The following is a 253976-nucleotide window of genomic DNA, read 5'->3' as shown; positions in this document are numbered from 1 at the left end:
GATGGGGTCTACTGAAGTCACCATGCTTCCCAAGTTAAATATCTCTAGGAAGGGCGCTTGTCGGCCTATCTTTGGTCAGATGTTCCCTTGGACTGGTTAACTGGGGCCAAGGGGGAAAGGTTATGTTATACAAAACAGTTGATGATTCTGTAGAAGCCATGCTTAGGTGGGGTTGGGGGGGGGGGGAAGGTAACTGAGCAGAGGGTTCACCACCTGGGGGTGGGGTGGGGTGGGGTGGGGTGGGATGGGGGGAGATGGGCAGACAAAATCATGGGTCTGGTATGCCTGACTTTAGCTGGAGAGATGTCAATGGCTCAACTTTAATTTCCTGCCACTTAGCATAGAGTTACTCTTGCTTCTGGGACTCAGATATTATTAAGCCTCATCTCTAGAAAACAAGCCATGGATGTGATAACAAATCCCTGCCTGGACTGCTAAAGCTGGGTAATGTTCTTCACCCTGTACCACATGAGTCCCCACTTTGGTAGCCTGCCTCAGTAACTCAGTCTTTCTAGAACCGGACTCTTTAGGTGCTGGGGTCCTTACCCTGTACCTGGCCCGGGTCCCAAGCTTCACCAGGTGCTGGTGGGTTCCCCAATGCTTCCTGGATCCCCAGATGCATGCCTTTAGTTCCACAGCTGTCCCCCTTTCTGCTGTAGTTAATGGAGGCCTGATTATTGCTCCGAAGGCTATGTTTGAGACAAAGCTCAGTGTGAAGGTTTTGCAGAGTACTGATGGAGGAGTGAAATGAGAAGAAAGGGGGGAGAGTCAGTGTCCCCGGAGACAGTCAGCACCAAAACTGTCTGGGAGAGCTGGGTGACACGAAAAGACCACCTGGGGAGTCATTACTCCCCCCTCCCCCCCAACTTCCTCTTCTCCCCATACTTCTGGGGTAGGGACTTGGAGATGGCTGGAGCGGGTTAGCGTGGTGAAATATGACCCCAAAATCAAATCAAGACTTGACAGCCTCAAACACCACAATAACTAAATCTTGCTGTGGATCCAGCTGTAGATATTTGGCTAGTTTATGAGAAGGCTTGAAGACCACACGCAACGTACAAATCACACGGCAACCCGTAGTCGGCCCTCCAGGGTTTCCCGTTTTCCCAGAGGCGACCCTTCAGAAACCTCCACGGGGGTCTTTGCCACTTCCTGCCCTTCCTAGGGGATGATGGGGTGAAAAGAGGACACGAGTGAAGCCTGCCAGTAGACCAGCAGTGCCAGTCACCTCTCAGACCATCGAACTGCCCCCCCCCCCGCGCCCCCAACGAAGATGTGAAAAGACAGCCCAGGCCCCGTGCAGTTTCTGGAACTCCAGGAATGAGTTCTGAGGCAGAGGCCACAGCCCTTGTGTCGGACCAGAAAGCTAAAGTGGCAGGGTCAGAAAGGCTTCTCCTACTGTCTAGGGGGTAGAGAAATGGTCAAAACATCCAGGTTTTAAAACGCCAGGAATATGAGGAGACATTGATCTCTAATCCCTGGTCTTTAGGGGAAAAAAAAAAAAATCACTAGACTTTTTTTTTTTTAAGCTAACTCTCAAAAGGAAGGGGTGGTAGAGATAATGCTAAAGTTCTAGCCATTTCTCTGTTCTTTCTGAGCGTAGACGGTCAACTGCCGAGTTTTGGTGGAGACAGCGCGGCACAGTAAGAAACTGGGAGGGACCCCAGCTGGGCATTTCTTAGCTGTGGGACCTTGGACAGTTTCTATAACCTTTTGAGCCCTAATCTCTCTATCTAGGAAATGGCCGTACGAATAGAATCTCCCTGATGTGAAAAATGAAAGGAAAGAATGCACTCGAACTCTTGGCTCACTGCGTGGTGCACATGGGGAATCCGAGGAAGGCAGGTGTTTTGTGAGAGGGAGCGGGCAGAAGGTGGAACAGGTGAAAGCAGGCATCACGGGCAGGTGTGGTGGTTGGGCCACAGCCATTCACAGGAAGTTCCCCCTGACGTTCTGCCTTTGTCCTGCTCCTCCAGAAATCTCCAACACCAAGCAGGGGCCTGATGTAGAGCAGGCCCTCGGGCAATGTTTGCCTGCTGGTCAGGGAGAGGTTTGCAGGAGGGAAGGAGGGCAGGCGAGAGAGGAAAGGGCAGAGAAGCAGGAGGGAGACAGCCGTGGGGATGGAGTGACAAAGCCTGAATGGCGGAAAGTGCCCTGTCTTTAGAGCCCCTGTAAAATTAATGGACTTGCTGTAGGTAGAATGGCTTCAAAAGTGCTTTGGAAGCCAGATGGGAAGCTTCTGTCACTGTTTTCACTGCGAGCTCAAGTGAAAACAATGAACCCCATTTTCGCCTGCAGGGAAGGTTCTGGCTCAACCATCCTCTGGCCAGCCTTGCTGAGGTGGAGCCTTCCCAGCCTCTCCGCAGATGCCCCTCTGGCTGGCTACTGCCTCTGGGAGGCTGTCTGGGCAGCAGGCGTGGGGGAAAGTGCTTTGAGGCAGAGCAGGGCAGGGAGGGCTAGATGATCCCCCCTCTCCTGCCAGATGGGCAGGAAACTCCGAAAGCGAACCAAATTCTGAGCCTGGGGGGCTTGGAGCCTTCCTGAGAAGCTGTGGTTCCACACGGAGGCTATTAGAAAACCAAACTGCTGCATAAAGATTCCAGTTACTAATGTGGGGAGAAGAGAAAACCCCAGACCAAGAGGTATGGCAGGGTCCTCCCACCCGCTTTGCATCCCACCCTCTGTCGGGCCCCTTGACCTCCCTGCACCTTTGTTTTTCATCTGCCAGCTTCCCTGACCTCACCTGTGCTGCAAATGACCTTTTGCCTCTCTGTGTCCCCAAGCTATATAGCCCAGCTTTTACCTGACACGTGTTTCACTCACAATCTGCCCTGAAACTTCTTTTTATACTTTAGTCAATTGTTTATACCACTCTTGACACAGATCGTAAGCTCCTCGAAGGCAGGGATTGGTGGGAAACAGTTAATAATGATCCATATTGAATCATTCACTTAACGAGTACTGACCAAGCCCCCCTAGGCACTGTGTTCAGCTCTAGAAATGGAGCAGCGAGCAACTCAGATAAAAATCCCTGCTCTCAGAGTTTTCTTTCTGGTGTGGAAGACAGATGATAATGACAGAACATAAACAAAGAGAATCAAAGCAGGGGTCCTGTGTCACACAACCTGGGGGGGGGGGAGCTATTCCTGCAGAATACAATGTTAATGGCGCTCCCTGGATTGCGGGAGACCAGCTGCCCTGGGGACACGCTATCCCCAGGGTCTGGCCAGATGCCTGATGTGTGGTAAACAGTCTGTCAAGATTGATTGAAGAGTAAGCAAATGAATAAATGAGCGGTCTTTCTCCATGTACTTACGTCTCATAATGTCAGACTCTATCCATTTTTCTCTCCTTTCTGCATATGCTTCCTGCATGCACCTCCTTGAGGTTAGGCAGGGCCACGTGACTAATTCTGTTTGGTGAGATGCCAGAAGTGCCGGGATTCACTTCTGGGCGGGTGCTTGACCCCCCCTCCAGCTTTTTCTCCTCCTGCTGCAGTGACCAAGGTAGCCAGAAGTCCGAGCCCCTGAGCGATTCTGTGGAGCAGAGCAGACCTTCATAGGAATCATTTGCAGGATAAGCCTTTGTTATGTTAAGACACTGAGACTTTGGGGGTTTTTGCTCCCTGGGCACGACCTAAACTACTCTAATGCTCCCACCCTCCTGTAAGCTCTTTGAAGTTCAGGCCACTGGGTCCTTTATTGGGTCCGGCACAGAGGTGATCAGAAATCATTAAAAAAAAAAAGGGTGGGGGGCGGCTGATAGACCAAAAAGTAATGCACTTCAGTAAGTGTTTTTGGGCTTTTGCCTCAGCTGGAATCCCTCAGCTCTTCGGGAAAGTACTTCTGCAGGTCCTGGGCCTGGCCACCATGGCAGGGTTGTTCATTTCCAATGGGTGGGCTCCCTTCTCCCCGCGAGGTCCTCTGCCCGGTGAGGAAGGTAGTGCTGCCCTTTTCCACAAAGGAAAAACAGCACCAGTTTCTCACCATGGGACACAAACCATCTAGAAGAAGGACATGATTTAGGAAAACTCTAGGACCCCAGAGTTGGAGCCATTGGGGTCTTTGCCTACCCAAGCCCCCCAGTGTGGCTCACACAAAACAGAGAGACCCTTGCAGCTGTGCTCTGAGGACAGAGATAGGGACCAAAACGCTCCCTTCCTCCTGGGGTCAAGAAGACACTGCTTCAGACCCATTTCTTAGACCAGGGGTGATCAAACTCGGCAGGCATCTGCACCACCTGGAGGGCCGGTGGGAACACAGACTGTCAGCCCTCACCTCCAGAGTTTCTGCTGCAGTACATCCGGGGTGGGGGCTGAGAATTTGCCTGAGTCCCGGCTGAGGGCTGCTGACCAGAGGGAAGGGCAGATGTGTGTCATCAAGGCAGGCCCCGGATGGGAGCCAGAAGGAACCTGGGGCCGATCTGGGTGCAGAGGTGGCTGTGAAAAACACGTTTGAAAGCGGGTCATTGGATAATGGAAAGAGCACTGGACTGAGAGTCTGAAAACTTGCAGTGTTCTCCCATAAGGCCTTGCAGCTGCTGACCGCCGCCAAGATGGGCCCCTCTGGAGTCAGTTGAAGCCGCTCTCTAACTTCTCTCATGGGCAGACCTGCCAGGTTTCTGGGTGGGTGAGCCCTGCCCAGGGCCCTGCGCCCAGTGCACTATCTGCACCAGACCTGGGACCCAGCCACAAGACGGTGCAAAGTGCCCTGCCATCTTCTTGCTGACTTACTATCCGTGCTCCTGGCGGGGCTGTGCTGTGCCAAGGGTTAGCGTGGGTGGCCGTGACTCACTCAGCCTCTTGGGGAAGCAGATGCAGCTGGTGCTGCCACGGAAACAGGCTAAATCAATCCCAGTCTCCGTAGGGGGCAGAGAACAAGCTGCCTGCAGCCAGTGAGTCGGGGCCGCTCTGGTTCTGTCCTGGGTGCAGCCACCGCACCAGTGAGCACAGCCTGCTCGGAGCGGCCCTGGGAGCCGGGCTGGGGACAGCAGCAACAGAAGCTTGTGCAAGCGCTGGGGCACGCGACAAGGGGCAGACGGGAGGCTGCGTGTGATGGGGACACAGACTGGGATATCTGTGCTTCCAGTGGGGTGGGGAGAGGAGGGGAGAACCTCGCTCTTGACGCTCTTCCTGAACTTTCTGGAAAGGTCTAACTCCTCTGAAGCTGCTCCCTCGCTCGATGACGTGGAGCTGCCCTCCCTCCCAGCTGGCCAGAAATATACCCCCGAGAAGAAGGGGGAAACCGAGGCCAGAGGTTGCAACCACCTCAACAAAGTCCCACAGCTGTCAGAGGCACAGTGAGGCTGGGCTCCTGAACATCGGATTCGCATCGTTTCCGCTGGCCACTGCCTCCCCAGGGAACAATCTGATGGGCCGTGGGCAATTTGCTTTGCCTTGAATATCTGCTCTTCCAGGCAGACGGTAGTGCCGTTGATAACAGGCTCTGCTTTTCCCAAGAACAGCGGTGAGTCTCTAGCCAGCTTTCCCCACCTTCATCAGCTCCTCAGCCAGCAAATGAGTTTCCACTGGCTCCACCAAGCAGTCAGTGGAAATCCGAAGTTTCCAGTGTGCCCAACGTCCTATCATTACAGCCTTAGGCACAGAGCCAGAGCAGGGTGTCCTGGGTCTTCAGACCAGCCTCCCCCAGCCCCTCCACCTGGGTAGGTGAATGTCTACACTCTCCAGGCCCACCTGTGATTCTCTGGCCATCTCCCCTCGTGTCCCCTGTTCCCAGCTGAGGCTTACACCGGGGCGGGGGGCCCAGAGGCCCCTCAGCCTCACAAAGCGACCATTTCCCACTTCCCCAAGACCCTGGCCGCAGACGGGGCTGTGAGCAACCTTCCCTTCCAGGTCGTAGTGGAATAAAGGCCGGCGCTGGGCCCCCACCTCTCTCCTGCCTTTCCCCTCCCATCTCCTGTTTTCCTGCCCTCCCTGTATCTTTGATCCATCAATGATCTCCCTTGTCCTGATTGCTCAACTTCTGCCTTTCTGTGAGTTCCTCCTCAGCCTGTAAACACGTTTCTGCCACTCTCACATAAAAAACCCAAACAACAACAACAAAACCCTAATGAAACCAAATCTGTGTTCCACTCTGGTTACTCTCCTTCCTTAACTGCTTCTCAAACCAGCCTGGGCTTTTCCTCCCCCCTCCCCTACCTCCCAAGGGCTCCCAATGTTTTTCTGTGGTGCCCCGCTCCCCTGCCGGTATCCCCAGTGGGCATATCAGTGGCCGGGGAGGGCTCAGATGTCCCTAATCTGTCTGGACCTCAGGGCACCAGAGGGGGCTGGGACCCTTTCACCCTACCCACCCCCCCCCCCAGCCATGCATCTTCTTTTGAGCCCCAAAGAGCAGTTACACTTGTGTTCAGGTTTCCTGACCCATCTCCTTCAGCCCCAAGGCTCTGCCCTCCCTCCCCACCCCTGCCCCAAGCTGGGTTCTCCACCAGTCTACAGGACCAGCTTAAAAAAAAAAAAAAAGGGATGTCTGATATCCCCTTCATCTTTGGTTTTCCCTACCAAAAACATTTTATCCTCCCCAAGTCAAAGGAGATGGTCTCCCCTGCATGGGAGACAGGCAGGCAGACACCGGAGGGTGTGGACGGTGGGGAGTAGAGCAGGGGCTCCTGAGGGGGGCACTGGCGGCAGAAGCCCACCGCCAAAATTGGCCTTCTGCACTTGGTCAATTCTTACCCATTGGAGCAGAATCCTACCAAAGGGACCACTACAGAGTGGAACACGTTCTCAGTGTCGGAGCTGAAGGGTAGGCTTTGAAAGAGGTGGGAGAAAAGGTTTCCTTTGATCACAGTCTAAGAAGCACCAGGAGGGCAGGGCAGACTGATCTCTTACCAGCTTCGCAAAGTCAGATTTCATGTTTGAGGGCGCACCACGCTGAGTGGCCCTCCCTACCATCGCCCTCCTCCCTGTGCGACTCTGGGTACAGCCAGGGAAGTCCTGGGCTCTGCGGGGCGGGGAGGTGACTCCCACTGGAGTCAGCCCACTGGGACCCTAGGCAGGAAGGGCCTGTGCCTTCCATCAATGCGCTTTGCAGACACAGAAGCTCTCGACTCAAAAGGTGCCGCTGAAAACGGCAGGGCATTTCTGTGACGTCAGAACCCAGGCTGCCAGTTTGCTCTTCCCTGGCTTTTAGTACCCAACTCCCATCCCAAGACTTGGCCAGCCTTCTGGAAACGGCACGGAAAAATCGACATACTTACAGCCTCACATTGATTCTTCCCAAAGCCCTTCCACATAAACCAACATGCAGACTGTCCCATTTCAAAGGGGCCTTATGGCTCAGGGTTCAGTCCCTCTCGTGCAGGATCACTGCCAGATGACCAGTCTGCTGCTCGACTGGTTCCCAGAGGAGAATGCTTTCTGGGTGATTAGGAATCTGTAGAAAGGACTTTGGTAAATGGAAATGTCTTCCTGATTTTGATCTGAAATCTGCCTCCTTGTAACTTCCACCCATCTTGATTCTGCCCCTGGTCCTTGGAAGAACAGGTCTCATCACGCCTCTCACTTGGTCTTGTGGCAGCTGGAGGAGGTGAGATGGGGTTGTTTGCCTCTTACAGAGTGAGGCTGCTTAGCCACACCGAGGGGCTGTGAACAAGCTACAGGTGGAGTTGGAGAGAGAAGCCAGGTGTCTCCACTCCCCAGGCCAGTCCTCCTCCTTCCATTACTCTGCTTTTCTTCTCTTTTCTTTCTTTTTTCTTTTCTTCCTTTCAGAGAGTGAGAGCATGCGAACAAGGGAGAGAAAGAGAGAATTTTAAGAAGGTTCCACGCTCAGCACAAAGCCCGACATGGGACTCAGGGTCACAACCGTGAGATCGTGACATGAGCTGAAACCAAGAGTTGGATGCTCAACCAGCTGAGCCCCCCAGGAGCCCCTTTTACTCTGCGTTTCTTAATCCTTGCCGGTTGGTGCTGTACTGAGCACTTACTATGTGCACCCGGAATACTGTAGGCATTGGACACCTTGCTCCTTTCCAGAGAGCCATCGATTCCAGCTCAGGACACACACACACACACACACACACACACACACACTTCAAAGCATGCGCTCAGCCAGCAGCCTGGGGGCCTCATCTTCATCAGGGGAGGTCAGCCTAGAAAACCAGCTTTCTTCCTTACTTTCAGCTGCTCCCCCAGCACCGGCAGGAAAGGGAAAATGTGGGGAAGCTGATCTTAAACAGAGAAGAGAAGGGCCTGAACTTGAAAGGAAGAAGAAAGGCCTGGAGAAGAGTTTGGAAATGACAGCCGTCAGCGCTGGGCTTGGAAAGACGGCACAGAGAGCTCGTGGGTGTGTGGGTGGGAGGGCTCTCACCGGTGCCAATGCTGAGTCGTGTGGCAGCCGGGAAGCAGGGGAGCGGGGCCCCGAGCGGTGCCCGGACTGCAAACCAGAACCGCAAGGCCTGGTCTCCACAAGGGCAGGTCCTAGCAGCTTCCAAGCGCTTGGGTAACTGGGCCGGGCTCCACCCCAGAGATGTGCCCTCATCCTTCTTAAAGGCACCGTGCTCCTATTTCAATGTCTGCCGTCAGCATTAGCACTCAGCACTTCAGGCTTCACTTTCTGTCCCTTGGATGGCAGCATTTACTCCACCAAATCCTTGAGGCACAGAGACCCGGGCTCTACACTCTGCCGCTTATGGATGCAAGAGCTGACATCTCCTGTTATGGACAAAATCTGTCCTCCACCACCCAAATTCATATGCGAAAGCCCTAAGCCTTAATGTGGTGGTATTAGAAGGCGTGGCCTTCGGGAGGTAATTAGGTTGAGACGAGGTCCTGAGGGTGGAGACCCCATCATGGGATTAGTGCCCAAAGAAGCAGACAGACCAGAGCTTTCTCTTGCTACCATGTAAGGACCCAGCGTGGCATCCAGTTGTCTGCAAGCCAGGACTGTGTCCTCAACCAGGAGCCAAATTTGCCAACACCTTGATCTTGGACTTCCCAGCCTCCAGAATTGACAGAGATTAATGGCTGTTGTTTATAAGTCGCCTTGGCCATGGTATTTTGTTATAGCAGCCTGAGCTAAGACATCCTCTCAGATCCTCAGAAGTAGAACGTGCAGAGATTTGGTAACCCAAACGGCACTACAGAGAAGTCAAGATTTGCCAAGCTCGGTTTCCTATGGCGGAGGGGCAGGGAAGGAGAACTGTCACCTCTGTGACAGCCACCTTTGGCTCTAATCTCTGGCTGTCATCAGGTTGAAGGGCCAGTGTTGGACTCCGGGACTCCCGGTACGGATCTAATGAAAGACAGTTCCAAAGGAGATGAAAATTCCTAAGTGATCGTGGGCTATGGAATTTCAGACAGGCGAGAGATGAAAGTTAGATCTAGGCACTGGTCCTGTCTTTGCCACTAATAGCTGTGTGGCCTTGGGAAATCACTGCACCTCTCGGAACCTTCATTATTTCATCTCCCACGTGAAGATAAAGCCTGGTCTGCTCCACCTTCTTCAAGGCTGGCTGTAATCTGACATGCATGAAGGCACTTTGAAAAAAAAAAGGAAATAGAGGGATGAATTCTTATTCCAAGTGAAATGCTCTAGAAGGGCATCAGGCAAGGTCACGTGATGAAGAATTTCCCCTCTTTTTCTGAAAATGTGCTTCTTTAAATATTATCGTGAGGAATCAGGCTGAGAAACACGGTGCCCCAGCCCTGAGGTGGGGTCTCGGTTCCCGCACGAAGAAGATGAAGGTTGTGAAGTATACGGCTAGGGCCCTTTGGGGTCTGGCTGGCCATTGAACTTGCTGGAGTTGCAGCAAAGATTCTAGGACATCATGCAAATACCAGTGGAGTGACTACTCTATAAGATGATCAGTGTCAAGGTTTTGGAAGACAGAGGCCTTGCCTGGGAAGACCTTGGGGTGCAATGGATCAGGCAGAGGTTCCCAGGAGGCAAATGCCCTAAGAACCATAGCAGAGGCTTGTGCCAACCGCTAAGTGAGCAGAGCCCGAGATTAGTTAGCACTGGAGAAACCAAGGAAGGCTTCCCGGAAGTAGGAACCGAGGATGAGCCAAGTGGCCTGCACGGATGCCATGCATAGTGACAGTTCCATCCCAAGGCAGAGAGTTCTTATTTGAGATCCTGGCAGGAGGCAGGGACACTAGGAGGCTGAGTCAGAGGGGAGGGCAAACAGAGGCCCACAGGACCACCGTGCTGCAGGAGCACATACAGATCCCCAGCCCGGTGGGACCAGGGTGTGAGGCTCAGGTCAGTGTCCCTGAGCCTAGAGTGCAGACCAGGTAAGGGTAGAATCCACTTACAAATAGCCCCAGAGTACCTGAGCCTTCCAGGTGAGCCATGGATCCCGGGCCTATATATATGGCTCAGTTTCACAGGGATTTGGGGCGCCTGGGATGAGCCTACTGACCGAAAGCACCAGGTGAAATGCTGGCAGCGGGGAGGATTTCAGGACGCGGAGATCATAGGTGATGGGCCGGGAGGTGGTGGGCGGAATGAAATTCCAGCAACGGCCACGGTGAGACGGCAGGCCCAGGGTGGGAAGGCAGGGTCCGGAAATGCTGTCAGGTCTCATGTGGGCGTATTTGGAGAGGGTGAGGAGTCAAAATGAAAAGCAAGGATGGGAAGCCAGGTAAGGCCCGCGCTTAACGCGCACCAAGAAATTTGGACTTTGTTCTGCAGGCAGGGGGCAGCCATTGGCTGGTTTTGAGACTATCTTGATCTGGCTGATTAGCAGCAGCAACGTGGGGAACCTCAAGGCAAAAATGACAATTTGGCAAGAGGTGTCGGAGAGAATTGCTAGAGAGCAGAGGTTGTAGAGACGAAAGGACAACAGAAGGATGAGCTCCGTAATCAAACAGTGCTTGGTAGGGATACCACTGAAGGGACCTCGGTTGTTCTGTGAGCGTCTACCAGCCTGCCTCCTTCCTCCCAGCACGCGGGTTCCCTCTGGGGGCATTTACTCTTCCATGATATATATAGTCCGCCAGGCCCATCCCTAACTAAGGAGCAGGTCTGTGCCTCTAGCTGGGCCAAGCGACAAGCCCTCCCTGGAACCTGAATCTCGAAGAGAATGAAACAAAAAAGGCAGAGAGTAGGATTCCCACCTCTCGTGCTTTCCGAGTAAACTGTTCCACCACAAGGCCCTCCTTGCCTATCCTGCGTCTGAGGCCTTGGAGTGGCCCAGCTTCCCATCTATTTCCAGGCATGGCTCTTCAGACCTTCCATCAATTCTGTAAAAATCTGGTATCCTTCAAATAAGTTCTCTTTGGCCAGAAAACCTAGGCTGCTTGCAACTGAGAAATCCTAACTGATAGACCAGCCATAAGCATCCACATCTGCCCTCTGTGTTTGGGCTCTTTTTCTTCCATCCTGACTTCTTTGCCACTGGGACGTGGCCTTACCAGCCCAAGACCAGAGAAGGGAAACCCAGGGTTGGGGTTCAAATTGTGCCTGCTGCTTACCAGTCACGGAGGCGTGGGAGTAAAATCATGTACAGGATGGCAGCTCCCACTCCTTACTTTGACAAAGTGGAAGAAGAAGCTTCTAAAGATGGACAGGAAAAAAAAAACACACACAACAGTACTTCTTAAAGCCGGGCCCCTTGCTAAGGTGCCAACTGATGCCGTGGGGCTGGGGCTGGGCCTGGAATTCTGCAATTCTTTTTTTTTTAATTTTTTTTTTAACGTTTATTTATTTATTTTTAAAAAATTTTTTTTTAACGTTTTTATTTATTTTTGAGACAGAGAGAGACAGAGCATGAACGGGGCAGGGGCAGAGAGAGAGGGAGGCACAGAATCGGAAGCAGGCTCCAGGCTCCGAGCCATCAGCCCAGAGCCCGATGCGGGGCTCGAACTCGAAGACCGCGAGATCGTGACCTGAGCCGAAGTCGGACACTCAACCGACTGAGCCACCCAGGTGCCCCATGGAATTCTGCATTTCTAACCTGCTCCCTGTTGAGGCTGATGCTGCTCATGGCCAGCAACGTGCCAACTTCGCTAGCAAAGCTCTCCACGGTGTAGACAAGGAGATTTGGTAGCCCCAGAGGGGGCATTTAGGCAACTGAGAAGATCTCTGGTAACCAAAACAGCTGTTTGAGTAGAGTCACTGGGGGAAGGCCGAGTTACTGCGAGCTGAGGGGGTGGGCGTTGGAGGGCGGGAGAGCAGATGACAGAGGATGGGGAGCACCTGGCCTGTTACAGCACCTGCCCACCTCAGGACAGGGGAGGGACGTGCCTCTCAGAGGAGTGCTCTGGATAAGAACAACCAGTGTTTGTCAAAGGAGGACGGAAACATGGAAGCCTGTCCATCCTGCTCAGTCTGCCTCTTGCTCTCCCAAGGTCAACCCTCCAGTGCCTAATGGGTCTCAGGCATCGCGGCCCCTCCTCTGCTCATTCAGTGTTCCTGGCCTCTGAGGGGCTCCCCCACATCTCCTATCCTAGCCAGTGTTTCCTCTTCTTCTTCATCACCTCCAAGAACCCTTCCAGGTAAAATAGAGGATTCATACCGAGTCAGGTCATGCCCCTTTTGGGCTCAAAACCCTCCAATGGCTCTCGTGTTACTCAAGTAAAAGCCCAAATCTTTACAGTGGCTTGCAATGCCTCACGTGAGTTGACCACCCATTTCCCTCAGACCTTATCTCTTTCCATTCTCTGCCTCCCACAGGCCTCCTCGCTTTTCCTCAAACACACCACACAGGTTACACTGTAGGGCCCCTACATTTTTGTGCATGGCTAAATTTCCTCATTTCCTTCGCATCTGAGCTTAAGTCACCTCCTTCATGCAAAAACTCAGACACGAATGCTCATGGCAGCACTGTTCACAGCCGCCAAAAGGTGAAACCAACCCCAGCGTCCATCAACAGATGGATAAACAAAATGTGGTATGTCCATACAATGGAATGTTCTTTAGCCATCAAGAGGAATGAAGTGTCGATACACATTACAATATGAATGAACCTCAAAAACATTATGAAAGCATCCAGACACAAACGACCACATAGAGGGTGGTTCCATTTATAGGAAATGTTCAGAATGTCCAACTCTACAGAGACAGAAAACAGATTGGTTGCCTAGGGCTGGAGGAAGGGAGGAAAGGGGAATGACAGCTCATGGGTACAGGGTTTCTTTCTGGAATGATGAAATGTTGGAAAATCGATTGAGGTCCTTGGGTGCATGAGTCTATATACAACTAGTTTCCAGAGCATGCATGTTAAATGGGTGTGTGCTATGTGGATTATATCTCAATAAAGCTGTTACCCAAAAAAGTCACCTTCTCAGCGGGCCTGTCCCGACCACTGGATTGCGAGCCTCCTAAACTAGCATCTTCAGTCTCCTGTGCCTGCTCTATTTTTTTCCAAGGCTTAATACCTTCTAACACACTATGCAATTTTTTTTTTTTTTTTGCAACTTATTTTTTGATTCTCGTCTGTCTCCCACTGCAATGCAAGCTTCACAAGGGGAGGGATTTTTTCCTTTCTCTTTCATTCACTGATGTATAGTGTGTGGAAGAGAGCTGGGACTCGTACATATCTGCTCAGTGAATGAACGAACAAGCATGAGAGTTCTGGGAAGAGGCCTAGGGCTGAATATGTAGTAGGTGCTCAGTTTGTGCTCGTTGCTGGATTAGAACGCAGCAGTTTGGAAGGAATTGGGGGATGCATTTTGCTTCACAGATTTTGCACCCAGCACCTCGTTTCCCTCTATTATTTTCCTTCAGGAGGCCACAGACAGCTGTGGCCACAAATTCCCACAAGCCTTGGGCATCGGACAGCAGTTGGGAGCCACGACCGGGAGACCTGCTTGTGTCTGAAGTGTGCAATGCTTTAAGAAAAATTGTGGTATGGGGCGCCTGGGTGGCGCAGTCGGTTAAGCGTCCGACTTCAGCCAGGTCACGATCTCGCGGTCCGTGAGTTCGAGCCCCGCGTCAGGCTCTGGGCTGATGGCTCGGAGCCTGGAGCCTGTTTCTGATTCTGTGTCTCCCTCTCTCTCTGCCCCTCCCCCGTTCATGCTCTGTCTCTCTCTGTCCCAAAAAGAAAAAAAAAAGAAAAAAAAAAAAAGAAAGAAAAATTGTGGTAAAATAGAACATAAAACTTACCATTTCAAGCATTTAAAATTATTTTTTTAATGTTTATTTTTGAAAGAGAGAAAGACAGTATGAGCAGGCGAGGGGAAGAGAGACAGGGAGACACAGAATCTGAAGCAGGCTCCAGGCTCTGAGCTGTCAGCACAGAGCCCGATGCGGGGCTCAAACCCATGAACCATGAGCTCATGACCTGAGAGGAAGTCGGACCCTTAAGGGACTGAGCCACTGAGGCGCCCCACTTCCCCTTGATTTTTTATGAAGTCTTCATCACAAAGGCAAGATTGATTAAATCGTTGGCCTTTGATAATGGATTCAACCTCTAGTCTCTCCCTCCTCCCCTCCCCAGGTCAAGGGACTGGGACCGAAAGATTCAACCTTTCAATTACATGATTAGTTCTGCAGGCAACCGCTCCCATCTTTGGGTGTGGTCCAAAAGTTACTTCATTAGCATAGCAAGAGAAATCTTTATCGCTCTCATTATAGCACATTCCAAGGGTTAGAAGCTCTTGTGCCAGAAATGGATACAAAGACCAAATATGTGTTTCTGGTTATAAATCACTATATCGCAGTATTAACTAAATGGACTTTCAGTTTATCGTCCAATTCCTCTCTTGCCCACACTCACTCCACTTTGCAGGAAGGGACACTGGGGACCGTTAGCCGTGCCCACAGCTGTCAGTGGCTCAAGGGAGAATGAGTGGTTTGCTATTACTCAGGGTGCTGCTGGCCATCATTAGTGCTGGGGCAGTCTCTGCATGCAATTTCCTGCCCCCTCCACGGACACAAGGGTGAATGGGCTCCCCTTGGGCATCTACCCAAGTGACAGGGTAGCGACTGCAGAGGCAGCCTTAGGAGCTGCAATCTTCAGTCACCCCGACCCTATCCCGAACCCCAGCTCCATACCCAGCCTGGAGGGAACAAGACCTCCCTCTCTCTTTCCTTCCCTGCCTTCCATTCTTCGGAGAAGCTGAAAGAGAAATACTAGTCCTATTTCTCTAAATTTTAAGAGGCTGTGGGTGGGTGTCAGGAGGTCCCCCATAACTCAGTCCACGGCCTCCAGCTGTGGCCAGGTGGCTGAAGTCCACATTTCAGCACCTGCCAGGGAAGTCCGCCACTTTCTCAGGTGGGAGAATTGCCCAAAAGCCCTCCTTCCTTTCCAGACTCCAAATACAGGGATTAGGCTTTCCCAGGGGGTGGGGCTAAGAGCAGGAGCCAGCTTCCCTTTTTCTTTAGGCTTGGGGGCTGCAAATGGGCTCTTTATGGCCCATATCCTCTGCCTCCTTGTCTCCCTTCCCAGTTAAACCACCTGCTCTTCTTACTGGACATAAGTGAGACAAGCAGGTAACATACTTTCTATAATGCTTAACATAAATAGTAGGTGCTTGGGAAATGACAGTTTCGCTCTTGAGGGCTTTTGTTCATCTGCTGTTCAGGAAGAACTCTGATGCGCGTACAATTAACAGGAGACCCAACCCACAGGCTTAACACACAGGACTCGTGGTCTCACATAACAACAGTCTGAAAGCTCACAGTTCTACAGTTACTTTAGTAACTCCACGATATCATGAAGTTCCCAGGTTCGTTGTTTCTCGCTCTCAATTATCCTTGACAGGTGGTTTTCATCTGCATGCTGTGACCTAATAGTCACAGGAAGACTGCCACAGGTCCTGCTATGGTGTCTGTTTTCAAGGCAGGAAGAGTGAAGGACAGGGTAGGACCAGACATGTTTTTCCTTCTGTCGGAAAACCAAGAGCTTTGGCAGAAGCCCCCCAGCAGAGCGTCCCGTATGTGTCTGTATTAGTTTCCTATTGCTGCTAACAATTATTACCACCAACGTAGTGGCTTAAAAGAACACATTTATTCTCTTCCAGTTCTGGAAGTCACAAGTCTGAATGGGTCTCACCAGGCTAAAATAAAGGTGCCGGCAGGATTACCTTCCTTCTGGAGGCTCCAGGAGAGAATTCATTTCCTTGCCTTTTCCAGCTTCTAGAAGCTACCCCCCTTCCTTGACTCGTGGCAAGCTACCATGTCCAATCCGGCAACACCTGGCCAAGGCTTTCTCATGCTGCATCCCTGACACTGACTCTGCTTCCCTCTTCCGCATTTAAAGACCCTTCCGACTTCATTGGGTGCATCTGGATAACCCAGGATACTCTCCCTATAGGTCCGCTGATTAGCAGCCTTCATTCCATCTACAACCTTAACTCCTCTTTGCCATGTAATCTAACATATTCTCAGGTTCCAAACACTGGGACGTGGACATCTTTGGGAGGTCATTATTCTGCACCACACCGCAATGTCCTTGGCCAAACAGATCTCATTGGCCACCAAGGGAGATTGATATATCAATTAGCCGTAAAAGGGAGCAGGAGAGTCATGGTTGGCTTAGACGAATCATGTTTTATCACCTGAATCTGTTCAACTTGTTAAATCAAATCAGGGTTGTATTAGCAGGGGAAGGGGGTGAAGGAATGGACATTGGGTTGGCCACTGCCTGCCTGCCGCAGCGAGGTGCAGCTGACTTTGTGCAGACTTTCCTGGTTACACGTTGTGTTTGCACTTTGTAATGAGATGGGATGGGAATCGTTAACGTGGATGTTCCTAGGGTGTGCCCGACTCGGCACACTCCAGCAGGCTGTCAGCCAGAGCTTTCATTCCCTCTCCTTCTCCTGCCCCCAGCCCTCCAAAGAAAGAAACTGCCCAGACAAAATGGTATTCTTGGGCAAGGAAGACCACTTATAATGGGCAAAAGGGAGTGAATTAAAGACATGGGGGAGGCAAGGAAAAATTTACTGGGAAAGCGTGTCAGTGTACCTCATAAAAGTCTGATAGGATGGGGGGGGGGGGATAAAAAGAACAGGAGTAGAATTAGGAAGGTCTGGAGGTGGTTGAGAAAGTTTCCCAAGGATTTTGAAGACAGACCATAGAATCTGGGAACCATAGCTTTACCGGGTTAGAAAAATACAAGTAAATATCTTGAGTATTTTGGAATTACGTTGGGTTGGACAGTTGACTGGGACTCCACCCCAGAACTCAACCAAATGGCGGATTTAACATAAATTATTACACGTAACTGCCACACCCCATCTCCTTCCCCCAGTACTGACTTGGCTATCAATCAGGGCAAACAGTTCGCACTGACTTCAGAGGCTCATCAGTAAAATGGGTATTTGGACGGGGGTTCTCTGAGTCCCCTTCCAACTCTGATAATTGACGATCCTGTGATCATTACATGGAGTCCAGGTCAAGCTCTCTTCTGTCCCCTCAGCTGTCTGGGGCATCGCTTTCTTGTGTTCTACACAATGGGCTCAGAACTTGGAACTCTACACTCCTAAGATTACCCAATTTCTCTTAGGTTCAGTTTCCTCAAATGCAATCCCTCAGTCATACCCAACTTGGAGTGTCGATGTGAGGAAAAAAGACAACATACGAAAGATGTTATCACACATAGTAGGCACTCAAAGAATTTTTATTCCTAAAAAAAAGGCGGTGGGGGGGGGGAGAACACAAAAGAAAATGATGGTCTGTGAGTCAAGGGAAGAAAAGGTTGCCAATAAAAAATTATCAAGAGCAAACATCTTGGTCCTGGTCCTTGGTCCTGGTCTCAGGAATATTCAATTTTTTTCCATTCTATACTTTCTACCCTCAAACTGATGGGTCATCCCTGCATCTGTGTTGGGGAAGGTCATTGAGAGGACATGACCACAGTTGACCTATGAGCTGAACTTGGGCACTCAGAGACCTGTCCCCTGTCCTTAGAATGTGGACTCCACTTGCCTTCCCTGCTCCCAGCAGCTGCTCCAAGAACACGGCCTTGAGATGCTGATGTGCTGAGAACACCTGCACGGTGTACGTGACTGAACCCAGATAAGGTCTCTATACAAACTTTTAAGATTTGGGGGGTGCAGGGATCTACTCATCTTACTGCAGCCTAAGATAAGCCTCATATGTAAGTTCCTTTTGCTTATTAAAATGGCCCCCTAGTGGTGCCTGGGTGGCTCAGTTGGTTAAGAGGCTGACTTTTGATTCCAGCTCAGGTCATGATCTCAGTTTGTGGGATCAAGCCCTGCATCAGGCTGTGTTCTGACAGCACAGAGCCTGCTTGGGATTCTCTCTCTCTGCCCCTTCCCTGCTCATGTGCGCGCTCTCTCAAAAACAATAGATAAACTTTAAAAACAAACAAAGAGGGGTACCTGGGTGGCTCAGTTGGTTATGCGTCCAACTTCGACTCAGGCCATGATCTCACAGTCCATGAGTTCGAGCCCTGCGTCGGGCTCTGCGCTGACAGCTCAGAGCCTGGAGCCTGCTTCGGATTCTGTGTCTCCCTCTCTCTCCGCCCCTCCCCTGCTCACACACACACACTCTCTCTCTCTCTCTCTCTCTCGAAAATAAACATTAAAAAAATTTAAAGACAAACAGACAAAATGTCCACCTACTAACCCGGAATGGCCTGCCCCTCTCTTGGGTCTCTCTCTGTCCTCTGAGTATAGGGATTCATTTCACATCACACACCCAGGAAGCTCCTGAGAGGGTTGCAAACCAGACTCTGACAATCAGCAGGGTTTCCAGAACACCTCACTGTTAGTTGGAGAGGGGAACACGTGTGCTTGTCCCCTTTGAAAACATCGTAGGGACGCCTGGGTGGCTCAGTCGGTCCTTAACCAACCTCAACTCAGGTCATGAGCTCACAGTTGGTGGGTTCGAGCCCCACATCCAGCTCTCTGCTGTCAGGGCAGAGTCTGCTTCGGATCCTCTGTGCCTCCTCTCACCCCCTCCCCCGCTTGTGCATGCTCTCTCTCTCTCTCTCTCTCTCTCTCAAAAATAAATAAACATTAAAAAAATTAAAATAAACAAACAAACACATTGTATAAGATTTACCCGCTCTATATGACCGGGGTCCTGTAAGACCTATAAGGTCTTATGAGACCTATAAGACCTATAAGACCTAATGTCACATAAGATTTGGAGGACTGTTTTTGTGTTCCCAGATTTGTGTGGCCCTTCATTTTGATCCACGATCCCCCAGCCCTGCACTGTCCAATACAGCAGCTACTAGCCACTTGGGGGCCAATGAAATTTTAATGAATTGAAATTAAGTGAAATGAAAAATTGAGTTTCTCAGTCACATTGGTCACATTTTGGGCACTCGATAGTTACAGGTGACTAATGGCTGTCACCCTCAACAGACCAGATTATACCATCATCACCGGAAGTTCTACTGGACAGTGCTGCCCCAGGCTGATCCACCTAGCTTTTAATAAAAATAAACCTTAAAAAAAAAAAAAAAAAAAAAACACACCAAAAAAACCCCAGCCTGGCAGTTGAAGGATTAGTCCTGATAAAAGAATTGTCTGCGGCTGTGGCAAGGACCGTTTTCCCACGAACCCACTGCATGGGAGCAGTCAGCCTGGTCATCTGCAGGTGGGACAGATTTCATAAGGCCCATCTCCCTTCATAAGGGCTTCACTGGGATTGCCTTTCCGTCCAGTTGTGTGCCAGCAGCTTCGAGACGGATAGCTTAGCTCGTCACCGCTCCCAAGGGCGGACTCCATGAGTCATGGCTCAGATCCAGGCCACAGATGGGAGAAGCAGCGTCCAGTCAAAAGGCACCCCCCCGACCACCGAGCACCCTCCACGGGAGCAGTCGGAGGCCTCCGGCTTTCCTCACACTTCTCCCAAGCCACAGATGAGTGGACAGGCACATCCTTACCACCTTTTCTGCCTGTTGGAATCTCCTCGCCCCCTTCTCCACTTTCTCAAATGCCACCTTCTTCCAGGACCTCCCTGACTCCCTGGGATGCCCCGCTTAGCACTTTCTTCATAGATGTCCAAGAGCACTTTTGTATTGCGCCTTCCCCGTGAGGTGTCCGTGATGGCAAAGTCCTCGGGGGGCAAGGCCCGTGCTTGTCACCAAAGCCAGCACGGGGTGCCGTGTCTCAACATGGCAGACATGAACTAGCAGGGCTTGATCCTTGTAAACTCTGGAGGGTCCCTGTGAAGAGTTTTGCCCAGTGGATCTGCCTGTTACACTTGCCACAGAGAAACCCTAATGGTGGCCTCTGTGCTTCGGGGGGCACAGTGACCACAAGCTCAGACCGCCACGGTGTAAGCCCTGCAGCCACCCCTTACGTGCTGGGCGACATTAGGAAAGTTATTCTACCTCTCAGGGCCTCATTTTCTCAGGGGATACAAAGAGTGTACATCTCCTGGAGTTGCCGTGAGAAATAAAATAATATACTTCAAATAGATACAAAAATGTCTGGCAAACAGTAAGCACTCAAGAAACTATAGCCGCACATTATCATTATCATTCTCTGCAACAGCCCATGTGTCCTGGGAAATAATTTCCTGCCTGTATTTGTGGCCATATTCCTGTCTTTGAACTTCACTTTCCTCACCTCTGTCTCTCCAACCAAGCATCTCCCAGACCCTGCTTGTCTTGGACAGCCCAGCCCCCATCATGAGCACCTCCCTGCTTCCCGGGACGCCCGGCCTCCTCCAGACACAGCCAGCTCGACACTGGTTAACTGGTGTCTTCCATGGGCTGAGGACACTCAATAAATGTTGACTGGTTGGAACGGCTGTTCTCGGAAAAACTATCTCCCTGGAGACGTGTTGGGCTGATCCCTGAGCGCCGGCTTCCAGAGGGCTGGCCGCCTCCACCTGAGCTGGGGGAGTGTTTTCAGGAAGAATGGGAAGGGTGTTCGGAAGATGAGAAGGGTGACACTCTACTAGGAGTGTGTTATCAGGAATAACAAAACCAAAAGTATAAGCCGATTCTGGAAGTTTTCACTATGATGGCATTCTGCGGAAAGAATTTGAAATCCCCCAAACCGTCAACGATCAGAAAACAATGGTGGGCAGTGTTGGCAAGCATGTCACGTCATGGGTATTCTCTTCGTGACGGGCCTTCAAAATGTGGAAAGAGAAGTCACAACATAGTGTCTTGGGCATTTGGGTCCTTATTCTGAGGTCTTTTGGGGCAAATGGCCTGCCATGCCGATATAGAAATGCTTCCCTCATTGCGGCCTGCCACACTAGAACATTCTAGAACGACTACCAGCCCTTAATGGGGCTACGCAGGGGAGCGTCCCGAGCCCGAGTTTTATTAACCGCCGAGAAGTCCTACCTCTGCACATGCCATATGCAGTGCTGAGCAAACACAGATACAGCCCCCTCTCTTAGCTCTGGTTATCAAATACCGTCAAATAATCACACTAAACATTTGCAACTTAAAACTCACCAGTTCCATGGAGGAGAGGAGTATGGAGTGATCTCTGAAATTGTGTGACAACAGGAATGACAGGCTGCGAGCTTTGAGACACCTTCTCTGAGTAGGTGACCCTTGAGGAGGTGAGCAGTGTGGACAGAAGAGGGTTCCAGGGAAGGATTTATTATGTCCCCGGATGCTTGTGCACTGGCTTGTTTGCGTGTGAGCTTCCCCCTGCCAAGAAGGCCCTCACCGGGCCCGGGTCCCACCGCACTGCTGACCAGCTCTGAGACGGCAGGTGACCTGGCCACCCCTCCTCGGACATCTAAGGAACCTACACATCCCATTCCCATCCCAACCTACGCCTCGTCTAGCTTGGATTTCGTTCCAGTCTCTGTCCCCGAGACACCTCCTCACTGTCTCAGCTGCATCCAAGTGGCACGCTGATCCAGGGTACAAGGAGGGTGGCAGCTGGCACCCCACTGTGCTCGAGAATAGAGCCTCGTGGCTCTGTCATCCCCAGCCCCACGCATGCTGCCTTCTGGTCTCGGCAGACTCTCTTCTGCTGCTGCTTAAACACTAGGACGGAAAAATCAATCCTCGGAGCAACGCGACATAACGAGAGCTGGGGCGGGGAGGGCCAGGGACTACCGTGGAAGCCAAAACTCAAGGATGGGGAAGCCTATTCCAAACACCCCTGGGAACCACTTATTTTAGTCAGCGAGCCGCATTCCCGTGTAATTTGGAAAGGAAGAAGCATTCGCACCTAGCTCTTAGCAAACGTTTGCCGAAGGAAGGCCTTAATGGATGGAAGAACACAAGTCCTGCCCAGTCCTTCCTGGAGAGTATCAAGGACGTGGGAGTGGGGAGAGGTGTTGCCCAGCCGGATCCGCTGAGCCCAACTGTGCTGTTACTTGGGGTTGGGGCCTCTCGCTTGGGGAGGGAGTGAACCGTTCGGCATACTCCCCTGGAGAGAGGCTTCTGCAGCTGCTGCTTCCCACTGGCCCCCGAGGCCCCCTCTTCTTGTGTAAACTTCGCTGAAAATTCATCTGTCTCTGCAGGTGGTGAATCCATGCTTTGTTGGGTTTTCCCCTCGGCGTGAAGATATAGATGGTGCCGTTCGACAGTTTGAGGAATAGAGAGAGGACAAGACCCCCCACGCTGCCACCAACCTAATACCGCCCTCGTCCTCCATGTGTTTGGTCTCCACAGCCAGCCCAGGGCCCTGGGCTCTGCACATCACTGCCCACCCCCACGCCCTCCACTGTTGCATCAAAAAACCCAGCCCCTGTTCCAGGCTGGGGGCCAGGCCTGGACTAGGGTGGATGGGGAGAGCTGGTCCAAGTGTGAGGGCTTCTACAAAGGCTGCGGGGCTCATCTCCCCCATCCTCCCACCCCACCCCCAGCAAAGGGGAACATAGCCGGCAAAGGAAAGTACTAGATGGAAAGGAGCTGATTACCGGGGGAGGGGCCCCACTGGGGACTGGATGGCTCAGGGTCAGCTTAGCTACACCAGGTCTGTCCCAGCTGCCTCTACTGGGGTGTTCCCCACCCCCCGCCCAGCGCACACGCACGTACAGGGGTGCCCAAACCCAAGCCCTACCGGGGGTGCCTGCAATTCTCCCTCTGGGTGGCTCTACCTCTCATTTCTCAGGTCTTCTGTCTCCCTTCGCGAGGGGCCTCAGACAGAGTTCTGGCAATTTCCAATGTTAGTTCCACCTCCCATCCCCGGCAGATAGTTGCTGATGGCAGCCCAGGTGGATGAGAAAGGTAGCAATGCTGACCCACTCTCTCTCCAGGGCCACTGGGCCTGGCGGACGCTCTCCAAGAACCTCCTGACTCAGCTCTTGTGCGCGCCTTGGGCCTAGTCGGGGACGGACACAAGGAAGGCTGGAAGAATCCCCATTTGAGTTGGCTGCTCGCTGTACATGGCATGTGCCAATCACAGAGGTTTGTGAAAAAAACAAAAACCAAACCAACCAACCAAACAAACCACGAGGCAGTAATAACAATAACCATAACTCGTACAGATGCAATACTTTATAGTCTACAAAGCTTGGGAATCAGACGGTGCTTTCTAATGAAATGAGAACAGTTAGGAAGGAGTAACATAGCCATGTAACTTTGGGCAAATTATTTAACTTCTCCAAGCAGCAGTTTCCTTCTCTGTAAGAGAGGGATAAAATGTGGTCTACTTGATATTTTCCAACGAAAGGAACCAGGGTTCCTGGGAGAAACGGCTGGTTCTAGAGCTGGGGCAGGAAATACACCCGGAGCCTGGACTATCGTGTAGTGCCAGGAAGTAAGGAAGTGCTGAAAAGACAAAACACAACCCTGCTCGCCCCCACCGCCCCCCCGCAGCTCACAAAGATGGGGCAAGGGGGCGGTCTGTCAAAGGGACACAGGGGGCAAGCAAAAGAACTCCCAGTGACTAAAGCTGTAACAATCTGAGCAACAAAAGAGAGAAAGTAACATCAGATTATAGCCCAAAGTGCCAAATCAATTTCCATGAGTCCATACTGATATAAAGAAATGATTGGATAAATAAATAAATGGGCAAGAAGAGACACATTTTCCATGCAGAAGAATTCCAGATAATTTATAGAGATGTGCTGCCCGGAAGGAGGTGTGGGATGTGCACTGGGTCTTCTTTCCAAAGAGGACCATACAGAAAGAGGGAGAAAAGTGTAACCACAGTGGAGAAAACTGACAAGTCCTACCTGAGGCCGAGTGACCAAGACTAACACCAACAGCAATATGTCGTATTAGCAGCATGTGCCCTTGATTTGACAGGATTAGAAAGGCACATCTGTGGTCTTCCTCCCCAAACACAGTACAACTGGTCTAATCACAAGAAGAACATCGAATTACAGTAGCGAGATAGTCTACATAATTTCTGAACAGCACTCCTCAAAATCGTCAAGGTCATTAAAAAAACAAGAGAATTCTGTGAAGCTATCATAGCCAAGAGGAACCTAAATGTGATGTGACATTCGAGATGGGATCCTTAAACAGAAAAAGGACATTATATAAACACCGGGAAAATCTGAACAAAGTTCCAACTTTTGTTAATATTATGTATCAATATTGAATTATTCATTGTGACCAACGTAGCATACTGATGTAAGGCGTTAATAATAGAGGAAACTAGCCGTGGCATATACAAGAAGGCTGTGAATTTTCTTTGTCATTTTGCTGTCAATCTAAAACTGTTATAAAATTAAAAAGTTTATTTAAAAAGTATTACCTACCTCACAGCGTTGTGAGGATAACTATGATAGTGCATGGAAAGTACTTAGCACAGCTCCTGGCAGATATGGTAAGTGCTCAACAGATGGCAGCTGGGTTATTATTAGGTACCAGGGAGGAGAGAAACCAGAGGAAGAAACACACCGGAGACTGCATGAATATGTGAATTACGACTCTTAATTCCCAGTGCTGGCCACAGCACCTTAGCAGCAACTCTGGAGAGCGGCCTGCCTCCCGAAAAGGGCCATCACATCTCAGCACAATATGGTGGCCGAATCTGCACCGCTATGAAAAACAGTAGCTCAGGGGACAGGTGGGGGTAGCTGTGTCTGCTGATGCTCGAATCACAGCCAGGATCCACGTATCCTCAGGCCTGCTGATTTGTGCCAAGTCAGAACGAGGGTGTGAATATCAACACCCCCAGAGAGAGGAGATCCCCCTACACAACTTCCAGAGCTGGATGGCACTGGCTCCCCTTCTGGGGTGCACACTGCCTCTTGATTAAAAATGGAGACTGGGGCGGGGGAGGCTCCTGGGGGGTCTCAGTTGGTTAAGCTTGACTTCGGCTCAGGTCATGAGCTCACATTTCGTGGGTTCGAGCCCCGCGTTGGGCTCCGCGTTGAGAGTGCAGAGCCTGCTTGGGATTCTGTCTCTCTCCCTCTCTCTGCCCCTCTCACCCTCTCTGTTTCTCAAAATAAATAGATTAAAAAAAAAAAAAATGGAGACTGGGCAGAGCCTCTGGGTTTTGTGCTCTACTTCAATACTTTGCGAACAAAGGCATCCGTCACACCAGCCACCATGCTGTGCCAGCCACCTGCATGCGGGGAGGTTGTCCACACCAGCTGGGTACCATGGGTCACTCTAGGACTTCAACCTTTGCAGCTTTGGCTCAGTCCTTGCCCCCAAAGTACTGTTATCGGCCAGGCATAGACCAGAAAGATCAGGGAAGGTTCTAGTGGGTAGTCGATGGACACTGCAGAAATCCAGGTCTTGGAGGAAGAAACCCAGAGGGAAGAAACCCAACAGTCAGGGTGTAACCTTGCATACTTGGGGTTGCAAGAACGGGAAACCGAACTCAGCTAGGTTAGGGGTGCCAGGAAAGGACATGACATTCAGTAGAAAGATAGAAATTAGCTCACACAGTTGGGCCTGGATTAGCAGAATGAGGGCCGCTCCCCAGATCACCTGCTGGAACCAGGACCCCAGTGCCGTCAGGAGGCACTTTCCATGGGCTTCTTGAATCTGCTACCACCCCTCCCCCTCCTGCTTGCTGCTTGTGTTCTCAGGCCTACTTTCTCCAGCCACAGGCAGCCCCCAGTGCCACCATCACTGTACTTTACCACGGAGAGGAGAAAGTCACCTCTCACCTTCCTCCTCTAGCCATGCTTCAGTTACAAAGTTCACAGGGAAGGACCCTGTCTAGTTCACCTGGACGGACATGCTACCCCCAAATGGCAGGAACCGAGGAGGCGGGGCCCTCAGAGGTCCATTTAGACCACATATGGGAATCATCGCAGTCAAGAGACAAAAACCACATCTGTTATTTGAACAGAGACAGTTCTATAAAAAATTAAAAAAAAATTATTTTAAATGTTTACTATTTATTTTTGAAAGAGAGAGACAGAGCACGAGTGGGGGAGGAGCAGAGAGAGGGGGAGGCACAGAATCTGAAGCAGGCTCCAGGCTCCGAGCTGTCAGCACAGAGCCTGACGTGGAGCTCCAACCTACAGACCGCAAGATCGTGACCTGAGCCAGAGTCGGACACTTAACCGACCGAGCCACACAGGCGCCCCTCTATAAAGAACCTCTCATTACGTGTAAAGTTGTTCAATGGATAACTGGAAAGGTAAAAAGAGAATTCAGTTGGATCACGGAGCTACCTACTGCCTGGAACAGCGACTAACCCTCGGGCTGGGGACAGGAGGAAGATGCTGGAATTATTCATGTTTAGGAATGTGGAGAAGGACCCTGGGCGCTGAGACCCAGCCTTTTGAGGAGGGCACCCCATCTCTGGGGGGATGCAGTGGAGCTGGGTTGGAGAGCTGCAATGGCAGACCCGTGTGCCCCACTGCTGATGGGGCAACAGAACGTGGTGCGTCCACACAATGGCGTACCATTTGACAGTGAAAAGGGGTCAAAGAGTGATGAATCAATCTCGGCGACATTTCGTGGAAAGAAGCCAGACACAAGAGGACAGATTAGATGCTTCTATTTTTAGGAGACATCCAGAAAAGGCAGATTTATAGAGATGGAAAGGAGATTGGTGGTTGCCTGGGGCGGGGTGGGGGGGTGGGTAGTGACTGCTCACGGGGTTTCTTTCCGGGCTGATGACAATGTTGTAAGAGAAGACTGTAGTGCTGGAAGTGCAACTGCTAAGAGTGAATTCCCTCGTTTGTAAATTACATCTCAAGAAAAATAGTAGGATGCAGGGGCTCTCTACACCTCGGGTGGTACTCACTCCGCAGAAGGTAAGTGTATCAAATCAACACGTCATATACCTTAAATTTACACAACACGTCAATCATATCTCCATAAAGCTGGGGGCTGTGCAGAAAGCAGCTACTGGAGCCAGAAAACCGTAAGCAGCAGCAAGTTCCTCCGCCCTCCCGCCCTCCTCCTGCGTCTCAGCGACACCCCCCCACCCCTGCAAAGTCCCCTCTCTGCAGACCTGAGCAAGCAAGCTTTGCAGTAGCAAAGTAGAAATGTGTCTATGGAGTCCCAGCCCCAGCACCCCGAGCAGGGTGTAGAAGGGTAAGTCTGAAACAGAAAGACAGGAAGTATCCTAAGGAGGTGAGTGTTCCCCAAAGGAGGGAGGGTTCTGGTTCCGGAAAAGGGGCCGGAGGAGATGCCAGGCAAATGGCACAATAAATGTCCACAGCCGAGGGCCTGGAGGCTGGAGAGATAGGACAGGCACTCAGCTGTGAAAACACGGGGGAACGGGAAACTAGGGTAAGAGCCAGGTGCCTCGGGGGGTGGGGGGGGGGTGTTAAAGTGCAGGACGGGAGCTCCTTCCATTCCCCCTGCCTAGATTCCAAGATCAAGTGCTGGCTGGAATGTCTGCTCTGAGGCCCAGACTGGCAAACAGGGAGCATGGGGTTCTCGAAGACACCACATCCTGATTTTCAAGGAGCACGGCAGCTCACCCGTGGGGTGAGTTTGTGAGGGCCTCAGGGTCCCAAATATCCCCTTTAAAGGCTCGTTCCTTTGAGGTCACTCCCCTTCCTCTTACAAAATGCAAATGCACTGAAAATGGGAGCACATTTGTTTTCCTTCTAAAAGACTTATTATATGCCTACTGTGTGCATTTCTACACCATTTCTTCCCCTGGCAGGAGAAAGCAGCAGCGGGTGAGCCCTGTAAGGGTAATTGGGAAATCTGGGTCAGGAAAGTGCTCGAACTCAGTTTTCTGGACACTTAGGAAAATAAACTAGAGGGACAGGAAGTAGACTAGTGGCTACCAGGGGGTGGGGGTGGGAACGGGGAGCGACTGCAAAGGGGCACAGAGGTTCCTTTTTGGGGTGATGGGCATGTTCTGAAATTAGACTGTGGGGATGTGACGCGACTGTAAACGCAGTAACAGTCATTGAATGGTGCACTTAAAATGGGTGGGGTTTATGGTATGTAAATTATACCACAATAAAGCAGTTTTAAAAGAGTGAACGTGTCTCAAAGAAAGTTTTTGTGGACACTTGAGCAGGTAGGGACAAGAGGGTAACCGGGGACTCTGCCACAGGGTCTGCTGTCGTTAACGGCCTGTGACGCTGGCTGTCTTCCACCACACCCTCCCTCCGGTGCAGGGGAGCTCACGGAATCCCAGTTGTCACCTGTTTAAAGTCTCGCACAGTCTCTGCCATGCCTCTGGGTGGCCCAGAGGGCACGCGGGCTCAGGGTCAGCCCTCGTGGGCCTTGGCATTCAGCTCTGCCCGCAGCTTCATTTTTCTGTGCAGCCGGAGACCCTGAGTCAGGAGCCGGGTGAGGGACTCGGGCGCTGGCCTCCTAGCCAGTTTTCGCCTCAGCTCTGCAAAGACAGTAAAGACGTTACTGGGTCACAGCTCAGCTATCAATTCCTGTTCTGTGCTTGTCACTCTCGAGGGTGTAACAAATCCGACTGCATCTGGGCACTTCCGGTCTCCAGCCGGGCCCCCAGTGATATCGCCTTAGGACATTCCTGGTTGACGTATCAGGATGTTCCATTGCAGGGGTTCCAAGTTCAGACCCTGGGTCCGCACCGGTGGGGCTGATCGCCTACTGATGAGCCTGGGATTAACTAAAGCCTTGCTTTTCGCACTTACTGCGCGCACGCGTGGCTCAGGGGATCTCCCCGAATGCAGGTTCGGACGCAGAAGGCGCGGGTAGCGCCCCAGACTCTGCAGCTCTCCTCAGCTCCAGGTAATGCGGTGCTGCTGGTCCATGCACCGCACATGGAGTAGCTTGCTTCTAGAACTTCACCGCCTGAGCTGCAAAGCCTCGACTGCTTCCCCTGTAGCATCCAGCTGCAAAGGAAGGCGAGGCCTTTTTCTGGCAGAAGCTCACAGGAGCCACTGGGCTCTCTGGGCGTTCAGCGAGGGGCTCTTGCCTCTGTATCAGGCCCGGCTCCGTGTCCTGGGTTTGTTGCGGACTAGGACAATAGCAAAGGCAGCAAGCAGCCGCCTCCCCCCTCGTCCCCCAGTACAGAAACGAAGAGCTGTTGATTAAGCATGAAAGGACGTGCTCCAGTTATCAGCTGGTTGCCATGGACTCCTACTGTGGGAAAGGACAGGCGCCATGTGTCTCCTGCTCAGCACCTTGGAGGCCCGAATCCTGCACTGCCCACAGCAAACAAGAAAGAACTTGCTTACAAACTAGAAACAGCCAGCCCTGAACTCACTGCTGTTCTCTGAGTCAGACAGCACTTGTTAGCATCACTAGGTGCAAAGCCCTGCCCGGGGAACATCAAGGTGATTAATACCTGGTCTCTGGAAGCCCCTTACCCTGGGGCAGTGTGAAATGTGAATGACTCAAGAGACACAGCAGGATGAGGTGCCCCCGGGTACAGGGAAAAGCCGCTTGCGAAAGAGGGAATCATTGCAAGTAGGGAGAAGACTCCCCCTCCCCCCCCCACGAAGGACGTGGAAACAGAACTGAGTCTCAAAGGCTGGGTGGGGTGGTGACGGGTGGGGGTACAGCCTTGGGTGGGGGGAGGCCGAAGGCGGAAGCTTGGAGCAAAATATCTGGGGCCCGAGCCTTGATACCTCTGACCGCATATGATGAGGCAGAGATGTGTGGCTAATGGTGTCTATAAAGCGTTGACTATGTGACAGACACTTTGTAGATGCTGTAGGGGCTGCAGGAAGCCACAAGAAAGCGACTACGTTTCAAATGCTAGCACATCCGTGCTTTCTAAAATATACAGAAGTCGCTGGCAGAGAGGCCACGAGGAAAGCACAGAGCAGTGAAGGGGTTCAGAGAAGGGACCTATTCTTCTGCGCCCTGTCTTTGGACAACTGTGGGTGCACAGGAAACGGACAGGCAGGAGGACTAGCCAATTAACCAGGGCCTGACCTCCTGCTCAAAGCTCTGGAGCTGTTGACAGAAGGGGAAAGTTTGGCCATTTCTCGTTGGCATTCTACGTCCACTGTCAGCAACTCCTCCCTCCCCTGCCTGACAGTGAAGGATCTGTCCAGGGCCCCACGGCTGCGAGGCCATGCCCTTGACCAGCTGCTTTGGCTGAAAGGCTTACCTGACAAGTGCTAAGAAAAACTATCCAGAACCTGGAAACAAGGCCGCGAGGATATCTGCGTGTCCTTTCTTTTTTTTTTTTTTTTTTTTTTTTTTTAAATTTTTTTTTTTTTTTTAACGTTTATTTATTTTTGAGACAGAGAGAGACAGAGCATGAACGGGGGAGGGTCAGAGAGAGGGAGACACAGAATCTGAAACAGGCTCCAGGCTCTGAGCTGTCAGCACAGAGCCCGACGCGGGGCTCGAACTCACGGACCGCGAGATCATGACCCGAGCCGAAGTCAGACGCTTAACCGACTGAGCCACCCAGGCGCCCCTCTGCGTGTCCTTTCAAGGCCATGCTGAAATATTGCTCACCAGGCCCACCCAAGGATTATTCACGTTCTGGGAGAACGTATGCTGGTTTGACTACACTATTGACGATTAGTTAAGGGCTCAGGGTTTGTGAAAGTTGGCTGTTAGCTTGTAGAGCTGTGTAGATGCCAATGATTCCTGTCCAGTAGAAAAGATAACCTCAACGTTTAGGGTTAATTGCCCTGCAGGACATTAAGCAGCTTTGTATCTTAACCTATGCATCCAATATTCTTTCTTTAATAGGATTGTGTGGCCATCAATGCTCTCTGAACCAGCCTTACCATTTATTGTTTCCCTCATTAATGAATGAGTTAATGTTTTTTACATGTGTCCGTTCTATTTGTAAGAAAGTCAGGCTTTTAACTTTCGAACATTATACTTGCCCGGTTGTTAGAATGATGCCCGGGTTCTATGAATTATGAGAGACAAAAGAGTGTGAACGGATCCTGCTAATATTACTAGAACTTCCTGATAGGCTAAGATGCTCCGTACCAGGGTCCAATGTCAACAAAAGGAACCAGAGACCCTGAGAGGAAACGCATCAGAAGGAAGAGCTCAGCAGGGGAGTTCGGTCTGTTCCTCCATGAGGTTGGGATTGTTTTTCTCATGAAGTGTAGCATGGGCTAGAAGCCCCCTCAAGACTTGCAAACATGGGCACAACAGTCAGCCTAGGACATGGACCAGGTTGAGTGTCATCCCAGCAGGGCAGGGACCGGGTCACATTGGGCTTTATGGGACCAGTTTTCATCAAGATGCCATGTGGCACAACAGAAGCAATGACAACGAAGACCTCAGTCCTGCTAGAGGCTGACAAGACACCCCACCCTGGTCTCCCTCTGCCTGACGTTTGAAAGGAGGTTAGCCCTTTGGATTGAGCTCTCAGTCCAAAGGACAATTCAAGGCCTCAAGAGGAAGGTGTTAGACTTCCTACAGGGAGGCATGTGAGTGATATACATATTTGTACCCCAAACTGGTAAACTGAGGCTCAACAATCAAATACACATGAGGATATGTAAGCAATTTTCTTTAAAATCCAAATCCATCGCTGGAAAAAAGGAAACATTGGAAAAGTCTGTTCTGCAGGGAGGGAAGGAAAGCCTCACAGAGCATGGGAGTCCTCCAGTAGTCTCTTGGATCATTCTACAGAGCAGACCATGGAGGCTAGGATGGGACGATGTATCAGTTTGCCACAGGACAAACTTGTTCACGGTCACTGGCATAAAATGGCAATCACTCGTTATCACGGATCTGTGGGTTGGCCGGACGCCGCTGGCGATCTGGGCTGAGCTCAGCTGGCATGACTTTGGTCCTCACTGAGCTTTTATGGGCTACTCTGCTCCACCCTGTCTTCAGGAGGGGGCCCAGGCTGAAGAGGCGGGAGTTAGCTATGCAAGAGGACAAGTAGAGGCATCCGAAGGCATCACTTCAATCCGCATCCTTGGCCAAAGTCAATATTTAGGGAAATGCCCTTTGCCTGTGTTAAGGCCAAGACAAGGGTCTGGATGCAGGGGAGGGAGGGGTAAAGGGAAGGGTAAAGGATCGGGGCCAATCATTCAGTCTGCCCAGAGAAGAGGCTGATGGCCTTTGGAAGCCCACCTCCCGTGTGTCTACCTCTTTTTAGCCTGCCAAGCAGGCTAGTAAGCATCTTACTAGCAGATAAACATCTACCACGTTCATTTTGACTACTGCACAGTACTCCACTGAGCAAATATATTATTCGCTATTTAGTCAGTCTCATACTTGTAGATGTCATTCGGATCATTACTAGGGTTTTACCAATTATAAAAAATGCTGCAGCGAACACCCTTCTGCCTACACCATACCTATGTATCTGGGTGTTTTACTGGCAATTGCTCAGTGGTCTCTGTTAACCAAACCCCTCTTCTTTCTTTGGTCATACAGCCCCTGAATTTTAGTGGACACATGGCTGCCCAGAATAGAGACTGTATTTCCCGGCATCCCTGCATTTAGGTATGGGCTAGTCAATGGGATATAATAGCAGGATGAGTGAAACTCTGGGACTGTGGCCTTAAAGGAAAGAGATGTGCCCCCCAGCCCTTTCCTGATTGGTTTTGGCTGGAATGTGGCTACGGTAGGGAGCTGCCTTCTACCACGTGAGGAAGTGAAAGCATTCTGGGATAGAGGAGTAACAAAAATGGAATGTATGCCCCCGATGTCATGGAGTCATCCCCCCACTAACACACACACACACACACACACACACACACACACACACACACCCCACCCCAGCCCTAGATTAATCAAGCTGGGCTGTTATGTTCCAGAAGGAAATATATCTCTAATGTGTTTCAGGCACTGTTAGTTTGGGTATTGGAGAAATCAATCCAATATCCTAATTAAAAATAATATATTCACAAGACAAACTCAGAGCAGTGGAATTGGTACATCAAAAATTATATGCATTTAACAAATTGGTCTTTAATGCCAAATCACCTTTCACAGCTATTATACTAATTCGTACCCCCACCAACGGCATGCCAAGGGCCTGCTTTACCACAGCCTTGCCAATGTTGTCCATTACCGGAGTGAAAATGTTTGCCCAGGAATGGAAAAATATCTCGTAACTTTAAAATTTGCATTCATTAAATGATGATGGAAAGTCACAGCCTTTGCTATGTTCATTATCCTTTTTATACATTATCTTCGATCTTTCTTGCACTTCTATAGCGTGTTACTACCCCCATTTATAGTTTCCCTCTAAAATGTTAAGTCACTTGTCCAGATCTCACAGCCAATAAGTGATGAAGCCAGCATAGAATCCAGGTTGGATTCGCTCCAGCCCAGAGACCAGAGCACTTTTCCCAAGCATACCATTGGCCTCGCCATGGCTGCCAGCAATCCCCCCGCCCCCCCCGACCACCTGTTCATTGACTGAACATGAACTTTCGTCCCAGAAAGACAAACTGGACTCCACGGCCAGGTCCGACTGGGCCCACGGGGGGCCTGTAAAAGAGTACCGTCAGCTCTGACCTACAGTGGCTGGGACTCGTGAACTCCTGCATAAGACAAAGGTAGCTGTGCGGTCTTCTTCTGCCTTTCCCTTCGAGCCGGAAGATCACCAAACTTGACCATCTCAAAAGCATCTTCAAAAAGTTTTTACCTGAGGTTTTGTTTACTATGTATTGTGCTGTTGGAGAAAATGATCTTTCCAAGCAAAGGTTGTAGCCGCAGGTCAACAGCCGACATTCTAGGCAAAGAGAAGAGCCTCCTGACCAGAAGGAGAGGCAGCTTTTCAGCTCAGTTTTTTCATCTTTATATAGAGAATAATTATAGCTTTTTATCACTGGTGTGTGTGTGTGTGAGAGAGGGAGAGAGAAGAGGAGAAATAATAACTGTAAAGTGCTTTGCATATAGTAGAAAGTGCATAAGTTGCACCATTAAAATTCTTTTTTGTGTTTATTTTTGAGAGAGAGAGACAGAGCATGAGCAAGGTAGGGGCAGAGAGAGAGACACAACATCCAAAGCAGGCTCCAGGCTCCGAGTTGTCAGCACAGAGCCCGATGCGGGGCTCGAACTCACAAAATGTGAGATCGTGACCTGGGCCAAAGTCGGACGCTGAACTGACTGAGCCACCCAGGCGCCCCATACATTGTACTGTTTTATTATTAGGGCTCCGCTCCCTTCCACACATCTTTGCAGCTCACACACATGGGCAGTGTAGTTACAGTCACCCTCTTTTTCCAGCCTCATGCATTTATTCCTCCAGAAAGCATCCGTGGCTCAGTGTTGACATCTTCGGGCACCGACAAGAGGATTAACATACTCTGTCCTTTCCTTGTGCCGACGCACCTGATCGCAGCCACAGCCCTGAGGCCGGGATCCCCACTCTTCAGCTTGGGGAGTCTGAGTTCAGAGGTTGTAGTGAGCAGCACCCCCACCCCAGAGGTAGGAAGAGGGGGAGGTGATGGTCTGTCTGGGTGGACGTCTTCTGCTTCCTCTGACCGGGGCAGGCTCATCACCATTCTCAAACCGCTGCCCTCAGATGCCCCTTGCCATGGAGAATGTCCCAATCACCTTCCCTTCTGGGCCTAGTTCTGGTCTCACCTTCTCCTTGTGGCCTCCTCCCCTCCATCTTCTCCATTCCTGGCTCTGCTGCAGGTATTCACTAAGCCCACACAATCCCACCACCAGCACTGGGAGCTCCCCGAGCGCAGGGATGTGTCTGACTCACCGGGGTACCTGGGCCTTGGTCTGGTCTGGTCTAGTCTTCTAGTTCAGGACGAACCAAGACTGGGGATGGAAGGGCCGAAACTGCGGGGCACAGGGCTCCTTCACGCTCCCGACGTGAGCCTGCTGCAGAAGGAGCTCACCTCCCAGGGGTAGGGGAGAGGAAGAGAGGGCCCGCAGGTGCAGGCCCGGGAGCCCACTGTGCTGTAGGCCCGGTAAGAAGGTCTGCGGCCCAGGGCCCGGCCGAATGGTCCTGGAGTCCTCAGGGAAGCGGAGGCCAACACTGAATGAGCATGAGGGCACAAGGCTGCAGCGGGGAAGGGGGCAATGGCGCAGGTGTCTCCCCACTCTAGGAACGCATGATGAACTCCCGGGTCAAGAGGACTAGAGAGAAGACTTCTGCAATGGTGTCCAGATTCTTTGGGTTGTGGCCTCAAAGACGGGACAGAAGGGCTGGTACCATAGCAACCAGGGAACCAGGAAACCTCGTAGAAACAGGGAGGAGATCTGCCCTTTGGAAGACTTCGGACTCCCGCTCTGAGTCAGAGGGGAGACCTCACGGGTCCCTCCGACCACAAAGGCTGTGGGATGAAGCACCCCCTGCAGCCCCTGGTCAGGGCTGCATGGAAGAGGAGGAAGGGGAGGAAGATGGGGTCATGCGGTGGGAGGAGAGCAGCAGCCCACCCCGCCATTGGGCCGTAAGACCTCAAAGGTGACAAGGCAGCAAACAGATCCCTTAGCTGTTTTCTCCAGACTCAGTTTAGGCCGGACACATCTGCCCTGTTAGTACTTTGTGTTTGGGGAGCTGTTTCCCACAGATCATGTCCTGGGACAAGAGAAGCAGGGGAAAGATTGTTCCCAGGGCCCCTGCCCCCAACCATAGGCCCACCACGGATGGGCCACATGTCTGCCTGGCATGTCCAGATCAGAAGCCAATTCAGTACAAAGACGGAAGAGTCTAGGGAACTGCAGTCTGACAACAAATTATCAAGTTGTGATGGTTTTGCCCGATGTGAACCCAGGTAGATTTCCAGGATCTGGGAGAGGAGTCGGGGCCAGAGAGGAACGCGTTCACGGGGCTTTGACCTCAACCTCCAGCCAACAGCACTGGACCAGGGGTGCTGGTCCAATCAACTGGGCATCCTTTGGGACAGGGATGGAGTAGGACTCTTTTTTTTGGATCCCTAGCCTTCAGCACAACACATGACATACATTGGATTATTATTAACTTTTCACTGATTGAGTTAACAAATGGCTGGAGATGGACGAACCGAATGTGAACAATTCTAGTGTAAAATGGTATCGTGAGCGAGACCACCCTCCCATCACCTCCTAGTCAGTGACTTGCGCCTTATATTCACACCTTCTCCTTTCCCAGGAATCTGAAGTGCTTCAAGAAAACAGACCACACTCGCTAATGTAAGATGTCCCAAATTCTTCCAACTGACACGTCAGGCAGGGAACAAGAGAATTTGCAGGTGGAGGGGCTGGTCTCCCCAGGGCCAGCGCTTCCGAGATGAAATCATTAGGGCTTGTCAGTTCTGGAAAGAAAAATAACTCTACGACTTGTTTCCCAATCTGCAAAACGGGCGTAAAAATTACCACCAGCTCCACCTGTCCCCTGAATTATCGGAAATACTTCTTATAAAGGGCTGAGCCTGGTTCAGAGCACCTAGCAAGCTCCTCAGCAGGTTAGCATCGTTGTGGCCGTCATCGCTGGTGGTACAGACACCATTTCAGTGGACTCTAACTCCTTCTACTTTCTGTGTTATGTGAGAGAATGGGACTTCCCCACTGCTGCTCTTGCCTGCTGAGCACAGGTTTCCATCTCTGAGAAGGATAGAGGCCTCTCTCTTTGTCTTTGAGACAGAGAGAGACAGAGCATGAATGGGGGAGGGTCAGAGAGAGGGAGACACAGAATCTGAAACAGGCTCCAGGCTCTGAGCTGTCAGCACAGAGCCCGACGCGGGGCTCGAACTCACGGACCGCGAGATCATGACCTGAGCCGAAGTCAGCTGCTTAACCGACTGAGCCACCCAGGCGCCCCGAGGCCTCTCTCTTTGAAGGACAGAGCCCGGCAGGGTCAGTGGCTGGTAACTGTGTCTCCAGCATGTGTTCAGCCCAGTTCAGGCTGGACTGTGGGGTTGTGCACCCTGGGGAGACCAAGCAGGCAGCTGGGCCAGGCTTCACCTCCCTGCCTGGTGTCTGCCTGATGGACCCTCTGGACTCCCACCCTGCCCCCCTACACACACACAGACACACACACACACACACACACACACACACACCCCCTCCCTGGCCTGAGGCTCTCAGTGAAGGCTCCAGTGGGGAAGGTGCCCTCACTCAGCCCATGAGACTCAGTCAAGTCCAGAGTCACAGGGTAGACACTCTTCCAGGCTGTCAGCAGCACCTGTCCCCAGCACGGACCCTGCAGGCCTCCCTATGTGACCTAGGAGACTGGGGTCAAACCATTCAGACAGATGGGACTTCAGGCCTTGACTAAACAAGATACAGGGTAGAGCCTGAGTTACTACCTTCAACGAGCACGATGCCCACTTAGGTAAAACAGGCCTAGCAGGAGAGCATTTTGTTGTTGAACAAAACCTGGGTTGATCTGTTCTGACCCTCTCGTTTCGTAGTTGAGGGCACCAGGAGCCTAAGCTGTGCCCAAAGTCAGAGAGGGAGTTTGGGACAGAGGCAGGACCAGACCCCAAGTCTGCCCTCATGACTCTACTACGCTTTTTTTTTAAGGTCTAGCTTTCATCACAGGGGAATTATCACACCTTGTTCAGGCAGGCAGGAACTTGGAGGTTGGTGCTGCTGGCATCTAGCGGGCCGAGATCAAGGGTGTTGCTAAATATGGTACAACACATTATTAGAAGCCCCCGCAACAAAGACCTGTCATGCCCAAGATGGCAGCTTGGTTCGCTGTCAGTGGGGGTAGGTTACCATCGAGGCTAATCATTCAAACCTCCAGGAAAAGTGGAATCGCAAGAGGGGGGAACATGGATAGCAGAAATAGGCTATATAATTTGATGATTCCACTATTTGGTGAGAAAACAGTACCTTTTTTCTGACACCAAATCTATGGAGTCTCTACACACGGACAACCAATTCTCTGACAATCAACTGGGCGCCCGGCGATGTAGCTCAATTTGGACACCGCCTGCCAAGCTGGAGTTAACACAGACACCACAGGTTAAGGGCTCAGTCCGACAGAAGAAAATGCACGAATACCAAGGTAAGCAGTGAAACTGTGGGTCATTCTGTGTTTTAGAAATCTGATATTTGCAAACCTGCAGACCTGAAGAGTCAGGGTCTTCTAATGAAAATCTGATACACAAGAGCTATCCAGGCAGAGCCGATTCATTAGGTGCGATGGACCTTCACAGAAAGCCCCAAACCCCAAATGTTTCACATCTAAATTTTGTAGACTTCGTTAGATACATTTTTTTGTTAAGCACTGTGTGAAACAATGGGATTTCTGGTTTCTTTCTCCACCCCACAGTGACTCACATGCAACTTTTATAATGTGCCCATGCCATGGTAGTCCGCTTGCAAGGAAGAATGTGTTAATGAGTCTATTTAGGGATTTTCGAATGGAAGCCCTTCCAGGAATATGCAGAGTCGCTGTTCTTTTTTGCACATGGAAGCAGGTGAGCTCCAGTCCTCATCCCCAGTCAGCCAACCGGGTGGGAATGCTGCGGTTACTGATGGGGGCAGAACAGAGACAGAGGGAGTCTCCAGGCGAGGACCCATCTTTTTTTAAATTTTTTTTTTCAACGTTTTTTATTTATTTTTGGGACAGAGAGAGACAGCATGAACGGGGGAGGGGCAGAGAGAGAGGGAGACACAGAATCGGAAACAGGCTCCAGGCTCTGAGCCATCAGCCCAGAGCCTGACGCGGGGCTCGAACTCACAGACCGCGAGATCGTGACCTGGCTGAAGTCGGACGCTTAACCGACTGCGCCACCCAGGCGCCCCGGACCCATCTTTGAAGAAATCTCTCTAACTCCTAACTTGACCCAGGTGTGCCAGGGTGACCCAGGTGACCCAGTAAGACTCCGGGTTTGATGGGGAAACAAAAAAAACGATCATTTTCTGATTCCCAAGACTCCTCCCCGTCTCTCCAAATTTTCAGTCTGACTCAGCTCCGAGCAAAGCAGTAACGGGTCTGAGCTGATCAGATGGCGAAGGAAGGGGGTATCTTTCCTGGTGCCTGCTTGCATGCCGTGAGAAGGGCTCACGTTGGTCACTCCACCTGTGGCCATCTTTGACGCCGACTGCTCAGCTGGAACCCCAGTTCTGCTGCTCACTAGCGGTGGGACCTGTGGCAAGTTCCCTCACCCTCATGCCTCAGTTTTCGCCTTGTCAAAAGAGGTCATGTGGCAGCATTACTCACGAGAGCCAAAAGGGGGAAGCAACCTGAATGTCCATCATCAGATGGATGGATAAACAAGACGTGGCACATCCACACAGTGGACTATTATTCAGCCATAACAAGGAAGGGAATTCTGACACATGCTACCACACGGATGATCACTGAGGACATCATGCGAAGTGAAAAGACAAATCCTGTCTGAGTCCATACAGATGCGGTACCTAGAGTAGTCAGATTCATAGAGACAGAAAGCAGAATGGCGGCTTCCAGGGGCTGGGGGAGGAGGGAATGGGGAGTGAGTGTTGAATGGATGCAGAGTTTCACTTTTGCAAGATGGAAAGAATTCTACAGATGGTTGGTGGTGATGGCTGCACAATGGGAATGCACTTAATGCATTCTGTAGTAGATCAGACGTTCTCTACCACGGTGCCCCCCTCTCTCTGCCTTCAACAACGACCTCTCAGGCCAGAATGTCAACAGGTAGGAGGAGCCCTAGTAATAAAGTTCCGGCACAAAGTAGCTATCAGTAATCAGCTGCTGCGATTTTTATTTAGTTTGCATGAATTTATCATGTGCCCGCTCCAAAGGAGACCGTTAACTGATGCGGAAGCACCCAGTTGGGCCACTGGTGACAAACAGGGCTTGAGGGTGAGGCCCGAGTGTCCAAGGGCACACGGCAGTCTGTGGTCATCAGTTGAACCAGAAAGGCCTTTCTCCACAAATTCGGGTTATTGATTTTATATTACTTTATTTTCTTTAAAGCACATTAATTTGGACCGTAAACCGTTCTCCCTCCGGGCAGGTGGCAAATTCAGCCTGTCCTTACTGGTGCCTCCTGCTGCACCCACCCTGGGCAGAGACAGGGCCAGGCTTCCAAGGAGCTCCTCCGGCCTGCAGGCTGCCCTGGGCTGGCCCCAGCGGCCCCCGGAAGGCCCAAGGTGCTGTTTCTGCCTCTCCGCTGCCTGGGAAGCTGTGATCAGGAGTCCCAGGGTTGGGGTCCCAGCCTCCCCACCCCTCATGAGGTCATCGTCCTCTCCTCCACGGCTCTGGCCTCTCCGAGCAAAATTCGGTCACAAGCTGGGTGGCAAGCTGGCCTTCAGCATGGGCCTACCTGGAGGCGGCTCAGGGCACAGCTGCCTGGCCAGGGACTGGTCTGTCCTTTCGACTCCCAGATGCCTTCCCATACGGCCCCGTCGTACCTTCCTCCTTTGTCAGCTGGCTGGACAAGAAGGGCCCGAGGGGGCGTGGAAGGGAGGAGGACAGGGAGGCACAGCGCCTGACTTTTCAGCCTCGCTCCCCCAAAGCCCTTTTGCAGGCGGCCTTTCTTCAGCGGTTTCCCCCCTCCCAGCACGGGCACATGCCCAGGGGTCCCCGCAGCTGCAGGGGTGGGGGGGTGGTGTTCAGAGCTGGAGTTGCAGCTGAGCCAGGCCCTTCCTCCAGCCCAGCGGGTTCTGAGAGCACCCACCTCTTCCCTTTGCTCCTGGCCCGGGGACCGTCCTGTTCCTCGGGGGGCTCCCTCTCCCGCTCTCATCTGCAATGCCCCCGATTACAGTCACTGTGAAACTGTCCAGTGAGGTTTCTAGCTGCTGTCCTGAAGCGGTGTGTGTGTGTGTGTGTGTGTGTGTGTGTGTGTGTGTGTGTGGCGGGCATGCCTGCACGGTTCCCATCCAGAACACGCAGAGCACTGATGTGTGGACTGTGCTGTCGTCCCAACCGCCCAGGCCCAGAATGATCGTTTTGGAGCTGTTAGAAGACCACCAGATGGTGGGCTTCCTTCGCATTAGCACGTTCAACTCGTCGCTGTCACCTGTCCGGACTGTCAAGGTGCAACAAGGCAGTTTGCTGTTTGGCCTGCAGAACTTGCTCTCCCCTGAAAGGCTGATGGCCTGCAGACACACAGTGTACCTCTTGGGTCCCGTGAGAAGCACCAGCCTTACAGCCCCAGGTGACATCTCTCGAGAGGGGCAATGTAACGAAGGACGGAAAGCGCTTTGCACAACACCCAGGTGTTTTAAGAGGCAGTCTTTTTTTTTTTTTTTTTAAGTTCATTTTGTGATAGAGAGAGAGGGAGAGCATGTGTGCATGTGAGGGAGGGACAGAGAGAGAGAGAGAATCCTAAGCAAGTTCTGTGCTGTTGTGCAAAGCCCCACGTGGGGGGTGGGGCGCCTGGGTGGCTCAGGTGGTTGAGCGTCAGCTCAGGTCATGACCTCATGGCTGTGGGTTCGAGCTCTGCATTGGGCTCTGTGCTGACAGCTCAGATTCTGTATCTCCCTCTCTCTGCCCCTCCCCTGCTCGCACTCTTTCTCGCTGTCAAAATAAATAAATGTTAAATTTAAAAAATTTAACAAAACAAAACAAAAAAAACCAAAGCCCCACGCAGGGCTTGATCTCAGGATCTGTGAGATCGAGACCTGAGCCAAAATCCAGAGTTGGATGATTAACCGACTGAGCCACTCAAGAGCCCTGGGGCAGCCTTGATATTAAGGTTTATGATTGCAGGGCCCACATTTAGCCAGTGGAAAGAACTCAAAGGGGCCAAATGTAAATAAGGACATGAGACAAGCAATACGTATGACTCTTGGGAGGCTATAAGAAGCAGCACGTGGCCAGGGGATCTACCAGTGTGTAAACCCCGATTTTAATAGGTTCCAAGAGTCGTGTCACTCAGTTTTTTGTTCCTCACACCTCTTCTGGAACTTCTGTATGTCAGGGGTACCAGCTCCACCCCGATACCAACCCCCAACCTCCCCGCACAGGCTGAGCTCCTGCTGCCATCTTGTGGCAGTTTTTATGAGGGACACCAGACAGGCAAAGGCACTGCTCCCCCCTGGTTAGGCTTTTATTTGCAGATTGGAAGCTTTCTGGACTCAGCTCTTATTTCATTTATAAGCAGAAGGAAAAGCCGCTCCTCGGCACATACTGCCCCTTGACAGGGCCTCACTTCGGATGGAGCGCCCACCCTGCTCCTGCCATGGGACTCACAACAGTCCGTAGTCGAGGGCTCCTTGGAACCCATCCGCTGGCCTCCAGATCGATATGACCCACTCCCAGCTGCTTGAGGACCACTCAAAGGCTGCTCATCCCCTTCAGTCTGCTCCCACCTCCTCTCCTCACTACCTGGCCAACAGCTGGTCAAGCCACACTCCCACCTGGCCAAGTGCCAGGTCTGCTAGGGAGGAAAGAGGCTTCGTGTTGAAGGAGCTCTAAGAGCCCATCAGTGCGTACTGGCAGAAGCAAGGAGAATAGATAAGAGACTGGATCTGGAGGGTGCTGAGTTGAGAGAAACAGAATATAAAGTTGGATAAGAGAGTTTATCACTATGAGAACGCTCTCCTATGATAGAAAACTGATAACCTGGCAAAGACCCTCAAAAGTATGGAGATATGCTGTTAGGTTGTTTCCTAAGAGCTTGGAAGAGGCAATAGTCCATACTAAGCACACCAGAAATGCCAGAATCGCCATGGTAAGTGGTGGAGAAAGGAACCCAAGGTCCGGAGAAGTGGGTATGTTAAAATGGGTATATCACCTAAGGTCAGAACACCCCCCCAAAAGAAAACCCACCAACTATGTTCCATGGGAGGGAGGGCCAGAAGGAAGCTTTGTTTAGCAAAACGATAAGAAACGTGTTGGTGATGGTGGCACGAATACTACTGAAGCAGCTCTGTGGCAGCTGTCCTCTGTGGGCCAGCGCTGAGACAAGGAGATACCGTCACAGAACTAGCTTCCCTGATGGCGAAGGGATGATAGAGTCTCAAACTGATAGAGGCTGAGAAGCATACGGCAGCAGAAGCAAGGTGGATGCAATTTTTGTTATAAGGAGCAAAGTCAGCTACGATAGCCAAGCGCAGAGAGAACACAGAAATGGCTAATAGAGCAGGGCATTCTGAAGAGCAGCCAACAAGGGTATCCATGCAATCTATACAATCAAAAGAAATCAAGGAGCAGGAGGCAAGTACCCCAATTAAAAAAAAAAAAAAAATCAGAATCTGCTGCCTAATTCCTGAACCTGGAACTCAGTGACTCGAAGGGAAAGCTAGGCCCTCAGAAGGAAGTACCCTGCAATACCACACAACACCTATGACCAAGGCAGTGGGGATATGCCCCCGATAACCAGCTTACAGAAGAGAGGAAAACAAGCCACGTTTGGTTCACAGATGGGCCACATCCAGTCACTCACCTTCTGTAGAAACAGAATAAGCCTGAGGCCAGAAATAAAACATAAACTCACGGAAGTGGCAAATGGCTTGGCTGGTTGGCCAGGTGCCTAGAAGGAGAAAGAGGGTGAGGGACAAGGGTAGAGGCAGATGGATGGATGGATGGATGGATGGATGGATGGATGAATGGATGGATGGATGGATGGATGGATGGGAGTGGATATGGAGTGTAAGGATCTTTGAATGCATGTTCATCGTCACCAGACCACATCTACTATGGAAGAGGCACCAGCCAACCAAATAGTCCAAATGATTCAGCCAGTTGATATCAGCCATTTCTTCACCAGCCACTCCTGTGCTGGCAAAATGGGTGCATAAAAGGAGTGGCCATTGTGGCAGCAATGGAAGCTATGCAATGGGATTCCATTTACCAAGCCTGACGTAGCTCACGATGCTGCCAAACCTTTAACCCGAGTGTTAACAGAAATCACTGCTGAGCCCTTGATACAATACCCATCCCTCAGGGAGAATAAGCATCCACTTGATGGCAAGTTGACATATTGATATATGTTCTAGGTATGGTTCTTGCCTTTCCTGTTTGTTGGGCTTCAGCACTATGATCATATGAGGGTTTACAGTGTTAGACCCATCAAAACAGGGCCCATGTAGCACTGAATCAAACAAAGGGACTTTACAGCAGAGAGGGTAGAACAGGGGCATGTGGCCGTGGGATCCATGGTTGTATCACATACGGTAGAAGCTGCTGGTCAGATCAAACAATTCAATGGGCTTTTAAAGGTGCAGCTGAGGTACCAGCTTAGAAATTATATCCTGTGAGGGTGGGACACCATCTTTCAGGATGCAGGATATATCCTCAATCAATGGCCATTCTAGTGGTCCTGAGACCCCAACAATACATGAGACTGGGAACCAACAGGTAGAAATGGGAATGGCTCCATTTACCATCTTCATCAATGACCCACTTTGGGAATTTGTGCTTCCTACTCCCACAGCTGTAGGCTCTGGGTCTAAAGAACCTGGTTTCCAAAGTGGGGGAAACTTCCACCAGGGGATACAGCAAGAATCTCATTCAATTTTAGGCTCTGTCACCTATTCACTTTGGCTTCTTTGTTGCTAAGAGACCAGTGGGCTAAGAAAGAAGTCACCACCACACTGGAGGTAATTGACCCAGATCATCAAGAGGCAGGGCAGCTGTCACACAACAGGGGCAGGAGAGAACACACCCACAATCCAGGTGATACACTAGGGTTTCTCCTGGTAGTCCTTTACCCAATTCAAATGGAAAAGAGTCAAGTGTAGCAGTCACTGCTTCAGAAGAGCACGGCGGACCAGGGGCTTAGAGCTCTCAAAGATGAGGGAGTCTGGATCACCCCAACTGGTAAACCTAGAGGTAAGAGCAGGTAAGCAACTAGACTAGGAGAGGTGCTAGTCAAGGGAAAATCTCCAAAGGGCAGAAGAAGAGATCTGTGGATATGAGCAGTACAAGAAGGGTAGTGGATGCTGTGGTGTTCTGCCCAGATTCCACTTCAGGATGGGCGTCATCTTACCCCCAACCTGCCAGGAGTGTTGTCCTCCCCAGGAAGTGTGCCCTCAGTGTCTTGTTTTGATTGAGAATATCTCAGAAGGGCCACCCAGCTCCAGATCTCACCCATGGACTTCGATTAAAGCCGTTGCTCTGACTGCATCACAGTTCAATTTCTTCCTCTGTTCAATCCAGCTTCTTGTGCTCCTTCACGTGTACTGTTCCCAAGAGCAAGACCCAATACACTTCCTTGCAAAAAGCAGGCTCAGAGTCCGCTTCCACAGAAGCTAACTCACTACGGCCACCAACTTGGTCCAGGCCAACTGCCTCAAGACTGAATTACCACAATAACCTCCAATGACCTCCTCAAGACTTCCCTTGCAATTCAAACGTCCTGTACACTGCTGGGGGGGGGGGGGAGGGCGAGGAATTTGCCTCCACCATGCCACTATTACATGTATTATCTCAGGTGAATTACTGAACATCAGGTAGAAAACACTCGGATATAAATGGAAAACTATATGCATAGTCTACAGCACACCCTTCTGTCTTAGATTCTGATTCTATGGGAGTTATTTTATAACTTTATAAGCTGTTGGTAACTGGTAAGACATAAATTCTGTCCCTTCTAATAGAGGTTCAAATTACTCCCTCTCTCTAAAACAAAAAAACTATCTCTAATTTACAATTCATTTCAATGTTCCTTTACTCCCTGTAACTGTGCTTTTTTAGAAAACTTAACTTTGAACCCATTATAACATGTGGTTAGTTCTCCAGATTAAGGCATCAGATAAAGTCTTGAACATGTGTACATTTTTATACCTAGGAGTCATGATTTTATCCTTTCCTGAAAGTTACCTTTGAACCCTTAATTTCAACATATGTAAGATAACAGTAAAGACACCTGGCAGGTTTGTTGTGAATTATCTGTACACAGTAGGGACTCACATCTTATTGCAATCAACCCTTTTCAAAGAAAATCATTATAGCATTATAGAAAGTCCTTTCACTGTAACTTGCAGTGGAAATGGAATGTTATTTTCCAGAATCTTCACTCTGGCAAGAGTTATCATATATCAGTCCTTTGCCATAGACATGCCAGGCTTTTCTTTTCACTGACAGATCTATTGGTCCAATCAGCCTACCGTTGTAATTTATTCTCTGTTCTTGAATATGGGATATTTCCAAGATCAATGTATTTACAACAATCCTTTTCAGGCTAAATGGATACCCATTTTAAACTTCCTTTTTAAAAACACACTTTACTTTTAATCTCTTAAGACATGTATTTGCTCTTAAAGTTATGAATGAGACATTCTTTGAAAAAGTCCTTCCTCTCCCTCAAATTCATGGTGCATTTGGAGAAAGTAATTAAATTCTTCTTGGTTAGAAATCTAATAAGGTAGGAGTTCTAGTAAATTTATGTCATCTGAACTACAATATAAAGATTTCCCAAACTTAAATTGTAAAACTCACACCTGTAGTTAAGACCAATCCTCCTCAAGGGCAAGGCGTTGCAGTGATCCAGTTAAAGTGTCCAGGCAGAAGTGGAATCGGAATGTGCGAGAAAGCTGGAGCCTAATACAGTCGTATTCACATAGCTGAAGAATATGACAATAGGAGAAATGTGGTCTGCTTGGGAGTCCGGAAAAAGCAAACCCAAAATTCGATAGTATTTCCCACCACAGAATAAAAAAACTAAAACTAACAAACATAAATATCACTAGAAAAGTAGAAAAATTACAAAGCACATGTTCTAAGCCAGGAAGAAAACAAATGATGTTTAGCTTCCTTGTGCTCTAACTCTATGGCCATAGACTAATTTCTGATGGTCAATGTGGCCTATCATCTATCTTCTGATGAAGCTGGGAGTGCCCTGTTTTTTTTAGAACTGTAAGTTAATAAATTGGCATTTTGATCAACATATTTATCTTCTATGTTCATTATCATTAGTTAGTTCTGAAGTCAGGTTCTGGAAAGAACAAGGTTTCCACAAACGTAGGTTGTGACAAAACCAAATTTATGTACTAACTCCTAACAAATTGTAAAGCCAACACTATTTGGATAGCCAATTTACCCCTCCCTAGAACATCTCTAAATTCTAGCTCTCCTGCCAATCTTACTCCCTTAACTAAAACACCCTTTGTGTAACTTTATCTACAAAGTGATGCTGATGACAATTTCACTATGAAAACAAATGCATCCTTTGCATAATCCCCTCTGGTTCCATCCATGTTGTTGCAAATGGCAAGATTTCATTCTTTTTCATTGCCAAGTCGTATTCCATCATAAATCTTTATCCATTCATCAGTTGATGGACATTTGAGCTCCTTTCATAATTTGGCTATTGTTGATAGCGCTGCTATAAACATTGGGGTACATGTGCCCCCTATGAATCAGCACTCCAGTATCCTTTGGATAAATTCCTAGTAGTGTTATTGCTGGTTCATAGGGTAATTCTATTTATAATATTTTGAGGAACCTCCACACTGTTTTCCAGAGTGGCTGTACCGGTTTGCATTCTCATCAACAGTGCAAAAGGGTTCCCCATTCTCCACATCCTCACCAATACGTGTTGTTTCCTAAGTTGTTAATTTTAGCCATTCTGACTGATGTGAGGTGGTATCTCAATGTGGCTTTGATTTGTATTTCCCTGATGATGAGTGATGTTGAGTATCTTCTCACGAAATAAGTCAGAGAAAGACAGGCATCATATGTTTTCACTCATATGTGGAAGTTGAGAAATTAAACAGAAGACCACAGGGGAAGGGAAAGAAAAGAAATAGTTACAGAGAGGGAGGCAAACCATAAGAGACTCTTAAATACAGAGAACAAACTGAGGGTTAATGGGGGGAGGCAGGGAAAATGGGTGATGGGCACTGAGGAGCGCACTTGTTGGAATGAGAACTGGGTGTTGTATGTAAGTGAAATCATGGGAATCTATTCCCGAAGCCAAAAACACACTGTATACAATGTATGTTAGCTAACCTGACAATAAATTATATAAAATAAATGAACCTTACAAAATAAATAAAAAATAAAATTAAATAAATAAATAAGAAAACAAATGCATCCTAAATTTGACTTCATTCTCCACGCTATCTAGAAACGTGGGGCTGAGGATCTTGCATTTTTTTAGTCCCAATGCCCAATTTCCATGAGGCTTGCTGTGCTGGCCATGGGCAGATGAGCCAGTGTGTGTGGCTTGGTAGCTATACCATACCATCTAATTACGGGAGACATAGACGCTCTCCCAGTTTCGGTACTTGTCATTTCTTTGGCCCTCTCACCCATGGCCCAGATCACCGGTGCGTTTTCTTTCTGACCTGCATTTCCAGAGGGTGACCTAATATGCATTGCAAAATAGAGCTGTTAACTAGGGACGTGTCAGAACTTGTGGAAGTGGAGAGTTTTCTGGTTTCCAGAAAGGAAAAGTTAATATTCAAGTGGAGCTATTATTTTTTGCCTCCTGTTCTCTGGCCCCATATTTCTAGTCTAAGGTCACACAAAATGAACCATAAGCCTCTAGATGGAGTGGTTTTCAGTAATTAAACCTCTTGATTTCTCCAAACACTCATCCCACCCTGCTCAGAAAAAAGACAGATGAAGTTTCTTTAATTTTGGCCTGAAAACACATTTTAGTGCTTAGGCTACCAATGGAGATGTTGTTCCGTTTAGAATGAATTGAAAAGTTAAAGTCAGGGCTGGAAAAGGACTTTGGCTATCTGTTGTCCCTGCTATTACTGCTGCTGCTATCACCCCAGTGTGTCACTTCTGATACAGGAGGGTCAATAAGGACCTCAGGCCAGGAAAGTAATTGCCTAGAAAAGAGAACATGGAAAAACCCACTGTGCCGTGATGGAGAGAAAACACTGATTTCTAAATAAAAAATAATGTGACCTAGTATTTAATCAGAGCCTGCAAGCATGCAAGATGTTAATGAGACCCTGTTTTATCTGAGGTGTCTGGTCTACCTTTAGGATACACTTTGTACTAGATGGGACACAAACTTCAGAAGAGCTGCCACACTCGCACATTCTGAGGCCACCGATCCTATTTTCTCTCAGGTCCTGGTATCTCCGTGAACTCGGTTTATACCATGAGACCATGGGCACTCCAGTCACCACCTCCAACCCTCTCTACCATAGGTGGATACATCTGCAGGTTAGCTAGCAACGTAAGACCCGGCTGACCTTGAAATACCACCACAGGTAAAATCAAGGTAAAGGCTAGCCAAAGTGAAGTAACATAACGCTAGGATATAAAGAGGTGAGTATGCTGGCTGATCATAAGGAGGATTAAAACTTGACAGGGGAGATCCACCCCCGTCCCCCCCCCCCCCCCCCCCGCCAATAATGGCAAATAAGTTGCAGAGCAAATCTTCAATGAAAAACAATGCAAAGGACTGTACAAAATATAAAGTATATTTGAAGGCACTGGGAGCTACTACCATAACTTTATAGGCTAAGACCCCAGAAAGGAAGCCCAGAGAGGTATGACTGATATTTGGTGCCACACCTGCCGATTTGAAAGCAGTGGCTGAGAGGCTGAGAAGCTGAACAGAGAGCTTCTGGACTCTCACAAGGCTGGGGTGTCAATAATTGCAATTCAGGACACCCCATGGGTGAAACCCCAGATTTTTAGGTTTGGATATCTGAAGGGCTGTGGCACAGGGGTAAAGGTGAACTAGAAACAGCAGATTAGCCCTCAGGAGACTGAAGTCCAGTTTCCAAAAGCTCATTCTCTAATTTCCAACCTGGTCTGCCAAAAGTAAAAGTAAACCTTCTTGAGGAAGATAATATCTAGGGCCTCAATTATCTATACATTTTCATATACAAGTCCACACCAGAAATGAACATGTACAAGAAGATAAAAACTGAGAAGAGAACAAAGGAAACATGTTCAAGAGATCCAGATATTAAAATCGTTAGACACCAACTTTAAAATAACGGTAGTTCACATGTTTAGTAAATTAAATAATAAGAGAATATGTCAAGAGTTTACTGAAAACTATATTAAAAATGGGAACTGAAGAATACAGTTACAAAACTTGAGAACTCAATAGATCAGTTTAACAGAAGATTAGACACAGGTGAAGGAAGAAAGGAATAAATGAGGGTAGATAGAGGAAAATAACTCTGACTGAAACATGAAAAGACTAAAGACAGGAAATGCAAAAGAAAATATAAGGGATAAAAACACAGCAAAACTTTTAGGTTTAATATATTTTGTCATTGCAATGTGAGGAGAGAAAGACAATCTGTCAAAAGGAATGTCTGAAGAGACAATGGCCACGATTCAAGGGACAGTAAGAAAACTTTGGCAAGATAAATACGAAGAAAACGACACAGAGGCTACATATGGAAAACGACTAAAAACCACAGATGAAAATGAAATCTTAAAAATAACCAAAGGCATAAAAAGGTACTGCCTCTGAAAAGAGCAGTTAAGACTAGAAGAAACCATGGAAATCAGAAAACTGTGGGTAATACTTTTGAAGGGCAGAAAGAAACTGCCAATTCAGTACTCTATGTCCCCCCTGAAAAAAAACTGAAGACAAACATCTTCATACAAGAAAAATAAAAACTCACGGGATTTGTTAGTAGCAGACCAAGAAACTGTAAAGGGAGTCCTTCAGACAGAAGAAATATTATCCCAAATCATGAAAATATAAGAAGCAACAAAGAACAATGAAAAGAGTAAACATGTGGATAAATCTAAATTAATATAAATTATACCAAATAATTATGCCCTTGAAATTTAAAATACATACAGAGTTCTGGGTCGTCTGGGTGGCTCAGTCAGTTAAGTGACTGACTCTTAATTTTGGCTCAGGTCACGATCTCACAGTTGTGAGATCGAGCCCTGTGTTGGACTCTGGGCTGAGTATGGAGCCTGCTTGAGATTTTCTCTCTCCCTCCCTCTCCCTCTCTCTCCTCCCCTCCACTGTCCCCTGCTCATGTTCTCTCTCAAAAAGAAAAAAAAAAAAAAAGTAAAATACAGAAGTGAAAATGCATGACAAAACAGCATAAAAGACACAAAAGCAGAAATAGAGTCAGTCCCAAGAGGTGGTAAGGTACCAAGTAGGTAGGTAAGCTTTAATTTCAATAATCACTAAGAGGATAATTAAAAAGATATGTAGGTAATAATCAAGCGGAGGGGTATAACAATTCAAATGACTTATTCCAAAATGTGGCAAGAAAAGAGAAAAGATATACGGGAAAGGCAAGACAAAAAGGAACAAAAAGATGGTAAATTTAAGCTCCCCGCCCACCCCAAATCAGTAATTATCTTAAATGTAAATGGACTAAATACTCCCTTTAAAAGACAAAGATGGTCAAACTGAATAAAAAATCCCAAGTACATAGTGGTTTATAAGAGTACACTCTAAAAATAAGAGATAGAAAGGTTGAAACTAAAAGGACAGATACAGTTAAAATACACAAACTTTATACTAACATCAGATAAAATAAATTTTAGAGCAAGAGGTATTACTAGACATGGAAAGGACATTTCATAATGATTAAGGGAATCAATTGGTCAAAGCAAATCTTCCAACTTTATACACCTAAAAATGTAGTCTCAAAATATATAAACCAAAATTTGATAGAACTAAAAGGAGAAATGAATCCACAACTATAGACCCCCCCAGTGAAAAAAAAATCAGTAAAAATATACAGTATCTCAATAAAAATAACAAAGTTGACTTGAGATATATATAGTATAGAAAGAAGGCTGTCCTAACTGTAACTGTAAAATACATGCTTTCCCCCCAAATGCCCACTGGGACATTTATGAAAATTGAAAATATACAGAGCCACAAAGGAAGGCTAAACAAATCTCAAAGGATTAACAGGACAGTTGCTTTGACATGGTTATTAAGCAATAACTAGAAAATGTTAGGTAGAAAGTCCCAAATATTTGAAAGTTAACCAAAATGAGTCTAAGTAACCCATGGATAAAAGAAATAATGGAAATTGTGCAGAAGATGTGGGGAGTAAAACTACAGACACCTCAGCAGGAATCAAGGCAATGGCACCAAAGTATATCACTAGCCACTGCATTCTATACGATCATGCACTCACAGGGGAAAGTCAATTTCACTTAAGAATATCCTTGAGGAAGCAATACAAATTGTTAAGTTTATTACATCTCATTCCTTCGAAACACATCTTTTGAGAATTCGATGTGGGAAAATGGGAAGTATTCACAAAGCACTTCTTCAGCATACCCAAATACAGTTTTCTCAAAGAATAGCCCTTTTGTGATTATGAGCTAAGTCACTTTTTTTTTTCTCTCCCATGGAATGCCATTTTGACTTGAAAGAAAGACTAAGAGACAAACTATACATATTCAGACTTCAGTACTTGACAGATATTTTCTCAAAACTGAAATAACTGCTTCAAAGTTAACAACTGACAATATTTGTTCCCGAGGATAAAGCTTAAGCTCTCATTAAAAAAATTTTAGAATGCTTGTATCTGCCACTACAAGCTTTCTAGCTTCCCAATAAAGTTGTATCTAACTAGACTGATGCTGACATAAACAAAAGTGATTTTTTTATAATGCATAATGAAATGTGTTAACATTTGGAAGATCTGCATAACTTGGGAACCATTATTTTTCTAAATAAATGATGTTATAATCCCACACACAGGTAAAAGATCCATTCCAAGTAAGGTACGACAATGGATTTTAAAATAATCCAGTACAAATGGGATTCCACACTGCAGCTAACCTTTAAGAAACTACCACTTGTCTAATTTTAGTGAAGCATTTATGAGCCCAGGCTTTCCTCATATGCTTCAACCAAAATAATATAAGGCAATAAATACACTGTATGTAGAAGCACACAGTTCAAATGTCTTGATACATTTTTTTTAAGTTGGAAGCATAATTTTATTTTATTTTATTTTATTTTTTTTAATTTTTTTTTTTAACGTTTTTATTTATTTTTGAGACAGAGAGAGACACAGCATGAACGGGGGAGGGGCAGAGAGAGAGGGAAACACAGAATCGGAAGCAGGCTCCAGGCTCTGAGCCATCAGCCCAGAGCCCGACGTGGGGCTGGAACTCGCGGACCGCGAGATCGTGACCTGAGCTGAAGTCGGACGCTTAACCGACTGAGCCACCCAGGCGCCCCTGGAAGCATAATTTTAAATAAGAATGTTAACAGGTAATGAATTTATTAATTCGTTTAGAAATAACTTTAAAATGTGTTTTAATTTCGAATGCAGTAAATATTGTATAAACTATAAAAACAAAAGATCTTTGGGATGGGGGAGGGAGGAATCCTCAGTAATTTTTTCTGAGTATTCCAAGACCCAAAGGTTTGAGAACTGCAGTTCTAGAAAACCCAACCTACCAAAACTAATAAACAGAAAATCCAAATCCCTAATTGAAAGCTTTTCTCTAAAGATCAATTCAGGTCCAGTTGGCTTCACTGGTGAATTCCACCCAACCCCCACCCCCCGCTGCCAATCTAAGTAAGGAAACAATTTAGATGGAGAACAGCAAGAATGTCATGAGATGTAAGGCAGCCCCTAAGAAAAGAAGAGCAAACATCTGGACCTGTGTCTGCCTAAGCTTCTGCTAACTTTCTGCTCTAAATCTGCTACAGATGCAGCTTAAAAGAAACACCTTAATTCTTAGGTGGTCTGGGTCTCTGTTTCTTGAAAACAATACTCTGGAGAGCTATATACACATCTGCTGTGGACATTTTAGTCAACACTTTTATATGCACTATGTAGCAACCTTACAGTTTGGGGACTGGACTCCAGCTTCAAGGCTAGCTCTGATTTGTCTGAGCCAATCAGTCATGGTAATTCTGTTTCTCTTGTCCATGACTGGTTTAGAAAATCAGGACATAGGGACAGGTTAAGGATCTTGCCTACATCAAATCTTACATTAAAGAGATGCAAGGAGAAATACACCGAGGCTTCTGGGAAATTTCCCCATGTGAGAGGTAACTGGAAGCGTTATTTCTTTCTGTTTGATGATGTGTATGGAATGGGGTCCAGAACTACAGCTAGCTAGCTCCAGTCTGAAAAGGAAGGATACATAGCATGCATATGGAGTAGAGAAAATCACAGATATAGAGAGTTAGAGTAACATGAACAAAACAACCCTGAAAGCCCAGTCTACCCTAAACTTTGTAGTGAACCAGTTTCCTGTATTCAGCAACTTTGAAAGGGGTTCTTTCTTGCAACTATAAGCATTCCAAGTAAATTTGTATTTTGAAACTATTTAAATGAATACTATTTCATATTGCAATTGTACGAGGAGTCACTCCCAAATGTATAAGCTAGACGGAACCTGCATTCTGTCTAAAGAAAGGTACACCTTCCATTTGGACTACACTGTGGAACATTTGTGGTACATGTTATTAATTGATAGAAAACCAAGAAGTTGTGGGTGGTGTGTGAGAGCAAACCCATTAAGAGTATTATGAACACAGAGGTACTACTTGGTATCTGCTTAAATTCAATGTTATCTTGGGATGTTGATTTTCCCTGATAAAGATAGGTCAAGACTGTGTGCTTCAGAATTGGAATGGAGGCCTGAAGTATTCTCTTTTTTTAATGTTTATTCGTTATTAAGGAGAAAAGGGGAGGGAGAGAGGGAGAGGGAGGGAGAGGGAGGGAGAGGGAGGGAGGGAGGGAGGGAGGGAGGGAGGGAGGGAGAATGAATGAGCGAGCAGTGGAGGGGCACAAAGAGGGAGAGAGAGAATCCCAAGCAGTTCCACGCTGCCAGTGGAGAGCCCAACATGGGGCTTGATCTCAGGAACTGTGAGATCATGACCTGGGCCAAAATCAAGAGTTGGCTGCTTAAACTGACTGAACCACCCAGGTGCCCCAAGACCTGAAGTATTCTTATATGGGCCAATTATTATGTATTCATACAATGTTCTGGGGAACAAAAGGGAGCCCTGGACTAAAGGAAGACTTTTCCCTTTTGGCACAGTTTACTGCATATTGACACTGAATCGTTTTAAAAGGCTACCAGACAAGATGGATTCATCTCTAGCCATTTGCTGTTACTGTGTATCCTATGAAGTTACAAAGCAATCTAGGGATCCTCTTGTACCAAATTACATTTTCCCAAGTATGAAGTTTAGTTATACCTAATTTCCTTCAATAAGTACCTATGAAGGGGGGAATAAAACAAATATTGTGTGTAACAAGTGCTGACTGAATACGTAAGAAACCACCATTTGGGTCATGCCCTTACTTCACAAGGTGCTTTTTGCCTTCCCCACAGGAAAACGCATCTAGCTAGTGAGATTTAGTGGCTACAGGTCGGCAAAACTTTGGGATCCTTTCTTTAGTAGGAAAAATCCTAAGTAAACTGCGCTTTAAGAACAATGAAGAACTTTTATGGGACTCAAATTTCATGTCTTCGCCCTTTCAATCTCTGGCTGTAAGGCTGATGCAGCTCACTTACCCAGCCTATTTTCTTTGAAGATGTGTCTCACTTAACCTCCAGGTTTCTTGTCACTAGAAAACAATGTCCTTTAAGACTAAATACTACTACGTCCCCAGTTGTGCCATTGTGATCCTGGACAGGAAGACAGAAAACTGTCTGGGACTCTGATATAGATGGCACATAATCAGCATCCTGATGGTTTTGATTGTTACTAATAGTTAAAATGACTCACTAATGGCTCAATAAGGGTTTTAATCAAGAGTATATCTATTCTCGGGCTGCCTGGGTGGCTCAGTCAGTTAAGCATTTGACTTTGGCTCAGGTCATGATCTCACAGTGTGTGAGCTCAAGCCCTGCATCAGGCTCTGTGCTGACAGCGTGGAGTCTACTTGGGATTCTCTCTCTGCCCCTCCCCGACTTGAGCTCATGAGCTCTCTCTCAAAATACATAAACTCAAAAAAAAAAAAAAAAAAAAAAAAAAAAAAAGAGTATATCTATTCTCATTCTCAGCTTGCATTTTCTCTTAAGTATTACACATGTAAACAACAGGTTAGTTTGCCTGATTTTGATGACCATAATCCAAATGTGCACTCCTTTTTCTATATTGTAACTTAGTGTAATACAGTGAACACATACACACATTTATTACCCTAGGTTTTCCATCTAATGTTGTATCATTACTATAACATATTCAGATAAATTCAAAAGACATAAAGTACAACCTTTCTACCAAGTATGAAAAGATGTGTTTTTAATATGAAATATGTACATTTCTCTTATAAGCTGAATCATGTTTATAGGCCAAAGCTTCTGATTAAAATGATTATTTCAGAACCAAGTACATGTTTTAAAATATGCTATGCAGAGCTTTATATGATGTACTCTATTTTTTCTTGACAAAAATGGACAGAAGGCAAAATGAAAAAAAATTTATTTCCTCAGTGTTTTATCCACTGTCAATACTGTATTTTTGATGCAATATATTTGCAAAGAAAAAAACAATCTCAGCTTTTATTTTCCATTTTAAACAACTACAATATTTACAAGCTATTTAGAATAACAAACACTCAGACGCACACACACTCACAGACCCACGCGAGTACATATATTCTTATCTCTGGTTTATACTGAATGCTGGTAAAGGCAATGAATACTTTCAGAGCCCATGATCAGAAAAGGGAAACCCATTTTCCTTCCTCACATACACCTTCCTGAATCACTTGTAGTATTCTTCCTTCCATTTCCTCATGCAGAGCTCATTGTATAGGGTTAAGGTAATCAGTTTTTACAATTTATTTTCACTTAAACCGTAAGCTTTAAAAAGCATAAGCAGACAGGATTTTCCCCACGTTTCTGTTATTTTGGTTGTGGAATCAAGCTTCATACATAAAAAAAATCTTGTTCAACCACAGTTACACTAAACCCAGGAGTCATCTGGAGCAGCCATCTCACTTCCGACAACTACTCTGGTTAGAATTCCAGGATGCCCCTTCGCCTGCACAAGTAACACCCAGGAATCCATCCTCGCCACTCTCACACGACCTTTGTTCCTTCTAGCTTGGCTCCACGGAACCATAAATTGTCAGGTGCAGAGCTGAGGCGTAAGAAAAAAGGTATAACCCTATACAACAGGTGTAAGTCTTAGAGCAGAGTCGTCACGTAACCTTGCGAGGACAATCAGTTCTGCTTCCCCCATAGAATGCTGTGTTGCTTCCATAAAATGGCAGATGATAAAGTTCAGCTCACAAATAGAACTTATTTACTCTACTTCAGAAAGAATATGTGGGCTGATAGGCAATAAAGAGAAATTCTTATCATACATAGTTCTTGACAGAGGACTCTGGTGAGGAGATTCAAAGCAGAAAATATACTTCTGTTTCAAGCAAAATTAACACTCTACTCACATACCTATCAGATCTATTTGTATAATAATTAATTCCTTTCCAGTTACAATTCTTACCTCAACATTTCGCAAGTCAAAAACGACAAGGCCTAGGTATATATCAACCAGATTTTTAAAAAAGAAAAATGAAGAGAGGTTGGTTTTAAAAAACTTAATTAAAAGAAAAAAAAAAAAAAACCCTGCAGATTTCCAATGTATTATTAAAACTTATGCTGCACAAATGCATGGTCAGAAGACTAAAACAGAAAGTTCAAAGTCCCTTGACAGGTTCCAGGTATCATTTTAGCCTTGATTGACATTATTCTTTCCACTCATTTTAGAATTAAAGGAAAAGCCTCTAGAATAAAAACTGATGTTTTATACTTCACCCGAACAATTTATCACATCAAAGGGAAAAAATGCACTGGGTCTGTGTCCAGGCAAAGTAATTCTGTATGATTATATTACACTACAAAAGAGAACAAGAATGAATACTGAGGACTTAAAAAAAAAAAAAAAAAAAGGGAAGGGATTGTCTATATTAATGAAAGAATAAGGAAGATAAACACAAAATTAATTAATCTGGGTAGCAGTTTATAGTTTAATAGCTGGTGAACATAAATTCAAAGAATTCTTATGCAAAATTACTAAGGTATCTTTTTCTCAAGTCATATATTTAGAAGGAAAGATTTTTGAAACTAAAAGAAAAAGATAATTTTAGACTCTGGGCAAATCGTAAGTTTAAAAGATATCTAGTTCTGGACCGATGCAGCAATCCACCAAATGAATTTCTAAGCAGAGGCAGAAGGACGTTGCATGGAAGCAAATTGGAATTTATTAAGGCTAAGTTAACTACTCTTGCTTAGGTTTGAGGCTGTTTTTTATATTTTGATAGAAGACAGAAAAATAAACCAACCCAAGAAGAAAAACCCATCTTCCTTATAAACTTAGTTTCTACATAAAAACTTCTATGACCTGACATTCGGTACACAGAATAATTTTCCATACCTCACTCAGGATAGAAATACTATCTGTCTACTTCTGTTTCAAGGACTAGTAGAAGTATCTCAGTTACACTTGAAATATTTTTAAAACGACTTCAAATCTAAGGGAAGCTCACCTTCCAATAATAGAAACTCAAAGAAGGCAGAACACTGGTGAAGACTGTTCATTAATTTCCTGAAAGGTAATTAATCTCCTCTTATCTTAAAAACAGACAGCCTCACCACCTACTCTCCCAAGTCCCTTAAATACCAACATCTTATATTAATCTATACTCTTGGAAAATTTAGATTTCTTTAGAAAAAAATGAACATTTAAACTTCTATCAAGTACTGAAAATGATGTAAAAAAGAGGGCTCACACCAAGTTATAAGCTCGAAGATTAACCAAAAACTTAATTTTGAGTTGTAAAATGATTTTTGCCACTGAATGAGAGGAAATGAGAAAAGACAGTAACAATTTATAATTCACTCCAGGACTCTCTCTCAAAAGAAGGGAAAAAACAAACTCAAACAAGACAAAGACCAGAAAGGTATCAATGAGACTCTGTTGAAGGGAAATGCATAAAAAGCTAGTGTTTTAATGACATATTCTTACTTTCAAATTATGGAACTCTGAAAGTTTTGGCAAATGTGAACTGAAGACACTAGTGTGTGTATGCTGGAGTCTTGTACACTAATGAAGACAGCTAAGCAGGGAATCTAAATAAGCAGTTCACTATTCTCCAAGGGGGGCTGGGAAAGGCAGAATAAGACATGTATGATCAATTTACTCAATGAAAGCATGTATATTTCCACATAATAATTTAGGTCCAGTTGTTAAGACATGAGTCTTCAATTATCACCGCTTCCTCTGCCGTAATTATTAGAAAAGTATTCTGACTTTTAAAAGACCATCAGGTTTAGACTAAAAAATAAAAACAGGGCTCCTGTTAGGGTTTCTATTCCATAAATTCCCTCAAGGGTTATCTGATAACAAAATTCAACCTGTTTTGAGAAGAATGTCCACAGTTATCATGCCAAATCAAGACCCAATATATATGCTCCATATAAAATCTAGTCTTACATTTTTAGAGCGTGTAATGTGTTTAACAATTGGGGGTAGGGGGTGTGAGGCTAGGAATAGCCCTTCTGACTGAATCATCTGAAGCTCAGATTTTTTTTTTTCTGTGTAGGAAAATGAATTATCTTCCATTTAGGACTGAAAGGATTCCACTTATCTTCCCATCTAGGTAATGACCATGAAAAGATCATATTCATTTCAGAAAGCGAACAGGCAGCAGGAATCATAATTCCTTTGAGAAGATTTTAAATAAATATAGATGGTTAGATAGACAGATCATATATTCGGTTTCAGAAGAGAAACATAAAAGCCTTGGACCTTAATGACGTACTGTAGATTTGCCAAAATGTGGCAAATACAGAATGTAACAACAGTATCAGGAAAATACGTTTTAGCTGGTCAATTTAGAAAGGGTACCTTTGTGTAAAGGTTCAGTAAATCACTTGACAAATGTTTTTAAAAAGTACATTTGGCAAAGCGCGAAGTCTGGAAATGTCAGCACGAGGTACACTGGATCCTGAATAACTACGAAAACTGTAAATTAGAAAAGGGCAAAATAACCACACTGTGGAATGGAAATGTAGTCGGATGTTAGTTTTCATTCCATCTACGGAAGTGTTATGCTATACTGTGAGAGCGACAGTAGGGGTTAGTGCGGAAACAGCTTCTCTCTCCTGTCACCTCATCAAAAGATACTTTACACCTGTGCCGTCCAATACAGGAGCCACCAGGCACATGTGGCCGGTGAGTGCCTGAAATGTGGCTAGCGCCACATGGGGAAAGAGTAACACTCTGGATGTATCAGACTAAATAAAATACACATTGAAGATTAACTTCACACCTGCTTTCTACTTCCCGTTTGCAGTGGGGTGGAAAGATGGCTGCTCCTAAATGCTCAGGAGATGTATATATATTCTTTGGAGTTTCACACAAAAGGGGAAAGTTTTCGGAAGGATTTAAAAAATGCCAGAAGTTGAAAATTAAATCTAAACCACAGTTTCCACCTAGCCCAATTGTAAATCTGAATTATATATTTCCCTGAATACACGCGTATTTAAAAAAAAAAAAAAAACCAATAAAATTTAAGTTATGAGACAACATATTAAGTCAATTTCACAGTTATAAATATTTCAAATTACACCTACACACTATAAATTACAGGAAATAAAATTCAAGTAATAGAAAAAGAAGAGAGGAGCAAAATAAGAGGCGAGGTTATTGAAGAGGGACATAACAAGAACTGCACCATCTGGATAATTTCGTTTGAAAAAATTTTACTTGATTAACTGAACTGCATGTGAGTAACTTCAAGAGCTAATGACTCTGAATAGAAAAGCAATCGATCCTTTTTTTAAGTTCCTGGATGCTCATCTTCTTCTTTGAAAAATAAAAGTATTTTCTTCCCAGAACTGACCCCAGCAGAGCTTGCCCCAAGAGGAGCTGGGGCACACCGGTGCTGGAGCGCCTCCGATGTGTGGACACAGGAGCTGGCAGTGGTGTTCACAGGACCGACGCACTGACCGCTATCTCCAATGATGAAGCTATGTATCTCTTGACCCTTAACGTTCATTTTAGAGAAAACACCCAATGTACTGGCATGGAGTATAGGTTACTGACAAAAAAATGAGCAGCACAGTTCCTGCTATGTACGTTTAAGGAAAGGGCAGGGGTTAATCCCAAAGGCAATTTAAATAATGGTATTTTATTTTTATATATAAATAAATGTTCTGAGAAATCTCAGACTTTAGTGCATTGTTGTAAAAAATTAGTGCAGTTTTCTCATTAAAGTTTTTAGCGCTCAAGGAATAAGATAAATCTATGTCTGTTCATAGTCTCTTTCACTGTACATGAAACTTTCATACTGCTAAACGTCAAAGTGAAGGTTTCTACACTGGTCTGTTTTTAAAAATCAAGGTAAATGGATTTCATGTTCTATGACAAAACATGGCAATTATTTTTGGCAAAGAAATTAGAAAAATATGAGATCGTAGTTTAGAAATGAAGAGTTTGTTGATTTAAAGCATAGGCAATGCATAGGAAAAAAATTTTTGTAAGGATGTAATTTAACAGAACTTTATCCTTCATGCAAAATGTTTTGTCGGCAGCTAACTTAAAAAAATAGTTCAGCTTTATTTGGGGATGGAGACAGTGACAGGAGTCAGGGTGAAGGGCGAAGGAGAGGCGCTTGGCCGAGCCCACTCTACATCCAAGTATCTCCCACACAGGAGCAGAGGAAAACCTGCAGGCGTCTTCTGCGCTCTCCTCTCTTTTTCCAACGTCTCGGAATGGAGAGGGAAGAGAAATGTAGTTATAAAACACTGGCTCACACTTCAGCCCCAAGTTCTAGTACCCCGGTTTCAATTACAGTCACATATTTATCATCAATCTGGACCAGAAGTACTGTCTTGTCGATGTGGGATCTAGTACCTGGATCTCTGCTGCAAGGCACCCATCGGTGAATCACCTAATGATTCAGAATAAAATAAATTAGTGGCAGGGACCTCGGATGTATTTGCAAACTTCACTTAAAATTAGAGATAGTCATTCTGTTTGATAATTCAGCAAAAGGTGCATTTAAAAAAGCATGAGCATCAATTAGCTAAAAACGTGCACACAAGTCGGTCAGGCTACACAAAAAGTGAGAGCAGGGGTCAGCTTCGTAAGAGAACTCACATGGCCTTCCATGCCCTCCTGAGGACTCCAGTCTTTCCAGCTGTTTCTCCCAGCTTTTAACCGGACACCCTCATCAGGCCACTGCAGCTCTTTCCTTTTTGATAGGTTGATCCCATCCAGAACTTGACTGGGATCCACGATCTGTATTGTAAATAAACATGGGTCATTTCTAATTCAATTTTTTTCTTGATGATGACAGATTATATAATCTCAAGTAAAATCTCTTTCCCAGACTAAGTCTCAAGTTCTCCATGGCCTATAACTGGACAAAAAACAATCCGAAAGGCCACCTCCTGAATTCCTTTTAGCCTACAGCAGACCTTACTGCCAGGGCCACGTGACAACAGCTGAGTGCGGAACAACAATCGCCACTGAGAAACTACTTGCCTCCAGTTTTCAGGCTGGCAGAAACTTTTTTCAACATTCAAAAACGTCCTAGTCTTCAGACTAAGTAATATGAGGTGTGTTTTCACCAGCATCCTCCACTCGACAAACGAGAAATAAACAAACAGGTGAGACAGTGCCAGAACTGTGGGCTTACTCACTTGGACTCTGTAAATCACTTCCCCCTTTTGGCGTGTGAATTATTGGCAGGACTTAAGGGGTTGCCCGGCTGGGCGTCGGCGGCACTGCTCTGACCTCCCTCTGTCCCAAGAAAGCCCACGAGAGTGTGATGTTTGCAGGCTGGGATGCTCTGGCTGGAGCTGCTGGAAGAGGGGAGGCCATGCTGCACACAGCCCACGCCGCTCTGACCGGAGGGCTCCATCTGGTTCACCATGGAGAGGCGGGACTGGATGGAGGACGGCAAGTTCCGGAGCGATATCTGACTGGTGGACGAGCGCCGACAGGGCACGAACCCCGTGGTGGACATCCGGAGAGACGAGTGCCGGCTGCTGTAGCAGTAAGACGACTGGCTGGCCACTGAGGCCCGAGCAGGGGACTGTCTGACCAGGCTTGACTGGACAGAGTGGGAGCTGTGGCTAGTGCCTAGCGAGGGAGAAACAACAGCACTTGTTCCAGATGGCGTGATTCAAACACGGTTCTTTTCTTTTTTTTCCCTAAATCTTCTTCCCTTAAGCAAAATGACCTCAATGTACTGAATTTAACGCTTATATTCAAAACTTTTTAAGTTATCAAAAATAAATATTTGAGATCGGTTTTCTTGGGTGGTTTTGATAATATAATTTTAATTTGCTAAAGCTTGTCAATTCTTTTTTAAAGTTTATTTATTTGAGAGTGAATGGGGGAGGGAGAGAGAGAGAGAGAATCCCAAGTAGGGTCCACACTGTCAATGCAGATCACAAACTGTAAGATCATGACCTGAGCCAAGATCAAGAGTCAGTCACTTAACTGACTGAGCCATTCAGTCAGTTTGCTGCCCAATTTGCCCAAATTGCTACCCAATTTGCTAAAGCTTTTTAAAAATTAAAATTCTGGAGTAAAAGAAAGACACAAATAATTTCAGCAAATATCTGGATTTAATGCTGGGATAAATCCTAAAATATCTTCCACAGAAATATTTCAGAATAACAAGAATAACTCCTTAATACTTCAGAAATTAAGTATCTCATGGAAATGAGACGAGAAATATTTACTAAGGATTCATGTGGCAAGATCCATAACTATTTCTCAAGGTCTAGAATTAGTGGCCTTTCAATCCATTCCAATGACACACTACACGGTCTATAGAGAGATGATGATACCACATTGCAATCTTCGTATCCATTATAGGCTTGCTACTATACATGAATTATCAGTGATACTGAATCGCAGGTTCTTCTGTGTCCTTTTTCAAATTGCTTGATAGAATTCCTCAGGTTTGTCTTTTTCCTGACTCCTAACAGTAATGTGAGAATTAGAAAGTAAGTTTTAACTCTAATGAAAAAATTCCTCCATGTGCTTTCTATCTGAAAACACAAAGAGCTGATCAAAGAGCATGTAAAAAAGCATACTGAAAGTTTCAACTTTTCACTCAGAAGTTAAAAAAGAACCACAAGATGTTGATAATATACCTATTTAGTCTTGATTACAATGCTATTGGATTTTTTTTTAACATAAGTAAATGTCTTAAGACTTCATCTCGTTCATAGAAAGCGGCGGGGGGGGGGGGAGTAGACAGCACTGAATCAACCAATCAGCCATATGAAAACAGATTAAATCTGATTCCTACTGCATACCATGTGGATTGCAGATATCATGTAAAAGGAAAATTAGTAAAAAAAAAAAAAAAAAAAAAAAAAAAAAAAAAAATACCATCAGTGCCTTGGGATAGGAAAAAATTTCTTAAGTAGGATACAAAAAGTACTAATCAGAAAGGAAAAGATCAGCAAATTGCTCCACACTAAAACCAAGAACTTCTTGTCAAAAGAGAAGCTACTCGGGGTGCCTGGGTGGCTCAGCGGGTTAAGCATCTGACTCTTGGTTTCGGCTCAGGTCACGATCTCACAGTTCTTGAGTTCGAGCCCTGCATCGGGCTCAGTGCTGACAGCATGGAGCCTGCCCGGGATTCTGTCTCTCAAAATAAATAAACTTAGAAAATTAATTATATATATATTTATATAACATAATATATAATAATAATCATATATAAATTAATTTATACAATATATTTATATAATATATAATTAATAATTATATATGTGCATATATATATATATATATATATATATATATATATATATATATATATAAATAAAAGAAGGGGAGGCACTCTTCACAGAAAGAGAATCGAAAGTCAAGGGATAGAATGGGAAAAGACATTTGTAGTACAGAAAACTGACAAAGAACTTGAATACAGAATATACAAATAAAATAAAAAGACCAAATAGAAAAATGGGCAAGAGATTTAATAGGTACTTCAAAGAGAGAAACAGGTGATAAACTCAGTTTAAAACCTTTCAATCTTGGGTATCAGAGCAATGCAAATTAAAACAATGAAATTAAAGACCACCCCTTCTCCTGTTCTTCTGAGCAAGCAGGGAACCGATAATACTCCGGGTCAAAGTTTACAGGATGGGCATTCCTTTGTATAACTGGTGAGAGTACCAACTGGTTAAAAAAACAAAAACAAAAACAAAACCTTCCTGGAAAGACTTTTGGCCTTATGTGTCATGAATCTTAAATATTCCCATAAACTTTGATTTAGTGATTGCATTTTTAAAGTCTCTAGCCCAAGAAAACAGCAGTCACAAAGTTTATTTGTAACATTCGAAGAAACCAAATCATTGACCAATGAAAGAGAAGTTAATCACATTATAAACTAGATTATTATTAGCCTTTAAAAATTATACTTTCAAAGACATGACATTTCAAATTTTACATATATATAAAGGGATAAATATAAATAGGATAACATCCAACCAGGAATCAAACAAAATATTTTTACATATTTCCAAGTAGGTAATCTAGAATTCTCTTTAGACATGCATACTAACTGCGCCCCAGAGCTAAGAGGCTTAGACACATAAGTCTATTTTCACATTACCTAGTGTTGGAGGATAAGATGTGACAGGTGGATGGGGTCCTGCTCCCGACCCTTGCCCTGGATTTGCAGTGCTTCCCTGGGACACATTGCTATGGGGGTCACTGGCACTTGTTGCATTGTTACTAGTGCAGGAAATTCCACCTCCAGTGTCGGAATCTTCAATATTGCCACCACTGTTACAGCCAGCCCCACACCCTTTCCTTAACCTGGGAACAAACACCAAAGTAAGCAGCATTATCCCACAATCACCTCAAGATAGGGGTTTTATTCTATTTCTAGCTATTCAGAATGTTTAATGCTACTAACATTCACCTTTCAAAGTCTTTACAGCATAGTCAATATGAGAAACAAAAAAAGGTCAGTTATGTTTTCAAAGGATGGCCTAAGAACTATCCCCGTTATACTCACTGCCTCAATTCTTCCCAATCTACCTTCACTTTTATATACTCTATCATCTTTTCTGATCTTGCCTTCTTTCCTGAACCATAATAAACTGCACATAACAAAACTGCACCATTAAGATTACAGATGGAAACAGAATTCTTGGCAGTGTCTGTTCAGCACCTCTGAAGTGTGCACCCCGGAAGACCTCATCTCTGCTGTAGCACACTTGGATGAGCACTGCTGTAATCACTGCCCCGCCCCTGCCTTTTTAATGTGGGGTGACCAACTATCCCGGATAGCCTACAATTAATTTTCTCAGTCTGGCACTGAACGTCTTGCTTCCCAGGAGACCTCTCAGTGCTGGGCAAACCAGGGCAGTTAGGCACTCTAATCTCTATACCATTTCTCTCGGGGGAAGAGAACCTCTTCAAGGCAATTCCAGCACAACGGATAATTTTGGAAAGAAATTTCTTCGAACGCCACTCTGGTTTATTTCTTCTTTCTTGTATTAAAATGGTGAAACTTTTTTTTTTTTCTGAATATGCCTAGAAGAAGATGTCTATTTGAGAGTTTGCCACCCCAATTCCACATCCTGTTTTTAAGTTCTGTTATTTAACGATCTGAACAAAAGCTTGTAAGAAATTGAAGATACTCCGTGACTTTTCTTCACCAGACACCAAACTATGATGTTCCTATACAAAACACCGTAATTTACTAGACAAAGGAAGAGAAAAAATTCATGTGCACACTTGAAGACACCACAGATTCGAGATCTGAGTGATGACTGGATTGTTAAAATGGCAGTAGTATCTCCGCATCGCACAAGCAGGAGTTTCAGCAAATACAGTGTGCGCCCCCTACTGCTAGAATGGAATAAAACAAAAGTAATCAGCTTGTTCAGGTTTCCTACGTTTTTCTCTAATTTGCCGTTTGTTGGCTCACACATCCTAATAGTGGCACTATGCTGCAATATAGAGTAAGAAAAGCTAAAGAAAAGGGAACTATTCAAGATTCTACCAAATGCTGGAGGAATGGTTCTTTTTTTTTTTTTAATTTATTTATTTTGAGAGAGAGAGAGCACGAGCAAAGAAAGAGCAGAGCACCAGGGAGAGAATCTCAAGCAGGCACAGAACCTGATGTGGGGCTCAATCCCATGAACAAGGAGATCATGACCTGAGCCAAAATCAGGAGTCAGACACTCAACTGACTAAGCCACCCAGGTGCCCCTGGAGCAGTGGTTATTGACCAGAGTTGTACATTTGATGTACTGAATAAGAGTTTGAAATAGACTACTTCCCGAAGTTCCTGACAGAATAGGTTTAGATTGTGTCATGGCATCTGTATTTTTTCTAGAAGCTTTCCAGGTGATGCTCATGAAAACTGCTTGGATGAAGATGGTCAGGACACACCATCACTGAAATATGCAACCCCATGGCTCACCTGTGCCAGGTTGACACTATGAAGTTTCTGATATTGCCCAAGCTTATAGGTCCCCCAAGGATTTCTTTAAGCTGTTCGTGGCTGTCAGAGTAAGAAGTTGTCAGGGGGGAGACAAAGATTGGGTAGCCAATAGGTTGATCACAAGATGAGTTTATCATGTTTCTCAGAGCTTGTTTTGCATTCTGGATGCTCCCTCTCTCTGGATTACGGTTACGTAGAAACACAAGCTCTTGCTGTTGTCCTGCCCAAAGACCTCGGACACATTCCTTATTAACCTGAAAACCAGAACACATGGGAATTAGGTTAAGGGGCCAAGAATGAAACTCATATAAACAGAAGAGTATAAATGGGAGAGATACAAAAGACCTATGATAACAGTGAAAAGCAAGAAATACAAGTACGTCACATTTGAATAGGAGCTCTTCAATTTTCCATTGTCATTCGTAGGCTGTTAAATAATAAGCAGCCATGGTACTCTCTTCCCTGGTCTGCCTTACAAAAATACCAAGTTTACCAAATTGATAAAGTGTTGCATTTTGCAATCGGGGTAATAAGATATTTTTGATAGAAATGAGCAGTAACAAATATTTAGAGTTAAAAGGATGTTTGTGACTTTGCAGGTTGATTAAATGAAGTAGATAAAAAGCAAATCGTTATAAACTATTAAAATAAAATCTCAGAAATTAAGCTACCTAAAGCCATGAGATGTTTAAAAAATCAAAAAATAAACAAAAAACAACGAAAAGTACAAACTATGGTATTATTTTGCAACCTAGGAATCAGATTAGCAATATGGTGCTGATATTCTAAGAAGAGTTGCTGATATTCTAAGAAGAGATAGCATATATAATAGATACGACTGCCACAGAAAGAAAATAAGCAAACATTATAAGACTCTATCATACTTGAGAAAATTTCAGAGGACAGAATAAATTACATTAAAATAAATCAAATTAAGTGCTCATAAATAATGCTAATGTAGTATGGTCATTTTTTTTGTCTATAAAAAGAGTTTCAATGACTTTTTAAAGTTAGGACAAGGTTATGTAAGTTCCTTTCTTCTTTTTTTCAGACACAAACACCTCAAAAACTTGCCTTAATGACTCTGAAGCTCAGGTATCGTCTATTCAGCATTATGATCTTATATTCATTGGTGCCATCATCCATGACATGCCGCAGAGCAAGCAGGGAGGGAGAATTGGCAAGAACCGCGCTCCGCCACGCAGGGTCCCCTTCATGAGCTATTACGAGGTTCTTTTCATGAGACACAATGGCTTCATAGAGCACAGTAGGGTCATCATACTCATCTGGAGAAGTGAAATGATCCTAAACAGAAATTAAAAATGTGGTTTTTTTTTAAAGTTTATTTATTTTGAGAGAGAGACAGAGCACTAACAGGGCAGAGAGAGAGAGAGAGAGAGAGAGAGAGAGAGAGAGACAGAGAATCCCACGCAGACTCCACAGTCAGTGCAGAGCCCCATGTGGGGCTCAAACTCATGAACTGTGAGATCATGACCTGAGACGAAGTTGGATGCTTAACTAAGCAATCCAAGTGCCCCCAAAATATGGTTTATAGGAAGTGAAGGACTTCCAGTGTACTGATAAAAGCTTCTATAGTTACTACTCAGTTACTAAATGAAAATTCTTAAAAACTGGTTTAATATGAATGTTTCATATCCATACATATTGTTATTATTAGAGATAAATCAGAGATTCTTAAATTCAATCAGACTAGGGATTAGCTCATTACTGCTGTACTACTTTTGTAAATTCTTCAATCCAACCCTATCCTCTAAGTTTTAAATAAATAAATACTTTTCCCATTTTTATGTATTTTCTTTTTCTCTTCATGTTGGGTTTTACATGTCTTCATTCACACATAATTTTTTTCTGTTCAAGAACTGTCTCACTGGTATCAGTTAAGGAAGGCTAAACTACATAAAAATTCCCTCTTACATACAACTCTAATATACATAAAAGTTCCCTCTAATGTAACTCTTGGTGACACTGACACTCCAGAACTCACTCTAGAATTCAGCGGAAGCTAGAATTCAGCTGAAATACAAGTTTTGTTTAGCTTCTTCCTTGCTTCTCTCCCTTCCTTACAAATTCCCTGGAGGGCACCCTGTCAATCTCTTGCATAGGAGTCCTGGACTCTGACTCTGTTTCTAGAGAACGTGGCCTAAGCCACGTTTACAAATTAACAATACCTCTGTACACCAACCCTCCTAACCTTTCCTTTAAATATTAAGCTCACTTTCTCATATCAGCAGATAACCAGATATCATATAATGCACTCTCTTGTAGCAAATAGTTCCTCTAAGGAAGGAACAGTTCCTTTGTATGGTAGTGTTGGTATAATTTTTGAATGGAAAATAGAAGTGCAGACATAGGGAATAATTATATTCTTAATAAAATGGACAAAGTTGGAAAATATTAGGCATGTCAAAATGGAGTATGTTTAATCTTGTTCAAATATTTCTTCTCATTGGGCTGAATGAATATTGCTTTGGAGGCAAAGTATTTGAAACAAGCAGAATGTCCATGAATACAGAAATTGCTAAGTAAACTGTAGTTAAAAATCATACCCTGAAATACTACAGAGCCATTAAAAATGTGATGTGCCTCTGTATGTGCTGGCTATTCACGTTATATGTATTTTTTAAGTTTATTTATTTTGAGAGAGAAATAGCACACACATATGTGCACTGAGCAGGGGAGGGGCAGAGAGAGAGAGAGAGAGAGAGAGAGAGAGAGAATCCTCAGCAGGCTCCTTGATGTCTGCACAGAGCCCAATACAGGCTTTGATCTTACGAATTGTGAGATCATGACCTGAGCCAAAATCAAGAGTTGGACACTTAACCAAATGAGCCACCCAGATACCCCATCCATGTTATATTAAATAGGGGGGAAAGCATATGCCACAGATCATTTTATGTAGCACAATTATATTTTTAAAAAGGCAAATATTTATACATATAGATGGAAATGTCTACGAACTTAGGGAAATCAGAAAAGATATACATCAAATTATTGGCAGTAGCTGCTTCTTGGAAGGGCTGTACAATGGTATGGGTGATGGGAAGATACTCTTGGGTGATCTTTTTCATTATGTTTCAAATAAAAAGAGCAAATGTTCCCAGTTCTGGCAAAAGTTTTTCAAAGGCGTTTTAAAAATACACTTGAGAAGTTATAAGCCAATGCACAAGATATATTTTTTGAAGATAATGAAACTGATTCATTTAGCATTCATTGGCGGCCAAGCATTGTGCTAAGCAATGATGATGTAAAGACAAATAAGAAATATGGGGCACCTGGGTGCCTCGGTCAGTTGAACATCTGACTCTTGATTTTGGCCCAGGTCATAATCTCAGGGTTGTGAGACTGATCCCCATGTCAGGCTCTCTGCTGAGCAGGGAGCCTGCTGAAGATTCTTTCTCTTTCTCCTTCTGCTCCTCCCCTGCTTTCTCTCACGCACACACTCTCAAAACAAAACATCTTTGTCCTCAATCACAGACTGACTGTAAGATTTTCATCATGTCACTTATAAGCCAAACTGGATGTTGAGACTAATGAAAATGGTAAAATACGGAGGTAAAGTGTTTTACAAAATGATTAAATAGAGAAGAAAACACATGAACAAGAGAACACATAAAAAAGGCAATTTGCTTAATTTCTCTGAGTTCTTAGTCTTCACCTACCAAATTGGGATTTAAATGATTTTCTGGGTTGGGGCGCCTGGGTAGCTCAGTCAGTTAAGGATCAGACTTCGGCTCAGGTGGTGATCTCACGGTTGTTCGAGCCCTGTGTGGGGCTCTGTGCTGACAGCTCAGAGCCTGGAGCCTGTTTCAGATTCTGTACCTTCCTCTCTCTCTCTGCCCCTCCCCCACTCACCTTCTGTCTCTGTCTCTCAAAAATTAAATAAATAAATGGGTTTCCCCCCAGTTTACTAAAAAATAGTAACAATAATGATAATTTTCTGGGTTGTGGAGACATCATGTATATAAGAGCACTAATATGCTGTACAACAGTGTAAAATTATAAATACTACACAGATTATAAATTTTAATTTATAAAGTAAAAACATAATACACTAGATTGGAGAATTAAAAAATCAAAAAAGAACTGTAAAGGAAAAAGCATAAATTAAACACACCTACAAAGTACTAAACACACATTAGCAAAGATTGAGAGGCAAGGGTTAAGAGGAACTTTATATTTCTAGCTTTCTGGGAAAAAAACCCTTTTTTTAAGTTTGAAGTAAAAGTTACATGTAACAAACAATACCATTTTAACCATGCAGTTAGAAGCATTTTGACAAATATGCACACCCATGTAATCACTGCTACATTCTAGATATAAAAGTTCTCCCTCATTCCCAAACACTCCTTCCTGTCTTTTGGCATTCAATCAATCTCCACATCCCAAGGGACCACTAATCTGCTCTCTGTGGCTACAGACTAATTTGGCTTTAGATTTTATATAAATAAAATTATACAATATGTACTCTTTTTATGTCTGGCTTCTACTCTGCATAATGTTTGAGATTCATTCATGTTGTGGAGTCTAACAGTAGTCCATTCCTTTTTATTGCTAGGTAATATTCGATCATGCAGATATACCATAGTTTGTTCGTCTGTTGATGGACAGTTGAGTTGTTTCCAGTTTGAGGCAATTACAATTAAGACTCCAATGCACACATGTGTGTTCTTTGTACAGACATAAACTTTCATTCTCTTAGGTAATTATTTCTGGGTTCCATGGAATGTGTATGCATATCCTCTCTTTTAATATTGTTCGCTTAACATTGCCCATTTTTTGCTTTTGGGAGTTTTCAGGAGTGTACAACATACAAACCTTGGAGATTACCTATTTACAGATCTATCTTTTCTTGGCCTGAGAGTCCCTCATGGGCAACCCAAATTCTGTCTCAAAATGATGCTTATAAATGGTTGTTTCTTACCACTGAATGGGTCCACTTCAGCCTTCTCAAAGGTGTGTCAGAATTATGGAATTTCTCCAGGGGCACTTGTGTTCCCTACCTTCCCCTCACCAGCCTTCCGTGGCTCCTGGGTTCCTGATTCCAACCCCTTACCCCCTGCTTGTCACTGTTGTTGTCAGTCACGGCTAATGAGAGTGAGTTTACCCAACTGTGTTGGGCCATCATGTAAGGTAGAGAAACACTGTCACAGGCAATAATGCCACCGCCAAAGGAACATGTAAGGAAATGAACGTGGCAGCAACAGGTAAGAGCACCTGTAGGGAGAGATGGGGGCAAAGACCTATGGTATCAGAAAATACAGATACCCTGTGCCTCAGTTTCTTCTCTGACAAATGGAGATAAAATACTTGTCATAACTTTTAGAATTAACTGACGATCTCTCTATTTGGAGTTGTTAGATAATCATGTTATGTAAAAGAGTATTTCTTACAGAGCAGATATATTAACCAGTGCCTTTTGAGAAATTCTGAAGTTTTAAAAACACTTTAACCTAAAGTCATTATTTTTTTCTTTTTAAAGACACTGAATTGTCTCAAAACCAGAAAGCCAGTCTGAAGAACAAAGACAACTCTTTGTTCCCAAATGTACATTTTCTCCATGATCCTCAAAATACTATTCCATTTTCAACAGAGACTTTCAAATAATATATCCCTGATCAGTAATCTCCTAAATAATATGGGACATTGACTTTATTCCAGCAGTCTTAGATTATAGTAATATCACTTGCAGAGTAATTCACCCGTTATGTGGGGGGAAAAATATTCAAACAGATTTGAGTATAAAAGATGCATTTTAATGAGGCTTATCAGGCAGTCTTTGTCACCAGATCTGATGACTATTGTCAAGTGGAATGATTAGGGCAGCAAGCACCAGTTCTTAATTTCATAATACAGTCTTGAAATGATCCAGGGCTTTGGAAACGTATTTGGGGGTTACATTTTAATTTTTATTACCCTATTAGGATTATTTAACTAAGGCTAAATCTGTCCTGACCATCTATCGTTCTATATAACTTGCTACACTAAACACAGAGTTCAGTAATAGCAGCACTTACAACTCTGCCGAGATGCTACTCCACTGCACTGGGAGTTGGCTAACATTCAGCTACGGAAGAGGCTTGAATCACATGTGAAATGTAAGGTCAAAACAAGAATTCTAAGGGTGAGGGACCTTTATTTCCAGTTTGTCACTGCTTACAGTTTGCCTCAAGTTCGTGCCCAGATCATTTACTCTTTAATATTAATATTCAAATTTACTCTTAGAAACATACGTTCAGGCTTCTAAGATTTAATATCTTGCCATAAATCATGTTTTTCTGTTTTTCGAATGAAATGTTTCTCAAAAGTTCCCCAGGAACATAATTTGGAAGTGAACAAGCACCATTAAACACCAGTAATACATTATAGTTTTCCTTTTCTTACCTGATGAAGTTTAATGGACATGCGGATCCCCGGGACTACCACTTTCCTTAGTAATTCCATGTCAGCAAAGATCCATTCATCTCGAATTGAAGAAATACGGAAATCTCCCTTAAATAGGGCATGCAGTCCATAGAGGAATGACTCTAAATTACTGTTAGGATTGGAGATAAAAGTTTACACATTTTGACAAAGATCTTCCATCACACTGATTCTTACATGTGGTTGTACATCAGAATCATCTGGGAGTGTTTTGCAAATACAGATTCCAAAGACTGTACTAATGCCAGAACCCCTCAATCAGAATCACAAGGGATATAGGGCCTGTTTGAGCTGGGATCCTTGTTTAGTAACCACTATAACAGTGAGTCCATGAAAATCAACAACGAAGAGTATATAAGCTACAAAAACTTAAGGAGGGCCTATTGGAAAACATATAGTAATCACAAAAGAATCTAAACCAGGTAATATTTCTTAATTCTAATTCATTAAGATGCGTATGTCAAGAAATTCAGTTTATATTTATACTCCCTAAATCTAATGTACTAGATTAGCCATATTAAAAGCATAAATGCTCTGGACAAAAACTACATGGATATATGGAAAAATAAAAAGAGGTAAATCATTAGAAAAACAGATATAAAACAGGGGGAGACCAATAAACTTTATGGGGTGATTATTAAAAATGACTTAACTCCATTAAATTTTTGTTACCAGTAGTTACCCACACGTGTGAATTTTAAAAGCCAGCTATTAACCACTTGAGAGAACTCAACTATGTTCAAAGATCTATAAAAAACCAGTATCAGAAGAGACTTTTGCAATAAATTAGCATAGAATAAGCATTCTGAAAAGCTATTTCAGATTTTTCAGATTTATGTTATATAACTCCCCCTACTCTTTTCCTGAAAACAGAAATGCCTTCCTTGCCTGGACATATGGTGGGATGCAGTCCCCAAAGCTCTCCGTCCCAGAACACAAAGTCCATAACAAAGAGTCACCAGGGATGAATCTTTGTCTACATCCAGTGGCTTTAAAAAACAAAGAACATTAGTTATCAGAAAGGTATAAAGGTATTTTAACAAATCAGAAGATATTTAACAAATCAGAATGAAGAACTCAACTAGCATACAATTTCCATGTCTTCAAATAGTTCTAATGAGAAGAAGCTTAGCAAATCAGTATAAAATGAAGTATCAATACGTATGAGGAGGCTCTTTGAAACCTTTAAGTAAAATCGAATACTTTATAATAGCAGAACAAACTTAAAAAACTGGCTGTTTTATAAAGTATAAGGACCTTAGCAAAACATCTCAAAGTATTTACTGGTATACACCATTACTGATAACGTCCTCTCCTGAAAATACAATATTCTATCTATTAATTAGTTATTTCTGGACATAAGCTGGCTATTAGTGATGGCTGTATTACCCTCCCAGTGACTATAACTATAGTAAAGAAAATCAAATTGCTATCTGGAGAATATTGCTTCCCCTCAACCTCTGAGTTGTTGTTTTTTTTTTTTTTTTTTTTTAACAACTGCAGATTCTCTTACTCAGATGATCAGGAAGAGAAAGATCTGGAAAAACTGACCTCATAATAACAAACAGGGATAGTCTTTCCATCTCTGAAAAAATAGGCTCAAACAGTTATAAATGAAATAACCTCTACCTTTGCTCTTCGGGAAGAGCAATACTCTATCCAGTTGAGGTAAATCACACAGAAACTCTCCCTGGATATGCCAGCTAGTCGATGGTCATAGTCTTCATCAATGTTTGGATTAAATGTTGGGTCTACATCAACATAATTTCGATCTGCACACAAACGCAGTCCCTCCTGCATTGTCTCATTAGCTAGCCACTCCTCTAGCTTAGAAGAAGTTGTAACATAATAAATGATACCCTAATGGGGAAAAGATTTAAAAAAAAAAAAATCCAGGTTAAATTATAATTTGGATTAACTCCAATTTCTCACTAAATAAATGCCAACAGTTTATACTGATTGTATAACTTAATATTTTATTCTAGCTCAATACTGTAAGAATACATTTTAGGAATGCTGTAAAAAATGTACCTCAGGTCCTTCTGGATGAACAGTTAATTTAATACTTTAAAAATCACAACCATAAATTCAGCAAGGCAAATTCAAAATAATTCTATTGATTTTAGAACTTTTGAGTTTAGGGTATTTTAAGAGAGGCAGAAAAACTTTACTGTGATGGATTTGAGAAATTGCTCATAGAAAGTTATTAAATCAGCTTGTGATACTAGGTCAAGTTATAGAATTATAATAATAAAGCGACAGAAATATATCTATTTAGAATCAGAATTGGAAAATCCCATATACACATGCAGACGCACAGCATGTAAAAACTATAAAATCTATCTCCCTGAGGTTGGGTTTAACCAAACATTAAATATAAGATTTAACATTCATCCCAATCAGCACAAATAAGGTGATACATAGAGGAAGTAAAACAGATGTGGAAAATCCAGACATGGGTCACCGAAATTTAGCACACATTTCCCTCTTGAAAATATTGGCTTTGTCTGCAGGCCGCCAAATCATAGCTGTGCTGTAATCTTGTAAAATCTTCAGCAAAAACAGAATACCGGTGTAGTAAAGAACTAGCCTTGGGGCGCCTGGGTGGCGCAGTCGGTTAAGCGTCCGACTTCAGCCAGGTCGCGATCTCGCGGTCCGTGAGTTCGAGCCCCGCGTCAGGCTCTGGGCTGATGGCTCGGAGCCTGGAGCCTGTTTCCGATTCTGTGTCTCCCTCTCTCTCTGCCCCTCCCCCGTTCATGCTCTGTCTCTCTCTGTCCCAAAATAAATAAAAAAAAAAAAAAAAAAAAAAAAAGAACTAGCCTTGCCCAAAGAGAGGTTTGGTATCTGCCCTTGGGTCCTGGGAAATAACTTCTACTCCCTTGGAATGCCTTGGCTGATTAAGACTCTTTGTTCACTTGGGGCTTAGAGCCATGACCTCTGGAGGAGCTGGAAACTAAGGCTGGCCGTGTGGGTGGTCAGCCACATTTAAGTGACTGCACTCCAATAAAAACTCTATATACCGTGGCTGAAGCAAGCTTCCTTAGTTGACAATACTCTGTGAATACTGTCACACATTTGCTGCCGGGAGAAATGGGCATTGTGTGCACAACTACACCGGGAGAAGACAACTGGAAGCTCATGCCTTGGTGTTTCTGGACCCTGCCCTATATGCCTATTTGCATGGCTGATTTTAATCTGTATCCTTCCACCGTTATAAATCCTAATCAAGAGTATAATGGCCTTGCTGAGTTCTGTGAGTCCTTCTGGCAAATTACTGAATCTGAGAGTGGCCCCTGCAGCTGGTGTCACAAGTGAGGGTGGTCTTGGGGAACTCCCAGATCTTGCAATACTTTTATTCAGTTTATTGAAAGCAGTGCAAAGCAGTGGTCAACAGCAAGGGTTCAGGAGTCAGACAAGCCTATGTTTTAAATCCGTAACTCCACTTGCTAGTTAGAGGACTTGGGACGGGTAACATCTGATTTTTGTTTACTTGTAAAACAGAGATGTGATACTCCCTTAGGAAACTGGGTAAGATACATATATTTGTATATATGCATATTCCTTAGCCTGGTGCCTAAAACACATGAACTACAAATAATAGCTATTATTATTAATAAACAAATGGAGTAAGCTCAACTAAAGAAACAGCAAGACCTTTATAGGTATACTTTACTGACTTACTGGATGCTAGAGAATTTAAATCACTACTTAGAAGCAAAGCACAGGTACAAAAAATATACATACGTCTTTCCCAAAAAAAACTTCCAACTATCAGGAGATCTAACGAGGCACATTCCCTTACCTTGACATAGTAAGTGGTGAGTACTTTCCGAAGATCAAAGACTTGAAGCATAGAAGCAGCACTATTGTCAGTGATGCTATACCCCTCCAGAATATACTTAGTGACTATCACTTCCCAAGCTAGCCAGCGCTGGCTAAATGCAGCATTAAATGAAAGCACATGAGGAATATGACCAGGTTCACAACAGCAAAATCCTTCATCTTCTTCAACGCCTTCAGTAATGGCCTCTACTTCCCGTTGTTGACAGTAAGTACCTTAAAGAGAATGAGAGAGAGAGAGAGAGAGAGAGAGAGAGAGAAAGAAAGAAAGACACGAGTGAATACAAAGGAGAAAAAAAAATATGAAATAGAAAAATAAGTGCTTCAAAGACACAAGAAATTTAGAAAAAGGACACCTTTTATAGTAATTGAAAGTATGTGACTGATTTGCCCTGGAATCTTCATTAACAAACTACAGGAAGCTCCAGCAAGTAGACATATTATATATTCATTTCCTGAAGAATCACAACATGCATTAGTGCATTGAAGGTTCTGAAAATTTGCGCAGTAACCTTCTTAATTTTGATTCACTGATCCCAAACTTTTCAAATTTGGGTTTACAATAGCATTTATGTCAAATGAAGGCCAATGAGTAAAGGGACATCTCATGAAGGTTTGAGTTAATTCAATAAGGGAAGGACTGAATTAGAAGTAAATCGTCACAGGACACACAATATAGCCAGACATGCAGAACTCAAAAGAATCTGAGCTCTGTTTATCAGTATCATGTCCGTACTGCAAGCAGGAATATTATGTACATCCTGCTTATTTGGATATATAAACTGTAAAGGTTCATGATAATTTAATCTTAAATACATAATTTTTCTGCTGCCAATTCCAACAATAATTTGTTAAAATTATATTATTGGCATTTGAAGCTTATCTGCTGATAAAATTTAATTAGTTATGAGATCTGATTATTTGGCACTAGCAAACAATTCTTTGAAGTTACATTCTTTTATACAAGATACCAAACAGGCATTTCCTGCATTAGTGTTACTGAAGGGAAAATACAAAATTGGAATACACAATTACATCCACAGCAATCTAGTGCCAGTAAGATATCACCTGTCACACTGATGTTAATTTTTATCTTATCTTGTTCTGTGGTCTTGCTTCCACTTAATTAGTAAATTCCTTATATAAGGATTATAAGGGGATTACACGTAATTTTATAAAGGCACATATTTAGGCTAAATAACTTATACGAGACTTTACGATAATATTTTTCTTTAAAGAGAACATATACACCATCCAGGTTTGAAAAACACTGCTCTGAGAGAAAAAGATGCCATGAAAACCAACCCGGGTGGTGGTGGTGGTTTTTGGTGGTGGTGGTGTGAACGATAAGGCTGAAGAGGTAGGCTGGGACAGGGCTCAAGAGCCATGTTGTTTATCACTCTAGAACTCTGAACAGCTCTGCTGTTTCATTTCTTACTCAAATACATTGCTGAGTACTTCCGGAATAATGTCACACCGTGGTAAAAAGAAAAACCCTGGCTTGAACCTGACATTAACAGGAATGTCTGCTGCAGCTGACCACCACACACGCTCATGACTACAGATCTATATTCACAAACTTTTTTTTTTCCCTTTTCAGAATAAGGATGTGTGTGATTTTAGGAAGTGTTTTTCAGACCAATAAAGGAAATGAAATTTAATCAAAAGTCTCCTAGCATCTTCTGGAACATCGTATTTTATTGTCTTCTCCTATAACCTATTAAAAGATGAATTCTATTAATTTGCTTTCTAATACTTAATTTAAAAAATGAAAATGACTCAACTAGGAAAAGGAACCTGAAAAAAGGAACTCCTGGTTTCTGCTGATTCTGGGTTCTGAAAAATTTTGCATCTATGGCCACATGTGGGTTAAACTAGTTACTTTTTTAGTCAGTTTAGTTGTATTTTGTTATCAGTATTACACTGGCTTTGTAACAAGCCTGGAGAAATTCTCCTTTTTCCATGTGCCAGAATAGGCTAGAGAGGGCAAAGAATTATTCAGTTTCTAGAAGAAACATCCTGAGACTGGCATTTTAAAAGTGTGGCATGAAGCTGGGTCTGTTCCTTAGATTTTATGTTATTACTTCATTTTATTCATTTTGTCATCTTTCTGGAAGGTCTGACTAGACCAAAGGTTTTTAAGTAAAGGAGAGACACAATGAAAGACAGCTCTACTCTGTGCAGATCACTTTGTGAGCAGTATATAGAAAAAACACATGGCAAGAGGGAACTTGGAGATGCTGACATTTATTGAGGAGACAGAATGAGACCCTTGTTCAGAGCAGCAGAATAAAGTGAACTGAGTAACTGCATTAACGTGGGGTGTTTTTACTCTACCATGCAAATCCCAAGAACAGTTCCTACCCCAACATACCCTAGTAATACATTTGGCTTAGAAAATAAAGTCATTAAAAAGCATAGGAATTAATACTAGCAACTGAAAAAAAGAACGCTGAGACCTGGAAAGGGATTCCAGAATACGTTATAAGGAACCCATTACCAATTATTTCCTGGATTAGCTATGTCTTTCAGTCACTTCATAGTGAATATTACTGATGAAATTAAATAAAACTGGCAATTAAGAAAAACAGACATGTCAAAAGTAATTTGAGTAAAAACCGAGAGGAATTCCATTAGCATAATACATTTTTGACCTATAAAGTTTGACCCGGAAAACTGTGCTTGGCAGAAGTAACATTTACAAATAAAAAGTTAACACTGTAGAAGTTATAATAACAAAATTTTGGTAGACAAAAAAATGATTGATAAATCTTTGACATAAAATTTACATGGAAAAGAATATTAAGAATATCAGTAAAATAAAAATGGAAATGAAATAAATATAAAGGGATTTAACCAAGATGTATAGCAAACTGATCAAGAAATCTGTTTAGTTAAATGTCACTTAATATTTAGAATCCACTACGAGACACAGTAAAACCAAGGAATTAAATTGGCTTAATGGACTATACCCAGAAGATACATCAAAATGCTCAGCAGATCCAAATATCTTTTTGGCAAAATGCTGACACTCTTGATTAGTATTTTGAGAGGCAGTAGGTAGTTGGGACAGGGGATAACACTGTGAAGGAAAGAAAATAACCAAAGATCACAAGATATAGGCAAGAACATAAACAGACCTCATGAGAATTCTGGAATAAAAAGAAAGGAGAAACAGCTATACACTTACTTGATCATTCTACAAAATTAACTATTATGTATTATATGCTAACTGCTGAAGTAAGTACTGGATACACAGTAATGAATACAGCAGACAAGATTCCTGCTCTTGAGGAGCTTACAACCTACTGCAAAGGTTTGCAAAATACAGCCCAGGGCCAAATCCAAACTAAGAATGGTTTTTGTTTTTAAAGAATTGTTTAAAAAAAAAAAATCAAATAAAAATATGCAACAGAAAATATGCATGCTTCCAAAAGCCCAAAGAGTTTGCCACCTCTGGGCTAAAGGAGAAATACACCTCAAACAAACACAAATAAAAATGAAATTATAATCATGCTGAGTGCTAAGGAGGTATAAATGGCAACATGAGATAATCATGTGGGCTAGGTGTTTAGAGAAGGCTTCTCTGAGAAAGCGATATTTAGGTTAATGCTTAAAGATAATTAAGGAATTAGCCAGGTGGAAGACTGGTGGGAGGAGGCGGGATGGCTGGTACGTTTTGGGCAAAAGGAAAGGCAGTAAAAAGTCCTTAGTAAACAACAGCACAGTTAAGACCCTGAAGGCAAGGCCAGTGTGACTAGAGTGAGTGAGGACGGTGGGATAAAGTGGGTTTGGAGAAACTGGCAAAGCCAGATAACAAACAGTGTGGTAGGGCATGCTAAGGATATGAACTCTATTTTAAATGCAGTGGAAAGCCGCTGAAAATTTTAGGTCTGAAAGGGATATGATCAAATTTGCCTGTAAAGAAAAAATCACTGGGGCACCTAGGTGACTCGGTCAGTTGAGTGTCCGACTCCTGATACCGGCCCAGGTCATGATCTCACAGTTCATGATATCGAGCCCTGTGTCTGCCAGCGTGAAGCCTGCTTGGGATTCTCTCTCTCCCCCTCTCTCTCTCTTCCCTCCCCCAAATAAATAAGCATTTTTAAAAAATCACTATGGCTGAGTAAAGAATTATAGGTATCTCTTGCTATCCAAATCCAGCACAAATTCAGGTAGTAAGACATACTATGTTCCCACATAAGTTTGAGTTTTGTTTGGCAAATAGTGAGAGTCCGAATGGTAAAAAATCTGTCCAAAATTTTATTTGAATCTACTCGGTACCAGAGAGTGAAAGTTGGAAGAGTGAGAATTTGGATCAATTTCTGATTTGGAGAGTTTCTGACCACTATGGTGAAATTAGCAGATCCTAAGAAGGACCCCCTTCTGACTCACACATACAGAAATGCTAGATAAAATATCCTCCCCACACACATTTGTTTAAAAAAACAAAAAAGTTAAAAAAGAAAGGTGAATTCTTTTTAAAAAGTTAAGGTCACGGCAGTAGTAGGTGTCGTGGTGAGGGGGTGCTGACTTTTGGATGAGTCTAGTTGGGTTAGTTCTGAACATTAGATAAGACTCTAGAGAGATGGAATTAAGGTCTTAGGCTCTGTTGGAGACGCAGAAACAAATCATAAAACAAGAATAGGACATTGTGAAAGAGAGAGATTGGATGACAAACATCATAAATGAATAACAAACATCAACATTTAGTGCCTTAATTTGAGTGTCACACAAGTACAATCTTACTTTCAGTGAATGGAAGAATTTTAGAAAAGCACTTGCTCCATTAGCAAAGATATTACCTAACAAAGGTCCAAACCTTCTGATTCAATACCACGGTGGAAATAAAGCTATAGGGTATAAACCTGATTTGATCCTCTATCTAGTCAAATGCTTTCTTATTTCCCATTTCAAGTCAAAAGCATGCAAGGCACTTCTTAGAGTAGATCAAAACACAGCTTGGATGTTCTCTCTAAAAACTCTCAAGTTCAAATGTTCCCTAGATTGAAAAGCTACACATTAATATGACTTTCCTCAATTCCTATAAAACAAGTTTCTATTCATGTTTACAAAATATTCAACTTATAGCAGTTGATAACATCAAGTTGGTATGTTTCTGAACACATGATTTTCTGTGTAGAAACAGCTTCATGTGTCGTTATACAAAATTGTTGAGGGCTGGTAGGGGAATAGGGAGTAACCGCTTAATGGGTGTGAGGTTTTATTTGTGGTGATGACAATGCTTTGAACAAGACAGAGGTGATGGTTGTGTAGATGGATGAAACGGGGAGACTCCAGGTCCTGAGGCCTCGACCCAACATGTCCCAAAGATGTGGCTGAAGGCTCTTGGTCTTGTCACCACAAAGAATTCGAGGACAGGCACAACACAGCACATGAGCAACACAAGAAAGTTCATTAAAGCAGAAGTACACCCATGAGATTTGAGTGGGCAAATGCAAAAGAGAGAGACAGAGAATGAGCAAGAGACCTGCACCTGCAGGGGGTTGGGTTTCTATCACTTAATGACAGGTGTTAACTTGGGGGAGGAATATTCACTACTTGAGGTGGGGTTTTCTTGAAAGCAAGGTTTCACACTTTTTTTTCATATTTGGTCAGGGGTCACTGGCCTATTTTGTCAGTCATCTTGGGCATATCTGGTTTGTTTGGGCTTCTTGTGGCTTTGTTTTGAGATCCTGCCAGGACAGGCCTCTGACTTTCCAGCCAGCCAGCCCTGGCTTCTTCTTTACTGACCTCCAGGCACCCTGCTTGAACCTAGCCAACTGCCTACTCTAATAGTTGTACAACACTGTGAATGCACTAAATCCCATTGACTTGTTCCCTTTAAAACTGTTTTGATGTTATGGGAGCTTCACTTCAAAACAAACATTTGTTGAGGACAAAGGCATGGTGTCTACCTGAAAGCACCTGGTTGGGTACTCTATGCCTCACACAATACAGCATTCTAGATGCTGCTAGCCATCTCACAAATATATGCAACTTCTCACAAAGAAAATGACAAGACAGCAAGCAGAAAGCAACAGAAACTCAACATCACCAGGAACATAGTCAGTTATACACAAATGATGCTACCTTTACATATTTTGGCATACCACAAAAATGATTCTTCTCTGGGGCACCCAGGTGAATCAGTTGGTTAAGCATCTAACTCTCGATTTTGGCTTAGGGCATGATCTCATGGTTCATGAGTTCGAGTCCTGCATTGGGGTTCTCCACTGACAGAGTGGAGCCTGCTTAGGATTCTCTCTCTGCCTCTCCCCTACTTGTGCTTATATGCATCTCTCTTTCTCTCTCAAAATAAATAAACTTAAAAAAAAGATTCTTCTCTAAATGTGAAATTTGGAAGAGTATCTAAAAATTGTTCTTTTAACAACTCTTTTCATTCCACAATTCTGAAGACTAAGGATCTAATTTTATGCTGATTTTTGATCTGAGATGTAAACACATAAAACCCAATAGAAATAAGAGGTGAATGTCTTACCTCTGAATTCAAGTCCCCGCAGCTGGAAAGTGACTAGCCCGTTGCCTATCTCTATAAGGTGTACTAATGCATTGAGGTAGTCAGAGGCAAGAATGAAACAGTCCCCCGTACTGTAGTTTCCCCACCGTCCTAGGAGCAAATCACCACAGAGACTGTGTTGTAGGGATCTGGTTAAATGTTCATAAAAGATGGAATTCAGATTGTTGTCATCTGATCCTGTAAGAAGGGATTAAAAATGTTACACTTTACCCTACATCTCTGTCACGTCAACAAGATTGTTAAAAATATTAAAGCTAATTTCTAGTTAGGGAAATTTTTTTTGACAAGAAAAATAATATTAATACCCTAACAATTTCTATTTAAAAATGAAACAGGGTAATGAGAAGAGGTTCAGAATTTAGAGTTACAGGGGTGCCTGGGTGGCTCAGTCAGCTGAGCCCCAAATTCTTGACATCACTTCAGGTGGGACTGAGCCCTGCATCGGGGCTCCTCACTGAGCATGGAGCCTGCTTGGGACTCTCTCTCTGCCCCTCCCCTGCTTGTGCTCTGTCTCTTTCAAAATAAATAAATAAACTTTAAAAATAATATAAAATCTTTAAAACATTTTTTTAAAGTTAAAAAAAAAAGCATGCATATTAATTCAGGATTTGGCCTTTTTTAACATACACAATGGCATCATTTGCATCATGAGAATTCCAAGCTCCTTACACAAGGACGTATTCCAAGCACATAGAGCTGAGATGGCTGTTTTATCTACCAGTATGTGGTGACAACAGTCGTTATTATCAAGTAACTAGTCCTACGTAATCCAATTTTAGAGTTACAAAAACCATTTGATTATTAATTAGGTTTCTCAAGTAGACAGAGTATTTGAAGGAATCTGAGAGTCAAATGGATACAAATACTTCAGTCTACCTTTGAGTTAGATTTCTTTTATTAAATTAATACATTGGAATTCTGGTTAATTTCTTACAGTTGGATTAGTGAGATTCACCCTCTATGTGTCCAATTACTAACAGATGGGCTGACAAAAGGATGTTTCCCCAATGACAAAACTAAGGAGCCAGACTTTAGATAATGGTACCACCACCCAAATACCACGTACTGAAGCTCTGTCTTGAATGGTTCCCTCACATGACATCTTTATACACAATAAACTAAATGAAATTAAATGAATATTTACCTAAATATTCAGGGAAGCAGGGGAAGCAAATATATTAATAAATATACCTATTGGTCAGATTGCATATTCTTTGATACACTTGACCAGTTTTACTTTAACTGTTCTACTTTTTAACCTCTGGAAGACAATATCTTTCAATGGCATTTTTAATTCCTCTGAGCATTCTTAAAGTGCACTTTATAAAAGATGGGTATATACATTGTAGATACTCGAATTCACATATACTTTGCTAAAGCAGAACAAAAAGCAAAGGATAGACAGTAAAACCTTGGACCATGAGTAACTTATTCTGCAAGTAGTCCACAAGACGAGCAAACATTTCTAATAAATTTTAACTTGATAAACGAGAGAGGTCTTACGATATAAGCAGTACATGACGCCAAATGTCACATGATCACAACTGAGCCAATGGTTCTTGAAATTCACTCTGATATACAAGTGCTTTGGATCACAAGCATGTTTCTGGAATGAATTATGCTCACACACCAAGGTTTTACTGTATACTCTTTGGGAAATGACAATTTGGAACTGACAGAGGATTCCCAATCAGTTAGGAAGCGAAATATATATAAATAACACATTTCTTAGACTTGCTTCTTTACTCACAAATGGAACTTTTACCTGGATTTCTATCAAGCTGGGAAGCCAATCTGGTATTCGAATGATCCACTCGTTTTGTGCTGAAGAGGGCAAAACAACATTTTTACTAAGCCTTAATTAAAAAGGAGAAAACCATATAATTGAAGTTAAGTATTATCACTTTATGTATATCTCTGAGAAAAATCTATGATTGGCATATTGCTAAAACTCCTCAGTAGTGTAGTTTAGGGGTAAGGTTTTTTACTCTCCCACCTTCATTATACATAAACACAGCAGTTATCTCCTAACATGTTAAATTGAACAGTGGGTAGAAAGACATTAATGAGTTTAATGCAAAAAAAAAAAATTGATTAAAAATGTGTACCATATATAGTTCTTAGAGATATACAGTGCATGAAACATTTTTGCAAGGGGAAGGTACATCTATTAATGTCCAATGGTACAGTGTTCTTTAGAACAGTCGTTCCTAAAATGTGGTCCACAGAACTGGAAGCAGGGGCCTCAAGACCCTTTCAGGCAGTTTTCCAGATCAAAATGATTTTCATAACAATCTTGAGCTGTTACTGACTTTTTTCACCAGTCGACAAGTGCATTGATGGTGCAAAAGTAACGGTGGGTATGACTACCAGCACTTCAACTTGAATCAAAGCATTAGTATCAAACTGTATTTTTTACTGCCACACATGCACAAGAAAAAACAATAAACCAAAAATTCACATTTCAATTGAAAATGTCTTTAATGAAGCAATAAAAAAATTAGTTTTATTAAATCACACCTCCTCAGCATAGGTCTTTTTCATATTGTGTGATGGTTGTCTCAAGGGATTGCATTTGTGCCACTGTTTGAATTGCAAGCTGCACTTGGTACTTTTTTTTTTTCATGGAACATCACTTTTATTGTGATTATTCAGACTTGCATACTTGAGAGACATTTCTCAAAAATGAAGAAAGTGAGTCTGTCCTGTTGCCAATAACAAAATTCAAGTTTTTCAGCAAAAATCAGAATTTGGGAAAATGTATATTTACTATAATGAGTTTGATAGCTTACCAACAAACACATTCCTTACACCTCCTTTCACCTTCTTATTAATGATCTCCTCCCCTTTGTATCCTAAGACCCTTACCTCTCTCCTTAGCTCATGTAAGTATCACGCTACATGTCTCTGGAATTTCCACATCTGTGTGGATTCCACATATGCACACTATTAAATTTGATTTTCTCCTGTTTATCTGTCTCATGTCAATTTGATTCTTAGTTGAGCTAGAAGGATCTTGAAGGGTAGAGGAAATTCTTCTTCCCCAACAACAGATAATGGTTTTAAGATTCCATATTGCAACTAATCTTTAGGAAACTACCATGTGTCGACTTCTAGTGAAAGATCAAAGAGAAATATCCACAATTGTTTAAAAAGGCTATTAAAATACTTCTTTCTTTTCCAGCTATATGTCTGTGCGAGGCCAGATTTTCTCCATATAATTCAACCAAAACAACATATTGCAACAACAGATTGGTTGCAGAAGCAGTTATGAGAATCCAGCTGTCTTTTACTGAGCCAGACATTAAAGAGATTTATAAAACTACAAAAACAGTGACACTCTTCTCACTGATTTTTTTGCTGGTATAGAAATTACAGTAATTTTCATTAAAAACTGTTATTTATATTAACACATAATGGGTTTATTGTTGCTATTGTTTAATTAATAAACATTTGAATTTTTCTGAGTTTTGATTTCTAACACAGTAAGTATCTGTAGATAAATCCTGTGTCAACAAAAACTTCTGACATTTCAATAACCGTGAAGAGAGTAAAGGGGTTCTGAGACCGAAACTGCTGCCACAGACAGTATTTTGGACCAAAATTAAATTGCCTGAGAACATCAGTAACACAGAAATTCATCAAAAAGAGAAACACCAAGTGTGGTTTTAGATAAAAGACCAGAGCAAAAGCTTCCAATCCACAAGCTATTCCACTGTTTAAAAGGTGAGACCACTATTTTCACCTATTAGGTGCACTGATGTGTGAAAGTGTAGAAAGAAAAGAGGCAGTCATGGACATGGCCCATAGAATTACAAATTAGTATAAGCTCTTTTTGAATCAATGTCAATACATGTTAAACGCCTTTAAAATGTTTGGGTTCCGTGACTCAGTAATTCCCCTTTTGGATAATCTTTCCAAAAGGAAAGAAGGAAGGAAGGAAGGAAGGAAGGAAGGAAGGAAGGAAGGAAAGAAAGAAAGAAAGAAAGAAAGAAAGAGAGAGAGAGAGAGAGAAAGAAAGAAAGAAAGAAAGAAAGAAAGAAAGAAAGAAAGAAAGTAAGTAAGTAAGTTTGGAGAGATTACACGTAAGGATAGTTAGCAGGCATCAGATGAAACAGCTAGCCAAAGAAACTAAATCTAAATGGAGAAAATACTTTATGCACAGAGATGGTCATTAAAAAGTTCTGCTCATGAGAAACCAGATGTAATCTATAGAAAATTTAGCTCTACAAATAGATATTTCTCAGGAAACTATGAGATAACTAGTTATGACTGCTATAATGACATAACATTGTATAGCATAAAGTTTCAGAGCTGTATTAATGTGGAACTCTAAGAAATAGCATTAAAAGAAAAAAGACAGAAAAAGGAATATGTTCACCAAGAACTAGGTTTTTAAAAAATCTCAAGAAAAATGGCAGAGAAAATATAGAACAGTTACTCTGACTCTTCTAATTTTATGTGATTTTGAAACTTCAAGAGTATTTATAAAGTTTTAGCAACATATTTCAACACAAAAATTATTAACCAGGAAACATTTAGGATAATGCTGTTGATAGTTTTTCCTAGTAAAAAATAGATAAAATTGGCTTTCAAATGCTTTATTGTACTCACTTATAGTCTCTCTCCCAGAATTTGACAGGTCGAACATACGAAGTGATGAATATTGCACTTCCTAGAAAGGGATTTAGTGGAGTAGAAAAAAAGGCCGATACAGCAGCCTGAACAAACAACATGGCTGAATCTATAAAAAGCTGGTTAAGGACTTTAACATTCATTTGAGTGAGCACTCACACACACACAAATACATCTCACAAACACATTGCCATTACCGCAATGAAAACAATGTGAAGTTTGTCACAGGAATACAGAAGAGGGTGTCACTGGACAATATAAGGGGGTACAAGTAGGAAGACAAGCCAGGATAGTACAGCCTGGCATGATGCTTTGAAGGGAATCAAATAAACATCTGCTAATACGTATTTGGGAAAAGTCCATATATTACCCTGGGATAAAGATGCTGGCTTTAATTTTCCACAAGATAAAACTAAAATTTACACAAACAAAAAATCTGTATTTCTATCCACATAGTCACTAACCTTTACTTTTATTTAGAAAGTACTTTTAAGAAATGATGAGATTAGAAAATTTTAGACATAGTTAAATTACAATCATGATTATGAAAAATGTTTGTAATCTTCATTTAGAAATATTTCTAGGGGTGCCTGGGTGGCTCAGTCAGTTAAGCGTCTGCTGTTAGTTTTGGTTCAGGTAATGATCTCACGGTTTGTGGGTTCAAGTCCCACATGAGGCTTTGTACTGACAATGCGGAGCCTGCTTGGGATATATTTTATCTTTCTAACTCTCTCTCTCTCTCAAATAAGTATTTAAAAAATATTTCTAAACATCTTGTATTTATTAAAAGTACTCATATCTGTAAACATAAAATTTTAAATCAGCATTAATTATAAAACTTTAATACTGTCCTCATGTTCAGATGATCTGTGGGTGCACCCAAAGCACTGAGAATATTTGATAATTTATCACCTAGTAATTTAAATGTCTATAAACCAACATTCACAATAAGGATATGACCGCCCTTTCTTATACAACTTTTATTGGAAGGATACGGGGTACTGCAAAGGGCTGAGCAAAAGCATGGAAAGCAGAACCCCATGTAATTTGCCATGGGGCAATGTAAGTGTACACAAACTGCAATTTATAAAGGAGTTCCCAAAGCTGTAGGAGGAAAAGAAAAACAATCAGTAAAAAACTTATCAGATATTTGAATTAGAAAATGAAAGACCTTTAAAATGTATTTTTTTCCTATAAGAAAATGGCACTGAAAATATCTGCTATTTGCATAAAAGGAAAAGATAAATCAACTGCCAAAACACTGAATATATACTTAAGTAAAGACAGCTAGCTGATTTATGGATTTGTGTTTCATCTGTTAAAAAAAATTCTATGCCCTTTATTGGCTATATTACTACTACCTTGAGCAGAATTAAAAAAAGGTAGGACATTTAGATGTTTGCAAAGCTTAAGTAATTCATACATATTTTTATCCCTAAGACACATTCTCCTCAAATTGTAGTGCTTTGGAAACAGAGTATGTTTTAAATGCAATGTCAGAAGAAATTTGAAACCAGCCAGGCAGGAAATAAAGTTGTAATACAGTTGTCACTGCCTATTCGCCTAAGGATTTAGTAGTGCATATTAGGCATCTGATCATAACCTCAATTGGTATGGTCGATGGAAACACAACACACGTTTTAATTTTATGTAAATTAGTATTTGTTTTGTTGTTGAACACGTCTTCAACACTGAAACAGAATTACTGTGTTTGTCCAAAATTGCCTCTGCATGGCAGGCAATGCAAGGTCCAATTCACAAAACAGACACAGAATCTTAAAAACAAGAGGTTCAGACTAACTTGGTGCCATGATTCAGGCATCAAGCACCTCAATTAACTGAACGATTTCAGTTAATTTGCAAATGAACCTGTTTAACTCCCAATTAAAAAAAAAGAAACCTCAACTTCAACCAATTAGAAAAAGCAGATGAACTCCTGCATTCTTCTCCGTGACTCAAATTTATGCCGGTAATCCTTGATACTAACGTGATCAGGATGTCAGGAAGTAAAAGCAGTGTGTGTATTATCAAGATGCCATTATTCATGGTCTAAAAGCAGTGATTCAGAAAACTTCAGATTCTAAATATGAAACAGACTGAACTCAAATTTTGACTGTAACACTGAGGAAAAAATGATACGCAATTACATGGATAAGTGGGTAGTGGATAAAAATTTCTGTATACATTCATAGTAATTTTTTTCTTGTAAGATTATTAAATTGATGGTGCATCTTACAATGATATCTTAAAAACTATATCTAGAAATCTCTTAAAAATTACTTGCTTACTATCATTGTTAAATTCTATCACCTAACCTTACTAATGCAAACCCCTTAAGGGCAGAGCTTTCTCTATTTTGTTCACTGATGTAGCCTCAGCATCTAGAACAGCTGTGGAACACTGTATGCTCTCAAGAACAATTTGCTTAACAAATGAACGTATTAAGAAAATCCAAACTAATTCAAGTTAAGACTATTTCAAAGACTGTTTCTATTTTATTGCAACTTTCACTTTTTCCCCCAACAGTATACTAAGATGCCCTACAATTTCCAGTCTAAATATTTAAATTTGTGAGAAACCACATGCTTCTTTATACAAACAATTCTTTGATTAACTTTCTGGCTTCCTCCTTTGGTTACCCATGCTCACTAGAAGAGGAAATAAATGATAAAAATGCATACAAATTAGTGACCGAGCAAACATAATACTGCAATATTCTAGAAGCTACTTAGTACAACATTTAGCACAATATTTTGAAATGGACTATCACTAAAACCTGTTCAGATTAACGTTTACCACTTGTACTATTCCCATCCTAGGTTAGACCTCTATCACATCTCAATTACTGTCACAGTCTCTTAAACTGTTCTCCATACCTTTGGGTTCTCTCTTCCCCAAGTCATCCCAATGTAGCTGACCAGGCTAACTTGCCTAAAATTGGGCTTTCATTGTGTTTTGTAGCTGCTCATATGCTTCAGCTCTCTGTTACCTATCAAATGGGATAATATATGTCAAAGTCCTTTGTATGTGGTCAGCGTTAACATGAAATCTAAACTCTAATTTATAAATAATTTGATTGCACAACTTATTTCATTGAGAAAGGTAGTATGGTTCAGCAAAAAGATTCTTGGAATGGGAGGCAGAAGACCCATATTTTGTCATCTCATTTGTAAAAGGACTAAAAGTACCTCTCTTATGGGTGGATAATAAATCTCAGAAGCATTTTGTAATTTTCAGAGTATTCTGCAAATGTCAGCATGAAACTAATTTCTGATTCCTCCCACACGGCCTCACTGCCTTCAGTATTTACCATCTTCATTCAGCTATCAGGTTATTTCCTCCCTCCATCTATCTAGCAGCCCACAGCCCAGTGCAATTATTACCACATCTATTTCTAGGATTATTCAAAACCACATCCACTTTTGGAAGATCCTATGGATTTAAAAATACACAGCTAGTGGTGTTTCTCTAAATTTTCTATATAACTTAATCTTATCTTCCTAGCTATATAACAAGAAACATGTCTTTTATGGATCATAGTGAGTAACATTGGTTAGGGATTCTACTATGTTTCTAAATGACTGGTTGATTGAAGAAAGATATCACTTAAAAGACAGTGAAGCAAATGGAATGCAAGCAGAATCCTCACTAAATGCTATATTACTTAGGGAGCTACTTTTTACCGATAGGGATATTCCTTTCAGTGACAAATTACCTTGTTGAAGAGTATAGACATGAAGAAGAGATCCAACAACATGGTCTCTGAAAACGCTTCATAGTCGATTTTGAAAAAGAGCACAGTGAAGAGGACTGTGACATACTGATATGTAGGGCTGCTGAAAGAGGATCGTAGCAACTTCAGACCAGCAATGGTGATCATTAAAGCACCTAATCTATAAGATAAAGAAAGCACAACTCATCAATCAATGGCTGAAAACTTCAGAAAATCTACTAACTTCAGAAAAATCACTATTTCATTTACTATGCTTACGATACATTTACATCCAAAGTGAACTTCTAAAAATGATTTATACACCAAGCAAATCACATCCTAAAATAAACTCTTATATTCCCTTTTAACAATATGTATTATGATTCTTATTTCTTTATATAAATAAGCACACTTAAAAAAATAAATAACAGCAATGCATTTCTAATATATGGTTCTCCAGTTTCTTAATATCTGTATTGCTTTAATAGTAATAGCATTTAGCACATAAAAAACATGTATTAACGCTTACCCAACAACATGTACCTAGTCTAGTGTGTAGGCCTATACGATGACCGTATAGGCAAGTGACCACCTACATAGTCTGGTTTACACAGTACACAAAAACAGACATCTCTCAAATTGACCATCTAATAACAGAAATGAACCTTATTCAATAAATGTTCTCTCATAAAATATTAGTTGACAATAAGATGTCTAGAGTAGTGATATACAAGAGCAGGAACAGGAACAGATGTTCAGGAATTTCACCTCACTTTTTTATCTTACAGTGCACTGCACTAATGACACTCAATTATTTGTTACTTGATCAATGTCTGAAGACACTGCCTATGACAGCCGCTAGTGGTTAAACATAGATGAGAGGAGTACTGTACTTACTCTGTATCCAGTTTTTTTGGACTAGCAATGGTCTCTGCACTGCTACTAAGTTCATTAAGAACAATCAATGGGTAGATGATATTCTTCTCCACAAAAAGAAGCCACACATGAAGTTTCTCAAACCACATCATAGTGGCTGCATCTAACAAGGCAATGTAAGAAGATCACATCATCTAGTGTACAAAATACAGGCATACCTCATTTTATTGAGCTTTACTTTACAGTACTTGGCAGATACTGGGGTTCTTCTTGGTTTTTTTCTTTGTTTACAAATTGAAGGTCTGTGGCAACTCTGCACTGAGCACGTCTATCAGCACCCTTTTCCAACAGCATCTGTCACATTTTGGTAATTCTTGCAATATTTAAAACTTTTTCATTATAATTGTATTTGTTACAGTGATCTATGATCAGTGACCTTTGATGCTATTGTTGTATTTGGGGATAACAAAAACTGGACCAATGTCAGATGGCAAACGTAACCAATAAATGTGTGTGCTCTGACTGCTCCACTGATCCACTGTTCCCCCACCTCTCTCCCTCCTTTCGGGCCTCTCTATTCCTTACGATTAAAATTAGGCCAATAACTCTACAATGCTCTTTAAATGTTCAAGTGAAAGGAAGAATCACACATCTCTCATTTTAAACCACAGGCTAGAAATTATTAAGTTTCATGAGGAAGGCGTGTTGAAAGCCAAGACAGGCCAAAAGCTAGGCCTCTTGTGCCAAGCATTAGCCAAGTTGTGACTGCAAAGGAAAAGTTCTTGGAGCAAATTAAAAGCGCTGCTCCAGTGAATGTACGAATGATAAGAAAGTACAGCCTTATTGCTGACATGGAGAAAGTCTGCGTGGTCTGCATAGAAGATCAAACTAGCCACAGCATTCCCTTAAGCCAAAACTTAATCCAGAGCAAGGTCCTAACGCTCTGCAATTCTGGGAAGGCTGAGAGGTGACGAGGCTGCAAAAGAAAAGTCTGAAGCCAGCAGAGGTCGGTTCATGAAGTTTAAGGAAAGAAGCCATCTCCACAACATGAAAGTGCAAGGCGAGACAGCAAGTGCGTATGTAGAAGCTGCAGCAAGTTCTCCAGAAGATCCAGCTAAGATGATTCATGAAGGTGGCTCCACTAACCAACAGATTTTCAATGTGGATGAAATAGCCTTTTATTGGAAGAAGATGCCATCTAGGAATTTCATAGCTAGAGAGAAGTCAATGCCTGGCTACAAAGCCTCAAAACTCTCTTGTTAGGGGCTAACACAGCTGATGACTCTAAGTTGACACCAATGCTCACTGACCATTGTGAAAATCCTAGGGCCCTTCAGAATGATGCTAAATCTACTCTACCTGTGCTCTCCAAGTGAAACAACAAAGCCTGGATGACACATGTATTCATGACATAGTCTACTGAATATTTTAAGTCCAATGTTGAGGCCTACTGCTCAGAAAAAGAGATTCCTTTCAAAAATAGTACTGCTCGTTGGGGTACACCTGGGCAGCTCAGTCAGTTAAGTGTCCAACTTAGGCTCAGGTTATGATCTCACAGTTCGTGAGTTCGAGCCCCATGTCAGGCTCTGTACTGATAGCTTGGAGCCTGGAGCCTGCTTCGGATTCTGTCTCCCTCTCTCTCTCTCTCTCTCTCTGCCCCTTCCCAGCTTGCTGTCTCTCTCTCAAAAAAATAAATTAAAAAAATTAAAAAAAAAATACTACTGCTCATTGACAGTGTCTGCAAACAACATCTATTCTGTAGCCCATGGGGATTCAAGGAATAATTTTGACTTTCAAGTCTTATTTAAGAAATACATTTTATAAGGTTATAGCTGCCATAGACATTGATTCCTCTGATGGATCTGGGCAAAGCAAACCGAAAAACCTTCAGAAAGAATTCACTATTCTAGATGCCATTAAGGACGTTTGCAATTCGTGGAAAGAGGTCAAAATATCAATATTAACAGAAGTTTGGAAGTTGATTCCAACACTCATGAATGACCCTGAGGATTCAAGACTGCAGTGGAGAAAGTCACCGAAGATGTGGTAGAAATAGCAAGAGACCTAGAATTAGCAGTGGAGCCTGAAAATGGGACTGAACTGCTGCAGTCTCAGGATAAAACTTGAATGGATGAGGAGCTGCTTCCCGCGGATGAACAAAGAAAGTGGTTTCATGAGATGGAATCTACTCCTGGTAAAGATGCTGCGAAGACTGTTGAAATGACAACAAAGGGTTTAGAATATTACGTAAACATAGTTGATAAAGCAGTGTAGGATTTTGGAGAACGACTCCAATTTTGAAGGAAGTTACTTACACTGTGGGTAAAATGATATCAAATAGCATGCTACAGAGAAATCACTCGTAAAAGGAGTCAACTGATGTAGCAGACATCATTGTTGTCTTATTCTAAGAAATTGCCACAGCCACCCCAACCTTTGGCAACCACCATCCTGATCAGTCAGCAGCCATCAACACTGAGGTGAGGGCCTCCACTAGCAAAAGGATTACAACTCGCTGGAAGCTCAGATGACGGTCACCATTTTTTGGCAAGAGAATTTTTTTAAAAAGGTATGTGCACTGTCTTTTTAGACAGAATGCTCTTGGCACACTTATTAGACTACAGGGTAAACATAGCTTTTATATGCATTGGGACACCAAAAAATTGACTTGTCTTGCTTTATATTGTGATATTCACTTTATTGCAGTGGTCCACAACCAAACCAGCAATATCTTCCAGGTATGCCGATAGTTTGGCAAAGTGATGTGAAAGGAAAATCTTACAGCACAAACTTGTCTCGGCTATAAATAAATAATGTAAGAAATCCAGTATTTCAATCACTTGCCAACTTCTATGAATTCTGATACACGTTCAGTTTTGCAACTTAGATGTGACTTAAATTTAGATGAGGGGCGCTAGGTGGCTCTGATCTCAGCTCAGGTCATGATCTCTTTGTGAGTTTGAGCCCTGCATTGGGATCTGCACTGTCATCAGATAGCCTGCTTGGAATGATATGAATTCCCTTTCTCTTAGCCCCTCCCCTGCTCATTCTCCCTCTCTAAATAAACTTAAAAAATTTTTAGACGAATTTCCTTTTAAATTTTAATTCTTGGGGCGCCTGGGTGGCTCAGTCGGTTAAGCGTCTGACTTCGGCTCATGTCATGATCTCACAGTTCGTGGGTTCGAGCCCCGCGTCGGGCTCTGTGCTGACAGCTCAGAGCCTGGAGCCTGCTTCACATTCTGTGTCTCCCTCTCTCTTTGCCCCTTCCCTGCTCATGCTGTGTCTCTCTGTCTCAAAAATAAATAAACATTAAAAAAAATTTTTTTTTTTTTAAATAAATTTTAATTCTTGAAACCTCAGTTTTTAACCATAACTTTTTCTCATTTATGCCTATAACTTCTGGAGAAAAGTTAGTAAGATTATGAGACTGCCCTTTTTCCGGAAAAGAAATAAATGACCTATTAAAATTATCTGTTTTTAAAATCTTAAGGTACATGTGTGTGTACGGGCATATGTATGTGTGTGTATCTTATGTACATCTCAGAACATGTATGAAAGTATGATATGTTTTAGATTCACACACTTCATAGAAGTCATTGCACTGTCAGTAATGTTTTTTAGAGTACTTTCACCTTATTTCATTGGGGAAAGTATCTAGGATAAACTGAAAGATTTAAAATAAGGTTCTCTAGCTATCTGAAAACATAGCTGGCTTCAGGAAATGTTCTAATGAATAATCTTTTTCTTTCCATTGCTAAAGTCAATAGAAGTGAAAAGAAATAAACTTTGCTAATACCTAGTGCTTTCAATAAGTCAAACATGTTATACTGATTCAAAATTTATAAAACTTTAGACTAAATATTTTGTTAAGATCAAAAAAGAAATAATTATGATCAATGACTTACTGTAAGGAAAACTGCTCTTCAAAACAAATTGGATACACTTGCTATTTTTGTATATGAAAGCAATACTAACAGTTCACTATGAAAATAATACATCATTCTACTAAGTTCTTTTCCTAACTGTATGAAAGAACCAGTACAGATTGTCATACAGCTTTATGTCATTTTCTCTTAATTTTTAAAATTTTTGTTTATTTATTTTGAGAGAGAGAGAAGAGGAGGGACAAGGAAGGAGGAAGGGAAAGGAAGGGGGAGAGAGAGAGAGAGAGAGAGAGAGAGAGAGAGAGACAGACACACACAGAGGGAGAGGGAGAGAGAGAATCCCAAGCAGGCCCCGCACCGTCAGCACAGAGCCTGACGCGGGGTTTAAGCCCATCAATCAGGAGATTATAACCTGAACCAAAATTAAGAGTCAGACACTCAACCGACTGAGCCACCCAGGTGCCCCATGTCATTGTCCCTTATTAAAAGAACACATAAGAAGTATGCACAATGCCATTACTGCAACCTACAGGTTAATGTTTCATTATCTCTTCAGGATCAAACTGGTGACCAAGGTTTCAGTCCCATGATGCTCTAAGCAATTCTACCAAAAGGCCCGAGAAATTTGCTTTGAAAATGCAAAGTTAAGTTTGTAATAGAAAACTTCCAAAGGCTTCAGAGCTCTCTAAACAAGTTAATTTATCTTCAAACAATTGAAGAATTTACTCTTTATAGTAATTCATTAACTGAAAAAAAGGTTTGAGGAAAAACCACTGGTTTGTTTAATCATTGATATAATGAATGATGACATAGTTATGAACTTTTATTATTTCCCTAAAACGAGCAAGTATGGGATATTGCAAGTCATGGGGCCAATGAAGAAAGACCAAATACTTACAATAGGAAAGACAAGTCAGGATTTAAAGTGGACTGGCCTTCTACCTCCTTCTGAGTCATTTTATGCTTTACCCCAAAATCTGAGCAAGTAAGAACAATTACAAATGTTTTAAATTTCTTTTCATCTCATCAACTCTTTCCTACCTTTCTCTGGTAGGACATAGTGTCTCTGGTGGAAAGAGGAACAAAATTCTCTCTATTCCCCCTATGCTTTGAGCTAAAAATATTTCAAATAGAAATCTTAAGGAGGACTGGGTTGCCTGTACATAGAAAAGATGTAAGGAAAGGGTAAGGACTGGAAAGAGAAGCCACAAACATGCACAGAAGGATTTGTCAATGAGAGGTCTATGAAGAACAATACAGAGAGGAAGTAAATTTTATTCTGTGGAAGCCGGGATGGTAGCATTGACATTTATCCTTCAACTGAAATTAAAGCATCCTGAAAAAGGTTTGACTCATCACAGCTTCAAATATAAGTATAATAAACACAAGCCACAGTGTTACTTAATGATACTTATTTAATGGTCTCCGTTAAAGTGTAAAAAAAAAAAAAAAAAAAAAAAAAATCCACAATATTAAACAGAGGAGTATTAATGAAATACTTACTCCGAACTTCGTATTGATTATACTCCACTGTCTTCAGCAGAGGGTGAGAAAAACAGTGCCATGGTAGCTGTTTTCTAACTTGAGGCAGCACATAATGGGTTACAAAACCTACAAAGCCGACCAATGCATATAACACATACTTGAGAGCAGGCTAAAAGAAGAATAAAATTGAGAAAATTAAAAGTGATTTTGAGAACCATAGAATTCCTAATGTGTCAGTCCAATTTCTACTTATTAATAGAAAATAGCAAAGTCTATTTGAGAAGGTAAGAACTAAAATCTGTCAACATTTTACATTGTTTTATTATGTAGTTTTTCTGAAACTTGTACCAGCGTTGCCCCATACGATCCACCGATACAGAGAAAAGTAGTGGTATGTCACATCCGACATCAATTACTAAATGATGTCTTGGGCTTTCTCTCTCTAGGATCACTGGCTCTGGGGAAAACCAGCTGCCCTTCTGTGTGGATACTCAAGCAGCTAATGGTAAGGGCACATGGAAAGGACCTTAGATCTCTGGCCAATGATCAGTAAAGAAATAAGTCCTACTAACAGCCTCAGTTGATGGCAGCCCCAAATGACTGCAGCATCATAACATATCCTGAACTAGGACCATCTAGCTGAGCTACAATTATAATCAGATTCACGACTCAGAGAAACCATGAGAAAATAAATATTTGTTATTAAAACCAAACAAAACATCATATATTTCAGCATTATGGACAAATATTATAATCAAAATATTAGGCTAAACAAAATTATTTTCCCCCAATCAAAAGATCAAAATGATTCCTTACCTGCAACACTGTGAACACCGTGCTTACATGAATAGCAAAATACAGCACACCAATTACAATGCATACTACTAGGTCAGATTGTAAACGCTCACTCTGTGGAAGAAAACAGAATTAGCCAACAATTACATAAAATTTTAAAAATATGTATTTTTTATTCCCAACTGGCAAAATATAAGAAATAATTTTTCATTGACTCTATTCTTCTAGATAGCTCTTATACATAACAATTGGCTATAAGTCTTTTCTTCTTCAATTTCCTGATATCTTGGTTTAATACTGCAATACCAAGGAAATTAAGCTAGTTCCACACATGGAAGGAAAACTTCCAAACTCTTTCTATGAAGCCAGCATTACCTTGATTCCAAAACCAGACAGAGACCACACTAAAAAGGAGAATTATAGACCAATTTCCCTGATGAACATGGATGCAAAAATTCTCAACAAGATATTAGCCAATCGGATCCAACAATACATTAAAAAAATTACTCACCACGACCAAGTGGGATTTATACCTGGGATGCAGGGCTGGTTCAATATCCACAAAATAATCGATGTGATACATCACATCAATAAAAGAAAGGACAAGAACTATATGATCTTCTCCATAGATGCAGAGAAAGCATTGGACAAAATACAGCATCCTTTCTTATTAAAAACCCTCAAGAAAGTAGGGATAGAAGGATCACACCTCAAGATGATAAAAGCCATATATGAAAGACCCAATGCTAATATCATCCTCAATGGGGGAAAACTGAGAGCTTTCCCCCTAAGGTCAGGAGCAAGACAGGGATGTCCACTCTTGCCACTGTTATTCAACAGTGTTATTCAACAATTGGAAGTCTTAGCCGCTGCAATCGAACAACACAAGAAATAAAAGGCACCCAAATCGGCCAGGAGGAGGTCAAACTTTCACTCTTTGCACATGACATGATACTCTATATGGAAAACCCAAAAGATTCCACCAAAAAAACTGCTAGAACTGATTCATGAATTCAGCAAAGTTGCAGGGTATAAAATCAATACACAGAAATTGGTTGCATTCCTATACACCAACAATGAAGAGGAAGTGAAATCAAGGAATCAATCCCATTTACAATTGCACCAAAAACCATAAAATACCTAGGAATAAATCTAAACAAAGAGGTAAAAAACCTATACACTGCAAACTATAGAAAGCTTATGAAAGAAATTGAAGACATATAAAAAAAAAAAAAAAGGGAAAAATATTCCATGCACCAGTATAAGAAGAACAAACAGTGTTAAAATGTCAATACTACTCAAAGCAATCTACATATTCAATACAATACCTATCAAAATAACAACAGCATTCTTCACAGAGCTAGGACAAATAATCCTAAAATTTGTATGGAGCCAGAAAAGACCCTGAATAGCTAAAGCAATCTTGAAAAAGAAAACCAAAGCAGGAGGCATCACAATCCTGGACTTCAAGCTGTACTACAAAAGCTGTAATCATCAAAACAGTATGGTACTGGCACAAAAACAGACACACTCAGATCAATGGAACAGAACAGAGAACCCAGAAATGGACCCACAAGTGTATGGCCAACTAGTCTTTGACAAAGCAGGAAAGAATATCCAATGGAATAAAGACAGCCTCTTCAGCAAGTGGTGCTGGGAAAACGGGACACTGACATGCAGAAAAATGAACCTGGACCACTTTCTTACACCATACACAAAAATAAACTCAAAATGGATGAAAGACCTAAACGTAAGACAGGAAGCCATCAAAATCCTCGAGGAGAAAGCGGGCAAAAACCTCTTTGATCTTGGCCGCAGCAACTTCTTACTCAACATGTCTTCAGAGGCAAGGGAAACAAATGCAAAAATGAACTATTGGGACCTCATCAAAAAAACAAAGCTTCTGCACAGCAAAGGAAACAATCAGCAAAACTAAAAGGCAACCAACAGAATGGGAGAAGATATTTGCAAACAACATATCAGATAAAGGGTTAGGATCCAAAATCTATAAAGAACTTATCAAACTCAACACCCAAAAAACAAATAATCCAGTGAAGAAATGGGCAAAAGACATGAATAGACACCTCTCCAAGGAAGACATCCAGATGGCTAACCGACACATGAAAAAATGCTTAACATCACTCATCATCAGGGAAATACAAATCAAAACCACAATGAGATACCACCTCACACCTGTCAGAGATTCAGAAATATCCTATTATATTTAACATGAAATGTCCTTTGACAACATGGAAACTAAAGCCAGAAAAAACTGAATTCTATTGTGAGGCAGTTTTGTACTTCTAAAGTTTTCTGAAGAATGTGTTAACAGCTCAAGTTCAGTAAAGGTAAGTAGTATAACTCATGACTGATATAAATACAGTTTTTCACAAATGGAAATAATCTAAAATAACAGAAAAAGAATGTTTTATGCTATCTCCATAAAGCTGATAATTACTAATACATAAATTCACTAAATTAGAAAATTTTTAAATTACCATATTTTCTTAAATATATTTAATTAGTACAGATAATTGCTCTCCCCTTCAATCTGAAAAATAAACACACACACACACACACACACACACACACACACACACACACACACTTTTTAGGTTGCTCTTGAGAAAGAAAATACACTAAATGACTAGCAGATGATTTACAAGGACATAGTTTTTAACAACAAGAACAACACAAAATCTGATTTATGTTAATACTCATCTTTCAAATCCCAGTTTAACCTGAATAGGATTAAGAATTCTATAAACAATGAAATTACTTCATTTCACCTAATCTGAAAATGAATGCTTAGCACACTGTTTTAATTACATAGAAACAAACTTGGAGGAATGAGCATTTCATTAACAGGTTAAAATCTGACATAAAGGTAATCAACAACATACAACTATACAAACATTTTCTCCCAGTTACAAAAGGCCTTCATGAGACAACATGATGAACTGTCTAAACTTTACATATTTCAGGTGATTGTAAAAAGTTAAGACTTACAACAGAATTTCTAAGTTTTTCAGGCAGTGGATCTTTTACTTCAGACAGAGGATCTTCTGGATTTTTCTCTTCTGTTTTTGGAAAAATCTTAGATTGCACCAAAGAGCTTGAAATTTTAAAAAATGAAAAAATAATAAGAAATACATTCATAACCTGAAAACCAGTACTTAAAGGCAAATGAAACTTATGATAAAAAATGAAGTGTTTCAAGTACATTTAGTCATTAGCAAATGAAAATGCCTAAAAAATTTAAGATGTTATAAATAAGCATACAATGAGAATTTTTATTAAAATATAGTTTTAATACTTTTTAGGAAAGAAAACGCTAACAAATATTCTCAGCCAAATTGGCTAGAATGTTCCAAAGTTAATATATTTGAAACTTAATATAGATTAAGTGAACGGTACTTTGACAAGGCAGTGGGAAAGTTAAACTTGAAAGAAATGTGAACTTCTATTTCTTTAATTCGGTAACAATTGATTTTACTTACAAAAGTACAGAGGGATCACTGCTTTGTCGACTGAGATGATAGGATATTGCCACTAATAAACCACAAAAAATGGAGAAAAGTACTGGAATATGCTGGCCATCCCAAGAATCCTGTTGGGGGAAAAAAAAAAGTTTCACAGAAAAATCTGCTTCTCACTTATCATCTATCATACAGTCCTTTTATGTCAGTATTTTGGAGGAAGATAATTAAATTCAACAGAAACTTGTCAGCTATATTATTAATTGCATTTTATTCCACATAAATTTAGATTTATTATTTTTTAATGAGCTAGAATCTAGCTAACTAGATCACCTTCAGATAGGAATAATACATTTGCTTCTGATATGTCCTGCTGTCCAATTCTTTCATATTTTAAGTGGTATTAAGCTTATGGTAAGCTATGTTCTCCCTTTAGAAATACCAAGTAACTTGGTACACCACATGTTTGATTATATATAATAATAAATCAGGGAAAAGGCAACAGATGGTACAACACATTAGGTACAGAAGAATATTCGTACTGGTGTGCTTTTGTCCTGATACTTTTGCTCATAATATGCCATTATATCTTCCAGAAAGTTGAGTAGGCATTCAGTGCTCTTGAATAATGAACTCCATATTCCCCATAATAAATAATGCAAAGGCTAGCTTCTAAAGCCAACCAAACGTGGATGTGGATATGTCATGTCATGTCTGCTCACTGCAATTATCTCTGGAGTCTACTGGCATGGGAATTGGCAGACAGTAGATAATACTGATGAAAGGAATAGTTAGAAGTTCTTAAGTATGGCCTATGATGTAAACAGCACTCTATTCCTTCTTCTTTCTCTGGGGATTCAAGAAGGGAGAATGGTAGGAGTGGAAATCCAAATTGTATTTTATTATACAACTTGCCTCCCCCCACCCCATTTAATAACAGTCTTGAAAATTATTACATATCATAACATACAGACCTTTTTTTAATGGCCACATCAAAATATCATTAGCATCATATTGAACATTATGTGTCAAGCCCCATTCTTAGATCTATGCTAAGTATTTCTTAAACAATTCTCACTACCATCCTTGAAGATATGTTCTATTGCTCCCCAATTCATAGGTGAGAAACTTAGGCACTTCTAGAGGATACAAGTAATTTGTTAAGTGGTAGAGCCAGGAACTGAACCTCCAGATTCTGGATTTGCTGAGAAGGAAGTTAAACAATATAGAAGAGTTTGAGAATGAAAGAGAGATAAATACTAAGGAAAAAAAGAAAAAGAGAAAACAAAATATTATGTAGGAATAGCATTTGCACAGTGATAATAAGGGAAACATATGAGGTGTACAAGAGAGATGAGGAAGACCATAAGGTAGAGATGTGAGGTGAGAAGTGAAAGATAAGTTAAGCCTACAATGGCCATAAAGCACAGTCCATGGGTAATACCTAAAATTTGACAAAATATAAGAAGTGTGAGTTAGTTAATTAAACATAGGGAGGTAAATACCAAAAGAATCAGCTCAAAGAACTGAAAGTGGTAACTCTGAGGCAGGGATAAACAGGTAGGAGATTTTTGTTCCTAGCGATAAGTCTTGTAGAAATACCTGACTCTTTGAAATATATACAAGAAAAACTTTACTAAACATTAAAACTAGGGGTGCCTGGGTGGCTCAGTTGGTTGAGCGTCTGATCCAGGCACCCCCAAATTTAGCTTTTAATGAGCTAGAAAGTTCAAGGAAAAATGGAAGAGTAACACAAGGAAGCAGAAATCAGAAAATAATAATGTAAAAGTCCATATTAATGAATAGATAAAAAGGAAAACCATTTCTAAAGGCATGCAGTGATGTCTCCCAATGTGTCTAACTGCCTAGAAGCAACTATTGTTGTCAATTTCTTGTATATTCTTCCATAATTATTCTATGTCTATACATACAAGTCATTGGTATGTGTGTGTGTGTTTTAATATTTTTTAATGTTTATTTCTGAGAAACAGAGCACAAGTGGGGGAGGGGCAGCAAGAGAGGGAGATACAGAATCCGAAGCAGGCTCCAGGCTCTAAGCTGTCAGGATAGAGCCCAACGCGGGGCTCAAACTTGTGAACTGTGAGATTATTACCTGTGCCGAAGCTGGACACCAACTGACTGAGCCACCCAGGCGCCTGTGTGTGTTTGTGTGTGTTTTTAAAGCACAAAGGAAACATCCATTATGGGGCATATACCTTCCTTCTGATTAAAAGAAATACATTACCTTCCTTTTTATTGAAAACACACACACTCAAGAAAATGTGATATATATATATCAATCACACACATTCAGGAATATTATTCAACCTTAAAAAGGAGGAAAATCTTTTCATTTGCAACAACATGGATGAAAGTGGATGGCATTATAATAATTGAAATAAGCCAGACAAAGGCAAACACTGCATGGTGTGTGTGTGTGTGTGTGTGTGTGTGTATTTTTTTTTTTTTTTTTTAGCAGAAAGTGGAATTTATAGAAACATAATACAAAAGTGGCTGCCAGGGATTGGGATGTGGGGGAAATAGGGACAGGTTGGTAAAAGAGTACAAACTTTCAATAAAGGTCTAGATGGAGGGTGCCAGAAATGAGTGCAGGTAAAAAGGTATGAACACTTCCAGTTATAGGGTAAGTCATGAAAATGTAATATAAACCATGGTGACTGTATTTAATTTTTTTTAATGTTTATTTTTGAGAGCGAGAGAGACAGAGCATGAGTGAGGGAGGGGCAGAGAAAGAGGGAGACACAGAATCTGAAGCAGGCTCCAGGCTCTGAGCTGTCAGCACAGAGCCCGACATGGGGCTCAAACCCACGAACCATGAGATTATGACCTGAGCTGAAGTTGGATGCTTAACCAACTAAGCCACCCAGGCACCCCTGTGGTAACTATATTTAATAACACAGCATTGTGTGTTTGAAAGTTGTTAGGAGAGAAGGTCTTAAAAGCTCTCATCAGGATATACATTAAAAAACCTTTGTAGGGGCGCCTGAGTGGCTCAGTCGGTTAAGCGTCCGACTTCAGCTCAGCTCACGATCTCGCGGTCCGTGAGTTCGAGCCCCGCGTCGGGCTCTGGGCTGATGGCTCAGAGCCTGGAGCCTGCTTCCGATTCTGTGTCTCCCTCTCTCTCTGCCCCTCCCCCATTCATGCTCTGTCTCTCTCTGTCTCAAAAATAAATAAACGTTAAAAAAAAAAAAATTAAAAAAAAAAAAAAACCTTTGTGTGCTGAAAGATGTTAACTTGACTAACTGTGGTGATCATTTCACAATACATACAAATATCAAATATACATTGGAAACTAATATAATGATATATGTCAATTATACCTCAATTAAAAAACTAAATAAAAATAAACAAAATCTTTTTTTAAAAAGGATAAGGTCTAAGGCTCTACTGTGTAACAGGTCTAGACCTGATAACACTGTATTATATAATTGAAATTTGCTGGGAGTAGAACTTAAATGCTCTCACACACAAAAAAGATATGAGGTGATAAATGTATTAATTAACTTGATGAGAGAAATCCTTTCATAATGTGTATGTGTATCAAATATCACATACAATTTTAGTATCTTACAATTTTGTCAATTATACTTCAATAAATCTTGAAAAAAAACAAATGGTTTCTCTTGAAAATCATTCCATATTAGCACCTAAAACTCTGTTTTAAATCTGCAGGTTTATTGTAATGGGTGACACCTAAAAGTAAAATGTCTAATGGAAACACCACACCCAATAACGAAGGAAAATAATTTATCTTCCTGCCTGCCTTTAGGATACAAGGTTCTGGTTTGCAGTTTTCTAATTGCTAGATAATTATAGTTAAACAGCCCTTTGTGCACTGGGCTAGAAAAGTTATCGCACTGCTGTGACTGCAACTTCACAGTTGTAGTCAGTTTCCAAAACAACTCAGTTTCCAAAACAGGACTCAAAGCACAGATCTAAAACCTTTACACCAGGATGGTTTACAGGCAGTACACCTGGGAGAAGCTTGCATTTGGATTTCCTTGCCTCTAATTGCTTCCTGGGATTAGCCCCATCAAGTATTTCCCTCTCTACTGGGTTTTCCCTCTCCCCTTATAAATGTAATCAAGTCTTAGATCTTTCTAAAAAATAAAAACTTGAGGGGTGCCTGGGTGGCTCAGTCAGTTAAGCATCCGACTTTGGCTCAGGTCATGATCTCACAGCCGGTGGGTTGGAGCCCTGCATCAGGCTCTGTGCTGACAGCTCAGAGCCGGGAGACTGCTTCGGATTCTGTGTCTCCTTCTCTCTTTGCCCCTCCCCTCAAAAATAAACATTAGGGGCACCTGGGTGGCTCAGTCGGTTGGGCTTCCGACTTCGGCTCAGGTCACGATCTCACGGTCCGTGAGTTCGAGCCCCGCGTCGGGCTCTGGGCTGATGGCTCAGAGCCTGGAGCCTGCTTCCGATTCTGTGTCTCCCTCTCTCTCTGCCCCTCCCCCGTTCATGCTGTGTCTCTCTCTGTCTCAAAAATAAATAAAACGTTAAAAAAAAATTAAAAAAAAAAATAAATAAACATTAATATACATAAATAAATAAATATAAAAACTTGGAAACAACCTCCACTATGTAAAAATTTCCCAACTATATTTTAGAAAGAGTATCTTACAGGGCACCTGGGTAGCTCAGTCGGCTGAGTATCCAACTCTTGATTTCAGCTCACTTCACTGATCTCAGTCTGTGGGATCGAGCCTCACTTTGGCCTCTGTGCTGAAAGCAGGAAGCCTGCTTGGGATTCTCTCTTTGCCCCTCCCCAGCTCACATGTGTACGCATTCTCTCTCGAAAAAAAAAAATTTTTTTAAAGCTTTTAAAAAGTATCTTACCTTAATCCTTAATATTTTGCAAACTCAAGCTTATATTAATCTAGCTTCCTCAGCCAAAACACCAAAGAAGCTGTTTTATTGAAGTCACCCATCACCTATCAACTGCCAAATGCAATAAAAGCTTTTTTTCAGACAATATTGCCTCTGAAGTTTCCTTTGTGGGATTCTGTTCTATCCATCACTTAAATACCGGCATTTCCCAGGGTTCTATTTGCATCTATTTCCTTGTATCAATCCAGGTTAGCAGTCTTTATTTACACTTTAATGAATTCTAAATCTTTTAACCATTACCTCAAACCTCTCTACATATCACTTCCTACTATGCATCTCTAGATACCCCATAAATATCAACAAATAAATCTGTCCACATACATAAACAACCACCTTCCTTGCTAAACTCAAAGATTTGTAATCTTAGGCACAAGTATCTCTATCTAACCATTTGTTCAAGCCAGATCCTACCCAGAAGTCATACTGGACCCTCTTCTTTTTTCTCATTATCCATAGAGTCCCTAAATATATTCACTAAATCCAATTTTAGTTAGGTCCCTCTTAATTTCAAGATTGCAATACAACTGACCCACTTCTGATCCTTCCTGCTTATATTTCAATCTCCTTCACACCAGAGACCAAGTAATCTCTCTGAAATGCAACACTGATCATTTCTTTACCTTACCTTGAATATTCGGATGGCCTTTCATTTCCACCCCAAAATGTTCAGGATAAAAGATATTTCATAATGCAGCCATTGCTTTCCTTTCCAGCCTTACCGAAGCCATCTTTCTGCATGTACCCAAACCTCCAGCAATTCCAAATTATTTGCTGTTTCCTGTACATAACACACTTTCTTTACAACTCCATGGCTCTTCATCCCTTGTCTCAACTAACAAATTTCTATTTGTCTGTCAAATTATTAGCTAATTTATATTTGTCTGTCTTTGGAAAATTATCTTTAATCCCTTTTGATTGAATAAGGTAGTATCTTAACTTCTGTACCTGTACCACTCTGTTTTCATAGCCTTCCTCATCCTCTACTGAAAGTGCTGGCTGACTCATGAATCATAGCTAACATATAAGCAACTTAAAAGCAGGAAATGGTGTTTAGCACAGTACTGGGCACACGGTAAATACTCCCTAAATGCAAATGAATAAATGATGCAAGAAAGGATACCATGAGGCACTTTTCTTAGTCCTTGCAACCCTATCATTCTCTGATTATCTTGCATTAATTATAAAAAAAAATAATAATAATGCCATGGGTTACGAGTTGTGTACAAGAAATCTGGGGCACCTGGGTGGCTCAGTCGGTTAAGCATCAGACTCTTGATTTCAGCTCAGGTCATGATCTCACAGCTCGTGGATTTGAGCCCCACATTGGGCTCTGTGCTGACAGTGCGGAGCCTGCTTGGGATTCTCTCTCTCCCCCTCCCTCACTGCCCCTCCCCCCACCTCAAAATAAAGAAACTTAAAAAAAAAATTTTTAAGAGTTGTTTACAAGAAATTTAAATTTTTTATGTTTACAACTTGGTGATAATCTTCAATTAATTTTATTTATTTTGAGAGAGAGAGAAAGAGCATGAGTACACAAGCAAGGCAACAGCAGAAAGAGAGGGAGAGAGAGAGAATCCCAAGTAGGCTCCTCAGTGTCAATGCTGAACCTGATGCGGGGCTGGATCTCACAAACCATGAGATCATGACCTGAGCTGAAATCAAGAGTCCAATGCGCAACTGACTGAGCCACCCAGGTGCCCCTGATGGAGCTAATTAAGGCTCATCCAGATCCTTCTAAACCAATAATGACATTAAATCTCGCTGCATAAATTTTTACTGGAATTATCTTAAATTGCAGTCCTCGTGCTTGTGCCTACACATTTTAAGAAATCTTGATATGGGGGCGCCTGGGTGGCGCAGTCGGTTAAGCGTCCGACTTCAGCCAGGTCACGATCTCGCAGTCCGTGAGTTCGAGCCCCGCGTCAGGCTCTGGGCTGATGGCTCGGAGCCTGGAGCCTGTTTCCGATTCTGTGTCTCCCTCTCTCTCTGCCCCTCCCCCGTTCATGCTCTGTCTCTCTCTGTCCCAAAAATAAATAAAAAATGTTGAAAAAAAATTAAAAAAAAAAAGAAATCTTGATATGAACAGTAGTTACATTTTGTATTTTGTTATTACCATGCCCACCTCTACCCCAGACCAACCTAGTTCTAATAATGTTTCGAATTTTGACCTATAATTACCGTGTGGAAAAGGATTTACTTTTTTTTTTTTTTTAATAAATGTTTATTCATTTTTGAAAGAGAAAGCATGAGCTGGCGAGGGGCAGAGAGAGAGGGGGACAGAGGCTCTGAAGTAGGCTCTGCGCAGACAGCAGTGAGTCTGATGCAGGGCTTGAACTCATGATCCAAGAGATCATGATATGAGCTGAAGTCAGATATTCAAATGACTGAGCCACCTAGGCGCCCCCAAAAGATTTACTTTTAATAATGGGTAACTATGAAACTGCTTTTGAATTCAAAGTAAATGAGAATGAGAATAATATCCAACACATGAAGATCATGGAAATTAATGCTAAAGTGGTCTGAGGGAGCATGGGGAGAGGGAGGCTTAAATCATTATTAGTCAATTTAAAACAATCTCCATAAAGAAAAATAGCCTTAAAGACAAAATCATACTACAATGTACCACTCACCTTTAAAGCCCCGTAACACAATCCATACAGTAAGGCTACCGCCACAATGCTACAGATAAAACTGTAAAGTGCTGCAAGCAAGCTTGTAGTGGCTAGAGGGGAAGGGAAAAAGATTTAGTATTTTATAAACATTTATGGAAAACACATCTGAAAAGGTCACTGAAAAATATTTAAAATGGTATAATATTGACTACAATGAAATATCTACTCATTTCATTTTTAAAAATTCAGTTAGGTCATCTTATCCTTTCCAGAGATTTTGAAATGACAAAGATGTACTATCCACAATTTTTGATACAAGACAAAATATATTCACCTTGTAAGTAATGAAAATTTACAAATGGCAGAAGGAATTGGACCTATATTATGCTTCAAGGATGTACCTTATTATTTACAGAAGTATGGGAAAATGAAGCTTGCAGAGGCCTAAAAAGGAACTGGTGATAGATTAGGTATTCACTAAAACTATTAGTCTCTGTAAACAGAATGTGCATTACCCAAAGAAGTAAATTTATACTCTCATGTGTTAATTCTCACAAAAAAGTACAGATATGACTAATTACTAACTAACTAACAACAACAACAACAACAACAAATAGATCCACCTCTTCAATAAGTGGTGCAGGGAAAACTGAACTAAGTGCAAAAGAATGAAACTGCACCACTTTCTCACACCATACACAGAAATAAGCTCAAAATGGATTAAAGACCTAAATGTTAAGACATGAAACCTTAAAACTATAAAAGAAAACATAGACAGTAGTCTCTTGGACATCAGTGTTAGCAATATTTTCTTGGCTCTGTCTCCTCAAACAAAAATAACAGAAGCAAAAATAAACAATTGGGACTACATTAAACTAAAAAAGCTTTTGCAGAGTGCAGGAAACTAACAACAAAACAAAAAGACAACCTACTGACTGGGAGAAGATATCTGCAAAGGACATATTCGATAAAGGGTCATTATCCAAAATATATGAGGAATTTATACAACAGAGCACAAAATGGGAGAAAAAAAAAGAAAATAATTCAATTAAAAAGTGGGCAGAGAACCTGAAGAGACATTTTTCCAAAGAAGATATACAGATGGCCAACAGACTCATGAAAAGACATTCAACATCACTAACCATCAGGGAAATACAAATCAAAACCACAATTGGGTATCACCTCACACCAGGCAGAGTGACTAGTATCAAAAAGAAAAGAAAGAACCAGTGTCAATGAGGATGTGAAGAAAAGAGAATCCTCGTGCAACTACTGATGGGCTATAAATTGGTGCAGTCGCTAAGGAAAACAGTATGGAGGTCCTATAAGAAATGAAAAATACCATAGGATCCAGTAATTCCACTTCTGGGTATTTACGCAAAGAAAATGAAAACACTAATTCAAAAAGATATATTCACCCTTAGGTTTACTGCAGCATTCTTTACAATAGTCAAGATATGGAAGCAATCTAAATGTGCATTGACAGATGAATGGATAAAGAAGATGTGTGTATGTATACTATGGAGTATCATTCAGCCACAAAGAAGAATGAAATACTGCTGCTTGCAACAACTTGGATGGATCTACAAGATATTATCCTAAGTGAAATAAGTCAGACAGAAAAAAACCAAATACCATAGGATTTCACTCGCATATAGAACCTAAAAAACAAAACAAACAAAACACTGAAACAGACTCGCAAACACATAACAAACTGGTGGTTGCCAAATTGGGGGAACGTGCAAAATAGGTAAAAGGGATAAAGAGACAAACTTCCAGCTAGAAAATAAATAAATCACAGGGATGAAAAGTACAACACAGGGAATATAGTCAATAATATTGTAATAACTTTGTAGAGTGACAGATGGCAACTGCGTTTATGGTGGTGAGCATTTCTCAACATACATAATTGTTAAATCACTGTGTGGTGCACCTGAAAGTAATATAATATTCTATGTCAACATACAACTATGCTTCAATAAAAGATTGAAAATTTTTTTTTTAAATTCTGTTCTTACAAGTGGAAAAAATAGGTCCAATGGAATTACTAATAATAAGGACTAGGGAAAGGCTAAGATAGCTATCTTTTATTTTTAAAATATAGATAAAATATAGATTTTTGTTAATAGTGATTTTACATAGTAAACATTTTTAAAACACTTACAGGAAAAGCTTTTCTTTAGGAGATATTTAAAAAACTAACACCTTGCACAAGTTTGTAACCGACCATATAATGACTACTATAAATTACCTACTCGAAGCCCTCTCCATACCCTAAATACTGAAACTGTCTTCCACCCATTAAGTTCTGCTGAAATTCACACTCCTTCAAAAACTTTTCGAAAACTTAAAAAATGCCCTAGATACATATCAACATAGGAAATGCTTAGTTTCTATTTAAAATTTAAGCCACAACAACATTTTATCAACATAAAGAAGTCTGAAGAGAAATGGACCATAAAAGTTACAGTAATTTCTTACCCTTTCAATATGTTTTCCCTAGTTGTCCACTCATCTTTCAAGTAAAATTTTAAATGGTTAAAATAAATAACAATGTATTTTAACCACAGTGTCTGCCAATAAAATTATTTTCAAGTTCTGCAAACCATTACCTATTTCAGAGTAATACTGGCATGGTCTTTCTCATTTTCAAAATAAAATATAAATGTAAGAGGGGAATAAATTTCTAAGTATATCAGTTCACAGCCACATATTCTACTCTAAAAACAGATACTTCTAAAAATCCTATCTAGTTAAATACTTTTACTAAAAGCAGCTGGTTTTGATGTTCCCATTCTAAAGAAATAATAAAGCTCTGAAACCATACTCAGAGACATACCAAATATATACACTAGTTCAAAATCCAAATACATTGGCATGTGTCAGGGGTCAATCTATTTGGGATAGATAACTTTTAAATATTTCATACATCTATACAGATTCTACCTAAACTCACTACAGCTTCTAGTTTTTGACAATAGAACGCCATCACTTCTTACAAAGTAACTCCGCTATTCCTGGATCTTTCAATAAAGTGGCAGACTTTACTTTTTTCTATCTACAAATTAATTCCTGCTCAGTCTTTATCAAATAAATGCCTTTTTTCTTTCTAATTGAAATTCTAAAATGAAAACTGGAAAAGTATTTTAATGTTCAGTTTATTACTTAATGACCTGTAAAAGTAATACTGTAACCTGTTGTGTTTAAAAGGAAGTACTCACCATTACCACCAAAGATATGAATATCCAATTGTTCACAAAGGTACATAACAAACGTATTCACCTGAGGCAGGAGACCAATGAAAAACACTATTGGGAAACAGAGTGTAAACACTACAGAAGAAAAGAAAAGCATATTAAAAACAGTATACACATCCATCCTTCTGTTCATTTTAAAATCATAAAATGATTTAAAAAATCCAAAATGAATATAAACTACTAAGCAATTTTTATTTATTTTTTTTTTTTTTAATTTTTTTTTCAACGTTTTTTATTTATTTTTGGGACAGAGAGAGACAGAGCATGAACGGGGGAGGGGCAGAGAGAGAGGGAGACGCAGAATCGGAAACAGGCTCCAGGCTCCGAGCCATCAGCCCAGAGCCTGACGCGGGGCTCGAACTCATGGACTGTGAGATCGTGACCTGGCTGAAGTCGGACGCTTAACCGACTGCGCCACCCAGGCGCCCCTAAGCAATTTTTAAAAAGATACCATTTTAAGTTATTTCTCTCTGCGTAACTTCTTGGATTTTAAATAATTTTTTTCTTTTATTGAAATGTTTGTTTGAGAGACAGAGAGAGAGAGAGAGAGAGAGAGAACACCCGAGCAGGCTCTGCATTGTACACTGTCAGTGCAGAAGCTAACACAGGGCTCGAACCCATGAACCAGGAGGTCATGACTTGAGCTGAAATCAAGAGTCAGACCCTTAACCAAGTGAGCCACTGAGCCACCCCTAATTTTTCAATGGCAAAGAACAGCTTTTAAAGTTATTTCAACCATTTTCATATAATAGTAACCTGCAATACAGAATCCAAAGGAAACCTTCCATTGCATCTGTTTCAAGAACAAAAGAATTACTATAATATGTGTTCATCATTAATTTTTTTCATTCATAATAGCCCTACAGTTTTGTTCCTCACTGAGAAAATTATAATAAACAGCAAAGTAAGCTTATTAAAACCATTTTACCTATTTATCAGGGAACTGTTTGTATACAAATAAATTAGTGTTAAGATCTGAAATAAAGATGACTCACCTATAACTAAATCCCTGGCTGATATCAGCACCAGTGGATTAGTGAAAGTTATTCCATATAATTTGAACTTGGTTGTAGTAAGGTTTCTGCTACCATAATCCAAGAGCCAAATAAGACCACAACACAAACAGAAATAAACTGGTCTACTGTAGGCAATGATACGATTATGGCCCTGAAAATGATACAAAAACAAAGTCAAGTTAATTGATTTTATGAATCACAACCAGCTAGTGAGATCTGTGATGGCTTATATTCTAAGGATTCAAAATGCATCCATATGGAAGCCAAATTTCTGACTGTGGCAGAAGGGAATTACAAACATGGGAAGGAAGAAGAATCAAATGAACCCTGTGATACTGGGCTGGAATTCGAGGTATCAGTATGAACTTATTATTATTTTTTAATTTAATAGTATTTATTTTTTTAATGTTTATTTTGAGAGACGGAGAGACAGAGTGCGAGCAGGGGAGGATCGAGAGAGATGAGACACAGAATCCAAAGCAGGCTCCAGGCTCCGAGCTGTCAGCACAGAGTCCAATGTGAGCCTCAAACTCACAAACCGTGAGGTCATGACCACAGCTGAAGTCGGACACTTAACCAATGAGCCAACCAGATGTCCCTGAAGTTATTATTTTTAATACACACATAACTAAGATATAAGATGTGTGTATACATGTATGCATGCACATATGTGTATACATAAATATATTTCCTAGCTTTATCCAGAGAGGACCTAAAAGCAATGGCATTCAAGTAATAAAAATTACTGGCATCAAGATCTTAGTTAAAAAAAAAAAAAAATTAATGCTTATTTTTATTTTTGAGAGAGAGACAGAGACAGAGACAGAGCGTGAGCAGGGGAGGGGCAGAGAGAGAGAGGGAGTCACAGAATCTGAAGCAGGCTCCAAGTTCTGAGCTGTCAGCACAGAGCCCAATGTGGGGCCTGAACTCACAAACTGTGAGATCATGACCTGAGCTGAAGTTGGATGCTTAATCAACTGAGCCACCCAGGCACCCAAAAATCTTAGTTCAGAGATAGCATTATTTGTTAAAAAACAAAAACGAAAAACCAGGCCTTCACAGAGAAAAGGCTGATTTGGGGCTAGGGTTAGGGAAATTATAAGATAAGCCTGGAACATATTATTGTGAAAAGGAAGGAAGTACTTAAAGAGTGATAAAGATATGTCAAAGGGACAGAAAGGGCAGGTTGGTGAGCTCCCAATGGCCAGATGAGGAACAATTTGTGCATCAAAATAAATAATGTTACTAACATTGTTGTCCACTGAATAAAATATGAATCCATGATTCCATACCAATACAAGTAAGTAAAGACACAAGGGAAAGTTCTTACAGTAAGAAGTCCACTAATGTGGAAGGAATGATGGAATTAGAAAACTACTACTTGGCAACCATCAAATGATAACTGATTCAGACAAGAAATATCAGTAAGATGTTTACTGAAAACAAGCAGGTGGAAGTTTCCAGGGCAAGGAGACATATATAAAGTCTCTCTATGAGACACATATTAACTCTAGAAGAAAAACAGTAACATTATAAGAAGAAGTGGTTCTCAAGGGAATGGGAGGAAATTTTGTCCTTCAGAGGCAAAATTTGCCCCTAGAGGACATTTGGCAATGTCCAATGACCAATGACCAATGTCATTCTGGTTGTCACAGGTGCGGAGTGTGCTACTGGCATCTAATGGGTAGAGGTCAGAGATAATGCTATACATCCGATAATGCACAAGACAACACCCCTCCCTCCCACCAATTCTCAACAAAGAATTATCCAGCCCCAGATGTTAACACTGCAGAGTTTGAAAAACCCTGAAGATACTACCCTTAGCCAAAATATGAAAGCACACTAATGCTAACATCACTAGTAAAAGGATAAATGAACATCAAGTGCTTCCTGATACGAGGCACTGAGAAGAACGTATCATTTTCATAATTTTCCTTTCAAAAAAGCAAGTCCTATATCTAATCAAGAAGAAACATCGGACGAACTCAAATTAAGGGATGGTCTACAAAATAACTGGCATGTACTCATCAAAAGTGTCAATATCGTGAAAGACAAACACATACTAAAGAATTGCTCCAGATTAAAAGAGGCTAAAAAGAACAAATGCAAAATCAGGCATTTTCTATTGCCAACCGAGTCAACAGGAAACACCGGAGTAACATCTGTAGATTCGTACATAGTATTCTATCAATGTTTAACGTCCTGATTTTAATAATTATATTGAATTAATAATATAAAGGAATGCCTTTGTTTCTAGGAAACATACATGGCAGAATTTAGAGGTAAAGGGACGTGTGTCTACAATTCACTCTTAGAAGTGTGTGTGGAGCCAGGGGGGTGGGGAAGGGATGGAGAAGAACTAGAAAGAGAGTAAGTAAATATGGGAAAATGTTCACACAGGGATCTGGATAAATGGCATCAGGAATTCTTTGCATAATCCTTACAACTTTTCCCTAAATTTCAAATTACATCAAAATTTGAAATTAAAAACAATGCTGCCATATATCAATACACTTCAAAACCATTCTTACAAAATATTAAACAATCAGTTGAAAGAAAATCATTTGCCTCCTTGTTTTGTTCACCTACACTCTATTAAGTATTCCAGTGTATGGGTAGAAATAATATTCAAGAAAGAAGCATCATCATAAATCGTTCTTGGAGTCTGTTTTTGAACTACTTTAAAGAGAATGCCCTTTGGACTTTCTAAGTATTAAATAAATACTCTATGGTGAGTTCTAAAATTGGATCATACTTCACAAAAAATACTGTATCAGCTAATACTATTTTTCTAAAGTCACAAAGTGAATAATAAGGTTTTTAATCTCCTCAGAGTCCACAGGTCTAAACACCAGATCAACGTATTACTTCTTTCTTCTTCCTCCTAATGGCTACCTAAGCAAAATAATGTACAGTTTCCCCTTCTTCAAAATTCTATTTTTTAATACTTACTCATGATTTATTCTTCAAAATTTACTAAATGCAAGTTATGAAATAACTAAGAGTTTTATGAACCATGTCGACCTGATTATTTCCTCCTGAAACAGGCTGTCAGAAAATGAATTATTATGCTCATTTTCAAACTAGATTCAGAGTCCACAATTACAATGCCATTTTACTTCATGCTAATACATCGCCTGTATTTCTAGTAGAATGTCAAAACTTAGATGAGAAAATAATAACATAAATCTTAATTCAATCTGACATATAACAAAAAAAAGGGGGGGGCTTTGATAAATGTTAGGAAATTACAAATGACAGGCATATTAGAATGACTTACATGTCTGGGAGAAGAAGAATCTGGTTGAACACTCTAAAAATGAAACAAAAGACAGATTATAGTACTGAGGTCCTGATAACTTTATAAGCAACTTTCAAAATGCATGAAATAATTTCAAGTAAAATATTCTACAGGTAAGAAATGACCTATATTAATTCTGTTGAAATATCAACAGCAGATGAAATATCAGCTCCAGATACTGGTGTCACTGTGGTGTCAGAAGAGATCTCACATCTTTCCAGACTCTTAAGCTTATTGTGGTTCATTAATAATTTGCATCGAGCTTAACATTACTGAGATGGCATATGGTAGATAGGTCCATCTTACTCCTTGGCTCATTACCACACTTAAGTATAGTTAAGGTACAATGCTTTCTTACATGACACCACTCCATTCAGGAAATAAGAATTCTTATAAGAATTCTAGTTCTGTCCACAAGTTCCAAGCTTACTAAATAATTCCACAGTATTTGTATTAAGTATATTATCTGCATTTTCAAAATCATTTTCATTTTCAAAATCATCAAGTTAAGCTGTCTCCCTATAAGAGATTTTATCAACTTTCCATAAAAATGTTCAAAAGGTATTTTGCAGCTACTTCCCAAATCAGGGCTTTTCTCCCAAGTTCCAGTTCATTTCCAATAGCATGCCAAACAATTTCACTAGGATTATCTCTTACCACCCTACAACTCTACAATGGACCAAGCTCACTGAGTTTGCCATGGCCCTTGGTTGGACAGGACACCAGGTAAGCTCTAAACTCTTTCAATTCCAACATCTGGCCTCTAAAAGTCTCTGTTCCAGTCCTTCTGTTTATGATATTACTATGCTTCTAGTCAACAGACTTTTAAAATCTAAAACACTTTTAAAATCTCAGTCATCTTTTACCTTTCCATATCTAACCAGATTAACCTGAGAACAGTGAGCAAAGTTAACGCGGGACAAGAGACACTGAAGCAAGAATTTAAATAGTTTAAGGCAATAAAAGGATGGATTATAATGGTTAGAATGAGAAGAATAAAGGCCAGAAATTTTGACAGAGAATCACCAAATTTAATCAAAGGGACTTGGTTACTTGTTATTACAGACTGAGGAGTAAGGGATAGAGGCTTTGGTATTTGGAGTCAGTATACTATTGTCAAAAGCATAGGAGCTGGGAAAGAAAAACATTTATCAGAAGATGATGATGTGCTATTTTTAAAATGTGCTCTTGGGGTGCCTGGGTGGCTCAGTCAGTTAAGGGGCCAACTTCGGCTCAGGTCACGATCTCAGGGTCCATGAGTTCGAGCCCCGCATCGGGCTCTGTGCTGACAGCTCAGAGCCTGGAGCCTGCTTTGGATTCTGTGTATCCCTCTCTCTCTGCTCCTCCCCCACTCATGCCCTGTCTGTCTCTCCCTCTCTTCCTCTCTCTCAAAAAAATAAACACTGAAAAAAAAATTTTTTTCTTAATGTGCCCAAATGCCTCTTAGTATGCCGAACTAACGCTTGTGAGAAAGATGAAGACTGTGACACATAAATCTAGACATAATCCATTCAAAGGGGTAACAAGGTAATAAAAAAGTGTGGCTTCACTGGCAAAGAGTTGCAGGCTGAAAAGAGGGCCAAATAAAACCCTAAAAAATTCTCATAAACTAAGAAGCAGTCCAAAGACCAAAGAAGCATCAACAAAGGTAAATAAAGTTAACTGAAAAGTATGATAATCATCAGAGTAGCATAAAATCACAGACCAACAATGAGGATAATATAAAAATGGAAGATATTATTCACAAGGTACTAAATGATACAGCACTCACAAAGAATGAAGAATGAGAAAGGACATAAATTTGGCAATTAGAGATTATTAACTCATACAAACTGTAATAATTTCAGTAGTGCAATGAGGAAAAAAGTATGGATGGGTCTTGAAGAAATGGAGCAGTTGACACAGGCAGCTTATTCTAGATGTCTGTCTATAAACAGAGAAAGTACAGCTGATGGTATAGACAGAGCTGAACAAATAGTTTTCAGGACGGGGGAGAAGTTCTGCCTGTTAGCATATATTGGGCAAATAACCAATACGAGCAAGGGTTTTTCCTAGCTCAGAAAAAAAGCAAACAGTCCGCATTGACAAAATCCACACTGATTTTGCATGGAAGGTGAAACATTAGGTATCTGAGGCTTCCATTTTTAGAAAACTTAAAATTAATAACATTTGGCACTTTAGACCTACTGTTTAAATAGCAAAGGGATATCAATCTTCTGCTTTCAGTGTCCCAAAGAATATATATACTAGTCTTGACATTTCTCTACCTAACCGATGATGGATTTTAATAAATTTCACCTACAGAAGACTTAAAATATTGGGAGAGGTGGTGTTGGCATTTTTAAAATGAATTTCAAGAATGCTAATTCTTATTTTTAACAAATGACCAAATATTTTAACACCCTTGCCAAAAAAATAGTTCAAGGATGCTTCATTTACATATCATTATTTTTTAAAGTTCGTATGTCCTTTGGTTCCCTATCTGATGTAAACATCTAGGGAAAATAAATTTAAAAATTAATTATCTTACTATAATGCATGAATGATACAAAACCTCCGCCTTTTATCACAAATATCACTCCCTAGTCGGAAAACAAGAGAGATGCTGGTACCTTAAGTAGCGAGTATTGACAGCTGGCTATCACTAGGCAGAACTGGAAGACCCAGATATCTCTGAAGAAGCCTTGTATGAGAAGAACAGATCCCAAAAAAGCCACAAGAATAGCCAGGATGACAGCTAACACATTTTCCAGAATCTCACGATTTCTGTGGACAGAAAAATATACAAGTAAGTACATCATCAATGTAAGAAAGTAACTAGAGCGAAAAAAGGGAAGACCTCAATAACAAGTTGATACTGTCCTTGCTAACATGTTTTTTTGGTGCTGGTTTTGAATAAAGTTTTGGATCACACTGAAAAAGAAACCAGTTTGTGTGGAAAATTAACACAAAATCTTATGTGCAAATAAAGCATGCTACAGTAAATTGTGAAGTTCTAATCATAATGCATAATTTTAATTTCTATTTTAAAAGTTTACTCGTAACATCTGTCACATTTTCTGCTACATTTGTTGCCAAATAACTAACCAACCTGAATAGCAAATAAAAGGAGACACACAAACAAGTTTGAAAAACAAAATCTCAGAACAGTCTCTAGAAAGTTAAATTGAAAAGTGGTTTTATAGGACAAAGTTTGTAACCAAATTTTGACACCAAGTGATTTCATTTTCCACATCTCGAAATCGTCTGAAATAATCTCAAAACTAATTTACTAGAATTACTTCTATACAAGCTATTACATACATTGAGAATGAAGACAGTAATAAAAACCACCAATGCTGCCTCTATCAAACCTGCTGAGACAGTTCCAGATTTTATTAAACTGATGCTGCAAAGAAACAGTATGATGACCCAGATACTATATATAGCAATGGAGAGGATTTTTATATGTCACAGCAAAAAAGAAGAATCTATCTCAATTACTTCTTGGGTAAATTATATTCACAAAATGTTAAATATTTACTAAAAGTCTTATTTTTAAGAATCATTTACTGACATGGGAACATGCTCAGTACATTTACTATGCAAAGAAAGCAGGACACAAAACTGTATGTATAGGAAGATGTACGCTGTTATTTAAAAGAATACACATATGGGTTAAAAAAGACGATATATCAAAATGACACTACTAACAATGGTCTTCTCTGGGTGGAAGGATTATGGTTTGCCCTTGTTGTCTTAAAATCTTCCTGCATATTTCATTTTCTAGAATGGGTAAAGAAATATCTTTATAATCAAAAAAAAAATTTATTGTTTTTATTAAGTCAATGCCATATTTAAAATCAACTGACCTAAAAAAGTTAACAAGTATCTCTGTACTAGGTTTGTTTCATAGTTCTCTCAGATTAAAACAAGTTCAATAGTATTTTCAAATCAATAAACACTAGTATTTTCATTTGTTCTTATATGGCAGTTGTGGAATTCTAGATTTGTCAAATCCAATGATCCTTGGCCCTTCCACTACATTACATACTGTTTATAGTTCTCGTTACTCAACGTGTGCTCCCCTTCAGTCTCTGCTAGTTTTAAATTTTGATGAATCCAATTTACCAACTTACTCTTTTACTGTTTTTGGTGTCACATGCACAAAATTTTGCCTAATTCAAGGTCACAAAAATTTTTCTTCTACTATGTTTTGTTTTTTTCTAGGAATGTCATTGCTTTAGAGTATACATTTAGACCTAGGATCCATTTTGAGTTAATTTTTATAATTTTATAATATGGTACAATGTAAGTATAAAAGGGTTTTTTTCATATGAAAATCCAATGGTTACAGCACCATTTGTTGAAAAGCCTACCATTTCTCCACTTAACTGATTTGGGATATTGTTTTGATGCCATTTAGGCCTGGAGTTTTTTTTGTGGGCAGGTGTTTATCTACAATTTCTATTTAATAGATATAGTACCATTAAGGTAATGTACCATTCAGAATGAACTATGATGATTTATATCTGTCAAGAAATTTGTACATTGTCAACTTTATTCACATACAGCTGATCATAATATTCTATTATCCATTTAACACCTATAGAATCTGTAGTGATATCTTATCTTATTCCTGTTGCTGGCAATTTGCACTTTTCTCTTTTTTTCCCTAATCAGCCTTGCTAAAGGTTTATCAATTTAATTGAGTATTTGGTTTCCTCCATTTTTCTCTATTGCTTTCGTTTTCTAGAGGATTTCTGCTTTGTTCTTTACTATTCTCTTTCTTCTGCTTACTTGGGCTTAGTGTATTCTTCTTTCTCTAGTTTCTTAAGATGGAAGGTGAAGTCACTGAATTGGCCTTTCTTCTTATTTAGGGCTATAAATTCTTCTGAGTAATGTGTTACTGTCAGCCCCAATACTGTGACATGTTGTGTTCATTCTTATTCAGTTCAAAATACTTTCTAATTTCCCTCCTAATTTCTTCTTTGATCCATGAGTTATTCTTAAGTATTATTTAGCTTCCAAAAATATTTAGGGACTTTCCAAGGTTCTTTTTGTTTTTAACTTATCGTTAATTCCACTACAGTCAAAGAACACACTAAGTATGACGTGAATCCTTTTAAATTTGACCCTTATTTTATGGACCAGAATATGGTTTATCTTGGTAAATGTTCCAGCTGCACTTAAAAGAATATACATTTTGGGGCGCCTGGGTGGCTCAATCAGTTGAGCGTCCAACTTCGGCTCAGGTCATGATCTCACTGCTCGGGAGTTTGAACCCCACATCAGGCTCTGTGCTGACGGCTCAGAGCCTGGAGCCTGCTTCGGATCCTGTGTCTCCCTCTCTCTGTGCCCCTTCCCCACCTGTGCTCTGTCTCTCTCAAAAATGTATAAACTTTAAAAAAAAAAAAAAGAATGTGTATTTCATTGTTCTGAGTGGAGTACCATAAATGTCACTCAACTTAGGTTGGCTGCTGGCATTGTTCAAGTCTGCAATGTCCTTGCTGATCTTCTACATATTTATTCTAATCAATTATTCAGAGAGGGGTATTGAATTACACTATAATGTGAATTTGTCTATTTCTATTTGTCTTTTTTTTTTTTAATTTATCTATTTTGAGAAAGAGAGAGAGAGAGAGAGAGAGTGCGCGCGCATGCCAGAGAGGAGCAGAGAGAATCACAGTCAGGCTCCATACTGTCAGGGCAGGGCCTGACATGGGGCTCGAACTCATAAACCATGAGATCATGACCTGAGCTGAAACCAAGAGTCAGATGCTCAACCGACTGAGCCATCCAGGTGCCCCTGTTTCTATTTCTATTAGCTTTTATTTTGAAGCTCCGCTTTAAGTGTAAAAACATATAGGATGATTGAATCCTATGAATGAGCTGACCCCTTATCTTTATAAAAATGACCTTCTTTATCCTTAGTAATATTCTTTGTTCTAAAATCTACTGTGTCTGACAATAATACTAATATTCCAGCTTTACTTTGATTAGTATCAGCATGGTGTAGCTTTCTCAATTCTTTTACTTTTAACCTATTTCTGCCTTTATATTTAAAGGCAGAAATTTCTTATAGACAGCAAAGTTGGGTCTTGCTTTTTTCCCCCAATTCAATTTTTGACTTTTTCTATCTTGTCATTTATTTTCTATCTGTCGATATGTTCTTGATCTCTTTTCCTTCTTTTTCTGCCTTCATAATTTTTATGAATCCATTTTATCTCCCTTTTTAACCTCCTAGCTGGAACTCTTACATTTTAGTGGTTGGTTTATTAGGATTATAATATACATTTTATGGCGGTTTGCTACAAGTGATGTTATACCAGTTCATATACTCACATAAGAAACTTAACAGTAGTATGCTTTTATATGTCCCTTCCCAGCCTTATGGTACTGTCATGCACTTTACTTTTACTGGTCATAAATCACACAATACATTGTTATTGTTTTTTTAAATATCCAATTATTAAAGGGACTGAATTAGCAAGAAAAAAAATATCATATATTTAGCCATGTAGTTAACTTACCATTACCAGTGATCCTCGTTCCTTTGGGTAGGTCTGTATTTCCATTTGGTATTATTTTCCTTCTGCCTGAAATATATCCTTCAACATTCTGTAGTGTGGGTCTGCCTGCAAAAATTCTCTGTTTTTTGCAGTCTGAAAACGTCTTTATTTCATCTTCACTTTTAAAAGATACTTTTTCTGGGTAAAGAATTCTAGGTTGACAGTTTTGCGGGTTTTTTTCCTTTCAGTACTTAAAAAATGTTGATCCCCTTTCTTCTTACTTGCATTATTTCCAACAATAAATCTAATGTCTTCCTTATCCTTATTCCTCTGTACAACAGTCTTTTTGTCCTCTTGCAGTTTTTAAAGATTTTTACCACAAGTTTTGAGCAATTACGTGCTCTGGTGTAGTTTTCTTCATGTTTCACGTGCTTGGGGTTCATGAACATTTTTGAATGTGTATGTTTAGCATTTTCATCAAATTTGGAAAGTTTTCCAACTCTTCTTCCAAATTTTTTCTCTCTTCCTGTCTCTTGAAGTTGTCTCACAGCTTACTTTTATTTTATTTACATGCTCTTTTCACTGGGGGACAGGAGTGGGAGAGGACTCTTTTCTCTGTTTCATTTTGGATAGTTTCTATTGCTATGCTTCCAAGTTCACTAATACTTTCTTCTGTGATATCTAATCTACCATTAATCCCATCTGTTTTATTTTTCATCTCTCAGACATTGTAGTTTCATCTCTATAAAAGAACTATTTCAATAAGTTTGTTCTGGATCTTTAAAAATATCTCTCATGTCTCAACTTTTTTAACACAGGGTACAATTAATACTTATTTTTTACTTATTTATTTTTAATATTTATTTATTTTTGAAAGAGTGCAAGGGGGGAGGGGCAAAGAAAGAGGGAGACAGAGAACCTGAAGCAGACTCCACGCTGTCAGAGCAAAGTCTGATGTGGGGCTCAACCCCACAAACTGTGAGATCAGACATTCAACCCACTACCCAGGTGCCCCTTGTTTTAATTTTTTTTCAAGTTTATTTGAGAGACAGAGAGACAGAGACAGAGAGAAAGGGAGGGAGAGAGACATAGAGAGGGACAGGGAGAGGAAGTGCTTGTGTGTGTGAGACCAGAAAAGAGACAGGGAGAGAGAAAGGGAATCCCAAACAGGTTCTGTGTTATCACAACAGAGCCCCATGCGGCTTGATCTCAGGCACTGTGAGATCATGACCTGCGCTTACATCAAGAGTCAAATGCTTAACCAACTGAGCCACCCAGGCATCCCCAATTATACTTTTTTTTTTATGTCTTTGACAGCTAATTCTAACATCTGTGATAATTATAGGTTGGTTTCAATAGATTCATTATTGCCCTCATTATAAATCATGTTTTACTGCTTCTTTGCATGCTTTGTTATCTTTGGTTGGATGCCACTGTGAAAAGTTTTAGGTGGTTAACAATTTTTAGATTTCTGTTAAGTCTTCTTAACCTTTTTATGCTACTTGGAAACAGTTTGATCATTTTAGGTCTTGCTTTTATGACTCGTTTGGTGGGTCTGGAGCAGTGCTCATGCTAGGGCTAATTACTGCCCACTTTTCAGGCAAGACTTCCCTGAGTACTCTACACAATGCACCATAAAACTTGGATTATGAGTTTTTTCATTCAGACAGGTGGGAACAGACACTATTCCTGTCCCTGTGTGTCAGACACTGTTCCTCTATCTCTTTCACATGCTTCTCCCCTGGCCTCAGGTAGTTTCCTCACATACACTCACGTATCAGTGCTCTGCTGACAGCTGTGGAGACCTGCTGTGGAACTCAGAGGTTCTCCCGTGAACAGCAGTCCTCTTTTTGACATTCTGAGCTGGATGCCTTGGTCTCCCTGGACTCGTGGCTCCATTTCCTCAACTCAGGAAGTCTGCTGGGCTCTATTTCAGTACCTCCTCCCCGTGTTGCAGCCGGCGACAAAGCCTGGAAACTCCCTTAAGGCAGTAAGCTGGGGCAATTGCAGGGCTCACATAACGTGTTTCATCTCTTGGGAATCACTGTCCTTTTTGTTGTACCTCCGATGCCTTAAAAACCAAGGTTTTGTGCATTTTTCTTCTCTTTCATTGTTTCAGATAGGAGAGTAAACCCAATCTTTTTTACTTCCATCAACAGGAAGCACCAAGTTTTAATAGAGTAATATTGTTCATTAAGACTACGAAATGATTAAGCATTATTATATTATTATATTATTATTATTATATAATATATATTAAGTGCTACGAAATAGGGAAATACAAAGAGTGCTCTAATACCTTTTATATTTAGAGTCATATTACCTATAACCGTGTGATCACTAACACCTCAAATTCTCTGGCTTTTAAGTAGAGTTCCATGATTCTTATTGACAATAAAAAAGATTTCTTGGTATAAACATATTAAAATTGCCACAAAAAAATTTTTAATGAATTCAAGAGAGTCAATGTTTGCGAGCCCTATTAAGTTAAATTTTATCTCAAAAAGGACCAAAACAGAAAACATTTTCCAACTTGGTAACCAAGTAAAAACTTCAATGGGTAATTGGGGACATTTCAATTTAAAAATAAAATCTACATATATCTTTAATATCACACCACATTCTCACCTATCAAACAGGGCCAAAAGTGTGAGTCTGTCAAAGTTAATGCCGATCCACAGCTGGGGTAAGATCCAAAAGCGGTAATAGTGTTTAACCTTTTGAGCAGCTTCTTCGGTTGGACCATAAGTCGCTGCCAAGTCAGGGCTGAGGTCAATGTCTTGCTGCTCCAACAAATCTGTATCGATCGTCAATAGTCTGTTCAACCGAATCTGTGGAAGAGAGAGCTAAAAGAAAGTCAGCACTGAAAGGCTTAAAACATCTTTACTCAAGTCATGATTCAAGGGCTACTTAATCAGCTTGCGGATGATCTAAGCCCCCTCAATTCTCTACACTCCTTATGGATATTTTATGATCATTAAAAACTACAGAAGGTGATAATAGGACATATACTTAAAGCAAACTAATCAATAGGTTTTTAGAAAAGTTGTACTGGGAAAAATATTCAGAATCTTTACATATTATGACTGTATAGCCAGCGAATCTATAAAAATCACTTACAGTGTATCATTAGTGGCTTCCCTTCTCCCTGTCACGTTGTGGCCTTGTCTCATTAAGCTATACTAAATCTAAGCTCCTCTGAACTGGATTCAATGCTTTCAATTCTCATTTCTTCCTACAGCCTCTATCACTGTAGTTTTCAAATCCCTCCTACATCTCCTTCACTTTTGTTTTGTTTTGGCAGGCTGCTCACCTGACGCTATACAGGAAATTACCACATTACATCTCTTAGCTTTAACTCGTCCATTCAACAGTTCGCCAGTTTTCCCTTCCTCTGAAAGAGTCTAGGGGGTCCCTGGGTGGCTCAATTGGTTCAGTGTCTGACTCTTGATTTCAGCTCAGGTCATGGTCTCACAGTTCATGGGACTGGGCCTCCCACAACGTGCTCTGCGCTCACAGTGAAGAATCTGCTTGGGATTCTCTCTCTCCTTCTCTCTCCGCCCCTTGTTCGTGCGTGCTCATTCTCTGTCTCTCCCAAAAATAAATAAACATTAAAAAAAATTTTTTTTAATTAAATTAAGGGGTGCCTAGGTGGCTCAGTCGGTTTAGCGTCTGACTTGGGCTCAGGTAATGATCTCATGGCTCATGAGTTCGAGCCCCATGTTCGAGCCCCTGGAGCCTGCTTCAGATTCTGTGACTCCGTCTCTGTCTGCTCCTCCCCTGCTCACTCTCTCTCTCTCAAAAATAAACATTAAAAAATGTTAAAAATAATAACATAAATAAAAATAAAAATGAAAGAGTCTAAAATTTCCCAAATGTAGCACAGCCCTAGTCAGCATTTCACTATCCCAAAGATCCCATACTATTTAACAGTGAAAAACAGACAAAAAAAATAATCATATCCCTATTCTTTACTTTCCTATGAAGTTTCCTGGAATACACTCCAGCAAAAAAGCAGAGACAACCTTTACTTTTCAAACACATATGCGGGAAACAGTAAAGAAAATTTGCTTCCTATAAATAACGTAGCCATTTTTATCTCTAAACACTGGCAAATGCCTCCCCGAACACTTTTTTTCTTATCCTCTATGCCAGGGTTTCTCAACCTTGGCACTACAGGTATTTTCAGCCAGATAATTCTTTGTTTTAGGGGCTGTGCTGTCCACTGTGCGGTGTTTTATAGTATCAGCATTTCTCCTATAGCTGTGACAAACAGAAGTGTTTCCAGACATTGCCAAATGTTCAAAACCACTGCTCTATGCCAACTCACATCTATGGTCTTAGAACCCAGCTCACAACTAATCATCTCCAGGAAGCCACTAATAATTAATCCCTTTGGCACATTTATTTATATGTATCTCTTACACGTTCCACATAAGAATTTCATCTGTTTTGTCTTTTCTAAGTTCGATATAAACATCTTGAAGACAAAAGCAGTGTTATCTTTTTAAAATATCCCCACTGTATCTCACACGGCATATTTTTTTTTACACAGTGACACCATCACTAAGCTTGCTACACACATACTGGCATGTGAATAACTAACAGTTACGTCAGATGATATTCAAAATCATAATTTTCAAAATGAAGTTTTAAAATGGCACAGGTTATAACACTGGTCAGTAAATGAACCTTAATATAACCTCAAAAGTGTAATTACTGATTCATACATAGCTCATTACATTTCATGGTGTTTTAGGTTTGTTTACTAACAAGGGACTTACAGGAAAAGATCCACGAGGAGACAGCAAAGGTGATTTTGCCATAGTTTACAACAAAATTGACATTTTAGAACTTCAATTTTTCTGATTTGTGTAACTAAATCTGAATACACATCGTTTTCTAAAAGTAAAGGAAAACCTACCACATCATGTGGATAAAATCGAACTGAGGTAGAACTGGATACATGAGAATCCGTGTCACTAAAATAAAATGAAAAAAACTTCAGGAAATAAACAGCTTGTCAAGGAATAGAAGGAAAAATACATCTTTTAACAATGAGATGACATTTATATTCTTCACTGTTCCTTGTACTTCAAAATGCGAAATAGCATTTTCCTACAGATGTAATTAAGAGCACAGCCTCTGGGCCAGAGTATCTATATTCAAATCTCTTCATCCTCTAAATGAGATCTTGGACAAGTCATCCAGCCTTTTAAACCCCTCAGTTTCCGCATCACTAACACAGGAGAATAATGCCTCTGTCACAAAGTTCTTATGGAGAGTGTTTAAGAAAGCAATGAACATATTTAAGCTATAATATAACAGCCTAGAATGTGACAAATCTGTTACCACATTTATGCTGTAAGGAATCATTCTTAAATTATATTAAACATAATTGTTTCCATTGCTCCATCTTTCTATTGTTTCTACTATTACAAAATCACCTAACACTCCAAGCTGGTCATTCTCAACAGGATCAGTTCCAAAACTGGACTAAAGGAGCTGAGTGAGTATAGTTTTCTACATGTTCTATCTTTTCAGTGGATTAAGCTAAGTGACTACAAGATCCTATTGCTTTAAAAGACCCCTATGGGGCACCTGGGTGGCTCAGTTGGTTAAGCAGCCAACTTTGGTTCAGGTCATAATCTCACAGTTCGTGGGTTTGAGCCCCACGTTGGGCTCTGCGCTGACAGCTCAGAGCCTGGAGCCTGGTTCAGATTCTGTCTCCAACTCTCTCTGCCCCTCCCCCACTCGCACATTCTCTCTCAAATGTAAATAAGCATTAATAAAAAAAATTAATGGCACCTAAAAACTTTAAAAAAACTAAGTGAACTGCCCATACATACGTGTGTAATATTTAAACAGGTGTGTCCCATTATTAAATAAGTCCTAAAATAGGAATCAAATAAAATGACCCCTGTGAAAAAAATGAGCTAATCAGTCACTAATGTACCTCAAGGCAGCAACCTGAATAGATGAATCATATTAGAGTTTAAGAAAAAAATCTAATACATTCTATATTAGAACTGATTATGCCATCAAGATTTCTAGTTCTTATTTGCTTTTCTCCTAATTTCTCCCTTATCTTACAGTGTAATTTCTTCCTAAGGGAAGGAGAGAAAAGAAACTAAATATAACAGATGACCCATGTTTTAAGAAATTCCTCTTTCTTATTGGTGATAAATAAATTTCAAAACACAAGGAAAGATGATCATGTAAAAAGACACGATCAAAAAACCCTTATGAAGAAATAAAAATTTTCAATTACAAAGAGACCTGATGAGTTTGAAGTTAGTAGTATAATTATTTTCCTAATAAGCTTTAAGAAGCTTTTTTATACATCATGCAGTGTGTGTGTGTGTGTGTGTGTGTGTGTGTGTGTGTGCGTGTAGCATGAAATCTAGAGTTAAACTTGAAATTGTGGGAAACCACTATCCCACTGTAAGATCCACAGGGAATTCTTACTTAATTATTTAAAATACAGAACAGCTTTCATTTTAAGAATAATGCTTTCTTTTTTCCAGAGCAATAAATTCTACCTTACATCTTTGGAGACAAATACACAATGACAAAATTATTTAAGCCAGTATGAACAAATATTTTCAAAAGCACTTTTCCATCGCAAGGCTTCAAAGCTTTAAACATGGCAAATATATGCAAGTACATACGCTCTCCTAATAGGACTTCACACATACCAGATATTAGATGCTCTTCTTGCTGCCGGTTCAAAATTCACAAGTGACATATCACAGCCACCAGTCTCATAAAGCGTAGAAGAGAACTTACCTAGCAAATAAATGATTTTTTTAAAAAGCCATTAGAATACTCAAAACTTTTCCATCATAAAACACTAAATTTCAAACTTGTTACAATTTAAGAAAATGTACTGTAACCTTTTTCCAAAATATTCTAAAAACAATGATCTGCATGTAATTCAGCATGATGTGAACTGAAAAGGAATGCTGAACAGTGGGGCAAAATGTCAACATACATAAGCAGGTTTTAACAGTAAGGGATTTAAGTCAGCTTTGCAATCCAGTTTCCTCTTTTCTCCTCTCAGGGCATTCTCAATTGAAGTAATCACATGAACGAATTTAACGTTGTTTAAAAGTCACCTGACCACTTTGCAAGTGGTGAGTGGCCATTTGGAAAGCCGCTTAAGTTTTAAGATCACTCAAACTGCAAGACAGCAAATTTCTGAGATTACCTTCACAGAGTTTTGGGTTCGTTTCTTGTTTTGGGTTTTTTTAACTCAACATACAATGTAATATTAGTTTCAGGTATAGAATTTAGTTATTCATCACTTACATACAACATTCAGTGCTCATCACAACAAGAGTCCCCTCCTTAATACCCATCATGTTGTGTTTTTTAAGAAAAAATGAAGTGTCCAAATGGATCTAAGAAGTTCAATGAATGAAGTATAATGTTGGTAATAATTAAATCACAGTATTTAATGAACATTACTGGTTGCATGAGTCTACAAGAACTCTCTGAAAAAATTTAAGAACACCATTAGCTGTAGCCAAATATCTCCACAAAGCCAATAAAAGGTTTGGAAATGATATTGGTTGCAAAGGAATGCAGGTTTAAAGAACTCTTAAAATGAACTCTGTAAGATAAAATGATTTCTGACAGTGAAATTTTAAAAATCTGGAGACTGTCTGAAATGCATTCCTCACCTTGACAACCTATGTCAGCCCCTCTCAGTAGTGGGTAGGGAGCAGAAATAAATGAATATAAATTTCCAGTAGGACAGTGAAATGAGGTATAGAACCCTGCAACCATTTGGGACTTAGTCCGGGCTGCATCTTGATTGTTTATAAATAGGAGGAATCTTCAGGGCAATTTCAACTAGATGGCAGGGCTAAAAGATTTCTCTTCCATGACTACAATGTAAACAAGGTATGACCATTTTTATGTAAGTGAAATGCCTGAAAAGTAACAATAAAAGACCCCAGGATGTACTAATACTATAACTAAGGGTTCGCAAAACATCTCAACAATCACTTCATACTTGAAAAGGATCGGAATCTGAGAAGTTCTTTATTAAGTAGGATTACTTGAGTGCTTTCTATGGATCAGACAGAATATGTATTTTATTATGGTGTTTTCTGTAGCAGCATTTTTTTTTCTCAGAAAAATATATTCTTACGACAAATGAGAAAAAAAGCATTCTGTGAAATGTTTATTTCATTTGCTGTTTTTCAAGGGAGGATTATTCAGCACGTGGATTATCTAAAACTCTGCTTTTTGTCACCTCCACGTGCCACCCTCATCTTCTAGTCATGAATCATTCACTCAGCACTTCTAACACAAACCAGATTCAGCAACTAAAACAAAATAATACAAGCTGCCATCTGGCTTCTTCTTAGGTGTCTTGCTGAAATACTTTTTGAAGTGGTACAGTGGCTGCAGAAATTGTTAGCGAAGAAAAAACCTAAACAAAAATACTGGCTTGACCGAGATCTCAAAATTATTTTTAAATTGTAATTTTTTATGTTGTGCTCTTTCCTCATTTATCATGGCAAATGAAAAATTGGCTGTGCTACTATAAATAGCTTACATTAATAGGAAAAAGAAACATCAGATCAAAATTACACATGGCATAAATGCAGAATAATTATAAACCCATGCAAGTGAGTAAATCACAGAGTAACAAAGAGCTAGGAGGGCTTGGAAGCTATGTGTGAAATCCAGTAAGAATGGAATGGATAAACATAAGTATTTATGTCATATAATGTGTATTTTACAAATAATATTATATTCAATAGAATTTAAATTATTGGAATATATTCTGAATATATTTAAGCATTCCGTGGAATTTTTAATAATACAAGTTCTGTTTTGGGAATACTGAATATGACATTTATATGCAACTGAAATCAACTAAAGATATTATTCTTTGTAATTATCAAATGGAACAAAGAACCTTAAGTCATTATACAACTATACTCTCCTTTATGTATAGATGTCTGTTATAAAATGTAAATAGCTGCACATTAAATAAATAGAAACGTAAAAAGAAAGCACGCCCTTCAAAAAGCTCTTTACACAAAGAAGGCTAGAAAAATTGAGTAGTTTTATTACTATATAAATCAAGAACTCTGAATGCTTCTTTACAAACCAATGACTAACAAGTTATAAATTTTAGAAATTTAGCAAAGCATAAAACATGTCTATGAAAAAGGAGGCTATAATTTTAACAAATGTGCAATGACTTCAACTTTGATTTATTTCCCCCCCTAAGAGGCTTTGTCTACATACTAATTTTAAGAACACGTTCAGGTCAAAAAAAAAAAAAAAGAACATGTTCAGGTCAGAAAAGGCTGACAGTGTATTAAGGCTTCCTGGTATTTTCCTAATGTAACTCCACCAAAATAACAGATTCTAGGTCTCCTCTTGTACCTTTGGGCCTGGCAACTAAGTTAGCCCTTGAAAAGAAACAAATTTTATTCAGAGGATAAACAACTCAGGAAAAATTATACTAGAAACCGTTTAGCTTAAGGTCTTGGTGAAAAACTTCGTAATATTTTAAGGTATAATAGTCTACTAAAAGCATCTTCAAAAATAACCAAAACAGAAATAAGTATATATTACTATTGGTTAAATAAAGATTAAGAATATCCTAAATCTGTACGAAGATCCTCAGCATACATATCAAATTTATATGTATCTCATTTAAAATCAAAACCATGATGTAGTTACCCTTTAGGTCCAAAGTAAAATGTGCCCTTATTAATAATCCTATTTTTATAGTATCCTGTATCAAGAAAAATACTGTAAGTATTGACTTTTCCTGATGAATATAAATTGAGAAGAACAACAATGAAATGTGTCCTTCTCACATGAATTATGATTAAAAACTAAGTCATCTCAACATATTCAACTCCCAGGTAATAATTAGTTATATCTAACAGAATGGCTCGGTCATGATTTTAAAAGAAAACAATTACTTTCTGACAAAATAAGACTGGCGGCTGGAATTTTAGGCTTAATGATATTGGCCATGAGATAGCATCTAGAGATTAAGGGGGGAAAAGTTAACGTACCTGGTATTTCTCAGTTTTGAACATTGAATTGATTGCTATTGCCTATAAAAATTACATTTTATTACACAAAACCATTTTTTTTAGGTAGGAGAATTTCAAATAACCAAAAATCAATAAATAAGTGATGAATAACAGGAAGATGAATAAAATGAGATACTGATTTAAAGAAAAGGACCCTTGAAACACTTCCCTGAAGCCATGAATGGTGCAGCAGATAAACTCAAAATAGACAGGGGCAAGACCCTGATAAAAGACATGAGAAATTAATGGTATTCTCTAACTCCTAAGTCCTTGCTACACAGCACAAAGTGTATAAAGATTGTTCACTTGACTAAAAAACTCCTGTTGCATTCTTGGTGGTACTCATTTTACTCATGTACCTTGGCAAGAGGTAGTTACTAGGACAGATCTTCTGTAGGATTCTTCTAATCCTCCCAGTACTAACAACAGAGGCCTTGGAAATTTCTTGATTTCCTTCTGTGGACCCTCCTCCCACTAGGCCTAATCCTGGTACACTGTTAATTGAGGTCTCTCTTCTCAAGTATTAACTCTCAGGGCAGGCAAGGGCTATGAGAGCAAAGCCAGACACAAGGGAAGCAGCTTTATAAAGTGCTTTTTTAGAAGGCTCTTGGAGGACCACATGCATCCACATGGGTAAGTTAAGTGCTCTACAGAAAGTGCTTATTTCTGATGTGATGAGTACTGTGTTCACAGAGCTATCTCAATGAATGTGGTAGAGAAAGACTTTTAAGACTAGTGCCAGTTTCTTGGATGGTGCCACCCTTATTATCACGAGTGGTACCTATGAGTCTCTGAGAAAGCGTGAGTTTTCACCAGACAGAAATGATTCATTTTATTTCTGCGTATAGTACAGGGTGGGCAAACTTTTTCTATACAAGGCCAGAAAATAAGTATTTTAGGCTTTGTGGGTCAGATAGTTACAACAATTCAAGACTACCACTGTAGCATGAAAGCAGCCACAGAAAACCTGTAACATAAATATATATTTATTTTACTTTATTTATATCAACAAGCATCAAGCTGGATGGATTTCCCCCACAGGCCATAGTTTGCCAACCCCTCTCCTGGACCAAAAAAATGTACTAGAATGGTAATCAAGGTACTATGCTACTTGTAATTAAAAGTTTCAATACTGAGGGGTGCTAGGGTGGCTCAGCCGGTTAAGCTTCCAACTCTTGATCTTGGCTCAGGTCATGGTTCGGGAGATCAAGCCCCATGTCACACTGACAACACAGAGCCTGCTTGGGATTCTCTGTCTCCCTCTCCCTGTGCACATCCCCTGCTCACTCTCTCTAAATAAATATTAAAAATAGACTTAAAAAAATAAAAAATAAAAATAAATGTTTCAATACTGAGAACCAATCCTTCTTCCTGGGATGTTCACCACTGTGCTAGTTTTTTGTTTTTGTTTTTGTTTTTTTAAACAAGAGAGTACAGAAAAGAACAGGTATGAGAAGAAAAGTTGGTTTAGAAGAGAGGTTTTTTGAGAACTGGTACGAAAAGACCAATGTCTCTACTGCTCAGCAACAATAAAATAGGTGTACATACTGGTCTCTTTTACTGACGTGGCCAATGTCCTCTAGTTCTGACTTAACGCCACATGCCTTCATTCATTAAGTTTCACTCTTACTGCCTAATCCCCAGATCAGGTGAACCTTCCAAAAGTGAATGTACAAGTTCATATTCTGCTATGATTTCATCATCTGCTCACATTTTCTTTCAAAGGGACAACCTCATCTTGGTAAAATCTACAACAGGACAGTGATACTGATGCCATTACAAATGACAAGGTAAACAAAAAGGCAAGCCACAGAATGGGAGAAAATATTTGTGATTTGCATCTGACAAATTAGTTATGTCTAAAATATCACAAAAACTCTTACACCTCAAAAATAATACAACCAACCCAATTTTAAAAGTGAGCAAATTATTTGGACACGCATCACAAAAAAAAAGATCAATAGTCATAAGAGAAAATGTAAATTTAAAACCACAATGAGATACAACCATTAGGGTTAAAATTTTAAAGGCCAGCAATAGCAAATGGGGACAAGAATGGGAATGAGCGCAACTCACATACACTGCTGGTGTGAATGTAAAACCACTTTTGAAAAGTTAAGTTTTACTAACAATGGCCAAAACCTGGAAATAACACAAACATCTATCAGATGAATGGATACACAATATACACACACTTGCACAATGGAATAATATTCAGCACAAAACAAGAATAAACTAACCCATGCAACGTGATGAACTAAAAACATTACTAAGTGCAAAAGGCCACGTTACAACTGCATGTATATGAACTTCTAAAAGAGGGAGAACTATAATGACATAGAATATGCAGTGGCTGCCTGTGGCCAGGGGCGGGGGAAGGATGGGCTGCAATGGGGGCAACAAAAAATCTTTTAAAGATGATGAAATGTTCTGTATCTGGATTGTAGTATTTCACAGGTGTGCACATCTGTTACAACTCAACCAACTGTACATGTTAAATGGATGCAATTCATCATACCTAAATTATATATCAAAAAGTTGATTTTAAAACAAAGAAGAAAAAAAAGACTGGTCAGGTTAAGAGTCTAAGTAGATGGAGGAACGTGAGACAGCATGTAATCAGTGGAATTTCTACAAAATATAAATCAAGAGTGAGTGATATTTGTTGTTTCTTTTTGTGGTTCATTTAAAAAAATACTACACATCAGATTCAAAAGTAGTACACAAAATGAAGAAAAGTTCCCTACTCCCCCAGAGACAGCCACTGTGTTCTTCTGAACAATTTTTATGTACATTTGTCCTAAGACAATTGGATCACTCTCCTCATACACATTCTAAAATTTACTTCTTTTGCTTACTAACTAGTTTAACTTTTCATGTCAATAATAAAGATGCAGACGTTGCCTTGGTGGCCCTGTCCATTAAGCCTCTGAATTCAGCTCAGGTCATGATCTCACAGTTTGTGGGTTCGAGCCCCATATCGGGTTCTGTGTTGATAGCTCAAAGCCTGGAGCCTGCTTCGGATTCTGTGTCTCCCTTTCTCTCTGCCTCTCCTCCATTTACACACACTCTCTCTCTCTCAAAAATAAATAAACATTAAAAATTTTTGAAAAAATAAAGATGCATCAAGTTCTAAATATTATACTGTTTATGTACTATCGTTTCTTTTAGAGGTTCTCTAATAACAAGAGATTTAGACTGTTTAAAGTTTGTCAAAATTACAAACAATGTTATAATGAATATCCACGTACATATATCTTTTCAAGTTCGCAAATTTTGAGTACTAAAAGCTATAGGCATTTTTGGTCTACAGTTCTAAACTGCTCTCTAAAAACATTCAATCTTCAGACTTTTTCCAATAATAGATACATTACACAAAGATGAAAAAGATCTCACCTTGTTTTTAATCTGCAATTTAAAAAATTATGAGTACAGGCGCCTGGGTGGCTCAGTCTATTGAGTGCCTGACTTTGGCTCAGGTCATGATCTCACAGTTTGTGGGTTCGAGCCCCACATCGGGCTCTGTGCTGACAGCTCAGAGCCTGGAGCCTGTTTCAGATTCTGTGTCTCCCTCTCTCTCTGTCCCTCCCCCACTCACACTCTGTCTCCCTCTGTCTCAAAAATAAATAAACATTAAAAAAATTATTAAAAAATAAAATAAAATAGATAAATAAATTTTAAAAAATTATGAGTAAACTTGAACTGTTTGTGACTGTATTTCAACTAGTATTTCAACTTTTCTAGTTACTGATCTTTATCTTATTGATGTAAAGTGCTTAATGTAGCAAAGACTGATGACTGACCTCCAGTATTCATCCTTTCCTTATTCCTTGTATTAATAGGACCTTCCCCTCATTGAATTTCAGCTGGGCCTATGTTCACCTAATTAGAGACATTTCCTAACCTCTCTTGCAGCTAGAAGTTGCCATGTGACTATGTATGGGCCCAAGGGAAGTGGGAGAAAGTGACAGGCACATTTCTCAAGTTGCAATCTGAAAGATAAAGACTAACTGTCCTTACTTTTTAGCAACACCCCCCGCCCCCCTTCCTGCTTTTCAGACAAATGACATTTGTTGACAACAAGTGGAGCAGCCACTATGGACCAGCAGGGAAGCCACACATGGAAGATAACAGAACCAACCCCCCTGCTAGGGACAGCTCCTGTGAGACTGTTAGAGAGACAGGTAAACTTCTCTTTTATTTTAGTCACTGATTGGTGAGGGGCTGGGGGAGGAGGGTGTCCTCCATTGAAGAACCCAACCTATATTTCAGCTAATGCATATATTAATCAACTTTAACTTAAACTTAGCTTAACTTAAACTTAGTTTAAATAAACTGTAATTACATAATAATGTTAATAATGATGATAGCAATGATTATTTATGTAATTGACTTATTATTGCCAGGCACTGTTCTAATTGCTTTGCACATTTTAATAGATATGATCCTCACTATAGACCTATGAAGTAGATACTGTTATTAATTTGATAAATTAGGGAACTGACGCACAGGGAGAAAATAACTTGCCCAAGGCCACACAGCTCATAAGCAGTAGAGTGTGGACTGGAAGACATGAAGTCTGACTGTGGACTCCACTACATCCTACTCCCTTTCATGGAGATTTCAGAGATAAAATATTATGCCATCACTTACAAACAAGTTAAAGAACAATTAATAACATGAATAAATAACATACATGCTAAGTGAAAAAAGCAAGATACAAAACTCATACAGTAGCACCAAGTCACCCACCATGATCCCAATTCCGTTTCAGGAAAGTATACAAAATGTGTGCATTAAAAAAGACAGGGAGGAAAAAATTATAAAATTTCAAAACTGAGTATCTCTAAGTGATAAAATTACAGATCACTTAATTTTCATTATAGTTTCTAATATTTCTAAACTTGTATTTCTGTTACAAGAATGAGAAAAATACATTCTAATTTATCAAAATGAAGAAAATATACCCAAACTTCACACTTCTTCCTTTTAGATAATAATAAAGGATCTTTATTGCTTCAATAAAAATAAACATTTTGCTTTCATTTGTATATATTTTGTGTCGCACTCCCCTCAATAAAAAACAAAATGCAGCTTTTTTTTTGTATTCAAAAATATCAATAAAAGATCAAGGCCACTGCAAAAAGAACATAACTTTTTGTTTAGATGAATGAAAATGATCTGCCATAACATAGGGCACTGACGTATAAACTCCAAGGTCCCATAGCCCTCTGATCTCTGTATAGTAAGAAAAAGTATCTGTAATGTAGCACAAAATGTTAAGGCATACAACATAAGACATATAACATATAACAAAATGCATAATACATATAACCCTTTTTAAACACCAAGGCTAACTCTAATAAAAATCATGAAAGTATTATAGATCATCTGAGCCTCGCTTTTTAAAGTAAAAAATTTTAAAGCCTCCAAATCATATTTCTGCTTAACAACGCATAGCTGCTATAAGCCGCTTAATAAAAAGGCCAATAGGGAGGGTAGGGTACTGGCAGATTTAAGTCTTTTTCTAGAGCTGACCACATTTTCAAGTTAATAAATTCTGTAGTAAAGCAGATTATCTCAAAGAATACCTTCTTTGTCAATCCTTGCATAGCAATGAAATAAAAGAAAGCCTCAGAAAAGTAAGTTCAGTCATCACTTTTTAAACCTCGAATGCATTAATGAAATTAAGAAAACATATCTGTCAGAGGAATATCACCTATGATTTTTATATATTTCATATTTGCATTTTAAACATAGATACAAACTTTTCCTCATTTCTTGTTTATTTTTTACATGAAAGTTTGATGTACTATTACATATACTTTTTCAAAGCATATCTCCACCAACGACCACCACTAATTTCATACACAGAAAAAAAAACACACGTAAATTTTCCTGTTTTACCAGGCCTTATCTAGAACGTCTCCTCTGAGATGTGCCACATATTAAGCATTTAACTATCAACTATAAAGCCATCATTACATCAATTTATTAGTCTAAATTTACAAGAGAAAGCTGAGTTTAGCATAAAACTGAGAAGTGATTGCCAAGTTTTATAGAAAAAGCTTGATAGATTAAAAAAAAAAATAGAACTTTAAGGCTACGTGAATTCAGAGTCCCTCATGTGACTTATCTGGGCACTAAGCACAGCTTATTTTATTTAGTGTAACTGCAATTTAATTCAGAATATAGTAGGAAACCAACTGCAAAGAAAGGAGTCCCCTAGAAGACTGGTGAGGAGGTAATTTAACCCTTAAGATGTGGTTAAAAAAAAAAAAAAGTGGTATGTTACACTGAAGGATTTGAGAAATTCTTAGATAGTAACTGCCTTTTCAAAGATGCTAACTTTAAAACTTATCTGTCACATCATTGGAATCTTTTTTTTTTTTTAACTAAGTTTGCATGGAGGTGAAGTCTATAAATAAGAAAGAAAACCATCCAAATTTTTCCAACTAGGTTCTAAATTATATACTTATAATTCAGCCTTTAAAATTAAATATGATTAACAATTATGCCTGCTGAGTACCTATGATGAAAATACATTTTCTTCTGCTGAAAAAGCTACTAATAAAATCCTTAAAATACCACCTTCGGTGAATTTTTCCACCATGTCTAATGTTACCTGGTAACCTGACATGCTAGTTAAAATTCAACAGAGAAATAATGGGTTTATGGGTTTACGGCTGTCGTTGATAGTCGTGGTTATCTAGTATGATACCACAAAGTAAAGATGTAGAAAACAGTTAAGGAAAACTACCTAGGCTTAGAATTAAACAATGCCTGACTGCAAGTTTCCTTTGATCCAAAAAGGCTGTTCCTCTGTTTAAAGTAAACAACCAAGTATTATGTATATATGTGTACATATGCAAACATTTATACGCACTCAAACATACATATGTATGAATGTATATGTATGCTTGTATGAGTGTTTTATATAAATGCATTATGTGTACACATTTTCATATGTAAATATTGTACATTAAAAAATTTTCAACTGAAGAAGCTAAATTTGGAAGGAAACAATCCTTTCTAAATATTTCATATTTTTAGGGAATATCATGACTCACTTTAACATATTTGAGTATACAGGACCCAAATTCATTTACCCAAAGTTATCTTACCACTGTTAATTATAATCATGAAGAAAATTAAACTATGTAACAAAAATATTCTAGTGGAATATATTATAAAAATCAGTATCTCCACCAATACCTTTAAGTTCAACTGTAGCTCATTTTCAGGATCTTTTTTGGCCGACTTTATATGCTATGGAACAAGTATACACTGTCCACTGATTGCTTGTTTTGTGCTAATTATCACAATACATTCAATTTGGCCGCAGCCAGGTCCCACAGGCCAGTAACTAGCTATTAGAAGGCAGGTAAGAAAAAAAATCCAAATTTCAAGACAACATCCTGAATATTCACCCACAGATGCTAAAGTCACTCCAGACTTTACCTTTAGAACTGTCCAGTGAGTTCCTATGTACATATTTTTAATAATCTGCAAGTGGATTCAGAATGGGATTTTACCATTAAGGCTTTCTTAGCAAGTTTTTGGGCAAATTAGGTTTTACAGAGAAAAGTCATCTACCGCATCATTTTATGTTTGATTTGGCACAAGTCTAAAAATCCAAAACGGGTCAAAATTAAGCCTTTTATTTTCACAAAGCTGCTACCACAAACCGAATGGGCAACAGTGATGGCAACTGTAATTTCATATGCACAAATTGACAAATCCTCTGTTCAAAGGGCTTTGAGTGAACCTGAGAGAAATAGCGATAAAAAGATATCAACTGAGTATCATTTGTAACTAAAAAAGTATCACCATTCTAATTCAAAGCAAGTAACCAAATTGAGGACCCTCCTAATAAACTCCCTTGCTTCTTCAAATTGTAAACTCAAAAGCAAAAGCACTCTGAAATTAAAATGTTTTATTGCCTTCTCTTTTTATTTAGAAATCACTATATATGCCAATGTTATAAATATCTTAGATGACCATTTTCAGGTTTCTGTAAGATTTGCTAAGGATAATTATTTTCATCAATATGCTTGTCTAATTGTTAACTTTCTATAACTAAGGATTTTTACAAAATGGGAAATGTCAACAAATGGCATATGAAACGTTATTATATCTAATTCGGGCATCTTATACCACACATCCTTCTAGCCAAAGTGCCAAGTGGATTATCATCTCTATAAACGAAACACAGCTATAACAAAACAAAATCACTGGGAGCAAATGTGGTGCTTTCAATTGTGTATTTTTTAATAACAAAATTCTCTTCATTGTTTTTCATTTTCTTGTTACTAATCTGCACTCTGAACACAAGATAGATTATACAGAGAAATAGAAACCAAAGAATAAAATACTCTATATTTTATATACTTTGTATATATTTTACATACAAAGTATAATATAAAATACTGTCTGTAAAGTACAAAAGAGGTATCTGAGTGGCTATGCATTACTGAGGTTTTAAACTACACCACCCCTCTGAGAATAAACTACTTAATAACTTATATTAATATTTATAGGTATATTAACAGGAAAAAGAAAAAACTTGATGAATTTATTGATATTAGTATAGAGCCATGGTGTCCTCAGAGTACTGCATTTAGGATGACGTAAGTCTATCTCAGGTGACAGACACTGAAATGAAATACAGAATACCCAAAAGAAAGATTCCATAGCAACAGACCATCAGAAAGTATTTTTGCCCTTCCTGCAGCACATTCAGCAAATGCAAAGAATTTAAGATTTAATCAAAATCATTCTTCATAAAATCAGCATTTCCCCACAGAGTACAAGTGCCAACGAGTAACAGGACTGCCCGAATCATTTTAAGAGAACACTAAAGCATGAACATTAATACTTTTAACTATCTACCAATAATATGCTAAAAACAACAAAACAAAACAAAACAAAACAGTAAAAGTTGAGAGAAACCGAAAAGGGAAAGCAAGTCAAATTTTCCTCACACATAGGACAAATCCTATAAAAAAGTGCTCTCATGCATAGTTGCAAATGAAGCTGTCTCACAGAAATTGCAATCATTGTTACCCATCATCTGCTGTATTACAGTTTTGTATCACCAAGATTACATAAGGCCTGCATACCAAGTTCATCGTGCAAACTGCTGCCGCCTACAGCAGATGCATTGTCATGTGATGCTTCTAAGTGGACACTCCCATTTCTCACCAGCAAGGAGGCACTAGCACTGAGCACTGCAGCCTGGGAAGGGGGGCGGGACTGGACTTTGACCTGGGCTGTGGACTGCTGGCCTTGCTGACCATCTTGAAGGCTAGGAAAAAACATGGATTGGGGAGACATTACAGGGAAGAAAAGAAAAAAACAACAGCTAGAATGAAGTCAATATAGAAAATGGATTTCAAAATGTAACCTGATTTTTTCAATGTAACCTAAGAAAGCTAACAAACTTTGTAACATATACAGATTACACTGCTGTCTTAAATCTTCTGGTCCTTAGAAAACTGAATCATTGTGATGAACACAGCAAACATTTAACGTATATGTAAACTAACCAATCTGTGACTTTTCCCCACCCCAAGCCAACAAAATTCTAGTGTAAGGAAAAAGAAAGCAGCAAAGAAAAACAAGCACATTAACTATATATGGGGGTTGTAGCTGGTCTCCCTCTTTGTCAGTTTAAATATGCACTCTTCTTTATAACCTTTATAATTCTAGAATTGTTCTTTCAAATATTCTGGCATCTCGAATTCACAATAAAACAAAGTTTCTATGCACCTGAAAACCAAAGAATCCTTATCAAATGCGACCAAGGTGACAATTTTCAATCAAAAGAAAATCACAAACTAGTGCAAGAGAAATGGAATAACAAACATCGACTCAACCGAGTGAAATACAAATGACTGCTGGGATGCTGCAAGTATGATTAATTTATAAAGTATTTTTTCTATGAAAAGCCTGCATATTTTTTAAATAAAGCCACACAGGCTCTGTATACATGTTATTACCTTCTCCAACCCATTTCATCATTTCATTAACAAGGGCCCATCATTTTAGAAAATCTTAAAAATATTTTGGAAACCTGTAATTTCTCAAGGGATATTACAGTCTTTTTCAAATCTTACAGAATTCTGTTAATATATTATTAGTATTTTGTTATAGACTTGCCATTTATTAAAACTATCAAATCTAAATATCTAAACATTACCTATAATTAAGAAACTCTATTATATTCTTAACTCATTTTATATTTTAGATGTTTAAAATACTATGAATTTTAATGTGCTTAATACTCAAATTTAAATCAATGAAACTCATGAAAATATTTTGATTATAATTATTATATGTCATTCTCTACATGATGTTCAAAGTAACTGCATTGTTATTAAATTAGACCTTTGAGTAAACAACAACAACAACAAGACTGCTGCATAGGATGGCCTTATTCAGTTATTTTATCATTTTTTTGAGTACCAACTTCTTTCTAATGTTCTGAATTCAAGGCAATGATTTCTCTGATGCCTATAAAATAAACTCATCTTTATGGGCAGTGAAGAAAGCTGCAATTTAAAGCAACCATGTAATAAAAGACTAGAAAACACTGCTTATGTTGCTGAAGCCTGTGGTTATGGCAACAGAATACACTTTGGAATCACACTGTCTGATAAAGTAACCACATGTGACTATCTACACTAAAATTTTAGTTCCACAGTTCCACCAAGCTCATTGCAAGTGCTCAAGAGCCACATAAAGTAGCTAGTGGCTGCCGTAGTGAAGAGCTACCGGAGTGGGCAAAAGCTAGTAGTCAGTGTCCACCACACTGGACAGTGTTGATTACATAGATCTTTCTACCGCCACAGAAAGTCCTACTAACCATCACTACCTGGAACATTCATAGTTCAGGCTTCTTTTAGAGCCAACAAAAAGTATACACTCTAAATAGAGCAGAGGAATGTGTGGAACACATGAAAAAACCAAGTCCACACAATGTTGACTTGTTGATGCTTACTTGCATTATTTGTTTAAGCTGTAACTATAAAGGTATTCGTTTAATAACTCCTTTGGAGTAGCTGTTTGTACAATTGACATAAATCAAGAGACAATCTTGGGAATTAATGGAATCAAACATCGTTGTATTTTCCATACATATATAATAAGTCTGTTACTCTTCCTCAAAATCCAAAGTTATTTACAAAGCTTACCAAAATGACCAAATCTTACAAGGGAGAAAATTCTGACAAAAAAGGTGTTTTAAGTAGTTCAAGTGCTATGTCCCTTCCGATTCTGAATTGGAAGACAGAAGAATTTTATACAATATGTACTCAACAAATCTTTCTGTCCTTTTTTGTTTTTACTTAAAGTCAAAAACAAAGGTGCTATATGGCAGTTAGGTGTATTTTAATGTGAACACATTTGAGAATACAATAATCCTCAACATACCCATATATACAAAAAGGTTTCCAAAGTATTAGGCAATGCATGAAAATCGATTCCAGAATAAAGAAACAAACGAAACTAGTGAAAATCTATGTGGCTGTCAAGGTTTTGAACATCAAAAGCTAATCATAAATGTTTATGTCCCTTGAATTCCTGTTTTGAAAATCCTTCAACAACAAAAAAACCTCTCATTTTTACAGAAGTTGGCAGGAAAACTATTCCTGGATGTTTGTACTTTACCTAACTAATAACCGACAGGAGCTAATATTTTTTAGAGTATCAATTCTCTATCAAAACTACCAGTTTGAGAAAAGGTAGCAACTATTTTACAACATAGTAAAAGGAAAGATAGAAATTTAGGTCTAACTATTGGCTATCAATAGCATCACTGACATGCAATATTACCCATTAACATTTCCAATTTAAATGGCAGAAAAACAGGGGCCTCTGGGTGGCTCAGTGGGTTAATTCTTTATGTCAGCTCAGGTCACGGTTAGTGAGTTCAAGCCCCCACATCTGTCAACACAGAGCCTGCTTGGAATTCTCTCTCTTGCCCCTACCCCACTAGTGCTCTCTTGCCCCCTCTCTCAAAAATACAAAAATAAAGTTTAAAAAATAATAAGGAATAGCAGAAAAATATAGTTGGTCTTGGTCTTTCTTTCCTCTGTACCACTTATTTAGAATTTGGCACCTTCTGCCTTATATCGTTGGTTATTTTTATTTGTGTCTCCATGATGAAAAAGTAAACTCTAAGAGTATCATCACATTATTCTTATGAATCTGCAGATTCCAGAGAATACTCAAAGGAATGCCTTGAACACAGTACACAAACAACAAATATTTGGTGGATTTTCCTGAGTACCACAAAATGATCCCTACGAATTTCTAATCATGTATTCTGTTACTACTATGACCTTATTTGATTACAGAGCTTTCAATCTTCTAACACTTTAAAAAAAAAAAAAAAAAAAAGATCTAAGAATAAGATAAAGCTTTTGTCCCCTCCCCAAATGCAACTAATTTTTCATTCCAGTCCATTAACCAGAGTTCTAAAAGATACCATATTTGGGTTGATAAAAATAGATAAATATGGAACTCTTAATACTAGTACTATAAAATTTTTAAATATTAATCTTTGCTTTTCTCTCTAGTAACTGAGAACTGGCAAGGGCCTATCGAAGCTACCTACGAGCCTAACTTAATGAAAAGGACACTTAAAAATAATTCTGAAACAAGACATTCTAACAATTATTTTAAAAATCTGCATTTTCCCTTCAGGAAGAAATTTATGATTCACTCACAATCCTTGAAAACATACAATTTACCAAGTTGCTTTTGACTGTCAATTACTTGAACTATTCATTAAAGTTTAAAATAAGCTAGTACATTTTACTGGTACTTATATAGTAATTGTAATTAAAGTACTGTCACTCCTATTCCATTTCCTTTTGACAAACAAGTTTTTCAAGTTTTCTATGACCATGCAATCCTATATTTACTTAAAGATGAGAGTATTATTATGTAATTCAAACAGAATTAACACCAATATTTTCTACCTGAATATTTTTGCAATTTAAAAAAGATTTTATCCATTGGTGTTTTTAATTTCTCTAAGCTAAATTGTATCTTATTTCATCCACGATGAAGTCACCTATTTAAGATACATGTAAAGTTTATGCTGGAAATATCCTAGAATCTTAACAAAATCTGCACACTGACTACTAGAAGATTACCTGCCAAAAATTCTAAAATGAGTGCTTTACAAGTAAGATTCACGCCATTATCCTCATTTGAACGGTGATGTATTTAAAACCCTACAGAATTCTACATGATTGGCTGGAGTTAGAACACAGTTCTTTAATATTCCACCAGGCAAAGAAAAAAGTAATTTGTCTGCGTTTGTTGGGTAAGTGGGATCCAGCAGGCTTATTTGTGGCAAAGAATGAAAGGGTTTGCAAAGACCAAAAAAAGAAGGTTAAAATAAAAAAAGGGATTAATAAACAGCACCATGGAGTAAGAAAGCAAACAGGTCTATGGCAAGTGTTATTAAAGGGGCAAAATGAAAAGGTTAGAAAAAACAAAACAAAAAGTAAAATGAAATGCTGAGCTCTTTCTGCAGGTTGGGGCTAGACCCCAAATCCATCAGCAGAAAGAAGTTAATTCAGGGAGCAGAAGGGGAGGGTTCATAAAAGGCAAAGGTGCTCAGAAAAAGGTTTCTAGACCAAATGTTTTTTTAACTGGTGCCTTCCCATTTTTATATTTTCAGTGTTGGTTTAACTAATCCATACTACTTCTTACAGAATTATGTATTACTGCAGGATTAATTAGGAACATGAGCCACAAAAGGTGAAGCTCCTGATTGTAATGTAAAACCCCCAAAATAAGCAAGTCTTAAATTGCAGGGAAACGTAAAGAGAAAGACTTTGTTACTCTCAAGAACAGGATTTTAACAAGGGAAGGGGGTCAGCTCTTCTGATCTACCATGTATTCAACAGGAGTTGTTTCACTAAGTGTTCTTTTTGAATTCCAGATTAAAATGTAGGAAAATAATTTGGTAATGGTGACTTTCAACAGAGATTAATGAGAGTATATGGTATTTTATGTGCACTGCCTAAGCAAGCACATGTAAAGCATTTTTGTCCATATTTGTATGAAAGCATAAGCATAAATGTTTTGATGTGTAAGACATACTTGAGAATAAAACACTAAAAGTTTAATGGAAAACTATTCCCAATATTATAAATAGATGTTTTCTTAATTAGGAATATTGGGAAATGCAAAAAATGTTTTTCTTCAGCACTAGTAAAAGTGGAGAAATTCAACACAGATATATACAAATATATACATATATATCCAATTGACTGTACTTTGCCATAGAGTATTTTCGTCCCATGTCATTTACCAGGTTCTACTGATTATGAAATAAAAGATACAAATTGTTAAGCAATACAAAATATATATTTTAGTGAAATGAAATAAACTGGCTTATCAAGCTGAGGTCAGTTATCTGTATTCCTCAACAAGCTCACCACTCAGCCCATAACTGTTCCTATTAAACTGATCAAGATGTTGGGGAAAAGATGCTGCAATAATATTAATAGGGAGTAGAAAAAAAAATGAAAAGCTGACTTAAGGCCTCTATTTACATTTATAGAGCTGCCCTAAAGTAATTTTGCTATTTAAAATGGACTAACCCAATCTGATCGTTTTGTCTAAACAGTGCAACGCAAGGCATGCAGAATGCAGCAGGCTCGTGGTCACATGCAGAGAAAGCCCAAAGAGCTTAAAACTATAGGAGAAACTGGAGGGAAAAGAAAAAGCAATTTGAATGCTTTCCTGGCACTGACAGAACAGGTTAGAAAGTCTGTTACATGCATGCTAAGCTTGGTGGAATTTTAAAATACCATACCTGAGGGGTGATCCGATGAGCAATGTAGGAGGGGTAGGGTTACTCCCTGCATTGTGCCGGCGCCGTACTGCCTGGCGCCTAAATGTGCTGCGTTCACGGCGAAATGACACTGCCTCCTCGCTGGCCTGTGCTGCTGTATCAAGATAGACTTAGGTCAAATAGGAGCCTAGGTCAGAGATGTAAATAGCAGCTGAGCCTGCCTCTCCCGTCTTCCCACCCTCAAACGTAAAGGGAAGCTATCTGCTTGAGCCCAAGGGCTTTCATACATACACTGTTAATATGGCGCATCAAAGAATACACAAGACATACACATTGTTTATTTAAAGATAATTGGTTCTTTAAAAATAATGCTTTTGATATATCTGGCCTCACCATCTTCTCTTCAAACTCAATTTCCTATTTTAATATCTCCATTGGTTTAAACCTTCATCTAGGGGCTCCTGGGCGGCTCAGATGGTTAAGCTCGGACTTGATTTTGGCCATGCTCTCACGGTTGGTAAGCTTGAGCCCCCCATGTCCGGCTCCAAGCTGTCAGTGCAGAGCCTGCTTGAGATTCTCTCTCCCCCCAAAATAAATGAATAAAAAAACTTTGAAAAAATAAATTTAAAAAAAGAACTTCGAAAAAAAATACAAATAAATCACACACTCTTGAATTAAGTCAACTTCACAAGTGCAATATTTGTTAGTTCCAACTAACAGGTATGGGGCATTATTTTCCTACTGTCAAGAGGACAGTAGAAGCAAACAATAATACTGCATTTTTTAAATATTTATTTTGAGGCAGAGAGAAAGAAAACACGAGTGGGGGAGGGGCAGACAGAGGGAGAGAGAAAGAGAATCCCAAGCAGGCTCCACACTGTCAGTGCAGATCCCAGCACGGGGCTCAATCCCGTGACCGAGAGTCCATGGCTTGAGCCGAAAACAAGAGTCAGACGCTTAGCTGACTGATAATACTTCATTTCTGATGCCAGAGGTAAGGAAGCTATTCATCCCACGCTACACTGTGGCATAACTTTGGCAGCTTTTTAAATGTTTAATTCAAGACAGCATGGACATATCTTAACTGTGAAGTAGTGAGCTGCCATGAAACTTTATTCAACTCTACGCCAGCAGCACAGGTCCCCTCAACATTAGGAAGCAAGTATCAGCAAGATGGCAAGTACAGAAATTCATAGTTTAATCCAAAAGCGATAAAGTACAAACTAAAACCAAATATGCAACAATGACAAATACACAACCATGGCTTAATAGAGTCACATAAAATTTTATAAAACCATTCTAATTGACTGATTTCAGTTTCTAGAACAAAATGCAAAATGATGCTTTATCTATGTGAATTTAAAACAATGGTTTCCTAGTGATCTAAATATTTTAGGGATGATTTTGACTTTGACAAAGGGTATCTGCATACTAAATATAAATAAACACAAAATGTAGTACAGAAACATTCTTTCAAAACACTTTTTTTCTATTAAGTATTATGAAAAAGATTACAAATTCAAGAATGTTGCATTCAGATTTCAGTTCTCTTGCAAGTTTTCTTGACATTTTAAAAACGTTACTAATTCTCAAATAGTTCTTCTGCTTAGCAACAGCCATTTCCATCAATTTGGATGTTGATTTTAATAAAGTATTCTTTTTAATGTTTACATTCTGTACCCCTTCCTCAGACTGCACTGGTGGGTATTAGATTAGGAATATATGCACTACCTTCAAAAGGATAACTGTCTCTATGTAGCCACTTTCTTCTACTGCAGGAATGACAAACACAACTATTTCACCCATCTGGCAAGCTTCCGCCAGTAAAAAGTAGAAGTCACAAATGACAGAACGCCTACTTATTTTTCAGCTCACATACTACAGTGATATTCTGAGTTAGGCAACTAAATAAGAAGTTAGGTTTTGCGGCTTTGGCTCCAAATCAGACTGGACTCCTAATATTTCTTTTCTTTTTTTCCCTCCAGTTTCACTGAGATATAATGAAAAATCCTTTAAATGTGAAAAAGCTGTTACTTGTGATATAAAAGCTCATGTACACAAAAATTACATGTGACCTGTGAGAACAAATGATCATTAAACCTGGTCATCTAGAACTGTGCTGTCCCCAACACGGTAGCCACTAGCCATATGTGGCTACTTAAAATTAAATAAAATTAAAAATTGAGTTTATCAGATCCATAAACCACATTGCAAGTGCTCAAGAACTACATGTGCCTAGTGGCTACCAATATTGAGAACATTTCCATCGTCACAGAAAGTTGTACTGGACAGTGCTGATCTAGAAATTCAAGGACGCCTTTCTGTCACCACCATCTACAAAGCCTACTGTATGCTCTGCCTATTCCTGACAACTATGATTTCAGTAATAGGAAACTGCAACCAGCACTGTCACAAAGGAGAAACCGTACTGGCAGGCAGTCACTAGATAAAGGATAAAACAAGCCACTTGCAGGAAGAAATGAAAACTTACATGAGTGACTGTTAATGGCTCTTGGACATGAGCAATGTTAACTGAGGTAATGGAATTTAAAACCACTCCTAAAACTCAACTCAAGATACTTTGTGAACTTATATTGAAGATTTCCATTTTACTGTAACAAACTACTACTCAATTTACAGGTCAATTCACTTCATTAAGAAACTTTCAAACATTCTCTCTAGTTTTAGATAACCAGAATAAGAGTAAAATTTACCCAGATATAATTTAAGGAGAATAATTCAATCCATAAAATGTACTAAAATTACTCTGAAGGATTTGGATAAAAGCAAAATGTAATCATTGAAGACTGAGAATAAATAGAAAGAAGGGAAATAGGAAACATTTTCTTTATTATCTTCCTTCTACTGAAGACTTAATGGTGTTAATTTTAAGTAAAAGCTAGTTATTGCATAATACTAAGAAGAAAACACAACTGTTAGTGTCCATTTATAGTCACAATGTCCTTTGGCTTCTTCAGAAAACAACTTTTTTTTTTTTTTTTTGCTATTATTGCACTATTCATATTTTGTCCTCTGCAAAAGAACTACATAATACTACTTACTCTCTTAATAAAATAGTTTTAGAAACACCCTAAGATGAAAGTTTAGACATCCTCTGAACAATGTATTAAAGTGGAGTTATGATTACTGCCTACAGTGTCCTTGTGATATTCAGGGTGTAAATAATGCTAAAAGAATTTTCAATGTTTACTGTAACAATTACTTTAACAATAGCTAGGATCACACATTCAACTGAAAACACTATGCCATAATTCATGGTCACAACAAATAAAACTAAACCGTGCCCCCTGAAAAACGTACTACTAAATCAAAACATCTCTATTTGGAAGAGGGTCCAAAGGGGGTCCAGTTCTATTAGCGCCAAGGAAAGAAAAGTGTCTTTAAAAAAGCTTAAAATAATTTGCCACAAGCATATTCAATCACATTAGTTATAGCTACACTTGCTGAAAATTCACTTCTACAACCCAATTATAATAAACTTTTTGAATCTTTTAACTTTGTAAGAGAAAGAAACAAAGCGCACACACACAAAAATCTTTGAACTAAGGAACCAAACAGGAGGGAGAAAACACTTTAAAACCTGGTTTGGGGAGCACGTGGGTGGCTCAGTCAGTTGAGCATCCGACTTCAGCTTAGGTCATGACCTCACAATTCCATGAGTTCGAGCCCTGCATGAGGCTCACTGCTGTCAGCGCGGAGCCCCCTTGGGATCCTTTGTCCCCCCCCCCCGCCCCGCCCCTTCCCTGCTCATGCTCTCTCTCACAAAAATGAATAAACATTAAACATAAATAAATAAACAAAACCTGGTTTTGAAGTTGACACTGCTTTTGAATTGTGACACTGCTTAAAACTCAGTATCTTCTGGCAAAAAAAAAAATGAAATTAACTAGAAAAAGAGCATAAAACACAAGTAAGAAAAATTTAACACACTAGGTACAACCAAATTTAAAGCATGTATAGGTATAGGAGGGGGAAAAACATTCAATGGACTCAAAAACCATGAATAACAAGAAAGATTTAAAAATACTTTCAAGGACATAGACAATTGTGAATTTTTTAATGTATATTTTTAAAATTACCAAGTCTTGACTTTTTAATCATTTCTTTGTGTTAGCAAACTTCAAAAGACTGAATTACAAGCCCAGCAAGTTTAAGAACCTTGGATCATGTAGCTCTTTACTTTTGAGGTAGTAATACAATCACTCAAGTAAGTTTAAACATTTACAGGGTACCTAAGGGCAATTCCTGTACAAGGCACAGATAGCCTAAGACATTTTAGACAGCTGTGGTATGATCTATTCTTAAAGATCAAATAAAAAACAAAATCCACAATACATATACCTCCCACCTCAGGAGTTACTTCTCAGTTACCTAAATGAGTTAAGGAAAATTCTCTAAATCCTATATTGAATTGTTTTAGTACGATTATTTATTTTTATAGTGAGGATACTGAAATAGACTATCAGTTTGTTTTACTCTGTGAATGAAAAGAGGAAAAGCATTAAAGGCAATGAGTAGTTTCACAATGGCAGGGAGGTATATTGCAGCCGCTCTGGAAAACAGTGTGGAAGTTCCTCAAAAAATTAAAAATAGATCTACCCAAAAAAAAAAAAAAGATCCACTCTATGGCCCAGCAATAGCACTGCTAGGAATTTACCCAAGGGATACAGGAGTGCTGATGCATAGGGGTACTTGTACCCCAATGTTTATAGCAACATTTTCAACAATAGCCAAACTATGGAAAGAGCCTAAATGTCCATCAATGGATGAATGGATAAAGAAATTATGGTTTATATACACAATGGAATACTACTTGGCAATGAGAAAGAATGAAATATGGCCTTTTGTAGCAACGTGGATGGAACTGGAGAGTGTTATGCTAAGTGAAATAAATCATACAGAGAAAGACCAGATCCCATATGTTTTCACTCTTATGTGGATCCTGAGAAACTTAACAGAAGACCATGAGGGAGGGGAAGGAAAAAAAAAAGTTAGAGAGGAAGGGAGCCAAACCATAAGAGACTTTTAAAAACTGAAAATAAACTGAGGGTTGATGGGGGGTGGGGGAGAGGGGAAAGTAGGTGATGGGCATTGAGGAGGGCACCTGTTGGGATGAGCACTGGGTGTTGTATGGAAACCAATTTGACAATGAATTTCATATTTAAAAAAACAACAATGGCAGGGAGGTATAAAAGAGCAACACATGGCAAGGTAGGAGGTGAAGGTTATCCATATTCTATCTCAAATATTGGAAAGTTGTAAGCATCAGTATGTACAGAAAAAGACGCCACAAAAACATGTCAGTCATGCCGCTGACTGCTTAGTGAGAGGATTCATAGGTGAGAAGTGACTTTCTAGTCCCTATGCACAGTTGTGGCTGGCCTCTTGTGATGGCTCGATTGCTATTAAATAAATAAAAATTTAGACAGAAAAAAAACTGCTCAAGAAAGGTGTTATTTTCAGTGGGGAGTGTTTATTAGAGGAAAAAGTAAATATGAGAAGACTGCAAATAAAAAGTTGTGTTTTGGTACCTCAAACAGAAAAGCAGCAAATGCTAGTAGGAAATGAGACATGAAAGAAAGGCGAAAATACACACAAGTATATGTACATCTCAGAAAAATAAAAGATATAAGCAGACATCCTGAAATACACTGCCATTTGATCTAAACGTCTCTCCCCCTCTTACTTCCCATGTCAGCCAAGGATGATGCCAACACCGGCATGCCAAGGTTTTGTTCTAAAATAAAACGAATACTCATCAGTGTTATCTTCTGGGAGGCCAAAGCACACCGAGAATGTATGGCACAACCTCAAAGCATTCATTCCACATTAAACAATTTCAAGCTGTGAACATATTTCAAAGGACTAATCTACTTTTTGATAAGTAAACCAGCACACAACAGCAAGCAACGACAAAGGATTAGCTGTGTCTTGAGTGAGAGAAAATCTCCATGTCCTACTGGTATTTTCCACAATCCCAGACAGCCAAACAAATACAGATGGGCAGACAAAATGCTTTCAAGAAATTAGATGATACACTGGAGTCATGATTCACACACAACAGTTCCTAAAAGAGTTTCAGGATTCCTTATCTCAGAGGTGGCTCCAAATGTTTTTTTTAATCCTTTGCAAGTGGGATGAGACATATAGACTCTCTTCCAGAAAACTGCACTCAAACTATCTTGCATATGTTTTCTGAGATTCACCTAAGAAGGGGTCATTAGTGAAGAATATCTATTTGAAGTGACATAGATTTGAAAAGGGAAACTTCCTTACAAATGACTAAAAGGCATCAGTGTCTTAGTTCTCACACTAAACCTGTAATTTACAGAGCACTTTTACAAATCTAAGCTCACTAGAATCTGATAGTTAATGCTGAGACAGACCTAAACAGTTATTCCTGTTTTACACCTGAGAAAACGGAGGCACAGATTTAATGACGTGCCAAGAGTATCCAGTTAATAATTAGAGGTGGTATTAAAATGTAACTGTTTGATTCCTCACCCAGAACTTCACTGCTATCAGAAAAAATACATATATATAGTGTAATGTCTGCCCCTACCACACAAAATAAGGCATGGGCTGGTTCAGGGAATTCTATACACTAACCCTTACTTGCCTCATCAATAAAATACCTCTTCTTCATACTGCTTTAAGAGAAGACAACTTTTCCAAGCACATGAAGTATCCAAATCGGTTCACTACACTGAATGAGCATCTTTCTCTGTGGTTTGATGTCTAAGCTTTCTTCTCCGCATAGACTGATAGAGCCTTTCCCTTAAGCGGGGCCAGTCACATGAACACTTATCACTGCGCCTACTACAACACAGTGTTAAGTTAGGATCCCACAATGCTCTTCAACACTATCAAATTCCAAAGACAGTTTACCCCTGCATTTAATGACCCACCCGCTGTGTTCTGCTTGGGTTTGTGTGGTCATTCCAGCTTCTCCTTTCGTGCTGGTGGCGCATTTCTGTGGTTGTCATTACTTTAGCTTCTCCAAGCACCAATTCCCTTCTACTACTTTGCTTCTTCTCACTTGCCACATGGAATGACAGATGAGAAATTTAATGTATTGGAATTCAGAGTCCCTCTGTTTAGTAAGGTACAAAAGCTTTAATTCTCATGTTCTTGTCTATTCAGGGGTCTTTCTAAGATTCAATGATATTTGGATTCAAAATAACTGACCTCCAATTTACACAGATGGCACAAACTCTCATAAATTATTTACGGAGATTTGGTTTTTCTTTGAGTAAAGTGATATTTCCTTAACAAAAGATTACCTTTGGTTCCCAAAAGAAATATAATAGGATCCTATTTCATGCTTATAGAGTAGGGGCTCAAACATGACATTTGAAATAATTTTCTCGAACAGAAAAACAGAGGTTAAGAAATTCAGAAAAATATTACGAAGTATAATAGAGCAAATATAAACCTTTCCATTCTGGTTGTTCTTTACAATCTGTTGAATCATGCAGTAAATTAAGGGACGCAAAAGAAAATGGTTTTTAAAAGTAATGCAGGTACCAAACGACACTTCTATCATATAGAACTTAATTGTACTTTTTCCTTTAAATATTCACCATCAGTTATTAAAGACATGCTTTATCATTATAAAAGAAGAATTAAATGCAAAAGAGATCAACACAAAAGGCCTTAGCTTGCATCTAAAACTCTTCTCCCACCTAAGCAGAAAAACTGATGAAATCCAATTTTAACCAAAGTACTTGATTAATGGTGACAAGTCCTATGAAAACAATCATTTGCTATGCAACCGAATACCAAGAGAGAAGTTATAGGATATATTATGGCCAAAATAAGATAAAATCCATATTACTAGATTACATGTTCATGTTTTTCTGCTGGTATTATGTAAGAAATCAGATATTATGTGTAAAAATTCTTACTTTTACTATTGCTGAGTCTCACAATGGCACGATTAGAAATCTCTAATATATTTCTATATTTCATCATTTTCTTCCACTTTAAGGAAAGGACACATTTGAGTAGCAGAACAGCGGTCTGTATAATCGAAACAGTAGCACTATCAAGCATTTCGTGTGGGCCAGGCAGTGTTCTAAGCATCTGACATCTATGAATTCCTTCCATCCTCACAGCAACCCTGTGAGATGAGGAGGCTGAGGCTACAAGAAGATAGACAGCTTTCCCACAGCGGAGCCCGTGTGCCAGCACGGGTGTCCAACATCATGTCATTATGTTAAGTCACCTCCTATGTTAACAGTATTTCACTTTAGTACTTTAGAGTACATTTTCTAGATCTCGTCCTTCCACACTGCCAACTCCACTAACTACGCTTAAAAAGAAAACAAAATCATTGGAGAACTCATCAACACCTCCAAGTTCATTAGAATAAAATCTATTTGTGGCTTACGTACAGCCACATGAACGGTCAAGCAGTGTCCTGTTTTGTTGACATGTTTCAGGAGTGTAGTATGTAGGAAGAGATAGCCCAGAAAACTGTCTTCTAAACTGCTAAAAAGGACTGTAACAATTAATGTCGATATAAATAAATCTTTAACAATTATTTGAGATTTTATACAATTTTTAAATGAGAACCAAAACATATCCCCTCTCTCACTACCTCCAATCTTCCAAAAAGCCCAAACAAAACCCTAATGAAATGTGATCAAACCAATGAAACACAAACCCTTCACACATTTAAGCTGTTTAGTTTTACTCTTATTTTATTCTAAACATAAATGAAACTCAAATAAAAACAGCCCCTACAATGTTCTTCCTTTGGCAAAAAAATGTTTTTTAACAGCCCGTCACGTCAAAGTACATGGAAATTTTTAGTTCATTACCTGCTTCTTATTAACATTCAATGACTTGTTTTTTAAAAATAAGAACACAAACAAAAGAAGACAAAACCTGGAATCTGGAAAAGCATGAGCTCATAGCAGTCAAAGATCTGCACCGAAAAGCAAATAAAACCTTTCAGGTAACTTTTCCTAAAAATTGGAACACCTCATATTCCCTGTGAAAAAGAAATGGCATTTTAAGTTCAAAGACATAGAGACTTACTATAGCTCTTGTACATATTTTTTAGTATTTACATTTGAACAGTATTTAGAACAGCAGTATTTTTCTATCATAGCATGCTCACTCTTAAAATTTATTTAATGACACCTTGAAAAATTAAGCTCTATTTTTAAACCCAATGGTTTCTTGTAGGTCATGAACATATCTGACATGCTTTGTGTGAGAAATCACTAAAAGCATTTCAAAAGACTTTTTATAAAAAACAGAATGATATCCACACCAAAGGCTTAAGGGAATTTAATTACTATGCTGTCACCAAATGGTTATAATCACTTCAGATATAATTAGTTCTCAATACTTAAGTTTGATAGACTGTTTTCTTCTTTAGGTACTAAAGATCATTTTTTTGGATTCTCATTAGAAATTAGTCTTTATCAGAAATGGTATCAAAGGAAATAAGAGAATGTTTTACAAGATACCAGCCTGAATACAGGGGATGGGAGTGGAGGATGAAAAAGCTATGGTTCCAGCAACAGAAGACGTCAGGATTCTTCTGATCCTGCTCAAGAACCAGATTCCATAAAATCCGCAACAGAATGAACTGACTATTCTGGGTAGGAGGAAACAGGAAGAAACACCTCCGAAAGAAATAAAACGTCCAAAACACACTGGCAATATAAAATCACCCACTGAATTCTGCACAATATACCATAAGTCTAAAGTAAATAAGCTATCACTTTAATCAAAGACCATCAGTGTTATCATAGGGAGCATCACGTATCCACTAATGGATACTAAATGCCAATATAAACTACATTGATTTAATAAACTTGAAGTGTGAAGCTAACGGAAAAAAAATAATTAATGCCTGAAACTTGAGTAAGGGAGAAGTAAAACCAAAGAGACAAACGAGGCACAAGTTTTCACAGTACATAGTCAGAGATAAAGTAATATTTGGCAAAATCTTACTGGTTGAGGTATCTAATTCTGAAAGCTCAGTGGCACACACTGTATAGGAGATGATTAAAAATGGTTTGTGATCTAATACATTTCTACATTTTGTTGTTGCTACTATTGTACAATGAAAAAAGACAACCAATTTTGGTCAGTCCTGGTAAAACATTAAGAGGTGGCAACTGACTTTGAAAAACCCAAGGCCAAGAAAAAATTGAAACCTTTTCTGACATAAGCATCTCCTACACAGAAGAAAGTTTACCAACACAGCGGAAGGAGGGACAGTAACACAAAGCCTATTTTATATATTTTAGTAAATACCACTCTAATCGATAGTACCCACGACCACAGTGACTCTCAGGGAACTCCTGACTCCTCCAGTCATTTACTTACCTCCACTGCCCGCATCTTGCTCTTCGCCTTCAGGAAACGCAACCTGGCTTGGCAAGCTATTCCTAGACCGAGTGACCGTCTCTAACTGGGAAGCCCGGCCCAATAAAGATAGCTCATCTAGCACCTCTCCCTCTTTGGCCTCGAGATCAGATTTTGAAGTGGTTAAGGGTTTTACACTTTCGGGTGCCATCAGCCTATTGGAGTCATTCAAACACGCTACTGTGCCACTGTCCAGGCTCAACACTCGGGCCCGAGTCTTGGCACTATTTGTGCTGGAAGTCCGACGTGTCGTCCGCTTTTTGCAAGTTCCTTCGGGACCCGGATGGGCTTTGTGTGTGTGCTCGGAGTCAGTGCCCCTTTCTTTCGGGACGTGTTTGGTCTTTAGAGCACTGCATCTGCCCTCCGGAGACTGACATGAATGAGAAGTGGTGCTGGAAGAGCTATCGCTGCTGACCTGGTGAGCAGACTGCACACTTGATGCTCTGCTCAAGTCACTTTGGTCGCTAGAGTCCTCGTCATGACAGAATATAGCACTATGTGGCTTTGTGCCAGCAACACCTCGGAAGGACACATAGTCCCTATGCCGACTTGAATCAAAACTGCTGGCCCGTTTTTTTCCTGTCCGTCTCCGGCCTGACTTATGGGCAGAGGCTGTCCGGTGGATCAAGCTAGAGGATTTAGGTCGTACATCCCCTTCCTTTTGCTTTCCACCACCGTCTTTACCAACTTTCGAGTCCACTGAGACAGCTGACTTTTCACTCTGCTCGTCTTTGGGGTCAGCGGTTTTCCCAAGCGGTCTGTCCCCCTGCGAAGTAAATTCGTTTGCGTGGGGATTCTTGTTGGCTTCTTCAGATGCAGAGGTGCTGAGACCTTTCTGATTGTGCATATCATCAGAGGTACTGGGATCCTTGGCCTCTTGAACCCCACTGTTTGTACTCACTTCCAAGGCAGTCTTCTCACTGTTAGTCCTTTTGTCGCTGGTACAGCTACTCTGGTCCTCTGGGTCAGCACAGCACTCCTCTTTCTTCCTACCGCTTTTCTTTCCTACTTGAGGGGACTCCTCATGCTCCGACAAGATGCTCTCTATGTGAGTCGAGCTGGTCTGCTCACTTTTGTAGCTGCTGACGGTACTGTTGGTGTCACGGTCCGTTCCACTGCAGTAGCTCTCTGTCGACCCACTGCTCCGCGTGCTCAGGCTCCTCAGGCTGTCCACGCTTTTGTCTGCTTTCAAAGGTTTGCTCCTCCCACTTTTTGTAGGTGGCTGAGAATTACTGTTTTTCAGCTCACCAACGAGCTGAAATTCCCCAGATAGACAAGAATTTTCCACCAAGGATTCTTTGGATCCAGAATGAGGCTTGGAAGATTCTAACTCGCTAACCGGATCTAACCCCCGTCTTTGCTGATAGAGAGGGAAGTCGTTCAGTGAAGTGTCTGGAAAAGCCACAGCAGAGCTAGAAGTCCGTGGTACCCCTCGTGGCCGGTGATCTTTCCTATAAGAGTGTGAATGTAAAGGGACGAGAGAAGCCACTTCTGTGTCACAGGTGTTGGACAGAGACTGATCGATGTGGTGGTGGTGGCCATGACTCGGCAAGCTCACTTTGTCACTAAAGTCCCTTGGTAAGTCCTGTCCACAGGAGGATAAGGAAGGCTGAATGGAGATGAAGGAATCATTGGAGACCAGACGGAAGAGCTTCCGATCAGTTGCCAAATCTGTTTCAAACACATATTTGGAAATGTTAACACGAATCTATGATCTGCTTATATACTGTTTAACAATGGAAAGAACTCACAGCATACAGTAACTTGAGGAAAAACAATTTCCCAAGTAGTTCACTGAATACAACAAGTTGGCAAGTCATTCCAAAGAGTTGGTTTTTTATTTCACAGCTGGACAAAGAAAGCATTCTATTTACAGAATGAACTGAACTTCCAAATCCTCGAATGGCCTGAGAAAAGGTTCCATACACTATCAACAATAAGGGGCAACATAGGATTATATTTAAAACAGCCCTGGATTTTTTTTTTTTTTTTTTAAGATTTTATTTGAAGTAATCTCTACACCCAACATGGGGCTTGAACTTACCACCCCAAGATCAAGAGTCACATACTGTACTGACTGAACCAGCCAGACACCCCATAAAACGGCCCTGGACTTTTATGTGAAGTTGGTCTCTAGCTTACTAACTGGATAGCTCTGGTTTCCAGGGCCCTGGTTTCCTCATCTCTAAAATGAGATCTCACTAAGTAGTACCATGAAATAATGGAGTTAATGTGCTTAGCACAAGCATTTCTTAGCATAATGCCTCGCACAATGAACTGCAGCTATCATTATTTTACCTCTCTAACACAATACAAAACTTTTGAAAAACCAATGTGATTATCTTACAAATCAAAAAAAACCTAGAGTATTTTGAAACAAAAAAATCAAAAGGCTGACCAATCCATAAAGAAGATGCAAAATATAATGATGTAAGATGTCTTGCTGTTCACAATGACCAAAAAAATTAAAACAACAGTTGTAGAACAAAATACTGCATTTTCTCTTTCATCATTCATGCAACAATTACAAAATGCCTCATGAAAAACTACATATCCCTATATATCTGTAAGACCATTCCTTTAACACTCCACTTAGGGAATTACCTAAGTACTATGGAATAATGACTGGAATTACCATATGTACTATGTATACAGATATAAATAAATCCACCTACCCACCTACACTGCAATTTATCTTGAAATACAGTTTGGCAATTGAACAGTACAATAGCTGACTTTTTATATACCTTTTGACAGACAAGGATGACTGAATCTGCTATTGGCTCAATAAAAAGAAAAACTATCTTATTTGTTATAACCGCATAGAAAAAATACAATTAGTAGATTCTATAGTTGACTCACACTCTTCCCAGGCAATCTCAATAATAAAAGCATACCTTCCCCCCTAAGATTAATATAAAATAAAAATGAATTACTAGAAATGTGTATGTACTTTTAAAAAATCTAAAGGTAGGGGTGCCTCGGTGGCTCATTCGGTTAAGCATCCAACTTTGGGTCATGATCTCACAGCTCATGGGTTCCAGCCCCATGTCGGGCTCTGTGCTTACAGCTCAGAGCCTGGAGCCTGCTTTGGACTCTGTGTCTTCCTCTCTCTTTGCCCCTCCCCCGCTCATGCTCGCGCTCTCAAAAATAAACATTAAAAAAAATTTTTTTTTAGAAATCTAAATCTAGACTAGATTTAAATTAAAAACTTAGAAACAGCCTCTAGAATCTACCATATAAATTGATTTATAAATGACCTATTAGGCTTTATCTTATGTTTTAAACTCTTCAACATAAGTATAAAATTCATGTTCTTTATCATTTGTCCAAAACAGCTGTCACTGTATTTGGGGTTCTGATATCTCTAAATATCAAAATAAAAGTTAGCATTGTATTTACTTTTTTGTAGTATTAAATTGTAAAGTTATTTCTAAAAACTCTATAATAAGCGATTATGAAATAGGATATTCGCATTTCAAAGTTATGAATTTTATAGAACGAAAACTTAACAAGTAACTGAAAATCACTAACTCTACAATATGAGAAAAGACTTAAAAAATGCTATCAAAACCAATTCCAAGACATTAACAAACGAGAAACATATTTTTCATTTAAAAAGACACACGCAAACTTACTTTAAAAGTACTTTACGTGTACTTTTTCCAATGTTGCTAAATATACCATAAAAAAATCAAATCTTGTCAGGAAATCTTACGTGGTTTTAGGAGACTTTCAAGTAAATAAGCTTTCTTAGATATTTTTCTCACTGGTAGCAATATGGTCTAAGACAGGCTCAAATCAACACAAAGAGGTACTATTTTTCATCTAATCAACCTTTTTACCAATAATTGCTACCAGTGGCATTTAGGATAAGAAAGGCACACCCACATACTGCTCATGGGGATGCACTGGCGTAATCTTCTATAAAACAATCTAGCAATGTGGCCAAAAGCCTCACAAGTGTGTACATACCCACCCATGATCAGTAATCTATTTCTAGAAATCTATTTCTAGAAATTGCTGCCAAAGGATAAAATCACCTATGTATATAAGGTTCTGGCAAAAAATTGTTCATCTCAGGTTGTTACAAAACTTCTTAAAACATAAAAAGTATGAAAATGTCCAATAAAAAAAGGTCAAATAAATTGGATTGTCTATTAAAACATCACACAGGCACTAAAAATGTTTTCAAAGATGACATAATGAAGTGAGAAAATACTTGAGTGAAAATGATGGCACTATATAAAAAGTATGGTTCCAATCTGTAAGAGTTAAAAAGAATATTAAGAGTATATTTGCATATATGTGTAGGAATATTAAAAGTAATATACCATATTTAGCCATAAAAAGGAATAAAGTCCTGTTATATGCTACAACATGCTAAGTCAAGGAAGCCAGACACAAAAAGCCACCTATTATATAATTCCATTTATATGAATGTCCAGAAGAGGCAATAGAGACAGAAAATAGACCAGTGGTTGCCAGGGGCTGGTTGAAGGAGGAAATGGGAGTATCGTGGGTATGGGTTTTTGTTTTTTTTTGTGGGGTGACAAGAATGTTCTAGAATTGGACAGTGGTGATAAGTGCACACTAACTACTAAATACTAAAACTCACTGAATTGTACACTTTAGAAGAGTGAATTTTAAAGTACATGAATTATATTACAATACAAAAATAATTTTAAAAAGTGATACACCAAAAAATAAAGTTATGTCAGTGCCAAAAATGTGAATTATTTTCTTCATATTAACTGTCTTTTCTAAAATTAACATATGTCACTTTTATAAACAAAAACCACATTTTCCTCCTTTCTTCTGGATCATCTCCATCAGTTATAAGAAACAAGCTGTTATTTCTCTTACATGTCCTTAGAAAATCCAAATCTCTCCTTTATCCTCACCTTCCCCTGCTGGCTTTCACCCTGAGTCACTGATCCCCTTTACACAAATTCACCAAGAGTAGTCTGTATTCACTCTTTTCAGTTCTCCTCCTCTAATTCTCTCCTACATGTACTCTGACCCCCCTCCATGAATGTGCTTATCAAGGTCACCAACAATCCAATGGCCAAGTCTCAGCCTCGTATCACCTGACCCATGGGCACTGTTGGACAAAGCTGAGCACTCCAGTCTCCTTGAAAATCCGGGATACAGCACTCTAGGCCTTCCTTGCACCTCACCCGCTGTTCCTACAGGGTCTCCTGCACCTATTACACCGGACTGGCTCAAAGCTCAATCCCTGGAACTTTTCGGTTTTCCATATACACTCCCTCTTTTCTACATCTCATCCAGTGTTCTGGTCCCACGATAACTAAAATTCAGAAGTACTTGTAATTAGCTTCCTCCATCTTTTACCCAGCGCCCACATTCAGATGGGAATAGGGTAAAGTACTGATCTTGGGTAGGGAAAAAATGGGAGCGGCCGGAGAGGGAAATTGGAGATAAGCCCTTCTTAAAAGCAAAAAATGAGAGCACACGTCCCCTTATCCTAGTTCACTCTCAGTCACGTCCATAAAATGAGTGCCAACTAATCAATAACTGCTAACCAACTAAATGCTGCTGCCCTGTAAACCCAAATCAGCCAGAGAGCTGGAAGAGCCCCAAGTGATAATTAAGCCAGAGTAAGCAACTGCCACTAGGTGGTGCCAAATCGTAGCCATGACCAACAAATTTGGATCAGGGAGCCTGAACTCCATGCAGGCTTGCCAGTTACTTTATGAACTTCATGATAACCCAACCCACAGTTAACATGACACCCCCGCCCCCCGCTTTTTTTTTTTTTTTTTTTGAATTTATACACTGAAAACTCATGAATTTAAAACCTCAACCCGGACTTCATACCTGAAATCCAGACCTACCCTAATTAACTACTAATTGTTGCCACTTAGAGGTCTAACAGCATCTCATACCTGATATGCCCAAAACTGAACTCCCCATCTTACCCTCCTCCTGCTCTCCCTACTCCTAAATCTGTTCCTTCTCAGCCTTCTCCCTTTCCATCCTCCCTGTCACTTAACCCAAAAACCTTACAGTCATCCATGAGTACTATTTCTCTTACAGGATATATCCTAATCCATCAACATCAACATATCCTGTCCCTAATATCTTCTACACACCCAATCAGACTACTTCTCACTGTCCTGCTCCGTGCCTTGGATTACTGCAATCATCTGGTAGCTGAGCTTCTGCTCCAGCCTCTGCCCCTTTTAATCATAGCCACAGTGATTCTGTTAAAATGTAATTCAGATCATGACACTCCCTCTGCTCAATACCCTTTAGCAGTTCCTAATCTCACTGGGAATTAAAACCACAATTTTTTTTTAATGTTTATTTTTGAGACAGAGACAGAGACAGAATGCAAGTGGGGGAGGGGCAGAGAGAGAGGGAGACACAGAATCTGAAGCAGGCCCCGAGCTGTCAGCACAGAGCCCGACACGGGGCTCGAACTCAGGAGCTGTGAGATCATGACCTGAGCCGAAGTAGGACGTTCAACCAACTGAGCCACCCAGGTGCTCCTAAAACACAATCTTTAAAATATCTTACAAGACTATACAGTTTGTAGCCTCACTTACTTCACACCAGCCCCACTATTTCTCAAACCTGACAGGCATGTTGTTACTTTAGGACTTTTGCCTGTGCTGTTACTCTTGCATAGAGACAGCTCATTTCCCCCCGAATATCCTGATAGCTCACTCCTTCACCTCCTTCAGGTCTTTGCTCTCAGCGAGGCTTTTCTTTGACCACTCCATTTACACTTAAATCCTCCCAACCCCCACCACTCCATATATATTTGATTGATAGTAGTATGATTCCATACTAATAAGTATGGAAGCCACATAAGAGTAGAATTTTTTGTCTGTTCACTGATTTATGTACGGTACTTAGAATGGTGCTCAGAGCGTGTAATAAGCACTGAACAGTATCTGTTAAATGTTATCTATGTGTGTTATCTATCTGTCAAATTTTCAATGTTGTCATATTAAAATGTTACACGATAGATGTTACAAAACTATATACAAGTGGTGTAACAACAATTAAAAGCATGATTCAAAACTAGATTTCAATTCTAGGACTGCCACTTTGTAGCTGTGTGACTTTAGTCAGGTTTTTTATAACTTCTCTTTTCGCCATGATATGTCCATCTGTAATGTGAGAATCACATTAACATCGAACGCTTACAGTGAAGATTAACTGTGTGAATGCGTATGAAATGCTTAAAAGAAGACCTAAACCAGAAGTTGACAAACTAAGACCCATGGAGCCAATTTGGCCTTCTGCCTACTTTGAACAAGGTTTTAGTGTAATACAGCCATGCTCACTCATTTATGTGCTGTTTATGGCTCCTTGAGCTCTACAATGGCAGTTGAGTAGTTGCAAGAGAGACCATATGGCCTATGAAGCTATCTGACCATTTACGGGAAGTCTGCTGACTCCTAGTGTATATTAATAGTGTGCGCTCAGTGAACGTTAGACATCACTATCTATGTCAGTATGTTATCTGCAGAGTAGGTTTGTGTGCATGTAATTGCCAACCCAACAGATTACAAAATTCTTGCTCATGCATGGTACTTCCCAGATACAAAACAAAGAAATATGACCCATAAATGCAGCAGCACTAGCCCCTCTAAGATCATTACCTAATTTTTGAGACGTTCTGATTACATATCACAGAAAGGGATACTGTAATTCTCAAACTGATGAATTCGCCTTCACCTTTTATAAGAAGATAGTTTCTTTATTATACAGTATGTTTAGAAAGTTTAGAGGGGAGGGGTATGTTGGGAGGGATAGTCCACAAAAGCAAATAAATGATGGGGTACTGCAATTCCAAAAAGCAGAGTGACAGCATGATAAACTTACGTTCCAAGTACAGGAACAAAACACACTTGTAAGAACTAGACCTGGGTAAAACACTAAATTAAGAGGAAAATGTCATAATTTGGTGATCAATTTGTAGCTACATAAATTTCATAATTTAAAATATATTTTCTAATGTTTATTTATTTTTGAGAGAGAGAGAGAGACAGAGCAGGAGCAGGGGAGGGCAGAGAGAGAGAGGGAGACACAGAATCCGAAGCAGGCTCCAGGCTCTGGGCTGTCAGCACAGAGCCCAACACGGGGCTCAGACTCGCGACCTGCAAGATCATGACCTGAGCTAAAGCCAGACTCTTAACCAACTGACCACCCAGGTGCCCCATCATAATTAAGAACAGGAAATTTATCAGCTTGCCTGCCTTCTGAAAATCACTCATAGGCTAATAAAAACAAAAGGCTGGAAATAGGAAAACAGGTTTGTGTCTGATTATGTAACTTGGGATAATCTCCATTTGAAAACAGGATAACATATCCATCCTTTCATGTTTGAAAATTAGTAATGAAACATAAAAATGTGGCAGTTCTTAAAAAAAAAAAAAAAACAAAACTCCATTAAATCCAAAATACTCATTTATAATGAAATTGAACAAAGGCAGGGAGAAATCACTTAAACCCCAAATTTCTATTAAAAATCTGCTACAGGAGGCACCATGTTGGAGGCAGACATAGTTTCTCTGTAAGTCCAACAGCAAATTATTTCTCTACCAAAACATACTGTTAGGCAAGACCTGAAGCAATTGACAATTAGGGGTCACACTAGATGGAAAACAACAGTTTCACAAGTAGGTTACTAAACCAGGCAAGAAGCTCTGACCCACTAGACTAGCAGATTATCTCCCATCTCATACTCACTCCAGGGCACATGCTCAGAAAATTTTTCCCTCCATGTCTACTTGGCAGAACACAGGTCAGTGAATTCCAGAAAGCAAAAAGTACTTATAGGGGCGCCTGGGTGGCTCAGTCGGTTATGCGTCCAACTCTTGATCTCGGTCTATTATGCATCCAGGTCATGATCTCACAGTTCGTGAGTTTGAGCCCTCATCGAGCTCTGCGCTGCGTAGAACCTGCTTAGGATTCTATCTCTCTCTATCTCTCTCTCTCTCTCTCTCTCTCTCTCTCTCTGCCTGTCCCCAGTGCATGCATGCGCACTTGTTCTCTCAAAAAATAAATGATTTTTTTAAAAAACCTTTACAAAAATTAAAAAAATAAAAGTACTTACAACACTGTTTTACTATTATTCAAGTTAAGAATTTTATTTTAATTCTTCTTCAAAATATCATATTAATTTGTTATAAACTTATTACATGTTCTGAGTACCATTCTAAGTACCGTAAATAAATCAGTGAACAGACAAAAAATTCTACCCTTATGTGGCTTCCATACTGTTAGTATGGAATCATACTAGTATCAATCAAACATATTCTACAAAGTCATCCTGGACCCCATAATATATGGTATCAGTGTCAAGTATAATGTTCTTACCTTGTTCTTCACTTCCTTCCTTACAAAGACTAGAGCTCTGGCCCAGACTTAAACTAATATCATCAGAAGTCTTAGCGGTGTCTGTGTCTCCTACAAAATTAAGAGAAACGTGTAAGCACATTATATTAAAAGCAAAGGCTGTACGGTGTGGCATAACCAGAAAGGATGTCAACTACACTAATTTCCTATGTACTGTACTGGTACACGATAGCTACTAGAGCAGTTTTTGTTTGTATGGGTTACAATAATGGAAGATCACTGAGCAGGAAGCATCACAGACTATCAAACCACATCTTTATTCTCACAGCACTATAAGGTAAGTAATAAGGAAATCTTCACACTGCTAATAAAACTTCCTTTAAAAAGAAGCAATTTTCGGGGCGCCTGGGTGGCTCAGTTGGTTGGGCGTCCGACTTCGGCTCAGGTCACGATCTCGCGGTCTGTGGGTTCGAGCCCCGCGTCGGGCTCTGTGCTGACTGCTCAGAGCCTGGAGCCTGTTTCAGATTCTGTGTCTCCCTCTCTCTCTGACCCTCCCCCGTTCATGCTCTGTCTCTCTCTGTCTCAAAAATAAATAAACGTAAAAAAAAAAAAAAAAAAAAATTTTTTAAATAAAAAGAAGCAATTTTCTAAAAGAAATGTAAAGTTTGTAATAACAACTTGAAACAATGTAAATTTCCTCCCCAGAGATAATTATAAAAAGTCCCCTAAAAAAGTATAGGGAAAAAATATGAATTTACCTGAAATAGATGTATGTAATAGGTATATATAAAAGACTCTCCCTCTTTTTTACTGTCTCATTTGTGCCCAATTTAAAGGTTTCACATAAAATTACTTAGTTTTCCACACCTCACCAAAACCCATGAAAGTATTGTCCTTCAAGGCAAGGAAGTTTCTTATAAAGCAAAACTTACAATTCATGCAATGTAATGCAAATGTTCAAATATGTTTGTGAGATTTGGATGATGAAAGGAGAACCAAATTTAAATCAAGTAACCTTTAATACAAGATACATAACTGTATCTACAAAATAATTTCAAGAATTTTTCATTACATGTGAATACACAGTACTGTTATCTTTATTACATCCAAAAATGAAATGGAAAGTCACAGGCAACTTTCAACTTAGATAATGTCTACCTTTAATAGTTGCTGCTGTTCCAAGACGAGAGGAACCAGATCCAATCTGAAAATATGATATTAAAACTAATTAAAATGCTATATATCATTATCAATATAGACTAGCAAATTATCAAGCAAAACTTTCATATTATTAAAACATGCTATCAGTTACTTTTATCAATATTAAAAGATCCCCGTTGGGCATGTTCTATCAGAGCCACATAACCTATTTGTTGTAGCACATTCTGCATATATATATTACAGATGTGCCAGGGCACTGATTGAATCCCTCTGCATGCTTAGAATTGATGGGCCCACAGACCAGGATGCCTCCAACATCAAGCAATCTATGTCATACAATTACCACCATTTTTTATATTGCATCATGACATGTTCATATTATAAACAAAAGCAAAACTGGGTGTTGAGTCTACCTGAAACAAATGCCCTTATCAGGGTATATAAAAGGAAGGTTCTGGACAAAGCATTCACATATGCTACAAAGAGCAGCATAAATCTTGTCAACTTGTTAGTGTATCAATATGAACTTTCCTGAGTGCTAGACAAAAAGTAAGTAGTACTTCTTTGTAGACTGCTACTAACATCTTTAAAAAGAAAAAAAACTAAGGAATCCATGAAAAATGACTTTTTAGCACTAGTCATAAACAGAAAACTAAAATCTATTGAGTTTTTAATGCTTATATTCCAGATGATAGAACACTCCTCTAAAATCTCAGTCATCATTCATTACACTACCATAAAAATCATATAAACAAATACCAAAAATTCCATAAACACATTAGGGAAACCAAACATAACAACATGACAGTTACTAAATCCGCAAGTCCTAGCAACTTTCTATAACCTGTTTTTAAGAGATATTAAAAGAACATAGTCAAGCAAATTTAATATTTTAGAATAAAATTAAGAATATTCATTTAATACTTTGCATTTTACCAAATCTTTCCTTTCAATGAATCAACTGACTAGGCGTGTAAAATAAGAAATTTGCTCAAAATGTAAGTCAATATTGAGTTTGAAAGGGCATGAGAATGGCAATTAAATGGTGTATATGTATGTAAAAACCCACTGTCCTGTACACTTAAGAAGTGTATACTATGCTGCATAATAGTTATATGTCAGTGAAAAAGTAAGTAAAAAAAAAAAGCAAATACAAACAGGTTAGAACTACTAATTCTTGATGTGGCCAATAAAAAAAAAATAAGTTTTGCAACATTTTTAAACAATTTATTAAGCTTGAGTCTCCTGATTTTTCCTTATCTTTGTTTTCAATTAGCCATAAAAAGCTCTGCAGTTAGAAAAAGATGTGAAAAACAAAGTTTCATTCTTACCACACCCGCTAGATAAGTTATAGAATTCATATGTTATTTTCAACTAGAGTAATAAACACATTATTCCCTAGATAGAAAAACAAGTAATAAACAAAAACCCCACTTTATGCACACCCTTCTACAAATTTAAACTTAAAAAAAAAACTTTTGGGGGCACCTGGTGGTTCAGTCACCTTGAGCATCCAACTCTTGATTTTGGCTCAGATCATGATCCCAGCCCCATGTCAGGAGGCTGCTTAGGATTCTCTCTTCCCCCTGTCCCTCTCTCCCACTCACGCATACGCTCTCTCTCTCTCTCTCTCAAAAAAAAAAAAAAAAAAAAGCCAAGTCAAGGTTCACATCACCTCTTTCTATTAAAAAAAACAAAACTTGAATATGATTATGGTAGTCATTTGGTCACAACCACAGAAGTGTTCCCTTTTGTTTTCTTAACAAGATTCCCACTTTGCTCAGATGCCAAGTATCCATCTTTTGATCTCTGAGAAGGGGGCCCAGTCTCCAGTCTAGGGGTACGCCTTGGTTCCTGGTCAATGAACACAAGCAAGAGTCTGCGGGAGGGCTTCAGGGAAAGATCTCTGCATGTCTGAGGAGACAATCGAGGACAACTCTGCGCACAGTGCCCCCTGATTCTTACTTTCCAGCAGGGTCATAACTAAAGCTGCTGTGCTCATTCTGCAACCCTGAGGGAAAAGTCAGCCCAAGTCCTAACATTACTGAGCTGAACAAATGCCACACAGCCCCCTCCATACCTGGATGACAAACATAAACTCTTATTTAAGTCACTTAACTAGGTGAGTTCTATTACTTGCTGGCTTAATGGACAGAATGGATGATTATATTTTATTCTTCTTGTTTTCCTGCATTATTTAAATTTATCCCCCCAAAATATAAGAATTGGGACTATTTACATATGAAACAGGGGATTGAGAAAATGAACATCCAAATAGGAGTACATCCAAATAGGAGAATGCATTCCCCAAAATGTCACTGTAGAAAAACACTTAATGACATTAATATTCATGATATAGTCAATAAAGAAAATCAAGTTCCAAACAGCATGCATACTATAATCCCACCTTTTTTAAAAATGGTTTTTGATTATGACATTATGGATGATTTTTATTTTCTTCTGTTTGCTTTCCCTCACTAGCTATTTTTGTAAAAATGAACACATTTAGAAAATGAAAAATTGAAGGGAAAAAAAGTAGTCTGCACAAACCAAAAGGGTCCGGTTGTTTCTTCTCTTTTATAAATGCCATAGGAAAGGTCAGGAAGGATTATGGGTGTCTGAGAAAAAAATTTCTTCCAATTAAAGAACAATCAGGCAAGGCCACCTCCTCCGTGCAGACTTTGCCCCTTCTTCCAGCTGGAAACAAATTATTTTCTCCCCTAAAATCATTATCCCCTTTTCTGTACCATTCCTATGACAATTATTACTTTGTATCTTATATTTATATTTCCTTGGTAACATATGTCATGTTTCTGACTTTGGTTATTTATGGCAAATCTACTACGAAACTGTCAAGTCTGAGGGTAAGACCCCCTCCCCACTCCATTCAAGTAAACTGACTTGAAAGGTATCTGGCACTAAAATATATGAAGGAAGACCAGTGACAAAAGGAAAGAGAGGGAGAGGGAGGTAGGGAGCAGTAAAAAAAAAACAAGAAAAAAGAAAGGGAAGGGAAACAGAGGGTAGATGATGGAAGGGAGACAAAGGTAGAAGTGGCAAGAAGGAAACAATGATAATAACAACTGAGATAGAGCCACTACGCTCCAGTTCACTACCTAGTACTGAGGACATTCACACAAATAACTAAGATCAGGTGTAATAAATGCTACATAATAAAATACGTACAAGAAATATAGTATGTCTTCTGGTAATATGGCTACCAGTATACAAAAAGGCGGTAACAATAATTATGCCAACCATTCCTTTTGTTAGGATAATACTAGAACACCAAAATCCATGTAGCACAATAAGTTCCAATATTTGCCAATTTTTATTCAAGAGTTAATGCTTTAAGGAAAACCAAATCAGGCAAGCCATGCATTTGTCTGCAGACAAGCTTTAATAACACTCAGGATGGGAGTCCCTGCATAAACCATGGTAGAGTTACTGAAGACGGCCGTACCCTTTCAACTGTCCTGCTGAAAGAAATGATAAAAAGTTTGGCTCTCCAAAAGATTGTGGGGAAAACACAGGCTCGCTCCCTAGTAATCTTACATTGCCAACACGTGTTAGTATGAACAAAGGCCAGACTTAGTTAAGCACAGAAAACATGCAGCCATATTTAAGGGCTAAGTCATTTCATTTCGGAAAGAGACACAGAAAGCCAGGCTAACCAAGAGAGGGTTAAGGATAGCAACATTTTTCTTTAAAACTGGTATTGTAAAAACCGAAACTTGAAAGGTATGAACCTAATTAAAATGTCACAGTCCTTTTCCATAATGTTCTGTGTGTGTGTTTAACTCTGACATTTCCCATCTGCTTGTTACGGAAAGAATTCAATACTACACTACATTCAATCACAACTAAAACTGCAACCAAAAATTCACCCACTTGGAAGTTTAAATGGTGAAATACAATTCAAATAGAGGCAAATCTTCTACACAAGACCCTATTCAAGGTTTTTTTGATTCACAGAATATGGTGTTTTTCCTAATACTGTTCTGAGATAATGTAGGGTTAAACAATGTGGAACAGCAGAATACTGTGGGGCAGTCAGGATAATTAGGTCTGCTACTTGTTCCTTTCTTAAATGAACAGCCAGGTCTGATTCTACCTCTAAGGTTCTACTATCTATGTAGATAAAGATAATTAGCACCTATTCACTGAAAGTCAACTCTGCACAAGGCGGTCTATTAGCCAGGGGAGGAAAGAAGACAGTCTGCTCTGTAGAGGCTTACAGACTGCCACATATGATCACATACCAAATCCCAAGTGCTAAATAAACACATCAGTAAGTGCTCCACATGCAAGAGACAGAGGCAATACCACAAGGTCTCTGAAAATCTTGAGAAACAGGGGATGGCTCTAACAAAAGTTAGAGTTAGTCCGGGAAGTTAAAACAAACAAAACAAAAACCTAAGTCTGTGGAGCAGAAAGGAGGAAGAGTGATTTCAACCCACAAGTAGAGTAGTAGAACAGCACAAAGACTGAAGTGAAAATCAAGAAGTGAGATCTAGACCCTAATACAAATCCGCGGTCTCTTCTTCTCCATAATGAAAAGGCTGACATAAAATAATAACCTACTAAAACCCATAGTTATCTAAAGTTCTACTACGACAAGACTTCGAAGCTTCTGACTAAGTTTCCCCTCTTATGCTTATGCAGTGTTACTCTAGCTAGCAGGCTCGTCTGCTGAGAGGGCAGGCGGGAATAAGTAGGACTTGGATTAGTGTGGGTGACGTTTAGGATGAAAGAGAGAAACGCAGCAGCAAAGGCCCGGCCGGGGTTACACACAATGACAGTACAGCAGGCATCAGTCACCCTTTGAGAGCATACTTTCAGAGTTACTATTTTAAGTTAAAAGTTACAGAATGGAAAGACATTAAAACTGGCAAAAGCAGATCTGTATTCTACATCTCACTCTACCACTAACACCTTGAACAGCAAGATTTTGAGAAAGTTTTTTTATTAAGTATAATCAACATACATTCTATCTCTTTCAGGTGTATGACACACTGATTCAACAATTCTACACGTTACTCAGTGCTCACCACGGTAAGTGTAGATTTTTAAAAATTTAATTTTTTTTTTTTTTTTTTTTTTGCCATGTTTAAGCTAGGAATAACCCCAGACATCTATACCCTTCCGATACAAAAAAAAAAAAAAAAAAGCGAAGGTAAATGAGACTGTGAAAGCCAGGACCTGATTTTCCTAAGGGCACTCAGCACAACTGTTGTGATCAAAACTACTGCAGGCAATGGTAGTTGCTGAGTAGTTTTGCTGAGCATGCTGCATGCTCAGCAAAAATGGACTTGATTAATGTGAAAATTCAGTTAAAAATAAGAATACTAACAAAAGATATTAATAAACAATCAAAAATGTATTAATCAGCAAGATAAACCCCAACACCAATGGACTATTACAGACAGAATTGCTTGAGACCACCCTCAGGAGGAGGGAAAAAGACAAAACAGCAGGTTCCCACCTGGTTACTTGGATCTAGGCCAGCATAAGAATTTCTTGAACTGCAACCAACTGGGGGTGTGGCCTCTCGAATGAACTCAGACATTTCAATCCCTCCACCAGGATCGCTGTGGGGAACATTGAGAAAAAGAGAGTAACTGTCATTATTCTGCCACCAACGGTTTTTTTATTATTTTTAAGTTATTATACCTTTTTCTATAAAACTAAACTATACTAATTTCTAACAGAGAACATAGCAATTTAAAAAAAGATCATTCTTCATTCCTAAATCTTATAGTCTGAACTATTTTATAACCACATCACTACTTGAAAATCTTTAAAACTCTCACCCAATCCAATATTAGAAAGCAGCCTTAATGACAATTATAGACACTAAATATAGCACGTATTTTATGACTTGTGCCATAAAACCACTCTAGCAAAGACACGATTTGCCTTTTGCTCCCCAAGAGCAAGGAGAAACCGGCCATGGCAAACCCAGAAAGTAATCACATCTTAGACTACCAATCTCTAAGAGCACAGTCTCACTGAGCTGCAAGATACTGATCAACACGCAAAAGAACAGTCAGCCTTGTCAAACTACCTCTATCTGTAGTTTTTAAGTTAACAGCATTTAACTGCAATACTAACTTATTTTACAGAAGTAGAAAGCTAAGATTTTAAGTTTTGTATAGAGTTAGAAGGCTTAAGTTTAAGAAGTAAAACGATGGGGCACCTGGGTGGCTCAGTCGGTTAAGCATCTGACTTCGGCTCAAGTCATGATCTCACAGTTTGTGGGGTCAAGCCCCGTGGCTATCAGCCCAGAGCCTGGAGCTTGCTTCAAATTCTGTGTCTCCCTCTCTCTCTGTCCCTCCCCTACTCTCACTCTGTCACTGAGTCTCTCAAAAATAAATAAACATTAAAAAAATTTTTCTAATAAGTAAATAAATGAAAATAAAATGATGTGATGTGGTAAAACAGGTATTAGACAAGAGAGAAAAGCACTAAGTTCAAAGAACTGAAGAAGTCTACATACAGTACTTAAAGACAAGAGGATCCCCAAATTAGGAAAAAACATCACACCAAATTTCAAAAAGCTTAGAAAGTTTTATAATAAGGTTCCTTAGGAACATAACTTTTAGAACAACTCAGGCCCCTAAGTTACCATAATCCTATTTTTTGCCCAAAGTTTTTTACTCATTCTACTTGGTACATACAGAGGAAACACTCGATAAACTTTGAAGTTATTATTATCAGGGATGAAAGTTCTAGTATTTTATAGTAGATATAAACCATCCTGCCATCCACCATCTAGTTCAATCATCTGGTTAACAATAACACCAAAAAACAACCCAAAATTCTTCTGGTGAGCCACCTCATCCCAAACTCTCATATGGTTTTGGGTAATGTTAACCACGTACTCTCAGGTTTAGGGGGGGGAGCACCACTGGCCAAAGTCGATCAGCACGTTCCGTTCTTTTGCTCACAGAACTTAGTTCCAGAATAAGCACAGGACCCAACTCAGGTTAGTATGAATCAGGCCGGGGTTGGGGGGGGGGGGGGTGTTCTACTGTTAAGAGAGGATATTTCTCTATACCTGCTAGTCTCAATGCTGAGATGATTTAAGGCCTGGGGCTGCTGCAGCCATTTTATAACCATAAGGGGAGATGCTAAGAAACCAAGTGAACAAAAGGAGCCCAGCCTGGTAAAGATAAGTCAGGTCATGAAGTGACTGAAACTGCACCTTGCCAATTTGAAGACACCCCTCACACGTAGACTTTTCAGTAACGTGTGCCATAAATCCCCATAAGCCTATTTCAATGAGGTATTCTGACAGCTGCGATCAAAAGATACAGGCAAAACAGAATTCACTAGCCAGTATACCTTCCATTTAATAAGTATTTATCGCTACAGCTGTTTAAATTCTAGCAAATTTTTATTAATGGTCTCATAACCATCCTGTCCCTGGTTACTTAATGGGTTCCTAACTCTATCATGTTCACTAAAGAAAATTAGCTTTCTAACTTGCTATCCGTGTATAGAAATAAAACATACCGGAACGCAGATACAAAGGTGACAGCCAATTCAGCACGCAAACATCCAGACATGGAAAAAGTGAAACGTGCTCAGCTTTGTTAGCTGTTTGGTGTCAATCCATACAAGACATGTAGGCCAGAAGGAGAAACCGCTAACTGGGCAACATCGTAAGTGGTTTACAGACCGCTATCACCACCCTGAATGAGTGGGGAGGACTAACCAGCAACCACTGTTCTCTCCACCAGAATCCATTCTCTAAGTCACATCCCACGGAAATCAGAAGATGGAGAGCAGATGGAAATCATAAGGTGAGGATTAAGGAATAAAATATTCAACCCCAGAGAAAGGTTGGAGAGCCCTCATCTTGCCCAGTTTATATACATCAACTGTACCGGTAAACAATTCACATTATCATTCAATTCATCCATTTAAACTCTGCAAATCAGTAGTTTCTAATACATTCATCAACTTATACAACTATCACCACAATTAATTTTAGAACATTTGTATCACCTTATTAACAAACCCCTTCACTGTTACCTCCCCACCCCCCTTCCCATCCACCCCCAGCCTTACATAGCTAGGAATCTGTTTTCTGTCTTTCTAGAGTTGCCTATTTTGCACATTTTATATACATGGAATCATAATACGTGTGGTCTTTGTGACTGGCTTATTTCACCTAGCATAACGTGTTCAAGGTTACTCCAAGTTGTAGCAACTATCAGTACTTCATATTTTTACGGCCTAATAATACTGCATTGTTTGGACAGGACACATTTTGTTTACTCATTCATCAGCTGATGGACAATATTACTTAGTTTTATATACCACTTCTGACAATAGATACAAAAGATTACAATCTGAAGTTATTATAAATAACAAATAAAAGCAAATATTTACTAAGTACTTAATACATTCCAGTCATAGGGGCACATGCTTTATTTGCATTTTCTCACAGAATATCCTCCTAAAATCTACAATGTAAATACGATTATTCTCATTTTACAGATGAAAAACTGAAAACCAAAAGGTGTAAAAACCTGTCAGAGGAGTAAACGACATAAGCTGAGTCACTGGTATATGCAGTTCAGGTGGGAAAGGAGGATACAAATAATATTTACACAGTACTCTACAATGTGTTATATCTGTTCTTTTCCCCCCACACACCTTAATGTAGGTTCTCATGGCCAGTGAGAATTAAGACAAGATCTGAACATCTTGTCTGTATAGCTCTGAAGTCCACTCGAAGACACCAATACTTGCCTTTCAAAAAACAAGCACTGAAGTTCTCTTTCCAGTTCAAAGCCAAAAATGAACATCACTGTCTAAACAAAGATTTCTTAATCTCAGCACTATTGACATTTTGGGCCACTTGGTTCTTGATTGTGGGGGACCATCTTGCGCACTGTAGGACAGTTAGCAGCATCCCTGGCCTCTACCCACTAAATGCCAGCAGCATTTCCCCAGTTGTGATAAACAAAAAATGTCTCCAAATATTGCCAAATGTCTCCTTAAGGGTAAAATCGCCCCCAGTTGACAAACAATGATCCAGAGCAAATGCCCAATGGCCAACACAGAGAGAGAAGCAGGAATTGAAGGGAGCAAAAAGGATGAATGAAAAAATGGACAGCAATTTTTGTAACAAAATAATCCTCTAGCAAAATTACTATACCTCTCTTCTCTACAAATTCAGAAGTAGAACTTTTAGCCAGCTGTCGCTGTCCTAAATATAGCTAAACACACAAAACGGCTGAGTAAGAGTTTTCTTTATTAGCAAGACTTGCAGATTTTCGGCAATGGCAATTTCAGCACATACCTGGAAAGTATAGTAGTTTACAATTCTCACAGAGGCAAAGTGGTCTACTGCAGTAAGCAATACACCAAATTCAGGGAATCTCTACCTTTATGCCTTAATTTCCCCATCTGTTAAAAAAAAAAAATACCAGGTACACGGAGAGGCAGAAAAGCAGAAGGGGTCTAATCTGAATTATAAAGGAGACTTCACAAACTAATTTGTTGGTTATTAGTATCATTAATTGCTCAGGCTTTAATCAAAAACTTCACAGTACCATTTCAGTACTAAATTTACAAATCTAATCTAAATTACAATGATGTTCATAAAAATATAATAAAAACAAAATCCTTAAACAAAATAAATCTTCAAACACTTTAGCCTAAAATTTACCTACAGTTTAAATGGATCCTTAATTTCCAATATTTGAAGCATTACAGCCATGAGAAACAGAAAATATGGTCTCCAATATATTTGTATTCCAGTCCTGAAATCGTATTGGAATCCAATGCGAAACATTAGAAGTGTAATACAAACATTAATGACTTTGACTCTTTTTCTAAGATAAAGATTTAATAAGCATTTTGAACTGCTGTCCCAGAGCCAATGAAAACCATAAGGCTCAAGTAGTCCTACTATCTTCATTCAGTCATGCAACAAATTGACAACTATACTGTACCAAGCACAGTGACAGGCTCTGGAAATAGTATTTTCCTGTTCATTTCTTCTCTTCAGAACAGAATGTGAAAGTCCCAAGTGGGAGGGTGGGGAAAACATGTCAAGAACAAAAATCTACAACAAAGATCTCATTTAATGGTGAAACTTTAAAAACACTATTTAAGGTTAGAAAAAGACAAGGATGTAAGCCAATACTATTTCATTTTAACAATGTGTTAGAAATCATAGTCAATGTAAAAGTTAAATAGGGAGTGGCTCAGTCAGTTGAGCATCTTAACTTTGGCTCAGGTCAAGATCTCACGGTTCATGGGTTCGAGCCCCGTATCGCACTCTGTGCTGACAGCACAGGATTCTGTGTCTCCCTCTCTCTCTGCCCTTACCCCACTCATGCTCTGTCTCAAAAATAAATAAACATTGGGGAAAAAAAAGTAAACTGCTATATTTAAAAAGGTAATTATAAAGGAGTTTTATAATATAAAAGCTGTAAAATAATTTGGCAAATTTAACAAAAGCTATGCAAGCCTTTTAATGGAGCAATGATAAATCTTTATTGAAAGATATTAAAGAAGATTAAATAAATGGTGATCTGCTATTGTAAAGATGATTCTCAGCAAAAGAATAAAAATCTTAAGTTCTTGTAGACTTTGCCCAGCAGACCATACATTTTATTTCAAAAACAAAGAGCCAAGAATAAAAGTCAATCCTGAAAAAGAACAAAGTAGGAGGTCTGCCCCACCAATTATCAAAAGTTATATTATGAAGCTACAGTAACTGGGATAGTGTGGTAATGGCACAGCATAGAGAACCAGATCAACAGGACAGAAAAGAGAGGCCAGAAACATACCCACCATATATGGAAATTTAACTTATGACAGAGTACTGCAGATCACCAAGGAAAAGATAGTCTGCTTAACAAATACTGATTAAACCAGTTATTCATAAATAAGTCTTGAATCCCCTACCTGACACTACCAATTAAAATAATTTGTTCAAATGAGAAAACAAAAGAAATGTAAACTTTTAAAGGAGAATATAAGAGAATATATTTCTGATCTTCCTGTAGGAAATAAGTTCTTAAGACACAAAAGTGCTGGTTACCAAAAAAATGATAAATCTTAAAGGATATATGATAATCTTAAGACTCCTTAAGGAAAGCAAAACAGCAAGCCACAAAGTGGGAGAAGATGTCTGTAATGTATGTAACCAATAAAGTAGTGTACCGTGAATATATTTCAAAAGCTCCTATTATTCAATAAGAAAAAGACAACTCCAAAGAAAAATGAAACAAGGTGAGAATGGACAATGGAAAGAACAGAAAAGCTACCCGGACCAAATATATATGGTAAGATGTTCAACCTCATTAGTAATCAGAAAGTCCCAATGAGACACCTTTCACACTTACTTGAATGGCAAAGTTTTAAAACTTACTAATATCGAATATTGATGAGGATATGCAACAAGAAGGACTTTCACATACTAATGGTGGGAGTGTAAACTGGTACAAACGTTTTGGCTAACAGGCTGGAATTATCTACTAAAACTGAACAGGACAATACCCTATAAACCAGCTTATGTTCACTAGATACATGCATGTGTACCAAGAAACACACACAATGTGTTTTCAGAACACATGGATAAGTAAAATGGATAAACTGTAGTCTATTCCTGCTTACTAGAGTATGCAAAAGCAGGAATAAATGATGACTATAAGCATCCACATGAATAAGCCTATAAAACACAATATTTGGCACAAAAAAGCCCCTCCCAGAGAAAGACATATAGTATTATACACTTTAGGATATCCCAAATTGGAATTCCAATTAATCCCAAATTAATCCCAAGATAAAATTAATATATGTTTAATAATATCTACAAAGACTACACAATGATAAAGAAAGTCAAGGGAATTATTAACACAAAATTCAAGATAATGGTCACTCTTGAAGGAATAAGAATAGAATGAAATGGGAAAGAACTGCATGAAGGCCTGTATGGTATTTGCATAATATCCTATTTCTTAAGTTGTGTGGTGGGGAATCAAGTAGTCACTTAATTATTATTCCCTAAATTATATTGAACAATATGACTGATAAAGTGTTTAGAAATATATACATTTCACAAAAAAATTTTTTAAACTAAAAGAAAATGGAAAAATAATTCATTAACAAAAGGAATTAAAAACATATATCCAGAAAAAATAGGAGCTAACAATTACTGTATCAGGAGCTAACTGTACCAGGAATGGTTCTAAATGTTTTACATATATGATCTTTCATTCATTCTTCATAATAATCCTATGATACAGTACTGTTATTTACCTCATCATTCAGATGAGAAAACCAAGGCATAAAAAGCTTAAGTCAGTCCCCAAGGTCATACAATCATGCAGTGATTCAAGCCCTGGCAGGTTAAGTGCAGGTTTGTTCATCCATAATACAAGGTTACGCATTTCCTAATAGAATAGACTTAAAAAACACATACACCCCAAAAGAAAAAATACCAAGTTTTATGAGACATAAAAGGCAAATGAAAAATTGGACGTATACACCATGTCGCTGATAAGTCTTCATATTTTAAAGGCTGACTTCTCCCTATATTAAATATACTTAACAAAATTCTAATGGAATTTTCTGGAGGCTGAGCACACAAGGGACATCTCACAGAAAACCTAGTACCGGTGAACCCTGTACTTCACAGGTTTGAACTATGAAGGTCCACCTACATGTGGATTTTTTACATTTTACAGTACTATAATTGTATTTTTTCTTATGACTTTAATAATTTTTCTCTAGCTTACTTTATCGTAAGACTATAGTACATAGCACATATAACATACAGAATATGTTTTAGTTGACTGTTCTCAGTAAGGCTTCCAGGGAAAGTAGGCTATTAGTAATAAATTTGCAGGGGGGTGGGGGAGTAGGGCGGGTGTGAGGGACGTCAAAAGTTATACATGGATTTTTGACTACATGAGGCAGGATGTTTAGCGCCTAAACTCCCTCGTTGTTCAGGGGTCAGCTGTATATGCATAAGAACCAAGATAACACTAAAGTAGAAAAATACCAAGGGGGCATCCGGGTGGCTCAGTCAGTTAAGTGTCCGACTCTTAATTTTGGCTCAGGTCAGGGTCTCTTGGTTGTGGGATCTGAGCCCCATGTTGGGCTCTGCACTGAGCACAGAGCCTGCTTGGGATTCTGGGATTCTCTCATTCTCTCTCTCTCTCTCTCTCTCTCTCTCTTTCTGCCCTCCTCACTCAAAACAATAAATTAAATTAAAATTAAAAAAATAAAAATACTGAAAAGGGATTCATGCCACTAAATATTAAGCATATTAGTAAGTCATAAAAGCATTATGGCATAAACAAAACAGAAAGAGAGCAATGGGGCAGGAAACAAAGCCCAGAATCTGACATAAGTATATATAAGTATACTAATGAAAAGGAAAGCATTTAAAATTACTGGGGGAAAATGCATTATTCACTCAACAGTGTTGGGATTAACCTAAAAAACAAAACCAAAAAAAAACACCAGAATTTTTTAGCTTGACTTCAATTTAAGAATGAAAAATAAAATTATAAAAATGCTGAAAGGAGGGGCACCTGGGTGGCTCAGACGATTACATGTCCAACTTCAGCTCAGATCATGATCTCGCGGTTCATGAGTTCAAGCCCCACGTCTGGCTCTGTGCTGACAGCTCAGAGCCTGGAGCCTGCTTCAGATTCTGTGTCTCCCTCTCTGTCCCTCCCCCGCTCACACACTGTCTCTGCCTCTCTCAAAAATAAATAAACATTTTAAAAAGAAAAATGCTGGGGGCGCCCAGGTGGCTCAGTCAGTCGAGCATCTGACTTTGGGTCAGGTCATGATCTCACAGTTCGTGAGTTTGAGCCCCACGTCGGGCTTTGTGCTGACAGCTCAAAGCCTGGAGCCTGCTTCAGATTCTGTGTCTCCCTCTCTCTCTGCCCCATCCCTACTCATGCTCTCTCTCTGTCTTAAAATAAATAAATAAAACATTAACATTAAAAAAACTAAAAAAAAAAAAAAATGCTGAAAGTAGACACAGGTACACACTTATGTTATATGGAGGAAGAAAAAATGTTCCACAACTTGATATCAAAGGCAGAACTAATAAACATTCACAGAAGAGACCACACAAAAATAAATTGTGACATATAAATTAAAAAAATGCTATAAACTGAAAAAAGTATCTCACACAAAATGTAAAGAATGTCCTTCATAAATATTTTCTCCATATCAATAGTAAGAAACTAACCACTAATAAAAAAGTATACCAGTCACACAATATAAGTGGCAATAATAACATAGGAAAAATACCTCCATTTAACTAGTAAGCAAAAAACTTAAACAATGAGATATCTACCACAGTTTTGTATAAATACTAAATACCCAATGTTGTCAAAAATGCAGAGAAAGCAGCCCTCAAAGTGCTGGTCACAGTAAGTATAAAGTGAAATCTTTGGAATTTGACAATATACAATGAAAAACTTAAAAATGGAGGGGCGTCTGGGTGGGTCAGTCGGTTGAGCGTCCGACTTTAGCTCAGGTCATGATCTCACTGCTCGTGAGTTTGAACCCATGTCAGGCTCTGTGCTGACAGCTCAGACCCTAGAGCCTGCTTCAGATTCTGTGTCTCCCTCTCTCTGCTCCTCCCCCGCTCACCCTGTGTCTCTCTCATTCAAAAATAAACATTTAAAAATTTTTTAAAAAAATATTGCAAAAGAAATGTTTTCACTACTTCAAATATTTTCTAAGTACAGTGACAGGCTCTGATTTAGAACCTGAAGTTCATAAGAAAAACAAGGCCCCTACCTTCAAGAAGCTTACAAATGCAAACAAATGATTAAGTAAGGCAATTTCAGATAGTGATTGGTGCTATGAACAAAATTATTACAGAAGTAAAATATCTGCTCAATGAACACACAGGATAATCATGTTGGGGTAGAAAATGTAAATGAAAAGGGATAAACAGGGGCACCTGGGTGGCTCAGTCGGTTAAGCATCTGACTTCAGCTCAGATCATGATCTCATGGTTCGTGGGTTCGTGCCCATGTCAGGCTCTGTGCTGACAGCTCGGAGCGTGGAGCCTGCTTCAGATTCTGTGTCTCCCTCTCTTCCTCTGCCCCTCCCCGCTTGCGCTCTGTCTCTCTCAGTCTCTCAAAAATAAACATTTAAAAAAAATTTTTTTTAAAGGAATAAACAAAGGCTTTCGATGCACTGGAAAAGAGAAGCATCACCTTTCTTAAAAAATGAGTACTCACTTTTCATATTATACTGAGTGGAAACATGACAGATTGGTTAAAACATGGACTTCAGATCTGATTCCCTGGAATATTTAATCTTTCACACCCTAGTTTCTACATCTAAAAATCAGGAGTAATAAGAGCACCTACCTCAGAGAATTGTTTTGAGGACTATTACATATGTCAAGTGTTCATACACTAACTGTTTTTTGAAGACCTAGATTAGTGGTACCTATCATTTCTATGAAGTCACAATAAACTTTTGACTGTGGATAAAGTAAATCCTTCAGTCAACACGAGAAAGGGGATGAGGCCAAGGTATTGAAAAGAATGTGACTGAGAGCCATAGGAGGAATACTGAACTGGGATGGAGAAAGAAAACCCCCAGGAGAAGGTGACAGCTATACAAAATTGAATCCTAAGAGGTCAGTTACGAAAAGATGGAGGGAAGAAACAGCTAAGTTGCCACGGTGAGAATATATCATTGAAAAATATTTACAATAGATTAAGTAAAAATTGCAGATTATAAATGTCAAGGAAAATGTCACAATTTGCTTAAGATATGTATACATTTAATTTATATATATAAATTCAATATAAATGCTAAGATTTACAAGCCATGCTTTATTATTTCCTTACACTGTTTTTCATTGGTTTTGGTCTTTGGTGTGAATAAAATATTTTACAGTTATAACTGGTATAGTATGCTATTAGTAATAAGGCCATATTTAACCCCCCAGATATGCCAATTAGCTTTGCTGGGGTCTAATGCGACAATCTGTACCTGTCATTATACCTCTAATATAACGGGAAGATCTGGTGGTAAGATCGAACACTGCCTTAAAACCATATATCAGAGCAGAGGCACAACACAATCATCACATCACTGTACACATGCAGTGTAAAAACGGAGTGGCAGGAGTTTTCCTCACCTCGGTCCATTACTGTCTTTTCTCCTGGTTGAACAGTTGCCTTGCTCAGCTTTGGCTCGCTGATCTGGGAACTCATTTGCACTCCTATCTATAACTTCTCCGGCATCAAGTGCTCTGTGGAGTCGATAGTTGACCATCTTCAGAACAATGAAAACAGCAGCTATCACAGGACAATAAACTGCTACTATAATCATTGAAGAAGGAAGAGCCTTGGAGAGAAAGAAAATAAAGACAGGCATTTAAAAATATTGTATATTTTATTCAATTAGAGAAATCTGTAACTAAAATGACACACACAAAGCAACAATTATGTTACTAGAACTAAGTTGCAAAAGTGTAAGACGGCACTGCCCAAAACCACAGCCACCAGCTACATGCAGCTACTGAGTATTTGAAATATGGTTTGTCTGAACTGAGATGGGCACTAAGAATAAAATAGCAATGGACTTTGATGATTCAGTATGAGAAAAAAGAATGTAAAATATCTCAATAATTTTTACATTGGTTACGTGTTGAAATAACGTTCAGATTATACTAGGTTAAATAAAGTACATTATTAAACTTGTTTTCATCTGTTCCTTTTTACTTATTTTTAATGTGGCTACTAGAAAATTTTAAATTACATATGTGGCCTGCGTTACATTTCCACTGGAGAGCGCAGTATAAAGTCCATGCCAAAAAGCTTATGATACAATTGGAGAGTTAAATATCACATTACATAATACACGAGTAAGACAGGAATGTGGTCCAGATATAGAAGCCCTGTTTATGTGCCCTCTGTAACTTTGTTTGGGATATAAACATTCTTTGGGCTCTACAAAGCTGTTCTAGTTAGAACTGTTAGAAGAAAAACCTTTGAACTAGGACTGTAAACACAGATAAGACATGGGAGACGTGCAAAATCCAAATAGGTTTTCTTTTAATACACTTAAAAACTGTAGCCTGACAAATAAAAGAATACAGAACAGAATCAAGCAAAAAAACAGATTAACTGAAAAAACTCCAATGCTTCCTGGGCACGAAGACTGCAGACCTGTCAGACTTGAGGATCCGCTGGTGTGGACCTGTCTCCAGGGGTGACAGGTGCGGAGGCCACCCCACTTGGGAGGCATGGCCTCAAGAGTCACTGCTGGCAGAGACTATATAATGAGGTTCTACTTATGCCCACTTAAATGAAACACAAATCACTCTGGCGTCTGTAGCTCTAGATTTTATAAGGTTTAACCTCAGTCATCTGACAACATGGTTCCAAACTTGCTTAGAAAGATAACTTCGAACTGCTTGAGATGGTGAAACTAAAAAAGGTCCTGGTGAAGCAGGTAGGTTTACAATACAAACATAATAAAAGTTAAAAAAAAAAAAAAAAGTTATTTGGGGTGGGGAGAGAAAAGGAAAGAGTGTGGGATGTAATTGGGAAAGGAAAATAAAAGTAAATCAAGCCCACAGTATACTACTTTTGAGTTGTAAATGGGCATAATAGGTATAAGTTTGGTATTTTTAAAACTTGGAATAAGAAACCCTTCATTTTAGCGTATCTATCTAAAAAAATTGAACCTGTGATCCCAATTTAAATGTCACTGAATGACTGATTTAGGCTTATAATTTTTTTAAGTGTGTTTGTTTGTTTGTTTGTTTGTTTATTTATTTATTTATTTATTTATTTATTTATTTTGAGAGAAAGAGAGCAGGCGAGGGGCAGAGACAGAAGGAGAGAGAGAATCCCAAGAGGGTGGTGCAGGGCTTGATCCCACAAACTGCGAGATCATGACCTGAGCCAAAACCAAGAATCGGACACTTAACCAACTGAGCCACCCAGACGCCCCTAGGCTTATGATTTTAAGTTGAAAAATGTATTTTTAATGTTTGTTTGTTTATTTAGAGACAGTGAGCCCGTACAAGTGGCAGAGAGAAAGAGAAAGAGGGAGAGAGAAAATCCCAAGCAAGCTCCATGCTGACAGCACAGAGCGTGACTGAGGATTCGATCTCACAAACAGTGAGAAACATTGGACGTGAGCCAAAATCAAGAGTGAGATCATGACCTGAGTTGAAATCAAGAGTTTAACCTACTGAGCCATCCAGATGCCCCCATTAAGTACAATTTAAGTTAAAGGAGTCTTAAGCTGTATTAAAAAAAAAAACCAAACTCCCAAACATAGTTGTTAAAAATGGGTTCAATTTGAGTGTGAAACTGTTTTAATTTATAACTTTAATAAATCTAATTATTTTTGTAAAAAGACAAAAAACAAAAAATCCCGAATAACCTTTTTCTGAGCAGAAGATACACATACTTAAACTGACAAAACAATTTCAAACACAGAAACACATACAGACACATAAACTACTTACAGTATTTACAAAAGTTCTGCATAATGCTGGTTTCTATACAAGATGTTCACATAAGAATTATAGTTATTGCTAATCATTTAGTTTAACACCTTCATTTTCAGACAGAAAATTGAGACCTACTAACTTTGAAAGACTTAGCCAAGATTACTCATCTTAGTAACAAAATTAACCAAGACTTCTCATGCCTGTGTCACTGCATGTTTAAGTATACACCAATACCAATTCCATTTTAAATGTAAAGTGTCAATGCAAAGTAAGTCAGAATTCCATCATTATTCATCATAGCCCAAATTAAGATAAAAATTATTGATTATATTAATTAAGTGGATTGAAAGAGAACAAGTTCACGATTGTTACTCAGAGTAGTAAATTCAGTGGAAATGTTAATGGCCCCTCCAAATGGGAAAAGAGAAAAGAGATACCTTAATACTGAATGGTCTATTGTGTCTGCCTCTACAAAGAGTCAAAGACTACGACTGCTAAAACAGATTGAAATAAACTCTCCCTACTATTATACTGCTAACAGTAGCACATGACTGAATGCCAAAAAACATACTAAATGTACAGGATAAGGACAGAATTTCTTTTTAAAAAACACTGAACAGTGAAAAGACAAAGTGAAATAAAAATTCAAGTGACCATTTCATACCAGAAACCAGTATCAGATAATGAACACTTGTACTTTCTACTCTAACTACAAAAGTTATCCATTTATTTTACACCTGTGGTTTCAATGTTTAAGCCCCATCAATGGTTACGCTGGAGGCTTCTAGGTGACAGAGGACAGCTGTTCTATCAGTTCCACTTTTCCCAGGAGGGATAAAAATGCATGGACACACACTGGGCTGTTGTGTGACTTTATGTAAACTTTTTCTTCTACTTAACTTAGATTACTTCACTGGGCTCTCTGCTGACTCCAGCCCAGCGGACAGTATCAGTATGATCATAAATGTATCATAATATATTTTTAAAATATTTTAAGTTTGCTTTTTATTTTATTTTTTATTTATTTAGGTTTAAAAAAAATTTTTTTTTACATTTATTTGTTTTTGATAGACAGCACAAGTGGGGGAGGGACCGAGAGAGAAGGAGACACAGAATCCGAAGCAGGCTCCAGGCTCCAAGCTGTCAGCACAGAGCCCGACGTAGGGCTTGAACTCAAGAACCACTATATCGTGACCTGAACCAAAGTCGGATGCTTAACCGACTGAGCCACACAGGCGCCCCTTTATTTATTTAGTTTTTAAAGTTGGCTCCACACCCAACATGGGGCTTGAACTCACCACCCTGAGATCAAGAATCACATGCTCTACTGAATGAGCCAGCCAGGCACTCCTGGCAGGTACTTATTGACTTAAGGTTAATTATGTTTCATAACAAACAAAACTTTAATATTTTCAAAGGTCATGTTTCGTCCTAAGTTAGACTATTTTATCACAGATGTTATCTTCAAGTTAATGCTGATGCAACCAAGCCCATTAACTGCTCTCTGATAATAAAAGTCTATTTTATGTTCACTCCAAGGTCTATCTCCAAGTATAAATTGCTTACGTGGGAAGGCTGGTTTTACTTCTTCCTTAAGATACCACAAACAGTGGACAGCAGAAAATGAAGATGGGGTAGCAGGTGGCATAACACTGATGGATAAACAAGGCCCTCACTGAATTACCAGAAAGTCACAGCCCTGCGAGCTCACGATCAAGACCTGCACAGTCATCACGGACTTCAGGTGCTCTTCCTATACATCTTCAGTGTCTCTGCAGCTCACACATTTTATGTATTGAAAAGTTGTAATATGAAAACAGACAAGCTGGGTAGTTTTTCAGTTCTACTATGCTATGATTAACTTCTTGTTTTGAGGGATTTGCTTACTTTTGTAGTTGCACTCAAGTATTCTGACCAGTTCAGCCGGAAATCAGTGGTCTATAACTAAAAAGGTTATCAGAATAGCAGACTATCACCCACAACGGAGGTCAACCAAGGCTGTGAAAAAAAATATTTTAACAAATCTCTTAAAATAGCTATCATTAATGTAAAAACACTTTCTATGTTTATTTTCTTTTTCCACTATTGCAACTACCTTATTATTTAAGACAATGTTTACCAAACTTTTGGCTTCACAGCCTTAATGGGTATTCAAACATATGAACTATGTGTTTTACATAGAGATTCATCACATCTTAAGTTCTTAAACTGACAGATTAAAGATTTTAACATAAAGAGCAAAACTTTAAAAATTTTAGAATATAAAAGAAAATCTTTATGACCTTAGGATATTTCTTAAGCATGATTCTCAAAGTATACACTATAAAGGACTGATAAATTAAAATTAAGAACTTCTGTTTGAGAGACACTATAAACTGAGTGAAAAGACAAGCTACAAATTAGAAGATATATTAAAACATGTATTATTATGTAGGCATGCGTATGTGTATATTTATGTATAAGTACATATGTAATATATAAAGAATAAAGATGTATAAAATCAGTAACAAAGAGGCAAACAAACCAATGAAAATAAAGGACAACAGACAGACCTAACACAGAAAAAGATATGATAAAAACAACACATGAAAACATGTTCAACTCCATCAGTAATAAGCAAAATAGAATTTAAAACCACAGTTTAGGGGGGCACCTGGGTGGCTCAGTCAGTTAAGTGGCCGACTTCAGCTCAGGTCATGATCTTGTGGTTCATGAGTTCAACCCCCACGTGGGGCTCCATGCTGACAGCCCAGAGCCTGGAGCCTGCTTCAGATTCTGTGTCTCCTTCTCTCTCTCTGCCCCTCCCCCACTCACATTCTATCTCACTTCCTCTCTCTCTCAAAAATAAACTAACATTAAAAAAAATTTTTAAGCCACAGTTTAGGGACACCAGTTGCTCAGTCAGTGGAGCATGGGAATCTTGATCTCAGGGTTGTGAGTTCAAGCCACATGTTGGGCCTACAGCTAGCTCAAGAAAAAAAGAAAAAAAGAAACCAAGAAACCACAGTATGTCATTTAACATCCATCTGTATAGACAAAAATTAAGTATGGAGAACCAGACCTCTAGTGAACTACTGGTAGAAATACAAATTGAAAAATAAATCACTGAAGATCTAGCAATTCCTAAGTATAAAACTGATACGAACTCTTGTACATGCAATCCTAGAAGACTTTTATCCCCAAAATGGAGCAAAACCTCAACTGAAAACCAAGAGGAAAATGGAAAACTGTAGACTAGTTACCAGTGTGGAGCAGGACAATGAAAACTACAGCCAAATGCAGCAACATTAATTATACAAATACAGTATGTATTATATTCCAAATATAAACTTGTGCTTTGCTATATCTTCCTGATTTTTTTGGTAATGATATTTCTTTTATAATTAGAAGAGCTAAAATTTTAATAGTGAAAAAAAGTTTTCATATTAGAAAAAGAATATATTAGCTTTCATCTTTTACACAGACATGATCTATATTCATCTCAATAATGGATGACTTAGTAATACATCAAGTTCCAATCGAGGCAGTTTTTTACCTTACTCCTTATCTGTAAAAAAGTATTTTAACTCTCAATTACACATCCCGAATAATGGCACAAAGTATGAATGGCTGTGAGATAGCTCTAGGTATTCAAATCAAATACAGACCCAAAAGTTGTGGTAAGCCTCCTATGGAGAACTGTGTTAGATACTTTTAATAAGATCACCTCTCTTAAAAACTGGATGGATAAAAATGCTAAAAACTACAATGGGGGCAGCTGGAGGGCTCAGTCAGTTAAGTGGCCTACTCTTGATTTTGGCTCAGGTCATGGTCTCAGGGTATGTGGGTTCGAGTCCCACACTGGGCTCTGCGCTGACAGCATGGAGCCTGCTTGGGATTCTCTCTCCCTCTCTCTCTGCCCCTCCTCTGCATGCACACCCTCGCTCTCAAAATAAATAAATTTTTAAAACTGTAATTATCATATTTGATCTAGCAATCCTACTTCTGAGTACTTATCCAAAAGAATTAGAAGCAGGATCTCAAAGAGATACTTGTATACCCATGTTCACAGCAACAATATGCACAATAGCCAAGAGGTAAAAGCAACACAAATGTCCATCCACGGATGAACAGATAAACAAAATGTGGTCTATGCATATAATGGAATATTATTCATCCGGGGCTCCTGGGTGGCTCAGTTGGTTCAGAGCCCAACTTCAGCTCAGGTTATGATCTCATGGCTTGTGAGTTCGAGCCCCACATTAGGCTCTGCACTGACAGCTCAGAGTCTGGACCCTGCTTCGGATTCTGTGTCTCCCTCTCTCTCTCTGCCCCTCCCCTGCTCATGCTTTGTCTCTCTCTCTCTCTCTCTCAAAAATAAACAAGCATTAAAAAACTTTAAAAAAAAAAAAAAAAAAAAAAGGAAGGAAATCCTGTCACAGGCTACAACACAGATGAACCTTGAGGCCAATAAGCCACGTGAAATAAGTCAGTCACAAAAAGACAAAATACTGGATGATTCCGCTTATATAAGGTATCTAAAGTAGTCAGATTCCTAGAGATAGAAACCAGAATGGCGGTTACCAAAGACTAGCAAGAGGAAGAAAGAGGGAGTTATTTAATAGGTATAGACTTTGTTTCATAGTATGAAAAAGTTGTGAACATCCAATGCACAACAATGTGAATATACTTAACATTACCAAATATACTTTCAAAATGTGTAAAGTGGTAAGTTTCATGTTAAGTGCATAGTTTAATCCCTTAAATTCTGATAGTTTATGCTTAACATAAAAAAAAAACGATTAATTTCAGTCACAAGTGATAGGTTCAAGCTATTCAAGATGTCAAATATATTTCTGATGGGACTCTTGAGAAAGCCACTTGGAATCACAGAAATAGTCATACTAGATTTTCAGGCATGAAGTAAACTTATCTTACATTTTATCTTACATTTTATTTCAAAAACTCAAGTGAGTAATTCTCCCCTATGGCTAGCACAATGCATGGTAGAAAAGCAATCTTTAGTACAATGCTCATTTTATGTGCAGCAATGTAAAGAAAGACATGTACTATCTATGCTTTGTGTTAGATTCCTAATTTTCACTATATTGAACACCACTGAATCAAGATCTGGAAGCATATGGTTAACAAACGAGTATTTCCTTAATATATTTGTAGCTATTTTCAATCAGAATTTCAATGCATATTTTCCAGTTCATGTTACAAAGTGATTACCAGCTACATAACACTTAATGACAACTAACATTTTATACTTAGATATCAACTGACATCTAATAGCTAGTGATGACCATGGGCCAGGCACATTTCTAAGTGCTTTATGTATATTAACTCATTTAACCCTTAGGATCACCTCATGAAGTCAGCACTGTTACTCTTCTAATATTACAGGCAGAGAAAGTGAGACACAAAGAGATGAGTAACTTGCCCAAGATCTCAAAATGAGACATCAAGGAGCCGCTTGACTCCAGAGTCCTCGCTCTAAATCATGACATCTAACTGCCTCTAAATCAAGGTTGGCAAACTTTTTCTGTGTAAAGCCAAACAAAAAATATTTCATACTTTACAGGTCACAGAATCTGTCGCAGCTGCTCAACTCTGCTGCTTGAAAGCAGCTCCAGACAATATATGAACACATGAGCATGGTGTTTTCCCATAAAACTATTTATGGACACTGAAACTTGAATTTCATATAATTTTCACACAGAATGAAATATTACTCTTTTTTCTTTTTTTTCAACCACTAAATATGTAAAAAAAAAAAAAATTCTTAATTCATGAGCCATACAAAAACTACATGGGCCACATTTTGCTATTATCTGCTCTGAATGAAATACTCTTTTCTCGGGGCGCCTGGGTGGCTCAGTCAGTTAAGCGTCTGACTTCAGCTCAGGTCACGATCTCGTGGTCTGTGAGTTCGAGCCCCGCGTCGGGCTCTGGGCTGATGGCCCAGAGCCTGGAGCCTGCTTCCGATTCTGTGTCTCCCTCTCTCTCTGCCCCTCCCCCGTTCATGCTCTGTCTCTCTCTGTCTCAAAAATAAATAAAACGTTAAAAAAAAAAAATTAAAAAAAAAAAAAAAATACTCTTTTCTCCTTTAACCACTAAACCAAACAAATCATCATGTACTTCTCCTTCATATATGAGAAGTATGAACCTATAATCTCCAACATCACCAGTTTCATCCAACTGTGAAACAAAGTAGCTGCTAGAAAACAATTGTTCTTCACAATGTAGGCCCCCAAAATCAAGTCACATTCAACAGTGTCATTTAATAAGAAAATTCTGGAAATCACTCATCTTCCTTGCTCTCCAAGCAAAACTATTATTAATGTTAAAAAGTAGGTCACAAGTTTTTAAGCATATAGTATACCTGTTTTTTTAGAAGACATGACATTTTTGAATAATGCCTGTTTTTGGTATCTGCTCTTCAATGAGAAAATTTATTAATTTGTAGCAGAAAACGCTGGTTTGGGGCAACTGTGGGAAAATTCCATTAGTTCCATAGAAATCACTGGAAAAATGATTAAAACTTCAACAGCCGGGGGGTGCCTGGGTGGCTGAGTCCAACTCTTGATTTTGGCTCAGGTCATGATTTCACAATTTGTGGGATTGAGCCCCACCATCAGACTCCACCTGACAACATGGAACCTGCTTGAAATTCTCTCTCACTCTCTCTGCCCCTCTGCTGCTCACGTTTTCTCTCTCTCAAAATAAATAAACATTAAAAAAAAAAAACTTTCAGTGGCCTTTTATAACTATTTGACAAAGTTACGTGACAGAAAACTCACTAGGGACTAGAGGCCGAGGGCCCATCAATACAATAAAGGAAACTTTTTAGGGGCGCCTGGGTGGCTCAGTTGATTAAGCATCCAGCTTCAGCTCAGGTCATGATCTCAGGACTTGTGAGTTCAGGTCCTGTATCAGGCTCTACTGTTAGCACAGAGCCTACTTGGCATCCTCTGTCTCCCTCTCTTTCTGTCACTCCCTAGCTTGTGTTCTCTCTTTCAAATACAAACAAACACTAAAAAAAAAAAAGAAAGAAAGAAAGGAAGAAAATTTTGTTTGTTTTTTAAGAAAAATTTTAAACAGACACAAACACGAAGACTATATCTGTCTCTCTAAAAACGTAGGTTAACTGTAGAGAATCACTGAAAGTAAAAACTATTTTTTTTGGTCAGTCTTTAAAAATACAAATACATGTATGGAAACCAATTTGACAATAAATTATATTTAATAAATAAATAAATATAAATAAATACAAATACAAATACAGGTCACATCTTTACACAGCTTCCTAATTTGGTATGTATTTCACATTAAATGTGAAAATAATAAATGTGAAGACATTGTATTAGACATTTTCCTCAAAATGTTTTCACTATAAATTCATAACTAATAAATACAACTCTCATTCCTCTGAGGCCTTTCTTTGCTGCCTTGTGATACCTTTAGCTCAATATCCAGCTATAAGAAAAAGTTGAGTAGCAGTTTTGTTTCCCAATTCAAAACACTACATTCATTCCGATTATTCTTTTTAAATACATGCTTCTCTGCTTGTGTGGTCTGAGATCTTTGAATGTTGCCAACTACCAAAGTAGTTGGTGCTTCTAGTAAGTTACAACAGAGACAATCACTGGCATATTTAGAGAAAAACTGAACCTAAATCTTTCCTAGCTTGAATGTTGTCCGCTCTGCCAATCTCCTGTAGAAACGGGAGTGAAAATTAAATGACAGAAAAAATATCTGGCAAATGAAAAGTTTGGCATAATTTGAAAGCAGTACGCTCACAATCTAGGCGGAGAGAGGAAAAAAAAAAAAAAAACAAAACCCAAACCCACAGGTACTAATCCCGTCCTAAACCGTAACTTCCATCCGTCAATAACACCTGAACTAACTTTTCTTCACACTTTTTCAGAAGGAAAACTAAAGAGTTGTAACAATAAGGAGCGCTGCCTTCTTCCCACAGTCTGCCCCCAAATCAGTCCGTGCCACAGCTGTTTCGGCTGGGTCCAAATGACCAACGGGACAAAGAACTAAGAACCACTTTTTGTAAAGCTCTATGAGACAGCCCCTCGGCCCGGGGTTCGAGCTTTCCTACTGACAGACCTGAAGCTGGGCAACCTGCTTCTGCGTATGTACTCTGGTGGAAAATCCCTTTCGGCTTACTGACAAAAAGAGTATCAATGGATAAGCTAATTCCTCCAACGTGCAGAACCGTTCCACATCTGTACCACCTTTCGTTTCTGGCAAACAGAGAAAATGCTGGCAACGAGGGAGGAAGAAGGAAGGGCTCAGCAGAAAATGAGTGCCCATTAGGGTAAGGAGAGAGGTCAGATCAGAGAGGAAATGAATGGTTTTAAGCCTTCCAGTTTTCACATACAGGCTGCCCCAAAGAACTTTAAAAAGGCCTTCATATCCCAATCATGGCTCTAGGAATTCAGGCCTCTTGCCACAGCCTCCTTCAGGGATGGAGGTAATAAAGCATTCCAGGCAGGTATTTCATTTCCGAAGAGAGGGCTGAAGAGGGAAAGGGACAAGCACTCCCAGGGCTGAGAGGCAAGCACACTTTCCCGTAGAAAAAAAACACAAAAATAGAATTTTCTGTAAATCCAACTACACAGTAAGTCGAAGTGACTTCAGAGGGCCAACTGGGAACCTCTGCAACAAACCCAGAATACACCTTCCCCAAAGGCAACTAACTGACTTACAAGTGAAAAATCAGAAGCTGAGCCAACCCATATTTCTGCAGAAGTTTACAGTTTATTTGTAAATATTTTAATATGAATAGAATCATTAAAAATACTAGATACTATCTTTTAGATCTGTTTATATTTGTATTTTATATTTGTCACTCTATATTTGTATTTACATTTTTAGCTACAGTTGAATCATATTCTTAAGGAGGTAACATTCAAAATGCATTGCATACTACCCAGATGAAAAGGGACCAGAGTAATATAGTACATACAAACTCATCATCAACATATATGTACTAGGAGCTAGAGATGGGCAGCTTAAAATACATATGAAAAAATAGGGCACAGATATGAAAAGGAGAAACAAAAGTAAGGATGCATAATGATGGACTACAATAGCCATAGACATTTTATAGGAATTTTCCCATACTTTCATTTTTCCCCACAAAAATATATATATGTATATATAACAATGTATAAATATATACAGAATTATAATAAACATATTTAGATTTACTATTTGGGAATATATACTCCCAAATATGATTATCCAATAATCTAAACTATATAGATGGAATTAGTAATTAGTGATTCACAAAAATCCTTTCCAAAACTAATCCATCCTCTTATCCTCTCCTATGTGTTGAAATGGGTTTTTATCTATTTTTTATTTTATTATTTATTTATTTATTTATTCATTTATTTCTTGAGAGAGAGAGAGAGAGAGAGAGAGAGAGAGAGAGAGAAAGTGTGCACAGGGACTGAAGCAGGCTCCATGCTGTTAGCATGGAGACCAACCCTGAGATCATGACCTGAGCCAAAATCAAGAGTCGGACCCCTAACAGACTAAGCCTCCTAGGCACCCCTGAAATGGCTTTCTAATGAGATTAAGGTACCTATTCCCAAACCAGCAAATAGCAGCCAACCTAAAATGAAAAATAACTGATACGTCTGGAAATTTTAACTGGCTATTAAACTATGTCAGAACAGCAAATAAAAATGGAAAGGTAGAGATATTTACGCCTCTACATGAAAGAGACTGGCACAGATTTATCTTTCAACATTACCCAGATAGTATTATCTAGAGACTGAACTCCATTCTTCACCAAGATTCCCCAAATGAAATCTGAAAGAATCATCACATAAGAACGTAACCTGAAAAGCACCAATAATGTTTTGATTTGCAAACCTTTCTCTGAGTAAACCTAACCATCCCAGAAAGAGAATAGGATATCTCATGCTGAGAACAATTTTGATTCGTATTTCTTTTTGTAAACTGGTAACTTGACATCGTGGTGTATAAATCATTCTTTTATCAGTTTAACCAATCGCTTAACCTATTTCTTTATTCCATTTGTTTCTGATATATTTTACTGAAACAATTTTTCCAGGATTCATAATAAGTGAAAATAAGAATTCATTAACAAGGTCTGTCAACATGACTTTGCAGTTTTGAAAAGTAGCAGCTAGGTTATTACCTCACAAAATGTCAGCTGAGGATATATTCAATAGGATTATCTTTAGGCCAATATATATAAAATAACGGGATTCTTCTTGCACTGATTTACTATACTCTTATAGATGAAGTACACTGTACAAGCACAAAATAAATAATAATACAAGAGTTCAAATGTAAGGCTTAAAAACGAAAATAACTCCATCAATAACCAAAGTATTAAGTGAAAGGAAAAATCAAACTGTGAAGGAAAAAGTAAGTTTTTATTTTACTTATTTTTTTTAAGTTCATTTACTTGTTTTTGAGAGAGAGATGGAGAGACAGAGAGAGCACGCAAGCTGGGGAGGGGCAGAGGAGGAGAGACAGAGAGAATCCCAAGCAGGCTCCACACTGCCAGCGTGGAGCCTGATGTGGGGCTCAAACTCACAAACTATGAGATCATGACCTGAGTCAAAACCTAGAGTTGGACGCTTAACCAACTGAGCCACCCAGGTGCCCCAAAAATATTTTTAAATAAAAAAATGAATACACGCCAAAAATTAGGTTATTGAAAGTTATTTGTGTTCTTTCCTGTCTCACTAAAATTTAGTGGCACAAACTGCAAGCTGAGATACTAATATAATGCAAACAGGAAGACGTATAAATTAAAAGCATATTAGCCCTCAAGAATGTTAACAGAAGCCATATATCACTTTGGCCTAGCTCGCTGAATTGGCTTGAAGCAGAAAGGTGGTACTGCATGTCACAAAATCCATCTCTACCCTTAAAAGTAAACGCTAGAGGCGCCTGGATGGCTCAGTCAGTGGAGCGTCCCACTTCTGCTCAGGTCACGATCTCATGGCTCTTGAGTTCGAGCCCCACATCGGGCTCCGCGCTGACAGCTCGGAGCCTGGAGCCTGCTTCGGATTCTGTCTGTCTCTCTGCCCCTCCCCTGCTCATGCACTGTCTCTGTCTCTCTCTCTCTCTCAAATGTAAATACACATAAAAATTAAAAAAAAAAAAAAAGATATGGCCCTAGTTCTTTAAATAAATAAATAAATAAATAAATAAAGTAAATGCTAAAATCAAGCAAAGTATCAACACACTAGATTTAAGGTGAGGTAAATATGCCTAACAGAAAAAATGAATTAAGAAGTGAATATAGCATACTTAATACCACCATTTACTCAGTTTCCATAAAGGCAACTCTGACACAACTTAACTCATTGAATATGAGCTTTATTCATTCATTCAACATATATTTACTAAATACCTATTAAGTCCCAGATACTCTTCTAACGAATGATAATACTGCAATAAACAAGTTTTTTTTTTTTTTTTTTTAATTTTTTAAGGTCTATTTATTTTTGAGAGAGACAGAGACAGAATGCAAGTGGGTTAGGGGCAGAGAGAGAGGGAGGCACAGAATCCAAAGCAGGCTCCAGGTCCAAGCCATCAGCACACAGCCCGACGGGGGGCTCGAACTCACAAGCTGTGAGATCATGACCTGAGCTGAAGTCAGATGCTCAACTGACTGAGCCACCCAGGTGCCCCAATATCATTACTCTTCTCGAGCTTCTCAGAAGAATGACTAATTTCCTGTTCAACCCAGCGCCAGGTACTTTAAATGGATTATCTCACAACAATCCTTTGAATAAAATACTATTATAATCTCCATTTTACAGATAAGAAGACTGAGGCAATGAAGTCATCTGTAGTCAGCAAGCAGTAAAAACAGTCTAAGTCCAGTGGTAAGAATCTGAGGGTTTTTTAAAGTTTATTTGTTTTAGTAATCTCTACGTGTAACATGGGGCTTGAACTCATGACCCCGAGATCAAGAGTTGAATGTTCTTCCAAGTGAGCCAGTCAGGTGCCCTAAGAATCTGCATTTCCAACCACTAACACCAGGCAGTCTTCCCCCCAAAGCAGTGTTTCACAACCTTTTTTTTTCATTATCGTACTAAGGAGTCTTTCCAGACATTTTTTTCCTAATCACTCCTGGGAAATAATAGAAAATATATACATTGGTTTCTGTCCCTGGTTCCTGGCACAGAACTCCTAAAAAACGCTTGGAATTCCTTAGTGATAACACCTAAGTCCCTTGGAATTTCCTGGGTGATAGGAGTGTCTTTGTTCTAATGAGGTAACTGTTGGTGGGCTCCTGGATGGGGGCTGGTTACCAGAAAGACCAAGCCATGATTAGAAGCTTGGGATTTCCAGAGGAGAGGGGCTGGAAATGGAGTTAATAATTGATGACGCCTACGTGATGAAGCCTTCACGAAATCCCAACAGTATGGAGTGTGGAGAGCTTCCAGGCTGGTGAACGTGTGGAGGTGCCAGAGAATGGTGCACCCAGAGAAGACATGAAAGCTCTGTGCCCCTTCCCACACATCTGCCTTACATATCCCTTCTTGCTGGATGTTCATCTGTATCCTTTATCACATCCTTTTGTGATAAACTGGTGAACAGTAAGTAAATTGTTTTCCTGAGTTCTATGAGCCACTCTAGCAAATTAACTGAACCTGAGAATGGGGTCATGGAAACTTCCAATTTGTAGGCAATGGGACAGAAGCATAGGTGACAACCTGTACTTGTTACTGGCATCTGACCTGGGGGGAAGGAGACAGTCTTGTGGAACTGGCCCCTTAACCAGTGGGATTTGAAGCTATCTCCAGGTATTGTCAGAACTGAGTTAAATTGTAGGATATTCAGCTGGTTACTCAGAAAATTGTTTGTTAAGGGAAAACCCATACACACCTGGTAGCAGAAATGTTAGGAGTGTGGAAGCAGCATGAGACTAAACGAAAACACACGGAAATGTAGGTTTCCAAAACACTCCCCCTCATGAAATTTTACCACCACAGACACACTACATCTGTATGTCCCCTACGTACAAGTGGACGTTATACATAAAAAGATTTCTTTACCACCACCACCACCCACCCTCCCCTATCAAGTAAGTTATTTTCACCTCCTTGAGGGCAAGCAACCTCATTCTTACTGAAAATGCATGATCTGGAGCAAAGCTTCTTAACCCAGCAATGCCGGCATTTGGGGCCAGATAATCCTATGTTGTTGGTACTGCCCTGTACTTTAAAAGTTGTTTAGCACCGTCCCTGGCTGCCCACTAGAAACCAAGTGGTAACCGTGACAAAGCTGGGTTAAAATCTTCCAGCCCTAGAAATGCAGGTAAGTGGCGGCAACTGCCTCTCTTGCTGCTCTTTACACAGTCTTAAGAATTACAGCTCCTGACTTTGTTCACAAAAAACCTGGAATGGATGGGATATAAGCCGGCTGCAAATGCCGGATCTCTGTAGCCGGCATGAAGGAGCACATGTAACAACAGCCATGGCAAGAAGGAACTAGTATTTGATATAATCATAGCGGGGAGAGAACCCCACATTAGACCAATAAGTGAAAGGACATTAAATTTTAATAAAATCCATTTATAATAGATGCCACATAATAGGCTAAGTAACCCCTCCCACCAAAATGATGAGTGAGACAAATTACCTCACTTTAAGTATAGATGAGAACCATAACAAAATCCCTAGGAGAACATTGTGTTTTATAATGGGCTTCCATTGTAGTCATACACTCTGCGGGTCAAAAGCAGCCAAGATTAAGGATATAATTAGATGATGATGGGAAGGGCAGCTCCAGATTCAGAATACGCACTGAAAAAGATCAGGGGACACTAAACTCGTCTCAAATCCGTCACAGGTTGGCTTTCAGGAGATTAATCAGAAAAGCATCTTGTGCGTCTGTGTGAGGAGGACGCTGAACAGTGATGTGGTGGTGGTCCTGGGGTCAAAGGGGAAAAAAGGCAGGGCGACACGCATGACCCTGAAGCAGTTTCCTCAACTGCAAAATGGGATAACAGTGTCTTTATTTCACAGGGCAGGGCTATGATGAAGATTAAGTGAGAAAATCTGAAAATGGATGGTGCATGGGCATGAGGTAATAGCACAATAACCACGTGATGTTTTTAATCATGTTTAAGCAACGTGGTGGCAAAACTAAGCTAAGCAAACAAACAGAAAGACCGCTGAATAGAAACAGTTCAGAGGAACCAAAGATGAGCTACACAAAAGATGAGCTACACAAAAGATGAGCTAGATAAGACTTGTGAGATCTCAGAATACCCGGTGGTAAATATTTAGTCTGACAGTGAACAACCAGAGTCATTAAAAAATATAGAGAAATATTGGGGCGCCTGGGTGGCTCAGTTGGTTGGGCAGCCGACTATAGCTCAGGTCATGATCTCGTGGTCTGTGAGTTCGAGCCCCGCGTCGGGCTCTGTCCTGAGCACTCAGAGCCTGGAGCCTGCTTGCGATTCTGCGTCACCCTCTCTCTCTGCCCCTTGCCTGCTTACTCTCTGTCTCTCTCTCTCAAAAATAATTTTTAAAAAATACATATTTTTTTAAAATAGAGAAATATTTTTGTATCACAGTAAAGAAAAAAAGAATCTATACTTCAAGCAAAAAATATATTGTGCTTAATGGTAAAACACTGGCATGACCATTAAAGTAGGGAAGCAGGGAAGGCTGTCTATATTGCCAGCATTATTTAATACAGATATGTAAAGTACCACGCAGGCAATTATACAAGAGAAAAAAGTATAAGAATTGGAAAGAACTTCAAATTACTTTTTATAAACATGATTGCATATATGAAAATCCTTTTAAAACAAAAATTATTAGAAAAAAATGAGCTAATTCCATAAAGTGTGTGACTGCAAAATCAATAAATCAAAATCAATTGTTTTAGATGGCATCTTGGAACAGCAAAAGGACATTAGGTAAAAACTCTAAACAAATCTGAATAAAGTATGGACTTTAAGTTAATAATGAGATATCAAATATTGGTCCACTGGTTGTGACAAATGTACCATAGTAACCCAAAATGCAATCAACAGGAGAAAATGAGCGGTTATGTGGGATATCTTGTACCACCATCTCTGTAACTTTTCTATAAATCTACAACTATTCTAAAATAAGTTATTTTTTTATAAAAACCAATAGTTTCCTTACATGGTAGCAATGACCAGTTAGAAACAGTGAAAAAAAATGGTTCTATTTACACTACGTTAAAAACTAAAATCTAAGAATAATAATCCTAAGGGAAAATATACAAGGCTAACATTTAAAAAAAAAAACTTAAAAACAAAATTCTCTTTAGGGACATAAAGGGAGAGATCACCTTAATTCAATATTATAAAGATGTCAAACTTCCTTCCCTGAAATAACCCACAAATTCAATTTCTTTCAATCACAAACTCAATGACATCCCTTAGAAACTGAACAAAATGGATAAAGATGCAAGAATAGCTATAAAAAAAACTAGTAAGACAGACTAACAAGACTACTACTATGAAAGAAAAATCTATACATATATAAAACAAGGGTTACCAACAAAATTTAGTATACATGTAAGAGTAGACACTGATAAAACAGAACCAAATACCCCAGTGGGAACTTAAATTATAAAAAATATGGCATTTACTCTACTAAGAAAAATAGGAGATGGTTTAATAAATTAGGTTGATTGGGACAACTGCCTATCTAAAAAAATTTTTTAACTTGATACTCACACATTGCTTACAGCAAAATAAATTCCAAATGGGCTAAACTATAAAACTATTAGATGTCTGCAATTATATTACAAAGGACTAATCTCCTTAATATATAACAGTGCTTAGAAATCAGTAAGAAACAACCTAGGAGAAAATGGATAAAGCACATGAATTCTTCACAGAGAAATTAAAAAAAAAAAAAGACACCTTAAGCTTAAGAAAAGCTGCTCAATCCCACTCAAAGCAGGAGACATGCAAATCAAAACCACTCTAAGATACTATTTGTTACCTATGAAAGGAGCAAAACATGTGAGCACAGATACTGTCATGTATTGCTTCCAAACATGTAAAGTGAGTAACACACACCTCGGAAGGGCAATTTGGCAGATCTTTCAAAATTACAAAAGCATTTATCCTCTGAACAAGCAATCTCATTTCTAGGAATTTATCTTATTACTATACCTGACCACACCGGAGACGATGTTTATACAAATTATTTACCCCAGTATGGTTTGTGTTAGAAGTTGGCAAACAAATTAAATGTCTATCAGCAGGAAACAGGTAACCACACAATGGACTTCTATGCAACTATTTAAAAAAACAGAGCCCAACAAACAAAAATCCAAGACCAGACTGCTTCACTGAATTCTACCAAACATTTGAAGAAGAATTAATAACAATCTTTCTCAAACTCTTCCAAACAACAGAAAAAGAAGGAACAGCTCCAAATTCATTTTATGAGGCCAGCATTACCCTGTTGCCAAAACCAGACAAGGACACCACAAGAAAACTGCAGACCAATATCCCGGATGAATGCAGGTAAAAATCCTTAACAAGATATTAACGAACCAAATTCAATCACATTAAAAGAATCCAACACTATGATCAAGTAGGATTTATTCCAGGGATGCGAGAATGGTTTAACACCTGCAAATCAATGTGACAGACCCCATTACCAAAATGAAGGATAAAAATCATATATGATCAGCTCAACAGAGGCAGAAAGAGTATCTGACCAAAGTCAACATCCGTTTATAAAACTCTCAATAAAGTGGGTATAGAAGGAACATACCTGAACATAACAAAGGCCTTATGTAAGAAACCCACAGTTAGTACCAGACTTAACAGTGAAAAGCTGAAAGCTTCTCCTCTAAGATCAGAAACAAGGCTAGGATGCCCACTCTTGCCACTTTTATTCAAGTCCTAGTCAGAGCAATGGGGCACCTGGGTGGCTCAGTCAGTTGAGCGTCCAATTTCAGCTCAGGTCATGATCTCACAATCCGTGAGTTCGAGCCCGCGTCAGGCTCTGTGCTGACAGCTCAGAGCCTGGAGCCTGCTTCGGATTCTGTGTCTCCCTCTCTCTACCCCTCCCCTGCTCATGCTCTCTCTCTGTCTCAAAAATAAATTAAAAAAATAAATTAAAAAAAAAAAGAAAGAAAAAGAAATAAAAGTCATCCAAATTGGAATGGAAGAAGTATAACTCACCATTTGCAGATGACATAGTATATTTAGAAAACCCAGGGGCTCCTGGCTGGCTCAGCTGGAAGAGCATGTGACTCTTGATCTCATTCAAGTCCCACGTGGGGTGCAGAGATCACTTGAATAAATTAAAAAACTTAAAAAATAATAATAAAGAAAACCCCAAAGACGGTTTAAGCCAAAACACCAAAAAACTGTTGGAACGAATAAACGAATTCAGTAAGTTGAGGATTAAAAATCAATATACAAAAATCTGTCGTGCTTTTATACACCAATAACAAACTATCAGAGAAATTAAGAAAACAATCCCATTTACAATTGCATCAAAAATAATCAAATACCTAAGAAGAAATTTAACCAAGGAGGTAAAAGACCTTTACACTGAAAACTATTAAACACTGATGAAAGAAACTGGAGGCAAACCACAAATGGATAAAATGCTCATGTTTTAAATAGTTAATATTGTTCAAATGTCCATACTACCTAAAGCAATTAAAGACTCAATGCAATCTCTATCAAAATTTCAATGTAATTTTCACAGAAATCTAACAACAATCCTAAAATTTGCATGGGACCACAAAAGACTCCAAAAAGCCAAAGCAATCATGAAAAGGAAGAACAAAGCTGGAGGCATCATGCTCCCTGGTTCCAAACTACATTACAAAGCTATAGTAATTAAAACAGTATGGTATTGGCATAAAAACAGAAACAGATCAGTAGGACAAGGAGCCCAGAAATACACTGACACATACATGGCCAATTAACTTACAACAAAGGAGCCAAAATATATAATGGGAAAAGGACAGTTTCTTCAATACATGGTTTTCAGAAAACTGGACAATCACATGCAAAAGAATCAAACTTGGCTACTATCTTACACCATACAAAAAGTAAACTCAAAATGGATTAAAGACTTAAATCTAAGACCTGAAACCATAAAACTCCTAAAAGAAAACACAGGAAGTAAGCTCCCTGACATTAGTCTTTGCAAGGTTTTTTAGGGGGTTGACACCATAAGGCAAGAGCAACAAAAGCAAAAATAAACAAGTGAAACCACATCAAACTAAAAAACTCTGTACAACAAAGGAAACCATCAATGAAATGAAAAGGCAACCTCCCGAATGGGAGACAATACTTGCAAATCCTATATTCGATAAGGGGCTAATATCCAAAATATATAGAGAACTCTTACAACTTAATATCAAAAAACTAATCCAATTGAAAAACGGGTGGAGTGGGGCACTTGGGTGGCTCAGCTGGTTAAGTGTCCGACTTCAGCTCAGGTCATGATCTCACGGTTCGCAGATTCAAGCCCCGAGTTGGCTCTGTGCTGACGGCTCAGCACAGAGCCTGGAGCCTGCTTTGGATTCTGTGTCTCCCTCTCTCTCTGGCTCTCTTTCTCTCTCTTAATAATAAATATTTTTTTTAAATGGGTGGAGGATCTCAATAGACATTTTTTCAAAGACATAAAGATAGCCAATAGGTACATGAAAAGGTGCTCAACATTACTATCAGGGAAATGCAAATCTAACCCACAAGGAGATATCACCTCATACCTGTTAAAATTATTATCAAAAAGACAGGAAATAACAAGTGTTGCAAGGATGTGGAAAAAAGGGAACTCTTGTGCACTGTTAATGGGAATGTAAACTGGTACAGCCACTATGGAAAACAGTACAGAGGTTCCTCAAAAACTTAAAAATAGAACATATAATGTAGCAATTCTACTTCTGGGTATCCAAAAGAAACAAAGCACTACTTTGAAAAATACAGGCACCCCTCATTCATCGCAGCATTATTTACAATAGCCAAGACATGGAAACAATCTAAGTGTCCATCAATGGATGAATGGATAAAGAAATTGATGAACTGATATATACTGTGTGTGTGTATACACACACACACACACACACGAGTATTATTGAACTATAAAAAAGAAGGAAATCTTGCTATATGCCACAACATGGATGGACCTTGAGGGCATTATATATGGTAAGTGAATTAAATTAGACAGAAGGAAAAAAAAAAATACCATATGATCTCCCTTATGTGTGGAAACTGAAAAAAAACAACTGACCGTGAAACAGAGAAAACTGGTGATTACCAGAGGTGAGTGGGGTGGTGGTGGTGACAGACAAAATGAAGAAACAGAGTCAAAAGGTAAAAACTTCCAATTATAAATAAGTGGGGAGGGGGGAGGTGCCTGGGTGGCTCTGGTGGTTACCCAACTCTTGATTTTGGCTCAGGTCATGATCTCACGGTTTGTGAAATCAACCCCCGTGATGGGCTCTGCACTTCCAGTGTGGAGCCTGCATAGGATTCTCTCTCTCCCTCTCTCTTGCAAAATAAATAAATAAACATTTATAATTAAGTCATGGGGATATAATATACAGTATGGTGACTACAGTTAATAATACTGTATTGATATCTGGAAGTTTCTAGGAGAATAAATCTTAAAAGATTCCATCACTCACACACACACACACACACAAATCTAACTATGCATGGTGACAGATGTTAACTAGACTTGTAATCATCTCACTATATACAAATATTGAACCATGTCCTATACCTGAAACTAATATGCTATATGTCAAGTATATCTCAAAACAAAACAAAACAAAACAAAACACCCAAACTGAAGAAGCCCTTTTGGTACTGATGCATGTATGTTTAATATGTATTAAGTGTGAAGAACAATATATAGAATATTGTGGTGGAGGAATCTGAATCTGTAGGTTGTGGTGAGAGTCATAGTGGTTTCTTACAGGAAGTGCAGGTACAAAACTGGGAAGATGGTGGGAAGGTAAAAAAGGGCAATTTTTTAACCACCTTTTTTTTTTTAAGTTTATTTATTTTGAGAGAGAAAGAGGCTGTGCAGGAGGGGCAGAGAGATAGGGAGAGAGAGAGAATCCCAAGCAGGCTCCACAATGTCAGTATGGAGCCTAATGCGGGGTTTGAACTCACAAACCACGAGATCATGACCTGAGCCAAAATCAAGAGTTGGACACTCAACCAATTGGGCCACCCAGGCACCCCATCAGCTTTTAGAAGTGTGTGTGTGTGTGTGTGTGTGTGTGTGTGTGTGTATGAGAGAGAGAGAGAGAGAGAGAGAGAGAGAGAGAGAGAGAGAGAATCTAACTATGCATATTTATTCCCAATTTAAAAGTTAAATAAAAACATGATTTTTTTTTTTAAACAAACCTTTTACGGGGAAGATCTTCATAAGCATGAAGAAAACTAGTAAACATGACTACTAAAAATGTTAAATTTATATGTCCAAAAACCCAAACATAAAGTTAAAAGACAAAGTAGGCAGATTTAATATACGACAAAGCTAATTTAAAAAAAAATTTTTTTTTAATGTTTATTCATTTTTGAGAGAGAGACAGAGCACAAGCAGGGGAGGGGCAGAGAGAGGAGGAGACAGAATCTGAAGCAGGCTCCAGGATCTGAACTGTCAGCACAGAACCCGACGCGGGGCTTGAATCTATGAACCACGAGATCGTGACCTGAGCAGAAGTCAGACACACCCAACCGACTGAACCACCCAGATGCCCCACAAAACTAATTTTTATACGTAAAAAGTCTCTCAGAAATCACTAAGCACAACAACATGACTGACTTTCAGAAAAAGATAAAGCACACAAAAAGCAATTAAAAAATATAAATGTCTACCAAGCATATGAAAAGATACTCATGGGGCACCTGGGTGGCTCAGTTAAGCCGCTGACTTCGGCTCAGGTCATGATCCTGCACTCCGTGAGTTCGCTCCCCATGTTGGGCTCTGTGCTGACAGCTCAGAGCCTGGAGCCCGTTTCAGATTCTGTGTCTCCTTCTCTCTCTGCCCCTCTGCCTCTCATGCTGTCTCTCTCAAAAATAAATAAACATTGGGGCGCCTGGGTGGCTCAGTCGGTTGAGCGTCCGACTTCAGCTCAGGTCACGATCTCACGGTCCGTGAGTTCCAGCCCCGCGTCGGGCTCTGTGCTGATGGCTCAGAGCCTGGAGCCTGTTTCAGATTCTGTGTCTCCCTCTCTCTCTGACCCTCCCCCGTTCATGCTCTGTCTCTGTCTTAAAAATAAATAAATGTTAAAAAAAATTTTTTTTAAATAAACATTAAAAAAATTTTTTAAGAAAAAATATTCAAAGAACTTATTAAGAAAACACAAATTAAAATGAGATGCCATTTTACACTATTACACTGAAAAAGATTTGTAATAACCAATGTTGGTGAGAACAGAGGCAAACACGTCCTCTCACAAAGGTGAAAATATAAAATGGCATCGCTTTTTTGAGGTGTAGTTTGGCAGCAACTAGGTGAATTTTAAATATGTAAATTCTGACCTAGCAATTTCTTTTCTAGAAACTCATGCTATATACTCCCACAAATAAGATCTTACATACACAAATGTGCACCACAGCACTGTTTGTTCTTATTCTGGTCTTTTACTTTAGAACATGTTTTTATTACAGACTGTAGATACTCATACAGTTTCTACAGATAATGTTATTTTCATGATAAAAGTCTAATAGTGGTTTTTTTAACTGGAGGGTGAAATGCTCGAGGAATATTCCACACTGAGTAAAAAGTGCTATCTTACATGCCAGTACTTACTACTGGTATTATCAGTAGTATAAAAGTTCCCACTACAGCCCGAATCAAAATTATTCAGTAATTTATTCACTGCTGAAAAATGCAGATGACCTAAACCAACAACCTCGTCAGGAAACAATAAGGTATTTTCAGACATTCACAAATCAGAGACTAATACCTCCCGAGCTAGCGTCTGTTAGCCTGAGGTGTCTAACAGAATCACCTATGGGCTTTTCTGTTGGTACATTTAGGGGAAGTTGCTTTTCAAAATACACATGTCCAGAATCTCCCCCCGTGTACCGATTTATTCATATGACGCAAAACAGGACCTCAATCAAGCAAGTTAATTCCCAATTATTAGACGGTGGGTTTAGGGTTGCAGAAAGGCAGTGACAGCTCTGCCCCAAGCCTGTGTCCTGTGCTCCAGGCCAGCAATTCTCGAGTGGAGCATCAAGACGGATACCACTAAGAAACATAAAAAGACTTTCCAATAATCTCCCAAAGCTGCTCAATAACTTCCTAGAAAAAATTAAATAAAAGGCAGAGATATGTTGGCCTCACTCTAGCCCATGCTGTGATACACATTTTGCTCCAGGAGAAGGAGAAGAGATGAGCGGTGACTCAGAATGAACAGAGTACTGGGGACACAGCTTGATAATGGATAATTCTAATTCTCCTCAACCTATTAGTAAGCAAAAATACATAAAGTTATAATTAGTTGAAAGCCAGATGCCAAAATAGTGGGAAGAACTATGTGGTGCATTCTGTGATTTTACAATTGCTTTGACTTTCCTTATTTCCTTCTTTTCCTTACTCCTTAAAGACACACAGATATGTCTTTAATAAGGAAGAAAGCCAAAAGACACATAATGAAAGCCTGAGTAACAATGACACTGCATAATGATATGAACAAAAATTATGGCAGTAAAATCTGTCAGTAAATATGAAAGATTCCCAAATCAAAGGCAAAGCAACAATGAAAGGGAAATTTGCAATACAACACTACTCATGTTAAATATCATGCTGAAATATGTAAATTCTAGAAACTCTAACTTGGGACAATAAAATAAAGTTTAAATTTACAGGAACTACAGGGGCACCCTGGGTCACTCAGTCTGTTGAGCGTCCGACTTCAGCTCAAGTCATGACCTCACGGTTTGTGAGTTCAAGACTCACATCAGGCTTTGTGCTGTCAGTGGGGAGCCTGCTTCAGATCCTCTGTGCGGCCCTCTCCCTCTGCCCCTCCCCCGTTCGCACTCTCTCAAAAGTAAACAAACATTAAAAAATATGTACTTTACAGAAACTACAGAGACTAGACAGGAAAAAAAAACATGACACCACAATTAGACAAATCCAAAACGTAGACATTCTATAATTAGCCTAGACTTTTTAAAAAGTCAATTGGAGGGGCGCCTGGGTGGCGCAGTCGGTTAAGCGTCCGACTTCGGCTCAGGTCACGATCTCGCCGTCCGTGAGTTCGAGCCCCGCGTCAGGCTCTGGGCTGATGGCTCGGAGCCTGGAGCCTGTTTCCGATTCTGTGTCTCCCTCTCTCTCTGCCCCTCCCCCATTCATGCTCTGTCTCTCTCTGTCCCAAAAATAAATAAAAAACGTTGAAAAAAAAAATTAAAAAAAAAAAAGGTCAATTGGATGGAGAAATGATTAAACCCTAACTGGAGCCCTGGCTTGGAAAAACTAGCTATAAATGATATTTTGGGGGTAACTAGGGAAATTTAAATATAAACTAGGTGTGAGATATAAGAGAATTATTAATCATATTCAACATGATAAAGGTGTTACAATTATGAAGGTGAAGCCTGAAGCACTTAGAGGTGAGGTGTCATGATGTATCATGTGTGCGTGTATGTGCAAGACAGAATGTGTATATCGACGTGTCTATGTGCAGATATATATCTTACATTAGTACATAGCTGAAGCAAATATGATCTTTTGAAAGGTTCATATCTTCGAATCTAAGCAGAGACCATGTATTATTCTTCCAACTTCCTTGTTCATGCGAAAATCCTTCATATTAAAAAATTACGCTTATTCTTCCATAGCACAATACTGCATCTTTTAATATTCCTGTGCCACAGGGACTGGAAAAAAGTAAGACTTTTTGATAATACAGCATAATATTTTGAGATCAGCTAAATTTATTCTCACTTTTTAAAAATCTTTAAGTTGGGGATTTCCTTACTAAAATGCACCCAAAAGCTCTCTTTACGCCCTTGCAAAGTTCACTAGCGTTCTGTCTTAAAGGTCTGTGATGATTGTGGAAATGATGTGCAGGGCTTCATCTGCGATGTATGGTGTGGCATAAATGAAACAGTACAAATGATAACCGGTTTATTTGCTTTTTTTTTTTTTAAGTTTATTTATTTTCAGAGAGAGAGAGAGCATGAGTGGGGCGGGGCGGGGGGGGGGGGGCGGTGGCACAGAGAGAGAGGGAGAGAGAAAATCCCAAGCAGGTTTCCAGCATGGAACCCTATGCAGGGCTTGAACTCAGGAACCATGAGATCATGACCTCAGCTGAAACCAAGAGTCAGACGCTTAACCAACTGAGTCACCCAGGCACCCCATTTGGGTTTTTATTTCTTTTTATATCCTTTCGTTTAACCATTCCAGATACTTATTGAGAGACAGTAATATGCATAAATGATACTGTGAGAAGTTAAAAATGTAATTCACTGGGGCACCTGGGTAGCTCAGTCAGTTAAGCTTCCAACTTCGGCCTAGGTCATGTTTTCATGGTTCATGAGTGCAAGCCCCACATCAGGCTCTGTGCTGACAGCTCAGAGCCTAGAGCCTGGAGCCTGCTTTGGATTCTGTGTCTCCCTCTCTCTCTCTCTCTGCCCCTCCCCACCTCTCAAAAATAAATAAATATTTAAAAAATTTTTTAAATAATAATTCACTGAGAAAGACTTAATATGTTGGATATGTTATAATAAAGTACTTGGTAGCTGAACAAATCACTACATTTAAGAACATATTTTCTTTTAAAGAACAGTTTTTCCCCCCAAACAAAAATTTATTTGCCTGCTGGGAAGATTATGAGAAACACTGTTCCAACTCAAATAACCAAACTTATAACGGTCCCCCACCATAAAACCTACCACAGTGCCCAGCATACTGTAAACGTTTTGAATAAAGAATTATCCTTTGCATAAAGCCTTCCAGGAAATATTTGCATCCTCCTTCCAATTCCTGAACACTGTATGACACATAAGGAATTAGTCATATTTATACCTTGTAACCTGGGTATGAATTTATCTCATGGGCTCTAATTTATAAATTAGGAAAAACAGCATTATATAGGAATGGACCGTCATCCATTCTGCATGAATGATATCTGAAGTCTTTATCGTCTTTAGGATTATTTCATTTAATTTTTCATATTTGAAACATCTTAACTTTAAAATAGCCTAACACAGGTTAATGGTCAATGCAAGATTCAAAAATCATTTAGGATACACTCCTCTTTTGTCCATTTCAAATGTATCGATCCCAGACATAAAATCTTCTACTAATTGTTCTTATACAATTTGATAAGTTGTTATGAATTGTAAAATTCCTTAAAAAATAGACTCCCAGCATGGTAAGGGAAAGCAGTAAAAAACCCATATTAAAGATGATGATACTAAATGCAATTAAGTATCCTGGATTGGATCCTGAAACAGAATAGGAACATTAGTGGAAAAACCAGTGAAATCCAAATAAATTCTAGAGTTTGTTAATAGCACTGTATTGTTACTTTCTTTGTTTTAATAAATGCACCATGGTTATGTAAGATTTTATATTAGAGGGAGCTGGGCAAAGGGTATACAAAAACTCTATGCTATTTTTGTAACTTTTCTGTAAATCTAAAATTATTTCAAAACATAAAGTTTTAAAGATAACTTTAGTGGTTAAATCTGTTTAGTTTATGTCTAGACAACACACAGGGGGCGAGGAGGGGTAGGAAAAGGAAAACACCCAGATACATAATTCAAGCTTCTCAAATCTGTGACTAAGCTTCCTGCCTATTCTCAGCGCAGTTGGCACTCAGGGTTCTATTTGGTTTGTACAAAGCTCTATGGAATAGAACTTTTTTTTGCCCCTAAAAACCTCAAACGGAAATGGCTTGCTTTTCCCTAGGTTTTTTCTTTCTTATCATAACACAAAGCAACGGAGACTAGCTAGCACCAACAGTGTAAGTTAAAAAAGATACAATCCCTCGGGTTCTAGCGATAAAGGAAGATAAGAAAAGTCTGACCTGTTTTACAATCCTAACAAAGAAAGCATTTCACCAACATTTTCAGGAAACAAGCAGAGGAACCAGAATCAGTAACTACTAATTTTACTGTGATTTAGCAAAATGCACCTCTATATTAACGAAGAGCAGTAGGAAAATATTTGTTGTAATCTGCCCTTTCCCATTCCATTACTCAATGCGATTCTTGTTACTGTTCCAGGGTATCTCGGGGCGTCATAGCCCACCTACACAGTAACTCTCTGAACTCCCCAGTTATGCAGAGACACAGGAAAACCATTTGATGTAACTCAAATAACAGAAAAAAGCAACCGATCTCTTCTCAAGGAAGCATTTCTGCTTATTTATCAGCTGCCTGCTATGAAAGTGAGAATACAGAAAAAAATCAGATAAAAGATGTTATGTGATATATGTTAGTGCAGTAAGCATCCTTAATTTGTACCAAGTTTGAATTAAAAAGTACTTCAAGGGAAACTGTAGCAATTATCAAAACAGAGTATTACTGATATGGTTTTATATGACATTCCACTGAATAAGAAATTTACAACAGTAACACTGTTTGAGAAAGTGCTGAGCGGAGGTGGGAGGTACTCTCAACACTGGTGATGAAAAATTAGTACATCCTTTTAAGAGGGCAATTTGTCATTTTTGACCATTTTCTCCTTTTTCAAAACACTCTCTTTCTTTGGCTTGCGTAACAGGTTCCTCTCTTCCATTTCCCTCTTGCCTTCTTGTCTCCTTCACTGATTTTAACTGCTGTTAGGCCTTGGAGTTCTGTCCGAACCACCTTCCTTTTAATGAATTATACTCTCTCCAGATCTTGTCTACTTGTGGCTTGGAGTTAGCCACTGTAGGTGACAGCTATGCAAAGGTGGTAACTTCTAAATAAATTTTACCCCAAATTTCTCTCCTGAACATTCCTCTGCAACACTCTGAACTCATGTTCCTCAACTTCAAAGGCATCCTCAAAGTTGCCTGGCAACCCTACCACCCCTTGCTCATCAGTTCACTTCCCCACCCTCTAAAACTTAGGACAGCATCTCACCTTCTGGAAATCCTCCTTAAACCTTGAATGCCCTCCTGACCTCTCCCCTCACTCCCAACAGAAAACACTCCACACTTCAAGATTATCATCAAAATAAAAACAGATCTCCCTCAGCTTTGACCACCAACTGTTCATCACTTCTTCTCCCCACATCCCTCCTTTCTGAGGATGATCCCTTACTGCCTGTGCTCTTTAGACCACACAGTTATCTTGCCTTCTCAGGAACCCTGCGTTATTATCCATCATTCTCTCATTCATGCTCTCTCTCAATATAAGGATTCACTCATAAACTGAACAATTATCAAACACAGATATGCATATCCCTTGATTCACCAAGTCTACTTCTAGGGATTTATACAAAAGACTAGCACAAAGATTTAACTGCAAGAATTCACCCTAGTGTTTTCTAAATAGCTAAAAAATACAACCTGTAAAATAGCAGGAAAACGATTAGATACACCGTAACACATCTATACTAAGACCTACTACAGAGCTATTAAAACTGTTACTTTTCTTTCCTTACATGGAAACATTCACAATTTACAGTCAAACAAAAATAGAAGGCTTCACAACAGTACAAATTTTATGAGCCCATTTTTTTAAGAAAGCATAATACATATTTATAAGCTCCAAATACACTCTGGTTACTAAAATGTTCAACTGACTGGGTGAATGGGATTAGAAGAGGTTTTTACTTTCTTCTTTTTACTTATATATAATTTTGAATTTAGCAAAAACATCTATATACATAATTAAAGATTCTATTGAATTCAGAGAAAATCTAAATACTAAGCAAATACAAGACTACAAAAACTGAACTAAGAGAATAAGGTATGCAATTATCATTAATGTATTTTAAATTAAAACATGTTCTTATTTGGGGAGAGAAAACGTTTTTGATATTTAATGAAGTTTTCCAATTTCTTCTGAGTCCCGATAAAAATTACCCTCATGCTGGAGTGATACCTTTTACATAAAGCCAAAAGAGGTCCTTATCTACAGGAGACTAGATAAAGATGAACAAACTTTAATATATTCATACAAAGGAATACTGCTCATCAATAAAAAGGAGCAAGTTAATGGGGCACCTGGGTGGCTTAGTCAGTTAAGGGTCCTACTCTTGATCTCCTCCGCCCAGGTCATGATTTCATGGTTCGTGTGTTCAAGCCCCTTGTCAGGCTCTGCGCCGTGTCAGTGCAGAGCCTGCTTAGAATTCTCTCTCTCCCTCCCTCTCTCTCTCAAAAATAATAAACTTAAAAAAAAAAAAAAGAGAACAAGTTACTGATATATACAATATGGATAAATCTCAAAAACATTATGCTGAGTGAGAAAGACTTACACAAAGAATATGCTATATGACTTCATTAAAATGAAGTTCTAGAATTAGATAAACTACTCTACCATGGGAAAAAATGAGAATAAGGGTGAGAGGGTTGACTGGGAAGGGCAAGCAGGAAGTTCCTGGGGTGACATTAATGTTCAACAACACGATGGTGTTGCACTACACAGGTGTGTGCATTTATCAACATTCAAACTCATCCAACGGTTCGCTTAGGATCTGTGCCTATCATAACTCTAGCAGATGGTACGCGTGCAGAAATGTTTCAGGGTGATCTATACTGATGTCTGCAAGTTACTTCACAAGCATCCCCCTTAAAAAAAAAAGGTTAATAATTCTCTCTCTCTCCTTCTGCCCCTCTCTCCCGCTTGTGTTCTCTAAAATAAAAAAAAATAAAATAAAACAAAACAAAACCAAGGTCTTAATAGCTAGAGGGATACATAGACATATAATTAAAAAAATTATAGAAACCAGGTGGTGGGTATAATTCTCCCAACTTTTTTATTCTCATTAAAAAAACGTTGGAAAAATTTAACTTTCAATAAAGTCAGCTAGCAAAGGCAAACTACCTAGTTAAATGTATGCATTTGAAAGCAGGAAAAGAAATAGAAGAAACCTTCCTAGTTTTTCAATTACCAAATGATTTTACAGCTTGGAGTAATTTCTCAAATGGCAGAAAACATCCCATCTTTAACAAAAGACACTAAAACATTTTAGCAATCAATTGCCATTTCTATAAAGTCACAAGCATTTCTGCACGTTGACAAATATGGATGCTTTTTGGGAACTTCATTTGTAAACCATCTGTGGACAATGACATAATAAAGAGATAAGAGCTATATCTATGTCATAACTAATTATGGAAACAATTACATGCACCTTGATACTAACTATTGAAAATACTGGTATGAAAACACACAGGATATAGGTCAAAACAGACCACCAACTATTCATCAAACTTTTCCTAAAGGACACAGAAAATAATAAATAATGTTTAATTGCTAACTTATAATAATGTTTAATTGTTAACTTATAATACAATAACTTTCCTAATTAAACATTTTAGGAAATATAAATTATAAACTACGACAATTTCAGTTTCAGTCATCATAACAAAATCTTGTTTACATTGATCTTTAAAATATTTTTTTAATTTTTTATTTTAATGTTTATTTATTTTTGAGACAGAGAGAGGCAGAGCATGAACGGGGGAGGGTCAGAGAGAGGGAGACACAGAATCTGGAACAGGCTCCAGGCTCTGAGCTGTCAGCACAGAGCCTGACGCGGGGCTCGAACACACGGACCGCGAGATCGTGACCTGAGCCGAAGTCCGCCGCTTAACCGACTGAGCCACCCAGGCGCCCCTAAAATATTTTTTTTAATGTTTATTTTTGAGAGAGAAAGGAGAGCATGTGCCCTCAAATGGGGGAGGGGGGAGGGGGAGGGGCAGAGGGAGAGGGAAACAAAGAATCTGAAGCAGGCTCCCTACTGTCAGTGCAAAACCTGAGTGGGGCTCAAACCCATGAACTGTGAGATTATGACCTGAGCCGAAGTCCAACACTCAACTGACTGAGCCACCCAGGCGCCCCTAAAATATTTTTAAATCTTTGCTAAAGAAAATGACATGAAGCCCTCAGAGAAATCCTTACTAATAAAGGACTTATCATTCTGTAGATGATAAACATCAGCTATAGAAGATACAATAAAATCACCTGGAAGAAAAAAATTAAAACCTTCATAAATTTGTTATGAATATTTTAGTTTCTGAATATAATCTATTGATTTTACAGTATATGTTACTATATATCATGCATATATATATTTGTGAAGTTGCACATACAAAAAAACTATATATGCTACACTTTGAATGATTTAAGGTAAGGGTTTTTCAACAGTCATTCTGCATTTAGTTTTTCAATAATTCTATATCTTATTTTTGTCACGCACACAGACACTGAACCTAACCCCCACGTACGCTGTAACTCCACCATATATATAATACAACCTACCACAGTAATTTCCCATCCCTCCAAATTCTCTACCAGTTATGCTGATAAGTCTAAAGAAGGTTCACATATATTATAAAAGATTCCTTCAACAAATATTTATTCAAAGCTTAATATAAGCCAAACATGAGAACTGACACGGGATGTACAATGACAAATAAGTCACGTGACCCCAGCTTACAAGGTAGGGACGGAGGGGAATGAGAGATAGCAAATAAGTAAACAAAGACAAATATATGTGTTTATGGACAGAACTGTGAAAAAAAGTTACAGGATGGAATGATGTTCAAAAGAGAGAGAACCTGCTTATGGTTAGCAGGTCAGACCTCTGTGAGGAGATGATATTAAAGCCCAAGTCCTGATGACCAAGCAACAGCAGGCTTTGTTGCAAAGAGCAGGAGAGAAGAGTATCCCTTCAGGAGTCATAGCATGTGCAAAGGCCCAGAATGAGGAATGAGCTCAGTAGGTTGAAGTAACAGAAAGGCCAGTGTGACTACGGCACAAACTGCAGACAAAGGTGGAACTGGTTTCAGGGAGGGCTTAGTAAGAATGCCGGAGTTTATTCTAAGTGTAAAAGAAAATCAGTGAAGAATATTAGAAAGGGAGAATGACACAGAGTCTTTTACTTGGTAGAGAAGGAGTTGTAAAAGAAAGAATGGAAGCTAAAGTAGTACAGACAAAAAAAAAAAAGGAAACAAAACAAAACACCAGGGGAACTAGGAAGTGGAAAGGAAGGCCTGAGATATTCTGACAAGAGAATCGGTAAGACTGGCTCACAAGGCAAGGGGGAGGGAGACCGTATGAACAACTGCACACACGATGGTGCTATTAACAAGGCTGACAGAGTAAGAAAACAAGTCTGGTCCTGACGGTGAGGGGAAGGTTTAGCAGGGAATCAAGAACAATTTAGACAGGATACCTTCGAGATGCCTGTAAGACAGCCAAAAGGATATGATGAGTTAGGCAGCTGGATTTAGGTCAGGGGATGGGACTTAGGGGCATATTGATCGAGTTCTTTAAACTGACCTGGGTGTCCATAAAATACAAACAAATGGGCCACACTCCAGATCTTGTGCATCAGAATGACGAGTACATGCACATTTTTAACACGGTCAAGTGATTCTGGTGTCAACTGGAGTCTGAGAAGCACCTGTGTAAATAGTCTAATGTTATAGTTCATCACCTAGGGATATAACTCTTTGCAGAAGAAAACAATATGTCGAGCAATAATGGTTTGACTAATCGAGAGTTATCTCATCTCCTCCAGACACACAACATTATAGAGGAAACACTGTTCTAATTAGCCATTCTTTCAAATGACATTTACTGAAGGCCACTCTGAAAGTGAATAATTTCATTTCCTAAATATTTCCTTACAAAATACACAAGAAATGGCTCACGAGTAAATCAAGGTCCAGAAAGGTAGGGTCTCTCCCAAAGGACACACAATCAAGAAGAGCCAAAATTCACAAATCAAGATAACACCAATTCCAATCTGCTTTCCACCACACAAAAATGCCACAAAGCTCATGACTATCACATTCACCATCTGTCACATGTCACGTGCAAAAATGATTACAGTTGACCCTTGAACAAGGGTTTGAAGTACATGAGTCCACTAATATGTGGACTTTTCTTGATAAATACAGTGCAGTACTGTAAATATTTTCTCATGGTTTTCTTAACATTTTTTCTCTAGCTTACTTTATAACACAGTATATAATACATATAGCATACAAAATACGTTACTTGACTGTTTATATAACCAATAAGGCTTAGGGTCAACAGTAGGCTATTAGCAGGCAAGTTTGGGGGGAGTCAAAAGATATACGTGGATTTTCCACAGAGTAGGGGTTGATGGCCTTAACTCCCATGTTGTTCAAGGATCAAATGTATAACAAGACAAAGTGGGGTGAGTGCCTTAAGAGGAACAGAAAGGACAATGAAAGTAAGAAGGAAAAAATTACTTTTTCATTTTCACTACTGAAAAGTTTCATAATTGCAGAAGCTATAAACTCTTACCTTTCAAAGCATCCACAAAAGCTCCTAGTAGCAAAAGTGTTTTACTCCTATACAAAAAGCACTAAGACTCTACCTAACTTAACCTACTACCTCTTCATAGACTTTGGGCCTTTAATTTAAAGGAAAAAAAAAAAAAAGCTACCTATACAATGGCTACAAAGGCCCTGTATAAATCTAGCCCTTTAATTGCTAGATTAAACAAAAGGTCACAAAACAGGTCATCCACGACTAAACTCAAGTGTCCTCATCAGTTAAATGAGAACACAGTGTTTGGGATAAAGAACCTATACACTTGGGGTGCCTGGGTGGCTCAGTTGGTTGAGCGTGTGACTTCAGCTCAGGTCATGATCTCGCAGTCTGTGAGTTCAAGCCCCATGTCAGGCTCTGTGCTGACACCTGGGGCCTTGAGCCTGCTTCAGATTCTCTATCTCCCTCTCTCTCTGCCCCTCCCTCTCTCTCTGCCCCTCCCCCACTCATGCTCGCACGTGCGCGCGCGCGCGCTCTCTCTCTCTCTCTCTCTCTCTCTGTCAAAAATAAACATTAAAAAATTTTATATAAAAAAAAGAACTTATACACTTAAAAGTCACTATCATTTATAGTTATTATTGGGAGAACATACACATAATAATCTATAACTGTTAGAGATTTTATGTTTTTCCATCTTTTTTTTTTCATGTTTATTTATTTTTGAAAGAGAGACTGAGCATAAATGGGGGAAGGGGCAGAGAGAGAAGGAGATACAGAATCCGAAGCAGGCTTCAGGCTCCAAGCTGTCAGCACAGAGCCTGACACGAGGCTCAAATCCATGGACCGTGAGATCATGACCAGAGCCAAAGCCGGACACTTAAGTGACTGAGCCACCCAGGCACCCCCGTAAGAGATTTTATTTTTATGTGAAATGTTGAATTTTGCTTCAAGTATATACTTCCATCTATCTCAATACTATACAACTAGTAATGTTTCTTCAAATGCTGGCAAATCCTCTTTGCTGACTGCCCCTAGACAAGAATCAATCGTCTGACTCGAAACTCAGGGCCACTCTGTACTTACCTTTTCACAACAGTTCTAATGTTTGTCAACTATTCATTATCCCCAAGCTAGACTTTAAGTTCCTTGAAGGCAGAAGCTGTGTCTTGTTCATTTCTAATCATTCAACACCTGAGCAGTTATTACGTGTCTTGCACTGATCTAGGTCCTGACAACAAAGCAGTGAACAAAATAGTCTCTGCCCTCCTCAGACCATATACTCCAAAGAGATAAAGAAATATTAATATAGGGGCACCTGGGTGGCTCAGTTGGTTAAGTGGCCGACTCTTGATTTCGGCTCAGGTCACAATCTCATCATCGTTGAGATCCAGACCCATGTCGGGCTCTGTGCTAACAGCAAGGAGCCTGCTTGGGATTCTCTCTCCCTCTCTCTGCCTCTTCCCTGCTGACATACGTGTTCTCTCTCTCTCTCTCAAAAATAAATAACACTAAAAAAAGAGATACTAATATATATCAATTAGTAATAAACATTATTAAATAAAGGAGAAAAGGAGGACTAGAAATACTGTAGGAGCTACTTGGTTGCTATGTTACATTGGTTATCAGGGAAAGCCTCACATATAACTGAAATCTGAATAGGTGGAGAAAGTCACACAGATATCTTCAGGAGTCATCCAGAGAGAGAGGGAGAAGAGCAAGTGCAAAAGCCCTGAGGCAGGAACATAGTTGTTATGTTGGGAAAATTCTAAGAAGGCAAAGTGATGGAGTATAACAGAGGGCAGGCTCTGAGGGAAGAAGAGTGCCATGATCTGATTTATGTTTCAAAGAATCACTCAGACTCCTGTAACAAGAATAGAGAACACAGAAGCAGTGAACCTCATTAGAATCCTGCAATTATCCAGAGGAGCCATAAATGGTGGCTTGAACCAGGTGGGCGATGATGAGGACTAGCTGGATTTTAGTTAGGTTTTCAAAACAGAACTCACAAAATTTGATGAACTGGATGTGAAAAGAAAGATGAATCAAGGAGAGATTTTAAAAGATGAGGAAGAACAGAATTACCATTAAATAAGACAAGAAAGTCAGAGAAGCAGTTTTCCCAGAATCTAGCAAACTGCCCAGGACATAGTGGACGCTCAAATATTTGTGAATTAAATTCAACTGAATAAACTCCCAAAATGAAACAGTAAACTCAATGTATTGCTCTCTATTTATGCTAATTTCCTTTAGTAATGTTTGCTGATTACACAGCGACTTAGCCCCTAACACAGCTCACGTGCTCACATGGAAACCTTACACTGCAACACAGCAACTAATCCTTGCATCTGAAGTACCAGTTTCAGTTTTAAGTTCACAATTCTCTCGGATGTAAGAGAAATCTGCCATGAAAGCTCTGTGACAGCCTGAGAATTCTTATACCCAAAGTAATTAACCTGTTCGTTAATGATGTCATATTCCTGGAAGGTAGAGCAGTGCAAATAGAACCCCCTAGGGCAGAATTAATTGAAAATTATAACACTTCACGACAAATTTTCAGAATGGGACAAGACTGAACAAGTCCCCTAAAAAAAAATTATAAAATAAGAAGTCATCAGCATTTTTTAAAATGTCCTTTTTATCTGCAGCAATAAGTCCCTTCAAAACAATTTTGATGTAAAACTAAAATCTGCTTGGGAATATAAAATTTCGCACGTCTTCCCCCAAGCAGGCACTTTCCTGCCAATCAGTGAAAAGGAGCTTCACTTAGGAAAGGATCGGGTGTTCTCACTCACTACAGCACTTCTCAGGCATACTCCCAGATTTTCTAATCCAGCGCCTTTACTATAGCTCCATAAAGAACCACAAAGTTAACAGAAATACATTAAAAGGAACGCTCCTAAAACAAAAAAGTTATCATCCTTTCCTCCCTTCCGGTTACTTTAAAAATTTAACCGAAGCTTAAAAATATTAACTGAAGTTTAAGTATCATCTCTCTTCCACATTAGTCACCCTAACGCCCCACCCTAACCTAATGTGTTTAAAAACACAAACAAACAAAACAAAACATGCGTACAACTTTCAGCGAAAAGACAGCGTAAAAACAAGCCCAGATCGTTCGGAGAGGCTGATCGTACTGAATTCAGCAACAGGCAGCACTTCCTTTTTCCTATCAGTAAACGGCCTTGAACCAATCCAAACAAATCTGAAATGCCAGCCAGATTCCCCGTATCTCCCCCGCTCCCTCCCCCCAAAGCTGGCCTGGAAACACAGCAGCCGCTGACCACAGAGCTGAACAGAAAAGAACCAGCACAAACAATGATTTTTGGAGGCAGGAAGGTCAGGAGCCAGGTTTTCAAACACCACCTGGTCGCGAGTTAGAGCCCGGCAGCCCCGCAATTACATTCCCCACCGAGCGGCACGCACTCCTCCCCCGCGCCGAGGGCCCCGCACGCGGATTCGAGGCGAGGTGGGGCGCGGAGAGAGAACCGCCTCGGGTGAAGGGAGTGCCCAAGGGGTGCCCGGGCGCCCGCGGAACGGAGCGCAAATAAGCACGCGTGCCAAGGATGAATGCGGCGTCCCTTAGGAGCACAGTGCTCGGCGCCTGCCACAAAACGCGGAGGGCAGGGAGCCCCAGTCGGGCTTTCCTCCCCGGGTGCAACGGGCTGGAGGGGCTACAGGTTCAGGACCCCTGAGAAGGGGCCCCGGAGGCTACTACTTCCCCGTAAAAGGGTGGGGCGCACGGGGACGCAGGTAGGGGCTGCTGCTACTGCTCCGTCCCTCCTGTCATCACCGACGTAGGGGCACCCTAAAGAGCGGAGAGGGGGGGGGCTGGGTGGGGGAGGGGAGCACTAGAGCCAGAGGGGCAGTGGGCCCGAGGGGGCGGCGGGCCGGCGGGCGGGCGCGCGCGCGCGCCGGGGCGAGGAGAAGGCGCGACCCCGGCCCGGAGCCCGGGAGGCACGAGCAGCCGCCGGACTGCGGAACGCCAGCGCTGCCCGGCCAGCGACCAGGGGAAGCGGGAAAGGGGCCACCCTCCTCCCCGCCCCCACCACACTCACCATGTAGAGGGTGAAGGGCAGGCCGAGCAGAAAGAGCCACAGGTAGAGGTGCAGCGCGTTCACGAAGGTGGCCTGGTGCGGGTCGTAGTACCAGCCCCCGCTGAGCGCGGCCCACACCCCCTGCCGGAGGATCTGCAGCGTCTGCGACCCCATCCCCACCCGGCGCCGCCGCCGCCGCCGCCGCCGCCGTCCCCGCCCCGGCCCCAGCTCGGCCTCGGTCGCCGGAGCCCGCAGCTGCCCCGTCTATCCCCCTCCGGAGCTCCGGGAGAGCGGGCCGGCGCTCCGGCGGTCGCTAGGGCTGCTGCAGGAGGAGGAGGAGGAGGCAGCGAACGAGAAGGAGGAGGAGACCGAGGAGGCGGCGAGCGGCGGGGCGGAGGAGAGCGGAGAAGAGGAGGAGACCAGCCTCCACAGCGCCGCCGCCATCTTGTCTCCTAACACCCGGAGCCGGAGCCAGGCCCCCGTGCCCGCGGCCCGTCAGCGCCGCCGCCGCCGCCGCCGCGACCCCCGCCGGCCGCCAGCCCTGGGCCCGGCGGAGAGGGAGGCCCGGCGCCCGGGAGGGACGGGGAGCAAGCCGCGCCCCCTCCAGCCCCTCCTCTCCTCTCCCTCCGCCCCCCGGGCCGGCTCTCCGCGGGTGCGCGCAGCGCCTCGGCTGCGGCGGGCGCCTCCTGGCGGCGCCCGGGAGAAGCGCGCGCAGACGCGGGCCGGGCCCAGGACTGGGGCGGGGCGGGGGGAGTTGGGGTGGTGCTGGGCTCTGGGAGACTCTTTTCTGCCCCTGGCAAACCACCCTGCCAAGTGCCTTGACCAGTCCCCCCAAACGGGGACCGTCATACTCCCAAACCTTGTCTTTAGAACCATGTCAGCATCCTGGCTGACGTTTTATCATGTTTATTTTAGTTAACACCTGGGAACAGTGAGGCTAATATCTGCGATGCTTAGTTGAAGGCCATGCAGAATTCAATACAGCTGGTGACTAGTGAAAAGTCACCAACGCGCTCAATTTGAGCAAGAACTGTGTTGGCCCTTGGAGGGAGCTGGGGGCCCTCGGGTGAGAAAAACAGCCACGCCAGGATTGTGAGGATTTACTACTAACAAAGACAGATGAATTAATAGGAATTTCAAGAGACGTAACAGTCTAGGGTAGACAGGTTTATCATTCTATACACGGTGATTTTATATTTTCATGTGCTGTAACTTGTAGCCATTTTTATTAATAGGCCAATCTAAACTGTGGGTCTTATAGCTCTCTTACTGCTGTAGAGACTGGGAATCATTCTTGCCTCTTTGGAACGTTTGTAAGGTATTTCTGATCTCATTGAATGAAATTTTTTTTTAAGTTTGAAGTTTGAGTTTAATTATTATAGCAATAAAAGTACTCTATACGCCTGCATTAAACCTGCTGGAATTAATCAGAAATGCAAGAGAGCCAAAAGAAACTGGTGCTATTTTAAGAAAAGTATTGAAAAACCATTGCAATACCTCCGGGGGCCATACCACTTTACGGTTCAAATATGTTCATTCCCATTTCATCTGACCTGCACAACGCTAGGGGAAGGACAGCACAGAAGCTATCCTTATTTTATGCATAAGGAAACTGAAGTGTAAAGAAACTGTGTCCTCGTAAGTAATGGTGGTTTGAGAAGACCTCTGAAACCAGCAGTTATTCTAACTGCTGCAACTGAAATTTAATGTAGAAGTTTATTTCTCAGCAATCCACCTCATCCATTCAGACAAGAATTTGAACTGATCAGTACTGCTAGGCAGCTTTTGGTTACCTGTGGCCAGTTTAAACATATGACCAATGGTTCTCAAGTGTATTCTCAGGACCAATTGTGTCACCACACCTGAGAACTTTGTTAGAAATGCAAAGTCTCAGGCATCGCTCCAGAGAAACTCTGGGTGTGGGACCTAGCCATCTGTTTGTTTATTTATTTTCAGAGAGAGAGCACAAGTGGGAGAGGGACAGAGAGAAGGAGAGACAATCTTAAGCAGGTCCCCGCGCCATCATGGCAGAGCCTGGTGTGGGGCCCGAACTCAAACCATGAGGTTGTGACCTGCACTGAGATCAAGGGTTGGAAGCTTAAGTGACCGAGCCACTCTGGCCGGTCCCACAACAATCTGTTTTAACAAGCCCTCCAAAAGATTACAATGTACCTTAGAGGTTGAAACTACCATTGTAGAACATTGTCCCCAGCCTTGATTTGTTTATTTCCTATGGCCACAAAGCCATCAAGTTCCAATAAGATGCCTTCATATTGTGAGACACAAATGAACACTGGCCAAAATATACTTTAAAATATATTAGTATGTCTGGGGGCACCCTGGTGGCTCAGTCAGTTAAGTGTCCAACTCTTGGATTTGGCTCAGGTCCTGATCTCACAGCTCGTGGGTTCAAGCCCTGCATTGGGCTCTATGTGGACAGCACAGAGCCTGCTTGGGATTCTCTCTCCCTCTCTCTTTCTGCAACACCCCTCCCTCCCACTCCTGCTCCCTCTCTCTCTCTCTTTCTCAAAAATAAATAAACATAAAAATGTTTATGTCTGAAAGCACAATCAAGTTTAAATAATGTAATTTGACAATGAAACTAGTGGTCTTGAGGCTTGGTTTTTAGACATAAGGTATTGTCAACTGTTCATTTGTTTCTCCTAAAAGAGAGAGGAAAGCTCTCTGAGCAGGTTTTGGAAGTGATCCCAAGCACTTCCAACACAAACAAAGATGTAAACAAGGATAAAATTCCAGTACCACATCAGTTTCCACACCAGCGAATATCTGCTTTCGTTTAATGTAAAAGGATTAACTGTAATAAGGGTGAGGTAGACTGGAAGAAGCGGAGACCAGACCTAGATACATCATGGAATTGGAGGCAGACCCAGCTGGCGTGATGAGCAGGCAACCGGAAGACAGTATCTGAAGGGTAGGGCACAGGCAGCGGCCAGGAAAGCAGCCAGCATGACGCTGGTTCAACACAGAGAATGCAAGTGTTGTAAGCCAGTGGGCAGCTGGAACACAACCTTGGGAAATCCAGGAGCAGACAAAAAATTGGGAAATTGTGGCAGGCGTTAAGAAAATATGTTGCTTGTAGCAAAGCCCCAGCTTCAGTGCTGTCTTCCAGGTCTGGATTCCTCTCCTTATAAGGAATTGATGAAAACAAATAGAATTCAGGTCTTTGAGATAATGTACTAGACAAGCTTGCAGGGCAAGGACTTGGGCTCAGGGTGATAAGACAGGTATCCAAAGGCTAGATGTGGCAAAGGGAGACATAAAAACAAAGCAGGAACTTCATACCCAGAACTGAGACTGAATTTCACATTGATCACGGTCGCCTTGTACTGAGGTCCCAGAATGTTAATACAGAACTCTCATTCCCTTCCAATATGGCTGGGATTGATCCAGGAGCCTAGAGATGAGAATCGACTGACAACCAGCCACTGAGTGAAAGGGGGCCAGCAGAATAAGCAGGCCCAGAAGGCAGGGAAGGCAGTTATAGACTACATTTTTCAGCCCTGGACTGGCAAACGCCTTTTAGAAAAATGCTTATTAGCTAAGTTAGCCATTGAAAGAATTCAATGAAATGGATGACCTTTTTGAAAGACTGACTCAGTCTTTGGAGTGGGGGTGGAAGGAGAGAACCCTACAATGCTTTTTATCTGGAGCTTTCAACATGTTTATGAATGCTGCCACAATGAGCTTTCTATTTTATGGACAGGGAGCCAAGGCACAGAGAGGTTAAATGGTTTGCCCAAGGTAATATACCCTAAATTATAAGAGCAGGACAAAAACTGAGGAATCTAATTTGCTAAGTGTTAGTCCTCTGAGCCCTGCACAAAAGCTATTAACAATGATACACTTAGCATGTCAAAGCGGCAGTGACATACTACCAAACCACCACCTGACTTTTGCTCATCTTTCAGCTAATTCTATTAAAATTATACTTCCTGACTTCATGGGCCCCTTGAGGACTGGGGATGCTCTGCCAGCGTGTGCTCCTCTCCTGCCTGAAAGGAACAAAGCTGAGTGTGCAAAACCTTCTAATAACCCCCACGCAAGCCCGCCTCGGAGCAGAGGCAAACAAACCGCAGCTCTGGTCCGTTTATGCAGCAACAATTACATACCTTGGACGTTATTGCCCAAGTGTCCCGCCAGCAACCTGAATGTAGCAGGTATCCATGGTTTCTCCCTCAACCCAAACCAGCCCTTCTTCTGATGTGTTTCTCTTCATGAAACCGGTATTTTCCAACTAACTCCAACCTGAAACCTCACATACCCTCCCCCGTGGGCTAAAAAGTAAAGCACCTCATCCTTCTTGGAAATCTCAAGAAGATTTTTTTTTAACTTTTTTTTTAACTTTTTAAAAAAATTTAAAATATTCATTTATTTAAGTAACCTTTACACCCAACATGGTGCTCGAACCCACGACCCTGAGATCAAGAGTTGCATGATCTTCCATCTGAACCAGCCAGGTGCCCCGCTACTGGGTTTTTTAAAATATCAATTCCATGTGAGGAGGTTTTGTGTCATCTTGAGGGGATCTTTTGATATATCTCAAAATCCCAATCCACTATTCTTTTTTTTTTTTTTTATTTTTTTTTCAACGTTTTTTATTTATTTTTGGGACAGAGAGAGACAGAGCATGAACGGGGGAGGGGCAGAGAGAGAGGGAGACACAGAATCGGAAACAGGCTCCAGGCTCTGAGCCATCAGCCCAGAGCCTGACGCGGGGCTCGAACTCACGGACCGCGAGATCGTGACCTGGCTGAAGTCGGACGCTTAACCGACTGCGCCACCCAGGCGCCCTTCCCAATCCACTATTCTTAAGCTCACACACAACACTTTTAGGGCAGGACAATGAAAGGAAAGGGGAAGTGTATAAGATATCGTAAAACTCCCCAGATGCTGGTAATCCCTGAATTAGAAACAAAATGCACGTGTATTATTTCCCATCTTTTCACATTTAAGGATTCTTCTATCTCAACGGATGTCTGATGTGTTTGTACCATATTAAAGGTCTTGCTTACCTTTCTGTTTCAGCCACAGTAGCGTAATGCTGGCGGGACCTGTTGGACCAAGTGATCTCGCTGGGTGATTCCCTGAAGAGCTCACCTGATTGGTAGCCGTCAGTGTCATCTAGAACACCTGCCTGTAGTTACGCAGAAAATGAGAGTTGTCACCTCTGGAGGCTGGATGTCTGGTTCTTCTGGCAAGAACATTCCTTGGTGGGAAGTGGTGGCCAGTAGTGGAAATATTACGGGGTGTGCGATCAACCTGTGTTTCAATTCAGAGTCATCTACTTTCTAAGTCTGTCCTAGCCCCAAATCAAGAAATCCAAGCAGAATTGAAGAATTCTGGGAAATTAGGGGCGCCTGGGTGGCTCAGCCGGTTAAGCGTCCGACTTCAGCTCGGGTCACGATCTCACCATCCGTGAGTTCGAGCCCCATGTCGAACTGAGCTGAGCTGATGGCTCAGAGCCTGGAGCCTGCTTCCGGTTCTGTGTCTCCTCTCTCTCTGCCCCTCGCCCGTTCGTGCTCTGTCTCTCTCTGTCTCAAAAATAAATAAACGTTAAAAAAAAAAAAAAATTCTGGGAAATTCAATGTGGCGGACTCATTGCATTTAGTTTTGATAGTTTTTTATTTATTTTTAGTTTTTCGTTATTATTTTTTTAAGTAGGCTCCATGCCCATTGTGGGGCTTGAACTCACGACTCTACTGACTGAGCCGGCCAGACGCCCCTCAATTACTTTTTCTAGCAGCAAAAATAAACAACGATGTATAAAAAGATCTGTCCCTTGGAGATTTTCCATAGCTTTCTTTATGGAAACCTCGACAGCACGTGGGAATGTATTTCTTATGAATTTTGTTTGTTCTTTTGGCTTTGTTTTTGGTTTTGGGTTTTATTTTTGTTTTTGCTTTGCCTGTTGTCACTGGGATTCAGCAGCTGTTAATATACATCACCATTTTCTAAATATGCACAAATAGTGTATTTTGTATATATGTCCCAGGGAATGATATCTTCAGGATGAAATCTCCCAATTAAATCAGTAGAGATCATGATGCAAACTAAAAGCTCCCAGTCCATCCAGTTTTCTCTTTCTCTCAGTATTTCCATTGTTTAAACTCATTTTGCTCTCACGTCCTGTGACAAGTGTTTTTCAACATGTAACCCATGAATCCCGCACCCCCAAATCACAATCTATTAAGAACATTCCAAATTCTAGTACATCTCTCCGCAGGGTATCGAAAAACTCCTCCAGTGTTGGCAATCCCTGAAGCAGAGAATTAATATGAGCACCTATTGTTTTCCATCTTTTGCTATCAAAAGATAGAATTCCAAGCAGTCAATAGAACATTGAAGGGGCTTTTAACAACTGATATGGATTGATCTTTAAGATATACGGTTAAGTGAAAAAAAGAAGTGTAGGACAGTGTGTATAACATGCTGTTGTTTGCATAAAGGGAAAAAAAAGCATATTTTATATGGGATTATGTATTGAATGTCCCTAACAGAACATCTGAGACAATGGCAGCAGGAGTTGCCACAGGGGTGAAAGACTTACTTTTCATTGCATGTCTTTTGTACTTTATGAATTTCATGTCACATGCATATTACTCATTTTTAAAAAATAATAAGTTGGAAAATAACGCAGATCCCTAGGTTCCACTTAGGTCTCACTAACTTGAAATCTCTAACACGTGCCCCAGAGATCTGCATGTTAAGGGCCCTATCCTGCAAACCTGTATTGAGAACCACTGTCCCCAACCGTTCTTTTTTTTTTTTTTCTTTAGGTCCTTCCTTCTTTTCTTTTTCCTGACCCCCCCCCCCCTCCCACCACCACCACCACCTCTCCTGCCCTCAGTTCCTCATCTCGTGTAGGGGTTTGCAATGCAATCATTCCAAGGTCCGTGCTTTTTTCACTCCTTTCCCTCCCACTCTTACCATCCACCACACCACAACCCAGGACGATCTGCCTCTTCTACCTTCACACAGGCTAACCTCCCAGGTTCTAATCTCAGCTGCCACCTGGATTCTTCCTGACAGTTCTTTGGTTCCCAGTTATTAGCTGCTTCACCCCTCGTAATGACTTTTAAAAGCTTGCCAAACCTGTTGGGATGAGCACTGGGTGTTGTATGGAAACCAATTTGACAATAAATTTCATATATTTAAAAAAAATAAAAATTAAATTAAATTAAAAAAAAAAGCTTGCCAATGTTCTCAAGACATCTACACCCCTCTCGCTCCCATAGGCACAAAGAAAATAGAGGATAGCAGACTGGCATCTCTCAATTTCCTGCCCTCCTACTTCTATATTTATCTACACATGCATCCATCTTCCCTTCCCTCTTTTTTTTTTTCCTTCTCTGAGTGGAACAGGAGTCGTTCTGCCCAAGGAACTCGCTCCACCTGGCTCTCTGGATCCCCCCCCCCCCCCCCCCCCCCCGCAATCTCTGAACCATACTCAACCTGTTAACCTTGACTCCTTGGGCACCAAAAAGCATTCTCATTCTACTGATTCTTTCCTTCAGCCTACCAACAGGCACTGTCCTCCATAAACCTTCTGCTTGCTCCAGCATCCACCCTCCTTCTCCTCTGCTTCCCAGCCACGTTTCTTAAGACTGGAAGGATGCTCCTCACCTGCCTTGAACTTAACTCTGGTCACTGCTCTTGCCCCAAGTCACCAGTGATTTCCTGGTTGCCAAGTCCAGCAGACACTTTTCGGTCCCTGTCTTATCTAACCTTTTTGCTCCTGGGTCATTGCACTCTCTTCCTGGTTTCCTGTCACCTCCCTCCCTGATTATCCTAGACTCGGTCTCCTCTATGGAGTCCTCCTTGCATTCCTCAAAGGTTGTCAGTGGAGTAAGAAGGGGAAAAAATGTCCTATTGCCCACTTCCAGGGGATGCTAAAGCCTCCCCCCCCTGAGTCCTGTAGTGACCTCAGCCTGTGGAAAGTACCAGAAAGTGAAAACCGAGTCCATATGAGGGGCGGTTAGAAACACATCACCTCCAAATTATTGGTGCAAATTAGTGTCTCGGGAGCAGAACAGTAAGGTCTGCTGTAAGTATTCCAGCTGTGATCTATATTTGCTTTTGGGGTTTCATTTTAAATCCTTCACTCCTAATAGCCTCAGGCTACTAGGAGTTCTTAAACTTCTAATCTCTAATTTATGAAGAGCTTTTTATAAGCATTTATTTATTTAGCCTTCAGGCTTGTACTTTGAAAACCTGACCTTAACTTATTGGGATTTGCTTGGCCCAGCCTCTCTACCAATCTGCTTCCAAGTGGCCTTTTTGGCTGGTATTTAGTTTTTCATCATAAAAAAAATTTTTTTTTTTTACTTTTTTTTATCAGAGGAAATATAGAAAAGGGAGCTAAAACTCACCCAGTAGGCCCCCTACCCAGTCACAACCACAGAAAGTGTTGGAATCCTTCTCTGTCTCTCCACTCCATCCCCCTGGCTACTTCTGTACCATATTCTACTCGAAGTTCAGAGCCTGATTGGGAAAGTTTCTATGTCAACACATGCCATGTGCCTTGGCAGTTTGCTAAGTCTGAGAAACTTCAGGAGGTATTTTTTCCTTCTGACTTACCCATGTGTTTCATAGATTCTTGGAAATACTCCTCTGTGACATGGGTATTAGCCTACAGCTTCAAGTAACAGAAAATTGGATTCAAACTCACATAAACGATGAGGAAAAGTGTTGCTTCATACCGCTGCAAGCCCAGGAGGTAGGGCGGCTTCAAGGGTAGTTTAATGTAGTGGCTCTGGATCTGTTTCTCTGCAGTCTCCTGACACGACCTCCTCAATGGGTTGGCTTTCACCTAAAGCTGCTCCCTACATGGAGGCAAAATGGCTGTGGCGGTGACTGGTTCCACCTAGAAATGCCATCAATTTAGGCGCAGTTCACCTAAGAGCAGGGGCATGTCTTTCCCAGGAGCCTCTGGCATTCTTGAGTCAAGCCTTGTTCTCAGGGCAGTGATATACACTGACTTTGGCCACGGTTCCTGAACCAGTTCCTGGCTATGGGAAAGGACTTGCCCTTAGAGCAGCCAGTCCCAGATGTAGACTGAGACACAGGGGGTATGTTGGGAGTGGTAGATGCCTAAATAAAACTGGATTATGTTAAGAATCAGGGAGAAGAAGGGTGCCTGGGTGGCTCAGTCGGTTGAGCGGCCCACTTCGGCTCAGGTCATGATCTCGCGGTCCGTGAGTTCGAACCCCGCGTCGGGCTCTGTGCTGACAGCTCAGAGCCTGGAGCCTGTTTCAGATTCTGTGTCTCCCTCTCTCTAACCCTCCCCCGTTCATGCTCTGTCTCTCTCTGTCTCAAAAATAAATAAACGTTAAAAAAAAAAATTAAAAAAAAAAAAAGAATCAGGGAGAAGACTGGGGTGCCTGGGTGGCTCAGTCAGTTAAGTGTCCAACTTCAGCTCAGGTCATGATCTCACGGTTCATGGGTTCAAGACCCTTGTTGGGCTCTGTGCTGACATCTCAGAGCCTGGAGCCTGCGTGGGATTCTGTGTCTCCCTCTCTCCCTGCCCCTCCCCTGCTCGCACTCTGTCTCTCTCTCTCTCTCGAAAATAAACACACATTAAAAAAATTTTTTTTTAAATCAGGGAGAAGGAATACAGATGGAACAGGTAGACAATCACACATGGGTTTAGAAACTTGGCCATTTAATCATTCAATTTATGAATCAGATTAATTGTGTTTAATTAATTACCATCAGCAAATTTTGGCCTATTATTACTTTGTATTTCATTTTTGAAGTTTTCATAGGTGATACCTTCACATAGTTCAATGGGTAGGAAATACCAAACACCAAACAAAAAGTATACACAGTGAAACATCCTTTCTATTACTGACCCCGGATCCTCTGTCTCCCCCTCGCTGTGTGCTCCCCCACCCCCACCACTCTTGCATGCTCTCTCTGTCTCATAAATAAACATTTAAAAAGTTTCATTTAAAAATTACATAAAAGTGGAGCTGATGCCAAATTGCTCTACCTACTGTTGTGCCAATTTATACCCCCCACAGGCACAGTATGAAAGTGCCCGTTTCAGGATACCCTTATCCACAGGGCATGTTATCAGATTTCAGGGATCTATGCTAACCTGATGAATGAAAATTGTCATCTCAGTATGATTTTAATTTAAATTAATTTCTTCTGTCGTGAGTGATGCCGAGCCACTTGTGTGTGCCTAGGATCCACTTCTTCCTCTTCCAGCCAGTTCATATGCTTTGCCTATGTTTGTATTACACCATTAGTCTTTTGCTTTCTGATTCGTGGGCGCTCATATGTTAAGGGAAATTAGTCTTTGGTCTGTAATACAGCTGCAAATGTTTCCATCCAATTTGTCATTTGCCTTTTGACTTTGCTTACGGTTTTTTTCCTTGCAGCAAACTTCAACGTTATGGGATTGAACATACCAATCTTTTCTTCCACGGTTTTGAGTTTCATGTCATAATTAAAAAGGCCTTCCCCTATTCCGAGGTGAAAAACTCTGTTTTAGGTTCTTCTAAGAGAGAAGATGGCTTCATCTTTATACATTTAAATATTACGCGCACTTGGAATTTATCCTGGAATAATCCAACTTTTTTCCCCATTTGATTGACTTTAATTTTATGCGGTTACATGATAATGTCTCTTCTTGCTTTATGACACTGAAAGTATTGCCAATATTCTCTGTAAATGTTTTAAAACATCTCAATTTTCATTGACTCTAATTAGCAAACAATAACTCAGAGGGTTTCTGTAACTTACCCTAGGCCATGATATGGGTTGGAGGTTGGGGAGACAATGGGGTAAAAAGGTCTTGAAATCATACAAGGAATAATGTTTGTGGCATATTCATCCAGATGGCTATTTGCAAATGTCCTTGCTCAGGACATGAACTCACAGGATAAACAATTGAAAACAACAAAGTATAGCTTAAGGGATTTCAGTCACTTAAACCTGACACGTTTAATGTTCTCTTTATTAATTTAGGTTCTTTGTAGGCATGGCATGATTAACCTCCTGTAGAATTAGGCCAGGTAGCTTGCTCCTGGGTGCATTATAAGATGCTGCTGAGCCCCCAGAGTCTTAATCAAGAGGCAGAACACGGGGTATGAAACCCCCTCCCAGGCTACCCAAGGACAGGGGAGCTCAGCAGGAAAGGCAGAATGGAGACACATGTTCGTTTCTTAAGCTATGGATTTTAGCAGTGGGGTTGGCCAAACCCCGATACCCAGGGACACTTACTCAACTCCCTTCTACTTCAAGGAGGATGAAATATGCATTGTGATTCTCTGGTGGAATCAAAACTAACATCTATCCAGAGCAACAGAATGTCATGGTCACTGCTGAGTAAAACTCCTTTGGCAAATCCAGACAGACTTCTGCTGTAGCACTGTCACATCGCATTATAGTTATTTGTTTATGTCTCTATCTTTCCCAGGAGACCGGGAGGCTTTTTTTTAAGGGCAGAAATTCTTGGTCTCCTTCGAATCCCTATAGCTTAGTACACTCATCCCTCTCTATAGGAATGTGTCTATTGCATGCTTTCGCTGCTTATATATCCCACACTTCAATACTTGCCATTCGCCCAACAGCTACGTGTCAGCCGTTGAGCTATAGAACTCCCGGTGCATTGCCTTTTTCTTTTTCTTTTTTTAATTTTTTTTTAACGTTTATTTATTTTTGAGACAGAGAGAGACAGAGCGTGAACGGGGGAGGGTCAGAGAGAAAGGGAGACACAGAATCGGAAACAAGCCCCAGGCTCCGAGCTGTCAGCACAGAGCCCGATGCGGGGCTCGAACTCACAGACCGCGAGATCATGACCTGAGCTGAACTCGGACCCCTAACCGACTGAGCCACCCAGGCGCCCCTGCATTGCCTTTTTCAATGCACACAACGGTGCTATGAGGTGGGTACTATTATGTTCCCCCTTGTAATAGTGAGGAAACAAGAGACAGAGAGGTTAAGTAACTTGCCCAAGGTCACACGGATAAACGTTGGTGGAGCCATGATTCAGATCCCAGATGGTCTAACGCCATTAAATCTAATGGCCTATTACCACTAAATCTAATTTTTTTAAGTTTTATTTTTAAGTAACCTCTACACCCGACATGGGGCTCAAACTCACAACCCTGAGATCAAAAGTCACGTGTTCTACAGCTGATTGCCACACGGTGGAATAGAACCTCTAATTTATTGGGAAGGATGTGGGAAGGGGATTCAAAGAGACTGGGTTCATTTCTGGATTGCAACTCACTGACGGTTGCTTAAGAAAGTGCATCTGTTTCCTCGTCTGTGGAATACATGATAAAATGACCCCTTTATCTCGGGCTTGCTGGGGGGATTAAATGAGGTTTAAAACAATCTGCTGTAAATTGCTAAACAAGTGTCAGTCGCCATCCACTCCCTGCACAGTACCCTGTAGGCGTCCAGCTTTTTCCTGCTGCAAGTCAGGAAAAGCTTCCTCCGTCTTGCAGCACGTACATTACTTTCTGATGGTGAAAAAGTAATTTCTCTACTTTGGGGTGAGTTGAAATCCTTTTCCAACCCAAATGTCAGGTCTGCTTAAGCAGCTGCTAAAGGAAAAGGATTATCCCAGCTCCTGCTTGTGGCTGCTCCCACAGAGTCAAGCCTCAGCTCAGAGCCAAGACTCTGACACCAGCTCCTTTCCCAGCATCATAGGCCAGTATCCTGAGATCTGACATTAGCCATCAGGAATGTCTTAAGTGGTAGCTGACTGGGAAAGGCAACTGCCAGTGCTAAGGAAATACGTTAAAACTCATTTTGTTTTTACAGTAAAAGTCACAAAGATAGACAAAGATGCTGAGTTGACTCATACCCCTCAATACAGAGTAGTCATCTTGATGGTGATACTCATCCTGTTGATGCTGAACAGGTGGCCTACTCTGTCAGCCACGGGATCCAGAGCTTCTGGATCACAGTGTGTATCATTATGTCATCTGTGAGGGGAAAAGTGGATGAAGGCTCCAAGATCCCAAGGGTTTTAGTTAATAGGAAAATTTGATTCTGCTGTAGTCACTAAACTAATAGAAGGGAAATAAGGAGTCAGAGTGATAAGGGTGGGGAGCATAGACAGGAAGCATGTAGGAAAATGCCCTATAGGCTTGTGAATGGCACAAGTACAAGTCAAGGCTGAATTAGCTTGGAGTCTGAAACAGACTCTTAGTCCCACACACAGAAGCTGGGAGCTCCCTCCCCAGCCATTCTGATCACATTCTCCTCTTGTCAAGCAAACTCCACTTCCTTTCTCTATGTTCCACTTTCTAGCTGTTCCCCTAGTGGCTTCCCTTACAGGAATGAGGGGCTTAACTATTCCTGCCTGGGTTGGAGCAGGATGGGGAAGGTATCTCAGGAGAGTTCTTACCTTCTTTTGTCCACCCTCATGAGCATCTAGCCCCCAATGCCCAGAACCTGTTCTTCCTTGCTTGGAAAAAATTCAAGCCATCCCCCAAAGCTCACCTCTCCCATGAATCTGTCCTTGACTTTTCCCTTTTCATAATACCTACAGCTAGTACACAACAGAGTTAATGGGCATACAGACATATTCTTCTCTGATGTGTGCTGACCTTTTGTTCCCAAATAGATTATAAACTCCTTGAGGACAGAACCACATCTTAAACTTCTTGAAATCATGGGCCTGATTCTAGGATTTGGCAGTTAGTACAGTTGGGAACATCTGAGGCGCTCGAGTGTCTCTAGTCTGGGGAATTTAAGGAGCCCAAGGCTGGTTTCTTAAGAGAATAGCATCAGATCAGCCTTGTGTTGGGCCTATACCAGACTTTCCCCTGATTCTAGTAGCTGGTCACCTGCCTGGAGATTAAGTCCCTTTTCTGGGACCCTTGCTGTATCCCATTTGTTCTAGACTGGGTGTGTACTCTTCTTTGTCAATCCCCCCAAGAACCCAAATCCCACCACCATGCTTTCTAAGGCACAGTCCCTCCTACCCACTACTCAGGGCAGCTAACTGGGGTTTCAGACTGCCCAGACCTCTCTACCATGTGGGCTGTGCCCCACCCACCTGTGGCTCCTCTCTCACCCTCCCTGGCACTAACCAGCTAGCCCGTCTCTCCATCTGACTCTTTCTGCCAAGACCTTCTGGAAATGCCTGACTTGCTCCAAGGTTTCTGGCTGGTCTCTGAGTCCTTTCCATTCTGCCATCAACTGAGCCACCATTCCAAGACTTTAAAAAAATATTCACCTCGAAGTTGGAGACAAACACACACACACACACACACACACACACACACACACACACACACACACCCATATCCACAAGTTCATTTATCACTTGAGCAGATTTCCACTACCTTCCTAAATGAATACTCTCTCTCTTCAGGCATTTCTCATCATTGCTGAGTCTTCCAACATCCAGCTTGGAATTTTCTTTAAATCAAAGGAGATCATTTACTCCAACCCTCTTATTTTATCCCCAGTCTCTTATTTTACTACTCTACATTCATGCTTATTTAGAAGCCAGTGGCATAAGATTTTTGCTAATGATGACTTTAGCAAGGGATTCTCTTTGTCCGTTAGTAAATCGCCACGGTGCTAGAAGACTTTATAGGAGGTCTCAACTTGGTAATCAGTTACCATCAAAATGCATTTATCCATTGCTAAAATGAGATCATTTTCTTCTCAACCTCAGAAAGGAGACACACAGAAGTTCTCTCTCTTTCTCTCTCTCTCTCTTTCCCAATGTGATCAGCCAGCTTTCTGTCTGGAACAATCAAAATACCTCCCAGCTGGAATGACAGCATCATTTTATTGACACTGAAATAGGAGAGTGATAAAGTAAGTCTCAGCAGACACAGCAGAAATGCACTGCTTTTATGATTCGTATTTCAAAACTGATGCCATGAAACCAAAAATGCAAAGCATTTTGTGTTGGCAAGAATGTAGTTAAAGGCAGTCACCTCAGTCGAACCTTTCACACTCTAGAGGAAGTAATCCCCACCCCCTACAATTCCTACAGTCCCTACAATACCCACCCCCCGCCCCTCACTGCGAGGTTCCAGTGGACAATAGATTTCCTGCAACGGTTCCCTCACTGTTCTCTATGCTGCAAGCTGGCTAAGAAACCTGGGGTATTTCCTACATGGTGATCTTGCTATAGCTTTGGAGGTACTAAGGAGAATTGCCGTGGAAGCAGCATCACCAGGATTATGCCTTGCCCAGCCCTGCCTCTTGACAACGAGCTGAATCTGTCCACACTCTCCAAACCCAGAATCCACAGGGTGTGTGTGTTACATCACTCTCAGTGTCCCCCCTGTATAAAACTCCTAGGAATCCCCTCCCCCTGCAGGTTTCTATAGCTTCTTTCCCACTTCTTACTTTGACTTCTCTTTTCAGACCCAAGTAAGGAAAACGACGCTGGCTCATTTTATGAGCCATGTAACTCTAGGACAGTGCCACTGAAGGGAAACAGGACAGAACTCACAAAGGATGAGCTGGAACCCCGGGACCTCAGTCAGATCTTTGCTGTCAGGGTATTACAAACCCTCCTTCTTGAAAACGTTTTTCAGCTCACGGCATCTACGGAGCACTCCTCCTTAAGCAGAAGCTGCTGCTTGCATGTAAACATCACTGCATCTGAAGTCTTATTCCTGGACATTGGTTATGAGTCAGTGAAAAACCCCAAATGATCTATGTATCAGCCTGCCCTTTCAGTTTACATAACAAACAAGAAAAAGGGCTGAGCTCAATTTGCTGGAATCTCCCTCATGACAGTTCATGATTATTTTGAAACAACTGTTGGTAAATGTTCATGCTAAAGAAGGGGCTTACAACAAATAAGTAGAAATGAAAGCAGAAATGAGGCCGTTCACGCAGCCTCAGTTTCCATGACTCTACAAACGTTCATCAGTCAACGACACAGCTCAAGCAGGAAAACCAATATACTTTGTTATGGGCAGAATTCTAACATGGTCGCCCAGACGTCTGGTGCCTGGTATGCTCAAGCCTTCTAGCTGGTTGGTCAAACACTAACCTAGGCCCTGCTGTGAAGAAATTCTGTAGATGTAATTAAGATCCTAATTCAGTTAACCTCAAGATAGGGAGATTGTTTGGGTGGTCTTGACCTCATCACATGGCCCTCTACATCCGGATCTAGAGGTCAGAGACAGAAAAAGTCCAAGATATTTGAAGTCTGAGAAGGATTCAACAAAAGGGAGACCCTCCATTGCTGGCTTCGAAGATGGCAGGGCCAGGAAGCTAGCAAGGCAACAGTCTCTAGGGGTGCTGAGAGCCGGCCCCTGCCTGACAGCCAGCTGGGAAACAGGGATCTCAGTCCTCTAGCTGCAAGACACTGAATTTCAGGACAACCCAAACGTACTTGAACAAGACCTCTGAGCTCCAGGTGAGAACACAGCCTGGATGACACCTTCATGAAGCCATGTGCAAATCTGAGCAGAAAGTCCTGCTATTCCCAGACACCTGACCCATGGAATCTACGAGACAATAGTGGGTGTTGTTTTAAGGTGCTAAATCTGTGATAATTTGTGATAACAGAAAACAAATACAAAACAGTTTAAAACGTTTTTCTCCAAGGGGCGCCTGGGTGGCTCAATCAGTTAAGTGGCCGACTTCTGCTCAGGTCATGATCTCGTGGTTTGTGGGTTCGAGGCGCGCATCGGGCTCTGTGCTGACAGCTCAGAGCCTGGAGACTGCTTTGGATTCTGCTCTCCCTCTCTCTCTGCCCCTCTCCTGCTTGCTCTCTCTCTTTCTCTCAAAAATAAATAAACATTAAAAAAAACTCTAAAAACAAAGATTTTTACCCAAGACCAAAATACAACCTCCTTTGGGGAGAAACCTATCAACCATTGTGAACCAAATCCATCAGGCAAGTCCCTTGCTACTCAAGGTGTGATCCATGGACCAACAACATACACATAGCCTGGGAGCTGGTTAGAAATGCAGCATCTCAGGCCCCATCCAGATTTTCTGACTCAAAATCTTCATTTTAACAAATCCTCTGTGACTCATATGCATATTAAAGTGTGAGAGGCACGGGTTAGCATCCTAATTCAGGGCTGGAAATCTGAAATCGGCAAAAGCTGGATTCTCAAACTGGCTCCACAGTTTTACTGGCTGTGCGGCCTTCGACAAGTTGCTTAACCTCTCTGAGCCTCTATTTATCTATAAAATTGAGCAAACAATAGTACCAACTTCATAGGGTTGTGGTGAGAATTAAATGGGACAGTATGTAAAATGTACTAGCCCAGTACATCCTGGCACACAGTTATGGCTTAAGAAATGTCGGCCATCATTGGATTGGGCACCAAGAAGGTAGTGAGTCGAATATAAAGGGGGCAAACCGCATCGACTGGAAACATGCAGGATCACTGTGGTGAACGTCTTCCTCTGATGAAATATGTTGTCACAGACCCCTCGGAGGCTGCAGAAGGTCGTGACCTTGCTTTTCTATCCCAGTAAGCATCCTCCGGCCCCAAGCTGGCTCAGTCACACCCTCCTATCACAAGCACTATCTCATGTAACCACCTGTGTCTCCTAGCCCCCGCCGCCGAGGTCTCCCCCACCAGCGTTAACCTATGAACCCCACTGGGCTCCACCTCACTTAGCTAATGAGATCTGGCCAGAAACCATGGAGACAGTTGTCCGAAACCTCCGAGCAGGTGGTGTCCCTGGGTATCGATGACAGCTCACGCCACAGAAAAGATGAATGGCTAGGCCAGCAGCCGAGCACGAGCCACAGGGCTGGTTGGACAGAAATCTAAGGTTCTTTTCATTTCTGCTGTAGGAAATGGTGACAATGACAGCAGCCCCGAGCGTAAGGACAAATGAGCAGACCAACAGTTACAAATGGCCAGCACGGGAGAGAAGTCATCTGTGATCTGCTCCGAGAGGTCCGGCTCCCCCTCCTGGTTTCTCTGCTCTTGGCAAACGCTCCTCTCCCTTGCTTTGTCTTCTGAGCCTGAGCTGAAGAAATCTCTGTGGTTCAATATAAATATTGAGGATGGTATTGATAACAATAATAGCTCTCATTTATTGAGTGCACCCAGTGCCAAGCACTTCTCATGAATTATTCATACTCTTTATAACAACTCTGTGAAGAAGACATTATTATGTTTCTTTTCCGTCAAGGAAACAGCGGCTCAGAGAGGTTAAATGGCTTGCCTAAGTTTACCCAGCAGATACATAGTTGCCCTTGGATTCAAACCTGGGTCTGCTGGACTCTGCGCTCTCTTCACTTGGTCTCCACAACATAGCTGTTGCCCCGGCTCCTTGAACAGGCTCTTGACCCTTTGCCTGAACCCCATCCTTGGGGCTTTGATGCTACTGCCCAGTCAGCTCCTGAATTGCCTTTCTCCTGTCCTTCCCAGGTATGCACCTCTTCTCGATCCTGCCCAGATGCTCACCTGTCCGGCCCCTGGAGAGACACGGCACATACCCATTTCTTCTTGTCCACGTAGTTCTTATCTACGGGGTTCCACATCCTGCTGCTCACAGGTGTGCTGGCTGGGCTTGCCCCGTGAGGGACTGGGGTGACATTCCTAGACTCTGGATAACTGTCCCTCCCCCGAGACCCCCCCTCACAAGCGATGTCTTCTATATCCTCCAGCCCGGCTCATGGTTACAGAAGAGTGCCCCCGGGATGTTCCAGGTGTTAAAGCAATTATATAAGGAGGCCATTAGACTGAGGTGGCTCTAATGCCTTGGCAGCCTGTGTAAGGAAACCAAAGTCGAAGCCAGAGTCGAAGCACTCAAATCTGAGGGAATGAAACTTGAGAGCAGCCGATCAGACTCTCCCAAATAAGGCGACTGCTTAAGCTATAGTCAATCAAGTAAGATCCTCGTTTTGCTTCTTCATCCTCTCTATAAAACCCTTTCCCCTAGCTTCTGTCAGTGGAGTGCTCCTTACCGTCGTTGGTTTGGTTTCCAGTTTGAAATAAACCCTTGGAAAAAAAAAAAAATTTAATATGCCTCAGTTTACCTTTTTTAAAGTTTATTTATTTTGAGAGAGAAAGAGTGCATGCACGCAAGTTGGGGAGGGGCGGAGAGAGAGGGAGAGAATCCCAAGCAGGCTCCATGCCGTCAGCACAGAGCCTGACGCAGGGGCTCGATCCTGCCACGGGATCATGACCTGAGCCCAAAGCAAGAGTTGGAGGCTTAACTGACTGAGCCACCCAGGCGCCCCTCCGTTTACCATTTAACACAGGGAAACCACTCCACTGATGTTCTGCTTTCTGCTCCCTTTCTGCTCCGGCTTGAATATTCTTTTCTTTCTTTCAAAACCACATTCTGTTACCCAGTTCACACCTGATTCAACATCTACCCAACTGCTCCCAGAATAACTCCTTGATCTGGAATCATATCCCTTCACAGTCTGGCCTCAATGATCCTTCCAAGTACCAACACTATTCCAGACAACTGTTCCCTGTGCATTCTCTGTTATTTTCTACTGGGCCTCTGCTCCTGCTCCTCTCTGCCAGGAATGCTCTTTTTCTTTTGCGCCATTTCTGTATTGTCCAAGATCTAGCTCAAAGTCCATCTTTAGCACAAACATGGCTCTAATCCCCTCAGCTGCAAACAATCCCTTCCTCTTGTTGATCTGCTGTGGGGCTTTATTTGCACTTCTCTGGTGACACAATAATTTTATACATTTCACCGTAGGCAGGTATACACATAATTTTTCTCCCCTTTTAGACTATTGGGTCTCTGAGAACAGTGAGCACCTGAATTTTTTCTTTTTGGTAGCCTTACGATGCCTAGCAAAATGCCTTGATGGGTGCTTGCTGTAAATCTATTGACCCATCAGCTGGATGGTGGATGGATGGATGGATGGATGGATGGACGGATGGGAGATTACAGGGATTGGGGCTCTGGCTGGGGTTTTTCACTGGGCTGTCATGACAGGAGAAAGGCTGTATCTGTCAGGGGAGCGGGCCATCACAGTGATGCAAAAGGAAGAATAACTCGAACTGATGAACCATGCTGGGGGTAACATCAGACCATGCATGTTCACTGTTTTTATCTTTACCAGGCTGTACCGGTAGGATAATTTAAAATATGAGTAACAGAAAACCCAACTCTACTTCACCCTAGTTTCCATGGTAAGTAAATGTATTGGAACGAATAAAGGAAGTCAGAGATGAAGGGAGGGATCAGGATTGGTGGCTTCAAAGCCTGTCTCCATTTCTCCACTCTCCTGTCCTCACCCTAAATTTTATCCTAAAGTAACTTCCCTGGTTTTTGGTAGTCTTCTAGTAGTTATTGGGCTAATCGCCTCCCTTTTTATATTCTGCTAGTTAGCAGGGTAAGGAAGGGTAAAGAAGGGTGAGGTAAGGGTAAGAAAGCATGTTCTTCAGAAGTGCCTAGAAACCTCATTTGGTGACTCATTGGCCCAAATGGGCCTAGGCCGGCCTAGGCCGGGCCCATTCACTGGTAGTGGGGATGCGGGTGGGGCTCAGACCACTGAGGGCCCACCACCCTGCAGCTGTGGTGGGACCCATAATGGAGAGTCACTACGAGACCCATCACACAGCAGTTTTATGGGTGCCACTCCCATTGAAGGTTGGTTCTTGCGACCTTATCGCTTTAGACAAGCAGTAAACAATGGACAATGTGTCATCTAGAAGATCTTACTGCCTCAGATCGTAGAGTGTGTCTGCTGGCCTAAGAGTCCTTTAGTGCTTGTGCAAATCCATCGTTACTCAGTAGGGTTCACTGGACACATGCTGTCTGGATAGTGTCATTCTAAGCACTGTGCAAAGTTAGAAAAAGAAAAGAAGACAATGCAATGACTTTTTAAAAACGTAGAATGAGGGCTGAGGAAGTTGTTCTTTTAGAAGTAAGAACAGCTAATGCTTATGTTTATTTATTTTTGAGAGAGAGAGAGTGAGAAGGGGTGGGCAGAGAGGTAGGGAGACAGAGGGAATCCCAAGCAGCCTCCACACTGTCAGCACAGAGCTGGACTTGGGGGGCTCAAAGCCACAAACCGTGAGATCGTGACCTGAGCAGAAATCAAGAGTCCAGTCACTTAACCGACTGAGCCACTCAGGCGCCCCAGGAAGTAGTCTTCTCTCAAGAGCAGCATTAATTCTCCTCATTTATCTTCCGGAACAGAAATTACTGAAGCCCCTTCCTCCTTTCTTTTTCCTCTCTCATTTAACTCTCCCTTTTCTTGTCACTCCTTTTCTCCTCTAATTCTTTGCTAATTTCAGGAAAGCACTATAGCAGAGATTAAGAGTGTAGAATCTGGGGGCACCTGGGTGGCTCAGTCGGTTAAGCGTCCGACTCCGGCTCAGGTCATGATTTCATGGTCTGTGAGTTCGAGCCCCGCATCAGGCTCTGTGCTGACAGCTCGGAGCCTGGGGCCTGCTTCAGATTCTGTGTCTCCCTCTCTCTGACCCTCCCCCATTCATGCTCTGTCTCTCTCTGTCTCAAAAATAAGTAAACATTTAAAAAAAAAAAAAAAAAGACTGTAGAATCTGGAGTTAGGCTTCCTGGGTGGGCACACTGACTTTGAGCCTGAGCTGTGACTTTCTAGCTATTTACATCATTGCTCTAAGCTTCCGTGTTTCGTTGGTAAATCATGCCTAATGATTATACCTCCTCGGATGATACACATAAAAATGGGAATAAAGATCAACTATTTTCATTTTCTTGTTCATTAGTTCTCTTTTGATTGTGCCACATTTTTGTATCCTCTTCTTCCCTGTTATATCCCAGAGCAATAGATGGTTCAGAAATAGAGTTGGTTAGAGTTACGGAATCCACTTTCTGGGGAGGAGTAGAATGGAACCATTGCATTTCCGTCTCTTCTCCTCATTATAATCAGGGTATTTAAAGAGTGCTATGTGCATATAATTAAGGCAAAGATGAAAAGTGCGACACCAGTTGAAAAGAACACATATGTGCTACATACGCGAGCAGGAGAAGACGACTGTTCTAGTCTGCGTAAGAATCTCCCAGCTGACCATTTCTGCTTCGTCTAGGCCTAGTTTGCTCACCTGGGGAGAGCACTTTCTGATGAAACCAAGATTGTGGCTTTTCTTCCAGAATGTGGTGACCCTGCTTTATCTATTTTATGGCCGCAGACTGCTCTCCTGACTCTGGCCGGCCATCTGTAAATACATCCATTGTTCAGAAGATGATCCTCGGAAGAGTCTGATAAAACAGTGCGGATCTATCATCTCGGCACAAAGTAACACAACCACAACTGAAAGCACGTGCTACCACAGTGGCAGCTTAGTGTGATGGTTGCACACGAGGAGAACACAGGCCGTCATCATTGTAGAGGTCATAGAAGACCAATCAGTTTGAACCATAGACTCTACAGCAGTTGACAGCCCACAGAAAAGATTACTCCTGTGTCCCGTGCCTTCAGTGCCCCAGCTCTGCCCAGAGACCATTTGGAGAATTGTCATCTATCCCTCTAGACTAGACTGCTGTAGACTGTTAGCATTTCCTCTCCACACCAGCCACAAATGTTTCTCCACTGACCGTTTCCTCTGCCTGGAACATTCTTCCTCTGGATACCCATAGGGCTAGAAACATCGCTTCTTTTAGGGCTTAACTCAAAAGTCACCTTCTTAGGGAGGCCGTCTAGCCTTTCTATCTGAAATTTACCACTCCTCCAACATTAAAAACCCCCTTCCCTACTTTATTTTTTTTTTTCTCCTTGGGCTTTATAAGTAAGTATCTACCACACCAAATAGTTCATATAGTTATCTGATTTATCTTCTACCTTTCCTAAAGAACATAAATGCTCTGAAGGAGATTTGGGTCTGTTTTGTTGACTTATATTATCCCCAGTGCCCAGTATAATGCCTGGCACATACATGGCTCTTAATATTTGTTGAATGAATGACGAATGAATTTGTGTGACTGACCAATTGATCAGTGTGTCTGATTCCTCTCCTAGAATGTGAGCTCCATGAGACCAGAGACCAAGCTTAGTTTTTTCTCTCCTGAATTCCTAGAGCTGATCACAGGGCCTAGCAGGTGGTACTCAGTAAGTGTTTTTAAAATAAATAATTGAAAATACCAATGATGACAGTACTGACAGAAGGAACGTATAGGAGGGAACATGGTCACGCAGATGTCTTCACAGCTATGAGACTGCCTAAACAGTCTCCAGATTAACCTAGGAGTGATACTGGGTATTGTTAGGAGTCACTTTTCATATACACTTAGGGTCCAACGACTTGAAATGAGTGGTGCTGCCCCATGCTTGGGGTTTGGGTTCTAAAATCATATATGGAAAAATTGCCATTAAAAATCTCTTAAATCAGCCATGCGGTATAGATTAGAGTGCTCTATGCATTCTGCACCATCTCTCAGTAAGTTCAACACAGCCAGTTTTTCCCCAGAGTTGGAACAGATGGCCATGGCTGTTTCTTTGGTTAAGCACCAGATGAAATAGTTGGCGTGAATTTAAGGGCCATATTGTTGGGGGCGGGGAATGACATATATGTACATATTCATCTGTATCATTTTCTTTTATTGAACATATAGTTGACTTCGGGCAACTTGTTTGCTTGTGTAAGAAACTCCATTGTGCCATTTGGTCCTCAGTGTTGTCAGATGCTCTCTATTGTTTTTCGTGGAGACAGGCGTAAAGGAGGTTGGAAATAACCTTTTGGAGGCATCGCCGTAGTTGGCATGACCAGTAAGAGAATGTCAACCACCGTGATTTTCCAAAAGAAAACGAAAAAAAGTCTTTTATCTAAATTGTCCCACAAAACATAATAAAGAGCACGTATGAAGTTCCTCCTGTGCGCTGGGCACTAGGTTCTTTACGTAGTTCTCACTGAACTGCGTCATAGCAACCCTTTGAAGGAGGTATTATAATCCCTGTGGCCCCGCTATGATTCTTCACAACAGCCAGGCAGGCATGCAGGCTTGGCCCGTTGCCCAAAAGAACACATTTAGCTGTAGCCAATGAGGGAGATGCTCTAAGCCCAGGATATGATGCAAACACGCGTGTCCTTTTCTCTTGAGTTGTTGTTCAATCCACACCAAGTCTGCCTTGTAGAGGTACTTAGATACCTCTTCCCCCACATCATAAAAGTAACTGGGGTATTATTTATTTTAAAAAAAAGTGGTAAGAGTAAATCAACTTGTTCCAAGAGTTCTGTTTTATGGTCCTCACTTTCTTGGTAGGGTTGGAAAAGAAAAAAATTCCATGTTGATCGGAACTTATCAGTTACCTATACACCAACTCATTTAATGGGTGGAAAAATTATGGTCACTTCCTACGTTCCTCTTTTGAACATGTTCTCTACTCAGTGTCCTATTTTCTACATCGGATGCATTTTTTTCTTCATTCTGCCCTCAATGAAAAGACTGCTACTATAGCACTATTGCTTCAGACAGGCAGCACCAGAATATTCCACCTTGTTCATTTTTTTATACCTCCTTTTATGTTTTTTCCTTAGCTTCTTTAGATATCACAGTTTCCTCTACATCTTCCCAAAACATACTGATCATAAGTATAGTCTGTGTTGTCAATATGCCTAAAATTTCTATCATTTTCTCTTCCTTTCCTTTCTATCCCTTCTTTCTCAGGAACCTGGCTTCGTCCTACCACCAGATATTGTGTTCAAATTGGGGACAAGGAAATCTACATAGCCACACTGGTGAAAATGGGGAAGGAGCAAGGGGAGGAGGCAGAGATGTGGTGATTCCGCATCTCACATTTATAGATGATGACAGTGGTTCTTGGGGACTTTGAGTAGCTTTCCCTAGGTTACTTAACTAGTAAGTAGCAGAGCTGGGAATTGAACCTGAGTCAGTAAGGCTCCCCAAAACCTACTGTTCCCATTATACCACACTACTTCTCAGATGCAGCAAAATGCCATTAAATGCAAGCTTTTGGCAGCAACGATGGGCAGACTCTGTGTGAACAGATAGAATCTTGTATGATTCACTAAATGGACCTGGCAGTGTGAAAGAGGGGCCAGATAAGTGAAGGACTTTCCTGAGATCATCAATGTCATGAATGACCAATGTTTACTTGGGGCACGGGAGCATGCTAGATGTTTTGAAGGAGGCACAGAACATCCTATAAGGCTGCATTCAAGAGACAGTCTAGCTGAAGGGAAAAATTATGCACTGTAAGAGTCAGGGCACTTCCTGAAAACAGAAAACACATTCAAACTGTACAATTAAGGAGAGCTTAAGGAACTAATGTATTTATAAAGGTGTGGGTGAGGTTTAGGGAATCGGAAAAGAAACATGAAGTACCCTGGGACCAGCAGCAGTGGGATTCTGTTACCCACGCCCTACACATCCAAGGGCAAGGGGAAGGAGCAGAGCATAGCTGCATGAGGAGGAAGGGATACTCTCCTCTCCCAGGAGCTGTGACCTCCAGTAGAGAGTAGCAGCCAATCCGTGGGAATCCACCAGGGAGGGGGCCACAGTAATAAATATCTCAACCTCATTCTTTCTACTCTTCAGGATCCTGGTAATGCTTCCCATTAGCCAACCCCAACCACAAGCTAGAGGGCAGGAATTGATTTTATTCATAAAGACACGTCTCTCAGGCACAGCAAGGAGTGAAAAAGGGTAAAGAGCAAATCTGAAAGGGCAAATGAAAGATAATTTTATAAATTGGCATACCATTTAAGTGTTTTACAGAGGTTGCTACTTACAGGGGTATTACTATAAATTATTTGATGAAGTAATGTACTCTTTATACACCTTTATGTACCATTTTTATATATCCTGTTGTTCTCTTATTAGGTTAGTTTCAAGTAAGAATGGCCCAAGTTAAATATTGAACTAAACTGGCTTCCTGGCTCACCCAAAATGAAAGAGTCTAAGCTTTCTGAATGAGAATACTTCTTTCTTTCTTTCCTTCCTTCCTTCCTTCCTTCCTTTCTTCCTTTTGAGAGAGAGCACAAGCAGGGGAGGGGGCAAAGGGAGAGAGAATCTTAAGCAGGCTCCTTGCTGCTCAGCATAGAGTCCAACATGGGGCTCAATCCCATGCGCCTGGGATCATGACCTGAGCCAAAATCAAGAGTCAGATGCTCAACTAACTGAGCCACCCAGACAACCCTGAATGAGCACATTTCATTGCGTTGCATAAATCACTGTTTACTCAGTTTTTTTTTTCCATTGTGCAAGCTTATTTCATTTACTCAGATTTTCCTCCATCATTTAAAAACTCTTTCTTTCTCACATTTTTGCTCTCTCCTTTCCTCCAATAAAAAAGCTGCCTGGCTCATACCTCCATTAACAGATGCTTGGAAATAATGCACCATGGCAGCTTTTCAAGGATTTTTCTCTTTCCTCCCTCCAGAGAGAAAAACAAAAGGGTAAGGATAGCTTGAGGGATTGGATCAGAATGTTGTTTTACTGGAATTTGCAGCTGTTTCTGGATTGCAGAAGTCACTGGAGGGAAACAATGTGCTCGGGGACTGAAGGAAATGGTTTGGCTCCAATCTGTCCCAAGTCATCTGGGGAGGAATTTTCTCATTGTTACAGAGGTTGCTACTCAACAAAGATTTTGCATCTTTCGACAGAGAGTGTGTGGCAAGGGTAAGGAAAGAGAAATCCACGTATGACGTGTGATGGGAGCAAAGAAGACAGAGGCAAAAAAAAAAACAAAAAAAAACAAAAAAAACAAAAAAAAAAAAAAAAACTGACCTTTGGTCAGTGTACAAACCATTCTCTAGGCTCTGGCCTGAATGTGTGGCTGGTGAAAGGGTCACCATTTATTTCTCAGAATTTGAGGGCTGGAGTGAGCCAATGAGACTTCCATTTTTACCCCATAGGCAAGATAAAGATGGGGTTTATATAGGCAGGTGGATCTAGCTGATGAACAAATGAATCAAAACAGTCCAGTGGCAAATTTTCAAATGATATTCACATAAGAGACTCATACTGGCTTCTCATCAAGTGTTAAAGGCTAGATTTATATGCTTGAGTATTACTGGCCCTAAAGATACCTAGGGCAAATAAATCCATATATATCTTTGCACTCATATGTAGGCATTTCTGGTACGTTTGAGGAAGCCTCTGAAACTGTATTTTCCTCCTGGATACCATCCCTGCTATAGATCCTGTAATCTCTGTGGAAGGAGCCTGTGAAAACCTTTGAAGTTAGGCAAAGATCAGGCTAGGAGGACAGCTGTGGAGACCCACCCAGCATTCATTCCAGCTTCTCTTGGTAGGTATTTCAGTATACTTTTGGGTTTACATATATTCCCCCTTATTGATTTTTTACATAGTTAGTGTAAACTAACTATGGATTAGTTAGTTATGGATTAGTTAACTAATCCATTAGCATGGATTGACTGTGTCACCCTAAAAATATATGGAAGACCTAACCCTAAGTACCTATGGTTATGATCTTATTGGAAATAGGATCTTGGCAGATGATCAAGTTAAGATGAGGGAGTCCAATGTGTCTCATGTCCTCATGAAAAGGGCACATTTGGACAGAGACACGGATATAAATGAAGATACAGGGAGAAGATAGCCATGAACAAGCCAAAGAATGCCTGTAGCTACCAGGAGCCAGAAGAGATTCTCCCTCACAGCCCCAACCCTGTCAACACCTGATTTCAGGCTTCTAACCTCCAGAACTGTGTTTTAGCCACCCACTTTTATGATGCTTTGTGATGGTGGCCCAGGGAAATCAATACAGGTTAGGTTTGATGAAATCGTCTGGCACAATCCCTTAATTTCTTCAACGAAGTAACTGAAGCTGACAAAGTAAAATGGCTTAGGAGTCACACAGCCAGTCAGGGATAGAGTTCTAAATGTCCACATCCTTCTCTACCCATTGCTGTAACTGGTTTGATTTGAATAAATCACATCAGGCTTCCACTACTGGCTCAAGACGATGGTGAAATGACATCCTTATCTTCTAATATAGACGCTCTTAGACTTTAACAGTTGAAACAAGACTTTGGCATTATTAACGTGGAGTAGAAACGTTTATTCCGTGACTCTCAGTGTCAATGGATTTCACTCAATGTTCAATGACTCATCATTTAAAAAGCTACATAAGCTTGAAGAGATTGTTAGTGCATTGCACATCCAATGACACCATAGGGGCGCCTGGGTGGCTCAGTCAGTTAAGCGTCCAACTTCGGCTCAGGTCATGATCTTGCAGTCTGTGAGTTCAAGCCCCATGTTGAGCTCTGGGCTGAGAGCTCAGAGCCTGGAGCCTGCTTCAGATTCTGTGTCTCCCTCTCTCTCTGTTCCCACCCCACCCCCCCCCCAAACACACACACACACACACTCTCTCTCTCTCTCTTAAAAATAAACATTAAAAAAAATTTTTTAAGAAAACAAATCACACCTTATATATGAAAGGAGGTAACTACGGGGGAACTTTTGGAGAAGGTCAAGGACAATGTCACCTACATCTGGTGGCTTCTCTTATAAGAATATAAAGCTCTGGGGAAGCTGTTGGAGCTCCTGAGCCAGGTGAAGTTGTGAATGGTGAGAGGCACAGAGTAGGAAGGACCTCTTCACCATTCCCCTTCAGCTTCTCCCGGGCCCCTACTTCCTGCCCCGGTGCTGCCCTTCCTAGAAGGTGGGGGATGGGAGGCTCCACTAACCTCTCCACACCTCTCTGGTTCTTACTCAGTGCTCTCAGCTGCCAGTCTCCAAGTGTCCTTCTAACAAGGGGGCATCAATCCTTTTGCTTTTTTGCTCTCTGGATGCCAACACAGCAAAATCCTACAAGCAACTGTGTTAGAACTGTTGAAGAACAAAAATACAACTGAGTAAATTTAAAGATGTAATTGGC

At 40.5% G+C, this 253976-nt stretch overlaps 1 protein-coding gene and 1 long non-coding RNA gene across 2 annotated transcripts in view; both read right to left on the bottom strand.

The window, feature by feature from the left end:
• Positions 1–8455, bottom strand: part of LOC122221376 — a 16198-nt gene extending 7743 nt beyond the window's left edge. Inside the window, exons 1-3 of the long non-coding RNA XR_006203177.1 lie at positions 8325–8455; positions 7216–7719; positions 3317–3536 (exon numbers count right to left, since the gene is read on the bottom strand). This is a non-coding gene — a long non-coding RNA (uncharacterized LOC122221376). The remainder of the gene's footprint in view (positions 1–3316; positions 3537–7215; positions 7720–8324) is intronic.
• Positions 8456–61407: 52952 nt separating this feature from the next.
• PCNX1 (pecanex 1) lies at positions 61408–225759 on the bottom strand. The gene is given in 37 exon segments (XM_042943661.1): positions 61408–61683; positions 61893–62033; positions 62438–62469; positions 62472–62879; positions 65377–65582; positions 67201–67475; positions 68296–68526; positions 73624–73774; positions 74551–74651; positions 75292–75522; positions 77465–77718; positions 84005–84220; positions 85809–85867; positions 88658–88787; positions 89674–89782; positions 92394–92571; positions 93288–93429; positions 98654–98804; positions 99452–99544; positions 102440–102545; positions 102931–103040; positions 110448–110539; positions 113651–113761; positions 114682–114853; positions 117983–118015; positions 120616–120769; positions 127123–127340; positions 129419–129476; positions 131193–131283; positions 143693–143877; positions 149410–149542; positions 159760–161469; positions 169156–169245; positions 170293–170338; positions 175781–175886; positions 186455–186663; positions 225245–225759. Coding segments are annotated over 37 exon segments (7026 nt in total). The 5' UTR covers positions 225398–225759; the 3' UTR covers positions 61408–61542.
• Positions 225760–253976: the final 28217 nt, after the last annotated feature.

The sequence above is a fragment of the Panthera leo genome, chromosome B3 (genome assembly GCF_018350215.1).
Source record: "Panthera leo isolate Ple1 chromosome B3, P.leo_Ple1_pat1.1, whole genome shotgun sequence".
NCBI classification, from domain to species: domain Eukaryota; kingdom Metazoa; phylum Chordata; class Mammalia; order Carnivora; family Felidae; genus Panthera; species Panthera leo.
The sequence above is the reverse complement of the archived record's forward strand: the minus strand, read 5'-3'. Positions and strand labels throughout refer to the sequence as shown.